The sequence below is a fragment of the Pinus tabuliformis genome, chromosome 8 (genome assembly GCF_031772625.1).
Source record: "Pinus tabuliformis cultivar Carrire ecotype Pingquan chromosome 8, CPIR1, whole genome shotgun sequence".
Lineage (NCBI taxonomy): Eukaryota > Viridiplantae > Streptophyta > Pinopsida > Pinales > Pinaceae > Pinus > Pinus tabuliformis.
Genome location: NC_142294.1, coordinates 1,785,986,994 through 1,786,275,351, shown reverse-complemented (window position 1 = coordinate 1,786,275,351; position 288,358 = coordinate 1,785,986,994). Strand labels below are relative to the sequence as shown.

Here is a 288,358-nt window from a genome sequence, read left to right as displayed (position 1 = left end):
TGCCCTTTGAAATGTTGCGGGTGCATTACATAATCCAAAAGGAAGTACTCGGTAAGAAAAAGTTCCCCATGGACAGGTAAATGTGGTCTTGTCCTGATCTTCAGGTGCTACCTGAATCTGATTGTAACCACTAAAACCATCCAAAAATGAAAAATACTTTTTGCCTGCTAAAGTATCTAATACCTGATCGATAAAGGGTAAAGGAAAGTGATCCTTCAAAGTTGCTTTGTTCAATTCCCTGTAATCAATGCATACCCTCCATTTACCATTCTTTTTAGGTACTATAACCAAAGGAGAAACCCATCGGCTATCTGAAATTGGATAAATGAAGTTTACATTGAGTAACTTTTGGAGATCTTCTTTCACTATCTCCCTAAGGTTTGGATTCATCCTTCTCTGAGGTTGTCTGATTGGTCTACTGTTTTCCTCAATGTAGATGTGATGAATGCAAGTCTTAGGGTCAATACCTTTCATATCAGTATATTCCCATGCAAATGCAGTAGAATGTTTTTGCAAGATTTTGGTTAGTTCTTCCTGTTGTGATCTTTCCAAATTTTTGTTGATATTCAATGTTTTTCTTGGAAAGATCTCAATGGCGGAACTACCAAACTCTTCCATAGAGAAAAGAGACATTTGTCTAGATGATAAATACTCAATGTCGGAATCTAACTGAAATTGTGTGTGGTCATATTCTGAATATGTTTCAAAGTTTTCTAATGTGTTCAGAAGTTGACTATCTTCACTAACTTCAGAAATGGTAAAGACAGGTTGTATAGTATCTTCATCATCAATCCACTCATTATCTCCTATTTCTGTAATTGCTTTTGCTGGAGGATACAGATTGAATTTCTTTGTCGAATTACCATCAGAAATATACATATCCCCAGACCTACAACTGATGAAAGCATCGGCTGTGGCTATCCAAGGTCTTCCTAAGATGAGAGGGTGTCCTCCTAAATTACTCTTGGGGGTTAAAATCATAAAATCTACTGGATATTCCCAAGAGTCTAAGGAGACTGAAATGTCTTCTAATACACCATCTGGTTTAATAATTGATCGATCTGCAAGTTGCAGTAAAGTAGGTGTAAAGAGAAGATTAGGAAGTTTCAGTTGTTCCATAGTCTGTCTACTCATAATGTTGATAGCAGCCCCTAAATCAATCAAAGTATTTGGAATTTCAACCCCATTGATATGTGTTTTGACAATTGGACTACTGGGATCTACATATTTCTGCATAGTAATTTTTCCCATCATGATGTTTGCAATTTTCCCTACCAGGTGGATTCTTCTTGTGTCTCTAGGTTTCCTTCCTGGTCTTTTAAGACTCAACTCCTTTATTGTTTTTGCTAGAATAGGAATCTCTCTAATGGCTTGTAACAAGGGAATCTTGATACAGACATTCTTCAATTCATCTAGAAAATCATAGTCAGGCAACAAGATTTGTTTTTCCACCCCTTTGTCAATTTGTAATCTTTCAGGAAAAGGAGGTGTGGATGAAGATGCAGGTTGCTCAACTATAGGAGTTGTGGGGCTTAGCTCTTTTTCTTTTTCTTTCTAAGTGTTTGGGTTTTGAAGAGATGCTTCAGAACCCTTATTGGCTTCAAGAGATTCTTCCTCAGAAACGCTTTTATTTTGGGCATCTATAGAAGGTTTATCTAAAACTCTACCAGATCTGAGTTGTACATCATTGAGAGGAACAATCATATAGGCAGGAAATTGTTGACCTTCTACCATGTAAGCATTTTGAGGGTTTTTATTATTGGGGTTTGGCAATGGATGAGAAGGAAGTTGATTTGACTTCTGTTGGAATGGAAGCAAGAGTTGAGAATTTGGGTTCTGTTGAGAGGGTTGTTGTTGTTGAAATGGCAATGATAGTTGTGGGTTTTGATTTGGAAGTTGTGGAGCTTGTTGGTTTTGAAAAGATGGAGGATATTGATAAAATTGAGAAAATCTCCCATAAGGATTTTGCATGCCTTGTACCCATGATTGAAAAGAATTTTGAGGTTGGGAACAAGGTTGTTGCCAAGGATTCCAATTTGGTGGGGTTTGAAAGTTCATAGAGTTATTAAACCCTTGGTTTTGTTGCCCCTGCCAAGGTCTCCTTGCAACAAAACAGAGAGACTCAATTGTATTTGGATCTTCTTGGAAGACAGCTTTGAGCCCAGGAATTGAAGGACAATCCTTGGTCTCATGATTCTCTGAACAAATCACACATGTTTCTACAACTTTTGCATCCAAGGGACATTCCCTGAGAGCATGTTTTTTTCTACATTTTGGGCAAAAGATGGCTAAAGCTTCAACTTCTGCTTTCTGCTTATTGTGGATCTTAAGAGTGTCTAGTTGCTCGCTAAGGCTCCCTAAGATATCAGTTTTGAATTCATCAAGCATATTGCCAATCTCAGCCCTACTTACTGATCCAGTTGCAGATTTGTTTGCTCTGATGAGAGAAGGATCTCTAGGCCCTTTTCCAGTTTTAGATTTTCCTCTTGAGAGATGGACACACAGTTCTGCTATATCATGAAGTGGAAGTTGAGATATGTCTCCTTTTCCCATCATGTTCAAAATATCTATCCATTCATCTCTAATGGCTTTTAATAGAAGGGCTTTCAAGGTTTCCTCATCTAAGTTACTCATTTTTGCTCTTTTCAGATTGTATTGGAATCTTTCAAGTAAATCCTCCAAGTTTTCATCTTCTCTTTGTACCATTTTAAATACTTCATCCTTGTGGTTGGTAGGCATACAATAATCCATGTATCTATCCAGAAATGTTTGTTTCATATCATTCCAAGTCCTAATGGATTGAGTGAGTAATCCCATGAACCATTTCAAAGCAGCTCCTTTCAATGTTGAAGGAAACAATTTGAGTTTTTGAGAGTCTTCCAGATAATCATAGGTTCGACACACGACCTCAAACTCAAATATAAATGTTTCAGGATCTTCATTTCTTAACCCATGAAAGTTTGGGAGGACAGATGGTGAAATATTTTTCATTTTTGCTCGAGAATCCTCATCGACTATAGGAAATCCAAATGAGTTATCTCCATCCCTATTTCCCCCATTGTTACCTCTACCTCCTCGATTATATCCTCCTCCCCCTCCTCTACCTCTACCTCTACCAAATCCGTTAACTCCCTCTTTTGTCATGGTAGTTTTCTTAGAGATTTCAGAGTCCTCTGGTTCCTCTACTAATGGCGAACAAGGAGGAATTTCTCCCTCTTCTTCCTCAGATGATTCTACTTCTTTAATTACAATGTGTCTCCTTATAGAAGAAAACAAAGGATCTTTTCCTAATTCAGATTCGATGGATGGTGAGGAAGAGTCTCCTAACTCAACTACTGTCTCTTGAATTCCAGGAATCCTAGGGCTAGGAGTGTAGGTTGGAGATGATGGAGGTGTCTCTTGTTTATTCCTTGAGGTAGAAGGAGTTGTGAAAATCGAACTCTTGGCTCTAGCTAAAAACCTTCCCCTAGAATCTCTTGCTCTATGCATATAATTTTTATTTTTCTTCAAGTCAGGCTAATAATTCTCTTTCTGATCTTCCAGGTCACTCTAGGTGCAAGAAGAGAGCATACTCAAGAAACTATTAAACCAATAACTTTATCTTTTCTGATCCTCCAGATCACACTAAGTGCAAGAGGAGAGCATACTTTGAGAGGTTATCAATTTTCCTTCCTTGAATTTTTTTTTTTTTTTTCTAAAGAAATTGGCTACCTAGTTTCACTTCCCCGGCAACGGCGCCAAAATGTTTGGTCAATTTAATGTGTTCTAAATTGCTATTTAAAAAATCAATCCGGGATTCGTAAACTGATGAAGTGAAGTGTACTGTATGTACAAGATAACTGTTTTCTTAGTCTTTTGTCGTTTTTGAGTTTTTTAGTTGGTTTTTGGGTTTATCTTCTATGGATTCCCTAGTGTGTGATGGCGAAAATGAAAGTTAAGTATGGATGGTAATGGTGATTTCTATAGTGATTTCTCAAACTTAAAAGTGTTCAAAAAGAAAGCTCTAAAATAACTGTAATGAAATCAATTCTTAAGAGGAAGTAAATGTATCAAATAGTGAACTAATGACAATGCCCAGTATCCTTACTGCTGTATGAAAAAGAAAGTAAAAACTGAACTTAAAGCAACTCAAAGACTGAAAGCAAAGCAACTAATTCAAACTACTTCAACTCTTCTGATCCTTTACCCTTCAACTCAATCTGCCTTATGGGAAGCAATCATGAACAAGTTAAGCAATATGATATCTAACTTGCAGGAAATTAAATTGCATAAAGGAAACTAATCACACTACTTCAACTCTTCTAATCCTTTACCCTTCAACTCAATCTGCCTTATGGGAAGCAATCATGAACAAGTTAAGCAATATGATATCTAAATTGAAAGAAAGCAAACTAAATCACACTACAATAAGTAATATTCTGATTCCTTACTAATAGAGTCACTTGACTATAGAAAGAAACCATAAACAAATGAGTAGTATGATGTCTAAGTAGCAGAAAAATAAATAAGCAAAACACAATTTGAAAAATGACAGTGCTGGAATTAAACTTTAGAAAATGAAAATTAGCAGGAAGGACAAGATGATCTCATATGTCAGTAGTTATCAAAAAGATGAAAATTTGCCCGGGCTGCCTAAGAAAACCTGTAGAAAAGCACTGGTCAGCTGACAGCTATAAGAAAACATAAATGAAAATGTAAATAGCAGTGAATTAAAAACATCAAAACAACATGTTATATACAAGCTAATAATTATGAAAGTAGAAACATAATAAAATCAAATGAGAACTATACAGGGCTTTAGTGCGCAGGGGCCCTCTGCCACCTCAGCTAGTCAACGAACAGTAAAAAAAACGAGCTCAAGAAAGTAGTCTTCTCATGTATTAAAGCAACAACAAAACATGTAAAACAGAGTACAGTGGAGTGATAACAACAGTAAAAAATTACATCTCAAAAGCTTCTTTACACAACGTTTATCAACGCGTTATTTATAATGAAAAGCGCTGTAACTAACTCCTAAATCCTATGCTGTTAACTACGTATCCAGAGACGCGTAGATCTCCTTAGCCCGAGATCTAGCGTAATAGTCATCATGTCCATTAAATCCTTGGAGTGGTAGCTGCTGGATTCGGGTTACGGGGTTGATCTCCAGGTGTGCCGATATCTCCGTGAGCTGAGGACTGTGCCACGTAAACCTTCACGTGCTCAAAACAGAGACGTGCCACCGCTAAATTCCTTGGTTGGCTTTGCCTTTGACCCTTTTTGACCGTGACCGTTTATGGATGATTTGGCTGATCTGAAGGGACATGTTCCATGTACACGTCACCTGTAGCTTTCCCATGTGGCTCATTTCTTCATAGGACACCTGTAGCATAGCCTTTAACAAAATGGCTGTGGAAACCTGTGCTGGCTGCGGAAACCTGTGCTGGCTGCCTGAACAAAAATCTAAACCAAACAAAAGTCATAAGCATAGTTAGAAAACCATGTCAGAAGCTCTTTTTAGACTATAATGCAATGATTTAACAGTTTGGTGGATGAAGTAAGTGGAAAAAGAAGGCTGAGAGGGTGTGTAGGAAGGTGCAAGTTTGAGGCTCAACAAGGAGATTTAGATTTACAGTCCCTTTTGTAGTGCCCTTTATTTCTGCATTTCTAGCACACCACATTTATAGGTTTTCCTGGAGATTTAGATCTCCCTCTAGATTTAGATCTCCCACTCGATGACTTATTTTTGTTTCTGTTCTGGGACCGTCCTCGTACAGACAAGGCATCACCATTCTGGCTCTCCATATTTTTCTGTCTCATCTCCTCCGTCAGCAAGGATGAGACTATTTCATCAAACTACAAGGCAGTTGCATTGCTACCTATTACAATAGCCAGACTATCCCACGAATTTGGTAGAGAACACAACAAACTGATGCACTTATCTTCATCTGAAATTTTAATATCAACAGATGCTAACTGACTTACCATAGTATTAAATGCATTCAAATGCTGTGTCACCGAGTCTCGATCTTTCATCCTCAGGTTATACAACTTTTTCCGCAGGAACAGTTTATTCACCATAGACTTAGATTGGTACAAAGTCCCTAACTTGTCCCACAAAGCCTTCACTGTAGCTTCCCCTGGTACATTCAGCAATACTGAATCTGAGACACAAAATCATATTGTGCTCTTTGCCTTCCGATCCAACTTCTTCCATTCTTCATCGGACACTCCTGTTGGTTTATTACCTGGATCTATCACGATCCACTGATCTTTATCCGCCAACAGATCCTCCATCTTGAGTTTCCACAACTCAAAACTCTGACCATTAAATTTCTTGATCTCTATCTTTTCACTGCTCGCCATCTTCTTTCACCACCAGAATCGATCCCGTAGATCTCCCACTGAACAGGGTCTACCACAGGCTCGAGTGAAACCCCTCAGCAAAAAAAGTGTCCCCTTAAAGCCAAAATAGCTCTGATACCAAATGTAGGTTTAACCCCGTACAGAAATTACCTGCATACGAATTCTTAAACACAGAAAATAAACAATGCAAGAGCATAACACATAAAACACATATACACAGAGATTTTCCCTTGGATCCCAAAACCGGGACTACCATCTTGATTTTTCATTATATTCCTTTCAATGTTACAATACATATTTATACATGCCGAAGCATCCAATACCATGGACCGAAAAACCATTACGTCCAAAACCATGGACCGAAAACCATAGGTAGGTTCACCCAACCTAATATAGGGTCCAATTTTTTTTTTCCCGGGGTACTGCCCCAGACCCCGTAGGGGGGGGCTACCCACCCCCCTCAAACCCCCCGGACAGGGGGGGTTGCCACCCCCCCTGTGATCCCCTTGCTGCGCAATCGGCGCAACGAAGGGGGGGCTCAGCCCCCCCCCTCTAACCCCCCGGTTCACTACGTAGGTTATTCGTGGAAATAATATAACACAACCCAACAAAAGGAGGAAAACCACATCATCGTATATCACCCTCATCATTTGCAAGGCTAGGTAGAAATTGCTAATATGGTCATCAGCTGAGGTTCCCTTTTTAGGGTTGAATTTCGGGAGGTGTTTCTCGGGATGGAGAGGCATGTCATGAAGTTTCCCCCTGATGCTTGATGGGGATTGAGCCATCTAGGCCAAATGCTGATGGCGATTTCCTCTAGGTGGGGGAAGAAACAAGAGGCAATTATTGTTCCCCTCCGATTCATTATCTATGCTTGACTCTTGGCTGGTATGTGGAGGGTGCCTGCCATCCCCTCGGGGAACATTGAGGTGTCCTAGGTCTCTGGTGTTTCTCGCATTCCTGAAATTCTTTAGGTTCCCTTAAAATCTCAGAAGCCATTGATTATTGTAGAAGTTAATTATGTCTCTAAGATGATCCCTGATCCCCTACCCTAGGGTCCCTTCAATATTCTCTCTCAGAGGTTGGTTGTTGATAGGGGTATCTTCTGGGGGTCATTGATTGTTTCCCTGTGTTCCTCTCAATTGTGACTGGTTGTTTCCTCCGGTGAATATATTCTTGGGGTCCTCTCCTTCATCTTCTGGGGGGTTTTCCAACACCTTGATGGAGAGCCTTTCAATGGCGTCCGTATAGTAATGGAGCGCTAGCCCGATTAACTGTGATATGGAATTAACTAGGACACCTTGATGCATGTGATGAGGCATGGTGGTGTGAGGGTAGAATAGGGATTTAGTGGTAGGAATGAATTTTAAACCCTTGGATAACTGAAGAGTAATAGGGTGCATGACCTTGAGCTGCTCGATGGTGACTTCGAAAAGGGGGAGTTCTTGTCCTCCCGGGGCATCTTCAAGAGGGCGAGGTTCAGACACTTCTTTATGGGGCCTTGTGAAAATTGGACCATAAGGGGGAATATATGGTATTTCAGGAGGCGTGGGGGGATGAGGTTGGTTAATAGATCGATGGTAAGTTTTAGTGTGAGGGCGTGCATTGGTACCTACCATGGCCCTCCTTCTAGCACCAAATCTGTTGACAGGCCAGAATTCTCCGCCAACAGTAAAGAGGATCTCCCCGGTGTAGGATCCCAATTAGACCCTGCCCCGTTTGATTTAGGGATCCCATCCAGTATGTAGGCTCGACTGCCACTCAGATGAGTTGAGCTTGCTTTAGACAAAAGTGGAATGCGGGCTCAATTGAACGCATGAACTTCAAAAAATACAAGGAAATAATCGACAAACATCTTATAACATGCATACCATGAACAACCAGATTATAAACAACATAAAACTTACATAAAGTAACTGTCAACAGACTTTAGATAAGACTCATGTCCATAAAATAAAGTGCTTAACAATTGTAAAGAAGTTCAGAGTAATCAAACATCTATAAGCGTAAGTAAACACATAGTCAATGATAAGATTATTCCAATATCAATGAAAAAATTCACCAATATAAGCATAGAGTTAGTAAATCATATACCATCCACGCATAGCAAAACAAGGCTTGTAGCACGAGACAACACATGAACGCGCTGTGTATCAAAGAACTCCTAGGAACATCCGATCCATCAAGCGAAAAATACTCATGGCATTACGACATTAAAGGTTTGTGGGATCCAATAGTGGAAAGTAATAATTACTCCTTGCATCTATTAGAAGAGCATAAGTTCTCTCAAACAATATTATCCCAGAAAATGTCCTTAGCTAAAAGTCCTTTTCAATGTGTCACGGGGGTGTATTTATAAAATGAGGGTGGCTCTTGACCTACCCCTGGCTCTTGGGCTTCCGCATGACCTTTCAACTACCTGGTGACTCTTGGACTTCCTTATGACTCTTTACATTCCAAAAATGTCCTATCCTATCTAGTTGTGAAAATTACAAAATAAGTTTCTAATCTAATCTATCAATTTAACAATAGTAAGTTCAGGAATGTCTAGGATTGAGCTGCTCCATTAGGTATGTGCACCATAGCTTGTATTCAGTTGCAATGCATGTGATCTGTGGTTTCTCTTCATCATGTCTATGAAAGCATTTGAGGGCATCCAGAATGAGGGTGGTCCTTTTGGCGTTCACCTGATTACTCAAGGTTACCAGTTTGGTGTACATTATTACTGGTTCCACCACATAGCGTGTGATATTCTCGTTTGTAAGGGGCATATCTTCAGCAAGGGCTTCCTGTCTATATGTATCAACGAATGCCTACACTTCCCGTGAGATATCTTCCTGCTTCCTTACATGTCTAACTTCCATGATGGACGAAACCCCATGAATTTAGATCATAGAATCTAGGCCATTGAAAAGTTGTCTGTATGAAGCCAACACCCTATCCACATCTTTAGTTAGGTTGTCCTTTGACTGGATCTTGATACGTAGCTGGACCTTGGCATTTTTCATGGTGATCCAATCCTTATTTGGGACTACTGTTGGTGCTCCTGGGTACTTAACGGACCACTCATGCATACTATCTAGAGCGACCACGACTTCCTTCAGCATATCAATTCTCACTTTTGTGTGAGCTTGTATAGCCAATATTGGGGTCACCGTGTGGTGTGGCTTTGACATCTCTTCATAGAACATCACCATGGCTTCCACGAGGGTCTCCACCTCTCCTTTGATTGTTGCATAGAATTCTGTTGTGGGGGAGTGAATTAAATGGAGGGCTACATTCTCTTCGTCTTCTCTCTTTCTCTCCTCGTTTGCTCTAGTGACCTTTTACTTCGATGCGTAAAGCCTATTTTGGAGATCTGTGATTTTTTTTCTCATCTGGGCCACATTATGTTTTGTAGCGGTCACGGAAGTCGTCCCGGTTGAGGTGATCATCTTAGGATTCACAGTGGTGTCAGGCACAATCTTGTTGGATGTGGTGACCGATAAGGGCTCTGCTAGATTTCTAGCATAATAATTTTTCCTCTCCTGCATTATTTTGAGGCTAACTTTGTCGAAGGTGAGCTTAGTAAGATCTAGGACTTCTTCTTCTTGCTCCTCTGAGTAGCCTAGCTCTTGTAAGGGAAGGTGCCCTCCAGTGAGGGGAGTAGAAGGAGGAACATATAGTGGGGCTAGTTTTCCTTGTTATGTGTCCACCTCAGACGTTTTACTAGTCTGTCCCCATTCAATATTTCTACTTTCCTCTTCTTTTGTCTTCCTTAGTTCTTCCTCCAACCACTTCCTCTCTTGTTCTGCTAGCACCTGTTACTTTTTGAGCTCTTCGACCTGCTTAAGTTTTTTGTCTTGCTCCTTTAGCTCTAGTTCTCATCTCTTCTTCACTTCCTCCTCTCTGGCTATCTACTCTTCTTGCTGTCTTTTCTTTTATACTTCTTCTTGGGCCCTTTGTTCTTCCTCTACTTTTCTTCTAGTTGTTTCTTCTTTTCCTCCTCTTCCTGATGCCTCTTCTTTTCAAACTAGCCCTGTTCACTAGACTCTTGTGATTGTTTGAGATATTGCTCCCTTTTTCTCTTGAGCTCTTGTTTCTTCTTTTCCAGGGTTATGTTCCTTTGTTCCAGCATTTCGTTATCATCCCCCTTTTCTGGGTCACTTGGGATATCTTTGACCTCTTTCTCCTTCTACTTCTCAGATTTCTTGGTGTCTTTCTGCGTCTCATGTTGTTTCTTCTTCAGGGTGGAGGAACTCTCTTGTAGACTAAAATTTTCCTAGGGGTGTTCGAGGAGCTCCTCATATCTTGCCTGTTGCTCACTGGGACCAAGTTCCCTAGTGGCGTTATACCAATTCTTGACCCCATCTTCATGATCCTATTTTGCATGCGAATATGACCAGTTAAATTTTTCCCTCTTGCAGTGGGCAACCACAACTTTCTCAGGGTCATAAGTCTGATAGTTGAGGGTTACAAGTGACTAACCTTCAAAGCTTTAGCTTCTGCTTCTACTTGCTTGAAGTTCTCAACTACATATGCTATGATGACAAGCGGGAAAGCCGATCATGGTTTCTTCTTGCCTTTGCTTAGTACCCTTGAGAAACCTTGCGTCATCAAGTAAAATGCTTCTCACAGGAATACTTTATTTGTGGCAAACCTAACCAGAGCATGAACGATCTTATGGGTATGAAAAAATCTAATGAACATACCTTCCTGGATGGGGAACGAATGTGCCACGTTGATAATGGTTTCCATGGCCCTCTTCGACATGCACGGTGGCTCCTCCCTGAATAATCACTGGTATAGTGGGGCGATAAAAGAATTGGAAATAACATCTATCATACCCTTATAAGCGATGTCCCAAAAGACCTTGTAGTGGTGGTGCATGGGACTGGATGCTGATGTATCCTAGTTATAGCTCTAGTTATTGAACTAGCATCTTGCGTAGACAAAATCTAGGAATTATGAATCCATGTAGAATTCTGGTGGCTTCTCTGGCTTTGGATGATTTGCTGCAATGATGTTTGTCCTTAGGGTCGGCAAAATAATGCTCGACCAGTTAAATATTGTTCCACGGTGGTGACAACGTACATAAGAGGGACCCAGGTACTGTGGAATACATCACAGTATGATTTTCCATACAAGCGGAACATCATGATGGAAATCAATTGATAAAATTTTCTTCGCCCTTCTGTCCTGTACACCTGATCTATTCTAAGCCGGAAACTAGATGGGTCTTGCCACCATTCCCACAAGATGTCTTTGTTAGGCGTCACAAAGCTGGAGAGCCATTGGGTGTTGAAAATATCCTGCTTTTGAAGGAGTCTGCCACAGGTGGCAATATCTGTAGAAGAGATAGTTGCTAAGGGTGCGCTAGTATGGTCCCTTGCTATCCATGAATCTGTATCTGTGTTTTGTAGGATCCAATTGATCGTTTCGGCACACGAAAAAATGGGAGGGTGTGATGCTACCTTGTGGAGCTTAGACCTCTTGACATTCAGGTACACTATGAAATCTTCCTAGGTTTCTGGTATGTTTGGCTTGTCAAACTCTTCATAAATGTTGTACCAGGAGAGCCTTGTGTTCTTATTGATATTGCAGGCCATGTCTCCATAGATAGGTGGTTCCTCATACTGATAGATTTCCAGTGAACTGCTCCCTGAGCTTCTACGAGCGACCTTTGTAGTCGGGGGTGTCATCTCATCTTCGAAAGAGGAGATGGAAATGCAGTGGAGATCCACATCCCTTGGCATGTCGAACAAAAAATCCCACGATGAGAGTGACGACATGAAAATAAAATAGACTGCTTAAATAAAATCAGTTCCAGATGTTGTGAGGGGGATTTTAGGTAGGTCGCAAGGGAAAACGGTCACAGGGGTCGCAGGGTTGCACTAGTTGCGAGATTTAGGTTATCGCGACTATTGGTCGTGTGACCTTTGCACTGGGAAAGCTAAAACGAATCTTGAGACTTAAGAAAGATGTATGAATTCCTCAAGGCCAAATGGTCAGGCTCATAACAAGAAAAAAGGGGTGGCTAAGGGCGAGGAATGTTTATGAGGAAAGAAAAGGGGGTTCATGAGGCCAGAGGCATTGATTTGAGGTTTGTGGTGCAAAATTAGGTTGAAATATAGATAAAACTCCCTAGGGTTAGAATATGCAGGGTCAGGATGGAAGAGAGCGACACTTGGATGGAGAAAATTATTACAGGGGAAGAGGAAAGGTCACCTACCTGGAGAAAATGCGCACGTGCCTTGGTTGCAAATATCCCTCGTCTCTCGTGCGACCTAAGAACCATTACCAAAAGAGTGTTGGGCAAATAGTTATAAATAGTTTCCATCGCACGTGCGGGGGTCGCATGGGTTTCAAGTCCCAGAGTGGGGAAGGAGTCGACCTTGCGACCTGTGACCTCCAAAGGTTGCTAGGTCGCAAGGGTCACGTGGTTGTGGTGGTTATGTTTTGTGACCTATACAACATTGCGACCCAACAATATATTGGTTGCATAGTCTTGTAGGTCGCAAGGGTCGCAATTTCTAAAGATATGACCTATGGGACCTATGCAACTTGCGTTGGCCAGGTCACATGGGTTGCACTGGTCGTAGACGAAGGAAAGGTTGCATTATGTGGCTATGACTAGATGAATTGGATCAGACTATGACTTAGCTTGACTTGGAAGGAAGCCTTGGGTTCTCATGAGATGTTTCTGGTCTCTCGAGCTGTTAAAAAAACTCTTAGGATGAGGAAAACTCTTGCAAGGTAAAAGGGGCTCCTAAATTTTGAAGAGCTTGAAATTTTGGAGGGGTTGTTGCAGCGGCTACAACAAAAGTGAAAAGAAGAAAAGTAAATGATAGAAAAGGGTTCTGAGGCTCCTAGGATGGGAAAGTCCAAGGAAAGTCAGAGTCCTATGGAGGAGACCAAGATTTAGAAGTAGAACATCGCACCAATCTTCATTATTTCCATCAATACAATCACATCCCTGCAAGAAAAGACGATGGAGCTGCAAAAGTACGAGTTCTCTCCACAAGAAGACTAAGAAAAATCAATCCCTATAGGAAAATTCGACTTGGTACTTATACAAAAATATTAGGAAACATTCCCCATGAATGGAGGAAGATTTTCCCACCAAAATCCATTAATTAGTGGATCTAGTTCCCAATACTAGGAATCTGCATTAAATGACATGGAACACATTCCTAGATTTTCTCAATCATTGGAGCTCCATAATCTGTGCAATTATTTCAGAATATCTTCTTGATTTATTATTTAATATTGATCCTCTTGTAGTAGGGAGAAAGTCCCTAAATTATCTCCTCCTCCAAATCTTCATAATCTGCCTAATATTCTCACAATATTCCACAAAAATAAATAATATTAGGCATAAATATGCATTTATCCATAAACCTTCCTAATGAACATATTAAAGTTAAAAATACATTATCTAATGCAAAAATATAGGTATAATGTGCTAAAGGATGGTCAGATGGGCCTTAATTTATGTCTGATTTAGAAGCCCATCATACCCCCCTGCTAAAAGTGTTGATAATCCTCTGAGAAACTTAGTGACCTCATTGTGGCTTATTCATGGCCCTGGTGGCCTCTCTCTTGTGCATTCTTCAGTCCTTTCTCTTAAGAATCTTGGTTGTAAGTTCTACAAGGATAAGCACAAAAATGTAGTTGTTCTTTTCATGATGTTTAACAGTCTTTCAAGCGAAAAAAACATAACTTTCCTCTTTGAAAGTGAACTATGTTGGCTTTTAGACCCATTTCATTCATATACTCTCCCTTGAAACCTTCATTCCATTTTCACTCATTTTTCCAAAATTGTTTGTGCATAGAAAAATCGCAGTGTTTCTTGAGACAATTAACCTGCCTTCTTCCCCTTATTCGAGATGAGTTCTTGAATATTTTCAGTTTGAAAAGGTCTTCCACATCCATTTCCAACCTCCTTATACCCTTTTCAACCATTTTGACACCTTTTAAACCTTCAAAACACCTTTAGATGAGAACTATGACATCCTATAGTAACTACAGGAGACCGTGTAGTAATTCCTGTAGTAACTACAGGAAACCCTGTAGCAGCATGTTTAAACCTGTTTTGAGGAAAGATGATAGTCTGAGCCTAGGGTAGGCCCTCAACTTGGCTTCCATGCATTTCTCCCCTTTCTATAACATCTTTTAGGCCTTGGAAAAAAGCTAGAAAGAGATTAGAGACCTCTCGGAAATACTCTTTTCATCATTGCAGGTTGAGTTCTATTTTGATGGTGAATGCCTTCTTGCATTTTGTTGCCTTCTTCTTCTCTTTTGTGGCCTACATGATTTCCTAATGGCCTTAGAGTTATCTATTTTGATTAGGTCTCTCTTAGACACTACCATTTTTGGTTTTAGCACAATTTGTTCCTTTCTTCCTTCTTGTAGTAGCTTTCTACCTTCCTGTAGCTGTCATTGCTTCTCCTTCAGGGTTTTCTAACTGTATGGGAGTGATGAGAAATGATGTAGAGGGTTTGGAGGATGATGCTAGGGCTCAGAAGGAGTAGTGTAGGTTTGTGAAAATTGAGAGGATGTGCTCCGTGTGTTTTTTTTTCAAGAAATTTTCGGGGTGATACAAAGTGTAGGGTTTGTTCTTAAAAAATATTAATTTTTTTTCTTATGAAATGGGATGGATGAATGATGGATATATAGTGTATATGAAGTTTATGGAGGGCTTGGAGTGTTTTAGTGACTTGGCCTTTGCACAAACTTCGTCTTTTAACTGTTGTCCCCATTCCTCCAAATCATCACCCTTCCTAATTTGGTTTTTCCACATTGCATGAGTGAAGGAGTTAGTTGTATTAACTAGTTGAAGGTGTCCAATAATGCTGACCCATCCTTAGATTATAAAACCTCATCTCTCATGCATTGAAAAAAAAATTCTAACTATAATATGCTCAAGAAAAGAGGTCAAGAATATTGCTTACCTGTACCTACCTGATGGTTGTTGGAGAGGTAAGCATGTTGGTTTTGAGTTGATGATCGATCCATGGTCCTATGGAGGTGATAATATCCTTTATTTTCTTTTGCATAGGTCTTCATAGCTTGGTGATTCTAAACCTTTGTCTTCCAGTTATTGTGAGCAAGTTATCTTAGTCAAATCCGGCTTTCTTCGAGTGCTGGGCTGGGCCATGGGTGATGTTCACCTTCCCCACACTTTTCACAGCTATCATACCCCTTATCAACACTTCATTTCACCTTCCCTACCTTCCTATAGCCTTCAGTTAGTTTCCTGTAGAAAACCAGAACATCCTATAGTAACTACAGGAAACCCTGCACCAGCTTGTTTAAACCCATATATCCCAAATGGTATACTCGATTGACCTGAAATTTTCTGATCATGTTGCCATCATCTTTATGCAACTCCCCATAAAAACATTTTGGCCAAAGGACGCATGAATCTCGACAAAAATAAAAATTGGTTGTAGGTGATGGAGGTAAATTTATAGAAAATTGCGCACTGAAATTTGTTGAAATTGCTTGGGCATGTTACCATCATCCATATGCATCTCTCCATGAAACATCTTTGCAAATGGATGCACGAATATCGAGAAAATTAAAAAATGGCTGTAGGTGATGGAGGTCGATTTCTCGAAAACTGTGCACTGGAATTTGATAAAATTGCTTGAGAATGTTACTACCATCCATATGCATCTCCCCCTAAAACAACTTGGCAAACAGATGCATGGTTTTCAAGATATGACAAAAATAATTTTCTGCTCTGTTTATTTTTGTTTCTTGTACTAACTATAGGATCTCTATGTAGTATTTCAAGACAGCAAGGAAGATAAGTGGTAAAAACTTTGGAATGATGAGTGGATGGTGGAAATAGATGAGGATGATGGATTGGCATGACCTTGGTCCTGTTGGAGCATTTGAGCAAAGGAGGAGAAAGTCAAAATTTGACTTCTTTTGTCTAGGCTTGCGATCAACTTTTCTCTTGGTGGCTAACTTGTTTTTGTTGCTTACAAAATTTGGAGAGAGAGCACCTGCATTCATGAAAGAGAGATACATGGAGCAAAGTTTTGTTGTTGTTGTTGTTTTTTTTTTTTTTTTTCTAGGCCTACTAGCTGCCTCAATGAGGTTTTCAACTAGTAGGTTTGCCTAGGCGCCTCAAAGGAAGTTTTCACCTAGGATCTTTTCTTTTTCTCGTTTTGCCTCTTTTTTTCCAACCCATTGACCACCTCATGGAGGTTTTCAATCAATGAGCCAATCTTAGGCACCTCAAAGGAGGTTTTCACCTGAGATTTTATTTTTTTCTCTTATTTTTCATTTTTTATTTCTTTTCCTATCCTACTCTACTTGAAAAAACAATACCATTTTGAAGTGTAGGAATACTTCCAATGAATCCAAGTGCACATCGAGATGATAAATGAACTGATGTGTAGGCTTGAAATATATGCTTTGATAGGTACTTGAATATGAGAGATCAACTTCTTTGATTGAGATGAGATTAAGAATTGTTGAAGAAGAGTGGGTTGTTGTAACTTGACACTTTTCTGGAACCATATTTCAATAAAGTTGTGATGCTCCTCGTCCACTTGCTGATTTGGATCATCTTGGATGCCTTATTCTTCCATGAAATTCAAATCTTCTTATTTTTGTTGATTATTCTCTTGAACACATCGAGGATCTGATGGTAAACATGAGGGAACTTTCCAAATCTCTGATTCAGATGTTTTCTCTTCGTCAAGTGTAGCCCATGATTCTTTAGTCTTCTCATTTGAATCTTCTTTTTCTGCATGTTGTCCTTCAATGATATCAAGAGAATCTCTTTTTTATGATACTCTTCCTGAGCTAAAATGAATACCTTTTAGATCAAGAGGAGATGTTTGGAAGTGTTGCACCTCAACATTGTAAGTGGGTTGAGTTACTTCATTATGTGGGTTTAGAAATGGTGGTACACGTAGTTGAGTGGGAGTGGATATTTGAGATGGATGTGGTTGGGGTTGTGGTTGTGGTGGAGGTGAATGGTAGGGATAACATGGAGTTAGGTTTGGAGGATATTGTGGATGGCTCCCACAAGTTCCTTTCCACCTTGTAGCCAATATTGGTTTTCGGGTTGAGATGGCCATGGTTGCTAAGGAAAGGGTGTGTTCCAATTACTTTGAGATGGATGTGCATAAGCTTGAAATTGTGAATTAGGTTCTTGCATCATATCAGGTTGAATAGGCTGCCATGGTCCTCTTGGCGCTGCATAACGTAGCTGCATTAGAAATTCGCTTGCTCCATTTTCCTCTTGGTAAACTTCCTTAAACCTTGGTAATGAGGGGCAATATTTAACATCATGTGATTCTGCATGGACAACACAAATTTCAACATCTTATTTTTCCTCATTTTGTATTCTTAACATTTCTACTTTTTCACTTAGATTGTTAAGAATTTATGTTCTAAATTTATCAAGAAAATTTCCAAGTTTAGCTTGACTTACCGATCTTGATGCTGATTTACTTACTCTTGCCCTTCCTCTTGATATGTGTTTTCATGTTTCACAAATTTCTTGGAATTATAATTGGTATACATCACCTCTACTCATGAGATAAAGAGTATCAATCCACTCATCCCTAATTATTCTAAGAGGGTTTTTAGTGTGTCAGATCCTAAATGATGTAATTTTCCCCTCTTAACATTGTACATGAACCTCTCTATTAAATCCTCAAGGCTCTCATCTTCTTTTTGATTCATTCTAAATATTTCTTCTTTAAGATCATGATCTTTATATTTTTCTAGAAATATCTTTTGCATATCATTCCATGATCAATTTTTGAGTGTTTAACAAGTAACCATAAGATCTACAAATAATTTCAAATTCAAAGAGAAAGGTTTCCAGATCCTCTGACCTCATACCATGGAAGTTGGGAAGGAAAGATGGAGGGATGTTCTTCATATGCACACTGACATCAATATCTTGAATGGGAAATCCAAGAGGATCTTCTTCATTGTCATCGTTTCCATCCATTTATTCTTCCTTCCCTGCCACCTCTTCTTCTTATACCTTGAAAAATGAATGGTGATGTGGCTCTTACTGCACTGCGTGATCAAGTTGGGGGGGGGGGGGGGGGGGGGGAGGTTAGTGTTGGAGAAGTATTTTTATTTTTTTTGAATTACAATGCTAATGCAATGCAATTTTCTGTTTTTGAAATGAAATATGCCTAATGAAATTTTTTTTGTTTATGTAGAAAGTAAAATAAATGAATCAACTAGGGAATAAGACAATGCATACTTTGACACCTCCCCGACAACGACGCCAAAAAGTGATGAGCCTTGGTATTGCAACAAGAATGTTGCAACTCCCAAGGCTACCGACTTTAATTATCAATCCAGGGTTCGTACAAACTTAAGAGGTATCGACACTATATGTGCGACATACAATGTGTCCTTCCTATGCTGTCATGATGTAATGGAGTGCATGTAATGAAATCAAATCCTAAACTAATTTCAGAAAATGAAATGGTTGAAATGGAAACCTTAACCTATTGCAAGAAAGAAAATAAAAGGAAAGAAACCTATTCTAATTGCATAAAATAAAGACCATGAACTAAATATCAACCATAACATTTCAAAGAGTTTAGATCCATTAACAAAGTTCGTTGGATGTGGCAATCATCATTGTATTATCTATTTCATAAATCTGTCCATTAGCTCAAATCACTAAAATGTTTTGCATGGGTAAAGAGGCAAGTCCTAAGTGGTATTTAGTCTCCCCTAATCATTGATTTAGAGCCTAGGGGTATTTATTCAACTCTACGGAACAATATACAAGCTTCTTGAGAAAATCTAGGCAAGTATATACATGTTGGAAGGCTATTATAGGAGATCCTATAGTTAATACAGGAAACTGCAGATTTACTATAGGAAACTATAATTCACCGAATGACCAAGAAAATCAAATCCAATTTGGATGGGACAAATTTTTTTATTGACTAGGATGTCTTAGGTCTCCATTACAAGTGGTATCACTAAAAAATAATTATGTTAACCCATGCTAAAAAATAACAAAAAATTACTAGTCTAAAAACTAGACATTTGAGAACTAGTGAGCTAGTAAATCTATCAATTGAATAACCTAATCAAGTGAAAATGAAATGGGGTAATTTTTGTTATTAAATAGTTTTTTGGTGATCTAATGAAAGTTGAATCAACTCGATTGAAGCTCGTTAGAATGATCTAAATAATAGTAGAAATTTATTGTTATTTGCCACAAAGGACTTCCAAAAATCTAGATTTGGGAATAAGCAAACTAATCCATGTAACTCAGTGATTATTATGAAATTCCAAAGTTTTTCTAATGATGAAATGATTCTTTTGATCCTAAAAAGTAACTTACTTCAACCATTTAACCCAATCGTACAACAAGAAATCATTAATACTAAATGCAAAAATAGAAAAAGACAAGAACAAGAGATGCATGTGAATAAGAAGTGAAAATAAGAAAAGTAAATGATAAAAAAGGGCTCTAAGGCTCCTAGGATGGCCAAGCCCAAGGAAAATCATATTCCTATGGAGGAGACTAAGATTTAGAAGTTGAACATGGCACCGATCTTCATTATTTCCATAAATACATTTAAATCCCTACAAGAAATGACAATGGAGTTGCAAAAATACGAGTTTTCTCCACAAGAAGACTAAGAAAAATCAACCCCTAGAAGAAAATTCGATTTGGTACTTATACAAAATGATTAGGAAGCATTCCCCACGAAAGGAGGAAGTTTTTCCCACCAAAATTCCTTACTTAGTGGATCTCATTCCCAATACTAGGAATTTGCATTAAATGACAGGAACACATTCCTGGATTTTCTCAATCATTGGAACTCTAGAATATGTGAAATTATTTCAGAATATCTTCTTGATTTATTATTTAATGTTGATCCTCCTGTTGTGGGGAGCAAGTCCCTAAATTATCTCCTCCTCCAAATCTTCATAATCTGCCCAATATTCTCACAATATTCAACAAAAATAAATAATATTAGGCACAAATATGAAATTATCCCTAAATCTTCCTAATGAACATATTAAAGTTAAAAATATATTATCTAATGCAAAAAGAGAAGTTTAATGTGCTGAAGGATGGTCAGATGGGCCTTAATTTATGTCTAATTTAGAGGCCCATCAGTTCCACCCATGTTAATTTGGTGACAGTGTCGTTTAGATTGTACTTACTCTCCCGGAGGATCCTTTTAATCCCCTCTTGACTTGCAAATAATTGATAGTGATCAAATTCCTTGTCATGGATGACCATGTGAAGGAAAGTTTGTAGCTGATGGTGCAAAGCCACTGAGTGGAGAAAATGAAGTCTTCCTTTGCAAAATTTTCTAAGATCCAGATTCCACCTGAAGGTGCTGCCACCGATATCAGTATCAGAAAAATATATCCTATCACCATATTCCTTGGCTTCCAAGTGGAGGATCTCATTCCTCTCTTCTGGGGGCACAAAGTCAAATTGATAAGCCACTGAGTTCCATCCAAATAAACACCAACGACGAGAGCTGGATGCTCCCATTACACCACCTTGGTGACTGACTTGGTGCATCTGTGGAGCCATGAAAACAACTGGTATAAACAGACTTAGTTGGGGTGATGCAACTAGGGTAAAACCAATGATGTAATCAGACACTAACACAATTGGTATGACCAGAAATCGAACCCAAATACGACAAGAGTGGAGGGGTGATATTTTGGTAATGTAGAGACTGGAATGGGAGGGAAGGTGAAACATTAGGAGGATGTCATCAACCAAGAAAAAAGTAAACAACCCTATACCCCTATGACTAGAAAATTTGTTTTGACAGTGAAATTGCAATTGGGAGGAACGTATGTTGACTGTACCAAAAGACCTTGGGAAAACTAGCTCCATAACGCTTGTAGAACCAAGTTGAAAATGTGCCCAAGTACTAGACACGACACATGAGGATCAGACAACTAAATGAACTGCTCATAGAATCGACAATTTGGGAGCGTGTAGAAGGCATCATAGTGACTAGTTCAAAAGAAGGACCCATCAATTTGTTGTGTAGAAAGAGAACAAAAAATAGGGGTGCCTGAAATAACCTACGAAGCTGCCAAATGAAAATGATACCCAATAACGCATGAATTTACAACAAACAATGAAACAGGAAGGAGGTAAATATATAAACAGACCTTTAGCAAATTTGCAAAGTGCCAATGAAATGATATCGTAAAAATTTGCAATCCTCGAAAGCCTCATGAAAATCCGCCACCTTGGGGATAAATTCTTGTGCTTATAAAAAAAACTAATGACCAAAGGATCAAACAAGTGGAAAATAACACTTGAAAGATCAGAAGTCGAAGAGGGACAAGTATGCATTATGACACACACGTTAACAGTTGCATTAAAAACCCACTACATATGAACCTTCCTTTGAAATGCATCCATGATAAAACTCAAAAGCTGGAGACTGCAAACTAGGAGAATGTCAAACGAAAAATCCTCTCCCACCACTTACTTTTATTTAAGGTGATTTGACAAAACCTACTATGGTTGATCATGAAGATGGTAGGGTCACCACAAGTGGGTCAAGGATGGACAAGTCATGACGTTGGATCCCTTCCCAAGGCACACCTTCCTCTCCTCCATTACCTTATCATGCAAGCCAATAATGTGTGCTGACACCATTGGAAACCTTAAAAACACCCCCATCAAGGTTGATTCCTTGCGCTTGTGTTTGACTGGACTGCTGCCTCAGGCGTCGATTGACCTAAGGAGGGTGGCCATTGATTTGTGACTGATCATGAGAGAGGAACTGTTATATTTTATGGATTTCATTGAGGGGTTCCTCATTCGACCATGGTGCAGCATGGGTCAAGCATGGAGAGTCATTTCTCCAGTCAGCTAATATATCTACCACCCGGTTACCTTCGCACCTTTTATCATGTGGAATGATATACTGAAATGACGAAAGCAAGTATTTGATATTGGAAATTACCTCATGTAGTCTCCAAATATGTTTTAATTGATCCTTCATTTGACCATGCAAAATTTTTCGTAAACTTTGTATGGAAATTCGTGAATTTCCATGTACTCGTAGCAGCGTATACCATTTGCGAACCATGGTTTTCAGTCCTTTCTCTAAACCAAGGAATTCTACCATATTATTTGTTGTAGTACCTCAGTAACATGAAAGAACATGCAATGGCAAAGCCTTGGCATCATGAAAACTGTATCTGTAACCTGCGTGCACCAAATTCACCTTCAATGCACCATCCAAACTTAATATTTTAAAATTTTCTGGAGGAGGTGTGAAAATATTAGGAACATGTTGCCTTAAAGTAGGAAACTGAGAGAGCGTGGAGATGAAGACTATGGGATGTAAATCAAAATTTTAAAAAATATAATCCTATGTTTTAATCTTTGACCACTCTTCTGGTTTAAAATAAGACACAACTATTGTTTCTCTAGAATTTCTTAGTATAAATTCTTGTAGGCTAACCACACATTTTTTTTTTGTCAAATAGTCTTAGGTTCTGTTCTTTCCATAGATTCCATATAACAAATCCACAGGCCAATCACCAAGATTGTGAGGCTATCATATTTTAAACTTATTTTCAAAGCACTGGATTAATAGATCTATGATTGTTCTAAAATGTGGTACTAAGCATCGAAAAATTTGTAGTATAATGTCCTACACATTTTGTGCAAAGCTACAATTCATAAAAATATGTTGAGGTGCCTCTTCTACTTGGAAGCATAGTAAAAAAATTGATGATCCTTTGTATCCTTTTCTTTGTAAACGATCCCATATGAGGGTACGTCCATGAACCAATAACCAAAGAAAAATAACAAGTTTTGGCCAACATTTACTGTCCCACGGTTTCCTCCAGAAAGTTGTATTAACATCTGTATGAATCCTTGCCAGAATGCCATATGTTTCTTTCAAAGAAAATTCCCCCAATGATTGGTGTCGCCATATTAGAATATCCCAGTGGTGAGAGACTCAAATAGGTATATTATCCAATAACTCTTTGAATTCCTTCCAGGGGTAACTGGCATTGTTGTCTAACCATTCATCTTGTTCCTTCCACACCCTTCATTCTTGAGTCTCCATATGGGGTTTCCAAAAGTCGGCCAATGTATGGGAACCGATTCTTTTAGAGAGATTTTGAATTGATTGGAACTACTGAGACTCTCCTATTCGCGGGAGCTGTTTCTAATAATCCTCCCAAAATGTCATTGTTCTCCCATTTTTTATGTCCCAAAATGAATGGTAGTGAATGAGATCTTTGTCTTTGCTAGCCCAGTTCCATATGGGAGATCCTTTAATAGTTTCATTAAATCATAGTCTCTTATATTGGGTAAGAAGAGGCAAGTATTTTCATTGCCAAATCTATTTCCAGAGTTGCAGGCCTCCCTGAACCCAAAGCTACCATAGTTTCATGGCATATGCATGACTAATTAACTACAGGTCTAGTAGTACCAATCCTCCCCTTAGGTATAATCAAATTTTCCAAACCAATGAGAGCCCACTTTCGCTCTTTGGCACCACCCTTCCATAGGAGTCGTTCCATAATGCTCGGAAGCAATGAGTATAGTTGATGGGATAGGCATAACCGCTAGTTTATAATTGGGTATTGCTTGTAATGCCGCTTTCAACAATGTAAGGAAACTCAAAATATTCAAGGTTCTGAAAGTCCAATTATTGATTTTATGTCGAGTATTCTCTAAGGGATATTCCCAAGATGCAACCTAGTTAGAGTAAATGACTAGAGGTACTCCCAGGTATTTGGAAGGAAGATACCCTTTTCTAAAGCCCAATACTCAGATCAACTGCGTTTGGATGAGGTTCGTGCAATTAAGAAAGAAAATAGTTGTATTTTCTTTGTTGACCATTATGCGAGATGTTTCCATAAAAAGTTGCAGAATCTAAATGATTGCACACCCCTCTTTCATTGTGGGTATTCCATAGAGGACCACATCATCAACATATCGTTGATGTGAAATAGGGAATTCTTTACCATATAATCTTAACCCATGTAGATGCTCCAATGAGAAATATTTCTGGATAACTATCCCACGACCCTACGTAGATAAAATGAATAAAAAGGGAGATAAGGTATCCCCTTGCCTGATACCCCTTGTGGAAGTACAGGTATCCGAGGGTGAACCATGGATAAGAATAGAGAAAAATGTTTTTGATATTAAGGAAGAAACCCACCATATACATTGATCAGAAAATCCATATGCATTGAGTAGTTGGAATAAATAATTCCAAACAATATGATCATAAGATTTAGACAAATCAAGTTTGATAAGCATACTTGGCCTGTTTGTCGATCTGAGTGAGTGAATTATCTCTTGCGTTGCAATTATACCATCAAAAATTTGAAAACCCTTCACAAATCCAGTTTGAGTGGGTGATATGAGGGTTGGCATGATTGGCTTCAATCGATTAACTATATCTGATGAGATGATTTTGTATACGACATTGCAGAGTGTTATTGGTAAAAAACCATGATGGATCTCTGGATGACCAACTTTAGGAATGAGGATAAAAAATGTAGCGTTGAGATTAGGATGTAAAGATATTGTATGGTTGGATTTTTCTACTAGTTCATGAATATCCTTTCCCAAAAAACTCCAACAAGATTGAAAGAAATCTGAGGTATAACCATCAGGGCTTAGTGCCTTGTTCTTTGGCATGTTCATAACTACCATCTCCACCTCTGGGAAGGAAATTGGCCGCATCAAAGTAATGTTCTGATCATTACTTACTATCCTTTGGATATATTGAATTACCTTATTAATAACATGTTGCCTCTGGTATGAATTTTCTGTGAGGAGATCCTTATAATAGTCAATCAATTCCTACTCAACATCTTGGTGTTGTATCTTTCTATCCCCATATTTCATGATAATAGAATTTTTTTTAGTGTTGTGTCTTTGTTGGATCATGGATTTGTGAAACAATTTGGAATTTCGTTCTCCTTCTTTTAGCCATTAAATCCTTGATTTTTTGGCTCCATAAATATTCCTCTTATTTATGACGTTCTTCCAATTTAATGAGTGTGGTTCTCTCTTCTACCACCAGTTCCAGGGAACGTCCCTCAAGAATCATTCTTTGTTGTATCATTGCCATTTTATACTCTAAAAGAATCTCGTCCTTGAATATATTATCGAAGAATTGCTTTTTCCATTTGTCACACGGAATAAGTCGATCTTGCGGACAAGATAGACCTCCCTAGAATCTAAAGAAGACCTAATGACAAGCAAACCAACCAGACACTATCGTTCTCTAAATATGATTTTATAAACAATGGCAAACAAGTGTTTTTAGGGCCTACCTTAGGTCCAACGCAAGTTTGTGGATGCCCTCGCTCCTTCGATCCAAATGAGCTCCTTTGTCGCGAATCTGCAAACACAAACAAGGAAAACAAATTAAATAGCACCTGAAAAGCCAATATCATAAAACATATTTAACATGAAAGTCAAGGAGTCCATGAAACAAATAACATGAGATACTTGTTGAGAAAAATGCGTTTGATTGTATTAATTCAAAAGAAGAAGAACTTTACAACCTGTGCCTTGACGCTATACAAGCTCCTCCTAGGGTCCAGCAAGAAGTCTCCTCTACTTTGACAAGTTTCACTCACTCCCCAATGAAGCCAAAAAGGTATGTGATCTCTCCTCTTAAGCTCAACTAGGAAGTCTTGATTTCACCAGCATTTACCCTCAAAAATGTTCAGCTTCTAACCTCTCCAGCAACCAGCCCAATGCCTGAATTTATAGTGCAATGGAGGGAGGTTACTAGGTCCTCCTTCAAAGGGATAAAGCCCTCCTTCAAAGGGATAACTCCTCTCATCAAGGGATTAGCTCCTTCTCTTTTGGGATGCATGAACCACCTCAGAGCGAACAATCCACGTCAAAATTCCTTCTAGAATCCTCTAGAATTAACCCAAAGTGAGTTTTTTAAGATAAAAATTACGCCTTTTGACTTTCACAGGGGTCCGCACCCACACCTTTAGGGACAGAGCGGGCAGGTCCGTAGTTTTTGTAAACAGAAGGTGCGGGACCGCAGGTGACAGTGAGAGAAAGTGCGGAACCAGAGTTTCATTGATTTTTAATGTCTTTCTCCCATTTTCAAAGCTTGACTTGAAGAGCTGAGGTTTGAGACTTGCTTAGGAGGATAGTACAAGTGATGATAGACCCATACTGACTGCAAATAATCATGGTGACGATATTTTTGTGTAACAGATTGCCCCCTAAAGTGCGAAGTCTGTAGTAGATGAGGATTTCATTTATCATTTAGGAAGAGTTAAGTACTTTATCATTTCGAGGATCATCTTGTGGAGAGCCCGGTTGGAACCTGTAAAAACATTCAATGCAAAATATATATATGAGATCATATCATCGCTGAGGTAGGCATTCCCATACTTAGATCAAAACTGACTAGAAAACTAACTACTACTCTGATACAGGAATGATCTTGTAAAACATCACAAGTATAGACTCATGTGGACACAGTATGGACGCAGCCATATGTTTATGAATAGTCCATTATATAATGAATACAAAATTCCTCGCAGCCTGGATTGTGGAAACTAGATCCAGGGTCTTCATTTCTACTTCCTGAAACAGTACGATTCTATCCATGCGAATGAATGTGTTGATGTCGAACATGGTAGAAACCACTTGATTACCAGTCAATGATGTAAACTGTTAACAAGTGTGAGAGAAGCCACCAGTGATGTCAATGGCTCTCAAAGTACCCAGTACAATCCATGAGATGCGAATAAATGTGTTGATGTCGAACATGTCACGGAATCCTTTGATTGAAGGTCAATGATGCAACCTATCGTCAAAGGCGAGAAATCTGCCATTGAGGCATGCAGATTTCAAGGTACTGACGATTTCTAGATCATCTTTCTAGATAATGAGCTGAAGTCGATAGAAAGCGATCCGTCGTAGGCAAGCCCACAACACGAAATCATAGATCAAGTCGAAGAAATTTAGTTGTAAGGACTGACTCAGGGATGGTCAAGATGAATGACAGATATTTTGCAGATGAATGGCTTATTGGCAGTGACCTCTTGAACACATAACGACACGACAGATGGTTTGGTGACAATTGACCCAAAGTTAATACCCAGAAACCGGCTGAAGACTTTCAATGTGGTTTGATCAACTGTTAGGCAAAGGATTTCCCAACCCAGGTGAATAAAAGTGTCGTGTTCAAGAGTGGTTACAAAGTATGACAAACAGGCTCATTTTTCTGTGTTTTCCCCCACCATTTCTGGCAAGTACCTCTTTATTTTTGACAAGCTTGAGGAGGATAACATTTGCTTGATTATAAGCTCATCCTTCGGATGAGTCCAACTTAGTTTAAATTTGAACCCTAAGAAGGAGTGGTTCGTTCCTGTTTGTAATTGAATAGGTCCTTTACTGTGAAATTTTAACGAGTCCAGTATAAGAGAAACTCGGCGTTTTTCAATTTTAGAGAGTCTGAAAAAACTTAAGAAGACTCTAGGGTTGACCTTTTTCGTAAATTTGTGTCTCCCAAGCCCGAAAAAGTATAAAATAATACTTGAGAGAACCGCTTGATCTTTTACGACCAAGGAGTACTTTTCGTCATTAGTGCCCTTGATCCGAAAAAGTAAAAAAGCGATCAATGACATGTCGTTTTATAACCAATATCGAATTTGAAACGACAACAATCCGACAATCCTTTCATGTTTTTACGGTCGGAAAAGAGCTGTAAGTGGACCGTCTTTTAATTCCGTTTTAACGAGTTTAAAAGAAAAACTCGGCGATATTTTCATGTTTTAGGAGTCAGAAAAGAGCTTAAAGGTGACTCTAAATGTTTTTTCGTTGAAAACGATAGATTTCGCCTGAATAATCCGTTATCCTGCACAAAAACACAAACATTACTCATACCTATTTGAAATGGATAAAAATGTTGCAAAAATACCTTTCCAAAGTGAAACATAAGCAAATTTGCAATTTATTTACTCAAAAAACTTATAAAAAGGAACTTCGTCAATTCATTTTTACCGTTTGAGTTTTGGGTGAGAAAATAGTGCTTTTGTTCAGAAAACTTCCCGTGAAGATTGCGGAAAATCCAACCGTCGGAATCGAACGCTGTCTTCTCCAGGTAATCCACATAATCTTACTCTTCATTTTTTACCGTTTCAATTTTTGTTTTAGTCATTCATTTCATTTTTTGGGAGGGTTTTTAGGCTTAAAACCCGCGCGCGGGGGCCCGCAGGTTTACCACTGCTGGCCTGCGGACCCCGACTTTTTCTCCATTGGGAAAAAGCCAGGGGTCCTCACCTTCCATGTAGACAAGGTGCGGTTCCACGCACTGTGTCTAACCCGGAGGGTGCGGTCCTCTTCGCAAGGGTTTTTAACTCACAAATTCTCAAAAAATGGACCACACAAAATAATTTCTAGCATTTTAATTTATCTTTATACTTGATGCAGAGAGTACATCATGCTAGATTGGTGTGAACGAGAGCATGAGGACGTGGATGCTGCCGCATGGAATCATCAACCTTCACTTGATGCTTTGAGGGCGTGCGGCTTGTACAAATTCTGGGCCATCCCTGGCATGAGGGCTTAGGTAGATTTCTTACAGTGGTTGGTTGACAGATGGAGCATACAGGACCAGTGCTTCTTCATTGGTGGCCACCAGCTCGAAATCGAGCCAGCGGACATATATTTCTTGACTGGTTTGCCTAAGAGAGGCGAAGACTTGACTCTGTTTGGGGCTAGGCCAGGTGGCCAGTCTGTCGATAGCCTTCGGCTAGAGTACTGCAACAGCCAGGCTAGAGACAAAGGGATAGACATAAAGACCATATCCTGTCCTGAATTCATGGTGATTGCATTTACTGTCATCAGACTTTGCAGGGCTTCCGCATTACATATTGCCACCGGATCCCAGATGCGTATGGCAGTTGATTGCTTTCGAGGCACCATCTTCAACTGGTGCGATGCCGTGTTGGCCAATCTGAAAGGCCAACTGACCAGGGCCAAGAACGGACAACTAAATACCTTTGGTTATGGGGTTTTGATTGTGAGTTTTGGCTCGGAGAGGGTTCCCATGTTGATCGCGCAGCACCTTACTGTTGGAGCTGGGCTTCCTCGAGAGTCCAAACTGATGCGATGGGTCGCAGTTATGGCCCGTCACCCGGACGAGAGGACAGAGGTTGCTCGATTCAAACCTGAGTATTTCCAATGGTTGGAAAACCAGGTCTTTTCTATTCAGGACTTCCCTTACGCTGGGGTAGATTTTCGTGGTGACCCAGACATGGCTCTTCCACCAGGAGAGCAGTGGGATGACTCAGGTAAAATCATTTTCAACATTTTTCCTATTTTATTTTTTTTTATTTTTCCATCGTCGCAAAATTGATAACAAAAGTTGGAAATGCAGATGTGGGTCCACAGCGACCAGCCGCTCTCCGGCCATACGAGAGGAAACAACCAGTTGCAGCCGCGCCAACCCCACAGGACGAATCAGCAGAGGTTTTGGCCGAGTTGGAGGGTCATCTCGAGCGCTTGACAGGAGATATTCTGGAGACCACTATAGATGATATTCCTCGTCGACTTCAGCGCTATGTGATTGGGGTCCCAGGACCTTTTAGGAGGTTCCTTTACAAGGTGGCCCGTGCAGTGGTTTCTTATCGAGATCATCACCAGTGATAGGATGATCGCCTATTGTGGGCACATATGACATTTTTGTTTTTTTTGTACTTATCATTTTTGCCGATTGTAAGGTGTTTTTCAACCTATGATCGAAGACGATGTATTTTTTGACACACTCCTATATATATATATCACTATTACCAGCTTATCTTGTAAATCATGTTATGGAATGGTTTTAAATTTACATGTATGATTATTGCAAATGTCTATTTAACATTCGAGAAGCAATTGCATCTGCTAATGTATTTAAAGATCTTGGAATATGCTGATATTCAATATAATCAAATTCACGTTCCAAGAGACGCACTCTCAAAAATAATCTTAATAACACTGGATTGCTAATGGCATACACTCTATTAAGCTGTAATACAACGAGTTCAGAATCTAACCTCACTATCAAACTCTGAATCCCAAATGGAATAGATTCAGATAATAACTCAATCACTGCACTATACTCGGCAATGTTGTTCGTTGTTTGACTTACCCGATGCATAGATACTAACTCGTCAGAGGGCGAATAGATAACCAAAGCTGCGGAAGAAATGTTCCGTGTATTACGATAAGCACCATCAGCGAAACCAATGTATGTTTGGAGAGGCATCGACATCTGCAATATCAAGAGTAAAACCAAGATAAGCAGGAATAATGATGAAAAAACACTCTCTAAACTAAAACACACCAGCTAGAAAGAAAAACTATCCTAACTAAAAATCTCCATACCCATTCTTTAAGCATAATACCTCTTCAAGTAAAGACCATTTCTGGGTTTACCCAAAGAGTCCCCGTCAAAGTCTACCAATTCATAGGCCCCTTTTGCTAGCTTTTGCTTGACAACATAGGGACCATGCCACATAGGAACGAATTTTCCAGCGCCTAATTTATCATTAGCTTGATCGTAAACTAAGACTAGATCTCCTTCCGAAAAATTTCGAGGGGTCTCATTTCGATCATACTGAGCTTTTATGCGTTTTACGTGAGTCTCGATCGCCAATGCAACATCACGTCGATTCTCATCTAATTGAGCCAAGTATAACAAATGATTTTCCTCTTCGGAAGTGGCTGGAAGTAACTCGATGGCCATTTGCAGTGATGGGATTTCGCAGTCAATGGGTAACACAGCTTCCAAACCATAGACTAGTTGGAAAGGAGTGAACCCTGTTGATGTTTTTACTGAAGTTCGGTACGCCCAAGCGCTGAAAATAGCATGTTATGCCAATTCGACCGATGAATCCCAATGATTCATCGGATCATGATGACTAAAAATTTGTTGATGGATTCAACCAGACCATTAACTTGTGGATAATAAGGGGTTGAACTATCGTGACGTAAACCAATCTGGCCTGTAAGTTCGGTTATCATAACGTTTCGAAAATGACGCCCATGATCAGTGATTATCACTTGCGGGACACCAAACCTGGCAATTATATGATTGAACACGAAAATTGCAGCTGTCTTGCCGTCTGCCTCAAATGTAGGCATCGCTTCAGCCCACTTGATAAAATAATCTACCGCGAGGATGATATACGCATGCCCCCCGACCGAGTGAGGGTTACATGTAATAAAATCGATACCCCCTTTGGAAAAAGGACCAACGACAATTATAGGGTGGAGAGGAGCAGGTGGAGTGCGCATCTTTCGATAAAAAATTTGGCTGTTGTGGCATTTTCGGACCGCCGTAATACAATCTTTAAATAAATATGGCCAGAAGTAGCCAACGCGCAATATCTTTTGGGCTATGGCATACCCAGACATATGACCGCCACACGCTCCAGAGTGACAGTCATTTAGAACCCTTTCAGCTTCCTCGTGAGTTAAGCAACGTCGAAACACAGAGTCCGCCCCACGGCGATAAAGAGTATCTCCAATAATCCTGAATTGTTGGGACTGGAAATGAATTTTTCGAAGTTCTAACCTTGAAATTTCTGGCCGAAAGGATTGGGTCTGGAGATAAACGATGATATCCCCATACCACGGATCTAATGTGCTGATTAGAAACAAGGATTCGTCCGCAATGGGCTCTTCCACGACAGTTTCCGTGTCATCACGCGGGAAGTCACACATTAACTCCGCAAAAACTAAAGATTTCTTAGACTTATATTTCTCAAATTCCAAGTCGAACTCCTGCAGGATAACAATCCATTTAGAGTACTTGCCCCCTAGCAATTGCTTGGTCAAAATGTAGATCATAGGGTTGCAATCCGAAATTACTGTAGTTTTATGTAGTAAAATGTAGTGACGAAAACGTTGGACAACTTGAACAGCTGCCAATGCCAATTTCTCCACATGTGAGTATTTTAGCTCAGTTGGATTTAAAGTTCGACTAAGGTAATATATCACATGTTCAGTTCTGAATTCATCTTCCTGAACTAAGACCATTCGAATGGTGGAATGAGAGGCGGCGAGATACAAGAAGTAATCCTGGTTGTAGTTGGGAGGATGCAATAACGGTGCATGGGTCAACGCGTGTTTAAGTGCATCAAAAGATTTCTGAGCTATCTCATCCCAATAGAATGGAGTATTCTGTTTCAACAACCGGGTAAAACCCTTTGTAACCTCGGCGTAGTTAGGAATGAATCCTCGTAAAAAGTTTGCTTTCCCTTGCAAACATTGGAGTTGGCGAAGACTCGAAGGAGGAGGCAATTTGATGATAGTTTTGACCTTCGAGGGATCGACGCGAATGCCGGCTTTCGAAACTACAAATCCCAGTAATCGACCCGTTTCTATACAGAAAACACATTTGTGTGGGTTCAACCGAATCTGCTAATGCCTACACCTCATAAATATTGCTCGTAAATGGACGAGGTGATCAACTCGATGTAATGAATGGGCAGGAAAGTCACCGAGATACGGTTGCACAATGTGCTTGATGTCATGAAACGCATAAGACATGGCCCTTTGAAAAGTTGCTCCGGCATTCTTGAGCCCAAAAGGTAACTTGCAATAAGCAAATGTCACCCATGGACAAATGAAAGCTGTTTTTGGTTGATCGGCAGGTAGAACATTGATTTGATTGTATCCGGAAAAACCGTCCATGAAGGAGAATATTTCGCTGCCGGCACAATCATCAATAATTTGATCAATATAGGGAGTTGGGTAATTTTCCTTTGGACAGGCTCGATTAATGTCCCTATAATCGATGCATATTCTTATTGTTCCCAACTTTTTGTTAACCGGAACAATATTCGATACCCAATCCGTTAACAGGATCGGATAAATGAAACCTGCTTTCAGTAATTTTTCAACTTCTGCTTTAATTGCAGTAGCTTTTCGTGGGTGAATCTGATGCAAACGTTGCCGGACGGGTTTAGCGTCCGGGTAAGTCTTGATCTCATGAACAACAATCATGGGATCAATTCCTGGAATTTCCTCATAGGACCAGGCAAACACGTCGCGGAATTCTTGAAATAGGGCCTTATATAGTTGAATTTCATCATCTGTACACGAGGCACCTATATGAATGTTCTCAACAATTCCGGGCTTAACCAAAATGTCAATAGGAATAGTTCGAGAGATGTTTCCCAAATTTAACTCTGAATCAGGATGTTTCATTGGATTCTGAGGTTCCTTGACATATTCAGTCGTAAAAATTGATGAGAAATCATTTTCAAAACGATCATTCTCGGGTAAAAACGAAGATCTATGATGGAGATCTTCCCATGGTAAATCATCTACACATAGGATTTCACGAATTTGCTCATCAGAGTGAACAAGTTCAGAAAACGTGATTAAATCCGAGCTTGATGTGAAAAGTGATTCCTCACGAACCACATTCATGAAGTCATTTTCGGTTGAAGATGGGTCGGTAAACGATTGCACGGCCTCATACGCAATTTCATATGGACTCAAAGGCATGACATCACCAAATGAGCCTATCTCAGATTCAGAAGGAATGATCCAAGGATCATCATAAATAATGGTGTCTGATGTGATCATATGAATGGTTGCAAATGAAGACGATGCGTTGATCGGAGGAAAAGGAAAAGTTCCCAGTAAACCGACATCTTTAACTAGTCCTACTCCAACATCCTTGTATGGGATAGTCGTTTTACCGACATGCTGAATACTTTCAGAAGAGGTTGGGTCGGATGAAAAGTAAGCCAGCTGGTCTATTATTACGATCTTTCCATTATATGGAAACTTTATTACTCGAAAGACCGTTGAAATGACCGCTGTCATAGCGTAAGACCAACTTCGACCCAAGAGAAGGTTGTAATCTAGAGGGGCATCAACCACCTCCACATCTAAACTAACGGTTTTACCTTCAACCCCTATAGGCAGATCCTGTAGAATGCCAAAAGGATGAAACCCACGGCCATCAAAGGCCTTTAGAATCGTCGGGGATTGATTTAGCGAAGGAGAACCAAGCGATCTCCAACACTGTATCGACATAATACACGTTGAGGCTCCCTCATCAATTACAGTCCGATGGATAGGCCTGTTTTTGACTATCGCTGGAATCTGGAAAGCCATTTGATGAGGCAGATGCGGTGTACTATTTTCTAGATCGAAAATTATTAGGTTCGAGTCCTGAACGTCAACAGCTCCTATAGCCGACAAAAGTAATTTACGTTGTGCTGGACATGATTGCAGCACTTCCAAAGCTGACATTGTTGAGGGTGAAACAACTAAATCCTCAACAATGTTATAATTTTGAGCCGCTCTCACATGTGGATTGAAAGCTGACTTTCGAAGTATACCCTTGGCGGGCGGTTTGATTACCAAGTCTGGATTAGGTTTCTCGATCTGTAGTGGATCGGAACCGAGAGCTGAGGTTGATGGATTAGAATGAGAAGATTCTTCTTCTTTACCATCAACAAGACTTTTACTACCATAATCTTGTGATCGAGTCGCAATCCTAACATGGGACATCATCAGTATGGGTTCTTCATTAACACTCGAGGAAGAACCTATCATCTTACTGTCTTGAGCTAGAAAAGGATCCTTCAAAACAGCAGGAGTTTGGGAACCTTTGACAATCTTCGCAACCTCTGCACGATGAGGGCAGTCTCTTGTAAAATGTTCATCGTCACAAATGAGACAAGGATAACGAGGTTTGCGCTTTTCATCATTGGATTCTGATTTTTCAGGTTTCTCCTTTTAATTTTTGTCCGTTTTATTATTCTTCTTTCCTTTCTTCTTCCCACCGGATTTTGATTTGGCTGTAGATGAATCTACAATGTGAATATCGGCGGAAATCTCTGCAGAAGAATCTACTGTTGGGGAATCAGGCAAGGTTATGATAGGAGAAGAATTCTTGGAAGATTTCTTCTTACTTTTAGTGTTAACCGTACCAATCATACCATCGGCAGCATGAGATCCTGAAGGAGCTGCAGCGATTTGATTTTGCTTGGGAATATCGGGGATTTTCTCGTGTAATGTACATGACTAAGTATAGACCAAGTCAAGGTACTGTGCTTGAGCAATTACTTGCTCCTCAGTAACAAATCCGGCTTTAGCTACATCTTCAGTGATCTTTGGCAACAAAGATTTTACAAACCACTCAGCCAAGATCTGATCCGGAATAAACACCTTCACTAAACGCCGTCGACGTCTCCACTCATGAATATGATCTGAAATGTAAGTGGATGTCAATTGTTTTAACGAAGTTAACAATTCCATGCCATTGTCATATCGGACTGGCAACTGAAAATGAGTTAAAAACGAGGTAGCTAACTGACTAAAATTATAAAAAGTTCCTCGCGGTAACTCAATGTACCACTTGGTTGCGAGACCAATTAGAGTGCGCTAGAAAAATCTAAGACAGATTGAATCATCTGAAATGGAGTTAGACGCACAACAGAGGTGGTAAGTCATCACATGGTTCGACGGGTCCTCTCCTGATTTACCTTCGAACTTAGGAATGTCACTGGGTAACTTATTCGGCATTGGCGGCCAAAACGGAAGATAATTAATGGGATCGTTCGTTAGGCGCGACAAGTCAGGCAAGTCCAAAGTTGCGATAAACGATAACTGCCGATTAGGATCCCTAAAACTCTGGGTCATGAGACCAGCTCCAAGAGGAGGATATCCAGGATAACTAGGAATAGGAATTGCGTTTGGGATATTGTATCCTCTCGGAAAACCAGGATTAACCAGACCGTACTGGGGTTGTTGAGGTTGTTGGTAAGTGTACCCAGGGTACGGTTGATACTGATAGACTGGCTGCTGCACAGCAGGACCGAATTGGTACTATCCCTGGTACGGTTGATAAGTAAATTGTGGTTGACTTGTGACAACCGTACTTGAACCAGGTTGTCCTACAGACATCTGAACCGAAGTTTGAATCGTAGATCCAGATGGTGGTAAAGATGTCTAAGGAGTAGATACAGGAACAGTAGAAACCGGAGCTGTCGATACTCCAGAAGTAGGTGGGGTAGATTGAACAGATGTTGCGGCAGTTGTAGTAGTTGTTTGAGGTGGAGTACGAGGTGTACTAGGCTGAGGCTGAGAAACTACCAAAGGTACAGAAGTTTGAATGTTAGACTGGAATGGTTGCTGGGGTGTACCAGAAACTAAGGATTGTCCAGTTTGAGATGACAACTGTACATTTGGCTGCAACACCTGTTGAGTTTGCGATGGATCCCACACTATATTCATTCCAGGGTACTGACCCATAACAGGTGAGAATACTGAGGACCATAACCGGGTTGAGGGTAGGATTGATAATTGAAAGGTACATTTCCTGTTCCTTGAACATACGTTTGACCAGAGGGTAGTTGGAAACCTTGGTTCGAGTACTGACCTTGGGGTTGATACCCTTGAGGCACGTACTGATATTGGGGTTGACCTTGAGGTATAAATTGAGACTGGGGTTGACCTTGGGGTACATATTGAGTCTGGGGTTGACCTTGAGGAACGTACTGTTCCGTAGGTATGCATTGTCCTTGAGGTTTCCCCCCAGATGCAAATTGGGTACCTTGAGGTTGCCCCCCAGATGCAAATTGGGTACCTTGAGGTTGCCCCCCAGGCAATAATTGAGGCTGCCCCCCAGGCGGTAACTGGCCACATTGAGGTTGAGGATTAGGAATAGAACCTGACATCATAAGAATGTCTTCTACGCTCAACGGCTTAGTACCATTGCTTCCAATTAATAACCCTTGCTCAATGGGTTGAGGAGATGCTCCCGAAAAAGTACCAGAAAGGGACTGATACCCAGAGGGAACAGAAGGACCGCCGTACAAAAAGGATTCAGGCGATTGAGTAAACATGGATGACTGATTCGACATATTTAACGGAGCATAATAACCTCTAGGTGTTGGGTGATAAGGAGCGCGAGGTGGTGAAAAACTTAACCCTGTGTTTTCTAAGAAATTAGTTAAAGAAAGATACCAAGTACTGCTCCTAGGTGGACTGTAAAAAATTGATTCACGCTCCCTTAGCTCAATAACAGGTTGATTTTCAGGGATAGGGATGCCTACTTCTTCTTCCGGAGTAGCAAGTTCTTCAATAGCAATAAGTCCAGAAGGAAGATCTTGGGTGATTACTCTTTCTACCCTAGGTGAACCAGGACCACTAGAAACTGGAGAAACAAACCCCGATGTCGGAGTAGCAGAAAATTCACTTTCAGGCTCGGATATTTTAGGTTCCTCGCCTATATCACTAGTATATGAAAAGCTACCAGTCACTTCGGAAACAGACACTGACTGTGGATTATAATCTGTCACTAACGTTTGAAAATCAGGATGTATTATCAAAGAAGATTCTCCTTCTTCAGGTAACCCAACTCTACTGTCTCTAGGAGTTACGAGGACTTTCAAGCCTTCAAGCTGGCTCAGGACTTCCTCAGGAGGTTGGCCCCGAAGTCTACGGGACTTCCTCAGTAATTCAGCCACGTTTAAAAACTCAGGAGGTTGGCCCCGAAGTCTACAGGACTGCCTTGGTAATTCAGCCACAGTTAAAAACTTTTAACTACTTCACACACAAACAAAGTAAAATCTCAATGAAAACCACCTAAAGTCTCTAAAGAACCAAACAAATTTGAATCACACGCCTAAAGAATCTAGGAGATCAAACACACACAAACAATAAATTTCCGTACTGAAAACACTAGTTGGTGATGAAATCCAACGTCGCAGAGTTCAATACAGAAATGAAGGTTGGAACAGTTACCCCGGCAACCTGCTTAATGAATAGACTGGCACAAGTTCCTCCACTTAACCGTCTCGAGTGAAGAGAACCCCCCAGAAAATCCAAGTGAGTCTAGCCGACGTCTGCTCCAGGTACAGTGGGATCTTCCCACCACTGTCACCTTAGGAAGAATCCTAAAGAATATGGCCACTAAGGTTACCAACTGAAACAAATATACCTGGGGGAACAGTCTACGATCCGATACGCATGCAAGGGCATAGTAGCAAGCTCAATCCCCTTGAAGGCTCCTTGACATAATCCAAGGTTTACCAACAAGTGACCCCAGGCTCCTCGACAATGGTTAATCCGAGGTTTACCGTTTTTAATACATGAATATCTGGCGTCGTTCCCAATGAGGAAGGATTGATTCCCACACTGGTTCGGACATGATCTCATGCTTCTCCTTTAAGAGGAGCTTTCCCAGAGCATAAATGCAACAATTGGATTTCTTCCCTACCACAAGATACAAGTACTTGTTTGTTTTTACTTGTCTTGGAGAGTTAATTACTCTCCTACTCCAAGGCACTAGCCTAAGCTAAGTTGGTGTATCAGAGCTCTAGAAATAAAAATGTTACTAGATGAATTTTACTTTAAGCGTTATTTTTTATTGGTTTTTGTTTAAGTCAAAAGGTGCGGAGATGAAACTCGTGGTATGAAGACTCAACTCAAAATCACTAAAAATGCACCTAAGATGATTTAAACAATCTTTTTCTCTTCGATGAACTTCTAAACTAAGAAAGAGTTTGAGAATGAAAATACTTTGTAAACACAAATCCTTCTTAAGAAACAAATTAAAAGAAGAGCTTTTGTCCTTTCCAATGCACTCAAAACGAGACAACTAGTTATTTCACAAAAATTTCCCTTTTTCGTTTCAAAGCACTCAACCACTACAAAAACAAACTTTTTCCAAAAGATATTTTTTATTTATTTATTTTTATATAACACTCAAAACTATGGAAATGACTAACTTTGAGATCTATAAATTATAAAAACCTATTTGAAGTCAAAGCCTACTAGATGTTTTTTTTTAAGGATGTTTTACTTAGCTAGATGTAAGCTAAGGACTAATTTATGCAGAATCACAAATCAGTCAAGAACAACCAATTTTGTTTTCTTTTTGAAAATGAAAATTCAAACTTTTAAACACAAGCTTTTCGAAGTTTTATAAAGAGAAAACTCAAAGCGGATTTCTCAACAAGGGGAGATTTCATAAATGGTCAGACTCATAAGAAGGCTTGTAGACACTAAGGTGATCTGAAGTCCCTACAGCTTCTAAGCTCAGAGCCACTACACAACCAAAATGAAAAACAAACCCAACAAGCAAAACTCCTAGGAATTTCACCTAAAACCCTAACACTAATGAAATCAACCTAAGGAAAGCTTCTGACAAGTTATATGCAGGTCTGGGCAGTGGATAACAATTTCTAAACAAAAACTAAGCTGACTAACAGAGGAAATCTTAGGTTTTTCAAAGTTTTGACAGGGTCCGCAGGCCCACAGTTGACACAGGTGCGGTCCCGCTCTGTGCTAAAAGCAAAGGTGCAGATAGGTACACACTGTGTCAAAGGGTTAGGGTGCAATCCTCTCCCAAAGCTATGAAAAACAAAAAATAACTCTGGATCTACAAACTCTACCCAATTTTACACACAACAAGCCAAAAACAGAAACAAAACACAGTTTCTCAGGTCAAAGTAAAAACAAGGAAAACAATCAAGTCCCCAGCGGAGTCGCCATTTTGTCACACGGAATAAGTCGATCTTGCGGACAAGATAGACCTTCCTAGAATCTAAAGAAGACCTAATGACAAGCAAACCAACCAGACACTATCTTTCTCTAAATATGCTTTTATAAACAATGGCAAACAAGTGTTTTTAGGGCCTACCTTAGGTCCAACGCAAGTTTGTGGATGCCCTCGCTCCTTCGATCCAAATGAGCTCCTTTGTCGCGAATCTGCAAACACAAACAAGGCAAACAAATTAAATAGCACCTGAAAAGCCAATATCATAAAATATATTTAACATGAAAGTCAAGGAGTCCATGAAACAAATAAAATGAGATACTTGTTGAGAAAAATGAGTTTGATTGTATTAATTCAAAAGAAGAAGAACTTTACAACCTGTGCCTTGACGCTGTACAAGCTCCTCCCAGGGTCCAGCAAGAAGTCTCCTCTACTTTGACAAGTTTCACTCACTCCCCAATGAAGCCAAAAAGGTATGTGATCTCTCCTCTTAAGCTCAACTAGGAAGTCTTGATTTCACCAACATTTACCCTAAAAAATGTTCAGCTTCTAACCTCTCCAACAACCAACCCAATGCCTGAATTTATAGTGCAATGGAGGGAGGTTACTAGGTCCTCCTTCAAAGGGATAGATCATCTCATCAAGGGATTAGCTCCTTCTCTTTTGGGATGCATGAACCACCTCAGAGCGAACAATCCACGTCAAAATTCCTTCTAGAATCCTCTAGAATTAACCCAAAGTGAGTTTTTTAAGATAAAACTTGCGCCTTTTGACTTTCATAGGGGTCTGCACCCACACCTTTAGGGACAGAGCGGGCAGGTCCGCAGTTTTTGTAAACAGAAGGTGCGGGACCGCAGGTGACAATGAGAGAAAGTGTGGAACCAAAGTTTCATTGATTTTTAATGTCTTTCTCCCATTTTCAAAGCTTGACTTGAAGAGCTGAGGTCTGAGACTTGCTTAGGAGGACAATACAAGTGATGATAGACCCATACTGACTGCAAATAATCATGGTGACGATATTTTTGTGTAACACCATTGTTTTATTCTAGTCTCTAGATCCTTTAGCTTGAGTTGGAAAACTTTCATTTTGGATGCACCAGTGATGTGTGGCTCCTTCCACCATTTTTCCAAGAGATCCATAAAAGGAGGATCTTGGAAACAAAAACATTCAAAGTGGAAGGGGTGGTTGGATGGATCTTATTTTAGGTCAATTTCCAATTTTATGGGCCAATGATCCGAACCCATATAGGGAAAAATGGAAGCTTCAAAGAAGATGTCCTTGTGTAGGATTCCTTCAGATAGGATAAATCTATCTAGCTAGTTGGCTATTTGATGGAAGCCTCCCCATCAATTATTCCATGTAACTTAACCATTGAGCATGGGTATGTTCACCAACTTCAATTGTTGAAAGTAACCATCAAAGGCTATCGATGTTCAATCTAGTCTTCTTGCCCTCCATTTTTCTCCTGCAATGATCTACTAAGATTGAAATCTCCTCCAACAATCCACAAGGAGTCCACTACTATTTATTTGATATTAACAAGTTTTAAAAAATTAAATTTGTCCCCCACAGAGGAAGGACCATATACTGTTGTTAAAAAAACAGACTCCTTAGTACCTATATAACAGAACTGACCTGTAAGGGTTTAGGAGAAGGCCATACAATCACGAAATTCAACCTCATTTGGGTTCCACCAAATTGCGAGACCATTAGCATTTCATTTTGCTTCCAACACCATAGATTTTCACCTTGTCCAACAATAGGATGCAACTGGTGTCAACCTATCATCCATCATTTTGATTTCCTGCAAAATCACATTTGTCAGCTTCTCCTTTCTTATTCTATATCGAAGATATCATTGCTTCCCCTTTCTATTAAGTCCTCGAATATTCCATGAGAGCATTTTTATTGAGAGAAATTGGGAGGATTGAGGGGTGCATCTGGAAAAATTGTTACCTTGCTAGTATTAGCTAAAACTTTCTCAATAGGCTGCACTCTATCCTTACGGTTCTTTTTGCCTTTAGTTTTAAGCTCCTTGGTTAAATATTTAAGGAGTATTTCCTTTCCCTTCTCCGGGAAATCTTGACCAAGTTTAGATTCTTGATAAATTCAGAGGGATTGTGTGCTTTTAGTTTTCCAAGAAAGGTAAGCATTTCCATATTTCTCTTGATGCTCTTTAGCCAACTCCGTTAGATCTTGTGTTTCCCAATAATCAATCAAGCCAACCAATATTTGTTCTTCTCCAGAAAGATCCTTGTATTCTTGAGTGAGTAACTGAAAAAATTCATCAAAACCCAACAAGCCAAAGAATGGAATCTCTTCCTCCAATTTGTGTTTTTGTGTCTATTTTTTTTATGCGACTTCTACAACGTTATCTACCATATTAATGTCTTCCATCTTATTAACATATTGTTCCATTGCTTCAAGGGAAGTGAATGAGTTCTTATCTTCCACTGAAGTAACGTTGGGAGGGTTTCAGTTCTTCTGATTGCATCCCCTTGTGGAGACCTTAGTAAATTCATTGTTCCCTTGTAGGTTTCCAACTTCTTGTTCCTTTCATCTCTATGGACACTCATGAATGAGGTGACGATGTTGGTCACAAAGCCAACATCGAAATGGACCATGTTTGTAGTCAAGTGTTTGAGTCCAAATTTCACCTCGGTAATCGAACTCTATGGATTCTAATAAAGGTTGGGATATATTCATATAGATGCATAAGCATGAATATGACATGTTTCTTCCACGTCGAGTCACTTCTGAGACTTTGAAAAACCTTTCGAGTGTTTGTCCAATGCCTTCGAGTATCTCAGGTATCTAGAAATCTATAGGGAGGGAATATAACCTTACCCACATAGGAGCTGCAACAAATTCCTCCTTATCCGGGTTGAAACAAGCTCCCTAGTGATGGATGTATAAACCTGCAATATTTTAGAAATATGCTCCACCTTAAAAAATGTGTTATTTATCCTCCAAGTTGGAGAAAATAACTGTGAAGAATCCCTTTGGACCCAACCTCAAATCAGCTTCACCTTTGGGTTTCCAATTCTATTGAATCCACCATTCAAGATCCATTTCTGTTGGCCAAAGTCCAATTAATTTACATATGAAAGCATGATCTCTCATCCGCTTTAGATGGTGTTCCAAGAATTTTGAGGATATGATGAATCTAGGGTTTGTAATAGCCTTTTGTATACACCTTCCTCTTAGACCCTCTTTCCATTTATCACCTAGGATTGGTACCTATGACGAGCCAAAAATCCATTCCTTAGGGCCATGAGAATATGCTATCTGAATGCCTTTACTTATAAGGGATTTGTGGAAGGAGGGGGTTCCTCCCCCTGCCCTAGTGGACATCATGGGGTTGAACCCTTCTGCAGGAGTAAGAAGATGATCCTATCATAATTTGTTTTGGAAATTCTTGTAACAAAATTGGGATCAAATTCAAGGACTGAAATCCAATGCCTCAATTTCATTGCCTCAACTCCTATATTATGCCTTCTTCCTCACAAGAACATGAGATTTATCTTTTTTGAAATGAATGCTTATATTAAAATAAATCACTTGGTAAATAATCGATTTTGAAGAACAAATTCGTGAAATACTATAGAGAATTAGAGATGAAATAGTTAGTTAATAAGTATATAACACTTACTGCACTCGCAATAAGCTAGTGACATGAATAAACCTTCTTTCCCAACGATGTGACTATATGATAGTAAATAATTTGGCTTATTTTAGGCTAAAGCAGGTATGGAAAAAGATATATGATACTTGTGTTTGAGATATTATAAAGTTTACTTTAAGGTACTACAAGATAATTATGATTGGGATAATGTGAATATTAATGGAATGAACTCCCACCATTACAAATCGATGATTTGGATAATGTTGAATATCAATGGTGTTAGCGCTTGAAATTTCACCTCAGGCTGAGAAAGGTAAACCTCAAGGCAACATCAAACCATTTAGCCTCATAGCTAGCCCTACGGGGCAGGAGAAGGCTCTCTCCGGTCTATCTCGGTAAATCTTCAATAGATGAGATGACCAATAAGGTAACATTGATATTAGGCTAGTAAACTGATCAAAAGGGTTGATTTGGGGTTTTTTTTTTGGGTTTTTGGTGGCAAATTGAGGAGAGGGAAATTTTGGGTGCGGGGATTGGACACAGTTTCTGCAGGGGGTTCTTTGGGGCGAGGTAGGAGACAGTATTGATGCCTTTGATTGAGGTGAATGGTCAGGAATGAAGGGTGAGGAGCTAAAGAGAGCAAACAATAACTTTGAATTCTCTTTAGACAGTAGAAAACATTGAAATTAAACAAACTTAAAAGCAGAGCATGGCAAGCATGAATTCTTACTTTAACACTTCATTTGTTTAATGTGCAGAAGTAAAAGAAAGGAAATGAGTCACATAACAAGCTTACAAGTACATTGAGAAACACACCATCAACACATGAGTCCACAAGAATCCCAAAGAGGACTGCAAAACCCTGGTCTTCCTTAGCCAAAAATTGCAGAGATACAGTGAATAATACAATGATAGCTTCTCCCTCAAGAGTCCAACCATGAAAATGAGAAAGAAAGTGCATAATATAGATGATCTAACATCTTTCCCTGCCTCCATGGGTCGAGCTCACTATCCTAGGAGCTGTTTCAACCACTTCTAAACTAAGCACTACAAACTAGGCAGTCAAAACAACTTGCCTCTATAAGCTAGGAAACCAATTCATTCATTTAATATTTACCCTCTTCATGAATGAATCTTCTAGAAGTGTTACATAAGAGTAAAAGTGTCTAAAAAGTACAATAATTACATTAAAGAGAATCACATTTCATCCCAAAAAGTCAAACTGAGTCAAATCTGCGTTTTCTGGGCTGTACAGTGCATTTCTGGACAAAACTGCCTGATAGGTCGCGCGCCCCTGCCTGACGGGTCGCGCGCCTTTGGAGCCATGTTTGGGGCACTTGCAGGTGGCCAAATTGAGCAAAAGTGGGCTTGTTGGAAAGTTTTGTGAGTCTACTTTCCAACCCAACTGGAATTTCTGAATTTGGAGTTCATTTGCCCTGTCAAAACTCAAATCTCCCAAGACTGCTTTCTGCAATTCAAAAATGTGGCAGAAAGTCAATTTTTGCTAGTTTTTTGACTTTCTGGAGGCCCAAAACTTCACCAAATCTCAAGTCCATCCATGAGCATATGTAACTTTGCATGAAAAATCTGGAAATGCTGAGTTTTGGTCAAAAGGAGTTGCCCTGATGAAGGGTCGCGCGGGGGGTGAGACCCGTTAATGGGAAAAACCTGCAAATTGCCAAAAAATGCCAAAATTCACCCAAAATTCTCAAAATTTCTTGGGATTTGTGCTGTGGCTAGGCTATTTAGTGCCTTGATCCTTAAGTGAAGCCTCAGCCAAGATACGGAGGGGATTGGGCCTCTTTCTCCGTTTTAGTGCCTCGGTCAACCGCCTTTTAAGCACCTTCATTTTTGCTTTGCACACGTGCATCCGTGCCCAATAATGGTTTTTTCATGTTTCTTAGCAACTTTTTATCTTGGTTGGCCTTAGCCAACAGCCTCTCCAAGTGTGCATTGACCCGGATAAGCATGGTCTCCCGCTCAATTGGCACTAAATCACCGGGCCTTCTTCGGTTCAAGATGCGGTCACTACGAATCCTCCACAACTCATCAAGAGTTTTCTCATCCTCCAACTGTTTGTTGCGCTGCTCCAGATATGTGATGGTCCACTGAGCTATCTCTAGCTTCTGCTGCAACAAGCGGTTCTCTGCCTCCTTTTGTTGAATAGCCTCATGAAGCTCCGAAGTAGGAGAGCGGGTATCAAGATCAATAATGTCAATGTCGGGATCACCGGTCATCTCCTCCTCGATCATGGGCTGCTTGCCCCTCTGTGCTACCTGTGCTGGTGAAGAAAGCGAGGCCCCTTCCACCCGATGTGGATATAACACTCGCTGAGCTGATGATGAAGGCGAGACCCCTTCCACATGCTGTGGAGAAAGTACTCACCGAGCTGCTGCAAATAAGGCCCTCTGGCCTCTCTGATAAGTAACCAAAGGTGAGGAGCTGACATGTCTAGTGACGGGGATGTCATGCTACTGTGATGGTCCTTCCTCCTCGTGAACAATCTCAGGATGTGGTGGTGGTGCTGTGCATGACATATACATCATCATACAATTTCATTTGCAAGGATGTTATGGGAGGTAGGGTTAGGGTTTAATTTTTTGATTTCTTAGGAAGAGGGGTAGGGTTTAGGGCTCTTAGCAATTGTGGAAGGGAAATTTAAATAAAAATGATAGGGAATATGGAATAGGAGGTGAAAAATAGGGAATACAAGGGATACCTCAAAACAGCATATAAAACCCTAGCAATTTGACAACTTCAAACCAAAGCACAATGGAGACTTCTACTTGCAAATGAAGGCTTTTAAAAATGTTATCAAGATCTCCTCAAGCTTTAGCAAACCATAATTTACATGATTGAAGGCCTACCTGACAAGTTTGAATAATTTGTGGTCACTTGGCAGCTTGCTGGTAATTTTTTATGGAGAAAACCTTGACGGGTCGCGCGCTTTTGCAGGAGGCTTTTGGAGGCCTTCCCGGTGTCAGAATCGGGTGCAGGATAGCTCGTTGGAAAGGTATTTGAGTCTACTTTCCAACCAAACTGGAATTTTGCAATTTGGAATTGATTTGACCTGTCAAAAATCAAATCTCCCAAGACTGGTAAAAAAGTGCCAAATGAGACTGCCTGAAGGAAGAGTGTTGTTGCAGTCAAGGTTTGAATGCCTTCCTCAACCCAAAATTGAGCTTATGATAGCTCATTGGAAATAAATTTGTGTCTAGTTATCATTTTAACCATCAAGAAAATCATTTGGCCAACCAAGATAGGAGAAAACTTGATTTTCCCAAGGTCACGTCAGAGGTGTCTTTGATTCTCCTGAGGCAACGATATTCTTGACATTTCTCTCAAACCATGACACCTGTGCAAAAAGTGAAGGATTTTTTCGTCTTTGGCATGTTGTGGACAAAAACCTCTCTCAGTTTCCCAAAATTCATCTTTGATTGCTCTGAAAAAGCTTTTAAGTGAAACTTATCCCGATGTGCGAAACAAGGGATTTGGTCGAAATGAAGCGAAATGAAGGGGATAAGGGGCTTCTAAATTCTTGAGGAAATTTTTGGAAGTAGGGAGGGATGTTAGGAAGTAGGGGAAAGTTGAATCTCAGAGATTGAGTGAGGGGAAGGGGTCCAAAAGGGCAAAACACAGGCCAAACCTAGAAAATTGCCAGGTTGTAGCTAGAAACTAGGGTTTGTGTAAAAATGAAGAATTTGGGGGATCTCAGTGATGGGAAGTGTTTGATAAGGTAATTTAAGGATAGGGGAAGGTGTATGAACATCAGGAAACAAGTTTTTCCGGTGATTTGGCCGCCCAAGAGAAATTACCTCCAAAACCCTAGGAGAGGGAAATGACCTTACCTAGGCGCAACTGAAACATGAACAAGGTGTAAAATGACTCATTAGACACTGACATGATAATGACAACCCTATGAATGATGATAGACTCAGCTGAATAGTGACATAGACTGACATTTGGACAACTTTGAAAAGTGTGAAAGCAAACCCTAGACCTAATGCCTAGTGACCAAATTTTGCTTGAAGACTCACTGAAATGACAAAATTTGACCTTGACAGTTCAAAATCACTTTGTAAGAGCATATTTGATCACTGGAGGAAGGTTGGAAAGACTGACACTAACAAATGGAATGAACTCCCACCATTTCAAATTATGATTTGGATAATGTTGAATATTAATGGAATGAACTCCCACCATTTCAAATCATGTTTATGGTGTTAGTTGCTTATGTTGATGATGTGTTCTTTATTGTTATGTACTCTTTTATTTCACTCTAAACTTGCTTTTATAAATGGTCATATTTAATTAAATCTAGTGCATAGAATAATGATGATATGATGATTAATAAATCAACTAAATGTTCCATTTGGTGTACAAGAGTATAGAGATGGTTTTGTTTGTCACTTGTTATATTTTCTCTTGTCAATATTCCTTGGATGAGATTTTCTCTATCACCAAGGATTGATATGTTGATACTAGATTATGACCCTTTTGTTGGACTCCCCCATAGACCGTTGTCAACTCATTCAAACCAAAAAATGGTTACATTATTGAGACACCATTGTTATAGGCCATTTTGTCGCATCTGGTCAATAGGCCTACAAATTGGATCAATCCACATCCATGAAAATTTTGTCATCATATCTACGCAAAGCCCCTAAGTGACCTTTCCAAAAAGTCAGAGTTTCTGGGATTAACTACTCAAAATCAATGTTTTTAGACCCAACACACCTTGCCCCTTTAGCCACCTACATTCAATGCTAGTTGTTCCCTTCTGCACCAGCTTTGGTCAGCACTAGTTTCTCCTTTCTAGGGGTGTGTTGATTCTAGAAATTTGGGAAAATTAAAAATATTTGCAAAGCTTCCTCTTTTAGAAGATTCTAGGGGTTGTTTTACCTATTTACCTTAGATAAGAAGCTCGAGTCCTATCTGATCCTACATTGGGGACTTTACCTCTTATCACAGCTTGAGCTCATCTTCCCATCATAAGTGGATCTCAAGCTCATTATGGTAAATCCTAAACTACCATCCCTCTCCTATAAATTTATTTCCATCCATAGCATCAGGGTTGACTTTTGGAGACTGATCATGCCCTCATGTTGTTTCCTTGAATCTAAAGGAGACATCATCTTCATGCGTTAGGGTGACATTGAGGTGTGCTTTGTGACAAGGAAGGAAAAGTCAACTTGGGAATATCTCTACAAGATCAACTACTATTATTGGTTGTAAACTCTTTCTTATTTCTATCAATATAAAGAGTATTTTGTTTTCCCATATATGTTGTGTTACATTTACATTCATGTATTTCAATGCCTTGCTAATTCATTGAATAAAGTAATTGAATTAAGCTATGTAGATGTTGTGGATCCTTGGCTTGTTTTAGTCGTATGTGCAGGTTCTAATTATAACACTCAAAGCTATGATTGGAGCTTACAAGAAAGAAGAAAACTAAAGCTTCTAATGGATTACACGTAGGCTTCTTTCCCATTCTTCAATTTCTCTAAGGAAAAATCTATATTCTTTGCCTTCTGTTGTTCTAGACCAATCCACTATGTCTAGAGAAATTAATTTTGTCTGCAATCGTAAATTCCACATAACAAATTGGTGACTCCACTAGGGAAAATTTTCTTCCCTTAGTGGTTTTCGTGACCTTAACACCTTTTTCACCTCTTGAACTGACCTTGGTTGCCTCACTTAGACCTTGATTGACCCTAGGCAATCCCTTCTCTAATCTTGATTAGATTTTTTGTGTCATAGTTTGGTTGGATCTTCTTCAACACAACCTTTGGTATGGAGACAAAGTGCTCCAACGCACCTCCTCCTTCTCTGCACCTGCGCTACAGAGCACTGGTGCATGTTCTACAACTGTGCTAATCCTTGTAAGATGCAAAAAATTTGCCTCTTTTTCCTTGCTCTCTGATCTGCTTTGTCCCAACTAGTTTTCCTTTTGTCCATGAGCGTGTCTTGGTCTTTGAAAAGCCTTCATTTTGTTTGCTTTTGGTTTTAATAGCCTTCGATAAGAATTTGTTTGGATTTTGCTTTGTTCTTGTCAATTAGGTCATTAGCAAACCTTTGCTTGATCATTGATTGTTTAAAAGAATTGATATTCAAGTCACCATTTTGTATTGTTTCTCTTATCAGTGATTTAGCAAGCATCTTAGTTTCATTTGATTTCGAAATTAAGAGGACTGAAAAGAAAAATCTCATCATTTTTCATTTTACATTAGATTTAGGCTTAACATAGTTACCAATCAAATGAGAAAATTACCGATTACCGGTTTTTTTGAGGTAGCAAAAAAATCACCGACTTTCGAAAAGTGGTTATTCAGAGTACACCTTTTTTTTAACATATTTTTGACACTTTAAGTATCAAGTATGAACATTTTTTTAATGTTAATGATTTTCATGTTGATTTTGAAAAGTGTTAATGCAACATTAACCCATTTTTTTCAAAAGGCTTATTTTTGAATTTTTTTTTTTATTATTTTTTTAATTTTATATATATATATATATATATATGTTTTTTTTATGTATCAAGTATGAACATTTTTTAAAATTGTTAGTGATTTTCATGCTGATTTTGAAAAGCGTTGATGCAACATCAACCCTTTTTGTTTAGAAGACTTATTTTTTACTTGTGCATATTTTTTTTAAATGTTGGTGATTTTCATATTGGTAATAAAACATAAAAGAAATTAAAAAAGATCACCCAAGAAAAGTCAAATATAAAAAATATATAAAAAAGACAAAAAAAAGCATAATAATGTAAAAAAACAACAAAATTAATTTGTAAAAAATAAAAATTTAAACAAAAATAAAAATTCAAAAAACACATAATTTAAGAAAATAAATTTAAAAACTAAAAGAAAAAAAATAGAAACATCAAAAACATTTTTTTAAAGTTAAAATAAATAAATAATAATAATAATTTAAAAGTTTAAAAAACCACACAAATGAAAAAAAAAAATCAAATATATATATATATATATATATATACAAAAATAAATGAATTAAATTATAAAAAGCAAATTATAAAAATTTAAATTATAATTTTATTTCTTTTTTGGTCCCAAGCGGCCTAGGTCGATTCTAGGAATCGATATGCCACCCATAGCCGTGGGGCCTCGACTCTTGGTAGGGCAGCATTGTGCAATGTTGCCTTGCCAAGGCCCGAGGCTGCGCGACCTTGGGTGGCCATGGCTAAGCTTTGGCCGCCCAGGGTCATGCGACTTAGGGCCTGGGCAAGGTGGTGTTGTGCAGCGCCGCCCCGTCTAGGCCCTAAACGGGGATGGCCAAGCTTGGACTTGGCCACCCAAGGCCACAAAGCCCCACCCCGTTCAGGCCCGAGGCCCCGCGAAAATGGTCGTGCTAAGCATTAGCTGCATAGGGCCGCGGGGCCTCGGGGTGCAGCCCTGCCCCTCCCAGGCCCGAGGCCCCACAACCTTTGGCGATCAAGGCTGACTGTAGGGGCCTCATGCTTGGGCAGAGTGATGTTGCAAAATGTTACGCCGCCCAGGCTTGAGGCTTCGCGGCTCTCGGCGGCAGGTCGATTCCCAAAATCAACCTAGGCCACTTGGGGAATTTTTTTATTTTTATTTTTTTAACTTTTCTATATATATATATATATAATTTTTAATTTTTATTTTTTCAATTGTGTGGTTTTTAAAAATTTGTAATTTTTAAAATATATATTTTTTAAATTAAAAAAAAAATGTTTTTTATGTTTTTTATTTTTTTGGGTTAATTTTTATTTATTTATTCTTAAATTATGTGTTTATATATATATATATATATATATATATATATATATATATATATATATCTTAAATTAATTTTTTGATATTATTTATTTATTTATTGTTTAAATTTTTAGTTTTTACAAATTATTTTAGTTTTTATTTTATTTATTTTTATGTTTTATTACTAGTTATTATTTTTTTAAACCTTTTGGGTTTTTTTTTTCAATGTTCGAATTTTTGTTTTCTTTTGTATTATTATTATTATTATTATTATTATTTAGCAGGGTTCGTGTTGATGCTCGACTAGAAACCTGATCCCATTATGTGCAATTTGATAATTGATTTTAAAGTTTTCGTTATATTGAATCGAGTCTGCTCCCACAATGTGTCAATTTCATGGTTGATCTTTAAGTTCTCATTACAATGGGACGAGTTCACCTACGTTGTGTGTCAATTTTATGGTTGATTTTAAAATTTTTGTTGTAATGAGTCAAGTTGTCTTGATTTTTAAATTTTTGTTGCAATGTGTCATGTTGTTTTAAGCTAACATTTTAAAATCACTATATATTTAACATTTAAAACATAAATTACTCTTGGTATAATGTCTTTTTCATTCAGGTGTTCATTTTCAAAGTTTTTAGTCATAAAAATTTTCCATAATGTCATGCTTAAAATATTTTGAAAACTTAAGGTTTTTTGTAGTCATAATCTTTGGTTTTAATTCCATGGTTAAAAAATAGTCAAGATTTTAATGTTTTTCCAAGTCATGATATTTGATCTTTTTTTTGTGTAAGTCAGCATTTGATATTAATAAAAGAAAATATAGTACAAAACCTCTGCAACTGCAGATTACTCGCCGCTTAACATCATACCTATCTTCAGGAGACTAAAAAGAGTAGGCAGAGAAACTGAAAATTAAGATCAGCACACCGCGCAGGGCAGCAGATAACCCTAACTATCAGAGGGACACAATCATCAAAATACTCAACAGAGAAGACACTAGACACCAAAAGAAACATCTTCAGAAACCCGAAGAGACCGGGCAGCCGAAAAGGATAGACTATCCACCTCGGCCCCGAAGAGAAGTTAAGAAGAGAGCAGTGCTAGGCAAGAAGAAACCAGAAGAACAGAGAAACAAGAGCAGCACCACGGATTCTACTCAATGTGGGTAGAATCAGTTGTTCGGCCTTTTTTTCCTTTCTTTTTACCAACCTTTACCCAACCAAGATTACTCTGCTGGGCTGGCATGATTTGTAAACTGAGCTGGGCTGAAGGAGAGATCTCCTTGTCTGAATCCGAAGGAGATGATTCACGAGTTCTTTTCTGAGAATTAGGAGGGATAGTGGATTCCTCAGGACCAAACGAGGGCACATCCTGTGCCAGCGTTGCGTCCATGTCTTCCTCAACTTCCTCATCCTCATCCTCTTCCTCAGAGCTGGACCCAAAAACATCCAATGGGGGAGGATCATGAGGTTTCCAGCTTTTGGATTTTGGCTTAGAGTTGGCTTTATTTTTTTTGGCAGGCTTCGAAGGACACGAGCTCTGAAGGTGCCTTGTGAGATGGCAAATTCGGCAGCGAAAGGCTGTGTTCTCGAAATCCAAGGTCTGAGTCCAATGGAAGTCTCCAATTTTGAGAATAATCTGATCAGGTAGACCTTTGCTTATATCTATTTCTGCACAGATTCTGGCGTAGGTGTATATGCCCTTTTCCCCTCTAGAGGTATCTGTATCAAGATGACGTCCTAGAGAATTGCCTATTCCTTGAAACACAGCAAAGTGCCATAAATGCGCCGGGAGGTTAGGGAGCCTGACCCAGATGGGGAGCTTGGTGATAGTTGTTGTGGAAGGGTCGAAATCTGGGAACCAAGGGGTTAGGAATAACCCCGCTGAGTCCCAAAACCATGGGCCTTCAGTTAATGCTTTCTGGTAGTCCTTGCTGCAAGCAAACACTACAATGAAGAAACCTTTTGAGCAGAAAAGAACCCTGCAATTTTTGGTCCAGTTAGAGTGAATCCATTGGTAAAGATCTGCTGTGCGTGGCCATAGCCCATTGAACCTGCAAATAATGCCAAGCTCTGCAAACAGTTGGTATTGCCTGTCCATCGTAGGATGCATTATTTCAATGGAGGGGGTTTCCTCCAGCTTATCCACCAAAAAAGGTTTTGGAGCCTGAGCTGGTGGAGCTTTTTCCTTGGGCTTCTGAGCGTGGACAACATCTTTGTAAGAAGAAGCTGCAGCTGAAGAAGACTGTCCAACAGCTCCCCCTCTCAAGCGAAGGGAAAAAATGATGGAAGCATTTCTTTGAATGTTGTAAAAAGAAAGGGGATGGATATCCTCCAGTTGTTTACCTTCATAGAGGAGTTGTTGAGATGCCGAGGGAATCCCCATCTTGTATTCCAGGATTTGCTTGAGGTCCTGCACTAGATCTAAAGAGCTCACCCATTGTAGCATTTTGCCAGAGAGGAGCACAATCAGGATCTGGAATGATGCAGAGAAATCTGTTTTCTGCTTTCCTTTACAAATCTGAGACAAGAGGAGGCTGGTGCCTGCACAACTTGCAGAGGGCCCAAACTGTACTTGTTCCTTTTTTTTCTTCGCAGGGCAGCACGCAATTTTCATTGCCAAATTTGGCTTGCACGGATTCGAGGCCCCACTGAAACTCACGACTCTATATTCTGTAGGGCCAAGAAGAGGCCACACGTCCTCTAACCATTGCATCTCACACGGGTTTCTCAAAATCTCTTTAGAAAATCCCTTCTGTGCAAAGAATGAGATCAGGTCCCTCTCTGAGATCAAATCTCGGTGAGGCATTTCGTCAAACACTTGTCTCGCATCCTTCTTGGATTTGAAATATGAAGGCGTCCGTATCTAGGTCAGGAAATCCTGCTTGGTCTTGACTAAACCCTTGCTGGGCTTACTCGTCTTCTTGCATCCCTCGTCCAACTTGTCAGGTTTATTGAAGGTTTCCTGCACTCCACCGCCATTGATGAAATCAACAGACGCGTCGAAATCCGGCCATAGCTCCCTAGCAGTTACACGCCGAGATCGATTGGCGGGAATGAAAACCGCTTCACCAGTGTGCTTTCCAGAAGGGTCCTCATTAAAGAAGGGCCCTCGAATCTTGATGGACGAAGACGCGTCTTCTCCTTCTGGGGCCTGGCCTTCGCCATTGTCATGGGGCTTTGCCGGCCCATACAAGCTCAGTTGTTCTCCTTCGATATAAAGATGTTGGATTCTCGTCTGGAGACTATGAATACTCACAACCTCTTTTATTATCGTATCCACACTTTGGGTTGCAGGGCATTCGAACAGGAGTTGGTACTCTTCGCTCTGCGTCAAATGAATTAGCACCATTTTCGCCTTTCTTACCAGAGCTCAAAATCCGATTTGAAATACATATATCATATTTGATCTTTAATGCTATGGTTGAAACAATTATAATTGTTTTTTCTTTAGCACCATGACTGCAAATTGTTGGAATTTTATGGTTTTTCAAAGACGTGATATTTTATATTTAATGTCATGCCTAAAAATCATTGGAATTTTAAGGTTTTTCAAAGACGTGATATTTTATCTTTAATGCCATGCTTGAAAAACATTGGAACTTTAAAGTTTTCCAGAGTCATGATATTTTATCTTTAACGTCATTATTAAAAAATGTTGAAACTTTACCTCAAAACAAAAAGACGTTATTCCAACATCAATACTTTTCGTTTTCAGGGTGTCTTTTGCAAAAAAAAATTAGTTTCTACTGCCATTTTTAAAAAATGTTGAAAATTTACCCCAATTTTTTTTTTGTTATTCCACCATCAACACTTTTCGTTTTTAGCCTGTTTTTCCATGTTTTTTGGCTAGAGTTCTCATTTTGATGTAATAGTTCTCGTTTGATAGGTAACTTTGTTTGTTTGCATGTGAAATTGGAAATTAGAACAATTGCATTAGGGGAATTAATTTAACAAATTTTGTTTGTTGCATTACTCTTTGTTCTCTTCCCTCCTGTATATAGATTTTCAATGAAAATAATTTTTTTATTTTATCATGCTAGATTGCATTCGTAGGATATTCAAGTGAAATTCGCGATGAGCCTTGAAACTTGAAACATAATTCAAGATAAACTTTAAAATTTATTGAATTAATATTAAGGAGCATTTGAAACATTGACACAAACATCTAGAGGTCTAGGCTAGAGATTTGTTCCGGTGTCTATAAACATAGGAGTTGTTTTTTTTTCCAATGTTGCATTTCGGGGGTGATGTCTCGTTCCATGTATGTAAGTGTATCATACTATTCTCCACGTACCTTCGGGTATATCGGATGGTGCTCCACGCATAAAATGTATATGGGAACACTCTCATCATATGCTTACGCATTAGACAACACTAACATGGACTACACTTCCATGTACCTTCGGGTATATTTTGGAAGTCCACACTAGGTTGCTATTCTCACCTTAGGTAACTGAGTTGATCGCCTTGTATACTATGATACACCAAACACAACATTCGGGGATATTTCCTTCACGTACGCATATCTTTGGTTCTCTAAGGTGGTATGTTGCAGTTCACAGTTGCTTGGTAAACCCTTTTTCCTAGATTACCCATTTTTGATTTATTTTTTGTTGTTAATTTTTAAAATTTATTAAACCAACGTGGAAGAATAACCTCCTCAACCTCGTTGTTCATGTATGATGCAAATATTGCCTCCTCTTCCTCTTGAGGCAACTCTTGGATTTCATTAGAAGAACAAAAAGACGAAGACTATCAAATCTAGTACTTCAGGAGCTACCCATTTTGGTCCTCCATCTGAGATCGATCCACCAAAATCATCTCTCCCTGTGATTATTGAACTCAAGATTACTTGTTCATTTTTTGGTGAGTTCAACACAGTCGAAGCATAAGCACCTAAAATTTTATTACTTGAGGTTAATTTTTTTTTTTCTCAGTAAAACTAATTCTATTAAGAGAACGAATGGTACAATAAGAAGTTACAACCAAGAGAGGCAAGAACACAGGCTGCCAGAAAGGATAGGCTATCCACCTCGGCCCCTAAAAGAAGAAGAGAAGAGAGCTGAACTGAGCAAGAAGAAACAAGAAGAACAGAGGAGCAAGAACAGAACAGAGGATTCTACCCAACATGTGTAGAATCAACTATTCGGCATTTTTTCCCTTTCTTTTTTCCAACTTTGACCCAATCAAGAGGACACTGTTGAACCAGCATGATTTGCAAACTGAGCTGTGCTGGCGGGGAGGACTCCTTGTCTGAATCTGAGGTGGAGGATTCATGATTTCTTTTCTGTGAGATTGGTGGGACAGATAAATCCTTAGGATCGGTTGAGGGCGGATCCTGTGCTTGCTTTGCTTCCATTCCTTCCTCATCCTCTTCCTCTTCATCCGAACTGATAACAAAGTCATCCATGGGGGGAGGATCATGAGGCTTCCAGTTTTTGGATTTCTGCTTAGGCTTGACTTTCTTCTTTTGGGCAGCCATCGTAGGACAAGAACTCTGAAGGTGCCCAGTGAGACGGCAATTTCGGCAGCGAAAGGCTGTGTTCTCGTAATCCAAGGTCTGAGTCCAATGGAAGTCTCCAATCTTGAGATTGATTTGGTCAGGGAGACCTTTGCTCATATCTATTTCTACACAGATTCTGGCAAAGGTGTACAAGCCCTTTTCCCCTCTATCAACTTATGTGTCTAGAAGGCGGCCTAGAGTATTGCCGATTCCTTGGAATACAGCAAAATGCCATAGGTGTGCCGGGAGATTTGGAAGTCTGACCCAGATGGGGAGCTTGGTGATGATTGCGGTAGCGGGGTCGAAATCTGGGAACCAGGGGGTGAGGAATAAACCTGCTGAGCCCCAGAACCATGGGCCTGCAGTTAAAGCTTTTTGGTAATCTTCTTCAAAAGCGAACACTACAATGAAGAAGCCCTTTGAGCATAACAGCACCTTGCAATTGTTGGTCCAGTTTGAGTGAAGCCATTGGAAAAGGTCGGCTGTGCGTGGCCATAGCCCATTGAACCTGCAAATGATGGCGTGGTCTGCAAACTTTTGGGTTTGCTCATCCAGCGATGGATGCATGATTTCAATGGAGGGAGTTTCCTCCAATTTGTCCACCAGAAAGGGCTTGGGAACCTGAGCTGGTGGAGCTGTTTTTTTAGGCATTTGACCATGGACAGCGTCTTTGTAAGAAAACGCCTTAGCTGAGGATGACTGTCCTGCAGCTCCCCCTCTCAGACGAAGGGTAAGAGTAATGGTTGCATTTCTCTTATACCCAACTTGAGCTCCAGAGTAGTGGAGAAGTCGTTGAGCTGCAAAGGGTATACCCAACTTGAGATCCAGAGCATGCTTGAGGTCCTGCACAAGATCCGACGGGCTAACCCACTGTAGCAGAGTTTTGCCAGAGATGAGCCTGATCTGGATCTGGAATGCGGCATGATCCGATTTCTGCTTTCCCCTGCAAATCTGAGACGAGAGGAAGCTGGTGCCTGTGCATCTTGCTGAGAGCCCAACCTGTGCTTGTTTCTTTTTTTTCCTCGCGACGCCATCTTCTGCAAGGCCTAGCAGAGGCCGGACGACGTCTGAACACTGCAACTCACGAAGGTTTCTCATAGCCTCTCCAGAAGATCCATTCTGTGCGTGGCTTGAGATCAGGCACCTCCCTGAGCCCAAATCTCGGTGATGCTTTTCGTCAAACAGTTGCCGCGCATCCTCCCTGCTTTGGCCTCTTGCATGAGTTTTGAAACCAAGGTTTCTCAGAGTAGTTTTTGTCTCCAGTCTGCACATCCTTATTACTTGAGGTTATTGAACCTGAGTATCTTGAATAAAAAATACTACAACCTGAGGTTATACACTCTGAGGCGCCTTAGTTAACTACACCTATTCCTTCAGGGCATTCTTGTTATCTTCCTCTATCTCAGACCCAACCATAACCTATATCTCTTGGACTTGACGGTGAACCACTTTCACCTAGTCTTGTGAGCATTGAGGAGATTCCTCAAGAAGAGCCTTGACCCTCCTCTCCTATCCATTTTAGGGGGACTCCTCTTTACCAGACCCATCCTTTTCCTTCTCCTCATACTCCATCACAACCTCCTTTGTCTGGTTCATCTCCTTTCAACTCACCCTTGAATTTTCCTCGACAATCCTTTTTGGGACAATCAACCATGACTGAGTCATCTATGGTTTCTTAGCCTATAACTACCACTATGACCAAGACAACCCATGTTACAACTCCATCCATGTTTGAAATATCATCGAAGACACATTTATATGGTGGCTTGTCCATCCTGGCTGGTTACCAATCATTATCTGGTACCTTTTCTAGCGTGACATCCAATCCATGAACTTCTCCCATGTCATCCTCTTCTGGAATCTTATCTGGCACTTATTTGATGAGCGCTACACAACCAACTCTTTCTCCTCCACCTCAACCTACAATTAAGCAACAATCTAGTCCTTATGCTAGTGGGAATGGACACCTACAACAACCCAATCCACGAATATGCTTCATATTCACCTTCTATTCTAGCAAGGGGGAACCTGTTATTAGAATATTCCCATCTCCTCATAAAACACTGCAAGTTAGTGCTCAGACTCATTCAAGTCCTCCACATCTAAGAATGGTTGCCAATTCTTGGAAACCTACATTTCCCATACAACTTGTGTCGGTTGTGAATCAAGTTCAAACCTCTCAACCTGTTCCATCTACATCTCATATTCCTACTTATCAACCTATACCTCAACCTGTTCAAGCTCAAGTTAATGTAAGTTAACCTTTGCAAGATGCATCTTTGACTCAACCTATTCTATGAGTATCTGGAACCTCCTACCCTATTTACCCAACCTTTTCAAAGTATCTTACAACCCCGCTTGGTCAGGCTATTCCTCAAATCCAATTAGGTCAACCTATATATGGTATGGCGCAAGCGCAACCTAGAAAACCTTATGTTGAAATGGTGCAAAATCCCACAGGGAAACTGTATCAAGCTATCCCTCAAATGATTTACCAAGGAAAACAAATCCAAATCCAACCATATCAATATTTGTAAGGTTATACTGGAGTTGGGTGGCAAGGTTATGTATATCTGGGTTATCAAATCCCTCCCTATCCTGGAGTGTAAATACTTGTTGCTCAGGCCATTCCATCTTAACCAAGGTATCCTCCACCAGACTTCAATAGGAAGTTGTCGTTTGTAGCAACTCTTGAATTTCCAGGTCTAACCCAACATAAAAATGATCCCATTTTCCATTCTCCTTGGTGGTTGGTTATTCATATGAAATTTCCTAGTTATATCCCTAAGTTTAATGGGAATCCTAAAGAATACCCATCTACACATGTTATTACTTATCATATATGGTGTTCTTCGAACTCTCCAAATGATGACCTTATCTGTTTATGTCTTTTCCAGCACACACTTATCGATACAACAACAAAATGGTATATTGAACTACCACGAGCATCATTCAATAATTTCAGCACCTTAGCGACCACATTCTTAACTCATTTTTAGTTACCCATTCGATATGAGACTAGAACTAAACTTTTGACCAATCCACAAAAGGAAAATCTCAACAACCAAGGATTAAGAAGAAAGGAAAAGGTAAAAAGAAGAAAGATAATCCTCCATAGGACAAACAAAATAACCAATCTTCTGACAAAAAGAGGAAACCTTGCTATCCATGCTTAATTTCTAATGAGGAGCATTTTACTCATGATTGTCCACATAGGGAGGAAGTAAATCAATTCCTTAAGTCGTTTGTTGTACCTGCTGTGTTGATAGATCCCTTCACTGATCAGGAGACTAACATGGTTTCTTAGGATCCCGCTTCCTCTTCCTCGGTTATGATGCTTTCCTCCACAAAGACAAAAAATGTCATTATGGTGGCAACCAGGTATAAATACTAAAGTAATTTGAATCCCTCGACTAGTCAGGATACTGATCAACCTACCAATTCTACCACATCTCCATCGGATCCTACTCCAAATGTGGTTCCTATCAAATTGATGATTAAGCTTCCCAAGGGTGTTATCCATAAATCTGCGTTCAAACCTCGTGCTAGAGTTGCTCAAAATTATAACATAGTTAAGGATCTGGCTCAAGCTCCTTCAACTATGTCAACTCTCGAGGTGTTGCAAAATTGTCCCACCCAAAAGAAGGCTTTACTTTCCACAATTGGATGTATTGATCCCTTAGATTCTAACCTTGTAGGTTTTAACCATGAGAAGCATACATCTTGATTTTCAACCCAATTAGCTTTCATGATTCAAGTTTTCATTCAAAGTAAGACCATCCATATCATTGTTGTGGAAAAGGAGCTTCAACCTATATCATGTCACTTTCTTGCTGGAACGCCATTGGTTCTCCTTAACTAAATCAATGACCGACTACTCTAAAGGCCTTTGATGGAAGATGCTTCAAGCCTTATGGAATTTTTAATTCAATACAAGTTGAATTAGGTGGAAAGACGGTGTCGGTAGAAATCAAAGTTATCGACAAACCGCTAGATTATAACCTTCTACTGGGTCATAGATGGGTTTATGTTATGGTTGTTGTTGTTTTGACATATTTAAAAATGATAGTTTTCCCTCATAAGGGGGGTATAATAGCTATTAATCAACTCACTTTATTTGCCACCAATTCTCAAGTTATTGGAAGAATCCCTCTTGTGGGAGAAACCCCACATCTGTATCAACATGTCAAGGTTGGACTAGTTAAGGATTCTTCCCTCATGGGAAATTTTTCTCTTCCTCTTCCTTTTCCTCAGCCCCTTTCCAACAACTCTAATTTGGTTTCCTATGCCAATATGATATATTCTTGTGCTACTCCATTTGATCCTTGGGTAGTACCAGATGAATCTAATATTGATACCTTTGGTTACTGCATGCCGCTCAGTCCCATTCATCTCGACTATGAAGCCATCTATTCATCCTGTGTGACACATTCATATTTTACCTCTTCAATCAATTGGGTAGATCATTCTTTAAATTACGATACATCCTTTAATCCCTTCTCTTGTACATTTTCTACTGATGAGAGCATCATGCGGATCATGATTCCAGATGATGCATCATGGGAATACCATCACCATCGTTCCTCCTTGCCAGATTCCTCTAAGGATAATCTTAGTGATCTCTATTGGCCCAATGTCATTGAGATGTCTATGAATTCTGTATCTATCCATGATATTGATTCTGAGAATAATTTGTCAAATATTGAAGAGACTAGTCCTCATGATATTTTTATCAAATCTGGAATCGCTGAGAATGTACATATTGGTGGATATTTATCTCCCAGTGAGATCAATACCTATAAATCCCTTTTCCAAGAGTTTAGAGACGTTTTCGCCTCGTCTTATGAAGATATACTAGATATTGACCCAAAAATTTGTTGTACGTGAAATCAAAATGTATCCTAATGCTAAGCCAATTCGACAATGCCTACATCTGGTCCATCCTAAGAAGGCTACCACTATTAAGGTCGAAGTTGAAAAACTTATACGCGCTGGTTTCATCTACCCAGTATCTCTAACTGATTGGGTGTTGAACATTGTTCATGTCCTAAATAAATAGGAAACAATTCATGTGTGTGTCGATTATTGGGACATTAATCGTGTTTGTCTTAAGGAAAATTATACTACCTCATTTATCCACTAGATTGTTGATGATTGTGATGGCAGTGAAGTATTTTCGTTTATGGATGGATTTTCCGACTACAATCAAATCAACATTCTCCCATCAGACCAACATAAAACCACATTTATTTGTCCATGGGGCACATTTTCATATCAAAATCTCCCTTTCGGATTGAAAAATGTTGGGGCAATTTTTCAGAGGGAAATGAATTATGCCTTCCATGACATTAAGCACATCGTAAAACAATATTTGGATGACCTACCTGCTCACTCGAAACATTGTGTAGATCATCTAATGCATCTTTTGGCATTATAACATTAGGCTCAATCCACACAAGTGTGTGTTTTGTGTAAGCTCTGGTCGACTTCTCAGCTTCACTATTTCGAAGCAAGGAATTCATATTGACCCATTGAAAGTCTAGGAGATCTTAGATCTGCCCGCTCCTTCCTCTCTTGTTCAACTTCAACAAATCCAAGGAAAGAGTAAATTTATACAGAGAATTGTTCCCAACTACGCCAAATTGACCAAAGGATTTACTCACTTATTAAAGAAAGGGTTTCCCTTCCATTAGGATGAAACTTCCCAAAATGTATTTGATGCCTTGAAATATGTTATGATTCAGGCATCATTGTTGTATCCCCCAGATTCCCAATGTGATTACTTCCTATACCTTGCCGTTGCAACTACTACCATAGCTATGGTATTGGTCCAAGAGGATGATGTAGGGAATAAACATCCTATTTATTATTTGAGTCATACTTAAATGATACCAAGATAAAATATACTCATGTCGAAAAGTTAGCTTTGGTGTTGTCTGGGTTGTCTGAAGATTTCATCACTATATCCTGCTTCGCAAGACTATGGTTATTTCTTATTGAAACCCCATGACATACATCTAGTCACAACAATTGTTGGGGGGAAAGTACTCTAAATGGATTGTCATCCTCCAGGAGTTCGACTTGGATTTCATCAAATTCAAGTCGAAGAAATACTTAGTCTTTGCTGAACTGATATGCGACATTCCCAATGTCGAAACAAAAATGACGTTTGATGATTATATTCTAGACGAGTTGTTGTCCCTCATAAATTTATCTAACTTGTGGTATGGCGACATTATCATATATCTACAAACCTAGACTTTTCGGCTAGATATCTCTCGCTTTGACTAGCGACGTATCCAATATCAGGCTAAAAACTATATTATAATTGGCAACACCCTTTATCATCGTGGTATCAATATGATTTTTTGAAGGTGCCTCACCCATGAGGAGGTCGAGAAAGATTTAAATGAATGAAATTTTGGGGCATGTTCTGGACATATGTCCGGTTACGCCACAACAGAGAAGATTTTTCATGCTAACTACTTTTGGCCTACTATGTTTCATGACTACATCCTCGCGGTCCAAAAGCGTCATGCCTGCCATGTATACGTTCGTAAAACCCATGCTCCACCAACTCCTTTACACCCTATTATCGATGTTGTACCTTTCACGAAATGAGGCATTGACTTTATGACATGTCACCCTCACTCGGTTGGGGGCCATGGATACATCATTGTGGCAGTAGACTATTTTAAAAAGTGAGACAAGGCAATGCCTACATACAATAGCACTGGAGAAACAACTTCTCTCTTTCTCTTCAATCATGTCATTGTGAGGTTTGGTGTACCACAGGCTATAGTTACAGACCATGGGAAACATTTCCATAATCACATGATGTTTGAACTCACTGCTAAGTTGGGCCTCCACCATGAAATCTCAACTCCCTACTACCCTCAGGTGAATGGGCAAGTTGAAGCAATCAACAAATTTTTGAAAACAATGCTTCAACGCATGATAGGGATCCACAAATCAGATTGGCATCTTATCCTTTATGTAGCCTTGTGGGCATATCGAACCTCTGTTTGGACCACTATTAGATTCACACCATTTCAATTGGTGTATGGTCTGGAAGCAATCATTTCTATTGAGTGTGAAATTCCGTCTTTGAAACTTGTTGTCGAACTCCCTACCACTTCTGTAGAAGAAGAGTATCTCTTGTATCTGACACACTTAGATGAAACTCAATGTGATGATTTAATGGCTAATGAGGCCCATAAGAAACACATTAAGGCACAATACGATAAGAATGTCAAGCCTTATGCCTTCTCGGAAGGTGACCTTGTCCTGTTTTATGACCAAGAGTATAATAAGTTAGGATTTGGGAAATTTGAACCAATGTGGCTAGGCTCATACATTGTTAAACATGTTCGTGCTAAAGGGGCCTACGAGCTTGTTGATTTTGATGGATTTCTATTGGTGTAACCTAGAAATGGGATGTACCTCAAGAAATATTATGCTTAAGTTATTTTTGCATAGTTCATTGTGTACATGTTATATATAGGTGTGTTGAGTATGCTTGCAGTGTGTTCCCTTTGGAGTTTCCTACAGTTTCTATAAGATTTGTCCTATTTACACAAGAGGTATTTGTAAGAATTTATTAATATATATAAAATGTATAAGTGATATTGAATGTTACAATGAGGACCTGCATATATATTAGGTAGGTGTCATTTTGTGACTGAGCATGTCTTTTAGACATGCCTTTTCACTTAACTAATGACTACTTAACATAATAATTACTTGATTGTTTGGTATTTACATTTATTTATGTTTATGTTTATTTTATACATTTATGTTCGTAACAAAAATTTGAGTGAAAGAAGAAAAACAATTTTTTGAAATGCGGCCAGTGCACTCTACCAAAGGGAGATAGTGTGACGCAGCTTCCTTCACAGTTCAAATTTTACTGGCACAACATACCTTTCGACATTGTTCGGGTGTGTTGGAGCTAGGGTGCAAAATTAAATCCCTAAGTCACCTAAAACTTGAAAAAATATGCATGAAATGAAAAATCGAAACGTAAAAAGAAAGAGGAAGGTGAGATCTCTTACCTGGAGTTGACGACACTTGAAATGATCCACCAGATTGGACATAATCAGTTGCTGAAGATCGGGGGGGAAAATGCACTCAGAGCTCACTGACCAAGAGGTCAAATGTAAAATGGTAAAAATGAAATTACTTTTTGCATATTTATGGTCATTTTCATGATTATTTTATTATTTTGATCTAACTATGATTTTATTTTACCATGTATTATATATTTTAATCTTTTGTTGATGTTCCGAGCATGTTAATAATTGTTTGACGAATTTAATGATGTTTGAATTGAAACAAATCATTTGGCCAAAGAGCATAATTTTATCACTTTTTTGGGCTCTGTAAACTCACAAAAGAAGAACACCCTCAAGTCCTATTTCAGATTATTTCTGAATCCCTAAATATGAAAAGATTTCCGAGCACTTGTCTTTTTGAACGTGTTAAAGAAAATGAAAATACATCTACTCAATATAAGTTTAACCCTTTTCCGCACTATGATATACTATTTATGAAAAAGGAATGCCTTAGTCGAACATGGCTAAGAGGTTATCCAGAGTATTGTTTTCTTCCTTTTCGGACTCAAGAGACTATTTACGAAAGGAACCTTTGGAGTTTTCTTTTTCACCTCTTTTTCACTCTCTCTAAACATGAAAAAGGAGTCGAGTTAGACCTTTGCTAGACTCATGAAAGCGTCAAACAATGATGGACTCGTCGAACATGACGAGATCAAACCACTCCTTCCCAGGGTTCATTAAACATATTCAGAGGGATTCATCTTAAGGACGAACTTACAGAGCAAGCATATGTTATTCTCCTCAAGATTGTTAAAAAATAAAGAGGTAATGACCAGAAATGGTTGGGGAAATTGGGAAAACAAACTACTCCACCTCTTAATGGAAGCAAGTCTCTCTTGAACATGACACTCTTCCACTTCATCTTGGTGGCTGTTGGGTTGAGAAATATTCTTTTCTTTTTGGTTCATCATACAATATCAAAGCCTCTGCATTTGGTTTTGGGTCAATGCTGCCAACTCCATTCAGTGTCACTTATATGTTCAAGAGAAGTCATTAAGTTGATATCTACTACAATAATCTTAAGCCTTATGTCGTTCCTTAACCAGATCCACATCAACATCAATCTGTCTCAAATCTTACTACCTGTTTCGTGTCGTTGATGGGGGATACACCAAGGCCCTCCTGTGACAGATCAATTCTTGTTAACATCAGCTCATTATCCAGGAAGATGACTTAGAAACTCCCTTTGGTACCTTAGGGCAAGCATACATCAATCACAAGTTTCCTCTCTCTCCGTGACAAGTCTTCATCAATGGCCTTCGACTGAAATATTATGTGTGGTGTTCAACTTAAACTCATTCATTCACAAAATACAGATTGTATTGTAGTACCTTGAGAACCATTAACATCATCAATGGTTTCTCTCACATTTGTTAACAACTTACATTATTGGTCGGTAATTAGATGGTGTCTACCATGTTTTAATTTAGCTCATTCATTCTCATGGTTAGACTCGTACATTGGACGATCAAGTGAACGAGATAAAATACCCCAGATCTAGTTCCATCCATCTGGGATGCGCTTTTAGGATTAATATAAGATCACAAATTATGATGGCTATGATCATATGAACAATCATCCAGGCATGGGTCCACTCTCTGTCATCAGTGGACAAACTTCTTGATCATTGTATAATGTTGATTTGTGGTACAACCATGAAAATTGGTGGAGAGGCTAAGGCACATAAGATCTCTAAGACCTAGAAATGGTTTGGGGAAATTCCAATCGGTTAGAGAGATATTAAAATAATTAATATTTTTAATGGATTTCCTAAGTCTAAACTTAGGAAAATTAAAATATTAATGGGTATTAATATAAAACTGGGTGAGAGTGTTCTAAATGACATGGATCAAGCCAAATCTAATCTTAGCCATTGATTAAAGACTTACTCTTGGTCGTTGAAGACTCAAAAAGAATAGTATAAGAGGAGGCTTGAGGGTCAGTTGAAGATACATCAAGATTGATGAGTCAATTCAATTTTCTGGAGTGGGGTTTGCTGAGAAAATTTGAACAAGTGATCTGTTGCAAGGAGGGGCAATGAGTAAATAGCAGAGAGGTAGATATAGTGCCTGAGGGTCAGCACAATGACCAAGAGAGGATGATGAAAAGGCATCCAGCGCTACGCAGAGGCAGCAAGAGCCACATAGAGGTAGCTAGAGACTGCGCAGAGACTGAAGGGCATGCGCGGGTGACGCAGAAGGCCAGAGCATTGATGCAGAGAGCCAGAAGGCTGGCGCAAAGGGTTCTAGAGCTACGTTGAGGCTAGCAGGGTTGACGCAATGACTTGGAGAAGCGCTGAAAGGATTTTCGTGGGGCAGACTTGTTGAATATTTGTCCAGGTCCAAGTTGCAATTGCAAAGAGGATTGGAGAGGAGCGATTCGATAGTTGGTGGGAAGATTTCCAATAGGGAAATCAAGAATTAGAGGGAGATTTCTAGGGGGGAAGTCAAATCTTAGAGGGAGTCCAGAAGAGGAGCGGAGATGGCAATGAACGGGCTGAGGGATCAAGACAGGTTGGACGGGGCTTCCAACTTTGTCATCTGGAAGGCCATGATCCTCTTAGTCCTGGATAGACATTGCATCAAGGGATTCCCCTTGAGAACTGTGGATATCCTAGTAGACCTAGCTGATAATGAGAAGTATGAGGATGCAATGGCGAGGGCAAAGTGCATAATCCTTAATGGGGTCAAGGATCATGTCGTACCACATATTGTCGAAAATAACACGACAAGGGAGATGTGGGATACTTTGATCACATTGTATCAGGGAACTTTCGTGTAGTGGAAGATGTTATTGGAAAATTAGTTGCGGTTGTATTAGATGCAGAAGGGGGAGAAGAGAGATCTATACCTCCTCATATTGTAGGAGATTTGGGACCAACTTACTTCCATAGGGGCCACACCAGATCAAGAGTTCATGGTAAGGACCGCCCTGAACGCAGTCTCTGAGGAGTGTGAGACATTTGTCCAAGGCATTTTGGGTAGAGCTATTCTTCCAGGATGGGAAGAGATGTGGGCAGCTCTTTGCCAATAAGAGATCACACGGTTGACCAAGGCAGGGAGTAGTGGCAAAGGAGGTCAAATAAAGAAAGAGGAGGAGGAGGATGTAGTTCTAGCATCTGCGGGACAACATGGGAAGAAGAAGAAGAAGGACATATCCAAGGTGAAGTGCTTCCATTGTGGGGAGTTGGGTCATTATGCAACCCAGTGTCCTAGGAAGAAGAATAAGGGAAAGGCTTCTGACTGCAAGGCAACTTCGGCTAAGGTGGAGAAAGAAGTCGAGACTGATGACGACTATGCCATGAGTGCTCATGCACCTCTAGAGAAGAGGTGGGGTGACATCGAGCTATATTCAGGAGGACTACAGAAGATGAGGGGCAGGATCCTTGTGGTACCTAAACTCTTGGATCATATCTGGCAACAGGATCCCTGAATGACAATAGCAATATGACAGATGTCGGTATAAGAAAGCTGTGATGGAGCGATAAGGTAGTTCTAGAGTGCAAAGGTCTGTAGCAGCACAGTGGGGGTTACAATAGTGCGAGAGGCACAAAGGTGTTTGCAGTAGTGGAGGCACATAGGTGGTTGCAGTAATGCGAGAGGCACAAAGGTGTTTGCAGAAGCGTAGAGGAAGTAGAGGGAGCACAGGATAGCATCAGAGGTAGCTTCAACATCGAGAGGCTTCCAAACTGACAAGGGTGTTAGTATTTGGGTAGATCAGTTACTTACTTCTCAGTAACTGAGTTGGAGTGCAGCAGTTGGCAATGGTAGTGCTATGGGTAGCATGATGCAACATGTTGAGAGGGAGTTGCAGTACAGATGTAGCAATGGAAGTGGCAGAGCCATGGGCAGCAGTACAGGAGGCAACAGTGCAATGGATGTAGGGTAGCAAGCCCAACATTAGCACAGGTACTGGTGTTGGAGGATTAGTGTGATGTTTAATGGTGGAGCATTACTAGAGCACATTCCTCGCTAAGAGGAAGTGTTGATTTGTGGTAGCATCAGATGTGCTCTACCCATGAACATTGGTGGAGAGGCTAAGGCACATAAGATCTCCAAGACCGAGAAATGGTCTGGGGAAATTCTACCCGGTTAGAGAGGTATTAAAATAATTAATATTTTTAATGGAGTTCCTAAGTCTAAACTTAGGAAAATTAAAATATTAATGGGTATTAATATAAAATTGGGTGAGAATGCTCTAAATGACATGGATCAAGCCAAATCTAATCTTATTCATTGATTAGAGACTTAATCTCAGCTGTTGAAGACTCAACAAGAAAAGTATAAGAGGAGGCTTAAGGGTTAGTTGAAGATACACCAAGATTGATGAGTCGATTCGATTTTCTAGAGCGGGGTTTGTTGAGAAAATTCGAACAAGTGATCTGTTGTAGTGAGGGGTATTGAGTACATAACAGAGAGGCAAAGATAGTGCCTGAGGGTCAACGCAGTGACCAAGAGAGGCTGACATAGAGGCAGCTAGAGCTACGCAGAGGCAGTAGGAGCCACGCAGAGGCAGCTAGAGAATGTGTAGAGGATGAAGGGCCTGCGTGTGTGACGCAGAAGGCTAGAGAGTTGACGCAGAGAGGCAGAAGGTTGACGCAGAGGGTTATAGAGCTACACTAAGGCTAGAAGGGCTGACACAATGCCTTGGAGAAGCGCCAAAAGGATTTTCGTGTGGTAAACTTGCCGAATATCTGTCTCCGAGAAGAGGTATTACTACCGTGTAAAAATATCTGTTGGGTGAGCCAATTTGGCACCCTAGTTGTACTCAATAAATCTGCATAATAATAAAACCCTCAGAACTGCTGCACCGGTTTTCCTGCATTAGGTTTTTCCGGGGATGATTGTCCAAAAACTAATGGTGTCCCTTGTGTGTTTGTCTAGTATTTCAGTTGATGATCTGTATATGAGTGAAGGCCACATTTGTGTTTATTTTCATTAGATATATATATATATATATATATATATATATATATATATGTTAATGGAATAAAAAAGTAGGTGAAATAAACCAGATAATGCAGTAGGAATTTCTGACGTGTCAGACATAGAAATTTCAACATACATGTAATGTTAGCTTATGTGTTGAGCATGGGTATGCCTCCCTCAACAAAGATATCATGATGAAAATGTATTGTAACATATGATGGTCTCAACGAGTTGTTCTTGATCCAGACTTGCCACAAGGTAGAGCACTTTAGTCATCAACTACCATTTCTAACTTTACACTTTAGGGGGGAATATGTTATAGGCCATTTTGTTGCATCTGGTCAATAGGCCTACAAATCAGATCAATCCACATCTGTGAACATGTTATCATAATCCCTACAAAAATCCCTAAGAATGACGTTCCAAAAAGTCTAAGCTTCTGGGATTTTGTTAGGTAAACTTGACTCGGGATAGAGTCAAAGTTGACTAGGTTAAACAGTGATGGTTTTGGGGCACATGGTATTGTGCACCCATAGTATTCTGCCCGTGGTATTATATGTAATGGAGCTTATAAAATACTGGAAGGACTTCATTGTAATGCAAGACTTGGAGGTGAGCGGTGAAGGCTCACTTGGTTGGATGGGCCAGGGTTTTGGCCAAGGATAATGAAATTTCATTATGGTTGGGTTTTTCCCCGGATTTGGGGTTTTCCCAGATAAACATTTGTGTTTATGGTTGTTGCTTGTTATTTTCTTATATATATTCCTCTCCGTAATTATTTATGTTATCCAGTAAATTTCCTAACAACTGGTATCAGAGCCAGATATTGGCTTCAAAGGGATTCTTTGATGACAGGGGTTTATAGTGCCTGATGAGATCAATGCAGCCTTTTTACAGATCTGGGTCTGGAAAATAATGGTGGAACAATTGTACGCGGAAGAACCTCGAGGAGAATGTGCAGAAGATAGTGCCATAACTGCGATGGATTGCAGTGCATTTACGATATTTACCGGTTTGGAACATGCTGAGGAATTGTTCGGGATTCAAGTGGCTATTTAAAGAAGGTTAGCAGAAAATTGTTCATGTGGCTTCGAAAATTGTTTGTTTTCTGCTACGTGAGGCCGCTAGTGCTGGAATATACGAGGTTCTTAGGATCGCGGTTAGAGTGATTTGATAGAAGTTTTTGAGAAAATCAAATTGAGAAAGGATGGATCAAAATCGCAGCAACAATAAACAAAAAAAAAATAATGAAGTCAAAATTATTGCATTTAAATGGGCATACTACTGTAAGACCTGGTAAAGCATGTGTACCCCTCGTTGATCACGTGTAAAGTCTGGGTTAGACCTAGGTGATAGGGGGGATGTCGGGTTAACAATACCCAGGGTAAAAACTCTAAGAGGGGTAAGAGCTAGAGTGAGCGAGATTGTCTCACTTAGTAGGTTTGGCTGGAGTTAGTCAAGGAACCCCAAGTCAAGTTTAAGGGGGGAATTGTTAGGTAAACTTGACCTGGGATAGAGTCAAAGTTGACTAGGTTAAATAGTGATGGTTTTGGGGCACATGGTATTGTGCACCCATAGTATTCTGCCCGTGGTATTATATGTAATGGAGCTTATTAAACGCTAGAAGGACTTCATTGTAATGCAATACCTGGAGGTGAGCGGTGAAGGCTCACTTGGTCGGATTGGCCAAGGTTTTGGCCAATGCTAATGAGATCTTATTAGGTTAGGTTTTTCCCCGAATTTGGGGTTTTCCCGGATAAACATTTGTGTTTATGCGCTTATGGTTGTTGCTGGTTATTTTTATATTTGTTTCTCTCAGTAATTCTCCGTAATTAATTTGTGTTCTCGGGTAAATTTCTTAACAGATTTACTACTCAAAATCAATGTTTTTATCCCCAGCGTACCCTTCCCCTTTAGCCACCTACGTTCCGTGTTGGTTGCTCCCTTCTGCATCAGGGTTGGTCAGCACTAGTTGCTCCTTTCCGGGGGAGCGTTGATTCTAGAAATTCAGGAAAATTAAAAAGATTTCCAAAGATTCATCTTTTAGAATCTTTTAGGGGTTGTTTGAACCATTTAACTTGGATAAGAAGCTTGAGTCCTATCTGATCCTACATTGGAGACTTCACCTCTTATCCCTTGAGCTCATCCTCCCATCATAAGTGGATCTCAAGCTCTTTATGGTAAATCCTAAACTACCATCCTTCTCCTATAAATTTACTACCATATACAACATCAAGGTTGGCTTTTGGACACTGATCATGCCCTCATGTTGTTGCCTTGAATCTAAAGGAGTCATCATCTTCATGCATTACGGTGACAATGAGGTGTGCTTTGTGACAAGGAAGGACAAGTCAACTTGGGGAGATCGCTACAAGATCAAATACTATTCTTGGTTGTAAACTCTCTCCTATTTCTATTAATACAAATAGTATCTTGTTTTCCCATATGTGTTGTGTTACATTTACATTCATGTATCTCAATGCCTTGTTGATTCATTGAATATAGTAATTGAATTATGCTACGTAGATGTTGTGGATCTTTGGCTTGTTTTAGTTGTATGTGCAACTTCTAATTATAGCATACAGATATATGATTGGAGGTTACAAGCAAGGAGAAAAGTAAAGCATGTGACGGATTCCAAGTAGGTTTCTTTCCCATTCTTCATTTTCTCTAAGAAAACTCTATATATTTTCCTTCTGTTGTTCTAGACCAGTCCACTAGGTCTAGGGAAATTAATTTTGTCTGCAATCGTAAATTCAACATAACAACTACCATGAAAAGTTGGGGATAATGGTAGTATGATAGACAAAACTATAAAGGAGGATATTCGAGACTAAGTTAAGGAACAAATAGTTCTCCTCAACAATAGTGATATAATAAATCTTCCCTCAAATGGCCATGCATAATCAACCTTTAATCCCTATAAGTGGATCATTCTCAACCATAATTTATATGAATACAAATTGCACATAAATTTTCAATTACCACTCGCTATAAAAATGGTTAAAAAGACATTGATTCCAACACTTCCCATTCTTTATAAAAATGTTTAGAAAGATACTTGTTCCAACACTTATCATTCTCTATAAAAATGGCTAGAAAGGTACTTTTTCCAATACTTTTCTTATAAATATTATTTTAATTGATGATGTTGGAAACACTGAGAGGGGTGTGTGTTAAAATTGGCAACTAAGGCCAAACTTCATGTGGGTCATCTTATTCATGGATGATAATATTTTTATTAGATTCCTCTCGTCGAGAGGTGTAGGATTGATATAAAGGCCATCCGATTCTGATAAGTATTCATGGAGATATGAATTTATTTTGATTATGGAATTATTATCAAGCCGACCTACAATTCATGTAGGCTCAGAAGCCTAACAGTCGCATCTGTTCAAACATCAAAAATTGTGTATAAATATAGGAGGACTTTTCCTCATTTGCACTCACTCATCTCATCACATCTCTCTCTCTCTACTACGCAGAAAAGAGTCTCTTCTCTACTACGCAGAAAAGGGTCTCTCTCTCACACATGTGAAGCCGGAAGCTGTTGAACCTGAAGCTGCAATTGCAGATCCAAAGTTTGACCAGCATTGACCATCCTCCTTAGAACTACATTGTAGGTCCATCTGGATCTCCTCTGAAAGCCGCAACTTTTTGTGGTGGAATCAAGTCAATCCGACGGACAGTTTGCAAGATATCGACTGCCCTAGTTTGAAGGAAGCTGCTGAAACTAAAGCTGCAACTCTAGAAGTAAAGTTTGACCTGTGTGGAATAGAATATCTACTCATCTGAACTACACTGTAGGTTCATCTGAAACTCCTCTGGAAGCCGCAACTTTTGGTGGTGGAATCATGCTGATCTGATGGTCGGTTTGTGAGATATCGTCTGCCCTAGTTTTGATGTTGAAGCCGCTAATGTTGATGCTGTTGATCTAGGGTTTGCTACTGCTGATATAAATTAGATTTATTGTACTATTTATCTCTGCTGAATTATTGAAGATAAAAGAAGATTTGATCAAAGGGTTTCCCCACACATTGTGGGGTTTGTCCTTGGCTAGCCGCCACATCTTGTGTCTCTTGTCTTGGCTTGTTTTCTGTCGATTGTTTAATGTTCTATCTGTACTTTACTTTATGTACATGTGATTGCTAATCTGTGGAAGATAATAAGAAAAAGAAGTAAACTGTTATAAGCATAGAACATACCATAAATTAACATGGTTTCAGAGTTGAGGTGAAGACAAAGCTCGAGCAAGAGCAAGAGCAACCTTCGAAGAGAAGATTGGCAAGGCTATCCTAAAAGACGATGGGGTCCTCAACACTCTTTCCTGCCGAAGACAAGATTCGTGAGAAATTTGACTATCACGGATGGAAGATGTCTATCGATCTAACCCTTGAGGATCAAGGAGTGTTGGATCATGTGAGAGGAAATATTGTTGAGCCTCCATCAAATGCACCTCCTGCTGCCAGGAACAAATGGAAGAACGAAGAAGTTAAAGCGAAGAAGATCATTCGGGACTCTATCGACAAGCACTTGGTGGCCTACGTCTCTAAACTAGACACCTCCAAGGAAATCTATAATAGACTGGTGAGTTTATTTAAAGCTAATGATGCAAATCAAGTTTTGTTTCTTAGAAATAAACTGAGGAAAATCAAGAAGGGTAAAGATGAGAGTATGCAAGCATACTTCTTAAGAATCACCGAGATCAAGAACGATCTCCTATCTATTGGGGAGACTATTACTGATAGGGAAATGGCACTAACAACTCTTGGAGGATTACCATCTGAATGGTATGTGTTCAGGACTACTCTTTTGAACCATAATGTAATTCCTGGTTTCAAGGAATTAATGGCTAGATGCATTCAAGAAGAAACAAGGGTAGAAGAGCAAGAAATGCCCATGCCTAAAGGTCCTCCTGCTGCCTTTTCTTCTCATGCTAAGAAAATAAATAATTTCGGGACTAAATCAAAAGGAAAGGCTAGACCTAAGGGTGGAAGAAAAGGACAATGTTACATTTGCAATAAAGCAGGTCACTATGCAAGGGAATGCCCTGATAGAAAGGACTCTCACTGCGACGATGATCAAAATCCCTCTCATGGTAATCGAAGGGATGGAAAATTCAATAGCAAAGGTAAAAGGAATGTTGGAAATCAAGGAAGAGGACAACCATTCAAGAAGGCTAGAAATTCCAGGATGTATTAAATGCACCTGACCTCAAAAAGAACCTGGTGTCCATCTCGGCAATGGAAGACAAAGGCTACAAGGTAACCTTCAGCAATGGCAAGGTACGTATATGGAAAAATAATGTTAAAGATGTCTTTACTCTTGGGTTTCGTGTTGATTCGTTATATCAGGTCGATGGAAGTTTGTTAGGTGTCATATATTATGACACATCTCTTCAGTCTGAACTTTGGCATCAGAGGTTTGCCCCCCTTTATTATAAAGCTCTACTCCATGTAAGACAAATGGTGATAGGGATGCCCAAATTCCAAGTAGAGAAAGAAGGTGTATGTCTAGGATGTGCCGAAGGAAAGCTCAAAAGGGGACCATTCCCTTCAAGCCAAAGCAAGACCTCCGATATATTACAGTTGGTTCACTCAGGCATATCTGAGGCTAGCATTAAGAGGGAGACTACTACACCATATACTCCTGAGCAGAATGGTGTGGTGGAAAGGAAGAACTGTACAATTGTGGAAGCTGTCTCTATGGCTAGATGATGTTACACTGCCTGATTTGGAGGAACCCATGGATCCTATTTATCCACCTGATCCTTCCTCTTCTAGGAAGAGGCCTTCATGGCTTAGGGGGATACTTGATGATGCTGAAGGACATGCTACACCCCGAGGAACCTTCCGTCAAAGTAAGAAACCTAACAGGTATCAGGGATACTTGACCATCATGAGCACGATCATACAAAATGAGCCTTCATCATTCTCAGATGCTGTCAAGCATCAAGTATGGAAGGATGCTATGACCATAGAATATGAGTTTATTATGGAGAATGATATCTAGGAAGTAGTTCCTAGACCCCAGGACAAGACAATTGTCACTTCTAAATGGCTTTACAAGATCAAGCATGCAGCAGATGAATGTACGAAAAATTATAAGGCTCGTTTTGTTGCTCGTGGTTTCTCCCAGAAGGAAGGTATAGACTATGATATTTGTACCTATTTCTAGATATATGACCATCCATTTGATCATAGCCCTTGTGGCTTCACAAGGATGGAACCTACATCAAATGGATGTCAAGACCGCGTTCTTGTACGGTTCGATTAAAGAAGAGGTCTATGTGGAGTAACCCGAAGGATTTGAGATTTATGATTGAAAATATCATGTATGCAGGTTGAAGAAGGCTCTCTATGGGCTGAAGCAAACACCCCGAGCATGGTATGAGAGGATCGATAGCTACTTGACGAAGCTAGGATTCACTAGGAGTGAAGCCGATCCTAACCTTTACTTTATGGTGGAAGATGACAAACCTCTCAGACTGGTGCTATATGTGGATGACCTCTTTCTAACAGGTGCATACCCTCTCATTCACAAATGTAAGAGGGAGTTGGCTTCTGAATTTGAAATGAAGGACTAAGTACTTGAAGTGTGGCAGAAGCCAACGAAAATTTTCCTATCTCAAGGAAAATATGTGGTGAAGATTATGAAAAGATTTGGTATGATGGACTGCAAGCCTATGACTACCTCGAGGATCTTAACTTTCAGAAGTTATATGGTAGTAATGTCAAACCAGATTTGGGAAATGCCTTTGAGTTTCATAAACTCATTGGCATTGATGTTCTTAGTGAACCTCCGTCCGAACATATGTTTTACAGTTAGCATTCTGAGCTCATATTTGGTTGAGCCTCACTGGATTGATGCCAAGAATCTTCTAAGATATCTTCGTGGCACAATTACTAATGGGTTAAGATACACTACCGGAGATGTGAGACTACTTTGATATACTGATGCTGATTGGGCAGGCAGTGTAGTGGACCGTAAGAGCACCTCCAGGTGCTATTTCACCTTGGGATCTGCTTCGATATCCTGGATGAGTAGGAAGCACAAGTCGGTGGCTTTAAGCAGTGCCGAAGTAGAATATATTGCTGCTAGCATGGCCTCTTGTGAGGCAGTCTGGTTGTGAAAGCTCTTCAGTGAGCTGTTTGGATTTACATTGGATACCAGTGTGATTCTCTGTAACAACCAGATGTGGGATTCGATTATTGAGGAATCTCGTATTCGTCGATTGCTCCAGCAGATAGACATCATCTGGGATATGGTAAGTCGATGAGCAAGGAGGATCCATTGCATTAAGATGATGCACAGGTCGATACACCTTGTCAAAGCCTCGAGAAAAGATCTAATCTGTGATTTTCCCAAACGACTTGGAGTCATCAAGAAACCCTTGTACAAGGGTCCTGCATGTTGCATTTATTGAGCTCTGGGAGCTTTGAGGGCTTGCAGTTCTTACTGGAGCAACATATGACCATAGGGTGACTCACCCTCCCCTGGTGGTGTGCAATGGAACAAGATGATTCGCTCTCTTGTGGGACAAGATGATTCGCTCTCTTGTTGAACAGGATGATTTGCTCTCCTGTGTAGCAGGATTGATGTGTTCTCTTGTGAGGCCTGGATTGATGTGTTCTCCATGGCGATTGTAGCAGGATTGATGTGTTCTCCTGTGAGCCCTGGATTGATGTGTTCTCCATGGTGATTATAGCATGATTGATGTGTTCTCCTGTGAGGCCTGGATTGATGTGTTCTCCATGGCGATTGTAGCAGGATTGATGTGTTCTCCTGTGAGGCCTAGATTGATGTGTTCTCCATGGCGATTGTAGCAGGATTGATGTGTTCTCCTGTGAGACCTGGATTGATGTGTTCTCCATGGCGGCCTGGATTGATGTGTTCTCCATGGCGATTGTAGCAGGATCGATGTGTTATCCTGTGAGGACTCATGCAGTCTGGGACTCATGGGAAGTACCTCTCATCTGATCAATGAGTAGGGAAATGAAGTTAGGGGCCATAGTAGTACCGTTGGATGCATCGTTGTATCTACCGTACTCCCTATGCTTGGATGACCTCCATTGATATGGGATCAATGACACTGGTCTGGGACAAGTGGTAGGAGTTGTACCATACTATGACGCTGACTTCGGGTCGGTTGAGACTGGTCTGGGACCATTGGTACATACTCTGAGACTGACTTTGTGTCAGTGTAGTACTGGTCTGGGACTAGTGAGAGTGGTACATACTATGACGCTGACTTTGGGTCGGTTGAGACTGGTCTGGGACCAGTGGTACATTCTCTGAGACTGCGATACTGGTCTGGGACCAGTGGTAGGAGTGGTACCTACTATGAAGCTGACTTCGGGTCGGTTGAGACTGGTCTGGGACTAGTGGTACGCACTCTGAGACTGACTTTGAGTCAGTGGAGGATGATACTGGTCTGGGACCAGTGGAGTTGTACTCACTATGACGCTGACTTCGGGTTGGTTGAGACTGGTTCGGGACTAGTGGGTCATACTCTGAGACTGACTTTGAGTTAGTATGATACATCCTCGATCATTTCTTCTTCTTCATAATTCGGACAAAAGAAGAGAAGAATAGAACAATGCAAGAGCAGAGCAAAACATAGCAGAACAATATAGATCAGTACAGGGTAGAACAAGACAAAGTAGAACAGGAAGAATAGAGCAGAGCAGGGCAAGGGTCAGGCTGTACAAGGCAGTGCATTTGATGGATGAATAGTAGTGACCGTCAGATAGATTGCAGATGAAGTTTTCCCTAGTTGAGAGGGAGTGTTAAAATTGGAAACTAGGGCCAAACTTCATGCGGGTCATCTTATTCATAGTTGATAATATTTTTATTAGATTCCTCTCATCGAGAGATGTAGGATTGATATAAATAACATTTGATTACGATAAGTATTCATGGAGATATGAATCTATTTTGATTATGGAATTATTATCAAGCCAACCTACAACTCATGTAGGCTCAGAAGCCCAACAGTCGCATCTATTCAAACATCAACAGTTGTGTATAAATACAAGAGGACTTTTCCTCATTTTCACTCACTCATCTCATCACATCTCTCTCTCTCTCTACTGCACAGAAAAGAGTCTCTTCTCTATTGCACAGAAAAGGGTCTCTCTCACACGTGTGAAGCCGGAAGCTATTGAACCTGAAGATGCAACTGCAGATCCAAAGTTTGACCAATGTTGACCATCAGATCTCCTCCTTAGAACTGCACTGTAGGTCCATCTAGATCTCCTCTGAAAGCCGCAACTTATGGTGGTGGAATCAAGTCAATCTGACGGATGGTTTGCAAGATATCGACTGCCCTAGTTTGAAGGAAGCTGCTAAAATTGAAGCTGCAACTGCAGAAGTAAAGTTTGACCTGCATGGACTGGAAGATCTCCTCATATGAACTACGTTGTAAGTTCATCCGAACCTCCTCTGGAAGCCGCAACTTTTGGTGGTGGAATCATGCCAATCCGACGGTCGGTTTGTGAGATATCGTCTGCCCTAGTTTTGATGATGAAGTCGCTAATGCTGATGTTGTTGATCTAGGGTTCGCTACTGTTGATATAAATCAGATTTATTGTACTATTTCTCTCTGTTGAATTATTGAAGATAAAAGAAGATTTGATCAAATGGTTTGCCCACACATTGTGGGGTTTGTGCCTGGCTAGCCGCCACATCTTGTGTCTCTTGTCTTGTCTTGTTTTCTGTCGATCGTTTAATGTTCTATCTGCACTTTACTTTATGTACATGTGATTGCTAATCCGTGGAAGATAATAAGAAAAAGAAGTAAACTGTTATAAGCATAGAAGATACCACAAATTAACAGGGTGAAACATTATTTCTTATCAATTAGTGTATTTTTAATTTCACAGAGCATTAATTGTTGTGAACATCAAATAAACATAAACATCATCAACACCCTTCAACAATGCATAAAAAATATAGATAATAAACACAAAGATTATAGATGGAAACCCCTTTGGGACAAAAACCACCGAAAGCTTCTTAATATTTGTCTTTAAAACATTTATATCAAGTTTTCGATTCAAACTGAAGGAGGCTCCAACCCCCTAATTTACAGGCTCCAACCTCTAGGACACTCCAATGCCTTTTATACCAGATGCATTGGGAGGACGCTCCAATGCCCTGGATTACATGATCCAACCTGAAGGATGTTCCAACACCTTGTGTACTAGATGCAACTAGATGGACGCTCCAACACCCTACGCAAGCTCTAACCCACCCTAGTACCACCCTTCCACCTTGAAGTATTCTCTAGCTTCAACTTGAAGGTGACTCCAATCACCTTCTTTGCACCACCTTGCACCCTGATCAACTGATAGACCATGTTTCACAATTTTCAAACTAGATCCACTTGTGCTTTGAATCAATACAAAGAAATTAAAATGCAAACAAAAATATATGGTCAATCTGCTCTTCAAACCTTAGCTACATTGCAAGCTACAACAACCTGCTCACAGGTCTTCAAGCATGTCACAATAACTTTCTTCATCACGAATATGTCAATAATGTTTTTCATGCCTTTGGAAAAGTTCATCCTTGAGCCTTGATCATCGTGCTTCTTTTGGTTTTCATTTTGGCCCACTAATGAATTCCAAAACTATAAAAAACAATATGTTACACTAGTTGTTTGAAAAATTGATACTCTTAAAATGAACTAAAGTTTGGTGAACAAATATCACGAATATGAATATATTTTAAGCACGGGTCTACATCCAAATCCTGTGATATATCATAACTATATAGTGACCAAACATAATGTATTTCTCCACCGACATGATGTTTATATATATATATATATATATATATATATATATATATATATATAGTTCCCCTGTTGAAGAGAAGCATGCTAGTAAAGCGGTCTGATTTTATCCTTTAAATGTCTATGAATAATTTGTGCACATGTCCAAGTTCACAAAATTTAATGTAATAAGGCTGCAAGCTGTAATTATGGATTGAAACTACCTTAGGTATGCAATTCAAACACATGATACCTAGATTCTCTTCAATAGAAAAACATGCAGTGAGAGAAATGAATGAAGGCCTTCACTGACTTGGGCTAGAACTAATGCTCTAATGTCAGTGTCTTAGGACTTGTAAATGCTTCTAGAAAGAGCCCAAAGAAATGCTACTCTAATGGGCTAACAAAGATTCTTCAATTAGTTAAACTGTATGGATATTTTCATCAAGTAATGACACTCGATTCACTTAAGAAAGAGAACCAAACAAACCTATATAAAACAAAACCTTTTCGCTGCTAATAGACTTGCAGTAGAAACACTTGATAATGGAAATTATAACAAATATACACCTAGTATTTTGAAGATGAGAGGTTGAAGTTATCTTGCTTAGAATAATACCTATACTTGTGAATTAGAGTCCGCAGAGATTGATGTATTGGTGTCTCTAGCATTCAAGGTGTAAAGATAAGGTATTCCATGTTCAAAAATTAGTGCGATAGCATCACCTTCTATACTTAATTTTGTAAAAGATTAAGGCTACAAAAATCAACAAACCTTCATAAAAGAGTCTTCTACAATGTTCAACAGGCACCCTACCTATAGTGCTTAGTTTCTTCAAAACAAGGCCAAACAATTATGTATTAAGAATTTAAATCAAGTCCCGTTCAAGACAAGAGTCCACACAAACTTTAGTTAATCCAGTCAATTCAGAAGTCAAATATGATGAGTTTACTTTACAAATTTGTTTCCCTAGTGAGCCTTCCAAAATTCAATCATCTCACTACAATAAGGTTTATCTAAAACGAATGCCAACAAATAAAACAAAGACTCAAAACAAAACCCTTTCTTTCAATTCTTCATTGTCTCTTCAAATGCAACAATTGATATTCTCTTTCCCTAGCCGTAGATCTGGTTATATATTTGGATTTCTTCCAATTTTCCATTTGTCTCAACAAAAATATAATTATTTTAGAGTTGTTTCTAAATATTTTCATTTGTTGAAGTTCATATGTTAGGAGGGCTCTTGGAATAGTTAATATATAGGTTTTCTTTTTTATGAGGAGGGCTTCAATAGTTGAGCCATTAGAGGAAGTTAGGAAGGTATGAATTTAAATTCTAAATTTATTTGGATTCAAATCTTGATATCAAAACCCTTACCCATATTTTAATTTTGAGTTTAGAAACCCTTTTTCCATGATTTAATATTTATCTTTATCCTTGACCTCATTAAATTTATCGTTGTGACCTTTGACCAAGTTTTTTTGGTGAAAATCCCATTTCCATGATTATACCAATATAGGATGGCATATCAACACCTTTTGGGGTTTTGATCCACAAATTAGGCCCATCATCTTCAATTTGGCATAACTACAAATTGTGAGTCCTCTCATGGCGTGCCACATACCATTAGAAACAACTCGTCGAGGAGACTCCAATGACAAGGATCTCCAAGGAAAAATCAGTGATATGCTTCTTCAAAAACCCTCGACAAGTGCAAGGCACATCCTTAGTCCAGGGAACACAAAACCTAGAGCTAGGGTTTCCAACCATCCTTCAGGGAAGCTTCTAACTTGATCTAAATCAGACAAATATTAAGAGCGTTGATTAATAATTTGATAGTCAAAGTCAAAGTCTAGGGTTGACATCAATGACAACACCATTGAGAAATCTCCCCCTTTTTCATAGATGGAAACACATACTCCTTCTGTAAGTACAACTCCCCTTGACTTCATGCCTCAATCTCCTTCTCGTGATTTCTCTCCCCCTTTGACATAAATGGAAAAGGGTGACTCCCCTTGACAATCTGCCTACTTCCTATGGACTTGTAATTTGCTCGTGCTCCCCATGAAGAGAAGCCTTCTTCTGTATTCCTTCAAGATACCTTATCTTCTTAGAAACACCCGCAATAAATAACCTATCTCCCCTTGACATGTTGTTCTTCATAATAATTTCCATAATTGAGACCTTTAGTAAATTTGATCAGCAAACCTATTATTTGAATAAAATTCTCGAAATGTTGATGACTCCTTTAACCTAGATGATATGCCTGTCTATCAATTTGAAAGAGATGACGATCACTATGGACTTGTATTCCTTTGACTGTTCTTCTCCCCCTGAGTTTGATATAATTTCATGACTTGAAATATCTTATTGAAATCCTCTCCATGACTTATCAATCTAAAGCTACTATATTTTGTCCATAATACTGCATATCTAGCAATTGTTAACCTGTCAATAGATAGATCTTAACAAATGAGAACTACCGTTGCATAGACTCCCCCTCTTCAAGCTTCAAGGAGTCAACAATTTGGATTCTTCAAAGTAATGTATCACCCATCTCTTCAACTTGATCATCTTGAACCTTGTCATCATCCAATGTACCCGTTGATTCATCATGACATTTTTCCGTTGTGAAACCTGAAAACATGACTGCTGAGACTTTCTCATTTGCTTGACCTTATTTCTTTTTCTTTCTTCTCCAGACCTTCTTGTACTTGATGTTAGGGTTGTAATTCATGTAAGTTCCATTTTGTACTTGAAATTGAGAGCTATGTGCCCATAATTATGACATTTGTAACTGCATTCGATGTTGGTCCTGAAAGACATATAGTTTCTACTAGCAAAGTTATTTTGAAATCTATCTTGCAATCTAGCAAACCTGCTTCTAGAGTTTTCTTAATGCCCTTTATTATTGCACCTGTCATAATTCTTAAAATCCCTAGCCATGTGTCCAAAGTTAGTGCATGAAAAACAATAACCATTAAATAATTTAGTGTACCTGGATGAGTTGTCTTGTCTGGGTGATCTTCTATATTCATTCTTCCTTGGAGGTGGTACAGTCCTTTGTTGATCATTGTTCTTGATTACTTCAACATTATTTCTTTGAGCCACAAAATTTTTAATCTTCTTTTGTCCTTTATTTTGATTTTGCCTAAGAGGGATCCTACTGTCAATCATCTTATTAATCTTTCTTCACAGGGACTTGGAGCTTGTACCTTCATTGTGTGGGGCTTTACCTGCTTCTTTTACCTTAAACCTGAACTGAGCCAATTCTTGATATTTCTTTTCAATAGCCTGCAAGTGTTCCTCGTGTTGTTCCTTAAGCTTGTTGATTTGAGTAAGAGTTGTGTCAAGTTCTCGCTTTTGAGCAAGGTATTCCTGAAATTTTTATTTCCAGACTTTTCTTCTTTCTTTTGCTTCTTCTACTTGTAGTTTATAAGAGTGACATCTCTTGATTATCTGTTAAGAACTTGTATTTTCTCCTTCTCCCTTTATTTTTCTTTCCTAAGCCTACTAATTTATGTTGAAGACGCATCTAATTCCTTTTTTTTATCAACTTCAGATATGTACCTTTGACTAGATTACTTTAGTTGTCTTTCCAGGTCTTTCTCTTTCCTTTCTACTTTCTGCACTAGGAGTTTCATAAGAGAAACTTATTCCTTGAGTATGTGATTTTCCTTTTATGTGTTCCTCCATTCTTTGTTACTTTCTTCAAGTTCTCTTCTAAGTGATTCTTCAAGGCCTCTTCCAACTACTTTTTAAGGCTGATGATGATCTCCTTTGATTCTTCATTCTTCTTGTTAAGGCTTCAGGCATGTTCTTTTGCTATCTTCAGTTCGACTTCCAGAAGTTTAACATTTTCTTTTTCAACCTTAAGCTCCTTTATAACTTCGATAATTTCATTTTGAAATTCGATCTCGTTCATTTTCTTCTTTAGGAGCTTCCTTCCTGTTATCCCTAGCCATGAATAACACTCTTCCTGTGTCATTTTCTTTGTCAGCGGTAATGGGGTATGAATTTATTTCAATACCTAGAACTTCCTTTGAATGCTTAGTAGCTTGCTTCTTTAATTTTCCCATATCTGTAGTCTAAGATCTTCCTTCCAACTGTTAAGTTGCTAGTAAAGGAACCCACTCTGATTCCAATTGTTGGAAATAAAGAGACGGGGGTGAATAAGTATTTCCTATCAATTAGTATATTTTTAATTTCATAGAGCATTAATTGTTGTTAGAATGAGACAAAAATAAACATCATCAACACCATTCAACAACGCATAACAATTAGAAAAAATAGACACAAAAAATTTAGGTGGAAACCCCTCTCGGACAAAAACCACCAAATGCTTATTAATATTTGTCTTTAAAATATTTACATTAAGTTTTTAGCTCCAACTAAAAGAGGCTCCAACCCCCTGATTTAAAGGCTCCAACCTATAGGATGCTCCAACACCCTAGTTTACAAGCTCCAACCTGAAGGATGCTCCAACATCCTGTGTACCATCTGCAACCAGATGAACACTCCAATGTCCTATGCAGGCTCTAATCTACCTAGCATAAACCTTCGACACTGAAGTGTTCTTAGGCTCCAACCTGAAAGTGACTCCAATCACTTGAATTGAACCATCTCGCCACCTTGATCAGTCGGAAAACAATGTTTCACAATTTTCAAACTGGATCCACCTGTGCTCTAAATCAATACATAGAAACTAAACTGCAAACAACAATCTCTGCTCAATCTGATCTTCAAACCCTCGCTGGATGTCAAGCTACAACAACCTACTCATAGGTCTTCAAGCATGTTACAAGAATTTTGTTAATCAAGAATATGTCAATAATGTTTTTCACACCTTCATAAGAGTTCATCTCCTAGCCTTTATCACAACGCTTCTTATAGTTTTCATTTTGGACCACTAATGACTTCCAAAACTATAACAAACAATATGTTACACTAGTTGTTTGACAAATTGACACTCTTAAAAAGAACTAAAGTTTGGTGAACAAATATCATGAATATGAATATAATTTAAGCGTGGGTCCACATCCAAATGTTGCGATATATCATAACTATATAGTGACCAAATATAATGTATTTCTCCACCTACATAATGTTTATATATGTGTGTGTGTGTGTGTGTGTGTGTGTGTGTGTGTTTCTCCATCTGTTTTAGGCATATAACGTGGCCATATGAAAGATCGTGTGTCATTATTTTGTTCAATTCACTCTCAACTCTATCCTTATAAAACTCATGTGTTCCCAGTGCTGAAATACCATCCTAGATTAGGTATCGAACAAGGTCAAATCAGTTTCTCACTGATACTACTACAAGAAGCAAACTATGGTACAACCCTAAGCAGTTGTAATGGTCAGCATGAACCAAACTTTTGTAATGATGATCAAGTCCAAGAAAATTGACAACCTTGTAATCTTTAGATTTTGATACTTCTTCCTTTAATGTAGAGTTATCCCACTAAAGAGAAGCATGCTAGTAAGAGGTATGATTTTATCCATCAAATATCTATGAATAATTTGTGCACAGGTCCAAGTGTGCAAAGTTTAATGCAATAAGGCCGCAAGCTGTAATTCTAGATTGAAATTACCTTAGGTCTGCAATTCAAACATGTGATACTTGGATTCTCTTCAATAGAAAAGAATGCGGTGAGAGAAACGAATGAAGGCCTTTGCTGAGTTGGGCTAGAACTACTGCTCCAATGTCAATGTAAGACTTGTAAATGCTTCCAGACAGAGCCCAAAGAAACGCTACTTTGATGGGCTAACAAATATTATTCAATTGATTAAATGGTATGGATATGTTCATCAAGTAATGATACTTGATTCACTTTAAAAAGAGAGCCAAAAAAACCTATAAAAAGAAAAACCTTTTCGCTGCTAATAGAATTTTGGTAGAAACACTTGATAATGGCAATCCTATAACAAATAGACGCTTGTTGTTTTGAAGATGAGAGGCTGAATTTCTCTTGCTCAAAATACTACCTATACTTGTGAATTAGAGTCTGCATAGATTGATGTATTGGTGTCTCTAGCATTCAATCCGCAGAGACAAGGTATTCCATGTTCAAAAATTAGTGCGAGATAGCATCACCTTCTAGACTTTAGGTTGCAAAATATTAAGGCTACAAAAATCAATGAACCTTCATAAAAGAGTCTTCTACAGTGTTCAACAAACACCCTACCTATAGTTCTTGGTTTCTCCAAAACAATGCCTAACAATTATGTATTAGGACTTTAAATTGAGTTCTTTTCAAGACAAGAGTCCGCACAAACTTTGGTTAATCCAGTCAATTCACAAGTCAAATATGATGAGTATAATTTATAGATTTGTTTCCCTAGTGAGCCTTCCAGAATTCAGTCATCTCCCTGCAATAAGGTCTATCCAAAACGAATGCCAACAAATAAAAAAAAGACTCAAAACAAAACCCTTTCTTCCAGTTCTTCATTGTCTCTTCAAATGCAACAATTGATACTCTCTTGCCCTGGCTGTAGATCTCGTTCTAGATTTGGCTTTCTTCCAATCTTGCATTTGTCTCAACAAAACTCGAATTATTGCATAGTTGTTTCCAAAGGTTTTCATTTGTTGAAGTTCATATATTGGGAGGGCCCTTGGGATGGTTAATATATAGATTTTCTTTTTCATGAGAAGGGCTTAAATAGTTGAGCCGTTAGAGGAACTTTAGGAAGGTATGAATTTAAATTTTAAATTTATTTGGAGTAAAACCTTGGTACCAAAACCCCTTACCCATATTTTAATTTTAACTTGATTTTAGAAACCCTTTTTTTCCATGATTTACTCTTTATGTTTGTCCTTGACCTCATTGAATTTATCCTTGTGACCTTTGACCAAGGTTTTCTTGGTGAAAATCCCATTTCCATGATTAGACCAATGATAGGATGCCATATCAACATCTTTTGGGGTTTTGGCCCATGGATTGGGTCCAACATCTTCAAATTAGCATAGCACACAATCCGTGATGCCTCTCAATGTGGGTCTTATCAAAAGTATGCATAATGGGTACTTGTTGTTAGAAAATCAGAAAGGCAAAAATATTTTCTTTTATATTGATAATTACTTGTGACTTTATGTTTTTCTTATGTTTCTCTTTTATCTTTAGTTCATCAAGAAACTACCAAAACAATAGCACAAAGATCACGGGCACCAGATATAAGCGGACAACCAGGACAAAACCCTATCTAGGGAAAACTAGTCAACAACTCTTCCTTAATAACTTCCTTGAGATAAGCCAAGACTCTTGACCTAGACACAGACTTCCTCCACACCAAGTCAACCCTTACTTCCTTCTTGATAACACTTCAACAACAATTTCAACCTAGCAGCAACAATTTTGACCTAGCAACTGGCAACGACAACAACAAATTCGACTTTGATCTCCTAGAGGAATCCACACAAGAGAGAGATAGATAGCCCAAAATTTTGATCTTGACCTTTTATTCCTCCTTTTCCAACTTCGCACCCCTTTTAGCCTCCTTTTCCAACTTCACACTTTTTCTGACTCTTTCTTCTGGGATATCGAACTTGAGTGAGAGTGTATGTTCTAAATAAATTCAAATTGCTTCAATATATAGGTTTTGGCAAGGTCGAATTACCGAGTTTGAGACTGACTTGGTTTCCTTGAATCTGACTTGGTGTGGAGGTGAAAAATACCTTATTTGACTTAATAATTAACCTTTTTACATGATTCAAAAGACCAAGAAGGGTCTCTTTAAATGGACAATGATTCTAATGACTCAGAATAAATCCTAGAAGTACTTAATGGGGACTTTGACCTAAAACATGATGACCCAAGCATGAAACCCATGCTTTAGTAAGTCATAATAATAATATTAATAATACCTTTTTCATTCTTTTGATAAATACATTTCATTATGAGTCAAATACATTTTATGAAGACTGAGCCTAGTTACATTCTTCAACACTCCATCTTAACTAGGAAGGCATTCATAATAACAAGTACAATGAAGATCTCAAAACTTATGAACTATGAAGAGTTTAGGCACCATAATGCCATGAACTAGATTCCTAACCAAGGTAATCTATCCAAGGTCCTTCAACAGTTTAGGCACTCACGGTGCCACAAACTAGATTTCTAACTAGGGAAATTTATCCGGGTGGGACTAAGATGGACTAAAGCTTTCAACCAGTCTAGGTACCATCAGACTTACTAGCTAACCATCAACTCAGGGATCCAGGTTTGTATATGAGGTCAGAGCTCTATGACCAATGCCACTCTCCCTACTTCGGGATCTAGACATCAACACATAGTGTCGGATTGATGTCCTCCCAGGCAATTTGTCTCACACACAAAGCCTTAACCTTAAACATGGTTTTTCAAAAACTTCGAAAGATTTACCTGAACAGTCACAACCCCAATTAGTAACAACCTTTCAAATACTCATGAGTAAACATAAACCTTCGGGGTCTTTCGACTTCTTGATGTTGCCTCATAATTCATCACAGTACAACTTCGAGGTTTTCCAAACAAAACTTGACAAAGGTTTCCTTAATCATTCAACTTCCTTTCCTACTTCACATGCAACAACGAAAACCAATTTTCCTTCTTTCAACAACACCTTAATATGAATTTTCAAATTTCTTCTTTAAGGTATCCATCATGACTATAATATGCCCTCCCTCTCAACTAGAGAGATATACCCTTTTCTAGGCTCCCTCTTAACTTAGGGAGATCAACTTCATTTCTATGACATCGAAGAAATTTTCATGGCTTCCATCCTTTTTATCAGAGTCATCATGACCAACATCAATCATATAACTTTCTTTGTCATGCTTATCAACTTTACTTACAAACATCTTCATTATATTGAAGATTATGTACCTGCACAACTTAGATAGAAAGTACAACCAAATCCATATAAGGATAAAATTAACCATATCAGAATCATATAATAATGAGAAGCATTAAAATTTAGACACTAGATACCTAACCTTAGTTAGGTTCATAATTAGCAAGAGACACGTACTTCAACTTCTTGCCTGAGTTTACTTACAAACACTAAATTACATCATTAACTTAGACAAGATATTAGTCTCATTAGATCTAGGGCCACAATATCTCTTTCAACGATATGACAAATTATTTTATAACATATAACAAACCCTAGAAACAATTCAATCAAGTATAATTCAACAATGCAACTTTCTGAATTGATATGTTAGATTTCTACTAGGATCTAATGCAAGGTCCTAAATTTCATACATGATCCATTAAGCTTCAATAATCAAAACCAATCACAACTCAATTTCAGATTTCAACAATCTTTCATAAACTACAGATTATCACACTGTCATCATATATTAAAGAATTCAACTTCTACTAAGGTTTAGTTACAAAACCCTAGAATTCAGAAACACTATCATCCTAGAGTATCAAACTTCAACTAGAGCTTAGTTCCAAACCCTGGGACTTCTGATTATTAACAATTAGGTCAACACATATATTTAGGATTCCATCGTCATGCACAAGCATATCATAACAACATATGTTAGTCAAACCCAATGACAAACACATTCAAACATCTAACATATTTGATTAGATGGACAACCATATGTCTAGGGTTTCATTCCTAGGACATTATCTAAAACAAGTTTTTTTCTCAAACCCTACCAAACCTTAAAGATCTAGGGTTTCAAGAACAAACCCTAATTTACCAATACTTCAAAGGTTTGGGATTTCAGACATCATCATTCAAACCTAACAAGTTAGGGTTTTTATAACCATACCAAAACCCCAAACATGACATCACCAAAGCATCAAAATTTTTCTTTAGACTTCAACAATAACCCTAAGTAGGCTAGGGTTTCACACATTATCATCGATATACCCTTAAGTTAGTGTTTTACAAAGAACCTTTTTAGGGTTCCACAAGAATAATCAAAGATATGAGGAGGGTAGATTTATCTAAGGATGAATCACCCAATCAAGAATATTTATGATTCAAGAGAGCTAGACACAATAATGTTAGTAATGTAGAATAGTTTATCAAGAATGAATATACCTTTATCACGAAGAGACTAAAACTTATAGTCTAGGGTATACCTTTTGTTTCTTAACAAACCTTGTAATTCCAATTTTTTGTCTTATGAGGCCTTCTTCCATAATCCTCAAGTATTCAATAAGCCTTTCCTAAACAAGGAAAATATGAATAGAAATGTGATTAATATTTAATACAAATGAACTTAGATAAGGGAAACCAAAAATGAAAAGGTAATATAAGGAGTAAGATACTTATCCTTGGAAATTGGTGAGGGCTCCCTCCAAGCTCAAGGGGTATCTATAACCTTGTAAAAACAATTCAAAAATGTTTTTTCCAAATACGTTAAACCTACAAATACTAGAAATACAATTGAAACAACTAAATCTTATAGCAAAGGACTTGGTAGTGTAAGTCCCTTATATCTGATTCTTCGAATTTATTCTTCTTTGGAGACCATTCTTCAACAACATTAGCTTGGTCCCTATTTCTTTTCTTATTTTTCAGATTGTTAGGACAGTCACTTTTATAGTGACCAATTTTTGACATTGGTAGCATTCTATTTTGGACATGTCTACCTTCTTTCTTAGCCCTTTTAACTTCTTGAAGTTTCTTTTCTTGTGATGAGAGGAGTAGGCATTTGAAACTTTCTCTTCTTCATTGTTGGTTACTAATAAGATTCTAATCTCTTCTTGGCTACATACATTCCATAATTCTTTGAATGAAGGAGTTTCATTCCAACTGTTGATTCCTGAAGCACAATCACTCCAAGTAGGTGGCAATCCCAATAATGCAATAATCACTAGCTCTTTTTATAGTACAATCTCATCTATGGCTTGAAGGTCATCTCTAATTCTAGCTATCCTTATAATGAAGGAAGCCATAGTGTCATATTTTGTCATTTTTGTAGTCCTTAGTTCATTCTTAAGACTTGCTACTTGACCAATGTTCTTGATAGTGAACAATTTTGATAAGGCTTCATACATTTCTTGAGTAGAGTCTATGTTGGAAATGTATGGGACAAGATTGTCCTTTATACCTTCTACCATTAATGTCATAGCCAATATTTATGACTCTCTAAACTTCATTTTATTTGCATCACTAGATCCTTCGATAGGTTTCTTCACTTTTCCTCTGACCAAATCCAGGACTCTATTCCTTTCAAGAATGAGATCAATTATTTTCTTCTATAATCTATAATTTGATGCTCCTTCTAATTTGTTGTCTCCCTTTATTTTGTCAGACATTGTCGTTGAAGGTAGTAAGCTTCTTTCCTTATAAGATCTCCTTATATGATCCCTTGCTCAATTTTTTGAGGTTTCTTAAACTCCTTTTAGTAGATCCTCAAATTTCCTTTTTCCTTCTTCACCTTAGCTCTGAAAGCATGTTAGAAAATTATAAAGGCAGAAAGATTTTCTTTTATATACATAATTACTTGTGACTTTATGTTTTTCTTATGTTTCTCTTTTATCTTTAGTTCATCAAGCAAATATCAAAACAATAGCACAAAGATCATAGACACCAAATATAGGCAGACAACCAGGGAAAAATCCCTATCTAGGGGAAAACCTAGTCAACAACTCTTCCTTAATAACTTCCTTGAGATAATCCAAGACTCTTGACCTAGACACAAAATTACTCAACACCAAGTTAGCCCTTTCTTCTTTCTTGCAAAAGATAACTCTTCAACAACAATTTTGACGTAGCTGTAGAAATTTTGAATAATATGACACTTATTCACAGAAATTATCCTGATTATACACTATTGCAAAATGCATGCATAATACATAACCTCCTCTACGTTGATCATCAATTTTGCGGAATTAAAAACAATGAAACATCAATCGCATGCGCACATTAACACAGTATGTAACCCGGGGAAAGCATACAGCTGAAAACCCCCAACTATCTGTATATTATATTGATTGAGAACATGTAACAATACATAGTACAATACTCCTCACAAGTACTCAGTACTATCTCCACCTGTTACACCAAAACCAGCTCAGATCTGAATCAATCACAGGTTCAAATCTCCTCCGCTGCTTGCCTGCCTCCATTGCGCAATCCTGCATGAGAATGGATGAGAATGGTTGATCCAAAATCGTATTTCACTTGGCTGAACCACGCAATCCTCATTGGCAATACTCAATCCATTGATTGTGCAAATCTCATGCACAACTATAGTCACAACTGACAACTGCCTTGCCCTTTCACTCACCTCTAACACTTGTCTCCACTGAACTGTCCATGCAATGAGTTAACTGATGTATTCTTTAGTTGCTTTATGAGTTAATAATTAGTGAATTAATTTAACAATTAATTCACATCACTCATCACTAGTGTATTCTGCAGTTAGACTAAATACAACTAGTTCAACCAAGTCAAACTGAACACAACTCCATCAACTCCTCAATCAACTCCACCAAACTCAATCACTTGAGTTCTAACTGAAGTCCATCATGCAATAGCTCAACTAACCCATAAGAAAAGCGTATTTCCTTCTGGCAGTTGCATGTGCCACATCTGTAGCTCGAACTGAAGTGCTCCAAGAGGATAAGATAATGTTTATAGTCCAAATATTATTAAGAGCTAATAATATTCGACTGTTCTATTTTTAGCCTGGCAATCTAAAAATAGACTCCGTCCATATGTCTAAAAATATAAGTCCATCTATTTTTACCAACATGATCAATCATCCATAAATAGCATCCTACAACTCATAGACCATGATCCATATGTCTAAAAATAGACTTTGCGACAAAAATAGCCTGCGGGCCCACTTAGTGAAGGCGACTCCTTTCCACTAAGATCCATCATCTTGTTGCATTTTCAACACTCCCTCTCAACAAGATATGGATTATCTGCAACCCCTATCCTGCAACTCTGGAATGTTCTGCATGCAACACATTTGCCCGGTCCACTTGCTCCAACAACACTTGGAACAAAAACACTCCCAACTGACCACTCAGTTGGGCTAGGAACATACTCTGATGCTGAAGCTCTACCTGCTATTGAAAAGTGCTCCATCTCTGACATTTGTGCTACTGCAACATCTCCATGCATCTCGCACCATTACACACCTCTCTGTGCCACCTAGCACTGTGCAAAACACTTGTGCCTCTCGCATTGCTACAGGCTGCTAGCTATGCGCTGTCCTGGGATTCCTTACACTGTCGCTCTCTTTGCTGCTCCATCCACATTTGTCTCTACCCAATCAGTCAGTTCCTGCTACTCCACATCGGGGCTCCCGTAGCAAGGTCTCATCCAAGAGGTTGGGTACCTCAAGGATCTTGCCCCTCCTTGGGACGATCAATCCACATCACCCCACCTCCTACCTAGAGGTATGGCTACATGCGATCCTTCTACCCACCTGGCTCAAAGTTTCCCCCTACTGGAGGCCTCCGCATGAGTAGATGTCTCTACTCGATCTCCTCTCATCTTCCCTTGTTGTGGCTGCTCCACAACCTCCTGAAGCTATTGCACCAATCGTGGCTCCTCCACAATCGTCTGAGACTTCTTCTGGCTCTGCATGTTGAGAGGTAATATACTCTCCCTCTCAACCACCAAGTCTCCATCAGTTGCCTCGCTGCTGAAGGCTTTGCATGCATCTTGAACCTCAAGAGCATACAGGTTCTTGACTCGTGAACCAATCTGCTTCACCTGTCTAATGATGATGTGTCTAAGGAAAACCTATCCCTTACTGAAGACTACATCATAGCCTCCGTATTCCAGCATCGCGATCAACACCAAGTTTCTCTTCAGTCCTGGTACATACTTGACATCGGTCAAGGTAAGGCGAGCTCCATGCTCCCCCTGAAAAATAACCGTGCCTACACCTGAGACACTATACTTCTCATCATTACCCATCGCTATGAGTATCTGGAGATCTTTTTCCTCCAAAGTACTGAACAAACTTTTGTCACCGGTCATGTCGAAAGAAGCTCCACTGTAAAGAAACCAACCACTTCCCACCATGGATGAAACCATGCATGCGAAGAGTGTGAAATCCAACTCAAACTGTGAAGCAAGTGCCTCACCCTCAGATCCTTCCCCGGATCCCTTCTTGGATTTCTTCTTTGGACAATTAGTAGCATAATGGCCCAACTCATGACAACGAAAGCATCGCACTTTCGATTTGTCAACCTTCTTCCCATCATTGGAAGAACTAGATTCAGAAAGAGAAACCTTCTCCTTCCCCTTCTTCGCCTTATTTGCTAAGGCACAGTTCTCCTCATCATGCATGCATGAAGAACTGTCTCTGGTGCTCCGTCTGATCTCCTCCTGCACAAGATCTGACCAAAGTCTCTCCCATCCTGGAAATTTCTCCCGACCATTGACAGAGTCCTGATAGGAATGCCAACTCTTCGGAAGACCAAGAAGAGCCAAGCTCACCAAGTCCTCATCATCAACAGTCACCCCCACACTTCCCAGCTCATCCCGGCATTGGGTGAACTTTGTGAGATACCTGGGCATACTGTCTCCATTCTCACACTTAATGTTTCTGAGTTTATCCTTGAGCGCCAACTTCCTCTGGTCGCTCTTGCTTTGGAATAGATCTGTCAACGCTTTCCACATCAAGTATGGAGAAGCCTTTCCATACAAGCTGGATACAATGTGATCCTTCACATCCTCCAACAGAATCCTTCGACACTTTGCTGTCTTCTTTTGCCAAGCCACAGCTTCAGCAGCGTCAGTAGGTTTTGGGACCTCAGCCTCTATGAACTCCTTCAACCCATTGTCATCTAACATCGCCTCCATCTTGTCTTTCCATGCAATATAGTTCGAGCTGCCTTCAAGAGCATACTCCAATCGCAATCCGTTGAAAGACATTTCAACTTTGACACCAAGAAAACACTGCTGCAAATTTGAATTCCACCAGCTCAAAACTCAACTGCTTCTAATCTAAAATTCGTGAGAACAAAGTATTTCTCGTACAGAGATTGACTATATGGGCTTTTACCGGATATCTCATCTTCCAAAGGAAGGATGAATCCAGAAGCTACCTGGCCCGATTACAGACTCTGCCTGAAGAAATAAAATGTAACCACTTTCTGAATAATAGATCTGATGATCAACCTGGCTCCGATACCATGTAGAAATTTTGAATAATATGACACTTATTCACAGAGATTATCCCGATTATACACTATTGCGGAATTCATTCATAATACATAACCTCCTCTACGTTGATCATCAATTTTGCGGAATTAAAAACAATGAAACATCAATCACATGCGCACATTAACACAGTATGTAACCCGGGGAAAGCATACAGCTGAAAACCCCCAACTATCTGTATATTATATTGATTGATAACATGTAACAATACATAGTACAATACTCCTCACAAGTACTCAGTACTATCTCCACGTGTTACACACAAAACTAGCTCAGATCTGAATCAATCACAGGTTCAAATCTCCTCCGTTGCTTGCTTGCCTCCACTGCGCAATCCTGCATGAGAATGGATGAGAATGGCTGATCCAAACTCGTATTTCACTTGGCTGAACCACGTAATCCTCATTGGCAATATTCAATCCATTGATTGTGCAAATCTCATGCACAACTATAGTCACAACTGACAGTTGTCTTGCCCTTTCACTCACCTATAACACTTGTCTCCATTGAACTGTCCATGCACTGAGTTAACTGATGTATTCTTTAGTTGTTTTATGAGTTAATAATTAGTGAATTAATTTAACAATTAATTCACATCACTCATCACTAGTGTATTCTGCAGTTAGACTAAATACAACTAGTTCAACCAAGTCAAACTGAACACAACTCCATCAACTCCTCAATCAACTCCACCAAAATCAATCACTTGAGTTCTAACTAAAGTCCATCATGCAATAGCTCAAATAACCCATAAGAAAAGCGTATTTCCTTCTGGCAGTTGCATGTGCCACATTCGTAGCTCGAACTGAAGTGCTCCAAGAGGATAAGATAATGTTTATAGTCCAAATATTATTAAGAGCTAATAATATTCGACTGTTCTATTTTTAGCCTGGCAGTCTAAAAATAGACTCCGCCCATATGTCTAAAAATAGAAGTCCTTCTATTTTTACCAACATGACCAATCATCCATAAATAGCATCCTGCAACTCATAGACCATGATCCATATGTCTAAAAATAGACATAGTATAAAAATAGACTTTGCGCCAAAAATAACCTGTGGGCCCACTTAGTGAAGGCGACTCCTTTCCACTAAGATCCATCATCTTGTTGCATTTTCAACAGTAGCAACAACTTGCCGTAGTGTTTCGACCCGACAACTGACAACAACAACAACAACAATTTTGACTTGAAAATAGAGACTTTTATCTCCTAGAGGAATCCACACAAGAGAGAGAGAGAGAGAGAGAGATAAATAGCCCACAATTTCGATCTTGAGCTTTTCTTCATTTTCCAACTTCGCACCCCTTTTAGCCTCCTTTTCCAACTTCACACTTTTTCTGACTCTTTCTTCAGGGATATCGAACTTGAGTGAGAGAGTATGTTCTAAATAAATTCAAATTGCTTCAATATATAGGTTTCTGGCAAGGTCGAATTACCGAGTTTAAGACTGACTTGGTTTCCTTGAATCTGACTTGGTGTGGAGGTGAAAAATACCTTATTTGACTTAATAATTAACCTTTTTACATGATTCAAAAGCCCAAGAAGACTCTCTTTAAATGGAAAAAGACTCTAATGACTCAAAATAAATCCTAGAAGTCCTCAATGGGGACTTTGACCTAAAACATGATGACCCAAGAATGAAACCCATGCTTTAATAAGTCATAATAATAATATTAAAAATATTTTTTTCATTCTTTTGATAAATACATTTCATTGTGAGTCAAATACATTTTATGAAGACCAAACCTAGTTACATTCCTCAACACTTGTTAGTTGTAGAACTTAATTCCACATTCAACGAATGTATACACTTGAAATTTGAGTAAACCTATAAGGAGATAAACCAAAAGTGCAATTAAAAAAATAGTTTTTCTTCTTTTCCCTCCAAAATATTTACATGTGCCTCTTTTTAAATATAAATGATTTTGATTGGTTTACATATTATGACATGGAAATTAAATGAAAATTTCATTGGCACTTTTATGTTGAAATTTCCTTTAATAGTAAGATGTTATTAATAGTATTACAATTAATAAATTTACTACAAAAGGAGTCCATAAGATTAATTGGAAAAGTGGTCTATATTTAACATGATTTTACGAAATTGTATGTATAGCTTAGCTTGGCCAAATAATAAATGAAAGAAAACTTATCATTAACAAAAGTTAGCATGTTGCCACAAATTAAGGTAGCTTGCTTTTTTCCCCTTTGGAAAAGTTGTAATTTTCATTATGCAAAGAAAATTACATTTTGTAGATACAAAAGCATATGCTGAATGTGAGGCATAGAGCCTATCAAGTATGAAGTATCAAAACATGGTGTACTCCACGCAAGGAGACACTAAACTGTCACTATAGGTTCAAAAATTCTCTATGCAGAGAGTATTTTAACTGTCATATGTATGTCTGATAACATTAAGCATAAATAAAAATTATATAAACAACAAAAAGTATAGACAGGCTCCATCAGAGCTATTTAAATTGTAAGGTCTATATAAGGTCTATGGTAGTGCTGATGGAAGGTACCATCCCTCTGCTCTTGGATCATCCAAATCCCGATAGGCCTGTACACTGCTTCCTTGGATAGGAGGTCGGCAACTGAGTTTCGTTCCATGTATATATGATGACAAACAAAAGTGTCAAAAAGATTGACGAGTCGATGAATCTCGTCCATAATGTGTCTCATAGAATATGCATTGCAGTTTGCAGTTTTGTTTATCCAATTGCAAAAAGATTTTGAGTCCCCAAATAATTGTAAGTTCCTGCATTGTTTTTCCAAAGTATATTGTATGGTATATTTGGTCGTGATAAGTTTGGAAAAATTGTTTGTACCTCTCCTTAGGCCCATTTGTATTTTGAAGGAATGAGATTCAGAAAGGTTTAGAATGGCACCTCCCCCACAACTAATATCCTGTGCTGAGCCATCAAAGTAAGCCCACGAGTGTGTGTAATTTATGCTTTCAAGGGTAATATGTCTGGGAGTGGAGATTTTTTCTTCCTCGGGAATGATATGGTAATCTGATAGGATGCGGGCAGAGATAGTGGGCCAATGGGGGGCTGAGTTCTGAAAAATATAACGGTTGCGGGCAATCCAAATAGCCCAACAGGTGAGAACAAGAATATTTCTGGCCTTTGGCGGGGAGGCAACAGACCACCAAGAGACCCATGCTTCTAGTACTGACGTACCCCGCCAATGGATGAGAGAGGGCAGGTGTGAGCGAATAGTATCCCATAGATCTTTGACAGTCGAGCACTTGAGGAATAGATGATCAACATCCTCACTACTGATCTTGCATAGACAACACCAGAAGGGTCCATGAAAATATCTTTTGATTAAGTTTTCTCCCCTGGGAATCTTGTTCTTCATAATTGTCCACATGAGGACCCTTGTCCTAGGTGGTGCTTTTAACTTCCATATGCTGCTCCACCAAGATTCACATATTGGTGGTTTTTTAGAGTCCATTAAAACTAGATAACCTTCTTTTGGTGAGTATCACCTGTGCTTTGCTGGTGCCCATATTAGCTCATCATCTCCTTCCAGAGTTCTGATGTGAGATTCAGTAAGAGCATCTGTATATTCCTTCCAATATTGTTGCCATGGTTGTGGGATCTGAAGTGCATGCCCAGATTTCCAAGCTTGTTGAGCGAATGTAGAGTGTTCTCTATCCGCAATACGACTGATATGTGTGATGCCCATGGCTGTGAGGTGGGTCTTTAGCTCATCAGGTAACCTGTGTGCATTTCCACATCCGATCTAGGGATCTACCCCTATTCTCACTGATGCTCCCGAATATATTCTCCAGGTGATTCCGTCCCGAATAAGAGCCATTGATTGCAAAACTGCCTTCCAAATGATTGATATGCCTGCTGAGTTCCACTGTGGTTGTTAGAGCCCATCCATGAGACTTAGTGGTGAAATATATTTAGAGCTGGCAACCTTTGTCCACAGACTATGAGAGGTGATTAGCTGCCATCCTAGTTTTGCCGCCAAGGCTATGGAGAACTTTTCCAGCTTTTTGATGCCCCATCCCCCCCCATTTCTTTGGAAGAGCTAGAGATTCCCATTTTTCCCATGCAAAGATTTTCCCTGACTGCTTTCCTTTCCACAAGAATCTACAACAAAGATTTTGTATTTTGGATAAAATACCCCTTGGTATCCATGCCAGCGACATCCAATACACTGGTGTGGCCTCCAACACTACTTTGATGAGTATCAGTCTGCCTACTCACGACAAATATTTGTGGTACCATATGTTGAGCCGCTTTTCCATCTTGGTAATAAGCCATATCTAGTCTGCGATTTTGTAACCATGAAGCTTTAATCTATAACCCAAATATTTTAGTCCCTCCTCCAGTTGCAGAAGTGTATAAGGGAATCATATCAGGGCATACTGTATCTCATGAGGAGAGCACCCAATGGTTGTTATGGTGGATTTTGCATCGTTGACGATCATGCCTGTGGCCGATATAAAAACAGAGAAAGTATTCTGCAGCGAGATCAAGTCCCCAATACTCCCATTGAGGAAGAGCAAAACATCATCTACAAATAGTAAGTGTGTCAGGGTGCACCTGTCTGTGATCTTGATACCTCTTAGCCTTCCCCTTCGATGTTCCTCTTTTATGTGTTTGTTGAGCCCCTCCATGATGAGTAAAAAGAGTAACGGGGACAGAGGGCACCCCTGCCTGAGACCTCTCTCGGAATGAAAGAAAGGCGATGTCGCCCCATTAACAAGGGCACTGAATGATGCATTAGTAATGCAACACATAATCCATTTTATAAACTCGCAGGGGAAGCCTAGATGAGTAAGAAGGATTCTATTGTAGATCTAGTTTACTCTGTCAAATGATTTCGAGAGATCTACTTTTAAAATCATACCTTTTATTTTCTTTGACTGGATGGAGTGTAGGATTTCTTGTGTAGTTCCAACAACCCCATGGATTTGTCTGTCCTGCAAGAAGGCGAATTGTTCAACTAAGATGTGGGTGGACAGGATCGGCCGGAGGCAGTTGGCTATGATCTTGTAAATGCAATTGCACAAGGAGATGGGACGGAAGTCATTGAAGGTGGTGGGATTGTCAGTTTTGGGGATGAGAGAAATGAAGGTGGAGTTGAAGGCCTCATACATCTTTCCATTTTTTCGACAGTCCTCTATAACTTTTAGGAGGTCCTCTCCAAGAGTATAAAAAACCCATGTAGAATTCCACATTCCATCTGTCCGGGCCCGGGCTTTTGTCCCATTTGAACCATTTTAGCGTGGCATCGAGTTCCCCTAGTGTGACTTCCTTTGTCAGTTCCAAAGCATCATCATGTTCGACAAACCTGGGAAACAGGGGAGCTATGCGCATGACTTCTGCTAGAGTAGCAGTTTGTGGGGCCTTATAAATATGCTTGAAGTGGGATGTAGCCAGGGCAGCTAACCTCAGAAAGGTATTCATTGTTTCTCCCTGTTCATTTGTTAGCTGCCATATGGTATTGATGGCCTTGCACCCATTCACAAATTTGTGGTAGAATTTTGTATTATCGTCCCCTTCCATAAGCCATATAGCTCTGCTTCTTAGGTGCCAACTTTCTTCTCAATCCTTTAGTATCTGACTCCTCTTGGCAAGTAGGGATGTAATCTTGTCCTTGTGTTCTAGGGAGGAGTAGATCCCTCCATGTTCATTCTCGAAGACCTCTATCTCCTCTTCAGTAGCCTTGAGGATAAGGTCCTCCTGCGTTCGCTTCTTGTGCACCCATATTTTGGATAGACTCTTCAATTCCCTCAGGTTATGAGCGAATCCTTCTGTAATGTTCCCTCTGGCCTCTGGGGGATGGGCCTTCCAAAATTCAGTGACTAACCTAGTGTAGTCTGCATCTCTTAGCCAGGCAGAGTTAAATTTGAAGGGGGCTCTAGGTTTGTTCATTCCTCCACTTATTTCCAGGTATATCAGTCTATGATCAAATATGCCCCCAAAATCGACCCACTGTCTAATTCTATGACTTATTTTCATTAGGTGCTCCTTTATGAGGAACCAATCAAGCCTCCTAGGAAGGTTGTCATCTCCGGTTCCGTTGTTCCTCCAAGTAGGTTGAAATTTGGTTGAAGGGATATCGATAAGGTTATGATCCTCTAGTATGTTCTCAAAGAACTCCAAGAGAGTGTCCCTTTGAGCATTCTGCCCCCATGATTCTGCAAAACCAATGGAAAAATTTAGGACTCCCCCTAGAATAAGATTGTCCTGTTGTAGAATGTTAGAGTTTAGCAACCGGTTTCAGTATTCTTCCCTACTATGATAGGGTCCATAAATATTAATGATCCTGATCTCTGATTCAAGTTCAGGAGAGTAGATGTCCACCCTGATGTGTCCAATGCTTCCCCAGATGTTACAGATTCTAATGGAGCGGGAGTTTATCCCCAGGGCCAATCCCCCATAGCGACCATTTGCATCTAGGGAGTGAAAAGTACACATAGGGAGCCAAGATTCGAGTAGGTGTGTGATAACACTAGCCTGACCCAGGGTTTCTTGTAGAAAGAGGACATCAATCAGCTCAGAGTTAAGCAGTCTTCGCAGGGCTAATTTTTTCCCAGGGCTAGCCAACCCTCAAAAGTTGAAGGATAGCATCTTCATGGGGTGGGGGGGCGCTCAAGGGTATTCACTACTCTAAGAGCCCAATCAATGGAATGTTGTCTGCCAGATGCTATCTCTTCCCCAGCTTGTAGGATGGCTTTCAATAAGGAAGAAGGTCAGCCTCGAGGTTGCTTTTGGGGGGGGGGGAGGTAATCAAACCAATTCCCAATGAATCAGGGGCCTGAGATCAAGTCTGGGATCAAAGCGGGTATCTGGAAGATGGAGGGTCATGATCAGGAATGGTGGGGATGGCTAGGGGGTCCTCAGGAAAAGAAGGTGGAGTGCATGAGAAGGTGGGGGAAGGGGGTTTAAGGTGGCATGCCAGAGTAGTGGGGGGCATAGAGCAAGGAACATAGGCCTGTAATATATTTGATGCAATGCAATAAGATAAAGCGGTAGAATAAGCAAAGGAGGAAGAGGATTCCAACATATCCGTGGAGAACATAGCCTCGCTAGCCATCCTTGCTCTGGTTAGAGGAGGTGAAGGGGGCCCATATGCTACTTTCCCACACTTCTTCCTGGCTTCCTTTGATGGTACTTTCTCTACAGCTGCCTGGAACGAGTGATTCACTGTTTCATCAGATGAGAGGGAATTTTCCTGGGCATGTGTGTTCTTGTGTAGAGTGGTCGTATCCCTATCTCCTGCTCACGCCTTGCCATCCAGAGGGCAATCCTTGAAAAGATGTCCCACCTTGTGGCGCCTTCTGCAGCGGAACGAAACCCTCTCGTAATCTAGAATCTGATGCCGAGAGAATGTTCTCCATTATAATGTAATATGTTCCTGAAGACTCCCCCTTGTATCCAGAGGTACCAAAACCCTGGCATATGCCATCATTTCAGTGGATAAGTATGATTTGTCATGCTCCAGGTAAGTGCCTAGGGTATTACCTATGCACTGAAATATGTCCTCTGACCTAAATTGGAGGGGTAATCCAGGAAGCCAAACCCATATTGGCCGACTCCTATTTGTTCTTTCTCTGGGTCGAAAAGAAGGTTCGAACAGTGCAGAAGGACAGGGGCTTGTTCGAAATGCTAGAAGGAGGACAAGACCCAATTCGTGTGCTCGGCTTTGGCAAACCGGAGAGCGAACCAACCTCTAACAAATGTTTGAACAAAAGGCAAATCGGTCAGGTGCTGTCCCCATACCTCTGATGTCCAAAGCTTCAATCGAGCCATTGTGTAGCTCCTGCCTCAGATCCTTCCAACCAGGACTCGGTCAACCGTGTCCATGGAATCTCCCCATTGGATATCTTCCCCAAGCCTGATTATGACGTCCTCGACTTTGGATTTGAAACACTTGAGCTTTTTGCTCGGCCTTGTAGCAACTTCAGAGGAGTCCGACCGTTCCTCGCGCGGAGAAAGGTTTGAATGAGGGTTTCCGAGGTTTTGGTGCGAGCCCGTGGGAAAAGCGTCCGAGAGTGGGGGGACTGTAGCATAGCAACTAGAAGGTGGAGCAGCTGTAATAGACGCCAGAGGAGGCCCTTGTGCCGAGCTCGAGGGGTTTTCGGGAAGAGGGTTAAGGGAACCGACAGACGGAGGGGGAGGAGGGTAATATGAGGTATCAGCCGTAGGGTTAGGGCTAATACAGTCGGTCGCGAAGTTAAGTGCAGAGGGAGACTGGGGAGGGGAGGAGGGTACCAGCCAGACGGGAGGGGGCTCAGAGAAGGTCACCGTTGAACTGGAGGGCCCCGAGATCAAGGGCAGGCTTGCGATGGTGTCTGTTAGATCACAACAGTAGGGGAGCATTCCTTCCGAGGCTGAATGCGGAGTCGGCCAGATGTTGACACCTTCCAACGGATCCTCCAAATAGTCGACAATATCCAAATCCATGACTGTTCCAGAGAAAAACCTTCACCAGCTGCCTTCGAAAATAGCGTAACTGTCGTAGTGTACCTAGGTCAGGTAGTAGGTAGGTAAAATAGTAAAGAAATCACGGGGCTGAGGTAAATATTAGGCCATTACAAAGACACTGTTCGTGTTACGGTGACTGCCACGATGTTGGTAGCCGGGTCAATGTGAAGATGTTGCAGGTGAGGTACAGGCTTCTTTGCAGAAACCCTAACCTTTTTCGTGTTGCCTCTGAGACTCCTGCTATAGACATTTTTGGGCACTGCAACCCCAATCATAAATGTCCATAAACCAAGGGCTCTTAAGTCCCTAAAAGTGTTGTTCCAACCTCTAAAAGAACAAGGTCAACTGATTACATCTCCCAGAAGTTCTCCATGAAAAACTGCTCAGAACTGGTCAAAACTGGACCATCTCACCTGCTCCATGGCCAAAGTGCGCTGCATCCCACCTAAATACACATAGTAGGTGCGATGCATCTTGAAAAGCCCTTCTATGGGGTGCGATGGGCGAGAGTGGACAAATGGCAGGGTCAATCTGCAAGGTGGAGGATCAAGGAATCTTCTAGAAACTTCTCCTGTGACACTTGCCTCTCTGCATTCGCCCAGGGATGAGTAAGAGATCATCAATCTCCAAGTGGAATCAAGAACTATCAGAAAGAGGACACTAATCAGCTCTCAAAAGCTAACTCACCCCCCTTGCAAACATCTATATATGGATCCCTCATCCCAGAGATCCAGAGGCTGGAATTTTGTATCTTGTAAGGAAGTGCTGCTGGTTTCTTGGTGCAATATCATAGTGTTGGGTGATCTAAGCTTTTCATGAGGTGAAGAAGGGCTTTCTTGCTGAGAGGATGATGCTGGGTCAAAACAATTGGTTGTAATCCTCTTTGCTCTTTCTTGATTATCAATAAAGCTATTCAAGTTTTCCTCCACATTCTTGTATAATTGATGTTATGTGCATTTGTGTGGTCAATATATATCTGGTCCTATATTGTTTATGATAATAGATCTATGTTCTTGGATAGTGTTATGATGCTTTGATTCTACAGGTGCTCTGTGAAGCTGGGTAGACAAGGAAGCGAGTAGCAAAGATCTATCATAAGGGAGAGGAAACGAGCAAGGAACCAAGTGCAAGACAGAGGTTGGTCTCCTTATTCCCCTCTCATCTATTTCTCATAAAGGAAAACGAAAGTAGTTATAGTTTGTTTGTTTCTAAGGTAGCTACCAGCCTTAGTGGGACTAGCAGCTCTGCATAGACACTAGTTTTCCCGATAACAACTCCATCATCCACAGATCTTCTTACTAACCAAATAATTAATTTCTTTAGACTGGAATCCAATGTGTATTATCATACCTACAGATTGATATACTATGCAGGCATTCGATTCAAGGTCCCGAGGTCACCTAGGGCGATTGCAGGGGACAAAATCTTGATCCTATATGCCATCCTTATTTTTTCCTCTTTCCATCTTTTAATCCATCAACTTTTCCATTTTATCTTTAATTTATCTTTTGATCCATCAATTTTTCCATTTTATCTTCAAATTTCATCTTGTGATCCATCAAATTTTTCATTTTATCTTTAAGTTTCCTTCCATGGATTTTTTTGAATGAGCCAAATCAACCTTTTACTAAAGGGTAGATCAAATTAATTTGAGTAAGTAGTATTGACTTTTCACTTAATATTATTGTTGTTGATTTAAACATAGTCCAAAAGCATTGCTATTAAAGAGTAGGTCAAATTAATATTAAAAAGTAGTATTAATTTTTCACTCTATATTTTTGTTGGTTGATTTAGACAGCCTAAAAGTGTTCCGAACTAGCGTCTTCTGGCTACTTAAAATAATGAGAAGAAAAACTAGCATTTTTGTGTAAAATCTAGCACAAATTATTTTGAATTTGATGGAATTACAGATATGTTAACATTGCAAAACCTAGTTGCAATAAAGGGCATTTGATGGTGCCGAATCCATTTCGACATTAAAAATAGCAATTCAATTTAAAATTGCAATTTTGTTAAAGATGCTTAACCTAATTTCAGTGATTACAAATAGGAAAAGGTCAAGAAAAACATTAAATATTTAGTTTTCTTCTTCATTAAATTATGCATAATAAAATTGCAACATTATTTTAAAGAAAGGATGTAATTTACTATTTAATGCCATTTTTTTAATGTTCCAATTTTTTTAAACTAATAGTGAAGTGGTTAATAATGAATATTAGGACTTACATGAATGTTCTTTGTTATTATCTCTAGTGTTGTCTCCATTATTACATTAAGGTGTAGTAAGACAATCCCACAAGGCTTTGGTAGAGATAAGCCCGGTAAGACCTATTGATACATAAGATCAACAATGTGTTTGGAATGGAAGATAAGAGTGAAACCCTAAGAGGTTGGAAGATATCATGATAGTTACAAAACACTTTTAAGATTTAGTGTTTCAAAAGTTTCAAATGAACTTGAGACCTGGTAGAAAGTAATCTGGTTGCTAAAAAGGATTCCAATGAAACGAGGAAATCTTAATAATGTACACTATAAAATCTATGGTGGGTCAAATGTTTATATAGTTGGACAAATCTCAGAATATGACTTCAACAAGAGGCAAATTTACTCACCTCTCCCGTTATAGGATAGTCAGGGAATTTGAAAATATTAAGACAAAATGAGAGACGTTTCCAATCTACGTTAAACAAGCTATTCCTGCTTTCTCAGAAAACGTTATTAAAGACAATAGAAGCAAATTTACTCACCTCTCCCGTTATAGGATAGTAAGGGAATTTGAAAATATTAAAGGCAAAATGAGAGACGTTTCCAATCTACGTTAAACAAGCTATTCCTGCTTTCTCAGAAAACGTTATTAAAGACAATAGAGCATATACTCTAAAAACGTTACGGGAACTATGGCCACAGAAGAAAGACCTCAGGCATTAGCCTTGACAGAAATCTGGTTAACGTAGCCGGGAACAAGATCACAACCTCATGCATTAGCCTTGACAGAAATCTGGTTAGTTAACAAACCAGACAGAACTCTATGCATTCAGGACACAAAAATGGTTCATGTTTATCTACTATTTGACAGATGGTAAGAATGATAACCATTGTTCTTATATGGAAATCACAGATCACTGACTATAGCCATATTATGAAACATGTAAACCATGATATAATTGGTCATAATTTGTGAAAATCCCATGTTTGCATTTCTTATATGATATTCTATCTTTTCATTCCTTATATTGAATTCATTTGGAATTGTAACATTAAATTATCATCATAGGACATTTACAACAAGCAATCCTCCATCCAACAGAGATCAAGGAAATCAACATCTTTTCTCTCTATATATTTTAATAAATAGAGAACAGACTCTCCCAAAGAATTTGCAGCTAATACTATAGGAAACATTGAGTATTCTTAGTGAATCACACATCAACTCTCATAAGCATTCATGTAAAAACTTGGAAAAGGTTATTGGCCAGAGGTAAGATTTTAACTCTAGATAAATCAAGGGATTGTTTGTGAAGCTCAATTCTCCAACAATTATTCCCAAGAACTACGCTTTGGGTGTGTTGCTACTTATAAGCACATTGTGTTGGAATGAAGTATGTGCAAAATGGGCACTACTATTCCATCCATAATTACAAAATTATAACAGATTTTTTGTGTTACCAATCAAAATTTCCCATAATCAACAATATGGCAACTAGCCATGAGAAATTTATGAGTGGAAATAAGAAATGTATTGTTTCTTCCCAGATTTAAACAATTCATTATTAAGTAATGGAACTCAACAACCTAATATGCACTAATTCCTAAATCTTCAAAAAAATGTTTTCTAGGCAATATACTCAATCTTTTGTTTAGACACATGCAAGGGCTTGGTGCCCACTAGCATGTAGGTGGGCATGTAGAGGACCATGATAGATGAAAAGGGTTATGTGGAAAAACAAAAATTATTTGGCCATGATTTTGCATAATGTGTCGTTTCATTTTACCAAAACCTTCCATGAGCTTTGAATTTAGATTCAATTATGATGCTTGCATCAAGCATGTCATTATCAAACAATGAACATTAAAGCCCACCATCCAAAAGGCGCGAACAGGATGGAAACTTATGGAGTGTATAGTGGATGAATACCCACTTGTACACAACAGTTTTTCCCTCTGAAAATGTGCTCTTTTGCACAGAAAAAATTCATCATTGTTTCTCTTTTACATTACACTTCGTGTAATACAATGCAATGCTCGGGCTGAGCATGAAAAAAATAAAAAAAATGTGAACTACATAAATCATCTTGCGCAAGGTACAAGTTTCTGAAAGAACTTTGGTCTCCTTCTTTGACTCTTGGGATGTTTTGCCTGTAATGAGACAACTTTGTTAGGGTCGATAAGAGGACAACTACTAAGAACCTCAAATTATGTCCATTGCACATCCACAAAACTTGAATCTTTATTGTAGTCACTATACTCAACCATACAGTTACGCGTGCCACAAAATCCACTATAACAATTGCTCTGTTAATTTCAAAATACAAAAAGCTAATTAAAAGAATATATATCTCATACTTTTTATTTGGGTGGCAATTTTTAAATAGCATAACTACAATGAAGATATGCCATGTCAAAAACAACGTAGGATATACAAAATCCATGTCTTGAGAAAAGAAAAACCTATAAGAAATCCATGTGCACCTAGGAAAGTTGAAAGGAAACCTATTCTTTGTTTGACATCATTTGATAAAGGACGATTCATTCAAACATCAACATCAACAGAGAAAAGTCAACTCAATGCCCACGTAAGCTTTTAGTTAGCTTGATAACTTAACAATGTGGCCTAGATCCACCAATGTTGTCAGATTCAAACTCTTTTAAGACTCAGTTGGCCTGTGACTCAAGAAGACTCTTTTCAGACTCAGTAAAGAGAAAAAATACTCAAAATATGCTCTGGCAAGTTTCAAAGGAGTTTGCATAGTTTCAAAAGAGTTTGGCGAGTTTCAAAGGAGTTTGAAGAGTTTTAGAGGAGTCTGGCAAGTGGGGAGTATGACAGAAGAGTCTCTAGGAGTTTTACCCTTTTCACCAAGAATCATCATGACTCGAGGGTCCAAAAAATAGTCTAAAATACTGAGATCCACTTTGACTTGACTTGGTGATTCTACATGTCGTCACTGACTTGACTAAATGAAGCAAAGACTAGTAAGAAGCCACATTGGGATGATAGTGACATTAACAAATTTAAAAGGTTCTAACAAAATTATTTATTTGAAAGTCAAGCTAATGGTGCTAAAAGTTGTAACTGAATAACAATCTTATTAAATAAATGTAAATCTTTAATCTAGTGGAGGTGATCTGATTTCTTCGATCTCAAGTAATCTAAACCAAAGTTAAAATACTGAACCCGGGTTCTCCAAAATTACAAACCAAATCAGAACCAGCAAAAACAATGGTGTAAAAAATAGCTAGAAAAGAAAATATTCAATATATATATATATATATATATATATGTTGCACTGGCTATGGGGATGGGGGTACAGGGGGGCGAGTTTCTGGGACGTCTAGAGCACACCCCCAAATTTCCAAGGGACGACAAGTGTGACAACTAATTTTTAGATTTATTAAAAAATTAAAAGAAAATTTAATAATTCACAATAAACATGAATGATAAATTAAAATATAAAAATTAGAACTATTACTAATTTTGAAATTCAAATTACAAAATAAAATACTAAAGTCTAATACTATCTAATCATCATTGTGCATCACAAAAACAAATCTCGTCATCATTGCCCATTGTCAAGAACTTAAGAAGTATTATTAGTCTGCTACAACCTACAATCTACTACTGTCTACATAATCATTCTATGATGCATGATGAATCATTTCAAAATTTAAATAGCAGCTAAACTTTAAAGACTAAAAGTAAAATTTAATAAAACTATAAACATGAACAAGTCATTAAAATTTAATTATAAATCCCAAATTAAGAGTCTAGAAATTAAGAACCTTGCGGGACCTGTCATCAGTGTAATGTATATCATAATCATTCAAAATCATTATTATTTATAGAGCACAAAGAGTATTACCATCCCATTTATTTACCTTATAACATTAAGTGTTAAAGATGAGTTAGCCATTGTAATGCTTATTTCAGGAGTAACAAATGTAATGTACAAAAGTAATAATGTCATACAATGAAATAAACTATATATAATAAATTATGTTTATGTTAATGTATTCAGGGAATTAGTTGATTGGTTCCTAAAATGAATAATGGAACTTGCTATGTATAGAGACAACACTACTAATTTAGTAGCGCATTGATATATCATCTTATCTCTCATCTAGTCTCTCCTGCTTGTCCATTGCATATATTTAACATGGTATTAAAGTCATGGTGATTGTGGCATAGGGAAATTTTGAACATTCATGCCAAGAAAAGGTTTGTCACAAACATGGAGAAAGAGACAAGTTCAAATTGAAGGCAAATTAATTCATGGAGTATAGTGACTGTAAACATGAATAAGTTATTAAAATTTAATTATAAATCCCAAATTAAGAGTCTCAGACTTCACCTTGTCGCTCAATTCTTACCTCACTTGCAACCTTCGCTCGAGTTCTCTCAACTTTGTTTACCTTTATTGCCGTGAATGGAGTTCTTTGTTCAACGTTTACCTTCGCCCGTCATCTCAGGCTTCGCTCTACTCTTACCTGCAACCCTCGCAACTTGTGTTTACCTACAACCTTCGCTCACTTTCAGTGTTTACCTGCAACCTTCACAACCTGTGTTTACCTTCATTGTCATGTCTCTGTAACAGTGTTTACCTTCGTTGTCATTGTGTAGTGTAGTGTGTAGTATGCGGTAGGTTTAGTTTAGTGTGTATGTGATAGGTTTAGTTTAGTCGATAGGGTTTAGGTTTCAAAATTTGTTTTTTAATTTTTTGACTTTAAAGTTTAGAAATTAGGTTTTCAAATTTATTTTTTAATTTACATTTTTTTAAAGTTTAATGTGCATGATATTGGGGGCATCCTAAAGTCCCCTGAAAAGTCCCTAATTTTTTGAGGGACAACTCTATATATATATATATATATATATATATATATATATATATAAACAAACACACATACACACACACACATCAATGTAAACCATTAGACACCAAATATGCAAAGCTGGACATTGTACATTGAATGCAAGGATAAAAAAACTAACTTAAATCGAGATATAAGTTCTAAGCTAAATAAATTTTTGAAAGAAAATGCATAAATATTAATGGTTTACCCATCAAACGTGATGATGCATCCTATTCTTTCCCAAGAGTTTTTGAATTTGGTTGTGTCTTCATTTATAATTTGACCTCATTTGTAAAAGTGCCCCCCTCAAATTATGAAAGTTGCGACCTTTGAAACCCAAACCACATGCATCTATGGAATCTAACATATGTTGATAATAGGGGGCATGTGCACCATTGAAAGAAATCCCTAGATCATACCTCCATTGACCAATGTATTGGAAAGAAACATAGTTGCAGTGCTTCTATTAGCTATGAGTGGTGGGATGAGAACCAAAGTTTGTATGAGGTGCAAGAATGAGTCAATCAACTTTCTATTTGGGCTGGGTGTGGCATCATGCTAAATTGGAGGGATGAATCTAAAGGAATCTCTATAAGATAATAATAAAACAAACAAGAGAAATCAAGATTGTTGATTTGGGGTAGCATCGGATGTGCTCTAGCCACGGAAATTGGTGGAGAGACTAAGGCACATGAGATCTCCAATACCCAGAAAGGGTTTGGGCAGATTCTAAACAGTTTGGGAGATATTAAAATAATTAATATTTTTAATGGAGTGCTTAAGTCTAAACTTCGGGAAATTAAAATATTAATGTGAATTAATATAAAGCTGTGTTAGAATGGTCCAAAAGACATGGATCAAACCAGATCTAATCTTAGCCATCGATTAGGGACTTAATTTCGGCTTTTGATATGTCAGCGAGAAAAGTATAAGAGGAGGCTTGAGGGTCACTTGGAGAACACACCAGAGTGATCAGTCATTCTATTCTCTAGAGCGGGGTTTGCTAAGAGAGATAGAATCAGTGATCAGTTGCAGCGAGGGGCAGTGAGTACGAGGTAGAGAGGCAGGGACAGTGCCAAGAGACCAGCACAGAAGTAGAGAGAGGCAGACGCAGAGCCAGAGGGAGCCACACAGAGGCAACAGAGACTGCGCAGAGCCAGAAGGGGCCAGCGTCATCCATGCAGAAGTTGCAGGAGTGATGCAGAGAGGCTGTGCAGAGCCTCAGTGGGGTTACACAAAGGGTTTCAGGTTGATGCAGAGGCCAGCAGGGCTGACGCTAGGCTTCAAATTGTGCTAGAGAGGGATTTCGTGGAGCAGGCTTTTTGAATACCTGTTTTCGAAGAGAGGTATAGCGGCTAGATTTTTTTATCTCTGTTGGGTTAGCCAGTTTGGCACCCAGTGTACTCAGAAAAGAGCTGCTTAATAATAAAACCCTCAGATAGTTGCACCGGTTTTCCCGCATTGGGTTTTTCCGGGGACATTAGTCCAAAAATAATGGTGTCATTTGTGTGCTTGTTTCTGTTTCCTTCAGTTGATGATCTGTAATGTGTTGAGCATGCACTTGTATTTATTTTTAGTATTTACATGGTAAATAACTTGTTAATTAACAGAACAAGTAGGCAAGAATAAATCAGTAAAGTGCATGGAGGGTTTCTAACTATTAGACTTAGAAACTTCAACAAAGATAATAATGTCAACCTTAAGGGTGAATATTTTTTGAGGGAAATGAAGAAAACTACTTTTTTTAATCGTATTTTCAACTTATTTTCTTATAAGTTTACTCAAATTTCAAGTGTAGGCACTTGGATGCAAAATTAAATTCAACATCCAATGAGTACCTACTCTGCATACTTTTGATAAGCCCACAATGAGATAAACTAGAAATACACTCTTTTTTGTATATTTTTAGTTTATCTCATTATGGGTCTATCAAAAGTATGCATAGTGGGCTCATTGAATGCAAAATTTAATTCTACATACAACAAGTGCCTACGTTTGATATTTGAGTAACATTGAAGTAATTGTGCTAAGCATAGAACATGCCATTGTTAACTAAAATTAACATGGTACCAGAGCCCAGATGAAGACAAAGCCCAAGTAAGAGAGAGAAAAGAAATCACCAAGAAAGGTTTATTGGACAATTTTCAATGGCTTCTTCATCTTACTTCAAGATTGAGGACAAGCTCAATGACAAATCTGACTATCATGCATGGAAAATGACTTTGGAACTAACTTTGGAGAAGCATGAAGTATTGGACTATGTGCAGGGAAAAGTGGTGGAGCCTCCTTCAAATGCACCAGTTGTTACTAAGACGAAGTATAGAAAAGGCGAGGTCAAAGCAAAGAAAATTTTGGTTGATTCTATTCAAAATCATTTCGTTGTCTATATTTTTGATTTAGGAACTTCTAAGGAAATATAGATAAGCTGGTTGAGACATTCAAAGTGAACAATGCAAATCGAATCCTCTTTCTCAAAAACAAGTTGAAGGACATCAAGATGGATAAAGGAAAGTCCATCCAATAGTACTTCATGAGGATCACACAAATCAAGAATGACCTTTTCTCTATTGGAGAAGATATCGCTGACAGGGAGCTCACTCTCATTGCACTTGGGTGTCTTTTGTTAAAATTTGGCAGCTTAGGGATGAATTTCTCCTAGAAGAAATCATATCTTTCAGTTTTGTTTGAACCTCATATAATAAAATTTCGTTTCAAACAATTCTAATATGACTTTCCAAAAATAGTAAGTCACATCTCAATTTGGAAGTGACTTTCCATAAATAGAAAGTCATGTCTAAATAATCAAGGATGATCTCGACATATGGAATCCACTTAAAAATCTAATTGTGAAAATTTGGCTAACCCCGAATCCTATTGTAGCAACTGGTGTTGTTTTTTCTATTTGTTAATTTAATTCAACAAATTATTTGTTGTGTGCTACGGAAAATATCGAAACAAATACACTGCAACCTTCACAAAACAAATATTGTGGAAGAAATAAAAACGCTGGAAGAAACAGATGCACACACAAAATACACCGTTATTTTTGGACTAAGTCCCCGAAAAAGTTCAACTCGAGATAACCGGTGTAGCAGCTAAGGGTTTTAATATTATGCAATAGTGAAAATTTTAGTACAAACTATGGATGCTTAAACTAGCAATCCAAACAGAGAAATAACTGGAAATAATAACAAGTGAAAAATTTCTCACTTCACAGGCAATCCACACTGACCTCAACTCGAATTGAGCTGCTCCTTGCTCCCTCTGCGTAGTCACTGTGTTAGCCTATGTTGTTACTGCGTCCCACAAGCTTAGAATTGTGTCTCCTCTCACTGTCTCGTCAGCTACTGTCTGGGAAACTAATATTCTTTGCCTTTGGACCCTCAGCCCAACTTTTGGCTCAGAATCTCGACTTCTCCCCAGCAAAACGGAAATCTGCCCAAGAGGGTTATGCGCTGCCTCTCTGTGGCAATCACTGCCTCTCTGCAATGTACTCGCCAGAACTGGAAAAGCTTCTTCCGACCTCACTATCTATTCCTCTCTCTCATTGCTTCGACCTCACTAAATCACTTCTAACAACACACAACTACTAATCTAGAAAACGATTTTGTAGCAAAATCAACCTACTCAAGTGTGTTCTCTAAGCCCCATCAACTTTCTTCTTATAATCCTCTATTGAGACTTCAACAACCATGATTAAATCTTAATCGATGACTATGATTAACTAGAAATCGATCCATGTGCTTTTCTAGAACATTCTCACCATGACTTAATTAATATTGATTAATTATTCATATTCCTTAAGTTTAGACTTAGGAAATATTTAAAAAAACGACTAATAATCTAATTAAGTCACTTCTAGGCAGAATTTCCAAAAACGATTTCTGGGTTTTCAAGCTCTCATGTATTCTAGCCTCTACAAAATTTCGTAGCTAAAACACATCCGATGCTACAAAAATTAACACAAATCAATCATGATTATACAAGTCAAGAATTAATATATTTATCCTTACTAGTAATATTATTATTATTATTATACTATTATTTATAAAATAGTCCAAAGTCATTTACCTTTAATGGATTAATAAAAGACGGATTCTCTGACAGAATAAGTAAATTAAATTGAGAATCTCTTACTTGGAAAATTGAACCTGTCTCTTGGAATAAAATAGTAACTCCACACTTGAGAGAATGTAACTCTCCCTCACTAATTCAATGTATGACAAAAATGTAACTGATCCTCATTAAATGCACTTGTAAGTACCTCATTCAATTTGATTTGTAACTCTCACCAAATATTCTCTCATGTCTAAATGTAACTCTCTCTCTCTCCATAATTCGAATTCTAACTCGTCAAGGCAAGTGTATCTCTTTCTCTATTCTTGGGATGAGTTACACTTCTCCTCAAGTAACTCCTCCCTCATAGAATTCAATTCTCCTATTATTGGACAAAGGCATGAATTCATTTTGTAACTCCTCCTTTCTCATCTATTTAAGGAAGAGCAAGTGAGAGTTGAGAGTAACATGTTCATTGTGAAGAAGAAGAGTTAGTGTTGAGTGTGTGCAAGAGAAGTATGAAAGCAAGTGAAGAGTAAGAGCAAGGGAAGAGCTAAAGCAAGTGTGAAGGACAAGATCTGATCAAGGGAAGGATATTTTCAAGCAAAGAGCAAGAACACTTTAGCTGCAAGTTGATCAAACATTGGTGACTTTATTGACTGTGTGTGTGTGTGTACTCTGTTGAACAATTGAAGAGATCTAATAAAAAAAGAACCATTTGGGTTTTCCCTTGTGGGTTTTGCCCTAGTCATTGGACCTAACTCTCAGTGTCTCATATTTATGCTTGGTTGTCTTCATATGATCCTTAAGTTTATATTCTATCTACAATTGTTGGTTTGAAAATTTGTGAAGAAGAATTTTGCATTCTAAATAACTGTAACAACATAGTACATTCAATTTTCTGCAAAGTAGATTCAATTTTCTGCATAAAACTTTCAGGTTTCTGCAAAGAAATTTAAAATTTCTACATAGAACTTTCAGATTTTAACATGGTATCAGAGTCTTGCTAAAGACAAGTCCAAGGAGACCAGAGATCACCTGAAGAGACCCCACTTGCTGCGAAATTTTTCTGATCAAGATGACTTCATCCTACTTCAAGATAGAGGAGAATCTAAATGATGCTTCAAATTTTGGTCCATGGAAAGCAAGGCTAAATATCACTCTTGAAGAACACAAAGTTCTAGAATATGTTGAAGGCACAATAGTTGTTCCACCAGAGAATGCAAGTGCTGCTGTCAAATCCAAATATAAAAAGGATGAAATCAAAGCTAGAAAAGTTACCCTTGATTCTTTTAGTGATCATCTCATTACTTATGTTTCTGGTTTGAAAAAAGCTAAAAAATGTATGACAAACTAATTGGCATGTTCGAAATTAGTAACTTGAATTAGATTATTGCCTTGAAGAATCAGCTGAAGGACATCAAGATGAAAAAATGAGAGACGATTTAAGCATACTTCTTAATAATTACCAAAATTAGGAAGCAATTGTCAATAGTTGGTGAAGTTGTACCCAACAAAGAAATGGTGTTGATTGTGCTTGGATGCCTTTATCCTGTTTGGGAGACTTTTATCACCACCATCAGCAATATCAACACTATTTCCACATTTGATGAGCTCTAGGAAAGTGTATTCAAGAGGAAGTTATAATGATCTCCAGAGGGAGAATTCACATCATCAAGAAGGAAAACCTACTGTATTTTTAGCCTATGAAAAGAGAAAAAAGGTAATAAATATAAATTCGCTTTCAAATCAAAAAAAGGGAATGTGAAATTTTCGAGAATCCACCCGAATCACTACTGCAGCGACTGATTAAGCTTCTTCTATTTGTTAAATTACTGAACAAATTATTTATTGCATCCTACAGCAAATACCGAAACTAATACATTGCAGCCTTCACCAATTAAATTAAATGCGGAAACAAGAAACTGAGCAAGAAAGAAATACACAACACATGACACTGTTATTTTTGGACAAATGTCCCCAGAAAAACCCAATGTGGGAAAATCGATGCAGCAGCTGAGGGTTTGTATTATTAAGCAGTATTTTTCTAAATACAATCTTTGGATGCCTTACTGGCTATCCAATACAGAGAATCTAACTGGCAGAAGATTAGTGAGAAATACCTCACACTATCACTGGCAATCTGACACTGATCCAGGCCCTGGATGGTTGGCCCCACACTGGCTCTGTGTAGCTACTGCGTTAGCCTACGCAGTTCTATGTCAACCTGTCTGGGGATCCGTGCTACCTCTTCCACAATCTCCTATTTTTTGGAGCTTCATTCCTTTGGCTCTCTGATCTCACCTCGGCTTCTGGCTCTGGAACTCGACTTCTTAGCTGAATTTTGGACTCCCTTTGAAGCTTTGCGCTTCCTTTGCGTGTCCCTACGCTGCCCAGTGTGGCCTCTGCGCTGCCTCTTCTGGATCTCTCTTTTCCTCCTCTGCGATGTATTCTCGGATCAGGAAACTCTCTGACTGGAACTATCCCTGCCCCTCACTACAAGAAATCACTTCGAACTTCTGTCTAGCAACTGTTGCACTGCCCTCTCTGAGAAATTCGATCTCTTGATCTCTCTTTGATGTTTTTTTTAAATGCCCATCGAAGTCCTTCTTATAATCCTTTAGTTGAGTAATCAATGGCCCAGATTAGATTCTAATCAGTGGCTCAGATCATTTGGACTCAATCTTTGTCTTCTTTTAGAAGTTTCACCCTCAGTTTGATTAATACCACTTGATTATTTTAATTTCCTAAGTTTAGACTTAGGCATCTATTTAAAATAATTAATTATTTGAATAAAACTGTTCCCGAGTGGAATTTCCAAAAATGATTTATGGGTATTGTGGAATACATGTGTCCTAGCCTCCCTACAAATTTTGACGCTTAAAGCACATATGATGCTGCCAGAAATCAATAGGAATCTATACATGTCAAAAGTTAGATGCTTTAACTATCAAAAGCTTGGTCACTTTGCTCGTGATTGTAAAGAAAGAAGAAGAGCACCTAAATTAAAAAACAAATCTAATTATAGAAAAGACTCTTCTGAAAATCAAAGTAAAAAGAATCCTAAAAAAACAAGAAATCCAAGATATAAAAATAATGCAACAGAAATTCAATCATAATATTTTCTTGTTTCTACTCTTTCCAGTTCTTCTTCTGCAAATTCAATTGATAGCTTGTTAGTTGATAATGGTGCTTCCAAACATTTTACTGGTTACAAAGAAGCACTCTGATCTAATTGAGAGGGAGACTAATTTAAATGTTATTCTACTCACCAATTTAAAGGTTATGGTTCAATTTCATTTTAGTTAGATGATAAAAAATCTATTTTTCTTCAAAAAGTTTTGTATGTACTATGTACCTAGTTTGAAAAAGTATCTTGTGTCCATATCTGATCTAGAAGATAAGGAATGAAAGTTGCTTTTATTAATGGAAAGGTTCTAACCTGGCCTTTGAACTCAAGTATGAGAGAAGGCTTCACTCTTGGATTAAGATGTGAAGGGATTTACAAAGACAATGGTTAACCCATTCATGCATTGGTCCATGACACTGATCTTCAGTGTGAGCTATGGCACATAAGATTTTCTCACCTACACTACAAAGCCTTACCTCATGTAAGGAAGATGGTTTCTGGAATGCTTGAGATCATAATGGATCATGAAGGAGTTTGTCTAGGATGTGCAAGTGGAAAGCATATAAAGGGACCATTCCCTTCAAGTAAAACAAAAACTAGTCAGGTACTTTAGTTCATACATTCTGATTTATGTGGACCTATGCATGTTACTTCTCTTAGTGGCTACTTGTATTTCATGATTTTTGTTGATGATTTTTCTCGCAAGACATGGATATTCTTTTTGAAAAAGAAAGGGGAAGCATTTGACATGTTCAAAGATTTCAAGGCTTTGATTGAAAATCAAACTGGAAAGTTGATCAAAGTTTTCAGATCTGATAATGGGGGAGAGTTCACCTCCAATGATTTTAATGATCTTTGCAAAGATGCCAGAATAAATAAAGAAACCATTGTTCCATACAATCCACAACAAAATGGTGTGGTTGAGAGGAAGAATAGAACCATTATGGAAGCGGTTAGAGCCATGTTGCATGATCAAAAGCTACCAAAGTTTTTGTGGGGAGAAGCTACAAATACTGTTGTTTATGTGCAAAACAGAACTCCTCATTAGGCCTTAAACAATAAGACTCCTGAAGAATTCTTCACTGGTAAAAGGCCTGAGGTGAGTCATTTGAAAATCTTTGGTTGTCCTGTATACTTCCATGTGCCAAAAGAGAAAAGAAACAAGTTGGAAGCTTCAGGTAAGAAAGGTATGTTTGTTGGTTATTGTGATAATTTAAAAACTTATAGAATTTATGTACCTGGTCAAAGAACTATAGAGTTTAGCAGAGACATAACATTTGATGAAGATGCAACTCTTAGAAAAGCAAGAGACTCTCCTCCTCCTCTTGCCATTGTTGAAAGACAAGTTGTTAATGAAAAAGAGGTTGCATTTAAGTCTGAACCAGAACCTGAGAATGAGCTTGTTGATAATCCAATGGGTTCCATGGATCCTCTAGATCCTCCACCACATGATCCTCCTACCAGAAAGAGACCACTATGGATGCGAGATACCTTGAAAGATGCTGCCCCAAGGGGAACATTCAGAGAAAGTAAGAAGCCAAGTCAGTTTCAAGGCTATGTTGCTGCCATGAGAAACATCATTCAGGAAAAACCATGCACCTTTGAAGGCGCTGCAAAACAACAAGTCTGAAAAGATGCCATGAATGAAGAATATGAGTCCATCATCCAGAATGATGTCTGGGAGGTGGTTCTTAGGCCTCAAGGTAAATTTGTTGTCACTTCCAAATGGTTGTTTAAGGTTAAATATGGTGCAGATGGTAGTATTGAAAAATATAAAGCTAGATTTGTAGCTATATGTTTCTCTCAAAAAGAGGGAATAGATTATGATGAGATTTTTGCACCTGTAGTTCAATATACTACTATTCAATTTGTTGTTGCCTTCGATGCTAGGTAGGGATGGAATCTTCACCAAATGGATGTGAAAACTGCTTTCTTGCATGACTTCCTCAAGGAAGATGTATTTGTGAAACATCCACAAGGCTTTGAAGAGCATGACAAGGGAACTCATGTATGCAAACTGAAGAAAGCCTTATATGGGTTGACACAAGCTCCAAGAGTTTGGTATGCTCACATTGATAGCTACCTAATAAAGTTTGGTTTCACAAGAAGTAGTGGAGACCCAAACCTCTACTTCAAGATAGTCCAAGGTATACCTTTGATTTTGGTATTGTATGTTGATGATTTATTCTTGATAGGAGGAGAACCTCTTATCCTCTAGTGTAAGAGGGAGTTAGCTTCTGTATTTGAAATGAAAAATGTTGGTTTGATGCATTACTTTATGGGTCTAGAGGTCTTTCAAAGACCTGGTGAAATTTATCTTTCTCAAGGAAAATATGTCGTTAAGCTTCTTGAAATATTTGCTATGGTAGAATGTAATTCCATGCATAATCCTATGCAAATGAACTTTAAGAAATTATGTGGCAAAGCTGCAGGACCTAGTCTAGCAAATCCCTCAAAGTATAGACAGCTCATTAGTGCTTTGATATTTTTGGTAAACACTAGGTCTGATATATGATTTGTTGTAAACACTTTAAGTCAACATATGATTGATCCCTTTCATGCCCACTGGATTGCTGCAAAACATGTACTCAGATTATTGCATGGAACTATAAATCTAGGATTGAAATATACCGCTAAAAATGTAAGACTTCATGGATATATTGATGCTGATTGGGCAGGTAACTCTACTGATAGAAAGAGAACTTCTATGTGTTGCTTTAGCTTGGGATTTGCCATGATCCCTTGGATGAGTAGAAAGAAGAAGTTTGTTGCATTGAGTACAGTTGAAGCCGAGTACATTGCTGCTAGCATGGCCAGCTATGAGGCAATTTAGCTTAGAAATATTTTTCGGGAACTATTTGAGAAAGTTCTAGACACAACAATTATATGTTGTGACAATAAGAGCGGAATTTTTCTTGCAGAAAATCATGTGCTTCATGACAAGTCCAAGCATATTGAGATCAAGTATCACTATATCCAGGATATGGTGCATAGAGGAGCAGTGAGGTTCCATAACATCTCCATTGATGATCTGATACATGACATTCATACCAAGCCTTCACTGAAAGGAAAGTTCTTGGTTTTTAGAGAGCAACTTGGACTTATGGACATGACCCTTTCAGGAAGCGGTCGCAACTGATTGAGAAAACTGAGTTGCCTTCACCCCTGTCAGAGCTCACAGGATTACGAAATGACGTCGGAAAGCTCCTGAGGATGAGGGACCTGTTGTGTAGTGTGTGCCACAACAGTAGGCCTTAGTATGCATCCAACCCACAGTTTGCGACGTGGGAAGAGCCACTTATCTAGCCAATACGTGTAGTGAGACTTGTTTGTGTGACTTGTCTAAGATGCAGGTGTTCCACCACTTAACACTTGGTTGTGTTTGATTCTTATCTGTGTCACTTGTTTGAGTCTTGTCTATGTGATGTCCGTGTTCTATCACCTAACTTTTGAGATGAAAATTGGTTGAGTGTAATCCTTGTCTATGTGACATGTGATGATCCTTTCCTTTCTAAATTTGTGTCAAGTGGATGATTCTTCTTTAGATTGCGACTTCATTGTTATAGACGTTACAAAGCAGAGTTGAACTGAGATGAATGAAAGAAATCAAAGGAAGCAGAGTTTTTTGATGCAGAAAGAAATTCCTCCCTAGCTGAGAGGGAGTGTTAAAATTTGGCAGCTCGAGGATGAATTTCTCCTAGAAGAAATCATATCTTTCAGTTTTGTTTTAACTTCCTATAATAAATTTTCATTTTTGACAATTCTAATATGACTTTTCAAAAATAGTAAGTCACATCTCAATTTGGAAGTGACTTTCCAAAATAGAAAGTCATGTCTAAATAATCAAGGATGATCTCGACATATGGAATCCACTTTAAAATCAAATCAATCATGATTATACAAGTCAAGAATTAATCCTTACTAGTATTAATATTATTATGATACCTTTAATGGATTAATAAAAACGAATTCTCTCATAAAATAAGTAAATTAAATTGAGAATCTCTTACTTGGAAAATTGAACCTCTCTCTTGGAATAAAATAGTAACTCTACACTTAAGAAAATGTAACTCTCCCTCACTAATTCAATGTATGACAAAAGTGTAACTCCTCATTAAATGCACTTGTAACTCCCTCATTGAATTCGGTTTGTAACTCTCACCATGTCTAAGTGTAACTCTCTCTCTCCATAATTCGAATTGTAACTCTTCAAGAAAAATGTATCTCTCTCTCTATTCTTGAGATGAGTTACACTTCTCCTCAAGTAATTCTTTCCTCGTGGAATTCAATTCTCCTATTATTAGCTGAAGGCATGAATTCATTTTGTAACTCCTCATTTCTCATTTATTTAAGGAAGAGCAAGTGAGAGTTGAGAGTAGCATGTTCATTGTGAAGAATGAGAGCTAGTGTTGAGTGTGTACAAGAGAAGTGTGAGAGCAAGTGAAGTGTAAGAGCAAAGGAAGAACTAGAGCAAGTGTGAAGGACAAGATCTGATCAAGAGAAGAAGATATTCAAGTAAAGAGCAAGAGCATTTCAGTTGCAAGTTGATCAGACATTGGTGACTTTATTCATTCTGATTCTCTCTCTCTCTCTCTCCACTCCGCTGAACAATTGAAGAAATCTAATAAAAAAAGAATCATTTGGGTTTTTCCCTCGTGGGTTTTTCCTTGGTCATTGGATCTAACTCTCAGTGTCTCATATTTGAGCTTGGTTGTCTTCTTATGAACTTTAAGTTTATGTTCTATCTACAATTGTTGATCTGAAAAGTTGTGAAGAAGAAATTTGCACTCTAAATAATTGTAACAACATAGTATATTCCATTTTTTGCAAAGTACATTCAACTTTCTGCTAGGTACATTCAATTCCATTTAATTTTCTACCAAGTACATTCAATTTTCTACAAGTACATTCAGTTTTCTACATAGAACTTTCAATTTTCTGCAAAAAATATTTAAATTTATGCATAGAACTTTCATATTTTAACACCTTTCAAGAGCATGGGATGTGTTTAACACCACCATTTTCAACAATGACAAGATTCCTAGTTTCGATGAATTATTGGCTAGATGCGCTCAAGAGGAGACAAGGATGATGGAGCGAAACAAGCTTTCAAATGGAAATGAACCCACTTCTTACTCAGCTCATGCAAAGAAGAAAAATAACGCTAGTCAATGTTGCTTGGGAGCGGGAGCGAGCGAAAACGGGAGCGGGAGCGACCATTTTCAGAAGCTCCCGGTTTGGGAGCGAATCCGGGAGCGATTTTTTAAAAATATATATATTTTTTATATTTTTTAATTTTTGATACATATATGTCAACAAAAACATGTAGAATGATGAATTAGACATAAAAAAACATAGATTGATCATTGAACCATATCACATCAATCATCTAGAAATTATAATCGTCATCAACCATGTCCACAAGTTAGTAAAATACATATTACAACTGCAACATATTGAGTCTCATCATCATGAATCATGATTCATCAAATTCAATCTTAAAGTTTCAACTTCAAGCTTTCAAAATTGAAAATTCAATAACATTTATCATCATTGATCACCAAAGTTGTACTTGTAAGCTAAGTTTAACCATTACAAGAAGTAATATCTAAGATATTTCTAAATCCTAACTTCTAACTGTTAACATGATATGAAATGTTATAAATTTATAAAATGAAACATGAATAATGAAATGAAATGTAACAACTTTAGTCTTTCACGAAGCATCATATTCATAATTCACATCATTACCAATGAGTTATAATTGCCAAGGCCCAACTTCAAACTTCAAATTTTCATTGTCACAGTGATATATTGTTTACAAAAAATATCATTATGATATGAAAGAGTCAAGAGTCAAGAGTCAAGGACTCAAAACTCAATAGTTATGAAAACTAAAGTCTAATAGAAACTAAAAAAGACAAGTAAACTGTAAATCAGAATCTACATGTGGCCCTTGCCACGAGAGTCTCCAGGAGTATAAGCAGGTCGTGGTGGTCTTCTAGGAGTCTCCCGCACAGACCGACGACCAGAACTAGAACCTCCACGTGAGGGTGTAGATGGAGGTGGCGACAGCAAAGGAACAAGACTCGGACCTCGAGCACTGCTACTGGATGGTGGAGGTGGAGGTGGAGGTGGCATGGCTGCTGCAGCTGCTTCATCTTCATCCCTTACAAGTTCCTCTTCCAGTTCTTCAATATGTACAATGCCATCCTCCAAATTGTCATCCTCTGGGTGATTGTCCCAAACTTTATATGTGGGATCCTCATAAGCCCGATCACAGTAATGACTCAACAACCTCAAGTTGTAGTGCACATAAACCAAGCTTTCTGCTCGATTTTCATTGAGTCTATTTCTTTTCACATTATGTATGTAGTTGTAGGTGCTCCAACACCTCTCTGCAGAAGAAGTATTTACAACCTGTGAAAGAACTTTTTTTGCCAATTTTGGCAAAAGTCCATGCCCGCCATATGTTTCCCACCATGTGAGAGTATCAAATCTATCTCTGTCGTCCATTGCATGGAAGTTACCATACAAACCAGTGCCACTGAAGTATCTGCCTATTTCAAGGCGCACAACTGCACATTCCTCCCTGTCAGGTACCAACTTTTCTAATGTTTCCAAATATCCTTTAGTTACCTCTGGATCTAAATGGGGTTTGGTCCTAACCCCACCCCCTGCTGCAAGTTGGCCCAACCAAGATGTAGAGTAGTATTTTGGCGTAAGGATATACGCCAAGCAATGTAGTGGAAGATTAAGCCTATTCCACCGTTCACACACACAATCATGAATCAGTTTGTACAAGTTGGGATCTCTATTATGAACAATGTCTTTTATTTCCCCCAACATGGTATCCATTTGCTCATACACCTCGCCAATCATTGGTTTGTCTGTATCTGTAAACCGAATCATGTGATAAATTGGCTTGGTGAAATCTAATACCTGCCTCACAGTTGTCCAAAACTGCACATCAAGAGCGACCTCCTCCACCATTTCAAAACCTGCCATGTCAGCTACATTTGTAGCCCTTTCCTTTAATACCTGCCAATGTGGACTTGATACCATGCTAGCTAATGCCTCTTTTACCTTCAAAAGGCACTTGAAGGTGACGTAATAGCTACCAAATCTGGTCTTCGCAATCTTCAACAACTCCAATCTCGAGTGACTGCGGAAAAGGCCATGGGTATTGCTATGATTTGTAATAAATTTTATCATTTGTTTGCCTTTCTTGTACAAATCACCAATCCATTGGTATTGTTCATTTTTGTTCTTGACAATATCATGCAACAGAAGGTTCAATGTGTGAACCAAACATCAAGACCAAAATATGTTCGGGTATTTATCCTCAATAATTGCTCCCGCTGCCTTACAATTAGGAGCATTATCAGTGATGACTTGGATGACATTGTATGGGCCAATACGCTCAATTGTTTCAAATAATGCTTCTGCAATGTTGATGGCGGTCTTGAACTTGTCTGAGTAATCATGTGCAGCTAGAAAGATGGGACCACTAACAGACACAACAAGAACACTTATCAATGGCTTGCCTTTTACATTTGTCCATCCATCAGATACAATGGACACCCCATGGTCAGTCCAAGAACTTGTCATTCTATTCAAAGAATGTGATATTTTTGCTTTTTCATGATCAAGGCCAACGGTTCTTGCCTTGTCATACCCAGGGCTCTTGTATCCTTTAGGGGCATCATTTATGGCAGAAACCATTTCGTGCCAATAAGGTGAGCGAAGAACATTGAATGGTATCCCACATGCATAGAGAAACCTGTAAACCTTTGAATCCACATCATTCCTACACCCCTCATCAAGGAAATCTGATATGGTTCTACGCCTTAAAGATGATGACCCTGTGCCTCCATATCCACTGCCTTGGGAGGATGCTGAAGGAGTTCTTTGTGAGTGTGAGCTTGGTTCAAAGAAATCCCTTGATTTTTTTGATCTGTATTGGGCTTCCTCCTCTTCTCTTATGTATTTGGCTCTATCCGCCGCTGACACCGCTGTACAAGTTTTGATTCCTATTTGTTTGTCTCCATCCCATGGCCTTTTCCCGCAGAGGTGTCTTCTAGCACGGGTGTATGAACCTGTGTAATCAGTGTTGCAATGGGGGCAATGAAATTTAGTGGTTCCACCCCCTCTCCCTGTTTCAGCCCTGTTAACATATTTCCACAATGGAGTTTGGTCTTGTTTAGTTTTTTGAGGGTCATGTTCACCCTCCTCCAGCTCCTCCTCACCGGGGTTTTCACCAATTTGACTTTCTCCAGCTTCTTCATCCCCCTCTTCAGTTTGGTCCCTCCGTTTCCTACTCTCCAGCACCATAATAACCATAAAAGGGACCAGGAAGAGGAAAATGCCAAGAAATATAGCCAGGTCCATAGTGTTTGATGTTTATAGGGTTTTGATTCCTGAATCTGCAAATTAATTTAATTTATTGGGATTAATTAATTTAATTTAAATTTATGATTTTTAAACTCAATAAACTAAATTAAATTAACTAAATCACTACCTAACTAACTAAACTAACTAAATTACTAAGTTACTTACCTCTGCAGGCTTGCTCCTCGCTCCTTGGCACTTGCTCCTCGCTCCTTTGCTCTTGCTCTTGCTCCAAACTCTTGCTCAATGAAGTCACAATGAAATTTTTTTAGGCCCATTGGGCTTTTAAAACCAAAAAAAAACTTTAAAATTTGATTTTTTTTTTGCGTCCGCGGATTTTTTTTTTCCGCCGAATCGCTCCCGGAGCGATTTTTTACGCCCGGGAGCGATCGCTCCCGGGCATTAAAAATCGCTCCGGGAGCGACGGAGCGATCGCTCCCCGAAACGATCCCGAACAGAGCAGGGAGCGTAAATTTTTTTTAGGGAGCGCGCTCCCGAGCATCTTCGGCCCGGAGCGCGATTCGGGAGCGGGTTCGAGGGGGGGAGGTGCTCCCCCGCAACTATGACGCTAGTCCAAGGAGACAGGGTCAAGTGTTCAAGCAGGGATTCAAAGAAGGAAGAAAAAGAAGGTATTTCAATTGTAATAGGTTCAATCACTATGCTAGAGAGTGTCCTCACAAGAAGAACTCTCCAAGGGATAATGATAACAACAACAACAAAGGAAATAGTAATCAAAGGAACAACGAATTCAATATTAAGGGAAAAAGGAATGCTTCCGCTGCTCGATATGGAATGGTCGACCTCCCAAGAGATCAAGAAACTCCGAGTATGAGGAAAGTAATGCTGTAGAAAAACAAAAAGAATTTTATCTTATTTCCGCTCTATCTACTGCCTCTCCTAAGGACACTTTGGATCATTGGTTCATTGATAGTGGAGCCTCAAGACACTTCACTAGGTACAAGGAGGCCCTCTCAAATTTGGTTGAAAAGAAAACTAATTTGGAGATCATCCTTGGAGATAATGCCACCTATACCATGAAAGGAATAGGTATTGTAACTCTTCAGTTAAATCAAGGTCACACCATTCATCTACAAGAAGTATTGTATGTACTCGATTTGAAGAAGAACCTGATGCCTATTTCTGCGATGGAAAATAAAGGCTTCAAGGTAGCATTCATTGATGGAAAGGTACGTATTTGGCAAAGAAACCCTAAAAATGCATTTACACTTGGATTTAGGGTTGAAGGTCTCTATCAAGTTGGAGGAAGTCCTTTGGGAGCCTTGACTTGCAATGCTTCACTTCAATTTGAGCTATGGCATCAAAGGTTCGCACACTTACATTACAAAGGCTTACCTGGGTTAAGGAAGATGGTCATAGATATCACTGATTTCAACATGAATCATGGAGTTTGTCAAGGTTGCGCAATTGGGAAACTCACAAGGGGACCATTCCCTTCAAGTGAAAGCCAAACTACCAATATTCTTCAATTGGTCCATTCTGACCTATCTGGTATGTTGCCCGTAACATCATTGGGAGGATACTTATACTATGCAATTTTTGTGGATGATTTCTCTCGTAAAACATGGATCTATTTCTTGAAGAAGAAACATGTGTTAAAATTTGGATACCGGCGGACAAGTGGTTCCCTAAGGCTTTTGATCTTTGGCCTAGGGAAAAGTGTCCAAGTTTATTTGTACTTTTCTCCTAAAGTGACTTTATAAGTGGTAAAGTCAATGTAATTTAAAAGTGACTTTATAAGTGGCATCTCCGTTAAACTGTAAAGTTTTGTGTATATCTATGACGATTGAAAAAAGGAGCGTTGTTACATTTTTAACTTCGAATATGTGTTCTCTATGTATAATTCGGTCCTCGCCATTGAATCAACGTGTCTCAGGAGTGTTGGTGAGCACGAAGAGACAGAGGAAGCCATAAAGACCAAGGAGGGAAGCCAAAGGATCAAGTGATGCAGAGGAAACTACAGAGACCGAGGAGGAAGCCAAAGAGCCAGCAAAAAGAGGAAATCAATAGATAGAGGCACGAGGAATGCATAAAAACTAGAAAAAAAAACATAGAACATTGTGGTGTTGAAACCAATGTTGCACGAAGCGGGGGCGAAGCGGAAGGGTTTTTTGGAAGCGGGGACGCGGAAGCGTCATTTTCCAAAAATCTAGGAAGTGAAGCATCCGCGGAAGCGTCTGCTATATATATATTTTTATTTATATTTATATTTTTTTGCATTTATACTCAAAACAAACATCCCAAATACCAAATTAGTTGTAGAAGACATGAAAACATGCATATTTTTGCATAAATCAAAATAGATATAACATCCATTGTACATTAATGATTAATTATTCGAGCATCAACCATTTAGAATCTAGATTCTTCTCCTCTTGTCTAGCCTTTGCCTCTACCTCGATTGTCTAGGGATATTAGTCAACATTGCCCAATTTTGATCAAACTACCTAATTCAAGACTTAAAATATGGTATAAAAAGTTTAACATGCTTGATCGATGATTTTGACTTGATTGACAAGATTCCTAGTTTCGATGAATTATTGGCTAGATGCACTCAAGAGGAGACAAGGATGATGGAGCGAAACAAGCCTTCAAATGGAAATGAACCCACTTCTTACTTAGCTCATGCAAAGAAGAAAAATAACGCTAGTCCAAGGAGACAGGGTCAAGTGTTCAAGCAGGGATTCAAAGAAGGAAGAAAAAGAAGGTATTTCAACTGTAATAGGTTCAATCACTATGCTAGAGAGTGTCCTCACAAGAAGAACTCTCCAAGGGATGAGGATAACAACAACAACAAAGGAAATAGTAATCAAAGGAACAACGGATTCAATATTAAGGGAAAAAGGAATGCTTCCGCTGCTCGATATGGAATGGTCGACCTCCCAAGAGATCAAGAAATTCCAAGTATGAGGAAAGTAATGTTGTAGAAAAACAAAAAGAATTTTATCTTATTTCCGCTCTATCTACTGCCTCTCCTAAGGACACTTTGGATCATTGGTTCATTGATAGTGGAGCCTCAAGACACTTCACTAGGTACAAGGAGGCCCTCTCAAATTTGGTTGAAAAGAAAACTAATTTGGAGATCATACTTGGAGATAATGCCACCTATACCATGAAAGGAATAGTTATTGTAACTCTTCAGTTAAATCAAGGTCACACCATTCATCTACAAGAAGTATTGTATGTACTCGATTTGAAGAAGAACCTGATGCCTATTTCTGCGATGGAAAATAAAGGCTTCAAGGTAGCATTCATTGATAGAAAGGTACGTATTTGGGAAAGAAACCCTAAAAATGCATTTACACTTGGATTTAGTGTTGAAGGTCTCTATCAAGTTGGAGGAAGTCCTTTGGGAGCCTTGACTTGTGATGCTTCACTTCAATTTGAGCTATGGCATCAAAGGTTCGCACACTTACATTACAAAGCTTACCTGGGTTAAGGAAGATGGTCATAGATATGCCTGATTTCAACATGAATCATGGAGTTTGTCAAGGTTGCGCAGTTGGGAAACTCACAAGGGGACCATTCCCTTCAAGTGAAAGCCAAACTACCAATATTCTTCAATTGGTCCATTCTGACCTATTTGGTATGTTGCTTGTAACATCATTGGGAGGATACTTATACTATGCAATTTTTGTGGATGACTTCTCTCGTAAAAGATGGATCTATTTCTTGAAGAAGAAGCATGTGTTAAAATTTGGGTACTGGAGGACAAGTGGTTCCCTAAGGCTTTTGATCTTTGGCCTAGGGAAAAGTGTCCAAATTTATTTGTACTTTTCTCCTAAAGTGACTTTATAAGTGGTAAAGTCAATGTAATTTAAAAGTGACTTTATAAGTGGTAAAGTTATATTCTAATTTAAAAGTGACTTTATAAGTGGTAAAGTTACATTCTAATTTAAAGGTGACTTTATTAAACTCAATGAAGAATTAGAAAGTGAAAAAGTGACTATGGAAATAAAAGGCTAAGTGGGTCTTTATTTAAGTCGATGAGTTAAAAAATAGAAAATGAGAATTAAATGCACATTTATTCTCATCCCTAGATCTAAATGAATCTCAACCATTAGGTCTTAGGGTAACCCAAAAGGTCATTTAGAGAATAAAAGGAGAAGAGAAGAGGAAAAGATCAATTCATTAATTCATGAGAATTTGAGAGAGAGAAGAGAGAGCAAGGAGAAATTTCCGAGCAATGAAGAAGTGAAGGAGAGCAGCAAGAATACATTTCAGCGAATCTGGGTGACAGCATTTATTGGCACGCATCCCAAGGGAAAACCATACAACAGGAGAAAGGCACAGAAATCGAGGAAGAGGGACAACACAAACATCGAGAAAGAGGGACAACAATTTGGGCACGAATTTCAAGGCAGCCATACTGTTGAAATCCGTACAAGTTTTGGGCACATTTTTCGAGTCAGGCTGTACAACATTTAATGTTGTTTTATCGCTGTAAAAATTTCTATTTTCGTTGTTTGTTGATTGGCACAATTTTCGAGGTGGAGTTCAAGCACGGAAATCGAGATAAGTTGTAATTTGTGGTTGCTGAAATTTTTACTGTGTATTTCAGTTTCTCTGTAAAAGTATTTCCAGAAATAAAGAAGAGCTCTCAAATTGGTTTTCCCCAAGAGTTGTAGGGGGTTTTTCCAGGGTCACATTGACCAAAAATCACTGTGTTATTTTCTGTGTGGCTATCATAATTTTGTTGTGTTTTATTTCTGCAATTTCAACAGTTGTGAAATCTCTAAATTTGTGTTTTCAGAAAATTATTGTCATTTCCAGATTTTAGAATTTTTATCATGTTTGGATTTAAAACTAAATGCATGGAGTGATTAGGAAAAGTGATAACCGGAGTGGGGGTTGAAATTTCTTTAGCATGAAGTGTTCAAATGGTTCCATTCTTTCAAATCCTTGGTCAAAGAGGGAAGAAGCTCAAGATATTGAGGACTGACAATGGAACCGAATATGAATCAAATGAATTCAATGACTTTTGTAGCGAGGAAAACATTAAGAGGGAGACAACCATTCCATACACTCCTAAGCAAAATGGAGTTGCTGAAAAGAAGAATCGAACAATCATGGAAGCCACCTGTGCCATGCTCCATGATCAAGGTCTACCAAAGTTCTTATGGGGAGAAGTTGCCAACACTGTCGTGTATGTTGAAACTAGGAGTCTGCATCAAGCACTAGATTTCAAGACACCTGAAGAAGTTTTAATTGGTAAGAAACCTGATGTTTCTCATTTTAGAATTTTTGGTTGTTCCATGTATTTTGATGTGCTTAAGGAGAAAAGAAACAAGTTGGAAGCATCTGGAAAGAAAGGTATATTTGTGGGCTACAATGGAAATTCAAAGGCATATAGAATCTATGTGCCTAGTCAAAGTGACATGGAAATAAGCCATGATGTCACCTTCGATGAAGACATTACATTTGGGAAGGCCAGAGATATCCCCATTCCAAGGAAGGATGATGATGCTACAGAAAAGTTGGATGAACCTCTGATAAATGAGCTTATGCCCGATGTTGAAGGCCTAATGGATCCCATTGATCCACCTCCTGGTGATCCCTCTACCTCAAGGAAAAGACCTTTGTGGCTCAAAGATACTCTCGAAGATGTTGAAAGACAAATTGCTCCAAGAGGAACATTCTATGAAAGCAAGAGGCCGAACAGGGATCAAGGGTACTTAGTTGTTATAAATACTATTGTTCAATTTGAGCCATGTATGTTCGAAGAAGCCGTAAAGCACCAAGTCTGGAAGGATGCAATGAATGAGGAATATGAATCTATCATGAAAAATGATGTCTGGGTTGTGGTGCTTAGACCGAATGACAACTTCATAGTCACCTCAAAATGGCTATACAAAATTAAACATGGCGTTGATGGGAGTGCTGAGAAATATAAGGCCAGGTTCGTTGCTCGAGGCTTCTCTCAAAAGGAAGGAGTGGACTATGACAAGATATTTGCATCGGTTGCCCAATATACCACTATCTGATCGATTATTGCTCTCGCTACCTCTCAAGGATGGAACCTACATCAAATGGACGTTAAGACTGCTTTCTTCCATGACTCGCTTAAAGAGGAAGTCTACTTGGAACAACCTCAGGGGCTTGAAGTACAAGATTGAAGGACATAGGTATGTAGGTTGAAGAAAGCCCTCTATGCGTTGAAGCAAGTCCCTAGGGCTTGGTATGAGAGGATTGATAACTATCTTATGAAGCTGGGACTTACGAGGAGAGATGTTGATCCTAATCTATACTTCAAGGTTCAAAAGGACATGCCTCTCATCTTGGTTCTTTATGTGGATGATCTTTTTCTGACAAGTGCAGACCCTCTCATTTATCAATGCAAGAGGGAGTTGGCTTCTGAGTTCGAGATGAAGGACCTAGGCATTAGGGGAATTTTGAGGTCTAAAATGGGCCTCCTAGGAAAAATGTACAACCAAAATAAACATTATAAGAACCAATAGGACTCAAGATGATGATCTTAAACATGGGGGATGATTCACTATTTTTTGAGTAAAAAAGTAAAAAGATTAAAAAATAATAAAACTAAGTTGCACGAAACGGGGAAACGCGAAAGCGAAACGAAACGCGAAACGAAACGCGACCTCCCCAAATTTTGGAAACGGGGAAACGCGAATATATATAATAATATATATATATATATTAAAAATATTTAAAAATTATTATTATATATATGTGCAATCATAAAGCATGAATGATACATTTACTTACATAAACATTTAAACATTAAGATTAAATTTACATCACATTTACTACCTGGAAACCCTAAAAAAAATTAAAAACAAATTAAAAATAAATAAATAAATAAATAAAAAACAAGTGTTTTTTTTGGGGAAACGTAGCACGTACGGCCTGGAAACGCGTTTCCGGCCGTACGGCCAAGTTTCCGTTTCGAGAAACGTGGCCGTACGGCTGGAAACGCGTTTCCAGGCCGTACGGTACGCGGAAACGCGTTTCCGTACGGAAACGGACCCTGTACCTGCGTTTCCTGCAACTTAGTAATAAAACTACTTTTTCAACTCGTATTTTCAACTTATCTCCCTAAGGTTTTACTCAAATTTCAAGCGGGAGTACTCATTGGATGCAAAATTTAGTTCCTCATCCAAGGAGTACCCATGTTGCATACTTTTGATGGACCCTGCTACACGTAAAATGAGAAATACATGAAAAAACGTGATTGCAATCACATTTTTCATGTATTTCTCATTTTTCGTGTAGTAGGATCTATCAAAAGTATGCAACATGGTTACTCCTTGGATTAGGAATCAAATTTTGCATCCAACAAGTGTTCCCGGTTGAAATTTAAGTAAACCCATAGGGAGATAAGTTGAAAATACGAGTTGATGATGTAATCTAATATTATTTTATTATTTCAACTATTATTTTATAAATTCCTTAGGAGGCCCATTTTAGACTTCAAAATTCCCCTAATGATTGATGAACTACTTCCTAGGCCTGGAGGTTTGCCAAAAGCCGGGTGAGATTTTCGTTTTTCAAGGAAAATGCATTGTGAAGCTGCTCGAGAGATGTGGGATGGTGGATTGAAAGTTTGTGTCTACTCCGATGGAACTCAACTTCAAGAATCTATGTGGAAGTGTTGTTCGGCCCGAATTGGCAAACTGTTCTGAATATAGACAACTTGTGGGGGGCCTGATGTTCTTGGTAAACTCTCGTCCGGACATATGCTTTGCTATGAATACATTGAGACAATTTATGGTCGAGCCTCATCACACACATTGGATTGCTATTAAGAATCTCTTGAGATATCTCCTTGGCGCAATCAACTATGGACTGAGATACACTGTCGAGAATTTGAGGCTACATGGATATACTGATACTGATGGGCTAGCAGTGTGGTGGATAGAAAAAGCACATCATTATGTTGCTTCTCATTAGAGTCTGCTTTGATTTCATGGATGAGCAGGAAGCAGAAATCGGTTGCTTTAAGCACCACCGAGGCTGAATACATTGCAATTAGTATGGCCTATTGTGAAGTTGTTTGGTTGAGGAAGTTCTTCATTGAGCTATTTGAGCACGTGTTGGATACCACCGTGATCTTCTATGACAACCAGAGTGGGATTTTCCTTTCAGAGAATCCCTTCTTCCACGACTGCTCCAAGCACATTGATATCAAGTACCACTTTATCCGGAATATGGTACAGTGGGGAGCAATAAGGCTTCAACACATCAAGATTGATGAGCAGGTCACGGACATCCTCACGAAGCCCTTAAGGAAGGTCAAATTCTTAGCGTTCCGAGAGAGACTTGGAGTTGTGGAAAGACCCTCCCATGAGGGTCTCGCTTGAGTTAGACATTGAGCTCTGGGAGCTCCTGGGGGCTTGGGGTACTTCTTGGAGCTATGAGGGACAATAGGGTGAGTGGTTTACCTTCCCCTATTTGTGCGCTATGTACAAGGTGAGTAGTTCACCTTCCCCTATGAGACTCCATGATGGTTAACATGTGTGTAGGGTGAGTGGTTCACCTTCCCCTACGATTGATGACACGTGTGTAGGGTGAGTGGTTCACCTTCTCCTATGGCACATGAGCAGGATGAATAGTTCATCTTCTCTTGTTGATGCCCCAGCATACATCCTACCCATGTAGTCTAAGACTCATGGGAAATACCTCTCATTTGGCCAATGAATTGGGAAACGTGGTTAGGGACCATAGTACTACCGATGCACGCATCGTGTACTGTCGTATTCCCTATGAATAGGATGCAAGGTGTTTAACAACTTGATTTGGGATCAAGTCTGATTGAGGTTCTACCTTTGGACTGACTTTTGTCAGTGGAGAGTGGTAAGGTCTTGTGACTCACTCTTGATCGATTCTTCTTCGTTATTCATATCAGTGCTCAACAAAGCAGAGATGAGATAAGATTCAAAGATGGTACATGACAATAGGGTGTCATGATGATCAATGATGATGGACAGATTAGCAAGTGGAATTCTCCCTAGTTGAGAGGGAATGTTAAAATTGGAAACTAGGGTCAAATTCCACCTTGGGACAGCTCATTTTGATTTGATGTAGATGATGATTGCATTAAATTCCTCTTTTTGAGAAGACCAAAATTGATATAAATATCGTCTAATTTGGACAAGCAGAAATGTGTTTTTGAATTTATGCCCACACATGTACAAATTGTTCAGGTCGGTCACATCATCATCTAGGCTCATGAAGCCCAATGGACGTGACTCTTCACCCTCAACGACTTGTATAAATACAAGTGCCCTCTCACTTCATTTGGCATCATCATCACATGCATTTCTTCTCTTTCCTCTCATCGGTTTGTACAACTATTGAGCAGATCTTCTCTCTCTTACACGTGTGGCAAAAGGATGAATTTTCTAGGCAAATTGCATAGCCAAACTTCAAGACTGTTGCAGGAGTTTGACCAACGTTGACCTAGCACTTTAACTCATCCTTTGATTTTTATGGGAAATTTTCATTTTTGGCAGGCCGTACAGTTTGGCATAGAAACCAAGAATTTATGGGCACTTTGACTGCATGGTTGACTACAAACCTGACTGCAGAGTTGACCAAGTTTGACTGCAATTTTCAAGATTTTTTTGGGCTGAATTTGACCACCTTATCAGGTCGAATTTAACTGGGTTTGACCGAGCTTCAAGAGGACTATTTGACTGCTGCGTTGACCATCTTTGACTTTCTGCTTAGAGCTGAGTTTGACTGCAGTTGATTGCAAATTTGACAAGGTTGTTTTGACTTTGATTTGGCAAGTCAATTTTGACTTTTGTACTCTCTCTTTACTGAACATTTGATATAATAATAAGAAGAATTGATCAAAGGGTTTTCCCCACATTGGGGTTTGTCCCTGCCATCCGCCAAATCTGGTGCCCTCTCGTCTTGCCTTGTCTTCTGCATTTTATTTTATGTTCTATCTACAATTACTGTTATTTTATTTTATTCCCTTCTCTTTGGAATTACAACCACTTAAAGAAAAATAGCTACAGTGAATTTTTGTTATAGTCATGTCCATTGCTGGCCCCTTTTGGTTCACTAGGGTAAATTTTTGTTTCACTATCTCCAAGGGTGCACTCTTCATGTACTCATATAAATTGATCAATAAAATATCTAAGCATAATCTCAAATTTAAAATATATCAAACCTATCTAATTTCACCACAATTATAAATAAATCATTAGAATCAAAGCTTTTCTGCTGAAGAGAACTTAAGACAGACTAACACCTCTCTAGTTCTGTTATATTGTTTTCGATTGCTCATATTTATAACTATTTGTGCTTCCTCCATAAAATCTTTGTTTTAATGGAACATTGATCAACAAATTAAGGTAGTTATCTTTATTGGAAGAAATTTTTAATAAATACCTCTATAAATTTTTGGGTAATTACCAAAGGATGTGTTTGTAGATATTTTTGCATATGCTTTAGGGGGTTGCATTTCTTTTCGTTACAATTCTAATTGCCAATGTTGATGAAAGGAAAATATATCTTTGACAATTTATTTCCACAACACTATCTCACACAAAACTATTCTGCAAATTGGTTAGGTTCTACGATTGCTTCTAGTTTCTCATGCCGTTTGAATGTATGCCATTCTTTATGTTTTCGTTTTCCATCTAAATGTAATTTTGTTAAATTTGGCAACTAGGGCCAAACATCACTTTCGACAACTCTTATGAGGCAGCTGATATTTTTTTTGGATTCCTCTTTCTGAGAGGTGTAGGATTGATATAATCATCCCATTCTGACATGTACAAATGAAATTGTGAATTTATTTTGAATATAGACAAATTGTCAAGGTCAGCCAGCGATCAAATTAGCCTCCTCCAGCTTTCAAAGTTGCATATAAATACAAGGTGCCTCCTCCACATTTTGGCATCTCATCTCATTCATCTTTCTCTTTCTCATCTTGAATGGGTATGAATTTTTGGGCCTCTCTCTCTCTCCACACGTGCGAAATGAAGACTGTGTTTTCTAGCTGCTGTGTTGACCAAAATTTCAGGAGGCTGACCTTGACCAGCGTTGACCCTATTTGACTTCGTTTTTGTGAGGGAGACCTCTGTTTGGGCAGGCCGTTATTCTAGGCACAAAAATCGAGGCAATTTGACCCCTACATTGACTTCCCTAATTCAAGTTGCTGTGTTGACTTTTGTTGACCAGATTTGACTAGTTATTTTCGGACTGTTCTGGGATGCATTATCTTGTTGTTGGAGGCCAAGTTGACTAAGGTTGACCGCACTGTTTTGAAGGTCAATTTCAGCCCTGTTGACCAGCATTGACTTTCTAGTTAGGGCTTTCTGTTCCTGTTGTTTTGACTTATCAGTTTGGGCAAGTGAATATTGTAAATTGTACTCTATCTCTCTACTGAACTTTTGAAGAATTATAAGAAGATTTGGTTGTTGACCTAGGTTGTCATTGATGTCAATATGGCAATATTCTAGATACTAGATGATGATATGAAGCCAAGGGGAAGCAGAGCAGATCCATGAAGAGACAGGAGCAAGGCCATCAGGATAGCCAAGCCATAAGCAAGAGTCTGTTAACAGAGGAGTTAACAAAGGAGGCATAACAAAGCTATTGCAAAGCCAAAGGAAGACATTGGAGCAAGAGGAGCCATATCGGAGGAGCATTGCATGTAATACATGCCCAAGAAGAACCAAGAGGAGCTACAGGAGGAGCCATATATATATATATATATATATATATATATATATGCCAAAGAAGAATAGAGCAAACAGAGGAGCAAACGGAGCAAATGGAGCTATATAGTGTATATGCATGCAAATGCACTATAGGAGGCACAAACTCATATACATATGTGCATTTACATTGTCGGAGGCGCAGACTCATATATATATGCATTTACACTATCGGCGGCAAAAACATATATATATATATATATATATATAGGCTATATATACTATCGACGGCAAAAACCTATACATATATGCAAATACACTATCGGAGAGGGCATATTTATATCGACGGCAAAAACCTATACATATATGCAAATACACTATCGGAGAGGGCATATATATATATATATGCGACAGTGAAATCGGCGGTTCGGCTATGTGCCATCACCCCAAACCCTCGAGAGCGACATATATATATCGGTGATATGTTAATTGACGGTTCAGTTATGTGCCATCACCCCAAACCCCAAATTGCGATACATATATATGCGGACCCACTGCAACATGTGCTATGGGTTAATAATGTATCGCATCCGCCCATCGCAATGATACGCAAAGGGTTGTCCTCCTACAAGCGCCGATTGCGATTACACTGCGGACCCGATACAGTATAGATGCGGGTGTAATAACTTTAGCGTTTCAATCATTTTTCTCGTATATTCCTGTGTATTTCAAAAAATGTATCGTGCGGGGTTTGAAGGGCCAAAATGCATATGATAACGGTTCCGATAGTTCAGGAGGCCTAAACGATAGCTCAGTAGGCTGAATCATGGCGATTGCGATTGCGACGAGGCATCTCCGTTAAACTGTATAGTTCTGTGTATATCTATGACGATTGAAAAAAGGAGCGTTGTTACATTTTTAACTTGGAATATGTGTTCTCTGTGTATTATTCGGTCCTCGCCATTGAATCAACGTGTCTCAGGAGTGTTGGTGAGCACGAAGAGACAGAGGAAGCCATAAAGACCAAGGAGGGAAGCTGAAGGATCAAGTGATGCAGAGGAAACTACAGAGACCGAGGAGGAAGCCAAAGAGCCAGCAAAAAGAGGAAACCAATAGATAGAGGCATGAGGAATGCATAAAAACAGAAAAAAACAGAGAACAATGTGGTGTTGAAACCAATGTTGAACGAAGCGGGGGCGAAGCGGAAGCGTTTTTTGGAAGCGGGGACGCGGAAGCGTCATTTTCCAAAAAATTAGGAAGCGAAGCATCCGTGGAAGCGTCTGCTATATATATATATATATATATATATATATATATATATATATATATATATATATATATATATAGATTATATTTTTTTGCATTTATACTCAAAACAAACATCTCAAATACCAAATTAATTGTAGAAGACATGAAAACATGCATATTTTTGCATAAATCAAGATAGATATAACATCCATTGTACATTAATGATTAATTATTCGAGCATAAACCATTTAGATGCATCAACCATCTAGAATCTAGATTCTTCTCCTCTTGTCTAGCTTTTGCCTCTACCTCGATTGTCTAGAGATATTAGTCAACATTGCCCAATTTTGATCAAACTACCTAGTTCAAGACTTAAAATATGGTAGAAAAAGCTTAACATGCTTGATCGATGATTTTGACTTGATTGAAAAGTATTTTTTTGCTAAGGGCATGCCGCGTGACAAAGGAGTTCAACAATTAACACCACCAACACTATGGTACATATAGGGCTTGGTGCTCTTGATTAAATGCTAATCGCATACCTTCATACTTGATATAATCTAATGAAATGCCACAATCCCATTGATCCTGAATTTCTGAAAACTGTTAAGTCTGCTGAATTTTGAATAGGATATGAAATTCTATTTTCTCCATATGAAGTCCAATGAGGCTGGAACCACTCTCAAACATCCTGAGTCATTTCATGGTAATGTTAAAAATTTAAGTAAAAGGATGAAAATGAAAAATAAAGGAGAATGTCACTTTTACTTTAAGAATTTAACATTACCATGAGGGAGCATCTGCTATATTTATATTTTTTTTGCCTTCATTCGTCACCCTAACCCAAGGTGGACCCACCCCCAACAAGCAAACTCACCTAAAATAAAAAATAAAAAAATTGAAAAAAAAAACGATTTTCTAAACGCTTTTCCGGAAGCGTACGGGAAGCGTATGCTTCCTCCTCCGAAGCGCCGTACGAAGCGCGCTTCGGCGCTTCCGTACCACGCTTCCGAATTTCTAGGAAGTAGCAAAAAATTCGGAAGCGGCACTTCCGAATTTTGGAAGCACGCTTCCGGCCAAGCTTCCTAGGCGCTTCCGTACGAGACGCGCTTCAGGGCTTGGAACCGTGGGGGGAGGGGGCGCTTCGTGCAACATTGGTTGAAACAGTTGGGGGAAATAGAGGTAGCTGGAGAGGGTCCAACAGAATAGAAAAAGGGCCGAAGGACCAATAGGACAGGACACAGTCGAAGGGGAGAAGTAGTCAGCAGAGAAGCAGTCATACTGAAGTATTCACTTTGACAGTAAGAACATCTGCTTGAATAGATAGCTGGTTCTTATGCAGAGCTTAGTGCAGCTATAGTAGACTCACTAAAGCTGTGTGGAGACATTATCAGAGGTCATGAAGGCTATTGGAGACTCTTTGTGGGTAGTATGAAGAGTTGTAAAGACTCCTTCATAAGAAGACTAGTTGTCATTGATGCTATAGCATGGAGACTACAATGAAGCTATAAACAGACAGAACTCAGTAAAGAAGAGTTCTGAGAGCAAAACATTACTATCAAACATGCCTTGACAAGATTGGGTTGGAACCCTTGGGGCTGATGCCTCAAAAGTAAGAAGGATTGGAGTCCTTGGGGCTGATGCCTCGGAAGTAAGAAAGATTGGAGTCCTGGGGATTGGTGCCTCAGAAGTAAGAAGGATAGGTGTCCTTGGAACTGGTGTCTTAGGAACTAGAAGGATTGAAGTCCTTGGGAGTTGGTGCTCCTAAGTCCAAGATTGGTGCCTTGGCGAAATAGAGTTGGAGCTCTGGAGGTTGGAGCCTCACAAAAGTCCAAGTTGGTGCTTGGCAACTGATTGCAACCACTTATATATTGTATCTATTTTACTGCAAAGATTATATTAATAAAAGCATTTATTCTTGTTGTTCATCTTGTGTTCTGAATATAAATGTTTTAACTGGTAAAAAAATAATCAGAAAAAGAAACATTGATTCACCCCCCCTCTCAATATTTCCAACAATTGGTATCAGAGCCAGTACCTTCATTCAAAGCCTAACAGCTTGAAGGTTGATCTTTAGAACACAAATGGCGAAGTCAAGGAAGAAAGTCTCCAATCCTCCTAAGGATGTGTCTCCCTCTACTACTAAAATAGAAAACAATCAATTTGAGGAGGCTCCAAGGCTCAATGGGAACTTTAATATATGGGAAACAAGAATGAGGAATTTCTTACGGACTCAAGGCACTGAAATCTGGAAATCAATGATTGCTGATAGTAGGATGGATGAAGAATCCAAGGAGTACAATGCAAAAGCAATGAAGGCAATCTTGAATGGGCTACCTGATTCTGTAAAGAACAATCTAGGAAAATATTCATCAGCAAAGAGTATATGGGACAAACTTCATGACCTTCACTCAAAAGGAGCATTGACCATGACCATCGGTGAAGAAGATGATGGAAATATAGAAGGAATCCAGAACCCATCATAGAAGTTGAACATGAGAATGATGACATCAAGGCTAAAGCAGACCTAGAAGATGAAGAGAATGAAAAAGATTTTGTAGAAGAACTCCTCGCTCAACTTATGACTGCCATGGAAGAGATTAACAATTTGAAAAAGGAAAATGAGGAACTTAAGAAGATAGCACTAGTTGGTGACCAAGATCAAACAAGGAAGAAAGTTGACCTCATCAAGCTTCAAGTACAAGAAAGGGATGAAGAGCTTGCCAAGCTTAAGAAGGAATTTCATCAAAGCAAAAGAAAGCATCATGAAGAAGTCATATCCATGACAAATCAATTGAATAAAGCAAAGAGTCAGGAAGATACCTTGTCAGGTTAACTTGAACAAAGGCACAAGAGCTTGAACAAACTTGAAGAAGAGATTAGTCAGTACAAGGTAGAGGTCTCCTCTCTCAAGTCTCAACAACAAGAAGCAAGGAAACAAGCACAAGGAGCTGAAAAGACCATGGAAGCATTAGATGTCATAGAAGGACAGGTTGATGAAGCAGGAAAGGAAAGAAACACCATGATTTGTCAACTGAAAGCAAAGGATGAAGAAATCTTCAAATTAAAGTCTAACATCAAGCTTCTCAAGGCTGAAACATGTAAAGCTACAAGGATCAAGGAAGAAATGAAGAGCAGTCAAGCAAAGAATGAAGAAATCTTCAAAATGAAGTCAAATATCATCTCCCTAAAAATAGAAGCAGATGAAGCTACTCGTATCAAGGAAGAAATTGAGAAACAACTTGCTAAGAAGAATAATGAGTGTGAAATATTGGAAGAAGAGATTGTCTTCCTCAGAACAAGAACATAACAATAGAGAAAATCCACACAAGTGACACAATATTTTTTTGGACAAATGTCCCCGGAAAAACCCAACGCGGGAAAATCGATGCAGCAACTTTGAGGGTTTTTATTATTATGTAGTATTTCCTGAATACAATTCTAGATGCCCTTCCGACAATCCAATTACAAAGAAAATAAATTGGCAGAAAAACTTAGTGAGATTACCTCATTCTACCCGGCAATTCCCGGTTGTTGTGGCAGCAGAACCAATTGTCCTCGGCTATCTCTGTGCTAGCCTTGCATCAACCTAAAAAGGCTCTGCTTCAGCTCAACTGGGAAACGTATTGCCTTCTAGAGCAGTTTACAGCCCTCTCGGCTTAGAAGTGTTAGCTCCTCTGCAAAACTTAGACTACTGCGTTGTCTTTGCGTGAGCCCTTCTGGCTCAGCGTCAAGCTCTGCGTGGGCCCTTCTGGCCTAGCGTCAACCCCTCTTGGGTCTGCACTGCCTCCTCCTGGCGTCTCTCTGCCTCTCTGCTGCGTATCCTAGGTCCTGGAGAAGATACTCCAACCCAACTATCCCTAGCCCTCACTGCAAAAGCTCACTATTGAAATTCTCCCAACAGCTTCTCTGCTCTGCTTTAGAAAATCAAACTTCTGAACTCTCTGTGTGTTTTTCCAACTGACTGTCAAGCCTCCTTAAATAATCTCCTTGTTGACATTCAACGACCCAGATTAGAAGCTAATCAATGGCTAAGATCATTTTTGCTTGATCCTCGTCTTCTTCTAGAAGTCACACCCATAGTTCATATTGATACCCTTTAATTATTTTATTTTCCCAAGTTTAGACTTAGGGTCCCTTTTGTTAGCGCTTGAGATTTCACCTCAGGCTAAGAAGGTAAACCTCAAGGCTACATCAAACCATTCAGCCTCGTAGCTAGCCCTACGGGGCAGGAGAAGGCTCTCTCCGGTCAATCTCGGTGGATTTTTCAATGGGATGAGATGACCAACACGGTAACACTGATATTAGGCTAGTAAACTGATTATAAAGGTCGATTTGGGGTTTTTTGGGTGTTTGGTGGCAATTGGAGGGAGTGCAATTCAGGGTGCGGGGATTGAGCTCAGGTTTTGCAGGTGGGTCTTTGGGGCAAGGTAGGAGTTTGTGCTGATGCCTTTAGCTGAGATGGATGATCAAGGAAGAAAAAAGAGAAGCTAAAGAGGGCAAACAATGACTTTGAATCCTCTCTAGACAGTGGAAAACATAAACATTAAACAAATTTGAAAGCTGAGCATGGCAAGCATGAATTCAAACTTTATCACTTCATTTGTTTAATAAGCTGCAGTAAAGAAAGAGATGGAACACATAAACACACTTACAATTACAATAAGAGAACACACCATCAACACAAGAGTCCACAAGAATCCCAATGATGTCTGCAAAACCCTGGTCTTCCTTTTCCTCAAATTGCAAAGATATAAGTAAAATATACAATAGGAGCTTCTCCCTCAAGAGTCCAACCATGAAAATGAGCAAGAGAAGGCATAATATAGATGATCTAACTCCTTTCCCCACCTCTAGGGGTCGTGCTCAGCTTCCTAGGAGCTGTTTCAACTAATTCTAAACTGAGCACTAGATAATAGGCAGTCAAAACAACTTGCCTCTAAAACTTAGGAAACCTATCCATGCATTAAATATTTACCATTTACATCAAAGAATCTTCTAGAAGTGATGAAGGAGAGTAAAAGTATCTAAGTGCCATGAAAATTACACAAAAATCCATCATTTACATGCCTCAAAAGTCAACCAAGATGAAAACAGTGTTTTGCTGGCCAAATTGGTCAAAACAGGCAAATTTCCCTGACAGGTCGCGCACATCACTCTGACAGGTCGCGCACATTCACAGCTCTGTTTGAGGGCCTTCCCAGTGTCCAAATCAGGTGCAAGATAGCTCGTTGGAAAGGTCTGCGAGTCTGCTTTCCAACCCCACCGGAATTTTTGAATTTGGAGTTGATTTGACCCCTCAAAAGTCATTTCTCCCAAGACAGCTTTCTGCAACTCAAAATAGGGGCAGAAAGTCAAAATTTGCATGTATTTTGAGCTTTTGGAAGCCCAAATCTCCATAAAATCTGAAACCCATCCATAGGCAAGTGTATTTTTGCATGACAATTCCAAAAATGCAAAGTTTTCCCCGTTCTGAGTTGCCCCCATGTAGGGTCGCGCGCGGGGTGAGACCAGTCAAATGGCCAAAACTTGTAAAATTCCCAAAAAATGCCAAAAATGCTTCAAAACTCTCAAAATTTCTTGGGTTTGCTGCTAGGAGGATGCTAATGAGTATCATGGTGAGTGAGAGAGGCCTCAGCCAAGATACGGAGCGGGTTGGTCTTCTTCTTCCTCTTGCGGGCCTCGGACAACCTCCTCTTCTTCATCTTTGCTTTGCAAACATGCATCCTCGCCCAGTAATGATTCTTCATGTTCCGTAGCAGTCTCTTGTCCTGGTTGGCCTTCTCCAACAGCCTCTCCAAGTGTGCATTCACACGGATAAGCATGGATTCCCTCTCCTTGGGCAGCAAGTCACCGGGCCTCCTACGGTTGATGACTCGGTCACTTCGAATCCTCCACAGCTCATCCAACTCTTTCTCATCCTCAAGTTGCTTGTTGCGCTGCTCAAGATAGTTTATTGTCCATTGGGCCATGTCGAGCTTCTGCTGTAACAAGCGGTTTTCCGCCTCTCTCTGTCGGATGATCTCATGCAAATCTGAAGTGGGGGAGCGAGCATCAAGATCAATGATGTCAACCTGTGTGTCACCGGCTCTCTCCTCCTCTGTCATGGGCTGTTTGCCCTCCCGTACTGCTGATGGAGAACGCGAGGCCCCTTCCACCTGGTGTGGAGATAACACTCGCTGACCTGTAGATGATGATGGCGAGACCCCTTCCACCTGCTGTGGAGATAGTACTCGCCGAGCTGCTGCAAACAAGGCCCTCGGGCCTTTCTGATAAGTGAGCTGAGGTGAGGAAGCAACATGTCTCGGAACAGTGATCTCAGGCTGGTGTGACGGACCTCCCTCCTCATAAATGGCCTCTGGCTCTGGCTCTGGCTGTGGTGGCACTGTAAAGAACTCATGAGAAATGAAGTCTGCCCATGGAATGCCCTGCTGACTCAACTGATGGGAAACAATGAGCTGGATGAGACCATGATGGCACAAACTCCTATACTGCTGAGCTGGGGACCGCCTCTGAAACACGGACACCATCCTCTGAATGTCCTGGAAGAAGAAAACCGGGATGTTCATCATCCTCACTCGGGTAAAGTGCATCAACAGGCGAATGTGATAAGAGAAGACCTGTGAAAATCTCCCCTCACATGTGAAGTAATGCATGATAAGCCGCATGATCGGAGCATACTCCCCCCGGAGGAATATGAAAGGAAAGACCCCCGACAAGTGGCTCATGAATGCTGGCCTGACATATGGCTCAAAATAAACATAATCCAGCATTTTGCGCTTGGGCCACACCTCACCCACATTTGGTATCCCGGTAGCCTCTGAAATCACCTCCGGAGATAGCACAAAATTCACCCCTGCAAGAGTGACCTGCCCATCCTGAAGGTGCAAAACAAATAAGCGGGCCAACTCCCTGTGGTGCTGAATCTGGGCAAGCCTCTCACAGAACTGAAAACATGACATATAACGGAAACAATTCACTGCCATAGGACAGGCTTGCAACTCTGCCAAAGAGGTGGGCTCCTCTCTTTTATGATGACCACCTTTGCCACCCCTACGAGGCCTCCGCTGTACCTCAACCTCTGTGGAAGAAGACCGGTCATCACCTTGCTCATAGGTTTCAGTGGTTGACATGGTGCTTTTGAGCAAAGTGGAGAAAATAGATAAAGTAGACTGCTGCCCTTGCCTGCAAAAATGCTGAGTTGTATGCTCGATTGATTTGGCAAGCACGAGGGCGATTGAGCAAATTTTGAAGCGGTTTTGTGAGTGACAGGTTGACGGGTCGCGCACAGGCTTTGACAGGTCGCACACGGGCTGACAGGTCGCGCCCGTTATGTTTTTACACTGCGGAGAGGCGCCTGACAGGTCGCGCACCGCCCAACAGGTCGCGCACCTGAAAAACGACCAATTTCTCTGCACTTCGCCTTCGTTCGCCTCTTCGCCCTATCTCTTTGCCTTGCAAGCTCTTAGATGCACAATGAGGGTGTTTTAGAGGGAATTTGACTCTTTATAGGCCCATTTGGAAAAATTTACTTACCAAACCCACTTTCTAATGTTTTGTTTTGGCATTCACTTTTAACACTGATTTGAGTTTTCTTTGTCCTGAATTTGGCTCTTTGAGTGCTTTAACTCCGTTCTTTTTGCAGGTAGACCATCTGATGGACTCTGACGAGAAGACCAGGGCTATTGCCGACATTTTGAAGAATTTTTGAAATTTCCTTATTTTTTGCAAAATTGACATGACCTTGGCTTTAAAAACAGAGTTTTTAAATCCAAGGTATAAATGAGTTGTACCTGATGAAAATATCAATGAAACATATTTACATACCTCCTTCTGGCTTGCTGGGGACTCATGGACTTTTGACTCATGACATTGCAAAGACTTTTGACCGAAACCCTAGACCTAAGACTTTGGACTTCAAGACAAAGCAAAACAAATGTGACACAAGCTCATTAACTGATATGACCTGATCCAGCAAAGCCAAGAAGGGAACAAGGACCAGCTCCTCCATCAGTTTTATGGCATGCCTAACGAAATGCAAAACTGACATTGATGAGACACCTACCTATGCATAATGCAAAGAGCTTTTGATCACCGATGGAGGGCATCATGACCGACACTAACACCTTTAAAAGTAATTAATTATTTTAATAAAATTGTTTCTCAGTGGAATTTCCAAAAATGCTTTCTGGGTTCTTTGGAATACATGTGTCCAAGCCTCCCTGCAAAATTTGAGACTTAGAGCACATCCGACGCTACTAGAAATCAACATTTACGCCTTCATCCATATAGGCAGTTGACTCTCAAGTAAAAGGGGGTTGAGAAGCTCAAGACTCGCTTCTATGGATCGTATAGGGTGACTAGGCGTGTAGGAGAAGTGGCATATGAGTTTGAGCTCCCACCACGGAGCAAGTTGCATAATGTGTTCCATCTGCCATGCATGGAAAAGGCCTTGGGACAGTAGGTATCAATTTCTGCAAAGTTGCCACCCTTGCATGAGGAGGGACATCTAGTACTGGTTCCTTAAGCCATTTCAAAGGTGAGAGAAAGAAAGCTCAAGAACAGGGCCATCAAGGAGTTCCTAAGTCAGATGGAGGGGCTTACCTGAGGAGGATGCTACATGGTAGGGTGAACAAGTATTGCAACACCTAGCATTGCATTCGGTTGAGGACAAGCAAATTTTGGCGAGGAGGACTATGATATCCCCAATTGCATAAATTGATGAAGTGTAGAGCAATTTTGTAATTTTGACGTTGAATATAATTTTGGGTTTTTTGACTTAGGAAAAGTGGGTAGAGGTGTCCCATGCTTTAGAAAAAAGAGGCACTATACACCAAGAGGGGAAAATCGAACTTCTAGTGGAATGTGGGGGCCACCAAAGGAGGCAATTTGAAAACCTCTAATGAAGTGGGACAAATTGGTGGGTCGTGGGGGGCACCCAGAGAGAGAAAGGCCCATGACTACTTAAGATAGTAAAGAAGAATTTCTCCTAATCTTTTGACTGTCAAACTTTAGAAATTCGAGCTCTCTTGGAGTTGTTTAGTGCAAGAGTTGGGGTGTTGTTCAACACATGGATTTCAGGGGAAATTGCACCCCATCTTCGAAGAACTTTGAGTGTCTCCCTAGTGGGAAATTAAGGGAGTCCACTTCCAGGCTTCTACAGAGCTACATTTGTTGGAATTTCTAAGTCAAACCCGTTAGAAACCCTTCATGTACATTTTGATTTATTCCTACCAACTTGTTCTGTTAATTAACAAGTTATGTACCATGTAAATACTGGAAATAAACACAAGTACAAGCTCAACACATTACAGATCATCAACTGAAGGAAACAGAAACAAGCACACTAGTGACACCGTTGTTTTTGGACTAATGTCCCCGGAAAAACCCAATGTGGGAAAACCGGTGCAACGATCTGCGGGTTTGATTTATTAAGCAGTTTTAGCAGTGTTGTGAAAATCGCGATAAAATCGCGATAAATTGAAATTATCGCGATTTTTTCAATATGCCGATTTTATCGCGATTATTATAGGAAATTATCGCCGGAATTTTTTTTAGCCGATTCTTATGAAGTTATCGCGATAATTTGAAATTATCGCGATAAATTCTAATTTATCGCGATAATAATCAAAATTATTGTGGGGGTCTCCGGCAGCGAGGTTTTATAATGTTTTTTTTGGTTTTTTAAGGGATGCTAAATGTTTGAAATGCAATTTTTTTTGAAAGAAACAAATAATTTTTGAGTGGGGCAGCTTAATGATCAAGTCTAGGCCCTAGTATTGATATGCTATTCATGGTAATGTTAAATTCTTAAAGTAAAAGTGACATTCTCCTTAATCTTCATTTTCATCCTTCTTTTACTTAAATTTTTAACATTACCATGAAATGACTCGGGATGTTTGAGAGTGGTTCCGGCCTCATTGGATTTCATATGGAGAAAGTAGAATTTTAGATTTCATTCAAAATCCAGCAGACTAATCAGTTTTTCAGGATTTCAGGATTGGGAGATTGTAATGTTTCCAGGTGACACCACCTGCCCGGGCTACCCCTGCCACCAGTAGAGGATGTGGTCTACCTCCTATAGCTCCTACTTTTAGTTCTTCAGCTTCTAGAGCATAGCAGACTCAACTGCCAACTCCACCAGCACCAACATCTACATCTAGAGGGAAAGGGAAAGCTGTGGCATTTTCTCGAAAGAGGGACAGAGGAAATCAATAAGATTAGACTTTAGTTATTTTCTTCATTTTATTGTATATGACATTATGACATGATGAGATACATTATTATATTTTTTGTTGATATTTTGAGGCTGAGTTGGGACTCAGGAGTCAGGACTTACTATTCGGGACATGATTCAATGTTATGTGTGATTTTAGCACTAGAAATTATATTAAACATCTTATATATTAGTTCTTTTATCATATTTATGTGTCAATGTATTTATTTTATGTTGTAGATGGTTTAGATATTAAAAAATTTGAAAAAAAAAAAAGAATATTTTTGTACCAAACGATTTTTTCCCGATTATTTCCCGATAATTACAATTTTTTTCCGATCTTTTCCTCGCGCCGATATTATCCCGATAACGATTAATGCAACATTGAGTTTTAGAATACAATCTGGCTGCCAAATTTGTCTCACCCAACAGAGAAAAATCTCGGCAGTAGTACCTCTCTACTCGGAAGCGGATATTCTATCTGAAACCCCAGATAAACACTCCGGCAGCTCCACAGCTCCAATCTACCCCACGAAACCCCAGTGTCAGCCACTAGGGACTGCGTCGGCCTCTCTCTGGCCCAGTGTTAGCCCAGCGTCACCCCAACTTGGCCTCCGTCAGCCTCTGGAGGCATTGCGTCAGTCCTCTGGCCCTCTACGTCACCCACGCTAGCCCTCTGAGGCACTGCGCAGCTCCTGGCTGCCTCTGCGTGAGCCCTTGGCTGGTTCTACGTCTCTCTCTTCGACCACTACGCTGATCCTCTCGGTGCTATCTCTATCTCTCTGCTTCTGTATTCACTGCCCCTCAGCTACAACTCTGATCACTCTCTCAACTTTCTCAGCAAACCTAGCCCCAGAAAGTCGAAATCTTGATCTCTTGGTGTGCTCTCCAAGTGACCCTCAAGCCTCCTCTTATACTTTTCTCGTTGACATATCAACGGTTGAGATTAAGTCCCTAATCAACGACTAAGATTAGATCTGGCTTGATCCATGACTTTCGAACCATTCTAACACGGTTTTATATTAATTCACATTAATATTTTAATTTCTCTAAGTTTAGACGTAGGGACTCCATTAAAAATATTAATTATTTTAATATCTCCCAAACTATTTAAAATCTGCCCAAACCTTTCTGGGTATTGGAGATCTCATGTGCCTTAGCCTCTCCACCAATTTTCATGGCTAGAGCACATCCGATGCTACCCCAAATCAACACTCCCTCTTAGCGAGGACTGTGCTCTAGTAATACTCCTCACTAAGCATTACTCTGGTCATCCAACATCAGTCCCCGTGCTGATGCTAGGCCTGCTACCCAACATCCTCTGCACTATTGCATTCTGTACTACTACCCATGGCCCTACCACTGCCACTTTTGCATCTGTACTACAACCCCCTCTGCATCTGTGCTACTGCCCATTGCCTTGCCATTGCCGCCGCTGCATCTGCACTACAACCCCTCTCATCATGTTGCATCGTGCTGCCCATAGCACTACCACTGCTAACTGTTGCACTGCAACCCAGTTACTGAGAAGTAAGTAACTGATTTCCCAACTCTGACATCTCCGTCAGGCTAGAAACACTCCTAATGCTGAAGCTCCCTCCGTCACTGACAAGTGCTCCCTCTCTGACCTTTGCGTTGCTGCAACAACTCTGTGCATCTCGCACCATTTCACACCTCTCTGTGCCATCTTGCACTGGTGCAACACTCCCGTGCTTCTTGCACTGCTGCCTCATGCTGTCCTGGGAATCCTGCACTGTAGCTCCCTCTCTCGCTCCATCCGCATCCATCTCTATTGACATCCGCCAGCACTGCTACTCCTCTTCAGGGCTCCCGTAGCCAGGCATGATCTGAGAGATTGGGTACCTCAAGGATCCTGCCCCTCATCGCCTGTAGTCTGTCTGACTACAGCTCAATGTCTCCCCACTTCCACTCAAGTGGCATGTGTGCACTCATGGCACAGTCATCGTCTGGCTCTACTTCCTTCTCTGCTCTTGTTGGCGCAGCCTTGGTCTCGGAGGCCGCTCCCTTACTCCTCTTCCTTGGACACTGGATCACATAATGACCCAGCTCCCCATAGTTGAAACATTTGACCTTGGAGACGTCCTTCTTCTTCCGTTTCTCCTACTTTCCCTCAGATGCTAGGGGAGCATCCACCTCCTCCTTTTTGATTCTGATCCACTTGCCGTTGATTCCCGTCTTGCTTAGCCTTCTGATTTCTTCTTGGCAAAGAGCCGCCCACATTTCCTCCCAATCTGAAAGAGTCGCCCTGCCCAGTATGCTCTGGACAAAACACCTCTCAGTCTTCAGAAACTACGTTCAAGGCTGTTTTCACCATCAATTCTGGATCTGGAGTGGCTCCTATGGAAGTCAGCTGATCCTGGATCTCCTTAAATCGACAGAGGAAGGCGTCGATCTATTCTCCCTTCTGCATCTGGTATGACAGCTGATTTTCTAGTAACATCCTTCTCTACACAGAAGTATGCTGGTACAATTTCTTTAGGGCCTCCCACATTTCATGTGCCGTTTCCTTTTCGGCAATATGTGGTACTACATGGTCCTTGACCCTGTCAAGGATGATGCTCTTGGCCCTCGCCATTGCCTCCTCGTACTTTCGTTATTAGCTGGGTCAACTGGGATAGCTATCGTCCTCAAGGCGAAGTGCTTGACACGATTCCTGTCTAGAACAAATAGGATTCTGGCCTTCCAGACTATGAAGTTTGAGGCTCTGTCCAGTCGGTCTTGGTCTCTTACCCTGTTCACTGTCATCTCGTTGCTCCTCTACTTCCCTCCTAGAAGTTCTTGGTGTGACTCCCTCTGAGCCTCAATTTCCCTCCTGGAAACCCTTCTACCAATGTCGAGATGCCCCCAATCTGATCGTTTGTGTAGCTGCACCACTGATCCGGATTTCTTGGCTAGAAACCCTCGGTAGCAATCTCCCTCCTCCTTGGCCTTGCCCTATTAGGTATTGTTCTGACTACAGTACCCCACCAGCGTCACTCTACAACTTACCCACAGCCTCCTAAACCCCAACAAACTAAAGGTTAGAGCTCCTAGGCTCTGCACAATCCCGGCACCAGCAAATCAACCTCCTCAACCAACTGCGTCAACCCTCCTGGCCTCTGTGTGGCTCTGCGTGAGCCTGTCTTTGCCTCCCTCAGCCTCTGCACTGCCTATTTCTAGCTCAACCTTGATGATGCAGACACTGCGTTACCCCTTCCTTGCTACTACTCTGCTAGGAACAACTTCTGTCACTCCAGACAATTGTTTTCTACTGCTGCTACTCTACTTGGCTGATGTCCTCAGTTCTCCTGTGATCTACAACCATGCTCTGATACGATGTTGGAATTTCTAAGTCTAACCCGTTAGAAACCCTTCATGTACTTTTTGATTTATTCCTACCTACTTGTTCTGTTAATTAACAAGTTATTTACCATGTAAATACTGGAAATAAACATAAGTACATGCTCAACACGTTACAGATCACCAACTAAAGGAAATAAAAACAAGCACACAAGTGACACCGTTGTTTTTTGACTAATGTCCCTGGAAAAACCCAATGCGGGAAAGCCGGTGCAGCTATCTGAGGGTTTGATTTATTAAGCAGTTTTAGAATACAATCTGGGTGCCAAATCAGCCTCACCCAACAGAGAAAAATCTCGGCAGTAGTACCTCTCTACTGGGAAGCAAATATTCCATCTGAAACCCCGGATAAACACTCCGGCAGCTCCACAGCTCCAATTTGCCCCACGAAACCCCAGCGTCAGCCTCTCTCTGGCCCAGCGTTAGCCCAGCGTCACCCCGAATTGGCCTGTGTCAGCCTCTGGAGGCACTGCGTCAGTCCTCTGGTCCTCTACGTCACCTAGACTGGCCTTCAGAGGCACTGCACAGCTCATGGCTGCCTCTGCGTGAGCCCTGGTTGGCTCTGCGTGAAACCTTGGCTAGTTCTGTGTCCCTCTCTCCGGCTATTGCGCTGATCTTCCCGGTGTTATATCTGCCTCTTTGCTTCTGTATTCGCTGCCCCTCAGCTACAACTCTGATCACTCTCTCAACTTTCTCAGCAAACCCAGCCCCAGAAAGTCAAAATCTTGATCTCTTGGTGTGTTCTCCAAGTAACCCTCAAGCTTCCTCTTATGCTTTTCTCATTGACATATCAATGACCGAGATTAAGTCCCTAATCAACGGCTAAGATTAGATCTGGCTTGATCCATGACTTTTGGACCATTCTAACATAGTTTTATATTAATTCACATTAATATTTTAGTTTCCCTAAGTTTAGACTTAGGGACTTAGGGACTCCATTAAAAATATTAATTATTTTAATATCTCCCAAACTATTTAGAATCTGCCCAAACCTTTTCTGGGTATTGGAGATATCATGTGCCTTAGCCTCTCCACCAATTTCCGTGGCTAGAGCACATCCGATGCTACCCCAAATCAACAACATTTGCAGCAAAATTTCCAGTTTTGTGCACTTCTTGGGCGGAGAGGCAATTCTTGTGGTATAATTTGGGTCAGCTACAATGGGTTGGAGGACTTGGTTAATTGCAAGAGAATTTTCCCGTTTGGTGTCAGAGTTTTGGTGATAATGTTGCAGGGCTGGAGTGAGGCATCTCTATGGGTTGAATTTATCTTTTTTTGGCAATGCGTAGGGGTTTCTAAGCAGAGTCTGCACAGGTGTAGAAGAAGAGCAGATTTGGAGGGCCAAGGGCTGAAGGAACTTGGATTTTTGGAGGTACTTCCTCAGTGCAACATTGATAATCTCTTCAGTGGAGGATTTGGGGCATTTTCAGTAGTGTTTCTTAGCAATGCCTACAGCCAGCCAGAGAGCCAGTAGCAACACTTGGAGGGCCTTATCCTCACTCAGAATCAGCCCAAACCATTTTCAGGTTTTTGTGGCTTCTGGGAGAGGAGTCTAGAGCTGAAGTTTCAGAGCATTTTGAGCAGTATTCAAGCAGAACCTCCAATTCCAGTTGGTAGGCAGTAGAATTTTTTTTGGGCAATGACTATTTCCTATTCTGGGCCATTTCCACATCTGGATCCGAGACTTATCACTTGGGTTTTGCATAGCTTGCATAGCAAGCCCAGGTTCTATCATTCCTACTCATTTATGTAACCCGATTTTTATCAGTAATAAAATGGCTCAGTTGTTTTGTTATATTTCCTTGGCGTTCTGATTTGTGCACATGTTTTAATTTATCTTGGTGTTCCTAGTTCATTGTTTTGTTATTTACTATTAATCTCTGCTCAGGAATATTACAGTTGATGCAAATAAACTATAAATTGACCTAATGAAATCTTGACATTGTGCATCCAGTATTCAAGTATAGTCACGTCTAATAAAGAGGCCATCCATACTCTTTGATACATTGAAAAGAATGACCTTAGTTTTACTGAGTGATTATGAACTATCAAAGATCACAAAAAACGGAGTGCATCAATTTTTCTCTAAAGCACCTCATGTTAAGTGGTTAATAGGATCAATTGACGACGAAAAAATACATGGACATCCAAACTCAACAAAGGAGATAATTGCCAGCCTCTTATATGTTCTCCCTAAAAAATTCAGAATTTGTTTTACCAACATAAAATTGATACTTGTAAGAAAACATTATATCTAAAGATAAAAACACATATAGAACAGTAGTCCCAGAACCTGAAAGCATCATATCAGATAGTGCGTAATGTATCTATATACTTGAATGAATGGATTGAAAATAGATTATGCATGAAATCTCTATGAAGGGGATGATAGACACCATACAATACCTTCACACTATCAACTTTTGATGTTTTCCAACAAAGAAGTCCACCAGATCTGGATTCAAGCCTTCTAAGAACAAGCAAAGAAACATAAATTAGTAAGTGAAGCTGAAGATGGACCTTATGCCTTCATGAGCTAAAAGTAAAACTATGACTATAAAATGCCTAAAAGCATGACTTGTTCAAGACATGATGCTCTTTCCCATGACATCAAGATATATACATGTCATCCATGAAATTGATTACTAATTAATATGTCCAACTCAGAATTAAGAAATCATCCCAAAGAGATGTCAATATCTGGTAGGCATTTAATAAAGGTTCTTCTAGTAACTGAATTTTTCATTCTTTCTTCTGAAAATATTTAAAAAAAAGATTCTTTGACCAAATGAAAAAGAAGATATTATGAAACTATTTAGAGATATGACTCAACCATTTCAGTTCTTGGTGGAGCATAGTACGGTTATCACATATTTAGCATGAGCAAATGTGCCATGTGAACAAAAATCAACATAAAACAACTGTGAGGACCTCTTTCTGCACACTATCTTTGCTTATTGTCATTATCAGTTCCAACTTCCTTCTATTGCTCTAACTTCAGACTATTATTTTAGCACAATCAAAACTTTTCAACTATATAACTTTCAAGAAACTGTCAGATGATATTCATTTGTGCAATAAAAGTGCATATCATCAACATACATACAATACATCAAATTCTATTCGAGCCTATCAAGAGGGAATTCATTGATTACAAGTAAAATCAACCTTGAAAACTTTAATATCCTAAAGAACATGAATTATTCATAAAAAGTAGAACACTATTCATGGTTGAGAAGCACATCGCTGCCTCTGCAAATTTAACTTAATTGAAATCAGCATTTTATCTTTGCTCCATCACAATTCAATTGTCAGCACCTGCCTCATTCTTGTTTTATTGGAAGCATGTTGTGCAATCTTCTTAACAAATTTTATTTTCTTGTCTTATTTTAGGAATTTAATACACTATTTCATACATGAACCCAACTGTAAATGTTGTGTATAGAATTAACCCAGTTTTATTATTATTGGCTCAGTATGATTGGTTTTGACCCTAATCCAGTCTGAAATGGTCATGGACTCCCCTAAGGCTGAATGAGCAACTGTCTGGGCCTTACTGGACAGAGGCAGCATATGACTCTTGGAAAACAAGCAGAAATCAGTGACAGGACTGGCTTCAGACAGAGCCAGCATATGACTCTTGGAAAACAACCAGAAATCAGTGACAGGACTAGCTGAAGCCCGAGATTGCTCACTGGGTTTGCTCCCTACTGGTCTAGTAAAAGAAAGAAACAGATATTACAAGCAGAAAGTGAAAGAATCCTATGCACATAAAACCCTAATTCTACCACTTTGCCTAGGCAACTTCCTTGTCCATCTCTTCCCTCCTAAGTTATAACGATTTGGATCCAGAATTGGGCATGAATAAAGATCCATGGGATTTTTGAAAAGCCAAAATTTGTATATAGTGGGGAAATGACAAGTACAAACAAAATAAATGTTCTTTTATAATTGTCAAAAAATAAAATTATTTAAAAATTAAAAATATATAATTTTTTAAATATATTGTTTTTTTTTCAATGGGCGAGGCGAAGTCCCCTTAAGAAGCTTGTATTAGGCCCAATATACAATATATACATTATGTACAAACATCAGATCCATCACATCAATCACCATCATACCAATATACATGCTCAATGATACGTAATAGACTGCCGCGCAGCGCATCAAATGAGATTCAATCACGGGCGGGGTGCGAAAAAGCCGACTTCCCCAAACGCACACACACAAATGGACACAAGATATCAAAGAATAAGCATCCAATACATTCTATTCACAATGATATACATATTTGATATTTATACATTTTCTATGACCGTTGGATTCATCTTCCAAGGTCTCTTGGACTCCAATGACTTTTCATATTCCACACCAAAAACCCTTGGTGGATTAGGTGTTGAATTTTCTAAGTCTATTCGTTAGAAAATTAATCTGTATTCTGCTAGTTTATTTCTTCTACTTGTACATTCTGAACAAGTTATTTAAAACATTTAAATACCGAAATAAACACAATACAGTCACAACATCTACAGATCATCATCTGAAAGAAAACAAACACACAAGTGACACCGTTATTTTTGGACAAATGTCCCCGGAAAAACCCAATGCAGGAAAACCGGTGTAGCTATTCAAAGGGTTTATTATTATGCAGTATTTCCTTGAGTACAACTGGGTGCCTAACTAGCTCACCCGACAGAGAAAAATACACAGCAGCAATACCTCTATATTCGGAAACAGGTATTCAAAAAACCTGGCCCACGAAACCCTCTCCGGTGACTTTGAAGCTCAGCGCTGGCCCTTCTAGCCTCTACGTCAGTAGCCTCCTGCTGACCTGTGTCAGCCCCAGTAACCTCTGCGTCAACCCTTCGAGGCACTACGCAGCCTCTGGGATCCTTTGAGGCACAACACAGCCTCTAGGACCTTCTGCGTCACTCCAACAACCTCTGTGTGGATGACGCAGTCCCTCTGGCCTCCACGTTGTCTCTCCTGGGCTCTCTGTGGCCTGAACTGGCTACTGTTTCTCGCTCTCTGCCTCTGCGTTGGTCTCTTGGCACTGTCTCTACCTCTCTGTCCAATACTCACTGCCCCTCACTACTGATCACTGATTCAGCTTTGCTTAGCAACCCCGCTCTAGCAAATCGAATGAGTGATCACTCTGGTGTGTTCTCCAACTGACCCTCAAGCCTCCTCTTATACTTTTCCTGTTGGTCCTTCAATGACCGAGATTAAATCTCTAATCAATGGCTAAGATTAGATTTGGCTTGATCCATGACTTTGAAACCTTCTAACCCAGTTTTATATTAATACCCATTAATATTTTATTTTTCCTAAGGTTAGACTTAGGAACTCCATTAAAAATATTAATTATTTTAATATCTCCCAAACTGGGTACAATTTGTCCAAATCATTTATGGGTCTTGGAGATCTCATGTGCTTTAGCCTCTCCACCAATTTTCATGGCTAGAGAACATCCGATGCTACCCTAAATCAACACTCCCTCTTAACGAGGATTGTGCTCTAGTAATACTCCTCACTGAGCATCACTCTGATTATCTGGCATCGATACCTTTGTTGATGCTAGGCCTCCCTGCCCAACATCCTCTGCACTGCTACCCATGGCCTTGCCACTGCCACTGCTGCATCCATACGACATCTCCCTCTGCATCCGTGCTACTGCTGGTCCATCCTCCCAACACTGCATCCCCCTCTAATCATGCTACATCGTGCTACTACACTGCAACTTAGTTACTGAGAAGTAAGTAACTAATCCACCCAACTTCTGACATCCCTGTCAGGCTAGAAACACTCTCGATGTTGAAGCCCTATCTGCTGCTAACAAGTGCTCCCTCTACTGACCTCTGCGCTGCTGCAACAACTCCCTACATCTCGCACCGTTGCACACCTCTTTATGCCATCCTGCACCGTTGCAACACTCCCGTGCCTCTCGCACTGTTGCAACACTCCCGTGCCTCTCGCACGCTCTGCCGCTTCATCTGCATCCGTCTCTACCGACATCTGCCAGTCCTGCTACTCCTCTTCGGGGCTCCTGTAGCAAGGTATAATCCAAGAGGTTGGGTACCTCAAGGATCCTGCCCCTCATTGCCTATAGTCCTCTTGACTACATCTCGATGTCTCCCCACCTCTTCTCTAGAGGTACATGAGCACTCATGGCACAATCGTCATCCTCCTCGACTTCCTTCTTTGCCTTCGCTAGCGTTGCCTTAGAGTCAGACGCCTCTCCCTTGTTCTTCTTTCTCGGACACTAGTTCGCATAATGACCCAGTTCCCCACAATGGAAGCACCTGACCTTGGAGAGGTCCTTCTTCTTCCTCTTCTCCTGCTTTCCCGCAAATGCCAGAACTGCATCCTCTTCCTCTTCCTTCTTGATACTGACCCCTTTGCTGCTACTTCCCATCTTGGTCAACCGTCTGATCTCTTCTTGACAAAGAGCCGCCCACAGTTCTTCCCAATCTGGAAGACTCGTCCTACCCAATATGCTCTGGACAAATGTCTCCCACTCCTCGGAGACTGCGTTAAGTGCGGTCCTCACCATCAACTCCTGATCCGGCATGGCCCCTATGGAAGTCAGTTGGTCACGGATCTCCTTCAACCGACCGAGGAAGAGATCTATCTGCTCTCCCTTCTACATCTGGTATGACCTTAGTTGATTCTCCGGGAGCATCTTCCTCTGCGCGGAAATATGCTGGTACAATGTCTTCAAAGTGTCCCACTCCTCCTTTGTCGTTTCCTTCTCAACAATATGTTGGACCACATGATCCTTGACCCGATCAAGGATGATGCACTTTGCCTTAGCCATTGCCTCCTCGTACCTTTAATTAGCTACCAAGTCAACTGGGATAGCCATTACTCTCAAGGCGAAGCCCTTGATATGATGTCTATGTAGAATGGACAAGATCCTAGCCTTCCAGACCAAAAAGTTGGACGCTCCATCTAGCCTATCCTGATCTCTCAGCCCATTCACGACCATCTCTCTACTCTTCTCTATCGACTCCTCCGAGTCTCTCTACTTTCCGCCTGGAAGTTCTCGGTTCGACTCCTACTGAGTCTCTCTACTTCCCATCTGGAAGTTCTCGGTTCGACTCCTTCGAGTCTCTCTACTTCCCATATGGAAGTTCACTTCTGGACTCACTTTGAGTTTCAATTTCCCTCCTGGAAATCCTTCTGCCAACCATCAAGTTGCCCCTCTCCGATCGATAGCAACTCCCTATACCTTGGTTTTGACCTGTTAGGTACTATTTTGACCACAGTGCCCCACCAGCTTCGCTCTCGCAAACTGCCCACAGCTTCCTTTGCCCCAACAACTTAAGGATTGAGCCTCTTGGCTTTACATAATCTCGACACCGATAAAACAGCTCCCTCAGCCAACTACATCAACCCTCATGGCCTCTGCGTGAGCCTGTTTCTGCCCTCCTCAGCCTCTGCACTGGCCTCTCTCAAGCCCAGACTGATGATGTAGTCCCTTTGCGTCAACCCTTCCTCTGTCGCTTCTGCAAGGATTAGCTATTATCACTCGGGACAGCTGATTCTATTGCGAATGCTCTGCTCAGTTGATGCCTTCAGCTCTCCTATGATCTACAACCACGCTCTGATACCATGTTGAATTTTCTAAGTCTATCTGTTCGAAAATTAATCTGTATTCTGCTGGTTTATTTCTTCTACTTGTAAATTCTGAACAAGTTATTTAAAACATTTAAATACTGAAATAAACACAATACAGTCACAAGTTACAACATCTACAGGTCATCAACTGAAAGAAAACAAACACACAAATGACACTGTTATTTTTGGACAAATGTCCCCGAAAAAACCCAATGCGGGGAAACCGGTGCAGCTATTCAGAGGGTTTATTATTATGCAGTATTTCCTTGAGTACAACTGAGTGCCTAATCGGCTCACCCGACAGAGAAAATATACAGCAGCAATACCTCTATATTCGGAAACAGGTATTTAGAAAACTTTTCCCATGAAACCCTATCCAGCGACTTTGAAGCTCAGCGTTGGCCCTTCTAGCCTCTGTGTCAGCCCCAGGACCCTCTGCATCAGCCCTCTGAGGCACTGCACAGCCTCTGGGACCCTCTGCGTCACTCCAGCAGCCTCTGCGTGGATGACACAGTCCCTCTGGCCTCTACATTGTCTCTCTTGGGCTCTCCGTGGCCTGAACTAGCTGTTGTTTCTCACTCTCTGCCTCTGCGCTGGTCTCTTGGCACTATCTCTGCCTCTTTGTCCAATACTCACTACCCCTCACTGCTAATCACTGATTCAACTTTGCTTAGCAACCCCGCTCTAGCAAATCGAATGAATAATCACTCTGGTGTGTTCTCCAACTGATCCTCAAGCTTCATCTTATACTTTTCTTGTTGGTCCTTCAATGGCTGAGATTAGATTTGGCTTGATCCATGACTTTTGGAACCTTCTAACCCAATTTTATATTAATACCCATTAATATTTTATTTTTCCTAAGTTTAGACTTAGGAACTCCATTAAAAATATTAATTATTTTAATATCTCCCAAACCGGGTACAATTTGTCCAAATCATTTCTGGGTCTTGGAGATCTCATGTGCTTTAGCCTCTCCACCAATTTTCATGGCTAGATCACATTCGATGCTACCCCAAATCAACATTAGGTGCCTAACATTCCCCCCCTTAATCCGAAGGGGAATATAAGAGTCCAAGAAGAGAGTTGTAACACAAAAGTGGCAAGCAATGGCTGAATGTGCTCTCTGAAAAGATGATGGTATAATGTGGGAGAACTCGAGATCTCAACCGGTGGTGGTTTAAGGATGACCACCAACACTGGAACGCTTAGTGAAATTCCTAAAACTCTTCCAAATCTGGCAAGACGTTGTAGTCTTCTAATAGAGGAAGTGCTCCCTATTACCCACCAATTACCAATTTGTGGGTGATATCCCTAGGAGAAATTTTTTATCCAAGATGGTCCTCAACCAGCAGCCAAAAGCCCCTTGCAGCCACCAACTAGCTCGTTGTGCCACTTCTCCGCCACCTGAGCCAGCCATGTGGTCCCTCTGGTCCCTCACCCATCTATCATGAACGTATGTTTGAAGGTGGGCCTCCTGAACCTAAAGGTATGCCTTGTCATTTGGTAATTGAGTATTGTAGTTTGCTTATCATGGACACTTCTGGGCATGGATTAATGGGGGATTCAGCGGAAAGAATGGGCTAGGTCGGTGCTCTTGTCCGCTAGACCCCTTTTGGATATTAACCTTAGATTCTAGTCCCGTTGGATCTCTTTTCCTAACCATTTAGCTTAGGGATTGTATTTCATGGGAAACCCTAATTACGGTTGCCTGGTCTTTTGATTTTGGGTAGCATCAGATGTGCTCTAGCTCCAAAATTTTGTGGAGGGGCTAGAATACATATGATCTCAGAGACCCAGAAATCGTTTGGAGAAATTATGCCCGGATTGTGAGTTATTAAAATAATTAATTTTTTTAATGGGTTCCTAAGTCTAAACTTAGGAAAATAAAAATATTAATGGGTATTAATAAAAATATGGGTGAGAAGGTTCTAAGAGATGAGGATCAAGTCTATTTTAATCTTAGCCGTTGATTAGGGACTTAATCTCTGTCGTTGATTCATCAACAAGAAAATTATAAGAGGAGGCTTAAGGGTCAACTGGGGATACACCAAGTGATCAAATCAGTTCGATTTTTCTGAGGCGTGGTTTGCTGAGAAAATCGAACTAGTGATCTGAGTTGCAGTGAGAGGGGCAGAAGCAGTGATTTGGATCGAAAAGGAGTTCTAAGCCAAAGAGTGCCGGACAGAGAGGCAATAGTAGCATCAGAGAGGCAACGCAGAGACCTACACAGCCCATGAAGGGGCTCACGCAGTGCTGACGCAGGCCAAGAGGGTCTCTTGCAGTGGCAGTGCAAGATATTCGTCAGAAGTTCAAGATTTTGCTGGAGAAGCAAGATTCTGAGAGGGCTGAACAACAATCTTCCTCCAGCAAATCGATCCAACAGAAGGGGTGATGCAGTCTCCTAGAGGCAAGACGCTAGCCCAAGTAGTGATTGCGCCGGGATTTCGCATTGTTTGCCAAAGTCAGGCCACTCAGTGCATCAGTTGTGACTTGGAGAACGAGGTAAACCCTCGTATGTATTTCTTGCTACCGTGATTTCTCTGAAAGGTTAGTCAGTGGGAGAGCCAACCTGTTGTACTCAGATTCTGCTTGCTTAATAATACAAAACCTCTATCTGCTGCACTAGTTTTCCTGCATTGGGCTTTTCCAGGACGTGTTATCGGTGTCCCTTATGTGTTTGTCTCATCTATTGTTTCATTTTATGATCTGTATGTCAATGTAGTCTGCAGTAGTGTTTTTCATTATTGTTTAAAATTAAATAGCTTGTTGAATGAAATAACAAGTAGGAGATGATAAACCAGTGACTGCAGTAAGATTTATGTTTGTATAGATTCAGAAATTTTCACATGGTATCAGAGCATTGCAGATCATAGGACACTGAAGCCAACAGTTGGGAGATCCAGCAAATCTGCTGCAAAGAGGCAGTTGTCCCGAGTGACAGCATTGTTTCAAATCCAGAGGAGCAGCTGAAGGGGTGACGTAGTACCAAAGGAGTGACGCAGAAGCTCATGCAGTGCCCGTGTTAGCTTTCTGAGCTAGGAGGAGGAGATGCAATAGCTGAGAGGAGCTCAAGCAGTGACTGCGTCAGTTCTCTAAGCCAGCGAGAGCCTGAGGGGCTCAGATCATTCAGTTGTCGGGGAAATAGGAGCAATGCAAATTTGTGGTGCTGGTGGGACGTTGTTATTGTTGTTGCAGAACAGTGTCTGTGGAGACGAAACCGAGGTAGAGAGAGTCACCGCCTTCATGGATTTCTTGCCAAAAGAAATCTAAGTTCGGGGTGCTACGCAACAGCAAAGGAGGATTAGAGAAGGGGTGATTCAACATTACTTGGCGGGAGGATTTCCGTGAAAGAAATCAAGACTCTAAGAGAGTCTAGAAAGAACTTGTTCCTTAGAGGATTTCTAGCGCCAAAGAAATCCATATCCAAGTCTTACTGGGGCAAAAATAAGAGAGGGAGAAGAGAACCTGTTCTACACTTATTTGAGCAGAGATGGCAATTAATGGACTGAGGGATCAGGACAGAATGGATGGAGCATCCAACTGTCATCTGGAAGGTCAAGATCCTAGCAATCCTGGACAAGAATCGCATCAAGGATTATGCCTTGAAAGTGGTGGTTGTACCAGTCGATGTTGATCCTCTCAAGAAATACGAGGAGGCTCAAGTGAAGGTGAAGTGCATGATCCTGGACAGGGTCAAGGATCATGTGATCCCACATATTGCTGAAAAGGAAACAACAAGGGAGATGTGGGAGGCATTAACCACCTTGTATGAGGGAACTTCCGTTCAATGGAAGATGTTACTTGAGAACTAGCTGAAACAGTATCAGATGCAGAAGGGAGAAGAAATTGATCCCTTCCTTCTCAGATTACAAGGGATTCAAGACCAATTGACTTCCGTGGGATCTATACCGAATCTTGAGTTCTGTGAAAATTTCTAGCCCGAAATTCTACTACAACGACTGATTTATTTCAACTACTTATTCTTCACAATAAGTTATTTATGAAATCCCTTCAACAAACATTAAAATAAAGTCTACTGCAATTATCATATAATTACACAGAGAAAAATACATGCACAAGAACCAATCACATCAACACAGTTATTTTTGGACAATTGTCCCCGGAAAAACCCAAAGTGGGAAAACCAGTGCAGCAAATGAGGGTTTTATTAATCTTCAGCAACAATCTCTTTACAAGGAATGATTTTACAGAAAAACTGAGAGAAAACACCTTAGACTTTCCCTTGGAAACTTTTTGACACCCTGGAGACCCTTCTCCCACTTCAGCATCACCTCTGCATCACTCTGTGTGGTTTTGCGTCCCTCTACGTCAGCCTGCGTGAGAGTTGTGTCTCCCTCTGCACTGTCTCTCAATACCCTTGCGTCACCTCCTCCTCAGTCACTGGCTACTGTTGATGCCCTCCTCTTTCTCCACGCTGCAACTCTCCCTCTGAAATTGATCTCCTTCTCTTTGAGAATCAATTTTCCTTGGGATACTAAGTATCTGTGTGTGTGTCTCCAAATGATCATCAAGTCTTCTCTTATGCTTTTCTTGTTGATGAATCAACGACCGAGATTAAGTCTCTAATCAATGACTAAGATTAAGACAGAGTTGATCCTCGTCTCTTAGAAGCTTCTCACCCTTATCTTTATTAATCCCATTAATATTTTTATTTTCCTAAGTTTAGACTTAGGAACCTATCAAAAATATTAATTATTTTAATAACTCCTCATCCAGGTGGAATTTCTCCAAACGATTTTGGGTCTTTGAGATCTCATGTGCCTTAACTTCTCCACCAAATTTCAAGGCTAGAGCACATCCGATGCTACCCAAAATCAACAAGTTCATAGTCAAGACTGCGCTGAATGCAGTCACTGAAAACTGGGAGACCTTTGTCCAGAGCATCTTGGGCAGGGCTTCTCTCCCCCGTTGGGAGAAGATGTGGGCAGCTCTTCGACAGGAAGAGATCAGGCGATTAACCAAGGCAGGAGGTCGCGGCAAAGGAGTCAGAGTCAAGAAGGAGAAAGAGGAGGATGCAAGTCTCGCATCAGCGGGACAACCAGGGCAGCAGAAGAGGAAAAAGAAAGACATAACCACAGTCAGATGCTTCAGATGTGGGGAACTGGGACATTTCGCCACTCAGTGCCCTCAGAAGAAGGGCAAGGAAGAGAAGTCTGACTTGAAGGCTGGTCCAACGAAAGCTGACAAGGAGGACAATGACAAGGATTGTGCCATGAGTGCTCATGCACCTCTGGAGAAGAGGTGGGGCAATATTGAGCTGCAGTCAGGAGGACTACACAAGGGGCAGGATCCTTGAGGTGCCCAAACTCTTGGATCACATACAGCTACGAGAGCCCTTAATGACAGTAGCAAAATGACGGGAGTCAGTTGGGGCAAGGGATGATGGAGCAACAGTGGCAAAGCTAGAGTGTCAGAGTCTGAAGCAGTGCAGTGGAGGTTGCAGCAGTGTGGGAGGTACAAAGCAGATTGTAGCAACGCAGTAACAACAGAGGGTCAGCACAAATTAGCAGCAGAGGTAGCTTCAGCATCACAGGGTATCCAGACTGACCAGCATGTCAGCTTTTGGGAGACTTATTTCAGTTGCTTACTTCTCAGCAACTGAGTTGCAGTGCAGTAGTTAGCAGTGGCAGTGGTAGTGCTATGGGCAGCGTGATGCAGCATATTGAGAGGGAGCTGCAGTACATATGTAGTAGTGACAGTGGCAGTGTCATGGGCAATAGTACAGGGTGCAGCAGTGCAGTGGATGTAAGGCAATTGGCCAAGCATCAATAGCACAAAGGACCGATGTCATGGATCAGTGTGATGCTTCTATTGAGAAGTACTGCTAGAGCACATTCCTCGCTAAGAGGGAGTGTTGATTTTGGGTAGCATCGAATGTGCTCTAGTTCCGGAATTTTGTGGAGGGGCTAGAATACAAAGATCTCCAAGACTCAGAAATCGTTTGGAGAAATTTTGCATGGATTGTGAATTATTAAAATAATTAATATTTTTAATGGGTTCCTAAGTCTAAACTTAGGAAAATAAAAATATTAATGGGTATTAATAAAAATATGGGTGAAAAGCTTCTAAGAGACGAAGATCAAGTCTATTTTAATCTTAGCCATTGATTAGGGACTTAATCTCGGTCGTTCATTCATAGACAGGAAAAGTATTAGAGGAAGTTTGAGGGTCAGTCGAAGATACACCAAGTGATCAAATCAGTTTGATTTTTCTGGGGCGTGGTTTGCTGAGAAAATCGAGCTAGTGATTTGGGTTGTAATGAGAGGGGCAGAAGCAAAGATTTGGATCGGGAGGAGTTCCAAGCCAAAGAGTATCGGATAAAGAGGTAGCAGTAGCATCAGAGAGGCAACACAGAGTCCTACGCAGCCCAAGAAGGGGCTCACGCAGTGCTGACGCAGGCCAAGAGGGTCTCTTGCAGTGGCAGTGCAGGATATTCGTCAGAAGTTCGAGATTTTTTTGGAGAAGCAAGATTCAGAGTTCGGAGGACTGAACAATAGTCTTCCTCCAGCAAATCGATCTAGCAGAAGGGGTGACACAGTCTCCTAGAGGCAATATGCTAACCCAAGTAGTGATTGCGCTGGGATTTCGCAGTGTTTCCCAGGGTCAAGCCACTCAGTGGATCAGTTGTGACTTGGAGAACAAGGTAAACCCTCGTATGTATTTCTTGCTGTCGTGATTTCTCTGAAAGGTTAGATGGTGTGAGAGGCAACGTGTTGTACTCAGATTATGCTTGCTTAATAATACAAACCCTCTATCTGTTGCACTGGTTTTTTCGCATTGGGTTTTTCCAGGGACATGTTGTCCAAAAATAATGGTGTCCCTTGTGTGTTTGTCTCATCTATTGTTTCAGTTTATGATCTATATGTCAGTGTAGTCTGCAATAGTGTTTTTCATCATTGTTTAAAATTAAATAACTTGTTGAATGAAATAACAAGTAGGAGATGATAAACCAGTGACTGCAATAGGATTTTTGTTTGTATAGATTCATAAATTTTCACATGGTCGAGCTCCCTCATCCACATATATTGCCCCCTTTCCACTCATTATAACCGCATTCACCATCTCTCCTACATGGATCCACATAGGTCTAGCTCTCCCTTTCCTCTTGCCCACACCTTGGGCCAGGTCTGAAATGATGCCCCTGAGGTTGATGCAGCTAAAAAGAAAAGTAAAAGCATAATTGGCCACATTCAACAGGAATATGTGCCACAAAATGCAAAAGATGGTCGGGTGATCCAGATTTAAACAAGAACGCTACAAATTACAGAGATAACCATAAACACAAATATACAACGGAAATAATACTTCATTTCATTAATGCAAAATACTGAAATATGCTTACAAACAGAAATGGAAATAAACCAGCTAGGGCGATGGTAGCTTATCTCTGAGAAGAGATGTGGTGGCTACATGCCTCTGAACTGTGTTACAATAAGGCTCGAAGGCCTATTTATTGTTGAAAAACAGTGGAAAACCCTTAACATCCCAAAACGTAACCCTAGAAGATGAAACGCCAAATTGTGGGCCTCGTTTGGGTAAATTGGTACATCAACTTCTCGGGGTCGTAACTTTGGCATACGATCTCCATTTGACGCGTACAATAGCTCGTTAGGAAGATCTATCCGAGCATTACAACTTGGGGAAGAATAACATTGATCCATGGACCCATGTTGCTCCCAAATTTCCCAAAAAACATCATTTAGGGCCTCAAAACGGCTCTGGAAGTTCAAGACCCGAAAAACTGCTAAAAATAGTGAATTGTGCTACAATTACAGAAACTAAAAAACTGAAAGAGATTGTTGTGGCCGTCCAAATGGGATAGGTGGGTGGCCACCAACATCCACCTGGATCATTCCTCCCCCCTTAGGAAGCAATGGTCCCCATTGCGTTGATTTCCTCCATCTGCTGAACTTGGTCCCTGGTGAGTTGTTTTGTAATCTTGGATGTGTCCAGTAATGGTGGGAAGCATGGTCGAGGACGATACACATTGAACACTTGGTGCAGGCGAAGGAATGGAGGAATATTGTGCTCCAAAGCATTGTTTCCCACAGCCTTGGTAATGTTGTAAGGACCATTGTTTTACAACCCGGCCGAGTCAACTCCGAAACGGCCGTTTCGAACCGAGCCATTACCAAAATCTTTGACCCGGCCAGCAACCCGGCTCGGTTGACCGAGTCATAGTTGACTCGGTCAACCCGGCCGGGTCATGTATTGACTCGGCCGAGTCAATGAAACTACAGCTGGGCAGCGTAAAACATGAAATTTATTCATTTTTTTGTGATTTTTGGTAAAGTTAAAGAACTACAAGTTCTTTTTGAGACAATATTTCAGGATTATGAGAGTTGAGACATAAGATCTTGATAAATTACACCTCAGATTTGAAAGAAGCTTAAAGTCTGTAGTATGTACATAAAATGTTTGTATTACCACCAATATTATATTGAGGGCAATAAGAACCACTACAATTACATATTGAAATTCAGATCCTCATTATTCCTTAAGGTGATTTGATTACTCGTTTTCTAATTGCCTCCCTTTAAGAAATGAGTGGATACTAACAATGCCTGTGACTCTGTTCACTGCTTGGCTCAGCATGATGACAGTGAAGTGTATTTCTTGCCTATTTGACTCATATTTCAATAGTGAGCACTAGGAAAAGTCTGTTTGAAACTTTTATCTATATGTCACCTCAAGAGATTGGAATTCTTTTATCGTTCAATAAATTTTGGTAAATATCGAAGGAACCATTTCAATTACATGCTGCACTCAAACACTGCCTTGATGCATCTTTCCATGCACTCTGCAACAAATGATATTGATGCAATTTGGATTAGAATTCCAAGGTTCAGGGAGACACTGATAAAGAACTGAAGTTTATCTTTATAGTTCACACCCATTTATTGGAGACCAAGGCCTGATTACACTATCAAGATATTAATGAAGACTAAAAGTATCAGTCCTCTTCCTCTTAACTTCATCGACAATTCATATATACAATTATATTAATTTCCTAATGACTCATCCCCTTCCTGCTTGCTGCTTGCCCAACACCAGAATAATTGTCCATCCCCATCAATATTTAAAATTATGTTTTTTTATTAAAAAAATAAATATTTAATGTATTTTTTACAACGACCGAGTCATTGAAATCGAGCCGGCCGAGTCATTACCGAGTCGGAGTCGAAGTCGGAGTCGATCCTCGGCCGAGTCCGAGTCCGAGTCCGAGTTGTAAAACATTGGTAAGGACCATGTCAGAGTGGTCTGAGCTTCTGATGGGTTCTGGTAAGGCATTGTTTCTGCCGATGCAACCAGACTTTGTTGCCCACCTAAAACTTGTGTGGTACCCCTGTGGGTGAGGAGAAGTTGTTCCTGTGTTCTTTCATGACTGTATCCCTCTGTTGTTGCTACTACGTGGAGGAACCCTTCACGGGGGTCATGCATGTGGCGACGATCTTCCCCTTACTTTGGGAGCAAACCAGACAGAAAATGAATTTCCTAGTCTGGGAGATGAGCTTGTTGCCTTTCTTAGCAGTGATCAAAGAGGTGGCGATAGGTGGGGGTACCTCCAGTATCTTGTATAATGAATTACCCAAAGAAATAATAACAACGCGAGGCCTTGACTCATACACAACATGTCGCCTCCACAAGTATGGTTGGCTTAATAATACATCACAAACATCCAGAGGTGTAACATCACTCAATACCTCGTCCGTGAAGGGTTTGATGTTGTAGGGAAGGCGACACTGTTGGCAAACTCGGAGATCTCATCCTTGGTGAAGCCACTCGACACTGTACGACTGTGGGTGTGGTTTAGTCGGTAGGCCCAACCGCTTCACGACCTCTGCTGAAATGAGATTCTTTTGGCTGCCACTATCGATAATGAATTGCAGCAGCGAACCCTTCACCCACATCTATGAGTGGAAAAGATGCCCCCCCTTTGGATCTTTAGGCTCATTCTTCTGGACCTTAGCGGTGGCAACAGTAGCACTGGGCTCCGTGTCAATGATCTGCTTCCTTTTCTCATTCCCCTTGTCGGGTTCTGACTCAGGGTTGGAACATGCATATGATTTTGAAGCCTTCAACTCCGCCACCAACGACTTCTTGGTCCGACACTCACTTGTGTTATGAGTGGGGCTCTTGTGGAACTCACACCACTTTCCTATGTCCTTCTTCAACTTTGTGGTGTTCTTTTCTTGCGGCTTTGATGGGCTATCTTGGGTCACCCAGCCTTGGCTTTGTCCTTTGGTCTTCGGATTCGCAAATCCAAAGTCTCGCTTCTTTTGTTTAAACTTATGCTCATCTTGACAGCGTATCGGTACGTCGTTCCGAGCGAGGAGATGTTCAAGAACTCCATCTCTTCTTGGATGTATCTGTGTAGGCAGCCATAGTATTTGAATACCAAATGCAGCTCAAAATCTTTGATACCCAACTGTGTGCGAAGGGTATGAAAAAAGTTGGTGAACTCCGGCACATCTTAGTCCCTTCCTTGCCGCAGCATGGTCCATTTTATGTATTTGTCCTCATAGCTCTTGACAGGGTAGTACTTCTCCTTGATGGCATCCCAGAATGAATTCCAATTGGGTGCAGCTGAAAATAGTGAGCCCGTACTTTCATCCTTCTGCTCGCAGTAGGTTTCCCACCAATCCTTGACGTGGGGTGCTGCTTTGAGAAGAGCGAAAATAATCTTTTCCAGACTGGAAAAATCATGAACAGAAAAATAACCCTCTAGCAGATTTAAGCATTTATCTACGGCATTTGCATCTATCTGACCCTCGAAGATGGGGATTTCATAATTAACTTGTACCTTAAAGGGTGTGGCTTTTCCAGAGTATCTGTTGGAAGCCGATGCGTCGCCCCTGGGTAGCCGCTGAAGGATTTAGGCAAAGTTGTCCATCATCGCGTTCCTTTGTCGCTCGAGGGCTTCTTCGAAAAAGATTTTGATAGGATCTCCTGCCCCCTCGTCTTTCTTTTTATCCACCATGGGAGGTCATCAAGATTTGCGAGGCTGGTCTTGCAAAGGTTTGACCAGTTCAAGCCCTAACTCCTTATATCCCGACCTCATTGGGGACATGCAAAGAAAAACAGAGAAAAAGCAGACTACTCTGATACCACTAATCTGGATTTAAACAGGAACGCAACAAATTACAGAGATAACCATAAACACAGATATGCAGCGGAAATAATACTTCATTTCATTAATGTAAAATACTAAAATATGCTTACAAACAGAAATGGAAATAAACCAACTAGGGCGATGGTAGCTTATCTCTGAGAAGAGATGTGGTGGCTACATGCCTCTGAACTGCTTTACAATGAGGCTCAAAGGCCTATTTATTGTTGAGAAACAATGGAAAACCCTTAACATCCCAAAACCTAACCCTAGAAGATGAAACGCCAAATTGTGGGCCCCGTTTGGGTAAATTGGTACATCAACTTCCCGAGGTCATAACTTTGGCATACGATCTCCGTTTGATGCATACAATAACTCGTTAGAAATATCTGTCTGAGCACTACAACTTTGGGAAGAGCAACATCAGTGCATGGACCTATGTTGCTCCCAAATTTCCCAAAAAACGTCATTTAGGGCCTCAAAACGGCTCTGGAAGTTCAGGACCTGAAAAACTGCTAAAAAATAGTAAATTGTGCTACAATTACAAAAACTGAAAAACTGAAAGAGACAGTTGTAGGGGTCCAAATGGGATAGGTGGGTGGCCACCAACATCCACCTGGATCATCAGGACAAACACATTTAACACGTGGGCAAAAGCCAAATATGAGCTCTACCCCATCATCATGGCCATCACCCTGGTCCCTACAGGCTCTATGAACCTCCATCATATAGGAACCCATGATTGTCTCAACCCCCAGTGGGCAATGAACCGCCCTACTTTAAAAAGGGGTATCCATTGCTATACCTCACACATCATGCCTTTATCCCTTGAGCCCCAAGTAGTTAATTAAAGAAAAATCATAAAAAGGCAAAAGGCATATAAAGAAGGGTGGAAAAATCAAGGTCGAGGAACCTCATGTACCACAATTTCTCCCTCTTACACATTATATACCCAAGTGTGGGCTTCCCTTTTACTAGCTACCCTTGTACCCCAGCATGTGGCCCAAGGCTACCCCTTTTCATTCCCTACTCCATCCATCTCTTTATCACATGCCACCACCTTTTAAAGGATGTACCTTGGACATATTATCCCCTTTAGAAGTAGAAACCACCTAATGGGATACTTGGTTAACCCCATTTGGAACTTGGAGACATTAGCACCTACCAAAGCCCATTATGGAAGGGCAAGCCATTATGAAGTCCCCACTTGTGGTCCATGGTTTGTAAGCTCTTTTACTCGATTTCCTTGATGACTTGTTGTATTGGAAGGCTAGGGGACGCATTGGATCTTATGCAGGATTGCAGGTGGTCTCCATCTTGGGTTTGGTCTCCCCATACGGGATCCTTACCCTCTAGAGGGCTACATTGGCACATGTCGAGTGTGTGTTGAAAACCATGAGACAACACTCCATGGATCCCCAAAGATGTTCAGAGATTGCTCGAGATTCACCTATTGTGTTGAAATTTCTAAGGCTAACTCGTTAGAAATTCTTCCTGCATTATCTGGTTCATTTCACCTACTTATTTATTCCTTAACAAGTTATTTAACCATATAAATACTGAAAATAAACACAAATGCAATCTCAGCTCATCTACAGATCATCAACTGAAATAACAGACAAACACACAAGGGACACTGTTATTTTTGAACAATCGTCCCCGGAAAAACCCAACTTGGGAAAACTAGTGCAGCAGTTCTGAGGGTTTTATTATTAAGCAACTTTCTTAAGTACAACTAGGGTGCCAAACTGGCTCACCCAACAGAGATTTCTATCTGGCAGTAATACCTCTCTTCGGAAGCAGATATTCAGCAAGTCTGCTCCACAAAAATCCTTCCAACACTTCTTTGAGGCTCTACGTCAGCCCTACTGGCCTCTGCGTAGCTTTGGAACCCCCTGCGTCAGCCCTCTGTTGCTCTGCATCAACTCTCTGGCCTTCTGCATCACCCACGCAGGCCCTGCAAGCCTCTACTTAGTCTCTTTGGCCCTCTGCGTGGCTCCTACTAGCTCTATGTAGCCTCCTCAATCACTGCGCTAGACCTCCGGCACTATCTCTACCTCTCTGTTATGCACTCACTGCCCCTCGCCGCAACTAAGATCGCTGTTCAAATTTTTTCAGCAAAACCCGCTCTAGAGAATCGAACCGACTAATCAATCTTGGTGTATCTCCAACTAACCCTCAAGCCTCCTCTTATACTTTTCCTATTGAGTCTTCAACGGCTGAGACTAAATGTCTAATCAACGACTAAGATTAGATTTGGCATGATCCATGTCTTTTAGAACATTCTCACCCAATTTTATATTAATACCCATTAATATTTTAATTTTCCTAAGTTTAGACTTAGGAACTCCATTAAAAATATTAATTATTTTAATATCTTTCTAACCGGGTGGAATTTCCCCAAACCATTTCTGGGTCTTGGAGATCTCATGTGCTTTAGCCTCTCCACCAATTTTCATGGCTAGATCACATCCGATGCTACCCCAAATCAACACTCCCTCTTAGCGAGGAATGTGCTTTAGTAATGCTCCACTACTGAACATCACCCTGATCATCTAGGACCGGTACCTGTGTTGATGCTTGGCCTACTGCCCAACATCTTCTGCACTGCTACCTCCTATACTGATGCCCATGGCTCTGCCATTGCCACTGATACATATATACTGCAGCTCCCTCTGCATCCGTGTTGTTGTTGGTCCTTCCTCCCAACATTGCATCTGCACTGCAGCTCTCTCTCATCATGCTGCATCGTGTTGCCCATAACACTACCACTGCTAATTGTTGCACTACAACTGAGTTACTGAGAAGTAAGTAACTGATCTACCCAACTACTGACATCCTCGTCAAGCTAGAAGCCTCCTGATGCTGAAGCTCCCTCTGCTACTATCCTGTGCTCCCTCTGCTGCCTCTACGCTGCTGCAACACCTTTGTGCCTCCTGCAATGCTGCAGCCACCTCTGTGCTGCAATGCTGCAGCCACCTCTGTGCTGCACTGCTGCAACTATCTCTGTGCCTCTCGCACTGCTGCAACCGCCCTGCGCTGCCATAGACCACTGCACTCTAGCACTACCTTGTCGCTCCATCCGCATCTTGCTTCTACCGACATCCATCATCTTGCTACTATCTCTCGGGGCTCCTGTAGCCGGATATGATCCAAGAGTTTAGGTACCCCTAGGATCATGCCCCACATTTTCTGTAGTCCTCCTTACTACAGCTCGATGTCTCCCCACCTCTTCTCTAGAGGTGCATGAGCACTCATGGCATAGTCGTCATCCGTCTCGACTTCTTTCTCTGCCTTAGCCGGAGCTGCCTTGGAGTCAGAAGCCTCTCCCTTATTCTTCTTCCTAGGACATTAGGTTGCATAATGACCCAGCTCCCCACAATGGAAGCATTTCACCTTGGAGATGTCCTTCTTCCTCTTCCCCTGTTGTCCCGCAGATGCCAAAGCCGCATCCTCCTCTTTCTCGATTCAACCTCCTTTGCTGCTACTTCCCGCCTTGGTCAGCTGTCTGATCTCTTCTTGGCAAAGAGTTGCCACATCTCTTCCCATCCTAGAAGAGTAGCTCTGCCCAAAATGCTTTGGACAGATGTCTCCCAATCCTCGGAGACTGCGTTCAGGGCAGTCCTCACCATGAACTCCTGATCCGGCATGGCCCCTATGGAAGTAAGTTGGTCTCGAATCTCTTGCAGCCTGCTGAGGTATAGATCTATTTGCTCCCCCTTCTACATCTGATACAACTGCAACTGATTCTCCAGTAGCATTTTCCTCTGCACGGAAGTGCCTTGATACAATGTCATCAAGGTATCCCACATCTCCTTTGCCATGTTCTTCGCGGCAATATGTTGTACTCTATGTTGCAGGAAACGTGGGGCAGAAGGGCGTTTCCGTAGGGAAACGGGTACGAAACGCTGAAACGCGTTTGGTACAGCCCTGAAACGCGTTTCAGGCCGTACTGCCACGTTTCACGAAACTTAAACGTGGCTAGTACGGCCTGAAACGCGTTTCAGGGCCGTATGACCCACGTTTCAGCATTTACTTGTGTTTTATTTTATTTTATTTGTTTTCTAATCTATTCTTACGTTAGCATAGTGACTTCTAGTTGCTTCCAGATGCCTGTCTAAAGTTATAAAAGTGAACTTTTGCCCTAGTGTTGATATGCAGTTCATGGTAATGTTAAATTCTTAAAGTAAAAGTGATATTCTCCTTTATTTTTCATTTTCATCCTTTTACTTAAATTTTTTACATTACCATGAAATGACTCAGGATGTTTGAGAGTGGTTTCGCCCTCATTGGATTTCATATGGAGAAAGTAGAATTTTAGATCTCACTCAAAATCCAGCACACTTATCTGTTTTTCAGGATTTCAGGATTGGGGGGATTGCAATGTTTCCATTGGATTTTATCATGTACTAGGGTATGGAACTTGTATTTAATCAAGAGAACCAAGCCCTCTATGCAGGGGAGACTCCCAATAATCAAGAGAATGTAGGGTACTAGGGTATGAAACTTGTATTTAATCAAGAGCATTAAGGTTGTTCGACTATGTAGGAGGAGACTCCCAATCAAGCACGAGACAAGAAATTAGAAATTTCTCGTGGCTGATTTTGGATATTTCTATTTTCATTATGTGATTATTCATGAGTAAATGTGATGCAAATTTAGATACTTATAGTTTATGCATTGACAATTGACAGTTTTATCATAATGTAATAAATTAGAATGTATCATATATGCTTTATGATTGCACATATTTCTTAAATGTCCTAATATATATATATATATATATATATATATATATATTCGCGTTTCCCCGTTTCCAAAATTTGGGGAGGTCGCATTTCGTATCGCTTCCCGTTTCGAAAACTCGTACCCGTTTTCCCGTTTCGTGCAACCTTGGTTGTACTACATGATCCTTGACCCCATTAAGGATTATGCGCTTTGCCTTGGCCATTGCATCCTCATACCTTTCATTATCAGCTGGGTCGACTGGGATAGCCACGGTTCTCAAGGCGAAGCCCTTGATGTGATGTCTATCCAAAACAGACAGGATCCTAGCCTTCCAGATGACAAAGTTGGAGGCCCTGTCCAACCTATCATAATCCCTCAGTCCGTTTATATCCATCTCCGCTCTTCTCCTCGACTCCCTTTGAGTCTCGACTTCCCTCCTGGAAGTTCTCCCCTAGACTCCCTTTGAGTCTCGATTTCCCTCCTAGAAATCCTCTTGCCAACTGTCGAACTGCTCCTCTCTGACCCTCTGTGCACCTGCAACACAGGTCTGGATTTCTTGGCTATAAATCCCTCAAGGCAACGACTCCCTTCTACCTTGGTTCTGTCCCGTTAGGTACTATTCTTCTTCGACAACGACAACACCCCACCAGCTTCCCAATCCACAATCTGCCCACGGTTCCTTAGGCCCCAGCAACTAAAGAAACTGAACCTCTTAGCTCTGTGCAATCCCGGCAAGGCTGAATCACTCCTCTGGCCAACTGCGTCAAGCCTACCTAACTGAGTAGGATGACGTGGCCCTTCGTGAGCCTCTTCTGCCTCTGCGCTGGCCCTTTCTCTGGCTCGAAATGATGACACAAGCCCTCTGTGTCACTCCTTCTCTGTTGCCCTCTGCTTAGGAACAACTATGTCTCTCGGGATCGCTGTTTCTGTTGCAAATTTTTTGATTACGATGGTGTCTTCAGTCCTCCTGTAATCTGCAATGCTCTGATACCATGTTGAAATTTCTAAGTCTAACTCATTAGAAATTCTTCTTGCATTATCTGGTTTATTTCACCTACTTGTTTATTCCTTAACAAGTTATTTAAACATATAAATACTGAAATTAAACACAAATGCAGTCTCAACTCATCTACATATCATCAACTGAAATAATAGACAAACACACAAGGGACACCGTTATTTTTGGACAATCGTCCCAAGAAAAACCCAACTCGAGAAAACCAGTGCAACAGTTCTCAGGGTTTTATTATTAAGCAGCGTTCTTGAGTACAACTAGGGTTCCAAACTAGTTCACCCAACAGAGATTTCTATCTGGCAGTAATACCTCTCTTCGGAAGTAGATATTCAGCAAGTCTGCTCCACAAAAATCTTTCCAACGCTTCTCTGAGGCTGTTCGTCAACCCTGCTGGCCTCTACGTAGCTTTGGAACCCCTTGCATTAGCCCTCAACTGCTCTCTAAGTTTAGACTTAGGAACTACATTAAAAATATTAATTATTTTAATATCTCCCAAACTGGGTACAATCTGTCCAAACCATTTCAGGGTCTTGGAGATCTCATGTGGAGATCTCAGGGTCTCTCCAACAATTTTCATGGCTAGAGCACATCTGATGCTACCCCAAATCAACACATTCCTCGCTAAGAGGGAGTGTTGATTTCTGGTAGTATCTGATGTGCTCTAAGTCTCAAAATTTGCAGGGAGGCTTAGGCACATGTATTAGAAAGAACCCAGAAATCATTTTGGGAAATTCCACACAGAAACAGTTGCATTAAAATAATTAATTATTTTTAATGGGACCCTAAGTCTAAATTTAGGAAAATAAAATAATTAAAGGGTATTAATATAAATTGTGAGTGTAACTTCTAGAAGAAGATGAGGATCAAGCAGAAATGATCTTAGCCATTGATTAGCTTCTAATCTGGGCCATTGAATGTCAACGAGGAGATTATTTAAGGAGGCTTGAGGGTCACTTGGAAAGCACACACAGAGTTCAGAGAACCGATTTTCTGAAAGCAAAGCAGAGGAGTTGTTGGGAGATTTTCGATAGAGAGCTTTTGCGGTGAGGGGCAAGGATAGTTGCGTTGGATTATCTTCTCCAGGACCCAGGATCAGTAGTAGAGAGCTACGGGAGAGAAGATCTCATCATAGTCAACTCCCTCTATCTGTGAGAACCCTCTAGCCGCAAACCTCGCCTTTAACTTCTTGTGAAAATTCATGAATCTAACACATCAGAAACCCCTACTGCAATTTCTAGTTTATTATCTCCTACTTGTTATTTACATTAACAAGTTATTTAATAATATAAACATTGAAATAAACACAATTTCAGTCTTCACAAACATACAGATCAACAACTTAAATAAACTAAGACAACACAAGGGACACTGTTATTTTTGGACAATCGTCCCTGGAAAAACCCAATGCGGGAAAACCGTTGCAGCAGATATGAGGGTTTTATTATTATGCAGTTTTTTTAATACAACTAGGGTGCCAAAAATGGCTCACCCTTCAAAGATTTTCCTTGGTAGAAGTACCTTTCTTCGGAGATGGATATTTCGGCTAATCAGCAACCGGATGAATAGCCTCACAGTGACTTCGACTATTCCCTTAGCTGGACAGCGAAATCTGCTCCAAACTACCCTCAAGAACTGCGCCACCCTCCAGAGACTGTGTCACCCTCTACGGCTCTGCGTCAGCTAACCATCTCTCAATCTGCCCCATGAAAAATCCTCAACGCTGCTTCTTCAACCCAACGTCAAATCTGCAGCCCTCTGCACTACTTGCGTCAGACTCTTGGCCCTCTGCGTCCTCTGCGTTGGCTTCCTCAGCCTCTGCGTCAGTCCAAGCTACCTTTGCGTCAACCTTCCAAGGCTCCGCATTGTCTCTCCGGCACTCTCTCTGCCTCTCTACTATGTATTCTTGGCCTTCTACTGAACTACCCCTCGCTGCAATAGATCATTAACTCGATTTCTCAGCAAACCCTGCCCTAGAAAATCGAATTCTTGATCAACTTGGTATATCTCCAACTGACCCTCAAGCCTCCTCTTATACTTTTCCTGTTAATGATTCAACAGTCGAGATTAGGTCCCTAATCAACAGCTAAGATTAGATTTGGCTTGATCTTCGTTATTTAGAACTTTCTCACCCATTTTATATTAATACACACTAATATTTTAATTTTCCTAAGTTTAGACTTAGAAACCCCATTAAAAATATTAATTATTTTAATATATCTCCATCTGGGTGGAATTTCCCCAAACAATTTTTGGGTTTTGGAGATCTTATGTGCCTTAGCCTCTCCACCAATTTTCATGGCTAGAGCACATTCGATGCTCCCAAAAATCAACACTCCCTCTTAGTGAAGAATGTGCTCTAGTAATGCTTCACCATGGAAACATCACGCTGATCCTCTGCATCAGTACCTGTTCTGATGTTTGGCCTGCTACCTCACATCCCCTACACTACTACCCATGGCACTGCCACTGCCACTGCTACATCTGTACTGCAACTCCCTCTCAACATGTTGCCCATAGCACTGCCACTGCTAATCGCTGCACTGCAACTGAGTTACCGAGAACTAGGTAACTGACTTCCCCCAAATATTGATATCTCGGTCAGTCTGGAAGCCTCGTGATGCTGAAGTTGCCTCTGTTGCTATCCTATGCTCCCTCTGTTGCCACTGTGTTGTTGCATACACCTATGTGCCTCTCGCACTACTACAACCTCCACTGTGTTGCCTCAGATTTCTGCACTCAATCATTGCCATGGTGCTCTACTACACTTTATTCCACCCGACACCTGTCATCATGCTACCGTCGTTAAGGGCTCCCATAGCCAGATATGATCCAAGAGTTTTGGCACCTCAAGGATTCTTCCCCTAGTATGTAGTCCTCCTGACTACGACTCAATGTCTCCCCATCTCTTTTCTAGAGGTGCATGAGCACTCATGGCACAATCGTCATCAGTCTCAACCTCTTTCAAAGCCTCTCCCTTGTTTTTCTTCCTAGGACACTGGGATGCATAATGTCCCAGCTCCCCACAATGGAAGCACTTATCCTTGGAGATGTCCTTTTCCTTCTTTTTCCCTTGTTATCCCGCAGATCCTAGAGCCGCATCCTCCTCCTCTTTCTTGATTCGACCTCCCTCGCCACTACTCCCCGTCTTGGTCATCCAACTGATCTCTTCCTAGTGAAGAGCTGCCCACATCTCCTCCCAACTGGGAAGAGTATCCCTACCCAATATACTTTGGACAAATGTCTCCCACTCCTGGGAGATTGCATTTAGGGAAGTCCTGACCATAAACTCTAGATCCAGTGTAGACCCCACGGAAGTAAGCTGGTTGCAAATTTCCTGCAACCCGAGAAGGAATGGATCTATCTGCTCTCCCTTCTGCATCTGATATGACCGCAGCTGATTCTCCAATAGCATCTTTTGCTGCACGAAAGAACCCTGTTATAAGGTGGTTAGCGCCTCCCACATCTCCATTGTTGTGTTCATCTCAGTGATATGCGGTATGACATGATCTTTGACCCCATCTAGGATCAAGCATGTTGCCTTCGCCTCGGTCTCCTAATACTTCTCATTAGCATTCGGGTCAACTCGGACAACTACGGTTTTCAAGGCGTAGTCCTTGATGCGATGTTTGTCCAAGATTGCCAGGATCCTGGCCTTCCAGATGACAAAATTGGAAGCTCTGTCCGATCTGTCCTGACCACTCAATCCATTGATTTCCATCTCTGCTCCTCTTCTAGATTCCCTCTGAGTCTCGACTTCCCTCCTGGAAATTCTCCTGCCAACTATCGAACTACTCCTCTCTAATCCTCCTTTGCCGCTGCAACACGGATCTCGATTCCTTGGCTAGAAATCCGTCGAGGTAGTGATTCCCTCTACCTTGGTTCTGTCTCCTTAGACATTGTTCTGCTTTGACAGAAACAGCGTCCCACCAGCTCCTCAAATCACAATCTGCCCACAGCTCCCCAAGCCCCGACAACTGAAGAAACTGAGCCTTTCAGGCTCTGCGCAATCCTGGCAAAGGCTGAATCTACCCCTCCGGCCAACTGCGTCAATCCTACCTGGCTGAGCAGGAGACATAGCTCTTTGTGAGCCTCTTTTGCCTCTATTTGCCTTTGCGCTAGCCCGACCCTTGGTCGAAATGATGACGCGGGCTCTGTGTCATATCTTCTCTTGCTGCTTCTGCTCAGGAACAACGCTGTCTCTCGGGACAGCTGCTTCTCTTGCAAATTTCAAATTTTTGTTGGTGTGCTCTACAATCACTCTAATACCATGTGAAAATTCCTGAATCTAACACATCAAAAACCCCTACTGCAATATCTAGTTTATTATCTCCTACTTGTTATTGACATTAACAAGTTATTTAATAATATAAACATCAAAATAAACACAATTGCAGCCTTCACAAACATACAGATCAGCAATTGAAATAAACTGAGACAACACAAGGGACACCGTTATTTTTGGACGTCCCCGGAAAAACCCAACGCGGGAAAACCGATGCAGCAGCTATGAGCGTTTTATTATTATGCAGTTTTCTGAATACAACTAGTGTGCCAGAAATGGCTCACCCTTCAGAGATTTTCCTTGGAAAAAGTACGTTTCTTCGGAGACAGATATTCCGGCTAATCAGCAACCGGATGAATAGCCTCACAGTGACTTCGACTGTTCCCTTAGCTAGACAGCGAAAGCTACTCCAAGCTACCCTTGGGAACTGCATCACCCTCCAGAGACTGTGTCACCCTCTACGGCTCTGCGTCAGCTAACCATCTCTCAGTCTGTCCCAGGAAAATTCCTCAGCGATGCTTCTTCAGTCCAGCGTCAGCTCTGCAGCCCTCTGTGTTGCCTGAGTCAGCCTCTTGGCCCTCGGTGTCAGCCTCTTGGCCCTCTGCGTCAACTTCTTGGCCCTTTGCATCCTCTGCGCTGGCCTCCTCAGCCTCTGCATCAGTGCTGGTTGCCTCTGCATCAGCCTTCCAAGGCTCTGTGTTGTCTCTCTGGCACTCTCTCTACCTCTCTACTATGTATTCTCGACCTTCTGCCAAACTGCCCGTCGCTGCGACAGATCACTAGCTCGATTTCTCAACAAATCCTGTCCCAGAAAATCGAATTCTTGATCAACTTGGTGTATCTCCAACTGACTCTCAAGCCTCCTCTTATACTTTTCTTGTTGACGGTTCAATGGTCGAGAATAAGTCCCTAATCAATGGCTAAGATTAGATTTGGCTTGATCCTCGTTATTTAGAACTTTCTCACCCATTTTATATTAATACACATTAATATTTTAATTTTCCTAAGTTTAGACTTAGTAACCCCATTAAAAATATTAATTATTTTAATATCTCTCCATCCAAGTGGAATTTCCCCAAACGATTTATGGGTCTTGGAGACCTTATGTGCCTTAGCCTCTCCACCAATTTTCATGGCTAAAGTACATCCGATGCTACCAAAAATCAACACTTCTCAATGCTGCCATCTGCAGCATGCTTGATCTTGTAGAGCCACCTGGAAGTCACAACTGACTTGCCCTCAGGCCTAGGCACCACTTCCCAGACATTGTTCTTAATGATAGAGGCATACTCCTCCACCATAGCCTCTCTCCATACCTCCTAGCTGGCAGCCTCCTCATAGCTAGTAGGCTCAGAGTCAACAATGTTGGTAGCCTTGGCTACATAACTGCAAAACCGCTCAGGTGGCACACTCTCCCTGTTCACCCTCTTCGGAGGACCAATGGACTCCGCTTCCTTCAAGGTGTCTTGAAGCCACTTGGGCCTCCTCTTCCCTGAAGAAGCTTCCCCATAGGGAACCTCATCCTCTGCCCCCCAGTCTGGTGAACCTGAAGGTCTGCCAACTAACCCTGGTGTGCCTGTACCAGCACCTATCCTTGAAGAACCTGTACTGGCACCTGTTCATGTGTCATCTGAAGTGCCATGTGAACTCTGTACCAGTGGACTCCCTAAAGAAGTGCTCGGTGAACTCACCACTAGTGCCCCAGATGTCACTGACACTGAAGTACCTCTTGTACTAGTCGATCCAGAACCCCGAGGTCTTGCTCCTTATACCTGACCTCCCTGCTGAGGAGAAGTCTGTGACTCTCTCTCGTCATACTCCTGTGATCTTCGATAGGCCCTCTCCTCCTCGAACTTCACATCCCTCCTAATCACCACTCTCCGTTTAGAAGGAATGAAGATCCATAGGCCTTCGAGTCTTGTTGTAACCCATAAAGATACCCTTCTCTGCCATGGGTTCTAGCTTCATCTTCTGCTCCTTGGGGATATAAGAATATGTGAGACATCCAAAGATACGAAGATGTGCCACATGAGGCTTCTCTCTAGTGAAAGCCTCCTCCAGAGTCATATTCCCCAATACTTTGGGAGGACTCCTATTCTAAAGATAAACAACAGTATTGCAGGCCTCAACCCACAAAAACAAAGGCAACCCCCGATCATGAATCATCGCTCTAGTAGCCCCAACAATAGCTCTGTTCTTCCTTTCAGACACCCCATTCTGCTGGGCATTGTAAGGAACCGTAAACTGTCTCCTAATGCCCTCCTGTGCACAGAAGTCGGAAAACCCACCATCGGTGTACTCACCACCATTGTCTGGCCTCAAGACTCGAATCTTCCTACCTGTCTACTTTTCCACAAGAGCTTTGAAATCTTTAAAGCGACTGAAGACCTCACCCTTAGTCTTCAAGGAATATATCCAAGTCCTCCTAGAGTAATCATCAATGAATATAACATAATACTCATAACCACCCAAAGACACATGAGACATACGTCCACTAACATCAGTATGAATCAATTCTAGTATACCTTTAGATCTGTTGTCGCTTGCTGGGAATGGGAACTTGGTGTACTTACCCAAAGCACACCCTCTGCAGACCTCATAATGCTTGACACTGAAATCAGGGACTCCAGTAGTGATCTCCCTAAGTACTCTCAAAGCTCCATGATGCATATGCGCCATCCTCCGATGCCATAACTCGCACAAGTCTCTACTGTTGGTGGTACTAGTGTGAGTGCTACCAGATGTGCTACTCACCAATGCTCCTGCCGATTGAAAACTGAACCTGTATAGTTTCCCAAAGCGGACTCCAATCACTTTGGCCGAAGTGATGGAAGCTCCCCTGGGATGCATCAATACCTGCCCTCCTGAGAAAGTGATGTCAAACTCCTTCTCCTCCATAGCAGACACTGAAATCAAGTTCTTCTTCATTCCCGGAACATATAAAACATCCATGACCTTCAAAGCATGCAAAGACTCCCTCTCAAAGGTTACAGTCCCCACACCAATAGTGCTCACAATGCGGTCATCTCCTAGTACAATCTCAATATCAAGTGCCCTCTCTGCAAGCTCTGAATATAACTCCCATGCACATGTCATATGGCGAGAAGCCCCGTTGTCTATGTACCACACATTGGATGATGTACTCCTACTAAATGTGGAAGTAATAAATGCAAATTCCTGGTCAAACTGTGAAGCAAACTGCTCCACCTCTGCTGAAGCTGCAACACCCTTCTTGCCCTTGTTCTTCCTCTCAGGACACGTAGGAGCATAGTGTCCCATCTTCTGACATGCCCAACATTTGACTTTGTTTATATCCGTATCTTTCTTCTTCTTCTTCTCCTTTCCCTTAGCCCCATTTGATGAGGCCCATTTCTTGGCCTTCCCTTTGTTCTTCCCATTGGCTTTCAAGGCTACATCCTCCTCATCTGCTATCTTCACCTCACCACTGTCAGTCTTCTGTATCTCATGTTGCACACAATCATCTCAAAATCTGTCCCAATTGGGAAAATTCTCCCTAGAGGTAACAACATCTCCAAAGACCTCCCAAGACTTAGGAAGTCCCGCTACATCTATCCTGATTAACTCTGTGGGTGCAATTGCCTCACCAATAGCAGTCAAATCATCACTTACCTATTTGACCCTACCAAGTTAATGAACTACACTTTCAACCTTTGTCATCCTAATGTTCTTCAATTGTTCTTTGAGTACCATCTTCCTACTCTCATTGGTACTATGATAGAGAGTGGTTAGAGTTGTCCACATCTGATATGCATGTGTTTCCTCTCATCTGAGGAACTACATGATCCTTCAGACTGTCCATCAAAATCGTTTTTGCATTTGCATTATTTTTTGTGAATTCAGCAAGTTCATCTGCAGCAGTAGGAGGTACAACCACTTGCCACACTATGTCCCAAATTGTTGCCTCCTCAAACACTGTCTGAATTTTGTCCTTCCAAACGGCATAGTTGGATATCCCATCTAGTCTGTCCTGTATCATTAAGAACATGGCCATGACTGCTGTCCAAAATTTACAAAACCAAGAAAATGGAAAAATGAACTTTCCAGCACACCTTGTTGTCCCAAAAGTTCAGTTTGTGTGAAATTTCACCTTGTTGTCCCAAAATATCAATTTGTTGTCCAAACTGAGTTTGTTGTCCAAAAATTCAGTTTGTTGTCCAAACCACTGTTTGTTGTCCCAAACTACTGTCTATCGTTCAAACCGCAATTTTTAGCCTGTAGCTTTGATACCGTGTTGAAATTTGATGACTAAAAAAAGTTTCCTGCAATCCCAACCCGGTTTTAATTTGACCTTATCATTCCCATTTAGTTAAATGCCCTTTCGCATAAAACATACATTCATCATATAGAATTCTGGAAATGAAATTTTCAAAATTAAAAGACATGGGACTATCAACACGTGCTGAAAATAAATATGGAGATAACCAGACCAGCGACACACATAAAAATACACAAATTTTTGGTCAACTTAGACCCAGGCAAAACCCCTTCAATCTTCTCTGGGGAAAACCTGTTAGAAAGCTCTTCAATTTATTTATCTTTCAAGTTCAGAAAAAATACATTTGCAGACAAAACAAAATAGCAAAATACAACTTATCTCTTCAGCCAAAAACTCCTTGAAAACCATGCCCACTTTGCCTCGATTTTCGCGCCCACTTGAAGCCGAAAATATGTACTGTACGGAAACGATTGTACGGCCTGTACGAATTTCCATACCATTGTACGGACTGTACCTATTTTTTTCAAAAAAAATTAAAACTTCTATCGAATGGCGTGCAACTCACAGCGTTCAATGTTGTTCGTACTATACCTTCTGTTGTCTTCTATGCCTTGATTTCCATGCCCAGTTTTTCCCAGAAATCACTCCTTCAGCTTGCTGCAACAAATTTCTCCTTTAGAACTTTTCTCTAGCTCTCAGCCTCCTTTCTCCAATCTGCTCATGAAGAATGAATGCAGTCTCTTTTTTCTTTTCCTTCTTTTGTTTCCCTAAATGACTTTTGGGCAACCCTAAGATCTAATGGCTCAGATTCATTTAGATCAAAGGATGAGAATAAATGTGCATATTTAATTCTCACTTTATATTTTTTAACTCACCCATTAAATAAAATACCCACATTGTACTTTATGTCTAAAGTCACTTTTCACTTTATAATTTAACATTCACTTTACCACTTATAAAGTCACTTTCACTTTATAAAGTCACATTTAAGAACATAATTATTTTGGACACTTTTCCCAAGGTAGAGACTAACCCATGGGAAACCACTTGTCCAAGGTACATTAAAAATCAACAAGAAGTAGCACAGTCTTCTAGTGCAGAAATCCGAAATCTGTGGAGGAGCTGAGATTTATGAGCCGGGAGGGCTGGAAACTGCTCCAGAGGGCAAACAATTCCCAATTGGGTTGACACAGAGCTTGTTGAGGCTGACACAGGGCCATTGCAGAGATAGCTGGGGATAGTTGGTTCAGAAGTCGGAATTGCTGGGTGGAGTGAGGTAACCTCACTAAGTTTTTCTGCCAATTTATTTTCTCTGTAACTGGATTGAAGGAAGGGCATCCAGAGTTGTATTCAGAAACTACTGCTTAATAATATAAAACCCATAGAGTTGCTGCACCGGTTTTCCCGCATTGGGTTTTTCCGGGGACATTTGTCTAAAAAATATTGTGTCACTTGTGCATCTTTCTATATTTGTTATGTTCTTGTTTTGGGAAAATTAATTAATTAAGTCAAGGTTGCAGTGTGGTAGCTTTGATATTTTTTGTAAGAAACAATAAATAATTGGCTTTAGTATTTAACAGATAGGAGAAGTTTAATCAGTTGTTGCAGTAGGTGATTCGGGTAGGATTCTTGAATTTTCACAAGGCCCCACTATCAACCAACCAGCTGTCTCAAGTATCTGAAGGAGAGGAACTAGAAAGTGCAGAAATAAGAATATATTCAAATTTATTAGCAGCATTACTTTCATACCTGGTGTTTCTTGACTTCTTTTGAGGACGGTGGTTTTCTTCACGATCACTCGAAGCATCTCTTCTTTTTCTTTCATTTCTTCCATTACAATCATTCCTTCGATTATTATGCCTGTTATTGTTGCTTCTAGTGTTGTAGCATGGACGATCATTCTTCTCAAGGCAATCTCAAGCATAATGACCTTTCTTGTGACAATTTTAACATTCAACGTGCGATGTTTCTCTTTCATTCCTTGTGTTTGAGTTTCGAGGAGGAGGCTTCCTTGAATTTGATGGACCTCCTTTTCCTTTCTTTTTCTTGTTATGAGTGACGAATGCAACAGGCTCTCTTTCTTCATGCTTTTGTATCCTGCCTCTAGAAATTATCCTTGATTCTTCTTGAGTGAGCTTTCCAACAATATCATCAAATGATGGGAAAATGTTGTTGTTGCATATAGTAGTAATGAAGGTTTCCTGACTAGGAGGGAGACCTCTAAGGGTTACAATCACCAATCCCCTCTCAAGCACAGTTTCCCCAACTCTCTGCAACTTATCTCTAAGACGAGATATCCTCATAATGTAGGATTGCACAGACTCTCCTTTATTCATGTTCATATCTTTGAGTTGATATTTCAAGGAGATGATTTCATTCAAATTGTTGACTTCATACATGCCAACTAGCTTATCATACATATCCTTAGACCTTTTCAAATTTCCAACATATGCAAGTAAATGATCTTGTAAACCTTCAACTATAATTTTCTTTTCTTTTAACTCACCTTTCTTGTACTTGTTCTTGGCAACAGCAGAAGCATTCTCTAGAGGCTCAGGTACTTTTCCTTGTATGTATTTCCAAGCATCATTGTCATCAGCTATGATTTCCAACCTGATCTTCCAAGCAGCAAAGTTAGATGAGTCACCCAGCTTCTACTTTTCCTTGAAGTAAGAGGTTGACATCTTGACTTGATTAGATAGGCTCCTTAAACTCTTCCAAAGATGATTGCTTCAACCCTTGTCTCATTTGTGCTTGTCTTTCACCTCAAACTAAGATACCATGTTAATTTTACCATTGTTTATGTGGCTTCAATTACTTTAACCCAATTCAATTCTTTAATTAGTAATCTTTTAATAGCAATTAATTATTTTCATCAATCAATAGCAATGTTGCATGAAGCGGGGACGCGAAAGCGTCATTTTCCAAAAATCTGGGAAGCGAAGTGTCTACGATATATATATATATATATATATATCAAAACAAACATCCCAAATACCAAATTAGTTGTAGAAGACATGAAAACATGCATATTTTTACATATATCAAGATAAATATGGCATCCATGATTCCATTTTAGTTACTAGTATGTACATCAATGATTAATTATTCGAGCATCAACCATCTATATTCTAGCAATTACAAACATACATCAAATTTTTAAGCATATTATAAAACATAAAACATTTAAGCATATTATAAAACATAAAACATAGAGCATATTATGATTTATCTAGCAAGTGAGCAACTGTCAACATTTGTCATGTCCAAAATTCAAATAATAATGTTTACAAAATAGGTCACTTGGTCACCGCCAAGACAGAAAGGTTCAAATTCACAAGCCTACAAGGCTAATGATTAATCTATGACAAAAGTAGTAAATTGTGAATATATCTACTAATCTCTCCTCCTTTCCCCTGTTAAAATTGAAGTACCAGAGGACAAGTGTTTCCCTAAGGCTTTGATCTTTGGCCTAGGGAAAAGTGTCCAAATTTATTTGTATTTTTCTCCTAAAGTGACTTTACAAGTGGTAAAGTCAATTTAATTTAAAAGTGACTTTATAAATGGTAAAGTTACATTCTAATTTAAAAGTGACTTTATAAGTTGTAAAGTTACATTCTAATTTAAAAATGACTTCATTAAATTTAATGAATAATTAGAAAGTGAAAAGTGACTATGGAAATAAAAAGCTAAGTGGGTCTTTGTTTAAGTGGGTGAGTTAAAAAATAAAAAGTGAGAATTAAATGCACATTTATTCTCATCCTTAGATTTAAATGAATCTCAACCATTAGATCTTAGGGTAACCCAAAAGGTCATTTAGAGAATAAAAGGAGAAGAGAAGAGAAGAGGAGAAGATTAATTCATTATTTCATGAGCATTTGAGAGAAAGAGAAGAGAGAGCAAGGAGAAAATTTATGAGAGGAAGTAAAAAAGAGCAGCAAGAAGACATTTCAGCAAATCTGGGCAGCAGCATTTATTGGCACGCATCCCAAGGAAAAACTATAAAGCAGGAGAAAGGCACATAAATCGAGAAAGAGGGGCAGCAGCAAGGGCACAAATTTAGAGGCAACCGTACTGCTAAAATTTTAGAGGTAGCCATACTGCAAAAATCTGTACTGTTTGTACAGTCCGTACAGCAAGTTCTGGGCATGTTTTTCAAGGCAAGCCATACAACATTTAATGTTGTTTTATTGCTGGAAAAATTTCTGTTTTGGTTGTTTGCTCATTGGCACGATTTTCGAGGTGGAATTCAAGCACAGAAATCGAAATAAGTTGTAATTTGTGGTTGCTGGAATTTTCACTGTGTATTTCAGTTTCTCTGTAAAAGCATTTTCAAAAATAAAAAAGAGCTCTCAAACTGGTTTTCCCCAAGAGTTGTAGGGGGTTTTTCCAAGGTCACATTGACCAAAAATCACTGTGTTATTTTATGTGTATGGCTATCATAATTTTGTTGTGTTTTATTTCTGCAATTTCAGCAGTTGTGAAATCTCCAAATTTGTGTTTTCAGAAAATATTGTCATTTCCAGATTTTATAATTTTTATCACGCTTGGATTTAAAATTAAATGCATGGAGTGATAAGGAAAACAGATAACCGGAGTGGGGATTGAAATTTCTTCATGGTATCAGAGCTTGGTTGGCTGAAAAGTGCAGTTTGGGACAGCAAAGTGAAAATTACAGCAAGCTAATTTTTCCACAGAAAATAAAATTCTTTACCACAGATTTGAAAATTTCAGTTTGGTAGGATAGTGAAACATGTCTTTAGGTTTGAGATTTGAAGACAAGTTGGATGGGCAGAACAACTACAGTGCATGGAAGGAGAGAATCCAGAGCATCTTTGAGGAAGCAGAAGTCTAGGGCATTATGGTAAATACCACACAGAACCCAGTAGTAGTACCTGCTGACCTTGTACAGTTGACAGAGTTTAACAAAAAGAATGCTAAGACAAAAAGATTGATTCTGGAAGGAATCAAAGACCATGCCATTCCTCATGTGAGAGGAAAGACTTATGCACATGAGATGTGGATAGCTTTGACCAGTCTTTACCAGAGCTCAAATGAAAACAGAAAACTGGTCTTAAAGGAGAAACTGAAGGCCATTAAAATCACTAACACTGACAGTGCTACAACATACCTCACAAAGATCACTTCAGTGAGAGGTGAGCTGGCAGCCGTAGGTGAGATCATTGCACCCACTGAGTTGGTGAGGATTGCTTTGAATGGTCTTCCCAAGACTTGGGAGAATTTTGTGGATGGCATTGTTGCACGGGAAAACCTTCCCGATTAGGAGAAGTTGTGGGATTATTGCATTCAGAATGAGATCAGAAAGAACCATCTTGGGGCAGCCAAACAGGTGGAGGAGGATGATAATGTGGCATTGTTAGCAAGAGGCAAGAAGGGCAGAGCAAAGAAGCAAGCTTCCAACAGTGGAGGCAGAGGCAAAGGTAAAGGCAAGCAACAGAACAAGGAGAAGGACCATTCCAAAGTCAAATGTTGGAATTGTCAAAAGTTGGGACACTATGCTGTTGTGTGTCTAGAGAAGAAGGACAAGAAAGGGAAAGACAAACCCATGGCAGCTTCTGCAGAGATAGAAAGCTTCTCAAAGAGCTTTGATCAGGAGCTTGGGTTCATAGCTTGTGAGGCCACTAGTGTAGGATCACCTGCCATACAGGTTCAGAGGGAGTGTGCATTCCCTGCTACTAGCAGAGCATCTTCTAGCATTTGGTATGTTGACAGTGGTGCTTCCCGCCACATGACAGGAGTCAGAGAGTACTTCTCAGAGCTTTCAGAGGGTGACACTGATATGGAGGTAGTACTTGGTGATGACAACATTGTTAGAGCAGTCGGTGTGGGGACATTGACATTTGATAGGGGACCCAAACCTCCCTTGAAAGTATTAGATGTTCTATATGTGCCTAGAATGAAGAAGAACTTGATATCCATCTCAGCCCTTGAGCATAGAGGGTATGATGTGTTGTTTAGGAGAAGGCAGGTGCTTATATATCCTAGGGGAACTTCAGCTTCATTAGCTAGAGAGATTGGTGTGCGCCATGCCAAGGTGTACAAGTTCTCATTCCAGCCCCTGATGGCATTGAGTAGCAGCACCCAAGACAGGACCAACAGCAAATCTAGCAGTTCAGAGTTGTGTGAGATTTGGCACCGCAGGATGGGGCACATGTATCATAGGGCCTTGAGCACATTGCGGGAGATCACCACTGGTGTGCCAAATTTCAGTTCTAATCACCTTGATGTATACAGAGGATGTGCTACGGGGAAGTTTGCGAGATCCCCTTTTCCCAACAGTGACAGCAGAGCGACCGGATCCTTGACTTGATTCATAACGATGTGAGTGGTCGGATGTCTCATGTATCCTTGAGTGGCTCTGAGTACTATGTTTTATTCATTGATGACCACTCCTGGAAGACCTGGATTTATTTCTTGAAGACCAAGAGCGAGGTCTTCAAGCGGTTTCAAGAGTTCAAAGCTCTTGTGGAGACCCAGACAGGTAGGAAGATCAAGGTCCTCAGTTCAGACAATGGAGGGGAGTATACCCTTGGTGAGTTTGTTGATTTTTGTGTTGAGGCAGGCATTAGGAGGGAGTTCACAGTTCCTTACAACCCCCAGTAGAATGGAGTTGCGGAGAGGAAGAACAGATCCATTGTAGGGGCTGCCAAAGCCATGCTTCATGATCAGGGATTACCTTTATTTTTGTGGGCAGAGGCCTGCAACACTAATGTGTACTTGCAGAACAGGAGTCCACATCATGCCTTGGGGAATGTGACTCCGGAGGAGCCTTTTCTGGGAAGAAGCCTGATGTTGGGCACTTGTGTATCTTTGGGTGCCTTACATATTCCTATGTCCCCAAGGAGAATAGGACCAAGCTAGAGCCCACTACAGACAAGGGCATCTTTGTGTGTTATAGCAAGACCCCGAAATCTTATCGGATTTATATTCCTGCGCAGATGAAAGTGGTTGTCAGGGGGGATGTGAAGTTTGAGGAGGAGAGAGCTTTCAGGAGGTCACGGGAGTTAGAGTATCCAGAGTCACCAGACCCTCAGGAGCAGCTGAGTCAATCACAGGGATCCAGTGGTCAAGGATGAGGAGGTACTTCGATTACAGTGTCAAGTCCATCAGTGAGCAATAGCTCTCAGAGTCAGGTGGGTGGTTCTTCGGGCAGCATGCAGGGCAGTCCGCAGAGTAGTTCACAAGGTAGTCCACTAATGGACAATTCGCACGATACTTCAGCATCTACAAGCACAGATTCAAGCATGAGGATAGTTGGCAGGCCTTCAAGAGTTCAGGCTTCTGATGATGATGAGGATTCTTTCACTCCAGCGGGAGAAGTATGCTCAGGGAAAAGGAAGCCCACGTGGCTTCAAGATACCTTGCGCGAGGCCACATCAGTTGCTAGGCCAAAGAGACAGGTTAGAGAGAGTAAACCACTTGAGCGGTTATGTAGTTACATGGCATTGGTAACAAGCTTTGTTGACTCCGAGACTTCTAGTTATGAGGACGTAACCAGCCAGCAGGTCTGGAGAGAGGCCATGATGGAGGAGTATTCTTCTATTATGAAGAACGATGTTTGGGAAGTAGTGCCGAGGCCTGAAGGTAAATCAATTGTTACTTCCAGATGGCTCTACAAGATAAAGCATGTTGCAGATGGCAGCATCGAGAAGTTCAAAGCTCGATTTGTGGCGAGAGGGTTCTCACAAGTAGGAGTTGACTATGAGGAGACCTTCGCTCCCATAGCTCAGTATGCATCTATTCGCTCCATTATATCGATTGCAGCGGAGATGGTTTGGAAGATCCACCAAATGAATGTGAAGACCACATTTCTCAATGGCTTCATTCAGGAGGAGGTTTATATTGAGCAGCCGCAGGTCTTTGATGTGCATGGGAAGGAGTCCCATGTATGCAAATTGAAAAAGGCACTCTATGGCCTGAAGCAAGCTCCTAGAGCTTGGTACTCGAGGATTTATACATACTTGCAGCAGTTGGGTTTCACAAAGAGTGAGGCTGATCCGAACCTATACTTCATTGTGGTGGGTGAGGAGCCTCTCATTCTGGTGATGTATGTTGATGACTTGATCATCACTGGTGCAGAGAGATTCATTGAGGGTTGCAAGAGAGATCTTGCTTCAGAGTTTGAGATGAAGGATATCGGCTTGATGCATTATTTTCTGGGATTGGAGGTGTGGCAGGAGGAGGGGCATTTCTTCCTAGGACAAGGGAAGTACATTATGGATATTCTTAGCAGATTTCACATGGAGGACTGCAAAACCATGTCAACACCTATGATCACTAACTGGAAGAAGCTTCACGCTTCTAATTCCGAGTTAATGGATTCTACTCTATATAGATAGCTGATTGGTTGTTTGATGTATTTGGTCAACACTCGACCAGATATACGTTTTGCAGTTAACACTATGAGTCAGTTCATGTGTGAGCCCAGGAGAGTGCACTGGGTGGCTGCAAAACACATTCTTTGTTACTTGCAGGGGATTGTGGATTTTGGTCTGGATTATAGACAGGGTGATGGAGTGAGATTGGCAGGGTACACAGATTCAGATTGGGCAGGTTGTGCTTCAGATAGGAAGAGTACTTCCGGGTGCTATTTTGGGTTGGGTTCGGCAGTTGTGTCGTGGATCTGTCGAAAACAACAGTCAGTTGCATTGAGTTCAGCTGAGGCAGAGTATATGGCTGCTAGTTTGACTAGTTATGAGGCCATATGGCTTCACAAGATGTTTTTTGGTCTATTTTGTCAGGCATTTAGACCTTCAGTAATTTACTGTGATAATCAGAGTTGCATAAAACTCACGAAGAATCCAGTTTTTCAAGACATGTCAAAGCATATTGAGATCAAGTACCACTTCATTAGAGACTATGTCCAAAAGGGAGCTGTCAAGCTTGAGTACATTTCCACAAATGAGCAGGTAGTGAACATTTTCACCAAAGCCTTACCACAGGGCAAGCATGTCTACTTCAGAGACAAGATGGGAGTGGTGAGGAACACTTTCCTCGGTAAGAGAGAGTGTTAAAATTTGGGTACCAGAGGACAAGTGGTTCCCTAAGGTTTTGATCTTTGGCCTAGAGAAAAGTGTCCAAATTTATTTGTACTTTTCTCCTAAAGTGACTTTATAAGTGGTAAAGTCAGTTTAATTTAAAAGTGACTTTATAAGTGGTAAAGTTACATTCTAATTTAAAAGTGACTTTATAAGTGATAAAGTTACATTCTAATTTAAAAGTGACTTTATAAGTTGTAAAGTTACATTCTAATTTAAAGGTGACTTTATTAAAGTCAATGAAGAATTACAAAGTGAAAAGTGACTATGGAAATAAAAGGCTAAGTGGGTCTTTATTTAAGTGAGTGAGTTAAAAAATAGAAAGTGAGAATTAAACGCACATTTATTCTCATCCCTAGATCTAAATGAATCTCAACCATTAGATCTTAGGGTAACTCAAAAGGTCATTTAGAGAATAAAAGGAGAAGAAAAGAGGAAAATATCAATTCATTCTTTCAGAAGCATTTGAGAGAAAGACAAGAGAGAACAACGAGAAAATTTCTTAGCGGTGAGAAAGTGAAGGAGAGCAACAAGAAGACATTTCAGCAAATCTGGGCAGCAGCATTTATTGGCACACATCCCAAGGCAAAATCGTACAACAGGGAAAAGGCATAGAAATCGAGGAAGATGGACAGCAACAAGGGCACGAATTTCGAGGCAGCCGTACTCCTGAAATCCGTGTTGTCCATACAGTTCGTACAGCAAGTTCTGGGCACATTTTTCAAGACAGGACGTACAACATTTAATGTTGTTTTATTGCTAGAAAAAATTCTGTTTTGGCTATTTGCTGATTGGCATGATTTTCAAGGTGGAGTTCAAGAACGGAAATCGAGATAAGTTGTAATTTGTGGTTGCTGGAATTTTCACTATGTATTTCAATTTCTCTGTAAAAGCATTTTCAAAAATAAAGAAGAGCTCTCAAACTAGTTTTCCCCAAGAGTTGTAGGGGGTTTTTCCAGGGTCACATTGACCAAAAATCACTGTGTTATTTTCTGTGTGTGGCTGTCATAATTTTGCTGTGTTTTATTTTTGCAATTTCAGCAGTTGTAAAATCTCTAAATTTGTGTTTTGAGAAAATATTGTCATTTCCAGATTTTATAATTTTTATCATGCTTGGATTTAAAACTAAATGCATGGAGTGATAAGGAAAACTGATATCCGGAGTGGGGGTTGAAATTTCTTCACCACCACAAAGAGAATGTGGCGGCGGGCCTCCACGTGGTGGCAATGAAGAAGATGGTGCATGTGGAAGTTGTGGCACTGAAACTGATGAAGACGAACCCCCTGTTGTTGGTGTTGAACCATGTAACCTGGGAACCAAGGGACTAGATGGGGGTGGCATCTCAACTTGATCATCATCATCTTGGAATCGCTCAAAAAATTCAAACCAAAAAAAACCACTAGTTAACAAAAGAATTTAAAATAGGAATTAGAGAAATGCTTTATAAGCAAAATTCATACCACAATGGACATACCTGGATAAGAGCATCCTGTAATTGCTCTAATCGCAACACTCCATCCTCCAAATTGGGCTCCTCTGGATTCTTGTCCCAAATCTTAAGGTCTTTATTAGTCTTTGCATCATCACAGTAATGGGACAACAATCACAAGTTGTAATGAACATAAACCAAGCTCTCTACTCGGTCTAAACTCACCATGTTCCTTTTAACACTATGGATGAAAGAATAAGAGCTCCAACACCTCTCTGCAGAAGAAATGTTTACCACCTATGATAGCACCCGCAATGCCAAAGTCTGTAGAAGTGGAGTAGCACCTCCATGCATGTTCCACCACTCAAGAGAAGAAAAAGTCTCTCGATCCCTAATTGCATGCATGCTCCCAAATGGACCAATGTTAAGCGTATAGTTGCTCAACTCTCCGTACCATGGCAACATCCTCCTCATCAGGAACTAATTTACTCAATGCAATCAAATATTTTTTGTGAACCTCTGGATCTTGGTTTGGTTTTCTCCTACTTCCCCCCCCCCCTAGGTGTTGGTGTTGAAAGCCATGATGGATGATAGTATTTAGGTGTCAAAACATATGCTAATGCATGCAATGGAACATTTAACATTTCCCATCGGTTTTCCACCTCTGCACGAATATAATTGTACAAGCTGATATCTCCAGGCTCAACAATGTCTTTAATCTACCCCAACATGCTATCCATTTGCTCATACACCTCCCCAATTATTGGTCGATCTGAATCTCCAAACTTGATCATGTAATAAATTGGTTTGGTGAATTGCAAAACATGTTTAACCTGTGACCAAAAGTACATGTCCAAAATAGTGTCCTTGGCTACATTAGCACCATCTCTATCAGTGTTAATTTCCTCCCATGATTCAGCACACACCATATTAGTTAAAGCTTGTCTCACCTTCACTAGCCGTCTAAAGGTGAGGTAATAACTGGCAAATCTTGTTTTTGCAAGTTTAAGCAACTGCAACTTGGAGTAAGTGCCATAGAAGTAGTTTACCCTTGTATGCCCCATGATGAATTTAATGAGTTGCTTCCCTCTCCTGTAAATCTCATTAATCCACCCACATTCTTTATGCTTCACAATATCATGCATCAAAAGGTTCAATGTGTGAACCAGGAACCCAGAACAAAAGATGTGTGGATGAGTACGCTCAATAACTTTTCCTGCTGCCTTACAATTTGCTGCATTACCTGTGATCACTTGAACCACATTATTCGGACCAACATCTCTGATTGATTGCAATAGGAGATCTGCGATGTTTTGGGAAGATGCACTGATGGAGGAGGAGTCATGACATGTAATAAATATTGCACCACTAGCAGAAACACCAAGAACATTTATCAAATGTTGGTTTCTAATATTTGTCCACCCATCTAATACAATGGATACCCCACAATCTACCCACTCATTTTTAAAACATGTCAAAGATCTTTGAACCTTTGCTTTTTCTCTTTCTAATAACCCTGTTCTAGCTTTCTCATATTTGGGGGACTTATATCCTTTTGGGGCTGGCCTTTACCATTTCATGCCAATAGGGAGAGCGAAGCACATTGAATGGTACACCAAAAGCACAAAGAAATCAGACTATCTTTCCATCCACATCATCCCTCCCTGTAACATTCAGGAAATCCCCTATTGTTCTTTTACCTCTAGAGCTTCCAGAAGTACCATGAGGAGATGAGCTACCAAATCTAGAGGTTGCACTTGATTCAACATGAGTTTTTTGTTTCTTGCTTTTTTGTTGTGAAACCTCCCCTATTTGGATGTATTTTCCTCTTTGTTCAGGTGAAATGTTTAAGCAAATTTGTATCCCCACAACACCCTTTTTTTCGTCACTGTCCATCACCCCAAAAAGATGCCTCCTCACACAGGTATATGAACCACTAAATTGTTTTCCTCCATGACAACCATGAGGGCACAAAAATTTGTAGCTTCCACCACCCTTTCCCCCTTCAAGTTTGGTCACATAGTTCCACAAGGGTGTTAATGCAGCGTTCCCCTCTAGTGTTTCAGTGTTCCCTTCAGGTTCAACTTCATCCCCTTCCTCTTCAAACCCTTCCTCCTCATCATACAATGGGTCACTCATATTGGGACCACTATCTTCTTGTTGTTCTTCCCTTCTATTCCTACTCCCCCTTGCCATCATTAAAACCAAAAGTGGAATGATACATAGAAGTCAAAAGAACACCATCTTGGAATATGGATATAGGTGGTGGACAACCTGCAATTAAATGAGCAAGTAGAAAGAATGGGAAAGAGTAGGAGAGGGAGGAGGAAAATACAAAAAGCAATGTCAAAAAAATGAGGGAGTTTGGGGTTTGCACTTACCTCTTTAGCTCTTGTAGACGGAAGTCCTCCAAGCTCCTCCTCCTTCTCCTAGTTCCTCCTCCAAGCTCCTCCAATCTCTGCTCTCTTCTCCTCTCTTCTCTTCTCTAAGCTCTCATAAATAAAAGTGAGCAAATGAGAGATGCAAGGGTGTTAAATCCCTTCACTCCTCACCCTCACCCAAGGTGGACCCACCCCCAACCAAGGAAAAAATAAATAAATAGAAAAAATAAAAAATAAAAACGACTTTTTTGACCTGCGCGGCGGAAACAGCGGACGCCCGGGCGAAGCGGTCGCGATCCATATGGATCGGACCTGGAAGCGTCGCGCTTCGCACGGGCGAACCACCATACAAAACGCATTTTGGAAAAATCGAAACGCGAATCAGCCGTACAATTCTGAAAATGGCAAGAATCGGATTTATCAACCCGATCCGTGTTTCGAAGGGCGGTTCATCCACGCATCCATACGGATCATGGATCGGGTTTTGATCCGAGCGGGGGGGCCTTTCCTGCAACATTGATCAATAGTAACTGAAGATAGAACAGTAATGCAATGACAATAGGAGACAATCAACAACATCAACAAGAGACACAGATTTTCTCAAAGACCAGGGAAAACCCCCACAAGTGGGAAAACCCTTTGTAATTCTTCTTCTATTAGATTGTCATAGAATGTTCAATAGAGAGTACAATGAGCCAATACAAAACAATACATCAAAAATTCCACCAAACAATATCCATAAATATGACCCCAACAACAATACTGATCAAAGTTAACTTTCCCAATCTGCGGTTAGTTGTGGTCAATTATGGTCACCTATAAAAATGAAACCCTAAGTGTCAGTTGCACGGAGGGCGAGTCATGCATGCAGCTGGAGCTTTCTAGTAACACAAATAAGCCTAGATGCTTGTAGTTGCAACCAAAAAATTCATGTGTCAACCCTGCAGCTGGAAACCAAAAGCCCTAATCACACTTACGAGCTTTGGAGTTCGGACCCTACAATTTCGGACATGTGAAAACCAAATTCCACAAACCCACTTCAGACATATGTGAACCAAACCAAATAAGAGAGAAGAAGAAGAAGTTTGATGATGATGTCCAAATCAGGATCACTTGACTTGTATTTATAGGCTTCCAAGGGTGTTGAATTTGCTTTTAGGGCCAACCTATCCTTTTGTGCACATGTCACCTTCATTTCAAAAATACACTTTCCCTTGTCCAAATCCAGTGCTTCAAAAGTCAAAATTGGTCCTCTCAGAGAGAGGAATATAGTCCCAAGATTGGAATTTGTCACTGAGTTGCCAAATTAACACTTTGATCATCAGTTGAACAATGATATTATTATCTAAAGAAGAAGAATCATCATAGGGTTGCTCCAGCTTCCACCCTATACCCACGGATAATAGGGGAGATTGACATAAGGCAAGATACCACTTACCATAAGAGGTAAGGATCACACTCTATCATATTGTTCGACAGTAGGCAGGATACAACTTACCATGAAAGATAAGGATCATTGTCTATATTATTGTTCGTTGATATTCTCACCTTGACCCTCAAGAGCCAAGTGGTAGAACACCTACAACCCATCACTTGAGTGAGATACAACTTACCATAAATGGTAAGGATCACACCCTATCTCAAGTCTCCTCACCCATTGGCGGGATGGGTGGCAATCCCAAGTTCCAACAAGCCCAACTTGTGGGTAGGATGCATACTGGGGTATACTCTATCAAGTCCCAGACTTGATGGTAGGGGGAGATACCCACTTGTCATAAATTACAAGGATAACACACACACCCTACATTGACAATAGGCGAGATACACTTACTACAAGGGGTAAGGATCACAACCTATCCTATTGTCCAAAGTTCCCTTAACCCCGGGAGCTCTCCAGCTCAATTCCCATCTCTGGGAGATCAAATACAAGGGGGAAGTGTTAGTTTTTGTAGCATCAGATGGTGTTCTAGTCTCGACAGTTGTCAGAGAGGCTAAGAAACACTAGGACTCCATAACCCAGAAAAGGTTTCACGAAAATCCATCTAGAAAATCCTTAATTAAGTTAATTAATCAGTAATTAAATTTTTCCTACGTCTAACTTAGCGAAAATGATTAATTAACAACAATTAATTGAGGAAGGCGATATTTCTCTAGAAACTCACACGGATCAACTAGGCAATAATCTCAGCCATTGATTAATTAATCTTTGTCATTAGAGTCCCAACTGGAGATTATAAGAAGAAGTCGATGGGTAGATGGAGGAACACACTTGAGATCGGTTTCCTTGGGCAATTTGATTTCTCCAAAGAGAAACAACATGAAGGAAGAGTTCGAGCAAAAGTAGGGAAGCAAAGAAAGAGGGGCAAAGACAGTGAGTCCTGAGGAAGTTTTCTAGTTTCGAAGAGTCAAAAAGAGGAGGTCAATATTTTCTCCAGGAAGCAGCATGGAGACTGTGCAGTTGATTCAAAAGATCAATTTGATCCAGCTGAATAGGAAGACGTTTTCAGTTCTAGAGGCCAAGAAAGTTTTCCTGAGGGCCGAAGAAGCATTTTCTCAGTCGACAGTAGGCAGGACAGCTAGATTAGCAATCGATTCAGGTAGAGTTGTGAGGGTCTGCTAGTGTAACACAGGGCCTGCGCAGAGCTAGTTGGACAGCTAGCTTTTAAGATGCAATCAAGTGTCGGGATTGCTCGGAGAGAGGGTATATTCCCTCAAAAAAAAAATTCCAGTATTTCTCTTCGATAGATTCGCCAGTTTGGATACATTTATTGTACTCAGAATTTCTCACTGCTGCTTAATAATAAAAACCCTTAGTTGTTGCACTGGTTTTCCAAAGTTGGGTTTTTCCGAGGACTCTTGTCCAAAAATAATTGTCATATTTTATGTGTGTGTGTACCAGTATCTTCTTAGTTTCCAGTATATCTTCCGCAGTATTTTTATTTGTGAAGTTTGTAGTGTGATTAATTCATTGTTGTTGTAGCAATAAACTGCTAAATTAATCGACAATGAGAAGAATTAATTCTAGATGCTGCAATAGAATTTCAGTAGTAAAATTTTCATAGGAAGAGCATAGCTTAGTGTTCTCGATCAACCTGACCATTACCCAAGAGGGTCACATCCACCAATGCAAGCTACTCTATGAAGACCAAGAGCTTCCCTTTCTGCGAAGGCTTGGTAGGAATGTTTGCTATCTGCTCATCTATTTAAGCCTCACTGCTTCAATTCCACAAAAAATCAATATCAAAGTCTTATTGCTCCCTTTGCCCCACATCCTAGATATAGTGATATTAATATCAGTACGCTTGGACCGATCATAAAACACAGGATTCTCTAAAAGTCAGATCCCACTCATATTATCGTAGTATATCACAGTCATGCCCAACACATACTCAAGTAGATCTCCAAAGAGCTTTCTCATCCATACTACCTCACAGCTAGTCATGCTAGTAGCAATGTACTCTACCTTTGTTGTACCCAAAGCAACAACCTTCTATTTTAGGCTTATCCAAGAAATCATGGCAGACCACAAGCTACAACAACACCCAAATGTGCCTTTCCTGTTAACAACATTTTTCAGTCTCAGCCCGCATCGATGTATCTACCAAGTTTCTGGCAGTGTATATTAGTTCATGGTTAATCGTTTCATGTAGATATCTTAGCACATGTTAACAACAACCCAATAAACATATCTGACTCCATCTGGCTCATGCTACAAAGAAAGAATTCCTCTGACTTCCAGCTCATCATAAGATTCATCAATTATGAATTTGAGGAGGAATCTCTCTCAACTGCTTCATGCCAAAGTCTCTAACAACATACGTCCCTTAACAAGGAAGTCCTTCCCATTTCTCAGTTATACTTTCAATCTCATATTGTTGATCACCTGGGCTCAAAGGTCAACTCCCTCTGGCACTGAACACTAAGATGATCTGATCCTGTCAAAAACAAATTGTTAGTATATATAAAACCAAACAACAAGGGCATACCTTCAATCATGAAGAGTGGTTAGAGTCGGCATCAAATGTTCATCAAATCAGGTATGTCAAGTCCACGGGACTTGCTAGAGTTCATATGGGACTTTCCTCAATCTGTGATCATGAATCTCATGTTATGTCATCCATAAAATCTCTTGCCCTAGGTGCTACTCTAAGAGGGAAAACCTAAGTCTTTCTCTCTCGACTTGGGACTTCTTCGAGGGTTGTATGAGCATAGTATTTGTTGGAATAAATCATGAGAAACCCTTTCTCCTCCGTTGCCTTGACCTAGTGAGTACCTTGGAAGTATTTCTTCCCACGATCATTCATAAATCCCTAGGTCTAGCGCAACTCCTTCCTAGGTCTCTCAAAGGAAGCAAAGAGCCTCTTGATAGTGTTAAAACATTACATCGAGCTTCTTTGAGAGGCCCTATCCCATCACTTGGGGCCTTAACTTTAGGAATACCTATTATCATCATAAGTCTCAAACCCAAGTCTTGATCTCCCCCTAGGTGTTTCTTGGAGAGCTTTTAGCTTCCTTGAAGCATTAAACCATTATTATGTCTCTCCTTGAATGGGCTTTGTGGAATCACTTCACACCTAAATAATTGATCTATTCATTCTAAGTAATTCCCTTCCTACCAAGACTCCTACCATCAGTGAAAGTCCATAAAGACCAGGGGACTTTGGCTAAGGTGACAGTGGGTCATAGTCTCATTGTTGTCACTCAGTCTAGTAGTCGTCCCTTGGGTTTCCCTTCCTTAGAGCCCCTCTAGATTGTGTGGTAACAGTGCTGACATCATCAACCCTAGGCAATTCTAGAGCTAGAAAAGCCCTAAGGCTTCAACTTAGGGTCACTTCAAGGTTCATGGCTCATGTTATTAATCATATCATTAAACAAACCTTTTCTCTCTCCTTGTATGCCAATTTGTGCTACATTTTTGTACATCAAAAACCCTAGGCTATGAGTCCTTTATAGGTAGCTTCTAAGGTACATTATTCCTTGTCTAGTAGAATTGAACCTTGTCCTTAGCCTAAGTATCTTGGGTATGCCTATTCAATTGTCACCTTTGAACCCTAGACCAAGAATATCTTTTAGGTGACCTAAACTAGGAAGCCTCCCGTGTGGTAAAATTCCACCAAAGAGCAAAAAGTGGATTGTTGAGGTCTTGAGGCAACAGTTTCAAGGGGAATTTAACTATTATTTTACTAACCAGCAATCTTGGAAATGTCTTTTCCTAAGGGACACTTGGATGATTAGGGATATCTAAAAATATTTATGGCACTCAATTCAGCTATCTTCTATTGGCCTCTGTGGAAATATTTGGTGGAAGGCTACTTTTCATGAGGAACCATCGCCTCCAATTAAAAAGTAATTGGTGCTATTTAGGCAGGATTTAGCTTTTCTTGTTAAAGTCAATTCCAGTTTTTTCCATACCAATATCGAATCCCTTCCTATTGAGGCACATGCTCATGTTCTCTGTTCTCACATTGCTGGCTTTCTTAGGACAGGGTTTTCTTTATAATCCTGTTGTTAGATTGTTGTAAATCTCCACTGGTTAATTTTTTGTTGGCAATCAAGATGTTGTTAGTTACTTCTATAATACAAATAAATTGTCCTTGAAACAAATATTTTCATATATTTATATCATAGATGAATGTTCTGGAGTTTACAAGGCTTCCTATTGCACCCTTTAGTCAACTATTCCTTTAATATCTTATGACTTCAGCAGATGTTCATTCTTGCAACGATGTTTTAACTTTTGTGGGAATATAATTATTTTATTCATGTTTAGGCAAACTTACTTATTCTGTTCTTCCTTTATTATATTCTCAGGCTTGCCATTTAGTCCTATATTCACTGTAACATATAAAGTCTGTGAATGCACATACTTGTCAAAAAAAATGTTCATTTAAGGAACCATTATAAAAAAAATAAAATGCAATACACGTACAAGTTTTCTTCTTCGATTCTTTCAGCAATTGATATTCCTTCTTGGGAAACAAGGGGCAAAATATTAGCCTGCAAATGCCTTCCCAAATCATGTTCGGAAGATCCTCCTGTGTAATTAGATTGTGGATTCTTATTGAAATCAATGTTAACTTCTGATTGCTGATTTGTGCAATTATGTGCAACTTTACTCTTACTTATGGCTTCTGCTTGGGCCTGTTCTCTTGTACTCCTATGGATTTCTGGACAAGATTGGCCTGACATAGGTATGTGAGGAGAAGATTGAGCTTCCTGTACCCATGCACTTTCTAACCGTTCTTCATCAGAACGGGCTCTTGATACCACCTCCTGGCTACTAGCATATCCATGAAAAGAGGAATGAACTAATTCAGGTCCAACAATCTCACTTGAGGAAGTTCCGTTATTGGAACAAACTGTTTTGTGATCATTGGCTCTCCATCCATCTTTACCTCCATTTACTGCAATGCTTTTGGCATCAATAACAGAGTCAGACAGCTGCATTTGATTAGAATCAATTGCAACATTTTGGACAGTATTTGAACTGACTGATTGATCAGATGGTAAACCAACTCCATCCTCAAGAATATCTTTCTTAGAGTTTATTCGAGCTTCAACCTGATGGTCAACAGCTGAATGGGGCGCTTGTGGAATGGAAGAATCAATATCATCTGATATTATTTTATGTTCATCAGCATGGGATTCCATCTGAACTGCATTATCTGTAAGACAAGAAAGACATCAGTCCCACAATCTACATGTATTCTTCATAAATCAATTGTAAAACAAATCAGTTTTCATGTCTTTCTAACCTAAAACATTTTTCAAATTCAAACCAAGATTAGAAAAATGTGGAAAACACCAAATAATTGAAAACAAAAACGGAATAATTACCATAAATGCAAATCACTCCTACATAAAGGTACCACAACATACTAGTAGATGATATGTCATGGATCTCATGTTATTGGCTGATCTGACTAATGAACCTGATAGTGTCTTCTCAACATAGAAGCCCTAGTGTGTTTAACATGTCTCCAATGCATGTCTTAGTAGCTACCCATAGTTTTTCCGTGAACCAAGCAAGCTATCCCATCTTATGAACCCAAAATTACATTGTTTTGTCTGTGACAGTATCTATGACACAAGTTTGAAAAATACAATGCAGAGCCTGTAATGCAACAATCTGGACAAATTTTGCACTCTAAATTGTCATGTATTCATGCATGGTCACTCTAGGTTGTTCCCAAGCAAGTCCTAATGAAAAGATAAAATACAGTGCAATCAATAGCTACAGCCATTTATACCATGTATATCAAACCTTCAAGGGTTTTACCGTTTTCATATTAGTCTCTAGTCCCAAAATAAGCATTTACTAGCTTCTTACCATTAAGGTTATCAGAAGCCTCGCTGAGCATGCTAGGCCACATTTTATAGGTCTTATCTTTTTTGGTTATCACACAATGGTATGCCCAAAAATACATTATCTGAGAGTTGTTATGTGTCTGCCTTATTCAGAAACAAGCATGTCTAAATTGGCGAAGAGGAATTGGAGAAATAAATCAAGTTTAGAATTAACGACCAAGACAAAGAATTGTACAAGTTCCCAATTCAGTACAAGTCGGATACTATTAAACAGAGTTCTGTCATTTGAATGGCCAATATCGTGTAGACTATGTCAAGTACATACAATATTTTTTCTGTAGTAAATCTTCTGATGGGGATATCATGTGTTCTAAAGGATAACAATTCAACTTTCAAATATGATACTAATAGCTTTGAGAGGCTAACAATACTTGAATCCCTTTGAAGACAGTGCTAATAGTTCTAAAAGATTCACAATAAAATTTAAATAAACTCTGTGCACTGCACACAATTAAATGAAATCAGAATTTTTACATCCTAGTGACCAAAGTAAGCAATTAACCATTAGGACTTTTGAAAAGAGCAAGCATGTTTCCAACTTATCGATAAAGGCTCAATGGTGATGTTCTAAATAGCTATTCCTGATAAGCTATGTTACATTTTACTCTAGAGTCTGTATATAACAAATAAATTTTTCAATACAGAAAGCTCCTCCTGCAGAAGTCAATGTTTCATCTTGCAACACAGAGTAAGCTATGAAGAATTATTAGCACCATAATATTTATTATTCATGTCATATACAACTTAGTGTCCATTCCACATCTCTAATTACTATGCAAGAGATATATCCTACCATAGTGTACCCTTTGCATACAATTAAGACAATGTTCAAGGAAATACACACATTGAAGAATTATTGGCAACCTTAATATAATGATTCATATCTCATACAACTTAGTGTCCATTACAGATTTCTAACTAATATGCAAGAGATAATATTCCTACCATAAGGTAACCTTATCATACAATTAAGACAATGCTCAAGGAAATGCATACACATTGTACATGGGTTGGTTAGATTAGTGTTTAAAACAAAAATATGGTTGATATTCTGTGCTTTACACACATGAGTTCATCAAAGCAAGTTCTCTAGTAATCCTAGCAAGAGCTCAAGCTTACTTGGACTGGTGCAGACAAATTGCCTTCTGCGTGCCTTACAAAGCCCATCAGAATAAGTGGACGGATATACCGGTAAGTCTTTATCACCAGTCATTGTGGTGTCCATGCTATCATCCAGTGATGGTGAGATTTTATTTCCTGCCAGAACTGGTAAAGGCCGACTCTTAGTCACTCTACCAAAATAGTGAGATGAACTGGATTCCCTCGATATCTTGGCAGGAATACACTCTTTCATGCTGGAAACAGTGGTTTCAAGAATAGGAGAGCCTTTTACACATTGCATAGGCTCAGAATGCTTATCCAGATTGTTCCATTTAATACCCATTGTTTCTTGGTCTACGCTTTCCTTTCCCATTGCATGTGCTACAGGACTCTGAATGACACTAGTACCTGAAGAAGAATTATGAAATGTATGCAATGGATCCGGAGCAAGCTGAAGCATGGCAGCTGTCAGCCATGTCGTTCTGTCATTTGATAATAGAAGCTGTTTCTCAGCCTCAGAAAGAGTTCTGAGAGCCTGACGCAACCGATTCATCTCTCCTTTAGATACTGCCAACATAAACAAGACTATTATCACTATAAGGTTAATATGCTTTGAGGTTTCAAAGAGAAAGCAATAGAGATGTAAGCACAACAACATAAATGCAAAATACTTTGCCTTTTAGAGAGCAACTGTATATAGCCAATGCACTCCATCTAATGAATATGGTGTGAGGTAATGTGGTTGTCTATCTCTGTTATATAGATTGAGGCATTGATATGAAACCCAACAGAATAAATACTTCTCATTAACAAATCACTCACGTGTCTGTTTATGAAAAAACATTCTTTTGTGTCTTTCTCGATGCAGCTTGTAACTTCCTGCAAGAATATCAGTTATTAATGTCGCAAGCTGTGACATCAAGCCTAATGGTTCCACCCCTCCTTCTATGAGTTCTCTTAAACTCTTCACTGTATTTACAGTATCTGCAGACAAAGCTAAATCAAGCAAGTCTACCAACTTCTCATCTGGAATCATCCCAACCTGAAGGGCAGCAGCATGTACACTTTGTTAGAGGTCCAGTTATTGAAAAGTTCTTTTAAATGTATATAAAATCTTTCTTTGCAAACTAAAAATACAAGTATAATTCAGTATCCATTCAAAAACCAAAGCTGTTAGCAGCTCAAACAAACAACCTCGAGGGGAAAATACAGAAAATCAAGAAAATTTATCTATAGTTGATGAATATATGATAGAACCCTTTTTATTTGCAATAGCATATTTATCATCATTAACTGGAGAAAACATGTATTTGATTATGGTATTGTAATCAAGCCAAATTTTGTAATACTATAACCACCGTAACTTACACTTATGTAATCTTACTGATAAATTAAATGTTGTTAATTTTAGGCAACAACGGTATGTTCTATGTTTTAGAGCAATTTTACTCCAATTTCTTTATTAGCCCAGTATCAATATTCAGATTAGCAGTCACATTAACATGATAGTAAAAAGCAAATAGAACATAACTACAGACAGTGGAAGACAAGCCAAGACAACAGGACATAAGATGTGGCACTAGCTAGGGACAAACCCCAATGTGGGGAAACCCTTGATCAAATCTTCTTTTAGTCTTCAATAGTTCAGCAGAGAGAGATAGTACAATTTACAAATCTGATCATTTATAACAGCAGCGAAAGAGCCCTAACCAGAAAAGTCAACGCTGGTCAACAGGGGAGATTTGACCCTCAGCAAATTGGTCAACTTTAGCCTCCAAACAGCAAAATAAAACAGCCCTCAAAACAGTCAAATTCAGCCCAGTCAAAGTCTGGTCAAACAGCCCACCTGCAGTCAGCCCTAGCTACAGTCAACATTGGTCAAATTGTCCAGAAATTCGGTCTCCTGAAATTTCGCTCTCCTGAAATTTCAGACGTGTGGAGAGAGAGAGGCCCAAAAATCCGTACCCAATCAATGAGGAGAGAGAGAGAGAAGTGTGAAGATGAGTGTATCCAAATGAGGCTAAGTCACCTTCTATTTATATGCAACGTTGAGGATGAATAGACGTGATTGTTGGGCTTCTGAGCCTACATAAATTTGTTGGCCGACCTTGACAAGTTGACCATAATCAAAATAAATTCATAACTTCATTTGTACATGTCAAAATCAGATGATCTTTAGATCAAACCTATACCTCTCATAGAGAGGAATCCAAGAAAAATATCAGCTATCATAAATAAGATGACCCATGTGGAGTTTGGCCCTAGTTGCCAATTTTAACACTCCCTCTCAACTAGGGAGAACTCCATCTGCTAATCCATCTGCCAATCTGTACTATCTCTGCCATCAATGCACTGCTCTGCTCTGCTGAACTATGAAGAAGAAGAAGTGGTCAAGACTGTATCATACCATTCTCCATTGACCTGAAGTCAGTCCCAATCAAAGGAGAGTGTGTCATACCACTCTTACTGACCCGAAGTCAGTTCCAATCAAAAGAGAGTGTCTCATACCACTCTTACTGACTCGAAGTCAGTTCTAATTGATCCCAGATCAATATCGGTCATCCTAGCATAGGGAGTACAGTAGTACACGATGCATCCATTAGTAGTTCTATGGTCCCTATCCTCATTTCCCTACTCATTGGCCAAATGAAAGGTACTTCCCATGAGTCCCAGACTGCATGGGTAGGATGTCTCAGCAGGAGAAGGGTGAACCACTCATCCTGCCTACATGTCGCCAAGGGGTATCGCAGGGGAAGGTTGAACCACTCACCCTATGGTTTCTCATCGCTCCAAGAAGTACCCCAAGCCCCCCGGAGCTCCCAGAGCTCAAGGTCCATCTCATACAAGACCCTCATTAGAGGGTCTCTCCACGACTCCAAGTCGTTCTCGAAAGGCCAAGAACTTGACCTTCCCGAGGGGCTTTGTCAGAATATCAAAAACCTACTCATCAATCCCAATGTGATGGAGCCTTATTGCTCCTCGTTGTACCATATCCCGGATAAAGTGGTACTTGATATCTATATGCTTGGAGCGATCATGAAACATGGGATTCTCTAATAATCGGATCCCACCCTGGTAGTAGCAGAGGATCACAGTGGTATCCAGCACAGTTCCAAACCACTCACTAAAGAGTTTCCTCAACCAGATAGCTTTACAGGAGGCCATACTAGCAGCTATGTATTCGGCCTCGACGATGCTCAAGGCAACTGATTTCTGCTTCCTGCTCATCCAAGATATCGAAGCAGAACCCAAAGAAGAATAGCATCCAAAAGTGCTCTTGCGATCCACCACATTGCCAACTCAATCAGAATTAGAATAACCATGCAACCTCACATCTCCGGCAGTGTATCTTAGTCCATGAGTGATTGTGCACCGAAGATATCTCAAAAGATTCTTGGCACCAATCCAATGTATATGATGACCCTCAACCCTATATTGGCTCAATGTGTTAACTGCAAAACATATGTCCAGACAGGAGTTCACCAAGAACACCAGTTGTCATGCCCCCAGGCCTGCGGTAGTCTTCCAACCGCTCTTGGCAAGGTGCGGCACCACCGAACACTTTCTTTTCACCAATACTAATGTTCATGGGCTACGCCTAATTCATTTTTCCTTACTTAGTTTGTGTTTCGCAACCAAGCAATATTATGCATAACCTTTATACTAATGAACACCCATACTCATTCATTATCATCAGCAATTATAAATAAAGAAGACAACTGCACAGTATAAAGGGAGGGGCAACTTCCTAAACAATGAGTCTGCCCAACAATATATATTAATCAGTCTTTCTTCAATAGTACAATTTTCACAAGTATTCTTGGCAAAATCCAAGTCTATACTTAGCCAATTTTACAACAAAGGCAAAATAGTCTTTTACAACATTTGTGCACACCTTGCACGGTGGGAGGGTGCTCACCCGAGACACCAAGACCCCCTCCTCAAGTCTCACACAAATCTGCACTTCGACTGATCACCGGGCACACCTTGCCCACGCCTTCACCCAATCTCCAAGTACGAGCTATCTCTGTGCGTCCACCAAGACTAGCGCATGAGTTATGCGCTCACCTCTTGTCACTTCTGTGCACAAGGAACTGCGCACTATACTTGAGCGAAAGATGCTTGATCGAATGATGATGAGTTGAATGCTCAACTCACAAGTGTTTATACCCATCGTAGGGTGTGGGTGGGCTGCCCAACCGACTGCCCACACACCCCTCCATCGCATTGTTTGCGCGCTCATCAAGTCGGCCACACCACCTCATCGTAGATCGGCCACCCCATCACCGCAAACGCTCCAAGGATGGGTATAAGCCAACGCACTTTGCCTTTGTCTGTCCATCATCGCAAAGTCTCATCGCATGTTATGTCGCATATCCATCGCGCGCCCGCAGCTCGCGCCCGCCCGTGCACCGCGCGCCCGCCTGTGTACCGCACGCCCGCCCGGTCGCCCAACCGCGCCCGGCTAACTCGAGGACCTTACATCCTCCTCCACCTGAAATCGTTGTCGTCCTCGACAACATATCATCCCGGCAGCCATCTACCAAGATCATCACTATCCATGATGTCAACTCCTCCACATATGGCAAACATCCCTGCAACATATGTAGAACTCCATCTCCATCATGTCTCCAACCTAGTGACCAACTGCCACCAAGCTCTCCATACCAAGGCATACACCTCATCGGTATGTCCTCCACCAGATATCATCTCAATCCATGATCATCGACCACCCTGTCACAATCTTCACATGTTGCTCCCCATCATGGAAGGCCGATCCCTCCATCTCAAGCTACATGCCCACTGCAACATCTCGTGTCGACCTCATCATGTGTCATCATGTGAACCTCTGTCATGATACTCCAACAAGAGCTAACACATGTCCATCATGTGCCAACATCTCATCCCAATAGCAACATCATCCTGTACACTGGATCCCCTCATGACTCAAGCTAGTTGGGTAGCTAATCCAACCATACGCCCAAACCACAAGAATGCACATTCTTCCATCACCACCAGTCGTTTCTCAAAACAACCTGCCACATTCTTGACTCATCAAGAATCTATCTCCATAAGTGTAATCCATGCTCAGGTCCATGGAAACTCCATCCATCTCATCTGCAACATGTCATGATGCTTGATGCCAAGCCATCCCTGCACCATCAATCATACCTGCTCAACATGTTTAGGGACTCACTGCCATGAGAAGCTAACAATGAGCCCCATCTTCTCATCCATCTAAGAAGATGTAGAGGGAGTAGAGCCTGAAGGCTCCCCCTCACTAATCAACCCGATCCATCTATCAAGATCCTCAATCTCCATCCTTTGTAGATAAGCAACCCGGTCTTCCTTCTGGACATCCGGCCTCACATACACCTCTTCATCATCATCATCATCCTCAACCAACTCTAGCCTTCTTGACAAGTCCAAGATGCTAACTGAAAGTGACCTGATGATCAATGACTACTCGGTAAGCTTTGCCTCAACAGTAGACAACCGCTTACTCATGTCTCCCATTCTCTTCTCATTCTCCATTTGCATCACTCCCAATTTACAATCAGGCCTTGTCACTCCAATGGTTGGCACACCAATGGGTACATCTTCCCTTCCATCATAAATGTAGAGCTTCTTCAAATGTGGAACAATCATGGCATCAAATTGTTTCATGAATTCCATCCCCAATACAGCCTCATAGTCATCAATCCGCACTATAGTGAAGTCAACCTTCCCTGTCCATTCACCAAGTGTAGTGTCCACCCTCTCAGCTATACCAAGAATTTCAATAGGAGGAGAATTCACTGTCTTCATTTGTGCCTTTGCCGGTACAAATTTCAGCCCAATCCTTCTCACAGTATCTTTGCCCATGAAGTTGTGAGAAGCCCCACTATCCACCATAGTGAGTACATCAGCACCCCCAACCTTCATTCAAACATACTCCAATATGTTCCTCTCAGGATCCCTCCTAGAGACCACCTTCGTAGTAGCAGAAGCACCAAGTATCTGCATCATTCCCACAAAAGCACCTTCATTCTTCGCATCAGATTGTGCAATAGCAGCCACCTTTGGTCTAGAAGGACAATTCTTCACCGTGTGTGGTCCAGCACATATCCAACACTTCAAGGCTTTCTTCGTCTTCGAACTATCATCCGATTTCGAAGCATCATCCTTCTTCTTTTCCTTCGGCTTATCGGACTTCTTCTTCTTGTCATCAGAAGTCTCATCATAATGCTCCACCAACCTGTCAACAGCAGCAAAAGCTTCCTCAAGTGTCCTAATCTTCTGCCTCTTCACTTCATTGCGTGCCCAAGGCTTCAACCCAATAATGAAGTTGAACACCTTGTCCCTCTCTGCCATGTTAGGAAGTTCCAGAGCTGCACTTGCAAACTCTCACTGATATGCTTGTAGGCTCCCGGTCTGCTTTATGTACTTAATCTTTGTCCTTGCTTCCCATGTCTCATCCTGAGGACTGAAATGGGTCTGCAAAGCCTTCTTCATATTATTCCACGAAGTAATGTCATCAGCACTGCTATTGGCAATCTGGTCCATCCTCCTTCACCACCACATCTTAGCATCCTTTGTTAAGAACTGAGCAGCTACCTTGACCTTTGTCTCATTATCAGATAGACCCAACCGTTCCAAGTATTGCTCCATGTCCCATAGAAAGTTGCCAAGAGTTTTTGCATTCCGTGTGCCATCATAAGATTCTGGTTCCTTGACCTTCACATGGGGCACTCCTCCACCTGAGTTATGCCTCATAGCCTTCTTCAACACCGCGATCTCATTATTGGCTTCGTCAAGAGATTTCTTCAAGTTCACGATCTCTGCAAGACCTTGATCCCTTGCTTCTTCAACCTCCTTGACCCTTATTTCAAGTTGTGTGCACATAAGATCAGTGTACTCATGTTGTGTCCGGAGTTCATCAAACTCTTCCTTCATTTTTGAGTTGGCCTCTTGCTCCTTAGCGAACAAGTCCATCTTCTTATCCCAGGAAGTTTCCATAACCTCCATCCTTAACAGCATCTTTTCCATAAGTGCTAGAGTAGCATCTTGTCCATGACTAGACCCAGCCTGAGATTCACCCGCCATCTCTAACAGCTTCTTCTTCTTTTTCAATCTAGTTTTGACCATCCAACAGCTTCACCAAGATGCCTGCAACCTTAACCAACCCTTGTTCCACTTGTGTGAAATGGTCTCCTTCACCTGCAAGTACCTGCTTCACTGTCACCAACTGTCAAGCTTCTTCAACCCTGAATCAGCCTGCTCTGATACCACCTGTCATGCCCCTACACCTGCGGTAGTCTTCCAACCGCTCTTGGCAAGGTGCGGCACCACCGAACACTTTCTTTTCACCAATACTAATGTTCATGGGCTACGCCTAATTCACTTTTCCTTCCTTAGTTTGTGTTTCGCAACCAAGCAATATTATGCATAACCTTTATACTAATGAACACCCATACTCATTCATTATCATCAGCAATTATAAATAAAGAAGACAATTGCACAGTATAAAGGGAGGGGCAACTCCCTGAACAATGAGTCTGCCCAACAATATATATTAATCAGTCTTTCTTCAATAGTACAAGTTTCACAAGTATTCTTGGCAAAATCCAAGTCTATACTTAGCCAATTTTACAACAAAGGCAAAACAGTCTTTTACAACATTTGTGCACACCTTGCATGGTGGGAGGGTGCTCACCCGAGACACCAAGAACCCCTCCTCAAGTCTCACACAAATCTGCACTTCGACCGATCACCGGGCACACCTTGCCCACGCCTTCACCCAATCTCCAAGTACGAGCTATCTCTGTGCGTCCACCAAGACTAGCGCATGAGTTATGCGCTCACCTCTTGTCACTTCTGCGCACAAGGAACTGCGCACTATACTTGAGCGAAAGATGCTTGATCGAATGATGATGAGTTGAACGCTCAACTCACAAGTGTTTATACCCATCGTGGGGTGTGGGTGGGCTGCCCAGCCGACCGCCCACACACCCCTCCATCGCATCGTTTGGGCGCTCATCAAGTCGGCCACACCACCTCATCGTAGGTCGGCCACCCCATCACCGCAAACGCTCCAAGGATGGGTATAAGCCAACGCACTTTGCCTTTGTCTGTCCATCATCGCAAAGTCTCGTCGCATGTTATGTCGCATATCCATCGCGCGCCCATAGCTCGCGCCCGCCCATGCACCGTGCACCCGCCCGTGCACCGCGCGCCCGCCCGATCGCCCAACCGCGCCCGGCTAACTCGAGGACCTTACACCAGTGTTCCTATGAGTTGACGATACTCAGAAGCATTTCCCAATTCAGGTCCAACAGCACTACCACATAACTTCTTAAAGTTAAGTTCCATCAGAGTAGTCTCAGGCTTGCAGTCCACCATCCCAAATCTTTCCAATATCTTTACAACATATTTTCCTTGAGAGAGGAAAATTTCACCTGGCTTTTGCCATACCTCCAACCCTAGGAAATAGTGCATTGGTCCTAGGTCCTTCATCTCAAATTCAGAAACCAACTCCCTCTTACATTTGTGAATGAGAGGGTCTGCACCTAAGTTGCAGGAAACGCAGGGGTAGGGTCCGTTTCCGTACGGAAACGAAACGGAAACGCGTTTCCGCGTACCGTACGGCCTGGAAACGCGTTTCCAGCCGTATGGGCACGTTTCCCGAAATGGAAACGTGCCGTACGGCCGGAAACGCGTTTCCAGGCCGTACGGGCCCCGTTTCCTCCAAAAAATCACTTTTTTTTTTTTTTTTTCTAATTAGTTTGTAAATTTTTTTAGGGTTTCTAAGCTGTTCTAGAAACCATTTAATCTTAATCTTAATGTTAAAATGTTTAAGTAAATGTATCATTAATGCTTTATGATTGCACATATATATATTAATAATTTTTAAATGTTTTTAATATATATATATATATATATATATATTATTATATATATTCGCGTTTCCCCGTTTCCAAAATTTGGGGAGGTCGCGTTTCGTTTCGCTTCCCCGTTTCCCCGTTTCGTGCAACTTAGGTCTGCACCTGTCAAAAAGAGGTCGTCCACATAAAGTACCAGAATGAAAGGTTTATCATTTTCAACCTTAAAGTAAAGGTTCAGATCGGCTTCACTTCTAGTGAATCCCAGCTTCATCAGATAGCTATCGATCCTCTCATACCAAGCCCAAGGTGCTTGCTTCAATCCATAGAGAGCTTTCTTCAACCTGCATACATGAGATTCCCGATCATAAACCTCAAACCCCTCGGTTTGTTCCACATAGACTTTCCCTTTGATTAAACCTTGCAAGAAATCGGTCTTGGCATCCATCTAATGTAGGTTCCAACCTTGTGAGGCAGCAAGGGCTATGATCGAGCAGATGGTGGTGTATCGGGCAATAGGTGCAAATATCTCATCATAATCTACACCTTCCTTTTGAGAGAAGCCTCGAGCAACAAAGCGAGCCTTGAACTTGTCTGCACTTCCATCAGCTCCATGCTTGATTTTGTAGAGCCACTTAGAGGTGACAACCGATTTTTCCTAAGGTCTAGGGACCACATCCCAAACATCATTCTTCATAATTGACTCGTATTCTTCATTCATAGCATCCTTCCATACTTGATGCTTCACGACTTCTTCAAATGATGAAGGTTCATTTGAATGATAGTGCTCATGGCGGTCAAATATCCTTCATAGCTATTCTGCTTCTTGCTTTCACGGAAAGTCCCCCTTGGTGCAATGTGTCTTTCAACATCTTTGAGAGTCTCCCTAAGCCACGAGGGTCTCCTTTTGGAGGAGGAGGGCTCATGAGGAGGAGGATCAATAGGATCCATAGGTTCATCAACATCAGGCATCGTTTCGTCTTCTTTTGCACCCTGATTTCCGGTGTCAGCTTCTTTGTCCTTCCTTAGGATAGGAAGGTTGTTGATCTTCCTAAGGGCCATATCTTCGTCGAAGGTGACATCATGACTTATCTCAACTTCCTTTTGACCAGCCACATAAATTCTATATCCCTTAGAATTTTCACTATAGCCCACAAAGATTCCTTTCTTCCCAGATGCACCCAATTTGCTTCTTTTCTCTTTCGGCACATGAAAATATACGAACTTCAAAAATTCTAAAATGAGAGACACCGCGTTTCTTACTAGTGAACATTTCTTTAGGAGTCTTGGAGTCTAATGCTTGATGAGGGCATCGGTTTTGAACATACACTGCGGTATTTGCAGCTTCAGCCCATAGGAACTTCGGAAGTCCTTGATCATGAAGCATGGCACAAACTACTTCTACAATAGAGTGATTCTTCCTTTCAGCCACACCATTATGCTCAGGAGTGTATGGCGTTATAGCCTCCCTCTTAATGCTAGCTTCTCTACAATAATCTTGGAATTCACTGGATTCGTACTCGGTCCCATTATCAATCCTCAATATCTTGATTTTCTTCTCGGATTGGTTTTCGATCAAGGCTTTGAAGTGTCAAAACCAGGTGAACACTTCATCCTTCTTCTTCAAGAAGTAGATCTAGGTCTTGCAAGAATGATCATCTGTAAAGGTGAGATAATATAAGTATCCTCCCCAAGAGTTTATGGGCATCATACCAGATATGTCAAAGTGGATCAATTGCAATATATTTGTGGTCTTTCTATTACTTGAGGGGAATGGTCCCGTTGTAAGTTTTCCTTCGGCACATCCCAGACATACAACTTCATGCTCTCTTTGAACTCGGGCATACCTGTCACCATGTGTCTCACATTGGGTAGGGCCTTATAACGAAGATGGGCAAACCTCTGGTGCCATAGTTCAAATTGTAGAGATGTGTCGCAAGACATGGCTCCCAATGGACTTCCTCCAACTTGATACAAAGTTTCAACCCTGAACCCAATAGTAAAAGCATCTTTAAAAATTCTTTTCCAAACACGTACCTTTCCATCGATGAATGCCATCCTGAATCCTTTATCCTCCATGGCTGAAATGGACACCAGGTTCTTCTTAAGATCGGGTACATATAGTACTTCTTGCAAATAAATAGTGTTACCTTGATTCAATTGAAAGGTAACATTCCCTACTCCCTTCACGGGATAGGTGGCATCGTCACCAAGGATGATCTCCAAGTTTGTCTCCTTTTCTATCAGATTAGAGAGGGCTTCCTTGTATCCGGTGAAGTGCCTTGAGGCACCACTATCAATCAGCCAATTTCCCAAAGTGTCCGGAGGAGAGGCATTGGAGAGGGCCGATATATGATAGTACTCTTTTTGCTTATTGTTAACAACATTTGATTTTGCATACCTGAAGTTCCTTGATTTCTTGGAGGGTCGACCATTTCCTTGATGTCCCGCATTCATTTTTCCTTTGCCATTGGACCTGCCATTCCTTTTATAGTTGTTGTTGAAGTTGCCCCTGGAATGATTGTGATCATCATCATGCAATGTGTCCCTTCTATTTGGACACTCCCTTGCATAATGGCCAAACTTATTGCAAACAAAGCACTTGCCCTTCCTTCCTCCCTTAGATCCAGGCTTTCCATGGAAATGACCTTTAGACCCTGCATTATTTCTCCTTTTGGCATGAGCGGATAGGGTTGCTTCTATTAGAAGGCATTTCTTGCTCCACCATTCTTGTTTCTTCTCGAATGCATCTCGACAACAATTCTTCAAACCATGGAATTCGATTATTGTTGAGAACGGTGGTTCTAAATACATACCACTCAGGTGGGAGTCCTCCAAGGGTGGTGAGAGTAAGTTCCCTATCAGAATGACTTTTCCAATCGAGAGTAGATCATTCTTGATCTCAGTAATCGTCAAGAAATAGGATTGAATATCCTCGTCCTTGCCCTTCTTAATATCCTTCAACTTATTCTTGAGAAATAGAATTTGATTAGCATTACTAACCTTGAACATGCCAACCAACCTGTCGTAGATCTCCTTGGAGGTCTTCGATTCGGAGATGTAGGCCACTAGATGCTTGTCAATGGAATCGTTGATAATCTTCTTTGCTTTGACTTCAGCCCTATTGTACTTGGTCTTCGGAGCAACCAATGCATTTGAAGGAGGTTCAGGGATTTTACCCTACACATAGTCATCACTTCTTTTTCTTCCAAGGTCAAATCAAGAGACATCTTCCATCCATGATAGTCAGATTTATCATGGAGCTTGTCTTCAGCCGGGAAGTAGGATGAGGAACCCATTGAACCTTTTGTCCTTGTCCAACTATCTTTGGTGATTGCTCTTTCACTCTTTCTTGGGCTTTGTCTTCACCTCAGCTCTGATACCATGTTAATTTTAGGCAACAATGGTATGTTCTATGCTTTAGAGCAATTTTACTTCAATTTCTTTATTAGCCCAGTATCAATATTCAGATTAGCAGTCACATCAACAATGATAGTAAAACGCAGATAGAATATAAATATAAACAGTAGAAGACAAGCTAATACAAGAGGACATAAGATGTGGCACCAGCCAGGGACAAACCCCATTGTGGGGAAACCTTGATCAAATCTTTTTTTAGTCTTCAATAGTTCGGCAGAGAGAGATAGTACAATTTACAAATCTGATAATTTATAATAGCAGCAAAAGAGCCCTAACCAAAAAAGTCAATGTTGGTCAACAGGGCATCAGCGTCCAAACAGCAAGATAAAACAACCCTCAAAACAGTGAGATTCAGCCCAGTCAAAGTCTGTTCAAATAGCCCACCTGCGGTCAGCCCTAGTTGCAGTCAACGTTGGTCAACACTTGGTCAAACTATCCAAAAATTTGGTCTCCTGGAGTTTTGGCCTCCTGAAATTTGGCTCTCTTGAAATTTCGGCCTCCTGAAATTTCACTCTCCTGAAATTTTGGACGTGTGGAGAGAGAGAGGCTCAGAAATCCGTACACAATCAATGAGGAGGAGAGAGAGAAGTGTGAAGATGAGTGTATCCAAATGAGGCTAAGTCACCTTCTATTTATATGCAACATTGAGGATAAATAGACGTGATTGTTGGGCTTCTGAGCCTACATAAGTTTGTTGGCCGACCTTGACAATTTGACCATAATCAAAATAAATTCATAACTTCATTTGTACATGTCCGAATCAGATGATCTTTAGATCAATCCTATACCTCTCGTAGAGACGAATCCAAGAAAAATATCAGTTGTCATAAATAAGATGACCCATGTGGAGTTTGGCTCTAGTTTCCAATTTTAACAATGTTCTCAGTCAACTCTCTAGGTTTCTTTCAGAGAAGGTTGCCAAGTAACTATACGAACCACTAAATTTCTAAAAGGGTACCTTGGTCTCATATAGGTAAAGATTTCTTTCAAATACAAATTCAAATTCTCAGCAGGAAACAAGAGTAAATCTGAAAAGGAACGCCAGATAGAGGATGTCTGATTACAATAGATTGAAAAATGGGTAAATACGGCAAGATGAATGATGGTAGACAATTAATCAACTAGAACCCCATCGAGGATAACATCTTTTGTCGATCTGACAAAGAACCTTTTTTTATTATTGCTTCCAAACTATAATTTTTTGTAAGAGTATGTACTCCCCTGTTTCCTCATAATTTGCTCCAAACCTTACGCTCTTAATCAGATAACTGCTGATGGGCACAGCATAAATCTGCTATTATGTCAGAATATATTGGCTGAAACTGCTAAGAGAAGCTCAGGATTTTTTTCCAACATGCAAGAAATATATACAAGGCCAAACACAACAGTTGAATTTTCCAAAATGTCTGAAATCTGAAATGGAGATTTGACTTCTATAATTGAATCTTGAAAAATTTGATGAGGAAGACAGCACTGAAATATTCCCAGAAAACTCTCAAACAAAAACTTAATATTCGCTTTAAATAAGTTTCAGTATGGTTTCTGGAGGTGTGGACACCAACTCAAGGCCAAGAATCTCCAACAGCAGTATGGATGCTGCACTTAACCAAGTTGTCCAGGTCTCTTATATTAACTGCAACAGTCAGTTCTCAAAAACATGTTCTGTTATAAGGTTTAAAAGCATATTTAAAGCTTTCATTTTCATTTTTGCCTATTTTCTGTTATAAGGCTTAAAAGCATATTTAATGCTTTCATTTTCATTTTTGCCCTATGCTATCCCTTCTAGCCCCAATCTGGGATTTCATAATTCATTTACAACATCTATTTTCACCTGGGAGCAACAGCATCGTCTTTAAGCATCATGGCACCACAGTGTACTTAAGGCTCCCAATGCACTCTCCTTTCTGTTATGATTTATCGCAGTTAGTTAACTGCAAAATATGTTAGGAGTTGCCCTTCAGCAAAAGTAAATATAGGTTAGCTCAAAGGTTGAAACTGTATGCTTTGAGCAAACTTAGAGGGAAGGAGGTAGAAAGGTGGATAATTAGGTAGCCCAATATTTACATTAAAATTAGTGAGAAGCATATAGCAGCATGTCAACGAAGTCTATATATTTATATTATTTATTCATGCATACAGTTTAGTTTATGTGTCCAGCAAATTAAGCAATACGAGATGGCCTAAAAATAAAGGGTCACAATCATGAACGGTTTACCCATACAAAGTAGAAATAAATGGATAATGCAACAACTAAATGGTATCTTCAGATTGCTCACTGAATTTACCTTTTGGAAAAACAAAGATTGTTGGATTTAAACTGCCATTGGCAATGAAGGTGCTAAAGATCTAATGGCAGACAGCAACCTAACTTTGGAACAACCTTTGGATACATATCACATACATTCCAAGGCAAAAGAGAAAGCATTCCTTCATCTTGGACAGGCATTGACATCAATTTGAAACCACCATATTCACCATGAATTCTGATTTTCTAGGAAAGACAATGTCAACTTTCAATGATCCAAAAACTTATAAATATTTGCATGGATTGGAGATGCAGCTTTTAAAGGTGGATAATCTGTAAAACGATTCTTCCTTTGTCGGGTTACTTTTAGTCATAAGCAGGACATCTGTATTCAATTCTCAAAAACGTAGGTCAGAGATTTTTTATATAAAACATTATGCTGAGACCTAAATTTATCATTTAGCAGAAATGAACGATGAAGAAATGAGAAGCAACAAAAAATTCCATTTCAGTTTGCCATTACAGCTTTGTAAGCTAAACTAAGCTTTTATCTAGCAGGGTGACTTCCAAAAAGGACATCATAATCATTAATAGCTCCTTTACTAAGTCTTCATTAAAAGAAAATAAAATCATATACTTGGAAGATTGTAAAACATACTTACTAGTTCCTGGACCAAAGAAAGAGATATCAGTTTGCCATTACAGCTTTGTAAGCTAAACTAAGCTTTTATCTAGCAGGGTGACTTCCAAAAAGGACATCATAATCATTACTAGCTCCTTTACTAAGTCTTCATTAAAAGAAAATAAAATCATATACTTGGAAGATTGTAAAACATACTTACTAGTTCCTGGACCAAAGAAAGAGATATTCTTCGCCCCAAAAGACTCAATTGATCGAGTGTCATTTCAGCATCACGCATAGATCCATTTGACCTTGATGCAATGAGATTTAATGCATCATTATCTATTTCTAGACCTTCCTGCAATGCAATTGCCTGCAATTTTTTCACAATATCAATTTCTTTTAATTTGGGAAATAAAAATTTCTGGCACCTGGATAGAATAGTATGGGGTAGGCATTCTATATTTGAAGTGGTGAGAATAAAGACTATATTCCGAGGTATTTCATCAAGTACTTTCAAGAATTTATTCCAGTCATCACTTGCCAAAGTATCACAGTTGTCGACTATAAAGACTCCATAACGAGAGGATGGAGAATAAGTAACCACATTGTCAAGGGCTATCTGAAAAGTCTCAAATGCCCGGGAGCCAATGCCACCAATTTCTTTTACATCTGAATTCTGACCAAGACTTTGAGTTAAACATGAACAACAGAGTCCACAAGGACGTGACAGATCCAGAGAATGGCAGTTCATGGCTGCTGAAAATATTCTACCACATGATGTTTTACCTGTTCCTTGAGGACCATGGAACACATAAACTGGGGCAATCTTTCCCCTCACTATAGCATTCATGAGAGCCTGGGCAGCTAAATTTTGCCCAACCAATTCTCCAAATGTCTTTGGAACATACTTCTGAGACAAGCTCCTACACCTATCTTGAGATCTCAAACAATCACTGCCCATAATATCTTGTCCATGTCCCAAATGGCCGATCAATCTAGTTTCAGAAACCATGTCAATATTTTGTCTGAGACGAATTTTATGGTCAGCATAGAGATCTAGCTCACCTAAAAGCATTCTTCCTTGTGTATCTGTATCTGCACTTTCCTGAGACCCACCTGGCTCCATTAGTAGGGGAAGCGACTCAGAATCAGAATCTAAAGAAGAAATAGAATGATCAGATGTTTCTAATGCAGCAGAAAACTCCCTTTGAGAACTGGAATAGCTTTGTGACACAAGCCCTTCAATTTTTCGTGTGGCCGAATCTGAAAGCCCACATGAGAGGCTCCTACCTGCCAAATCCAATATATTTTTGCCTCTATCGTGTATTCTGGACCAATTCCAAGGAATCCCACAGCCCTTTTTGGGAATATCAATGACTGTTGATTTCCCACTTCCTGCTTGAGGTCCAGCCTTTTGTGAACCTGTGAAATCTTTGTTACTAATCCCACCACGACTACCAGAGTTCAAACCAACTGAAACTGATAAATATTCAAAATGCTCTCCTGCTTCTCCGGGAATGCACCTCTTAATGCCTTTTAACTTGTGTTTTTTTGACCTGTCCAGTTCCCCTGCGGGACAATTTGGGTGATAATGTGAGTCAAAGTGAGAAGTTGAACAATCCTTATCATCAATTGGTGAGCCTGTCTCCGCTTCTTCATCACAGATTCTATCTTTCCTTATACAGTCATTATTTTGAAAGAGGTGCGGAGAACGAACCTTGAGATCTTTTGCTGCTCTGTTTTTCAACTTACCATCCAAAGTATTTGATATATTGCCTTTAGTATCCCTGTTCCTGCCTCTTGGAGGTAATGTCATTAAATCTGCATTAGGTTCCATTCTCCCTTGACAATGAAATGCATCACTTGACAGCCTATCTTTTCGGCACAAATCCTTTGCTTTAGGCTTCCTTCCAAGCTCAGAATCACTTCTCCAATTTTCATGAGTCAAACCCTTCTTCCTCCCATTTCTTTTCAATTCCATCTGTCTTATCCTACTATCTGCATGACCATAACCAATCAGTTTCCTTCTTCTCCTTTGTCTTCTATCAGCTTCCACAGAACCTTTCGCACTGCTTCCTCCTACTACACCTCTTGTTTTCCTAGATGTGTCACTTTGAGAAAGGGGAGATGCAGTTAGAGGACTTCTCGACCCTTTCCTAAAATCACCACCCATAGGCTTCATACCTCCAAGATCTTTCTTCTTAAATGCACCTTCATTTTCTAGCTTCTTCATCAATGATCCTATGATAGGAGAATTCCATGATGGACTTGTAGAAGGGTCCCTGAGAGATTGTGACCTTTGTAGAATGGTCAAATCTTTCATAAGAGAGGTCTCCACTGAACAGCTCTTATCCAACATGATTTTTGATTTCTGCATGTGAATGTGATGCTTCAAATGAATACAGTTAGTTAAATGTGCATGATTTCTTAAGTGATCTTGAATATTTGAACCCTTCTCAGAGATACTTTTGTACTTGCCTCTAGAGGTTAACGTCGTCATCAACGTTAATGTCTTGTGCTATAACGAGTACAGCTCTAAGAGATCTCAAAGTAAAATCGGGGACAATATGAAAACATGTGGATATAAGGAAAATGGCAGGCATTTTGGGAAAGCTGACCAAGACAGATAAATATTACAAGTACGACAATGAAAAGCTAGGCACACTGCTACAGAAGGACCAAGAACAAACTACAAATCACCATTTCTATCCATTTGACTTAAGTGTGTAACAGGTATCAAATATACCATGATCTGCTATGGAATAGACTTCATTTTCCTCCACTTGTAAGAAACAATTCATTTCATCAAATAGACACAATCATTTGGATGTCGCATGGGATAATCATAAATCTCAATCTGTTTACCTGATCTTGACAGTTTGAAAATAGCCCAGAGTCTATAATCACAATACTTGAATTCTACGATAGGGAATATGAATAGAATGGTTGATCCAATTTCAAATGCTTGATCTGGACGATGTTGCTTCTGCCATCACCAATGGAAATTACTCAATGTAAAGACAGTGACCATTCTTAGAAACGTTTAACTCTGCCATTCTGAGCAAGTGGGGCACTGTTGCAACAAAAGAGATTTTATTGGTTAAAGAATGATTAGAATCCAGAGCAGTCAAGAAACTTCAAAACCAAATTAAATCCCTAAAACAATAGCATACACAAAACTTAAATTGAAAATGGACAGAGATCAAATTTATGAATTTCAAACCAGTCCAAACCATCCGAAATATTCACAACAGAGATAAGCTCATTTATATGAGAAAGATACTGAAGATTTTAACTTTTCAGCAGTTTATATGAGCTTGAAAGAAGTCTGGACTCTGGATCCTCAAAAGGGTTGAAATGTCAGGATCAACCATAGAAACACGGAATATGGTAAATACTACTCAATCCAATCAAAGTTGTTCGATATGATCTGAAAATGCTTGGACTGTTACAAGAAAATTGAATTTTCATTATTAATGAAAGTTATAGGCAGCAATCTTGCAGTTCAAGGACGCATAAGAGAGCTCAGAAAGAAACTCCATTGAAGAGTTTAATCAGATCGAAAGGCCTAAAAAATACTGAAAGAAATGACAAAGCTTCAAAATACACACAATAAAACTTACTCTATTGCAAGATTTAACAGAATTTTGTCAAGTTTCACCTGGCTTGTTGAGTTTAACCAAATTTGCTGAGTTTTGACCAAATATAGCCAGCTTTTGATTGAGTGCAGCCACATGTATCAAGTTTTGATTGACTGAGCCTAGCCAAGTTTGTCATATTTTCATTGATCCCAGCCCAGTTTACAAAGTTTTGATCAAGTCTACCCGAATTGTTTACCTTCTTATATATCATTGTTCACTAAGAAAATCACTTCCAATGTTAACTTTAGGAAATAGTTAAATAATTAATAATCTGCTAAAGTGGTTGTCTTGTGGGTTCTTCTGCTAGCCTTAGCACCTAGGCAAACAGAACCCTTACTATGTTGAGCACTTCTTGGAGTTGAGAGATGGGCTCATTGTTCGACCCCAGTATACGCTTCGCCACTAGATGCCTGCTCTTTGCATCCTTCTAGGCCAGTTCAGACTCCAGAGTAGGTTCTCATAGACTTCAGGTAGAGACGGACCGCCAGATTGATAGACCAAACAAAATCTGCCAGGTATGTTATTTACAGGAAGTGGAGACCGAGGTGCACTTCATTTTTGGATGATAGACCAAAGGAAGGTTCCATTGCTTGTTCAGAGATTCTCAGACCCTCACTGACTTTTTTAGGTATCCCGACCAGAGATGTTTGGCCCTATATATGCAAGAGGCTCTCAGGTTTTGAGCACATATTCTTCAGCCTCCCATCAGACCAAACCCCACACAGAGGATCACGACATTTTTCAGGGTACTACCTTCAGACAGGGGCAACAAGAGACTGATGGATACCAGTACACATCCAGACTCTAGATCAGTGAGGATCCGTGGGACCTTACCCAGCTACACGAGATCTCAGCAACAGATACGTTTCAAATCCATTCCTGGGAGATGGAATAGGTCCTCCACACCTCAACAACGAGCGAACTCCCCCAGGGAACGATTTAGTGGATAGTCTGCACTTTCCACCGACTTTTCATCGGGCGAACAGACTTTGTTGAGTTTCTTCAGTGTTCTTCATTCAGCTTTGGATGCTAGGAAAGATGGGTTTGATCCTCAAACCTATTAGTTCTTGGATCCTCTGCACTAGGGCCAGATGTTAGTTTACTTCATGCATTTTATCTTTTATAGGAAACTGTTTGGTTCTCCCACTTTGTATGGACATCATTGTACTCGACAATCCCTTTGACCTACTTTGTGGTCAATAGTTGGACATAAATATAATTATCTTATATTATCTTTGTTGATTTTTTGTAGCATCACATGTGCTCTAGCCATGAAATTTGGTGGAGAGGCTAAGGCGCATGAGATCTCCAAGACCTAGAAATCGTTTGGGAAAATTCAACCCAGATTGAGAGATATTAAAATAAGTAATATTTTTAATGAGACACTAATTCTAAACTTAAGAAAATTAAAATATTAATGTGTATTAACATAATATGAGTGAGAAAGTTCTAAATAATGAAAATCAAGCCAGATCTAATCTTAGTCGTTGATTAGGGACTTAATATCGGTCGTTGAATCGTCAATAGAAAAAGTATAAGAGGAGGCTTGAGAGTCAGTTGGAGATACACCAAGAGAGATTAAGAATTCAATTTTTTAGGGTTGGGTTTGCTGAGGAAATCGAGTTAGAGATCAGTTGCAGTGAGGGGCAGTTCAGCAAGGGATTTCGATCCAAGGCTGAAGAATACATAATAGAGAGGCAATGAAGTGCTAGAAGAGGCAGCGCAGGCCCAAGAAGGGCTAAGGCAGAGGCCAGAGGAGCCAGCGCAGAGGACGCAGACGGCCGTAGAGGTTGACAAAGAAGCCGTAGAGGCTGACGTAGAGGACGTAGAGGGCTTCAAAGACAGCGCTAGGAGATTATGTGGGGGCAGACTGGGAGCTGATCAACAGATCCTGAGCCGGGAGAGGATGATGCAGTTCCAGAGCAGTGCTTGGAGCAACTTTCGTTGTCCAGCACAAGGAACAGCCAAAGTCACTATGGGATTGATCATCCGGTTGCTGATTTTTCGGGATATCTGTCTTCGGGTAGAGGTACTACAGCCAAGGATATTCTCTAAAGGGTGAGTCATTTTTGGCACCCTAGTTGTATTCCGAAATCTGCTTAATAATACAAACCCTCTATACGTTGCACCGGTTTTCCCGACTTGGGTTTTTTTGGGGACGATTGTCCAAAAATAACGATGTCCCTTGTGTTATTGTTTTTGTTTACTTCAGTGCATGATCTGTATATCTGTGAAGGCTACATTTGTGTTTACTTCGATGTTTATGCAATTAAATAACTTGTTAAGGTAAAGAACAAGTAGGAGATAGTAAACCAGAAATTGCAGTAGGGGTTTCTGATGTGTTAGATTAAGGAATTTTCACATGGTATTAGAGCATTGCAGATCACAGGAGGACTGAAGACACCAGCGGAAGAAATCTGAAAAATTTGCAACAGAAGCAGCTATCCCGAGAGACAGCATTGTTCCAGAGCTGAAGCTGCAAGAGGAGAGGGTGACGCAGAGGCTCATGCAGAACCTGCGTCAGCATTCTGAGCTAGGAGGAGAGCCAACGCTGAGGCAGAGGGGGGACAGATCAGGCCTACGCAGTGCTCGGTCATCTTTCTCAGCTAGGAAGGATTGACAATGAGGCCAGGAGGAGTTGATCCAGCTCTCATTATGATTGCGCAAACCCAGAAGGGCTCAAATTCTTTAGTTTTCGGGGCTAAGGGAGTTGTGCAGATTGTGATTTGAGAAGCTAGTGGGACAATGTTTCTGTTTGTGCAGAACAGTGTCTAAGGAGACGGAACCAAGGCAGAGAGAAGCACTACCTCGACGAATTTCTAGCCAAGAAATCCAGATCTGAGTTGCAGCGGCAAAGGAGGATTGGAGAGGAGTGATTCGACAGTTGGCAAGAGGATTTCCAGGAGGGAAGTCGAGACTTAGAGGGAGTCTAGAAGAGGAGCAGAGATGGCAGTGAACAGATTGAGGGATCAGGACAAATTGGACGGGGCTTCCAATTTTGTCATCTGGAAGGCCAGGATCCTAGCAATCCTGGATAAACATTGCATCAAGGAATATGCCTTGAAAACCATAGCTATCCCAGTTGACCCAGCTGCTAATGAGAAGTATGAGGAGGCCAAAGCAAAGGCGAAATGCATGATCCGACGGGGTCAAAGATCATGTCATACCACATATTGCTGAGAAGAACACAACAAGGGAAATGTGGGAGGCCATGACCACCTTATACTAGGGCTCTTTTGTGCAGCGGAAGATGTTGTTGGAGAATCAGCTGAGGTCATATCAAATGCAGAAAGGAGAGGAAATAGATCACTTCCTCCTAAAGTTGCAAGGAATTTGCGACTAGCTTACTTCCGTGGGGTCTACACCGGATCCAGAGTTTATGGTCAGGACCAATGTTACTTGGGAGCGGGAGCGGAAGCGGGGAGCGGGAGCGGAAGCGGGAGCGGGAGCGACCATTTTCAGAAGCTCCCGGTTTGGGAGCGAATCCCGGAGCGATTTTTTAAAAATATATATATTTTTTATATTTTTTAATTTTTGATATATATATGTCAACAAAAACATGTAGAATGATGAATTAGATATAAAAAAACATAAAAAAGCATAGATTGAACCATATAACAACAATCATCTAGAAGTTATAATCTTCATCAACCACGTCCGCAAGTTAGTAACATAGTAACATACAACATATTGAGTCTCATGATTCATCAATCTTAAAGTTTCAAGCTTTCAAAATTCAATATATAACATTTATCATCATTGATCACCAAAGTTGTACTTGTAAGCTAAGTGTAACCATTACAACAAATAATATCTAACATGAAATGAAATGTTATAAAATGAAACGAAATGAAACAACTTTCAACTTTCATGAAGCATCATATTCATAATTCATTACTAATGAGTTATAATTGCCAACTTCAAACTTAAATTGTCATATATTGTTTAAAAAAATATCATAATAAATATGAAAGAGTCAATAGCTATAAAAGCTACTAGAAACTAGAGAAGAGAAGTAAATCTATTATCTATTTCTTATGCTTGGGCCTCTTGCCACCACGAGAAATGTCTAATTTTTTAGTCTTGTTGCAAAATCAGGATCTTTGTCATTAATATCACCCTCCAAGCATTAATATCCAGAGGTATCTTTGTCATTACCTTTGTATCTGTATAGGGATCTTTGTCATTAATATCACCCTCTAAGCATTAACATAAGATAGAAAAAGCATAGCATGTTAAGTCAAGATTTTGTTTGAGTGATGCGTACATTTTTAGAAGGGTCATGATAGAGGAGTTGGACAACCAATGTCACTAACATCAAGGTACATAGAGGGATTGGTACTCTTGATTAAATATGAGTTCCATACCCTAATACATGACAAAATTCAATGGAAACATTGCAATCCCCCAATCCTGAAATCCTGAAAAACTGATAAGTCTGCTGGATTTTGAATGAAATCTAAAATTCTACTTTCTCCATATGAAATCCAATGAGGACGAAACCACTCTCAAACATCCTGAGTCATTTCATGGTAATGTTAAAAATTTAAGTAAAAGGATGAAAATGAAAATTAAAGAAAATGTCACTTTTACTTTAAGAATTTAACATTACCATGAATAGCATATCAATACTAGGGCCTAGACTTGATCATTAAGTTGCCCCACTCAAAAACTATTTGTTTCTTTCAAAAAAAATTGCATTTCGAACATTACTACAAAAAAAAAAATGCAAAAAAGGCAAAACGCTCCCGAAAACGCTCCTGAAAAGGCAGGGAGCGAAAAATTTTTTAGGGAGCGCGCTCCCGAAATCGCGATTTCGGGAGCGCGCTCCAGCCCGGAGCGCGGATCGGGAGCGGGAGCGAGGGGGGGGGGCCGCTCCCCCGCAACACTGGTCAGGACTACTTTGAATGCAATCTCCGAGGACTAGGATACGTTTGTCCAAAGCATCTTGGGCAAAGCGACTCTCCCCAGTTGGGAGGAGATGTGGGAAACTCTTCGACAAGAAGAGATCAGGAGGTTGACCAAGGCAGGGAGTAGTGGTAAGGGAGTTCGAGTCAAGAAAGAGAAGGAGGATGCGGCTCTAGCATCTGCGGGACAACAAGGGAAAAGGAAAAAGAAGGACATCTCCAAGGTCAAGTGCTTCAATTGTGGGGAGCTAGGACATTATGCATCTCAATGCCCTAAAAAGAAAGGCAAGGGAGAAGCCTCTTATTCAAAGACAGCTCCATCTAAGGCGGAGAAGGATGTCGAGACTGATGACGATTGTGCCATGAGTGCTCATGCACCTCTAGAGAAGAGGTGGGGAGACATCGAGTTGTAGCTAGGGACAGGATCCTTGAGGTACCCAAACTCTTGGATCACATCCGGCTACAAGAGCCCTTAACTACAGTAGCATGATGACAGGTGTCGGGTGGAGCAAAGTGTGGTGGAGCAGCAAGGCAGGGCTAGAGTGCAGAGTTCTGTAGCAGCACATTGGAGGTTGTAGCACTGTGAGAGGCACAAAAGAGGTTGCAGCAGTACGAGAGGCACAAAAGCGGTTGCAGCAGCGCAATGGCAGCAGAGGGAGCATGGGTTAGCAGCAGAGGCAGCTTCAGCATCACGAGGCTTCCAGACTGACCGGGATGTCAGTGGTTGGGAGAAGTCAATTACTTACTTCTCGGTAACTAAGTTGCAGTGCAGCAGTTAGCAGTGGCAATGCTATGGGCAGCATGATGCAGCATATTGAGAGGGAGTTGTAGTACAGATGTAGCAGTGGCAGTGGCAGTGTCATGGGCAGCAGTACAGGAAGTAGCAGTGCAGAGGATGTGAGGCAGCAGGCCAAGCATCAGCACAGGTACCGATGTGGAGGATCAGTGTGATGTTTCTATGGTGAAGCATTACTAGAGCACATTCCTCGCTAAGAGGGAGTGTTGATTTTTGGTAGCATCAGATGTGCTCTAGCCATGAAAATTGGTGGAGAGGCTAAGGCACATGAGATCTCCAAGGCCCAGAAATCATTTGGGGAAATTCCACCTGGATGGAGAGATATTAAAATAATTAATATTTTTAATCTGTATTAATATAATATGGGTGAGAAAGTTCTAAATAACGAGGATCAAGCCAAATCTAATCTTAGTCGTTGATTAGGGACTTAATCTCGGTCGTTGAATCGCCAACAGGAAAAGTATAAGAGGAGGCTTGAGTGTCAGTTGGAGATACACCAAGAGAGATCAATAATTCAATTTTCCGGGGTTGGGTTTGCTGAGGAAATCGAGCTAGAGATCAGTTGCACTGAGGGGCAGTTCAACAAGGGATTTCGATCCAAAGCTAAAGAATACATAACAGAGAGGCAGTGAAGTGCTGGAAGAGGTAGCGCAGGCCCAAGAAGGGCTGACACAAAGGCTAGAGGAGCTAGCGCAGAGGACGCAGAGGGTCGTAGAGGTTGACGCAGAAGCCGTAGAGGATGACGCAGAGGGCTTTAGAGGCAGGGCTGGGAGATTCTGTGGGATAGACTGGGAGTTGATCAACAGATCCTACGCTGGGAGAGGGTGACATAGTTCCAAAGCAGTGTTTGGAGCAGCTTTCATTGTCCAGCACAAGGAATAGTCAACGTCACTATGGGATTGATCATCCGGTTGCTAATTTTCTAGAATATCTGTCTCTAGATAGAGGTACTACTGCCAAGGATATTCTCTGAAGGGTGAGCCATTTCTGGCACCCTAGTTGTATTCAAAATTCTGCTTAATAATACAAATCCTCTATATATGCTGCACCGGTTTTCCCAAATTGGGTTTTTCCGGGGACGATTGTCCAAAAATAATGGTGTCCTTGTTTCTGTTTACTTCAGTGCATGATCTATATATCTGTGAAGGCTGCAATTGTGCTTACTTCGATGTTTATGCAATTAAATAGCTTGTTAATGTAAAGAACAAGTAGGAGATAGTAAACCAGAAATTGCAGTAGGGGTTTCTGATGTGTTAGATTTAAGAATTTTCACAATCTTATCTTATCTACTCCAATCAACATACCTATGCTCCTATTGTGCATTCCCACACAACCTTATGTCGCTTAGACTCTTTGGTTCACACTTTCTTCATCACATTACCTCGGCCTTAGTTGTTTCTTGGGTCACCAGGATGCTCTTGCATCACCCTGGCTTTCAGAGCACTGATTTATTCTTTGCCACGGTGTGTTGATGGTTGAAAGTTGAAACTAATCTCTATGTTTTGCTCATAAGGTGTAATTGATTCTAAATATACCTAGCTGCCTCTGAACTACCAATCATGACAGATAACCTGGAATTGTACATGATTTATCAGCAAGAAGTCATAATTATCCAACCATAGTGGGTGCAATTCTGGGACCATTCGGGTGACATGCAATAGAGGCCAGGAAAATGTAATTTTGACTGAATAGACACCCTGTGGCCCCATCTTCCAAGGCTAGCCCATTTTTTATTGCTCTACGCTGGAATGTGGTAACACATACTCTTTTATTAAGATATATAGATTTTTCCCCGGAGAAAAAGGAAATAGCTCAGACTGAGGGCATAAACTTTGAACCCGTCAATATAAGCTCAAATTTGAAGTTCACAATAATAAATGTGAACTGGAATTCGAACTCAAAATCAGCTCGAGCAGTAGCCAAACGCTTTTAATTCTTCATAAAATCTCAAACTTACCATTCAATCCCATCAAAGCATATCGAAAATAATCCAGAGCAACCAGAGAAATCCCAGATTGTTTATAATAAAGCTCAAACTCAGTTTTCACTTCAAAAACATTGGAAGGCTCAAATTCATCAAAAACGACACCTTAAATTTTCAAATCATTGAGAAGATTAAAAAGTCTACATTGAAGCCAATCAAAGATCTTGAAATCAGATTACTCGGAGCAGGACGATAACGAAATGTTGGAAAGAAACTTTGAACTAAAAAAGGACAATATATGCGCAGAGGTAGCTCAAACCACAAATCCAGCACAAACGGCAGCTCAGAGCTGCAAAATTGTTCTCAAAATATTACCAATACTGTTTAATCAATAAAAATATTCAGCGTAGCCTGACCAGAAAATAAGAAATCAAATGTTTTCACAATAAAGCGCAACAGCATTAACGCATAAAAATGTTAAATGCAATTTCAAAAGAAGTTCAAATCCTCGAATGCAGCCGAGATAACAGCTCAAAAAGTTAAATTATTGACAGACACAACGTAAATCTTCCTAGCTCAATCGAATAATCGGCCACAGTTGATTCAAAACAAAAGTAAACATTTACAGAATGTCACTTTCACCGTGCAAGTTTAACAGAATTTATATTTCATGATGGCAAACTCCTTAAACAACCTCAAACTTCATCGACCATCAATTGTGAAACTCCAAATTTATTGTTCTGTCCATTCAAGCACAACTGGCAATGTTCACATTTACAAGCAAACTCCACATTATGAATTTTCTGAAAAAGAGGAAAAGATTACCTTGCAAAGGGTGATCTGCATTACTTTATGTCGAAGGAAACGATTCTGAATGTCCAGTCCCTCAAAAAGCATCGTATAAAACCGAAAATGGTTCAAATATTCAAGATGTATCATAATGCAACTAATATAGCAGCTGATTTGGCACTTTTTTCCCACGACCCACTTGGCATTTTTCCTCCGATCGCATGCATTTCCTTCGGCTTTCACGCAAGTAGTTCCAAAATTCCTGTCCAGAGCCCCCGACTTAGAACTGAGTGAGAAGCGGCAGTTTTATAACAAAAAACTGTCAGGCATGTCCTGCAAATCCATCAGTCCATGCTACTGAAACAGACTGACAGCAATATGCCCGGCGCTTAATCAGAGCAGGGACTATCAAGCACATAAGTAGCGAACAATTTTTAAATGCGACGGGCAGAAAATATGATTAATTAATTCTTTTATGATTAAATAAGAAACTAGCAAAATTGGTCGCAATAATTTAAGCGAAATGAATCATGAGGGAAATGGATGACAACGTGGGAGAATGACAGCTCTCCAGTCGCAGACGTGACGCGTGACCCGCAGTTGCCCTTCTAAGTGACATTAAAATTGGATTTGCTCGCCAGGGTTGATTAGCTAACGAACTCCAGAACTATTATGTCCACTGGATTATATCAATGTTCATTTGGTCATTGAATAGTTAATACTCATTATCAATTATTGTACAATACAATAAATATTATACTTTTTAATCCAACACTAGCTGGTTTTAATCAGTAGTGCATAGAGGTGACAAATAGACGGGACGCTGTGAGTTCGATTCGGTGTTTAAATTATTTACTACGGTTTTATTTATCAGTGGGATAGCCATGAGCACGAGTTAAGAGGGAATCATTACATGTGCTTTAGAGATTCGAGGTTTATTGAGCAACATAGTTTGATTATAAAATCATGGTTCGGTCGATGTTTATTGAATAATATAGTTTTAAAGTATAAAATATACCTGCACCGAGTCATAAAAATATAGTGTCTTTTTTCCTGTGTGAAACGAATTCAAAACTTGTCATATATTAGTTATTTAATAAGGACACGATATAGTGGTTGGGATTTGGCAATCATTTTGTGTTTATGATCAATGTTCTGTTTTCCCGTGATTCGATGTTTGTTTCAATTTACGCGTTCCCTTCCACATGATTGTATTGGATAAATTTATGAGGTATGAATGCTTTTTTATATTTCTTAAAGCGTCTCTCTTTATTGTGGGGACAAATGCACTGAGCTTATGAGGTATGAATGCTTTTTTGTATTTCTTAAAGCGTCTCTCTTTCTTTTGATTATGGCATCGACAGAATTAAGGATCACATCAAAGGATAGAGGTGAGGGACTTTGATCTTTACAGCGAAGTGAGTAATAAATTGATGAGGTATAAATGCTTTTAAGAAATGATGAGTATAAATGCTTTTTTATATTTCTTAAAGCGTCTCTCTTTATTTTGGGGACAAATGCACTGAGCTAGCATTATAGCATCGACAGAATTAAGGAACATATCAAAGGATGAGGGACTTTGATGTTTACAGCCAAGGGAGTAATAAATTAATGATTATTTCAGCATTAATAAGATTTTAAAAAATAGTATTTTAAAAGTTTTAATGGATAGATTTTGGGATATTTAAAGAGATTTGAAATGGTAATTAGTAATTTTAAGTTGATTGATTGATAAGATTTTAAATTTTTGTAAATATTTTATTTTATATTTGTAGTAGTTAGTAACATTAAGTTTAATTTCAAATACATGGCAAAAAAACATTAAGTTTAATTTCAAATACAAGTGTGATTGACTTGAACATGGCAAAGTATGAGAGATAATAACATTGTCTATTATTTAAGAATTTGTTTTGGAGTTAATCTTTCTTTCTCATATAAGTGTAAGGGTGTCTACAAAAAACTACAAAAGAAAATCCAAAATTGGTTGTATATATACCTCCATTCATTAGAAATTCAAACCTCTTTACATTTATTAAATATATTTCTAAAATCCTTATGCTTCTCATTTTATCCGATTGGAGAAAACCCTTAAGGGCTTTCATATGCTCTGAGTTTGGAGGTGTCACTAGACGCCCCTTGGTAAGCTAATAGGCTTGTATTCTTTGTATTATTTCTTAGTAGAGAGGACTTAGATTCATAGATATTATGCTTTAAGGGGTGTTTTTATCTCCAAAATGGAAAAAGTTTATGTGTAGATACATAATTACCTATACTAGACACATCACAAGTTTAGGGGGGACTTATCTTGATCAATGTTGTACTAGTCAATTAAGCAAAGAAAGACCAATAATGTACTTCAGTGCATGCCCCAATATTTTTGCAAAAAAACTAGATTTTGAGGTAGTTGGATCACATAAATAGAAATACCAAACCTTGGAAAACTTGAAATGATTTGTCACAAAAATTTGTTTGATTTTGTTTGCATTGTTTAGCTATTAGAGGGATGTAGTTGTTAATTTCATAGATAATCTTTATAAGTCAACTTATGTATCACTAAATTTATAAATATTAGTTATAAAATTATGATAAACTCATCTAAAATATAAATAAAAGAATCTAATTAATACCATACTTTTTCTTCATTTTTCTTATAAAATCTTAATATATAACACAATGTATCAAATAAAAAAAACAAAATGAATAACAATGCTAGCTTTACATATTCTCGTCTTATACTAAACTTTTCTCTTCAAAGAATATCATATAATGTAATCTTTCAACAATGAATCTAACACATGAAACATGCACTCATTATGGACATATTGAAATCCTACATTATTTATTTTTAAGATGTAAGATTATAAATATTTAACTGAAATATATTCCCACTTCTTCACCCCTGTGAGCATCACCCGATGCAATGAGTGCTAAGTGAACTATTCAAAAATAATGAGAAATTAGTCACTTTACGACTACCTCTCATGGAAATGGTCATACTTTGAATGACTTACTTAACGCAGTTGAATCCCAAAAATGATATCTAATATAATGCACTGCGTAAATCCCCCATACTTAAATTCAAAAAAGAGTCAAGGGATCTCTACTTGAATGGTTCATGAGGCACAATACTTGCTAAGGTTTTGCAAATGGGGTAGCAAGCTAAGTGGGCTTGATTGTGGGGAAAAACTCCACAGTTAAGCGCGCTTGAGCCAGAGGAGTTCTGGGATGGGTGACCTCCTGGGAAGTCCTGGTTAAACCCGGAAGTGATGATTGATGCTATGTGATTCGTTCTCCACATTTCACTAGTTTCAATCCCACTTCTTCACCCCTGTGAGCATCACCCGATGCAATGAGTGCTAAGTGAACTATTCAAAAATAATGAGAAATTAGTCACTTTACGACTACCTCTCATGGAAATGGTCATACTTTGAATGACTTACTTAACGCAGTTGAATCCCAAAAATGATATCTAATATAATGCACTGCGTAAATCCCCCATACTTAAATTCAAAAAAGAGTCAAGGGATCTCTACTTGAATGGTTCATGAGGCACAATACTTGCTAAGGTTTTGCAAATGGGGTAGCAAGCTAAGTGGGCTTGATTGTGGGGAAAAACTCCACAGTTAAGTGCGCTTGAGCCAGAGGAGTTCTGGGATGGGTGACCTCCTGGGAAGTCCTGGTTACCGGGTGCAAGCCCCGGAAGTGATGATTGATGCTATGTGATTCGTTCTCCACATTTCACTAGTTTCAATCCCACTTCTTCACCCCTGTGAGCATCACCCAATGCAATGAGTGCTAAGTGAACTATTCAAAAATAATGAGAAATTAGTCACTTTACGACTACCTCTCATGGAAATGGTCATACTTTGAATGACTTACTTAACGCAGTTGAATCCCAAAAATGATATCTAATATAATGCACTGCGTAAATCCCCCATACTTAAATTCAAAAAAGAGTCAAGGGATCTCTACTTGAATGGTTCATGAGGCACAATACTTGCTAAGGTTTTGCAAATGGGGTAGCAAGCTAAGTGGGCTTGATTGTGGGGAAAAACTCCACAGTTAAGCGTGCTTGAGCCAGAGGAGTTTTGGGATGGGTGACCTCCTGGGAAGTCCTGGTTACCGGGTGCAAGCCCCGGAAGTGATGATTGATGCTATGTGATTCGTTCTCCACATTTCACTAGTTTCAATCCCACTTCTTCACCCCTGTGAGCATCACCCGATGCAATGAGTGCTAAGTGAACTATTCAAAAATAATGAGAAATTAGTCACTTTACGACTACCTCTCATGGAAATGGTCATACTTTGAATGACTTACTTAACGCAGTTGAATCCCAAAAATGATATCTAATATTTGTAATATGTTTTTCTAAATAAAATTTACTTCTAAAGACTCTTTACTTGGACTTTACCACACCTCCAAATCTAGAAAATAATACATTAAACCAATGTCCTTCAAATTATCTCACCAACTTTGCCTTGCTACTTGTATTAGGTGAAGCAAGTTCAAGGCATCCCACTCCCAAATGGTTCAAAGATGGTTAACAAGTACTTTGCCAATAATTATGTCTTGTATATGAGTGCCGAGCAGGATCGGTTAATTCGACCCTGATTTACTGAGATCTGATCTTTTTACTCGGCTTTAGGCGTTGTGGTCAGTAATGAAAGACAAATTTTGGATTCACTGATAGATTTGATTCCTACAACTTGGAATTATATTCTAACAGACATCATTGCAAGGTATTTGGGCATTCGTTCTTCCCTGGGTTTGTCACAAATAGTTACGTGGGATTCGTGTCTTCAAAGACGCAAACTTCATTTTTGGCATTAGAATGATTTCGTTATTGGCAAACTGATCATTCTTAGATGAATTGTTCAGACTTCACATCTATTCCCTAAAATGTGTGTAGAAACTTGTCCCTAGAATGTGTGTAGAAACTCGGATAGGTGTCCAACTGAAAATCACCGCTTTCTTGATACCCATGAGGAAGCATCGTCAAATAACCATCACAATTGAATATGACCTTTTTGCATATAATCTTTATAGAGTTATTATGGGTTTGTGATTGTTGTAGTTATGGATTGAAGATCAATAATTAACGGTATGTCGGAGGCTCCATTATTCAATTTGAGATGGTTTGTATTTTACATGATAATGTGGTCGGATTGGATTTACTTCCGTTCAAGGACAGTACAGTTGACTGACAACATTTTGGCTCACTCTCCCACCACCCGACTACTGCTTGACAATGACAATGAGTCAGCTGGTTGTTGAGGAGACAAATTGGCCCAAAGTCGGTATCGAGGACTCAAATTGGCCCAAGTCCTTGATGGATTCACCCGACTACTGCTTGACAATGACAATGAGTCAGCTGGTTGTTGAGGAGACGAATTGGCCCAAAGTCGGTATCGAGGACTCAAATTGGCCCAAGTCCTTGATGGATTCATGTAAAACAGATTGATTCCTATGATTAAGAGAAGTATAGAGATGTGGGCTTCATATTATGATTCGGTTAATGGAGAGGGTTGAGACGATACGGTCAAAGAATAAGAATACCTTAAAGGTTGCCACCTCCTCGGGCTTAATGCGTCATAGATGCGTCAAGACGGTAAAAACCAGAGCTGACGGCAGGGGATGGAATCTCGATCCCAATTAATTTCATGCTTCAGGCTATAAGAAATACATACTAAAACCTCGAAGGTTGAGACGAGACGGTCAAAGAATAAGGATACCTTAAAGGGTGCCTCCCCCTCGAGCTTAATGCGTGATAGATGCGTCAAGACGGTAAAAACCAAGGCTGACTGCAGGGGATGAAATCTCGATCCCAATTAATTTCATGCTTCATGCTATTAAATTATCTGAAATGATTTAATGTTGTATTCCTAGCTGTTACGAAGTAAGGTTTTCTATTTTTATGTCCTAAAAGAAATACATATTAAAACCTCTGGCCCCCTATTACCCTACCTGATGTGCATGGCAAAGACTACCTTTAGAAAAAGGATCTGGAAGCACTGAACAGCTCATTCTGCCTTGAGACAAAGCTCAAGGGCTCAAATTCACCAGAAACAACACTTCAAATTTTCAAATCATTACCCAGATTAAAAAGCTCACATTAAAGTCAATCAAATCTCTTGTAATCAGATTTTTCGTTCAGAAGGAACCTCGAACTCAAAAATGCCCAACGTATACTCAAAAGAAGCTCAAACTACAAGCATAAATGCCAGTTCAGAATTTCAAATTATTTTCAACATCTTAGAAAACACCGTTGAATCAATGAAAGAATTCCCCTTAGTCTGACCAGAAAATAAGAAATCAAATATTTTGACAACAAAGCAAAATACTTTAACCGTCCAAACATAAAATACCGGATGCAATTTCAGAAATGATCCAAATCCTAAAATGTAGCCGAGATAACAGGTTAAGACGTTAAATTTTGACGTAAACAACGTAAAATCTTCCTAACCTAAGCTTAAACTTCGCAGGTCAAGATTACTAGAATTCAAACTTGACCGAAAGTAAATTTTCACCGTGCAAATTTAAGAGAATTTTAATTTTAACGGCAAACTCCTTTAACAATTTCAAACTTCAATAAACATTTACTGTGAAACTCAAAATTTCTCGTCGTCTGTTCGAACACCATCAATCATGTTCCATACGGGGCTCGGAATGTTCACATTTACATGCAAATTCGACATTATGGATCTTCTGAAAGGAAATCGAACGAACAGTTGTAAAAGTAAAATATTACCTCGCAAAAGCGCCCTCTGCATTATTTTGTCAAACGAAACCAGAGTAAATGCCATATCCCTCAAAAATTTATTGTAGAAAACCAATAAAATTTTCCTACATACAAGACTTTTCATATTGCAACAAATTTTGCGCGACCCACCAACATTATTCCTCGTGCATTTCATTTCGCTTTCATGCAAATAGCTCCAAAACTCATGCCCGAACCCCAACCTAAACTGCATGGTAAGAGCCGGTCTTAAAGCTAATAACCGTCAGGTATGTCCCTCAAATCCATCGGTTCCCGCAACTGAAACAAATTCAGTCTTTAAACCATGTACTGCAAGATGCCCGGCGTTTAAACCGAGCCACCTCTGTAGCAGCCAAAATTTTCAAGTTCGACGACCGATATCACAATCTTTAGATGCAAATATTACAAGTTTGGTTAATTAATTTATGTTAATATTAATCATATAAATAAAATAACATTAATTTAATCAAATGATTGATGGAAATGGATCACAATCTGTTCGATAAGGACAGCTTTGCCGTTACTTCCGACGTGACGCGCTATCCGCAAGTTGCAGGTTCGTTGGGAGAGTAATCTACTGGTCTCTACAAATTGGTCTGATTTTTGTTAAAATTTGGTAGAAATTTAAGTTACAGTTTTTAAGTTTCAAGATTTCAGATCTATAAGAATTTTGGACAGAATTAATCTATTTCCACAATTAAAAAATAATTTAAACACTCTAATTATAGAAAATTTTGAAAAATAAAATTAAATATTTTCGAACCGAATTTTCGAACTCCATGGACAACGCCGTTGGTTGGGTACGCGGACCCATTTTATTCCCATAAACATATCCTTATTTAATTTAAATATGATGAGACCATTTACGTCACTTGCAATGAATAAGTGCCCAGCCATTTTTACTTTTTGACTTTATGATATAATTATTAAATTAGTGTCAAACGATTTAATTATTAAATTAGTGTCAAACGCTTTCCCATTTATTTTGTTCACTACTTCTTACGGTGAGTAATAATTACCTTAACTAGCCAGCATTAAATGCTTGGTTTATACTGTTGAGTTTAAAACACATTTAATTTATCCATTTAAATTTATTAGCATTATTTATATGCATTTTTTATGATTAATTTATGGGATATTTTTAGCATATGATTAAATTATGGGATATTTTTAGGTCATACTTTAGTTTATATGAAAGTTTATGAAAATGTAAAGTAATTGTGAATGAAAAGTTTTATGTTCAATTTTTCATATATTTAATTTATGAGTCATTTACAGCAGGGTAGAAGTGTATTCAGAGGTTTGTGCATCATTTACTTGGTGGGGTGTATTTAGAGGTTATAGTGATGGCACTTAGAATGTATGAAATTGTAAATTTATATATATATATCAAAAAAAAATTAGAGTAAATATTTTGAACCGATTTTGTCCAAACTTTAACCACACTCTGTTTATGTGTTAAAAAATTCATTTTAAATAATAAAAATTCAGAATTCGAAGAAAAAAAATTCTTAACAAATTCTAAAAAAAAATAAAACCTCTATAATGAGAATGCTCGTTTTTTATATACTAAATGTAATAGCTAATTACTAATAATATCATGTCCTATCTTTCTTAAAAAAAATAAAAAATTAAATTAAATATTTTCCAACAGTATTTGCGAACTCCATGGACAACACGCTCGGTTGGGTACGCGGACCCATTTTATTCCCATAAACATATCCTCATTTAATTTAAATATGATGGAGACCATGGTCACTTGCAATGAATAAGTGCCCAGCCATTTTGACTTTATGATTTAATTATTAAATTAGTGTCAAACACTTTCCCATTTATTTTGTTCACTACTTTTTACGGTGAGTAATAATTACTTTAACTAGCCAGCGTTAAATGCTGGGTTTATACCGTTGAGTTTAAAGCACATTTAATTTATACAATTAAATTTATTAGGCATTATTCATACGGATTTTTTTTATGATTAATTTATGGGATATTTTTAGGTTATAATTTAGTTTGTATGAAAATTTATGAAAATGTAAAGTAATTGTGAATGAAAAGTTTTATGTTCAATCTTTCATATATTTAATTTACGAGTCATTTACACTAAGGTAGAGGTGTATTTAGAGGTTTGTGCATCATTTACTTAATGGGGTGTATCCAGAGGTTAAGCGATGGCACTTAGAATGTATGAAATTGTATATATATATATATATATATATATCAAAAGTTTTTTATCTTTAGAGTAGATATTTTGGACCGATTTTGTCCAAACTTTGATCCACAATCTGTTTATGTGTTAAAAAAATCATTTTAAATAATGAAAATTCACAATTTCAGGAAAAAAAATTATTACCAAATTCTAAAAAAAAAGTAAACCCTCTAATGATTAGAGTGCTCATTTTTTATATACTAAATGTAATAGCTAATTACTAATAATGTCATGTCCTATCTTTCTAAAAATAAGTTTTGATCCTAGGTTAGTAGTAGCTGTAGTAGTTGGGAGAACCAAGGGAAATGTTTGGTCCCTTGTGATAAGGCTCCAAGAGTAGGCTATCCCTTTGATAGATTCCACCATCTTGGCTCTTGTGAAGTCATAAGTTATTGATATATATAGCTTGTCTCATTGTTGTATATATTCTTGGTGTTATAATGGCAACATCTAAGGGCTTTCCCATATTACTTCAACGAGTTACCAAGTCACCATGGTCAAAAACAAAACTATATTATTCCAACAAGTTAGAGTGAAATGGCAATGAAAGATTTGATCCCAAGCCTTGCCCATATTGCTTTAACGAATTATCAATTCACCATGGTAAAAATCAAAAGCTAATTATTCCAACAAATTACGAATTCACCCTAATTTAAAAATTAAAAATAAAAATTTCTGTGTGGGGTAGCTCAATTAGCAATGGATGCTCAATGAGTTCAAATCTTGTGCTATCCCCTAATATGGGTGAGAAATTAGACATGATAAAGATATAGTCCTACTATTCATTAACATTCAAGGCATCCCAAGATTATAAGCTAGTAACTTATATATCTTTCACCTCTTACATAACACACTTTGATTTTCCTGGAGTAGTGGGTGATGGACCTTCTTCAACCTCAAAGTCTATCTGGATCTCTATTTTATTAATATCTTTCCCCTCTTACATAACACACTTTGATTTTGCAGTGGGTAATGGACCTTCTTCAATCTCAAATTCTATCTTTATTCTATTAAGGATATGGTTGGAAACAATCTCTATAATTATGATTTTTTTTAATTAATTATAGAAAAATTTAAATTTTGTTTTATTTAGTGTATATATTATAGAAAAATTAAAAGAGATATTTACTTTAAAAACCTTTAAATTAAAAATTAAAAATTTATTTTCATTTATAATTTTTTATAATAGATTTACTAGTTTTCATTTTTCTACATTAAACTTACAATAAATGGATTTATTTATTTAACTTTGATAAAGAACTATAAAGCCTATCAATTTCAAAATTTATTTTTGTTTAGTGTGAAATCTTGATAATTATTAGAATTTTTTTAAACACAGTATTTGATTCTAGGAAAATGATGTCCTCTTGTCACCCCATGTTTCCATATGTTGGCTCTAACAATATGTGTATTACCAAAATGATTATTTAGGTTTGTCTCATAACATTACTATTACTCTTTTAGAATTTGTTTGTCATTTATCATTTTTTTTAAGATATCTAGAATATCTGGAGAAACAAACAAATAGAGTTTTAGTGAATTAACTTGGGTTGTTTCATATATACTTATATCATAATATGTATTGAGATTGATCCTAGTTAACGTCTATTGGACAAAATGATACTAAAAAAAATTATGGGTCCAGATTTTAGATTATGAGAATACAACATTTATGTGTCCAATTTTATAACAAATAAATAACTTTAGAAATCATAAATTCAAAATAATAAACACCAATTCATTTTAAAATAAACAAAAAAAAAGATATACAGAAATAGTAAGCACTAACTCACTCTAAAAGAAACAAAACACATACACCAAAACCTAAAAATTTACAATCATATAAGAAAAAATCAAAACGCAAACACATTTTCAAAATAAAAACAATCATATCTAAAAATACACAATTAAAAAATCAAATAACATTTTTTAAAAGTCTTTCAAGAAGCTTGAAAATAATAGTTAACAAAAAAAACTTCATAAATTTTATAACTATAATTCTAATAAAAAGTGGATATTTAAAAAAAAATAAAAATAAATAATCTAATTTATAATTAATTATCGTAAAATCTTAAAAAAATAAATAAATTGGATAAAAATAATTACATAATTTTTTATAGAATAAAAACCAAATATATTTATATATAAATAAATAATATATAAACATGGTATATACACAATAAATATAATTTTTATTTAAAAATAAAAATTAAAAAAAAAATGGTGACGTACGGGACTCTTTTCTAGTGTAGAAATTGCATAACGCAAGTAAACTGTATTTCTTCTTTGTACTTTATATCATCATATCAAGCTTCACATTGTCTGATAATTTTGTCCCCTCACTGCCATCTATATAATCTTCGTTTAGAGCTTTTCGACCGAACATTCCATGATTCCCACTCGCTGATTTATATCGTCTTTTTGTTTAAAAATAAAATAATGAATGATAAATATGGTTGAATTCGAAAGATAATAAATATCGTTATCATTATATTACCATGCATGTCCGGTAAATTTGTATAATGTGAAAAGGGAGACACCTAAAGAAATGTTTATTTAGCGTAAGATTCGGTAATTATGAAAATATTCATGATTTAGGTATTATTACTCAGGTTGAAGGCGGTGGAAATTGTAATAAGTTTTTGGTCAAATCCATATTAGTTTGGGTTTGAATTAAAAAATTCTATAGTATAACATTATACATTGAAATATATGATTTTTTTAAAATAATTTAATTTATTTATATTTAATTTGATTGGCTATCAAATTGAACATGTTATTGCCATTTGTCTCTATTAATGTGCCCATTACTTCTATTAGTTAAGAAGTACATAGGTCACATCAAGGTGTAAAATGGGCATTTATAATACAATTTGTTTTAAGAAGGTGATAAAATTATTACTAATGAGTATAATTATTTTATATTAATGTTGACACCTAATCCGAAACGGATGGGTGAACTGCACAGTCATCAAGAAGATGAACTGATCCGTCATGTTTATGTATATAAATGTGTGTTAACTAATGAATAATACATCAGTTTTCTCTCCCGCTCATTCTGGAGTTACCCTGGCCTGACATGGTATCAGAGCACAGGTCCGAGTTCCTAAAATAGCTGTAACTCCTGCCTCTGCCAGCGCTCTGTCCTCTGCGTGATTCCCTGCACCTCATTGAATCTCTGCGCATCCGTTTTCTGCTGCCTCATGACCCCTCTGTCCTAAGACTGAGCGCCTCTGTCATGAACACTGCGCACTATACATCCGTTGAAGCGTCACTGCATTGGTAACGCCCTTCCCTCTTCCCTCACGCCGACTGGAATCATTCGAAACCCTAGCATTCTAGAGGTTGTAGCTCTGCGACCAATGTTCTTCAACATGGAAGTCGGGTTACATGCATTTGTACGTTTTTGCTCAGCCGAGAGATGACAAAGAAGGTGAACACACAGTCCCTGCTCCTGGTCGGAATTCCAAATTAACGAACAGTGAGTTTTCTGGAGAATGCAAAATTATATTATGTGTTTAATTAAAATGTCTGCCGCCGAGATCCTTTCAGTTATTTAGCAGATGTAGAATTGGGTATTGACTGTAGACCGGTTGTCTGTCATCTTTTCCATTCAAAGTTGGGACGTCCGTGGGTTTGATCGCGGGACCTGCCCGTGGCCCTATGAAATGATTTACCATACTTTATATCATTTTCTCCATTGCAAAAAGTATGCATACTTGTCTGTCATCTTCACTCCATTGCAAAAAGATATCTCCTTCTCGTTTTTGAATAGAATTAAAGCTGGATTTGACAGACACCCCTTTGGTGAGCCAGCGGAAGTGGCGCAGCGGAAGTTTGATGAGCCCTTGGCTTCTTAAAGCTCCAAAAATCATCCTCTGTGCCGTTCGGGCAGAAGTAGGAGGTCTTGGAAAGGGAGGTTCCAAATCTTTATCAGAAAGTAAGCTGAGAAGACTGTCATTCTCATCCAATGCACGGATATTATATTGACTATGAATGATTCGTAGTGCTTCACAAGCAGAAGCAGGTTTCCTAAAAACTGCTAACGCAATGGTGTCATTTATTCGACGAATAACAACTCCATGAACTGTAAATGCCTTAAACATATCCTCCAACTCCCTTGTTGAAACTTTTGGAGAAAAGATATCTCCTTCGTCGACTCCTACTCGTATAAGAAGCCCCCAATTCAGAAGTCTTCCTACGCCGTCCTCCCACGTTCATTTCTCTTTCAATTCTATTAAATTCCACTGTATTACTCTTGGGCACGCTGGTTATCTGAAAGAGCTTTTGAATATTATTGATTGTTTGCGGACGGGTACCCGTAACTGCCACCATTATTTCTCTTCCTATCGAAGCAATCGTTGGCGCATTTAAATAGGCAGTTGCACAGTTTTTTATAATGTTGTATTGAAGCATAAAGTGATATAATATGAAATTCTGATGCCTTCTGTCACACATTAGAGGGATTTGTAGAAAATATAAGTGCATAAGGCTGTAAGGAAGTTTTTTTTTTTTTTTTTTTCAAGCAGAAGTATTGATTACAGAATGCATTCAATCATCTCTATGGTCGGAATAGTTTTCACTGGCAAGGAGAACTATTCTGAATGGTCTCGGATGGTAAAACACACCCTCATCTACAATGAGTTGTGGAAGGGAGTGTGTGTCGGAGAAGAAGACAAAGACCCTGTGTAGCCTACATCAGACAAAGAACTCGCCATTTGGGAAAACAAGAACAGCAAAGCCTATGCATTGATCGCAGCATCTGTAAATGAAGAAGTAAGTCGTCATATTTCATCCTATTCCACTGCCTTTGAAGCTCTACAAAAGCTGAAAGAACTCTATGATACACATTCTGCACTTGAAGTTGTTCAGCTCATGATTAAACTCTTCACTCTTGAACTGAAAAATAATGATCCTCTTGCTCTTGCATCTGAAATAAAGTCTATAATGCATGATATTAAATCCACTAATGTTGAGCTGGATATCTCTCTTATTGCCTTTCTCAAAGCACTCTATCATATCTACTCCAATTATCTTGAGTCTTTACAAGCAAATGGAAACCTTAAAGATATAACCTTTGACTCTCTTGTGAAAAAGTTTGCTGAAAGAGAGAAAGCCTTTGGAAAGAAAACAGTCCCTGAATCTTCTGAAGAGACTGTTTTCCTTGCTCATAAAGAAAAGCATTCTGCTCAAGATTCTACAAGAGGAAGAGGTGGACGAAGAGGAAGAGGAAGATACTTCAGAGGCAGGGGGGACAGACATCCTCAAGCAGAAAAGGCAGATCTGCATTGCATTCGCTGCAAACGAAATGGATCACATGATGCTTCTACATGCAAGCTACCATGGGACAAGGTTGAGCAGAGAAGAAACCAGCAGAAAGGTAAAACTGATGACACAGACAAAGGTAAAGCACCTTAATCCGCTCACTATATTGAGGCACAATGTAACATTGGAGTAAATGAAGACTTGTTTAATGCTTCACTTGCTTCTTCGAAAAATGACTGGTTGCTTGATTCAGGAGCAACCTGTCATATGACTCATAGGAAAGATTTTTTTGAGGATTTCACTGATAATGTTGATGGAGCAGTATACTTTGCAGATCAGCCAAAAATCAAGCCATCAGGGCTTGGCACAGTCAGGCTTAAACTGCCTGGTCTTCCAGACTTTCTTCTGGATCATGTTCTATATCTCCCACAGCTCAAGAGAAACTTGTTGTCCCTGGTCCATATCCGCCAGCAAGGTCTCTCCATTCATATGTTTGATGGCAAGCTTGAGGTAAGAAAGGCATCTGACCACTCACTTGTCATGAGGGGTATAGAAGAAGAAAGACTTCTTAAACTGCAAGGAACTTCTGCTCATGCACAATATTTTTCATATATTTCTCATCATGAAGAAGGTACACTTCCATCAAGTTTATTATGGCATGCTAGATTTGGACATTTAAACTATGACAGTCTTCGCTTATTAAAGAAAAATGGTGTTGCTGGTTTGCCTACAATTCCTAGAAAACATAAGCAATGTGATGCTTGCATTCTAGGAAAGCATAGCAAACAGTCTTTTCATGATTCACATTCAAGAGCACATAGGAAACTTGAACTCATTCATTCAGATTTATGTGGTCCAATGCCTGTTTCTTCTGCAAATGGAAATAAATATATCATGACATTTATTGATGATTACACCAGAATGTGTTGGGTTTATTTATTGAAGAACAAATCTGATGTTTTTCAAACATTCAAGAATTTTCATAAGTGGGTTGAAAATGATGCACAATCTCATATTGGGTCTATTCACACTGATAATGGAAAAGAATATACATCAAATGAATTTGAACACTATCTTCGCCAACATGGGATTAAACATCAAACAACTGTGCCTTATAATCCTCAACAGAATGGTGTAGCAGAAAGAATGAATAGAACAATCTTGAATATGGTACGATCCATGCTTTTCTTCAAAAATGTAAAGACAATGTTTTGGGCTGATGTTGTTCTATGTGCTGCATATATAAAGAATAGATGTCCATCTAGTGCTATAAGAAACAAGACTCCTTATGAATTGTGGTATGGACATGTTCCTTCGGTAAAACATCTCAGGATCTTTGGTTCCACCTGTTATGCTTTAATACCAAAGGTACATAGAAACAAACTTGGTGCTAAAAGTCGTAAGTGTATCTTCCTGGGGTATTCAAACACATCTAAAGCATACCGCCTCTATGATGAAGTAAATAAAAAGTTTGTTTTATCTAGAGATGCCATTTTTCTTGAATCATCCAAATCTGACAGTGTTGTTGAGCGACAACTTGATCGCTTGGATAGATTCACAAAACCAAAATCATTTCAAGAGTTTGATAATCAGATTCCACATCTTGAAGGGGGGATTCCTATACTAGATCAACATGTGGAATCTTCTTCTGAAGAACAATCTCCCCTGCATGACACTCCAACAACGGATGATGCTTTAAGTGATGTAATTGATAGAATTGGGAGACTCAATCTTGATTCAGACCCAACTCAATCAACAGAGCAGCCTGGACCATCTCAGAAAGGTCCCCCAAAGTGGCTGACAAAGACCCTTGAAAGTGTTCATCCTGATGAAATTGGAAAAACAGGAACCAGAAATACAAACCGACAAGATGGAGGTGATGTAGATAACTCTAATTCACCTGTTGATATGGATGTTACTTATGATTGTGAATTGAACTTGTCTACAGATTTTGAACCAACTTCCTTCAAAGAAGCTGCTTCTCATGATGAATGGAAAGAAGCAATGCATAAGGAGTATGATGCCCTCATAAAGAATGGCACTTGGAAGCTGGTTGATCCTCCATTTGGAACAAAACCAATTGGCTGCAAGTGGGTCTACAAGAACAAGTACAAAGCTGATGGCTCACTTGACAAGCACAAAGCTAGGCTTGTGGCAAAAGGTTTTGCACAGAAGGAAGGGGTCGATTATGAAGAAACTTTTGCCCCCACAGCAAAATGGGCCACCATCCGGACATTCTTTGCACTAGCTGCTCAGAACGGTTGGAAAGTCCATCAAATGGATGTAAAAACTGCATTCTTGAATGGAGATCTAAAAGAGAATGTTTTTATGTCCCAGCCTGAAGGATTTGTTGTGAGAGGACATGAACACAAAGTATGCAAACTTGTGAAGTCCTTGTATGGCCTCAAACAAGCACCACGAGCCTGGTATGAAAAACTAACTGAGCATCTTCTGAAACTCAACTTCAATCATTTTGATCTTGATGATGCAACTTTATTTGTCAAGAAAGTTGGCAAAACAGTTGTATATCTTGTGGTATATGTAGATGATCTTTTAATGACAGGGAACAATGAAAGCTATATTGCATCCATAAAGAAAGAATTAGGAAAATTTTTTGAAATGACTGATTTGGGCTATGTTCATTACTATCTTGGCATTGAAGTAACCCAACATCCAAAGTCCATATTTCTTTCTCAAAAGAAATACATTGGAGATTTGTTAAACAAATTTGGCATGACAGAGTGCAATCCCCTTTCTACTCCAATGGAACAAAACTTGAAGCTCACATCTATTGAAGGAAAGGAGTTTGAGGATGCAACAAAGTATAGACAGCTTGTAGGAAGTCTCATCTACCTCACTACTACCAGACCAGACATTTCATTTGCTGTTGGAATCCTCTCCAGGTTTATGCAAAAGCCTTATGAGGGACATTGGTCTGCTGCAAAAAGAGTTCTAAGGTATTTGAAGGGAACTCAAGACCTTGGAATCAAGTAGACACAGGTGGACGACTTCAACTTGATTGGATACTCTGATTCAGACTTCGATGGAGACAAAGAAACTGGGGTATCTACTTCAGGATATGCTATGAGTCTTGGATCAGGAGCTGTCTCCTGGAGATCACACAAACAATCAGTACCAGCAGATTCCACAACAGAAGCAGAATACGTGGCAGCAGCTGAAGCAACGAAAGAAATTGTGTGGCTCAGGAAAATTCTTGAAGACTTGCAGGTAAAACAAACACAATCAACTCCACTCATGATTGATAACACCTCTGCAATAAAGTTGGCCAAGAACCCAAAGTTCCATGATCGTACTAAGCACATCAATACTAAATATCATCTGATCCGACATCATGTTGAGGCCAAAACAATCCATCTCCGTCATTGTTCCACAAACGAGCAAATTGCAGACATCTTCACCAAAGCGCTTGGAAGAGAAAAGCTTGAAAGATTCAGAACGATGCTTGGACTCACCAACATCCCTTCAGATTAAAGGGGGGAATGTTGACACCTAATCCGAAACGGATGGGTGAACTGTATAGTCATCAAGAAGATGAACTGATCCGTCATGTTTATGTATATAAATGTGTGTTAGCTAATGAATAATACATCAGTTTTCTCTCCCGCTCATTCTGGAGTTACCCTGGCCTGACACCTATTTATAAAAATCGCTAATGATTAATATAATCTAATAAAAATATATATTAAGCAAAGTCTTTCTTAATCTGGTCCTGATGAACCACACTTGTTGGTTCGAAACGCTTAGGCCAAAAATTTCTCTCATGTGATTTCTACCGAAAGACTTTGCTTAATTCATTATGAATCATAGATGCTTAAATACATAAAAATATATTATTTAAATTACATATATAATTTAAAATGATTATTTAAAATCACATATGTAATTTAAGAATATTTATTAGTGGTATGTGAGAAATATATTTTTATTTTTACATTATATTTTTAAGGGATAGAGGTCACTTAAGTTTTTGTGTGAATTTAACCACATATGATAGATTTTACACTATTAATGAATGAATGATATTCAAAATAATCTCATATTCACAAACCGAGGTATAATATAAGATTTTCATAAGACCATGTCCACAAACTATAAAAAGCCAAATGTAAACTATTAATAATTATTTCTATGTTGCAATACAAATAATGTTAATTTACGGAATTTAATCATGTATTTAATTACAATTTAAAATTAAACATTTTAAAATTTTAAATCTTTGTATTTTTATTGTTTTCTACTTTAATTTAGCTATATTTAAATTAAGCAGCAGGGACTAGCTACCATGTAGCGTTGTTAGACATTAATTATTATTGGGCATTTGTTTCATTAATATGGACAACACTCTTATTAATATTTTTGTATTAACATGTTACTTGTTAAGAATATTTTTGTTGACAATTTCTTTGTCAATGGCCTTCTTAGTGATAATTGTTGCCAAATTGGTTGAATATCTTATTGCACCAACATTGGTCATCTTTCCCTTGAACTTTGTTCTATCAACATTTCCTATCCAAACTACTTCAAAACCCCACAATTGAGCACCATAACTCAAATTGGTATTCGCAATGCCCCCACAAGGTTTAAGGGGGCGTACCCTTAGTGGCCTCCTTGTGTTTGTAGAGCCTCTACATCAACGGGTTCATCAATTTTCCACTATGCACGCACACTTCACTAACATGTGGCTACCAAGAAATTAATATAGGAATTAAGACCATTTCAACTACACATCACCAATGACACATGGCACATTAGGAGAAACAATTATTGACATTTGCATCACTGAACCACCTTTGAAAGTTGAATGGGAATTTGTAACTATTATGTGATTTTGTGTACAATAGGCAGATAACATAGCTATTTTCCTTTCAATGTTTTTTGAACAACGTCATCTTGTCCAACACTTCTAATTATCCTGGCCTTTCCCATTCTAGCTCTATAAGCAAGTAAAATTTCTCCAACTCCTTTAAATGCCTTGTTCTTTCTATTGTTCTTATGGTTTACGCCTACACTCATGTTGTTTCTTGTGAGACCCTTTATGGGCTAGTGTGAGTCCCAAATACACACTATCACATGTTCAAATTATGACTCATTATGCCTCTTTGATGAGCATTTAAATGCTCTCCCTCAAGTTCCCCCAACTTCACTCCCCTCCTTCCCCCCCTTTTCCTCTTCAACCTCATCTATTCCCCCCTCGCCCACCCTTTCCATGGCTACATCTTTATGCTCTTCCATCTATCCTTTTTGCATACTCTCTTCCCTATCCCCTTTCTCCCAATGCCTTTCCCTTTCACCATTCTCTTTTTCCCACCCCTTAATCATCTCTCCACACCTCCCTCTCCCCTCCCACATGCGTCTCCCTTAAGGCCGCAATTTTTACAATAGAGAAGTCCAACTTTGGGTTTCCACAAGCACACACCCTCTCTGCAAGCCACAACAACAACCTATTTAGGGGTCAATAAAAGGGGGCTCGGGGGAAGGCGGGGAGGAGGGCATTCGATTCATCCTGAACTCTCCTAAGGAAACTACATAGGATTCCAACAAGGAAAACTAGTGGCTATTACACACAATTCAACTATTTAGCATCACAAAAGTAAATTTTCACTTGAACATCTGTAGCAAATTTTTAACATATGAGAACATTGTGATCCTTTCCACTGATTTATTTTTACAAACAACTTAATCCAAGAATTTCACTAAGTTGATGGAATGGCTATGTGCGGATGTGTTCTACCTTTCAAACAAAGATTTGGAGGTGGGGTCTAAAAACTTAGTTCTCACACAATTTTTGGCCTAAAACAAAGCTCAGGAAACCCTTAATCAATCAAGTGATTCCTTACACATAGAAATCTTAAACTTTGACAACAAAAAGGAAGAGATTTTATCCTAGCAAGTAATCTTCAAATAAGAAATTGAAACACATATTAAGTCATGGGGACATGTTGTTCAAGGAAGAGGTAAGGTTACTCCCCTCACTAAGGTGGAGGAAGCGGTGCAAGCTACACGTGTGGGGGATTGGACTGGCAGAGATTTTGAGTTGAATTTGAAGGTAAGGGGTTGCCTATACTTCCATCCCTAGACTCCTTACAAGTTAAAGATTAAATTCCTTCCAGATACTCTAGAACTTTCGAATATTAGTCTTGAGAGGGCTAGCATGGATTCATATCCACCCACTCTCTTCAATTTAGAACATTACGTGACCAATTTTAGGCCCTTTAAGGCAAGAAAAAGCTCTTATTATGCCATCATAGGATCTACTTGGACAAGGATCTCATTGAATCGTAGGTTTGCAGAGCTTAAGCACTCCATAGAGGAGGTTTTCATTGCACCACGAGTAAGGAAATGGGTAGTGACTAGAGACATTATGGTGGTCACATTGGATTCCCCACCTCCTAAATGGACTCACCTTGGGTATTTCAAATGATGAGTCGCATGAGGCATCTAGGATTAAGGATTATAGTAGGTTGTTGGAATGGCAGTTAAGGTTAATTTTTGTCTTCGTTGGGAATATTATTTAACACTCTTAGTTTGTTGGATATCATTTTATTATGAAGACACATACTATTGGTTTATGGAATGCAAATAGAAAACACAGAGTTTTGGTGACATTGGAGGCTTCGTGGGCATATCCTATTTGATTAGGGGTTCCCTTTAAAGCAGGGTTTATGTGGTAGCTCCATTTGAATTTTCTAGATTCATGTAGATGTGGGTGACTAGCCTAAGCCCCTTACATAGATAAATGACATCCCAATTTGTTTTTACCCCTGGTGTCCTCTCACTTCATCATTCAAAGTGACTTAATAGAGGACCCTTATTCAGATTTGTATGTTGATATCATGCAACATTTTAAGATGTGTGAGACCATCCTCTTAGGTGATTTCAATGTTAGAATCCATGCCCACAAAAACCCTCTCCATGGTCATTCTAGGGATGCACTTTGCATACAAGAGATTTATCTAGATTAATTAGTAAGACTTCATCAAATTTTGTACGATGCCCTAGGGGCTCTTGTATTGTATGGTAGACTCCTCATATAGCTTAGTGAAATTTATAAGCTAATGTTTATGATCCTAAATGGACTACCATTTTTCCCAAACTCTAGTCACTTCATGTCTCTTATCCGTGGTAGAGGTGTTAATGTCATGGACTATGTCATGATTAATTAGGGTTTTCTCCCCTTTATACGGGACCTTTTAGTAACATCATCCATTTATTCAAGCATTTCCACCTTTCTTTTTCCCCACTACTCCCCCCAACTTCCCCGTTGGACCTGCCACATACAATTATTCTATTTTACGAGGGGGACCCTTAGGTCTTCTCGTCCCACCTTTGACAAATACTACCCCCATAATCCTAGTTTTTGTTAATTGAATCAACATCCACCAAGTATGATTGTCTTTCTTCACATATTTGGAACTTGTCATCAAGGCTTATCCACACCTTACAAGATCCACTTATCTCTCTCCCAAACACATGTCTTGCTTTATGAATTAATGGTATGACAAGGATTGTAAAGTCCTCCATAGTCAACTTTGTTAGCTTTTGTAGCATCGAACAGGTGTTCTAGTCTCGACTTTGGTCAAAGAGGCTAAGAAACACAAGATCTCCAGAACCTAGAAAACATTTCAGGAGAAAACACTTAAAGATGGTTCAATTAAGTTAATTTGTTAGCCTCACTCTCATGTGATGAAAACAATTATAAGTCCAAAAAATTAAATTAATTAAAATTAAGAAAGTTAGATTTAATCCTACATTTCTAGATTGAGTTTGTTCCTCGTGGTTAGGAGTCAGTTTAGGGTTAGTTGGTTGAGAGATTCTCTCCAACTAGTTAGACTCCTAGATTTGTGTTTGGTTGAGATATTTGCTCAACCATAGTGTCCAAGATAGACGTACTATCTCAAGACAAACTTCCTCATATATTTATTTGTACTATTACCATTATTTGTAGAGGGCATTACAATGAGAATAAGAAGAATACAATAAGGCTAAAGCCTTTTCCACCATGTCTGGTTTTTCTATGTTTTTAGTATTTTTTATATGTGTTAATTTTATTTAGTATTGTACAGAGTCCATGATTTTGAACTAACGGAATCTATTGCGGTGAGGGGCGTGCTTGTGATACTGCGTAAGTATGGAGACTTGCTGAAAGCGGTGGAATGGGAGGAACCCGGTCCTCTGGGAATCCCAAGTCTCTCAAGAACCGCACGACAATTTAAATTTTCTTCACTAGATTCAAATTTGTTGACACAATTTTCAGTTGACTTCAATTTAAATTTTCTCAAGACGAATCATCTCAGATCGTGGAGCGTGGAAGTCATAGCGTGGATCTCCCAACGACATTTTCGGATCAGAAGGAGATGCTCTGGATCTTCCTGAGGAAGCGATCTTGGGATACCTAGTGGAAGTCGCGATGGGAGGCTGCAGATCTTACTCTACAAGAGCCGAGAACACTATAGTTTAAGGCAATAACTTTCCATTCATCTTCGAGCCATTTTCGATTTCCGACGATTCTTCTCGGAAAACTCAATTCAATACAGGTTTATCTCAGTTGTTCCAAATTTTAATTCAATTTCAAGTCAGTGGCTTTAAAATATGTATAATTCACATGGCTTAAATTGTACATTCTGACAAAGAAGTCTGGGCACAAAATGCATGAATAAATATATATTAAATTTCAATGTTTGTTGGCCTTAAGTCTTACTCTTAAGGAAGCAGAGGCTTGTCAATTATTCTGGCAAACCGAGAGACACAGTAACGATGGTATGCGTCCGGATTCAAGCAGTGACAATGCCAGACCCATTGAACGTCCAAGGGAGGTAGTAGAGAGCATCCAAAATTGTTTGTACTTTTTAATGGCCTGTAAGACCAAAGGACCAGGCATATTACCCACAACTTTGAGAAACTGAAGCTGCTTTGTCGCAGCGGCCACCAAATCAACGCTGATGACAATTTTCTTGGCAGCTTTGATTTCATTTTTTTCAGCTTCGAGTGTAGTGGAGCGGAGTGTCAAAAGAGCACCTGCGTGGAATCTGTCATAAGTATTATTTCCTTGTAGATCAACAATGATGAACAGGGCGAATGGTCAACTCAAAAATCATAGTTGCCTTTGCTGGAATACATGCTTGTCTTGCCTTGATTGTTTTTGGTTCACGAACAAATTTTGAATGCGTAAATGTGAATAGCGATGAGGTTCAAGGTATACGGTGGAAAATTTTTCGTTAAGGCCAAATTCAAGGATTGATATCTCAAAGGAATCGAATGGTGCGTATACCTTTTAAGTTTAAAAGGAAGCCTTTAATCACTTTTTATAAAGTGACTTCATAAAGTTCATTACATTATTTTAATGGAAAGTATGTAAAAGCATGATCATAAAGGCTTTTTAAAGAGTGATCATAATTTTTTTTAATGGAGGGATAAGAGTGGTATGTAATAGTGAGGGCATATTTTGTATTTGGAGTGATAAATGAATTTTTTTTTTAGAGAAAGTCATTGTTGTACTCCAAAGTAATATTTTACTTTGAGAGAGATTGAGTAAGTGAACATCTAATTTTTTAAGACAATTTGCCTCAAAGATGAAAGGTTGATGTACTCAAATACTTAATAAAGACATATTTTTTATGGTGTTGAAGTGTCCTAGATCCGCCTAAAATTGAATAAGGGAATGTTAGGTACACTTGTGTAGTGATTGATTGTGCATGTTTTGTGTCTAGTTTTGACACTACAATTATCTTATTTAACACACACAAGGAGTCTAAAGCAAGTGAATGAAACAAGCACATTAATCAAAGCACCTGAAATTAAAAAGCTGCAATGAGCATTCAATCAAGCACAAACAATCACATGCATTTGTGCAACTACAACACATAATCAAAGTTGGCAACATCAACATTCAACATCAACAAGAAATTCAACATCATTCACTCAAGGCAAATCAAGTTAATAAAGTTGAAAACTCAAGCATTCCAAGGCAAAGTCTACATCAACATTCAACGACACTTAGTCATTGTATAACTTGCAAATAAATCTATTTTTTGTAAGTTAACTTGTAAACAAATTCAAATAAAATTGAGTTGAATTGCAAAGGTGCATTCTCGGTTGAACCCGACACCCAAGCTTGGAATTGATAGGGAATCAATTAAACCAAGTGAATCCATTGTTTTTTTAACTGAGTCATTCAAATCATTGTAAGCATTTCTCTTGAGTGCATTTTCAATAGTATTCGACACCCTTCTTTTGATCAATTAAGAGTGTGAGTTCAAGCAAATGCAAAGTTCACAACATCAAGCAAGCCTGAAACTGAGTGAGTTCAACTTTAATGAAAGCAAATATTCAAACAACAATCAAGCCTGTTCATATCTACAGTAAGCAAGCCTAAGTTCAAGCAAACAAGCTCAAGCATTCAAGCGAGTGAGTTCTAAAAATCCAACAAGTATTAAAAGCAAGCAAGCGTGAGTTCCAGCAAGTTCACATGGCAAAAAGCATTCAATTGTTACAGATTCTTAACAATTTGATCCTCTCAACTGCTGAAGACATGGTGCAAATCAGCAAAGCAACTCTTGTTGATATTTCAATGAATCTACAACATGCACATGAAACAATTGAGTTCCTTCAACTAGAGTCACAACTACAAAGAGATGAGTTGCAACAGAAGAGTGTTGCTTCCAAGTCATTCAACCATACAGATGAAGATAAAGATGTTGATTCCAAATCACTCATCCAAACAACTTCAAGTGTAGAAGTTGTTCATGATCAAATTGAACTTGCTTCTTCCAAACCAATCATCAAGCCGTGGGAAGAACTCCAAAGTAACAAAAATCAACGAGGATTAGGATATGACAAAGATGAAAATAACTTGCATATCCTAGATTATTCTAAGCCAATCAAGTTCATCAGTGCAGGATTTCTTAATCAAATAACATCAACAAGCCATGAGAAAGTGGAAGAAAAACCCACATGCAAACATTGTCAAAGAAAAGGTCACATGGAAGATCATTGTTTTGATCTCCATCCTTGTCACCATTGTGGCAAGCATAATCATTCATCAGAGAAATGTTGCAAACAAGACCAACCTGCTAGATTAAAGATCAATTATGCATGGATTGATCCTTGGGAATGGTCGTCAACAATAAAACGATTGTATAAGTTTTACAACAGAATTCAATCTCACCTATTGCAGCCAACAGTCAAATGAAGATGGTACTCTCATGCACCTGAAAGTGGGAGTACAACAATGAAACTCTCCTACACCTGAAGGGGGGGAGTTTAGAATTCAGAAATCAAATGCAGATGATTGTCTCTCCTTTCAGCTGACAAAGAGGGGAATTAAGGGTGGTTGTCAGACTGAAAGTCTTGACAACGTCATCAAAAGCAACCAATGGGCATCTTCAAATCAGTGAGTGGGCATCTACAAATCAACCAGTGGGCATCATCAACAAATCAACCAGTGGGTATCGTCAAATCAGCCAGTGGGCGGTCACCATCAAAGTAGCCAGTGGGCATTCTCAATATTTTGTCAGTGGACAAAGGATGTTGATTACAAGCAAAGGACAGATAGATCATTTTGCAGCTTGGCATGTGATGGAGTCGTCAAGCAAACTTCATATATGAATTAGACTTGCAACTGATTCATGTTCTCTTCTAATTGGAGCTTTTTCAACATCCAACTTTGGCGGTTTTTCAGGCAGCATTTTTGAGGATCAATAGTTTCAGCATGAGAACTTGGAAGATGGTTCATGGTTCTTATTTTGGACTTATCATTGGAGGGGGGGGGGGGGAATGCTAGACTCACTCTCATGTGATGAAAACAATTATAAGTCCAAAACAATTAAAATAATTAAAATCAAGAAAGTTGGATTTAATCCTACCTTTCTGGATTGAGTTTGTTCCTCATGGTTAGGAGATAGTTTAGGCTTAGTTGGTTGAGAGATTCTCCCCAACTAGTTAGGCTCCTAGATTAGTGTTTGGTTGAGATATTTGCTCAACCATAGTGTCCAAGATAGACGTATTATCTTGAGACAAACTCCCTCATGTATTTATTTGTACTATTACCATTATTTGTAGAGGGCATTACATTGAGAATGAGAGGAATACAGTAAGGCTAAGGCCTTTTCCACCATGTCTGGTTTTTCTATGTTTATAGTATTTTTTATTTATATTAATTTTATTTAGTATTCTACATAATTGATCAATAATTAAATTTTTCCTAAGCCTAACTTAGGAAAAGTGATTAATTAACAATAATTAATTGAGAAAGGTGAGAATACTATAGAAACTCACATGGATCGAGTTAGAGATTATCTAAGCCATTGTTGGGGATCTAATCATGGTCGTTGGTGAGTTAACGAGAGATTATAAGAGCAACTTGATGGAGATGGAGAAAATACACTAGAAAGGTCGAGTTCCTTAGCAGATTGAGCTACCTAGTTGCAGAGATCAAGCTAGGGAGAGAATTTCAAGCCAGAAGGGATACAGAGATAGAAAGGGAGCAACAAAAGTGAATTCCAGAGGGTTTTCTAGTTCCAGAGAGGTAGCAACAGAGAGTCTGAGTTATTCCACTAGAAGTTGCGTAGGGACTACATAGCCAGCTTTAGAGGGAAGTTCGATCTGGTTGAGGAGGAGGTTGATTCAGTTTCCAGAGGTCAGGATACTTTTTCAGAGGGTCGGAGAATCACTTCCAGTAGTAGCAATAATAGCCGAGATGTGTGATTCAGAGGCAACTTTAGGCAATGTGAGTTATAAGTTGCGGAAAGGTATTCTCGGGCTAGTTTCTAAGTAGGAGTTGGTTGTAGGATTACTTGTGGAGAAGGGAAAATTTTCCCTAATAATTTTGGCCAGTTTATTTGCTAAGAATTGCTAGTTTAGCATCCAAATTGTACTCAGAAATTTCACTGCTACATAATAATAATACAACCCTCATCTATTGCACTGATTTTCCCACATTGGGTTTTTCTGGGGACATTTGTCCAAAAATAATTGTGTCAATTTTATTGTGTGTGCACTCTATATTTCTTAGTTCCAACATTTTATTTTCCACAATGTTTTTATGATGAAAATTGCAGTTGTGATTTTATTCATTGTTTGTTGTAGCAAAAAAACTGCATTTAATTTATAATCAGTTAGATGAATAATTTCCAGTTGTTGCAATAGACTTGAAAATTTCACATGGTACCAGAGCATTATTGAAGATAGATCAGGAGCTCAATAGCAAAGGAGAAATTTTGCAGCTTCAAAGGGAGTCTTTGGGAAAAAATTATGGGTCTGCACAGAAGCCATCCAAGAGTGCAAATTAGCAGAGGAAGGGTTCAATTTCTAGTTGCAGATACAAAAAAAGGTTTGAATAGCCCAGTAGCAGTTCTAGCAAGTAGTGGTGTTTCCATGAAGCAGTTCTAGTGAGCAGATCAGATATTTCATTGAGCAGATATGGAAACAATGATTTTGCAACAATTTTTACAGTAGCAGATCAATGGTGGGTGGAAGAGACAAGCACATGAAATTATACTCAAGATGTCTTCAATAAATTTTCTAGAATTCTCCAGTATGGACATGTACATATTGTATATTCAAGGGGCTACATAATTGTCTTCCAAATTGGAGGATGAATTTGCTTGCTTAACTAGTTCAACTTCACAGAAAGTCTCGTATATAGACAATGGAGCAGCAACTCACATGACACGAGTTAGAGAATATTTCTCCGATGACAATGAGGAGGAGATGGACTTCTAGATAATGATGGGAAACAAGGCTAAATGCACTCTAGTTGGAAGAGGTACCATTTACATACAAAGGGAGTCAGGAGCAAGAACCAGTGTTACAGATGTCTTGCATGTGCCAAGATTAGGTATGAACTTGATTTCAGTATCCCAGTTACAGGAGAAGGGATATGATGTCCACTTTGTAGGGCAAAAGGTGATCATCAAACACCAAAACTGGAAAAAGGTGAAATAGATTGGGGTAAGAAGCAATAGATTATATGAGTTGTAGTTTGACTCTCTAATGGCACTAGTGAGCAAATGGCAATAACAATGGGAAAGACTTGAATGAGTTATGGCACAGGAGGATGGGACATTTACATCATGGAGCATTTAGAATGCTCAAGGAGACAATAATAGGTGTTCCAGAATTATGCACAGAACATGATGATGTGTGTAAGGGGTGTGTGCTTGGGAAGTCTGTTAAGGCGACATTCTCAAGAAGCGACAACAAATCAGATGATGTGTTACAACTTAGACATATGTGGCCCTATGTCCACTAGATCTCTTGGAGGGTACGAATACTTCGTCACCTTCATTGATGATCATTCCATAAAAACCTAGATCTATTTCATGAAAACTAAGGATGAGGTCTTCGATCGCTTCAAGGAGTTTAAGGCTCTAGTGGAGAATGCGACATGGAAAAAGATCAAGGTACTTCGCTCAGATAATGGAGGTGAGTAAACAAATAGTGACTTCATGATTTTCTATGTGAAGGAAGGCATCAGAAGGGAGTAGACAACTCCATACAATCCACAACATAATGGGGTAGCGAAGCGGGAGAACAGGTCTATAGTTAGGGTTGCAAAGGCCATGTTATATGACAAAGATTTGCCGAAGTTCTTATGGGAAGAGGCATGTAACACGACAGTCTATATCCAGAACATGGTTCCTCACATGGCATTGGAGAAAACAACGCTAGAATAAATCTTCTTAGGAAAGAAGTTAGGAGTCAATCACTTCAGGATCTTTGGTAGCATAACTTATTTCCATGTACCAGATGAGAAGCATACCAAGTTGGATCAGACTGCAGAGAGGGGATATTTCGTTGGGTATAGCAAAACCTCTAAGGCACACAGGATATACATTCCTAGTAGCAATATTATCATGAGACCGGGCGTGAAGTTTATAAAGGATAAAGCCTTCAAGAAATCTTGCGAGATGCCAACATGTGATCAAAGTGAGCCAGCAGAAGCTCTATTGGTCCAGCAATAGGGGCAACGACTAGGATTTCCACAAGCACAATCATAGGGATCTAGTACAATTACCAATGCCAACATGTCCTCAGGTGCAGGAGATCAAGTGAGTTCGTAGCAAACAGAGCAATAAAGGCAAGATGAGGATTTGGTTGATCATCCCACCACTAGTAGTCAAACAAGGAGGGAAGTTCTTCAGACATTAAAAGATGCAGAGGAGTTCATTGGATATCCTAAGACAAACAAGAGAGAACACAGACAGTTAGACAACTACCAAGCATTGATGGCACAGGTTGTAGAGCCTTCCAACTATCAGGAGGCAACACAACATCAAGTGTGGGTAGATGTCATGGTAGAGGAGTATAATTCTATCATGATAAACGATTTTTGGGAGGTAGTGTTGAGGCTTGAGGATAGGTCAATTGTGGGCTCTCGTTGGATCTGTATGATCAAATATGATGTAGATGGAAATGTGGAGAAGTACAAGGGTAGGTTCGTGGAAAAGGGGTATGTGCAAAAGGGAGGTATAGACTATGATGAGACCTTTTTCCAAATTACTAGATATACTTATATCTAGTCGGTTATATCCCTAGCAGCACAGATGGGATGGAAAATTCACCAAATGGATACCAAGACAACTTTCTTGAAGAAGGTGATAGATGAGGAAGTATATCTAGAATAGCCAGAGGACTTTGAGACACATCAGAGGAGCACACATGTGTGCAGACTGAAGAAAGCTCTATATCGACTCAAACAGACTCCTAGGGCATGGTATGGTCAGATTGACAACTACTTGTAGAAGATGGGATTCGTCAAGAGTGAAGTAGATCCCAATCTTTACTATTTGATGGTAGAGGATGGGCCACTCATCCTAGTATTATATGTGGGTGACCTCTTCTTAACAGGTTCAACAGGGCTCATAGAGGATTGCAAGAAGAACCCAACATCATAATTTGATATGAAGGATTTGGGGTTGATGCATTACTTTCTAGGATTGGAAGTATGGCATAAGCATGGAGAGATATTCCTTGGTCAAGGTAGATATGCTACGAAGATTATGAAGAGATTCAGGATGCAGGACTGTATACATATGTCTACACCTATGATTACAAACTGGAGGAATATCTATGAATAAGAGGACGGGAATGTTAACCTCACCTTGTATAGACAACTTATCGGTTCCCTCATGTATCTAGTCAACACTAGGCCATATATTTGCTTCACAATCAACACTCTCGGTCAACTTATGGTGGGACCGAAGAAAGTACATTGGACAACATCGAGGCACATTTTGAGGTATTTGCATGGCATAGTTGAGTATGGATTGAGGTATACTAAAGGTGACGGTGTTAGACTATGTGGATTCATAGATGCAAATTAGGCAGATAGTTCAGTGGACAGAAAGATCACATCAGGGTGTTGCTTCAGTGTTGGATAAGGGATGGTTTCTTGGTGCAGCAGGAAGAAGAATTCAGTAGCACTAAGCTATGTAGAAGCAAAGTATATGGCAGCTATCAGCTACGTGTTAAACTATATGGCTTCAGAAATTGTTGGTGAGTATGTTTCGTCAGGTAATGGAGGTGACAAATATTTATTGTGATAATCAGAGTTGCATTAAGCTCTCTGAAAATCCAGTGTTTCGTTACAGGTCGAAACACATAGATATCAAATATCACTTCATCAGAGATTGTGTGCAAGGTGGAGCAGTCCAACTAGATCATGTTCTCACAAAATAGCAGGTTGCATATATACTCACAAAAGCTCTAGGAAGATCTAAGTTTGTCTATTTCAAAGAACAAATGGGTATAGTGGAGAACCCTTTCAGTAGCAGGAGGATTTTGTTCTCAGTTGCAATAGTTGCAGCAACAACAACAAAATGAGATCAGTTGCAGCGCAAAGCAGAGTTGGCAGCAGTACAAGTGATATAATGTGATGTCAATAGTAGTGCAGATGCAAGATGGTTCAACTACAGAGTGGTAGACGAATTAGAGTTTCTAATGTATTTTGTGGGCAGTGGCAGGTTGTCACAATTGTCATACATTAGTAGCGTATGGAAGGATGCTATGAGACAAAGGGAACACCTTCCTTGCTAAGAGGGAGTGTTAGTTTTTGTAGCATCATACAAGTGTTCTAGTCTCAACTTTGGTTAGAGAGGCTAAGAAACACAAGATCTCCAGAACCTATAAAACGTTCCAAAAGAAAACACCTAGAGATGGCTCAATTAAGTTAATTGATCAATAATTAAATTTTTCCTAAGTATAACTTAAGAAAAGTGATTAATTAGCAACAATTAATTGAGAAAGGTGAGAATACTCTAGAAACTCACACAGATCAAGTTAGAGATGATCTTAATCGTTGATGGGGTTCTAATCATGTTCATTGGTAAGCCAACGAGAGATTATAAGAGCAACTTGGTGGGGATGGAGAAAATACACTAGACAGATTGCGTTCCTTGGCAAATTGAGCTACCTAGTTGCAAAGATCGAGCGAGGGAGAGAAGTTTGAGCCAGAAGGGATGCGGAGACAGAGAGGGAGAAGCAGAAGTGAATTCTGAAGGAGATTCCAATTCCGGAGAGGCAGTAGCAGAGAGGTCGAGTTATTCCACTAGAGGTTGTGCATGTAGCTTCAAAGGGAAATTTGATTTGGCCGAGGCGGAGGTTGATTCAGTTGTTGGAGGTCGGGATAATTTTCCAGGGGGAGGGAGAACTACTACCACCAACAACAACATGTAGGACGTCTAATTCAAAGGCAGTTCCAAGCGATGTGAGTTATAGGTTGCACACAGGCAACATAAAAGCCTGTGCAGAGGTATTTCAAGGCCGGTTTTTTAGCAACAGTTGGTTGTAGGATTGCTTGTGGAGAAGAGAAAAATTCTCGTAATAGTTTTGGCTAAATTATTTGCTAAGGATTGCCAGTTTGGCATCTAGATTATACTTATAAATTTCACTATTACATAATAATAATAAAACCCACATTTGCTACACCAGTTTTTCCACATTGGGTTTTTTCAGGGATATTTGTCCAAAAATAACTGTGTCAATTTTATTGTGTGTGTGCTCTATTTTTTTCCGTTCCAACATTTCATTTTCCATAATGTTTTATGGTGAAAATTGCAATTGTGATTTTATTCATTGTTTGTGGTAGCAAATAAGTTGCACTTAATTTTTAATCAGTTAGATGAATAATTTCTAGTTGTTGCAATAATCGACTTGAAAATTTCACAAACTTCAATATGGCTCTAGTCACAATCACTCTTCTTATCTGAATCTCATGGATTTTTACCATAGTTTGCTCTACCATAAGAACATATCTTTATCTCACAAAAGAGATACAATTTCTGTGTTTCCCTTCACCATTCCCTCAAAATATTTTTGCATAGTATTTTCTTGTGCCATTTGCCCCCTTCCTGTGGACCTCGCACAATTCCATGTTCTCCCATGCTTCCACTCTTTGTGATATACCCAAGCAACCCTTGACATAGGTCAACTCCTCCACATCCCTTACTAATTACTTTTGTACCAGGGTATTAGAGAGGTAGTCAAATGATCAATACTGGTAGCATAATAAATCAGTAGGGATATAAAAGAGAGTTCTTCAAGCATAATCTTCATGCCATAAATTTATACATTATTGACCTATTCAATCATGTTGTCAACAAAGGTTTCCCACCGACTTTATCCCGCCATATTATCCACCCAATTCACAAATTGTGTTCTAGTGCACATCCTAACAATTACAAGATGATCATGGTTGGTCATACATTCTCAAAGCTCACATTATTGATCTGCATCTAATAGTATCTAAAGAGGTTGACCAGAGACACCTTATAATTAGAGGACATTCTAGTTTGTGTCCCTCAAATCAAAGCATTGATCACATTCTTGCACTCCAAGCCATCATTGAGGAGTCAAGACATCGCTCTTCGAAGATTCACTACTTTGTAGAATTTGAGAAAGTTTTTTTACTCAAGCCCATGAGAAGCTCTATTCCATAGGCTTGAAGACATTGGCACTCTAGAGAATATTATGGTGGCCATCATGCACTTATACGACTCTATCCTGGATTCTCTCCATACAACACATAGTGTGTAAGAGTTTATTAGGAGCATTATAGGGTCAAGTAGGAGTGCTCACTTTCTTTGTCCTTGTTTGGGATATACATTAATGAGTTGGAATCCTTAATTCATAAGCATATCTAGGATTGGGTGCCTTCTCCAACATGTGTTGAATTTTACTCTTCTTTTTGTTGATGATGTGATCCTCTTAGCCTCTTCCTCGGGGTTTACAAATATAGTTAGATAAATTGGCAATTTTCTATGACCTTCAGTAGTTAGCAATCAACTTGGTAAAATCAAGGTTACGATCTTCAACAAACTAAGAAAGGTATTCTCAAATTACCATCACCTCCTCAAAGACTTTTATTGGAGGGTGTGGTGGGGACATCAAGATCTCCAACTTCTACACATAAATGGGGGTTCAAATGTTAGGGCCTCATTTTAGTTTGAGGCATGTTATCCAACCCTGTGTCAGCGAAGGCTACAAATCCTTAGCCTTGCTTAAGATAGAATGTTTTGAACACCATTTCCAAGACATATTGTCCAATATGTCTCTTGTAAATTCCCTTATCCAATCTAAAGTATTTTATGATTTAGTGGTTTTGGGGTCTTGTTTATTAAAGTTTGATTGACCATGGTCTAGAGGGGGCATAGCCTTCTCCTTAAACACTTACTTAGATGCAATAAATAGTTTCCATGTGAACATATCTTTATCTCACAAAAGAGATACAATTTCTGTGTTTCCCTTCACCATTCCCTCAAAATATTTTTGCATAGTATTTTCTTGTGCCATTTGCCCCCTTCCTGTGGACCTCGCACAATTCCATGTTCTCCCATGCTTCCACTCTTTGTGATATACCCAAGCAACCCTTGACATAGGTCAACTCCTCCACATCCCTTACTAATTACTTTTGTACCAGGGTATTAGAGAGGTAGTCAAATGATCAATACTGGTAGCATAATAAATCAGTAGGGATATAAAAGAGAGTTCTTCAAGCATAATCTTCATGCCATAAATTTATACATTATTGACCTATTCAATCATGTTGTCAACAAAGGTTTCCCACCGACTTTATCCCGCCATATTATCCACCCAATTCACAAATTGTGTTCTAGTGCACATCCTAACAATTACAAGATGATCATGGTTGGTCATACATTCTCAAAGCTCACATTATTGATCTGCATCTAATAGTATCTAAAGAGGTTGACCAGAGACACCTTATAATTAGAGGACATTCTAGTTTGTGTCCCTCAAATCAAAGCATTGATCACATTCTTGCACTCCAAGCCATCATTGAGGAGTCAAGACATCGCTCTTCGAAGATTCACTACTTTGTAGAATTTGAGAAAGTTTTTTTACTCAAGCCCATGAGAAGCTCTATTCCATAGGCTTGAAGACATTGGCACTCTAGAGAATATTATGGTGGCCATCATGCACTTATACGACTCTATCCTGGATTCTCTCCATACAACACATAGTGTGTAAGAGTTTATTAGGAGCATTATAGGGTCAAGTAGGAGTGCTCACTTTCTTTGTCCTTGTTTGGGATATACATTAATGAGTTGGAATCCTTAATTCATAAGCATATCTAGGATTGGGTGCCTTCTCCAACATGTGTTGAATTTTACTCTTCTTTTTGTTGATGATGTGATCCTCTTAGCCTCTTCCTCGGGGTTTACAAATATAGTTAGATAAATTGGCAATTTTCTATGACCTTCAGTAGTTAGCAATCAACTTGGTAAAATCAAGGTTACGATCTTCAACAAACTAAGAAAGGTATTCTCAAATTACCATCACCTCCTCAAAGACTTTTATTGGAGGGTGTGGTGGGGACATCAAGATCTCCAACTTCTACACATAAATGGGGGTTCAAATGTTAGGGCCTCATTTTAGTTTGAGGCATGTTATCCAACCCTGTGTCAGCGAAGGCTACAAATCCTTAGCCTTGCTTAAGATAGAATGTTTTGAACACCATTTCCAAGACATATTGTCCAATATGTCTCTTGTAAATTCCCTTATCCAATCTAAAGTATTTTATGATTTAGTGGTTTTGGGGTCTTGTTTATTAAAGTTTGATTGACCATGGTCTAGAGGGGGCATAGCCTTCTCCTTAAACACTTACTTAGATGCAATAAATAGTTTCCATGCCTGGCATCATTTTTGCTAATTTTGGTGCCCAACTTCTTCACCTAGAGGTTGGTTCAGGTTTGGTCTAGTCTCACTCCATCATGTTTGTGGTTATGCGAACTTAGTTTAGAGCTTAATACCCAAATGTAGACTATTATTCATTAAATTCCACCACTTTGGCCAACCCCCTTGAATAGATTGTGAGAGTTTGATATATTTTGCAATCTATAGTATCTTGATGAATTGCCTCCCTCGATACACCTAGTCACCTACTACTTACCGAGTAGGAGTTAGACATGTTTACTTGAGATGACATTTGCATGCAATGCACTTAAATCATGTGGACCAATCCATAAGATGGCTTATGCCCAAAGCTAGCCCTTTATGCAAACATTTCATAGAGTTGAAGAACAAACTTGTTGCCACACTACCACTAGATGCATGCTCTTCACATCTTTCTTGATCTAGTTTGGAGTGGGCTCATAGAGGCTTTGGGTTTAGGCTACACAACAAATCAACTAGTTGAAAAGGATCTACCAATTATACCATCTTTGGGAGATTGAGATTGAGGAGCATATCATTTTTCACTACCCACTTTATTAGAATATTCAAGGGTAGTTTCACTATCTATTTAGGGAGTCATTAGTCCTTTTCAAATTTTCTCAACCAATAGTGCTTGGCCCCTTACATGCAAGAAGCCCTTGGACTCTTCCCTCGGGTGTCAAGTTCAAACCTCATGGGGAGGTGCTGAGGGTAGGAGCAACTTTTGGGGGAAATAAACTATCCCAAGGGGCATCAAAGCTTAACCAAGCGTTGCACATTGGTGACAACATTCCACAGATGGGAAGATCATTCTTCCATTCAACAATAGGGCTAGACCTGGCCAAGGCTTTGCCTAGATGGCTTACATAAAAGAAAAAAACAAGCCCTTGGACTCAAGTCTCAATGCTTTGGATCACCCAAACTAGTGTCGTGCTAGGTGATCACTTTGTTCTTCCTAGTGCTCCCATCTACAAGTCATACTAGGAGACATATCATTAGTAGTACGGCTAGAGCAGTGCAACCTTAGGGTGTTATTTCTACTATTCAACAATCCCAAAGACACACTAGCAATCAAATGAGGTTGCCTAGGTCTCATCAATAAGGGACACCATCTAAGTAGTAGCACAATGGATCTAATCTTCGAGTTCCTCTTCCAGAAAACATTCTATCCTCGCTAATGGATCTTAATTTATTTACATTTTTTGTATTCTTAATTCTAGGTCCATTTCTCTCACTATTTGAGCTTAATATTTAGTCCTACCATTAATCCTAGCTTACATTATTTCATATCATGCCTTATTGCTTTATTTAAAAAGAGTTCTTTTGTATTCCACTTTTAGCTTACATTATTTCATATCATGCCTATTGCTTTATTTAAAAAGAGTTCTTTTGTATTCCACTTTTTAACAACATTATTGTACTCAACAATTACATTAACATATTTTTTTAATTATTTATTTAACATCAATAAAATTATTTTATCTATTTTATCTCTCAAAGCAATATACAAATTACCTTTATATTGATACAAACTTTATACATAAAAAGTAATGTTTTTGGTCATCATAGAGGTCAATGAATAAAACTAGGGTGCTTGGTTCAACGTCTACGTGTAAGGCTAATTCCCCAACTCCCGCCGTCCATTCCCAGAGGCTCTATGTACACCTATTAGGCTACTCGAGGTGCCATTTCTCCTATAAGGAGCCCAACTCCCGCCGTCCATTCCCAGAGGCTCTATGTACACCTATTAGGCTACTCGAGGTGCCATTTCTCCTATAAGGAGCTTCAGGCGCTGAAAAATAAATAAATAAGAATTTCATCAGCAAGATGGGAGACTAACTAATGTTATGGCAAATAGATAACAATGGTTAAAGATGAGAAAAAGATTGGATTTTAAATAAAGCGAAGTGGAGCAGAGGAAGCCCAGACAAAAGAATCAGGTACTTCAGCACCTGCCAGAGTGGACGCGTGTACAAGATTATAATCTAAAATATATTTAGAAGAATATTATCATTGTGTGGATGTCTGTGTAGGGATTCAATGTGCCATCAGTGAAAGGATATCAATCTCGAGTCACCACTTTTTGGATCCTCGATACATAATAATTGAATGTAACCATTTGCATAAGATATTATCTAATTGCTGTGAGCTTGTCATTGCGAGTTACTTTTGGGTTGGAGACCAACCATTTTTATATCGTTTGGACTCACTATTCCATTTGAGATAAGCATAGTGTGGTCAGGTTGGCTTCTATTCTTAAAGGCAACTGTGGTTGATTGATATCACGCCACCAGTGCTTAATAATGACAATGAAACAGCTTGGATGTCTACGACATCAACTGGTCCAAGTCCTGTACATTGAGGACTAAGATTGGCCTAAGTCCTTGATGCATTCATGTCAAATAGATTGATTTTGATGATGACCAGAGGAATAATAGAATTATGGGCTTCAAAATATAGACCCTTTACTGCACTAGTGTTGTAGTCTTATAATGTCAAAGAATATCATCATTGAGATAGGTACGGTGATGGTAAATGTGCCCTTACCAATAACACACTCTAAAAAGCCGTAAATTCCATATTTAGCGCACACTTAAGGTGCTGCCTCCTTCTCCAGCTCAATGCAGAGTAGATGAGTCCAATGGTTAAGACCGGGCGCAGTGAATAAATCATTTCGTTTCTTTTTCATATTTCATACTTTGTTAAATTAATTTGAAATGTCTATGAACAGTATGAACAGTCAGGTAGTTTGTCAGCGTGGGGTATGTTGATTTGAAATGTCCATTAAATTCCTGCCTTGTTACACATCAAATTTTCTCAGATCCGTCAAACCTTTAAAGAAAACTCTTCTCAAATCTGTCAAATCTCAGGAAGAAAGTAAATAGTAAAAGCTCTAGTATCTCATCACCCTTCATGATGGAAAAGGAAGAAAAGTAAATAGTAAAAGCTCTGCGATTTCATCACCCTTCATGATGGAAAAGGAAGAAAAGTAAATAGTAAAAGCTCTGCGATTTCATCACCCTTCATGATGGAAAAGTCTATGACTAACTTTATAAAAGGCTGTGGAAGCACTGGACCACTTACTCTGGCTTTAAGAAAATAGATTTATTTTTTGCCAGTCCGTTGCTGGTTAAACCTAATCCCCATGTTTTCCTCCGAAGGTGTACTGGATTCGCTTATGCCTTGCAGCATCTGAGCTACATAGCATGGCACACAGCCTTCGATCGTATACAAATTATCAGAAAGAAGTGATTATTTTCTAACTATACTGCGCATAGTTCTGGGGAAACCTTCCGTTGAAGCGCAGTTGAAACCAGAACATGTATTTTGACGAAATACACACCCTGCAGCCCGCTTCCATGGCCAACATATTTTTAAATGTTCTACGCTGTGCTGACGTAGCTGCATTTATTTTTTATTCAGATATAAAGATTTTTTCACACGGTAAAAGGAAAAAGCTCGGCGCCATCATACCAGTGCTCCCCCTCATAACTCTGCAATTAAGCTGAGAGTGAGAGTAGTACTGTGATGGGTGACCTCATGCCAGTGCTCCCTCATAACTCTGCAATTAAGCTTAGACTGAAAATAGTATTGTAATGGGTGACCTCAAAAAGATACTTAACAAGGAAAAATCTTGTACCCCCTGGCCGTCAAAAACTTTTCTCTCGCCCCAAGCAGTACCCAGAATATTTTAATCGTTAATACACATGTGAAATTTACTATTATCCAAAGTTACGACGGACCCGCAACAGAAATCCAAGTGTTCATATATGCCTTGGAAATAAACATACTAGACAAACAATATAACTAATTATAATATATATAGATTACTCATAATAATTATAATATATATATAGATGACTCATAATAATGAGAAAAACAATATAATTAATTATATTATAGTAATATATATAAATAAATAACATAACTATTATATATATATATATAATTTATTAGTAATATATAGATTATTCAAAATATTTGGAGAGAAATAATTTAATAATATATATATGTGTATGTAGGTATTTTTTTAATTGAAAAAAATAAATCTAGAAGGTTTATAAGAAAGAATTTCAATATAAAATTGAGTGTTTTATAATTAAGAATTTTAATATAATATTATAAGTCAATATTATGGTCACTAATATCACTTGTATTATGTTTATAAGTTTTATTATACACAATGTTATTGATTAATACTATATGTGACTAATATCACTTAGATTATTGGTATGTTATAAGTAATCAATACCATATATCTAAAAGAAACAGATAATATAAACTTCCAATACCATATATTTAAAAGAAACAGATAATATAAACTTCACAATTTTTAATGTTATAATCAAATCGATTTTATCTAATTAAAAACATGTTTAAAACAAAATTCAAGAATTAAATTCAATTAAACCAATGCATTCACAAAATTTAAAAATCACTAATAAAACTAATTAAAAATTTCAAATCTGTTCCAAGATTACAAAAAAGTACAATAAAATCAAAGCAAAATTCAAACCATACATCTAACACAAACTCTCGACAAGTGTAATGGGCCTAATGGTTAAGAGTATGTGTTTCCTCCTAGGAGGTCATCAAGTTCAAAACCAAATGGGGATAGAGTAGGTATGCCTTGGTAGACTTAGCAGTCAAATCGCCACAAAGGTGTCATACACCAATTTGGTGTTTGGCTTCGTTGTGACCTTGGATAATAATAATAATAATATACAAAGTTACTACTTAATGCCTACCACTAAAGCAAAAACTAATTGATAATTTTAAATTTATATAGAGTTTGAGTGGACCTAATGGTTAGAGGTCACAAGCTCAAAACTAGAAGATATAGACTATGTATGACTTAGTAAATATCTATGATTAGATTTTTTTAGATTTTGTATTTTTTAATATAATTTTTAAAACCATATAAAAATAGCCATCAACCAATTATAAAAAATAATTTACTTTATAAATGAATAAATAAATAATAATAATTTTCAAAATATCAATGTAAACTTCTTTACCCAAAACCCTTACTCATACAACCATTACTATTTAAAAAATAAAATTAATTAATCTTAAATAATTAAATTAATTTTAAAACCCTAATTTATTTTATAATAAAAATATATATTTTTAAATAAATTTAGTAATTTATATTTGAAAATTTGTAATTTTAAATAATTGAATTATACATATCTATATATATATAGATATTACTTTTACATTGATAAAACATTACAATCTCAACCCACCAGATCCAATGCTCCTAAATCTCGCCCTGCCGCCCCTGTGCTAGCGTAATACAATCGTTTATAATTTATTAAAAAAGACTAACTATTAAAACACTTCTGGGAAACCATTCTGGTGTCATACGGTTGTGGCAAAGACATGTAATTTTGACGTACCAGACACCCTGCAGCCCTGGCTTCCAAGGCCAACTCATTTTGGGTTGTTCTACAATTGAATCAGTAGCAACATGTAATTTTGACGTACCAGACACCCTGCAGCCCTAACTTCCAATGCCAAACTATTTTGGGTTGTTCTATAATTGAATCATTAGCAGGGGAAAAATTTAAACAGAGGGGGCTTAAACTTCGAACTATGCGATCTAAAAAAAATTAAACAGAGGGCTTAAACTTCAAAGTATGCGATATAAATTCGAATTTAACCTTTAGAATTATGATCTGAATTAGAATTCGAATTTGCTTGGTGAGGGTAATGGTTAAAACTCAGATGCATTTGTTTTTTTGTTTGGTTAGGTTAATCAGTCAACGCTCAAATGCATCTCGTTCGGAGGGGTGAAAGCCTTCTATTACCTAAAACCTGAAAGCCTTCTATTACCTAAAACCTTCCTTATGGATCATTAGCAAATCATTTCAGGTTATATGGATTTTTATTTTTTTGAATAATGATGAAGAATCAATATGTATTTACTAGTAGCAACCAATGTGGTTATTACTGTTTTGACAAATTTATAATACCTTTCTTAACTATAATAGTTTTTCTGTTAATTTGACTTCTAGAACTTTGAACTTTGAATCTTATTGTTTATACAAAACTTCACACAAAACACAAAACTTCATAGGCTTGAACAGTCACATAAACTAAACTTTTTTAAACATATTAAAATAATCTTTTAATTATATATTAAAAATCTCAAGCTATATTATTTACACCATAGATGAGAGAATATAGATCTCAAAATATGCTATTTATTGACGCTGGAACGAAAGAAATCCCAAAATGTTCGTACACTTCAAAAACCATGAACGTTTGTTTAAAAGAAAGCTCAGCGGTTCAAATTCAGCAAAAATAGCATAATATTTTCAAAACATCACATTATATTCGATCGAAAATCTGTAAAGAAAATATCTCGGAGAACGGAACGTCAAAAGATTCACATAAGAAACCTCCAACTGAAGAACGCCCAATGTATGGGCACAAGAAGCACAGAGTTACAAACCACAAATCCAGCACAACGCTAGTTCAGAACTTCAGAGTTACCCTAAACATCTTACAAACCCCGTTGAATCAGTAAAAGTATTCCGCGCCGTCCAACCAGAAAATAGGAAATCAGATATCATGACAAGAAAAAGCAACAACACTTAAACGGGCCAACTCTCCAATGGAGCCAAGATGACTTCTGAAACGTTAATAATTTTTTATTTTCTTTTAAGAAACACCGTAAATCTTGCTAGTTCAGTCAGAAGCATCTAAAACAGTCCAACCGGCCACAAATAAAATAAAGGTCAAACTTCCCAGTTCCAAATTACATGAAGTCAAATTGATCCTTAGAATTCACAGAAAGCAATTTCAACCGTGCAAATTTAAGAGAATTTAAATTTCTAGTGGCAAATCCGTTAAACAACCTCAAACCTCATCAAACATTTATTGGAAACTCGAAATTTATCGTTCTGTATGTTCAAACACCTTCAATCGAATGCCATACCGCTTGGAAATTCGTCATTGTGAATTTTCATAAAGGAAATATAACTAACTGACTGCTTAAAGAGGGAAATCTTACCCGGAAAAGCGTCCTTTGCATTATTTCTGTCGAGCTAAACGATCTTGAATGCCAAATCGCTACAAAATGCGTTGTAGAGAGCCGAAAATAATTTCTATATGCAAGAAATTTCATTCTGCAATTAACAGAGACGCTCGGTTCGAGACTTTTTGTCCGTTATCCACTAACATTTTTCCTCCCATCGCATGCATTTCCTTCGACTTTTATACAAATACCTCCAAAATTCATGTCCGGAGCCCCAACTTAGAACTGTGTGGGAAGAGCCAGACTTAGAACTAAAAATCATAGGGCATGTCCTGCAAATCCATCGGTTTATGCATCTGAAAACAGATCGACAGTCTTCTGACCTTGAATTGCAAGCTGTTTGGTGTTCAATTTGAGCGGCGTTTGCAGAAGCAAAAGCTGTCAAATGCAATGAGAAAAAGTTTAAAATAAAACATATTTAGTTAATTAATATTTGAATATATTAATACAAATATAATATTATAAAATTAATTTGGTGAATGATTGGAAATGGATCACAATCCGTTGGATAATGACATCTCTCCCGTTGGTGATGACGTGGCACATGTAGTTCGCCGGAGCTTGGTCCGTTAGGGGTGAGTCGGTGACCCATTCCCTTTCAAAAGACATCCTCTGTTAAAAGGAAAAAGAAGACCGGAGGACCAGAGTTCGAACAGAATTACTAACGGTTATCTTGTTAACATTGGTTGAAGAACCACTGGGTTGACAGTGGCTATAAAACCCTTTTGTGATTTGAAAATGAAAAATAAAAGAAACTAATTTAGTTAAGTATTTAATTCATAATTAAATATATCTCTCACACCCGTTTTATATAGAATATTTACGCGGTCATAAATATGATATATCAAATTTTTTTAGTTACATATATATTTTTTCTTTATCGAAAAAAACTTAGATTTTCATACGAGGATTTCTTAAAAATAATCATTTTTATAAATTGATTATACAGTAAAATGTAAAAACAAAAACTTAGTTATTGATTGCTACTTGAAATCTTTTTTTAAATAAAGGGGATTGTAAGGTTAATTAATAATCCAGGGTAATTTTTCCAATCATGGGAGTTCAAGGTTAAATAATAATCTAAAATAATATTTATTTTTTCGTAATAAGTTATTAGGTTTTTATTAGTGTTTATTTCTTTTGTATAAGGAAAAAAAGATTGAGATTATTTTTTAAAATTTGGATTAAAAAAAAAAATAGAAAGACTAGAATGAATATGTAGTTTTGGTTTCACTTCATTTTTTTCTTTCGAGTCTAATTCAATGGCTCCACTTCTTTTTTCTCTTTTTATTCTAATTCTCATTTCTCCTCTTCTCTTTCTTTTTGTTCATCCTCTCCCTTTTTAACTTCTTTTTCTTCTAATAAAACATTGTTCTATGGATCCCCTTGATATTGATCTAAACCACTATCAGGATGGGCTGGTCCAAATTTGGGATTTATTATCAATTTCTTTTCCTTTTTAACTTCCTTCTCCATGTCTTATGGATTTACCAACTCATCTAGATTTCTGAAAACTTTGAATTTATTATTGCTTGAATTGAGTTGTTCCTCATGAGATGGATTTGATTGAAGGGACCCATTACAGTAGGGTTTTTGTGGTTGCTAGGTTTGTCTTGAACTTGAATTCTTGTCTTGATTTTTGCTTTGAAGAAGGCCACTCCTCTGGGATTTTTGGACTACTTTTGGGAAAATTCACATGAACATAATATGCACTGCACTTTAAAGCAATTTGCTCGTAATTTAGTGATTATTGATCGTAGTTTAGTGATTAATGATGGCTCTACCTGTATAGATTGATTTGCAAAACTTATGGGAGTCCCTTGTCCAAATCCATCTCCACATGTATTCTCACAGAAGAGAACAAGCTTCTTTTGGGTTTTGTTGGGTCGATAAATCGGCCCAACTTGTTCCCAATATTGAGAGCAATTGTCCTAGAAACGTAGAGGGAAGTGTGGCAACCTAACCCACACAAGGGTTGCTCTAATATCCTTTTATATGTTGAAATCAAGAGACCATGGAAATATATATATATTATCTTATGTCCCATAAAAAAAGGTCTAGAGTAGGAAATCAAATCACACTCTTCTTTATTGAAAAAGAGAAAAAAAACATAATTTCCTCGCCCAAAATAAAATGATAATATATGTCCTTGAATAATGGAAGACTAGTGCTTTGCTACCCAAGTTTCTACAAGTCTTGGAGTAGACTAAGGGACTATAAACTTTCCAATCAAGGTGCACTCAAATAAACTAAGAGTTTTTCTTCTTAGCTCCAAAGATGAGAGATTTAGTCAAGGGATGACTTCCAAACATTTTGTGATTCCTTTATTAAGGCTAATTTCTTTTGTAATGACCAAACCAAGGAATTAAATGCCACAATATTTAAGTAATTGACATTTCTCATTGTTCCTTGAACTGATAGCTTCATCCAATCTTAAATTCCCTTTAATAGAGGATTTGCAAGAAAAGAGACCTCATAGTTGGAAAACCTATGGGAAGTTGTGCCAGTGGCTTAAGCGAAGGTTCTTAATTAGCGCTTTGCTCCAACAATGTGGAACAAAGGCATTCCCATTCGATGCATCACTTCAACAAATATGAATAATAGTAAGTTAGTAAGTAAGATAAACCAAACTTACAAAATAAAATATCTCCCATCCTCTTACTTTCCTCATAAAATTTTAAGATTAAAAAAAATATGCACATATTAACATTAACTTGTTTTTTCCCCATAATATATATCCACTAAATAAATTTTTATTTTTATAAATATTTTTTTTTAATGAAAATATACCTTCCTCTGAAATTATATTAATCTTTATAATTATAAGATTTCTAAAATTATATTAATCTCTATAATTATAAGATTTTTCTTTTTGAGGTTTTTTGAAAACTAAACATAATACTTTCTTTTATTAAAAACAAAGACTACACCTGTATAACTCAAACCTGAAAAAACAATTTAAAAATGCCAAAAATATATTTATATAGAACGAATATTTATACAAACTAACACAATTTCTATGGTTTTTATGGATATGGACAATTTAGAATCTTACCTTCAATCTTAACGATCTTTTCCAGTGTTATTCATTCACATTTACACACTATCGTAAAATTTGCATATGTCGTTATCAAAAGTGATAAAGCATAAAGACCTTGACTCCCAACTTTTCCATTGATTTGACACTTAACTTGTAATAACAAACCCAAAATAAAAATAGCACAAACAATCCTTTAATATCATGTCCCCACCATTGGGGTAATTTAGCGCACCCATTACGCTAACACGGGACAAGAAGCCACTTTGCTTTTTGTCTTGCGATTCCATGATCCATGATTATTACATGAGTGAACTTTGACAATGTGAAAAAGTCCGATCATAGCCGCGTTTTAGGGTCCCATTCCTTTCTAGTTGGTCGTGGTCTCATATGTCGAGGTAGACGTAGACATATGTATTCTAGTAGGTTATATATATTTTCAAATGATAAAGTGAAAAAGAGCTTTAACAACTTGCATTGATTGACGCTTGTAAGCATTAAAAATTTACCAACGTTTCCGGGCAGTAACCATCATATGATGCATTAAATTCCCTTTTTCTAAATAAGTTGTACTCTTTGACCATAAATATATATATTGGTTTTTGGGCAGTAACCATCCTATGATGCATTAAATTCCCTTTTTTTTAAATAACTTGTACTCTTTGACCCCATATATATTAAAATTCAAAATATATATTTCATTTTTATTTATTTTTTATTTATATTAAATATAATATACCATAGTAGTTTAATATAATAAATAATAATAAATATATTATTATTATTATTATTCAATTTTTTGGTCATAGCAAGGTGAGATATCACATTGGTGTGAGACCCCCTTGTTTGTGGGACAAGAGACCTACTTCCATGCAACAATTTGACTGTTAAGTCTACAAAGGCATACATACTCTACCCCCTCTGGTTTTGAACCTGTGACCTCTTAGGAGGAAACACATGTTCTTAACCATTATGCACACTCAAGCTGTATGTTAGCTTAGTTGGTTGAGTCCCTGTCGTTAAAGCACATTTGTTATTGAGAGATCACAAGTTCAATTCTCTTGATACTCTCAAGGTCAAGCTCCATGGTTGAGCCGGTAGGAAGCGATCCCTTTAAGTGGATCTGCCTAGTACAAACATTATGTGGATGTAGCGATCATTGATCTCTGAAGTGAGTGAATCACATAGAAAAAAAGCCTAGAGGGTTAGCTCAATTGGTCGAATCCCCATCGTTAAAGCACCTCTGCTATTGAGAGGTCACAGGTTCAATTCTCTCAACAATCTCGGGGTTAAGCTCTATGGTTGAGCCAACATGAAGTGATCTTCTCAAGTAAATTTGCCTGGTAAAATTATTTTGTGGACGCAACACTCACTTATCGATGGGACCATCATATTTATTAGGTGTAGATTGATTGGTTTGCCTAGCGTTTAGTCTTTATTAGGTTTGAAGTTCAAACTTCATGGGAGAAGATGAGGCTCAGGAGTCACTTGTATGGGAAATAAACTATTTCTATGGACATCTAATATGAGAGCCTCTCACTGATGGTTCCATTCACCATTAGGGTTGGGCCTGACCTAGGTTGGTGGTTTCATTCAACATTAGGTTTGGGCTTGACATAAGCTAGCCTCTACCTAGCTATGAAAAAAATGAAAGAGAGATTTTGAAATGTACACTTAATATAAAGAATGTTTTTTATAGAGATAAATGGAGAGGCCTATATTAGACATAAATATGAGTTCTCCTTCTTCTTTTTGTATCTAGAGGAATCAACGATTGAGTTGCTCTCGTACTTGTGTGACATGGGATTGATTCCAACCGTTATCACTATAACCTCTAGGTGCCTACACATGCCCCTTCGACAAGCACAAGTGAATCAAGGGATTTAAACTTCGAACCTCCTCGCACACAACACTTCATTTTCACAGCTATCGTCAATTGAGTTGCCCCCTGAGAGCTGACACAAATATGATATTTATATTAAAAAAAAATTAAAAAAATACACTTCAAGAAATTTGAGCCTTCTTGATAATTGATATGTTAGTTATATTTCACATAGTTAAAAAAATAACATAAATCATATAATTATTTTTATTTGCAAATAATAACATAAAATGGAACACATATATAATTTTATGTGAAGGATTTCTTCTCAGATAGGGAATGAAAAAAGGCAAGGACATCTTTGGGTTTCCTTCAACCAGTTTATGACAAGCATGGAATATCTAAAGATCTATAGAGATCAACAATCTTTATAAAGAGAAAACAATAGAATAAGTTTAAGTGCTAGCAGTTCCACACAATTGTTTGTTCATTTCCCCAATCCTATCTGAATTTTGTGAGGGTGTCATTCATGGAGAAAAGAATTGCGCCCACCCCCATGCAATCAACACCATCGAGGGAAGCCTCATCGAGGTATGCCAATGGAAAATAAGGATCAATCTCTTTGGATGTGATAATGCATGGAGTAGGTATAGAATATGAAATATGTAACCACCCTATCAGAAGAGGATATTTTGTCCTAAAAGATGTACTTGTTCCACTATCCAAGCCCCCCAACAAATTAAAGGGGGAAGGATTCTGAAACTTTTTGCACCTATCAGCTCCCACCAACTTTTGCATGCTCCTGATAAGGTCTCCCCCTGCCACTCAATACCCAGACCCAAAATTCTTCAACAATCCACCCAAATTCCCAGGAGAAAGGGGCACGACAAGCATAGGGGAATTTTTGAGGTTTAAAATAAGCTTCTGAAGAAAATTGTACAACCAAAATAAACTTTATAAGAACCAATAGGATTCAAGATGATGGTGTCAACCATGGGGGATGATTCAACTTTTTGGAGTAAAAAGATAAAAAAATAATAATAAAACTACTTTTTCAACTCTTATTTTCAACTTATCTCCTTGAGATTTTACTCAAATTTCGAGTGGGATTACTCGTTGGATGCAAATAATTCCTCATCTAAGGAGTACCCATGTTGCATACTTTTGATGGACCCTGCTACATGAAAAATGAGAAATACATGGAAAAAATGTGATTGCAATCACGTTTTTCATGCATTTCTCATTTTTTGTGTAGTAGGGTCCATTGAAAGTATGGAACATGGGTATTCCTTGGATGAGGAATCAAATTTTGCAACCAATGAGTGTTGTCACTTGAAATTTGAGTAAACCTATAGGGAGATAAGTTGAAAAAACAAATTTTTTCTTTTTTCCCTCTAAAATTTGATGATGTAATCAAATCTTATTTTATTATTTCCACTATTATTTTATAATTTCCTTAGGAGGTCAATTTTAGACCTCATAAATTCCCTTAATGAATAAATGGTTAACTATATCCTCCACAATTTTTACAAATATGGCACCGACTAGGACTTTCCTTATGCTCCTTTTGGATCTTGTCCCAATTGGGGACTTTATTTTCAATGAGGCACCACATAAATACTTGAGCTTTTGTCAGACACTTTAGTTTCCATAGATTCTTCCACCACCACAACTATTCCTCTGGTCTGCTAGCACTAATTAAGTGGAAGTAGCCTATGTTGGGAGTGTAATCCCCAAAACGAGAGAAAATCCAATGTAGGGAGTCTTCTCCATCATTGAGCCGAACATAAGAAAGGTTAAGGATTACAATGTAGTTTTCCCACTCACCCTCTAATTCAGCTGAAATATTCAATTGAGTTGTTTCTATCCATCCTTGAGCTCAAATGGTTGCACGTGTGTGATTTGCCACCTAGTTTAAGGTAACTCTTCCACTCCTGTTGAGAAAGTTCACCAAATCAACATTAGGGTTGGGCCCAACATAAGGTGGTGGTTCTATTCAACATTAGGGTTAGGTTCAACATAAGCTAGACTCTGCCTAGCTAGAAAAATATATGAAAGAGATCTTTTGAAATGTACACTTAATATAAAAATTATTTTTTTTATAGAGATAAATGGAGAGGCCTATATTCAAACATAAATATGATTTATTCTTCTTCTTCTTTTTTTGTATCTAGAGGAATCGAAAATTGGGTTGGTCTATTATTAATGTGACATGGGGTCGATTCCAACTACTACCATTATAATCCCTAGGTGCCAACACATGCCCCTTCCACAAGCATACGTGAATCAGGGGATTTAAACCTCAAACCTCCTCGCACAAAACACTTCATTTTCACAGCTATTGCTAATTGAGCTGCCCCCTAAGAGTTGACATAAATATGACATTTACATAAATAATTTAAAAATTACACTTCAAGAAATTTGAGCCTTCTTGATACCTGATATGTTAGTTATATTTTACACAATTCAAAAATAACATAAACCATAATACATATAATTACTTTTATTTGCAAATGATAACATAAAATGGAACACACATATAATTTTATGTGGAGAACTTCTTCTAAAATAGGAAGGAAAAAAGGTAATGTAATCTTTGGGTCTCCTTGAACCAGTTTATGACAAGCATGGAATCTTCGAAGATTTATAATGACCAACAATCTTTATAAAGAAGAAACAGTAGAAGAAGTTTAAGTGCTAACAATTCTGCATAATTGTTTGTTCCTTTCCCCAATCCGATCTGAAGTTTGTAAGAGTGTCATTTATGGAGAAAAAGAATTGTGCCTGCCCCCACGCAATCATTGCCAGCGAGGGAAGCCTCGTCGAAGTATGCCCATGGAAAAGAATGATCGATCTCTTCAGATGTGATAATGCATGGAGAAGGTAAAGAATATGAAATAGGTAAAAGGGAGAAAATAGCAAGAATCTGAGCAGCCACCCTATTAGAAGATGATAATTTTTCCTAAAAGATGTACTTGTTCCTAGCTATCCAAGCCCCTTAACATATTAAAGGGGGAAGGTTTCTGAAACTTTTTGCACTTATATACTCCCACCAACTTCTCCATGGTCTCGATAAGGTCTCCCCTTGCCATTCAATGCCCAGACCCAAATCCTTCAATAGTCCATCCAAATTCCGAAGGAAAAGGGGCATAATAGGAATTAATGGTTAACTCCCTTCTCCACATTTTTACAAAGAGGGCACCAATTGGGACTTTCCTTATGGTGCTTGCGGATATTGTCCCAAGTGGGGACTTTGTTTTCAATGAGGCACCACATAAATACCTGGGATTTCGTTGGACACTTTAGTTTCCATAGTTTCTTCCACCACCACACTTATTCCTATGGTATGCTAGCATTGATTAAATGGATGTAGCCTGTTTTGGGAGTGTAATCCCCAAAAGGAGAGAAAACCAAACATAGGGAGTCTTCTCCACCCCTGAGCCAAACATAAGAATTATTAAGGGTTGTAGTGTAGTTTTCCCAGTTCCCCTCTAATTTAGCGGGAATATTCGATTGAGTTGTGTTCCCATGTGCTTGAGCCCAAATGGTTGAGTGTGTGTGGTATGCCACGGGAATTAAGGTAACCCTTTCACTCTTGATGAGAAAGTTCAACTAATTATTTAAGAGACGAAATTTTGCTCGACAACCCACCCACAGGTCCATGCCAATCCTCAATTTCTCCCCATTTTCGAGCTTCCAAGAAAGGTCATCTTCAATTACTGAGAAGTATGATAAGGCCACTTTCCATTTGACCAAAACATTTGATTTTTTCTTGTCAAGAGATCAAACCCATTGCTCCATGGTACTTGGATATATGTTCTTCCTATGAACCGTAGAACTCCATAAGTTGTTTGTGGATTGAAGCCTCCCTCTAACTTTGGTAGACAAAGCTTTTGAAAATAAGGGGATATTTTTTAAACCCCACCCTCCCCATGCATTAGGGATAAAAACATTGTCCAACCTCACCCATGGGATCATAAAATCTTCCTTAGTTCCCTCCCAGAGAAAATGAGAACATGGTTTGCGAATTGAATTAAGGACACCTTTCATAATCCGAGATAGAGACATCCAATAGACTGGAATGTCTTCAAGTATTGATTTTATAAGTACCAATCGCCCAACCGTTTACAAAAATTTAAGGAACCACACTTCTAACCTCTTTTCCAACTTTGCTATTAACCATAGTCAATTTGCCTTCCAATAGTCATTTAGCTTGAGATGAAACCCCAAATATTTTAGACCATCATCAAAGGGATTGATATGAAGAGGAACGAGTGCTTAAACATTCTTATTTCAACAATAAATAGAGTGAGAGGGGAGAGGGTTGATTTGGAAATATTAATTTGCATACTTATAGCTTTCTGGAAGAGGTGAAGGACATCATTGATGGATTCCATGTCTCACTTGGAACCATCACTGAATAGTAAGATACCATCTACAAATAGAAGATGTGTGATTGTAAAATATTCAACCATTGTAATACCATTTAGGTCCCCCCTTCTTTTGGCTTCTAATAGAAGCCTTCTTAGACCTTTGGCCACCAAAAGGAACAACAGAAGGGATAAAGGGCATCCTTGGCGAAGCGAGAGAGGGAGACCTATTATGAGAGCCACAAAGGAGACAACTCATAACCCAATTAATGAATGAGACCTCAAAACCCAAGTGAATTATGATTTGGCATATAACTTCCTAGTTTTAAGGTTGTGTAGTCCTTCGTGTGCTACCTCAATTGCTTCATGGATTTGATGACCTTTGAAAAACCTGAACTATTCTCTGCAATTTTTTTTTTGATAGAATCAACTTGATTTGTTGTGCAATGACTTTAGAAATCACCTTATAGATGTAATTGCATAGAGAGATGGGATTAAAATCATCAAAATATTGAGGGTCATCCAATTTACGAATGAGACTTATAAAGGTTGAGTTGAAAGATTCCAACATCCTTCTATTTCGTTGAGAATACTCAACCACTTTGAGCAGATCTCCTCCCAAAATGCCATATACACCAAGGAAAAATTGTACTGACCAACCATTCAACCCTATGCTCTTATTTTTTTGGATACTATGAATTAGGACCCCTTGAAGCTCTCCTTCTGATACTAATTCCATTAATCATTGGTTATCTTCATCATTTTCAAAGAAAGGAAAATCCTAGGCCAATCAAATCACTTATGTTATAAAGGGTTCAATATATGCTTTAAAAAAGTTGTGGGCGTATCTCTTCCCCAACCTGGATAACTCCTAAAACGTGGTGGTCATACCCCCCTCCTGATCATTCAAAGCCCAATATGGTGTTGTAGGATTTTCTCCCTTTGCATAAGTTAGAAATAATTTGGTATTATCATCCCCACTCTTCAGCCAGGTTGCACTGTTTGTTAGAGGCCATAGGGCCTCCTTCTCCTCTAGGATTCTTCTTTTTGCTACTTCTAGCTGATCGATTATTTGTTTAGTTTAATATGTTACATAACCCCCCCTTTTAGGATCATCCAAATTCCTCATACCTTCCTCCACTGCTCTAAGTTATTCATCTTCCCTTTGTTTCTTAAGGATGAACCACTGAAGGGTGGCTCTTTTGACCTTCCCCAAGTTTTTTCCAAAATGGGTAGCAATAGTGACTCCCAGATCTGGTTAAAAGGAATCCAATTTTCTTGGACTACATTGAGAAAGTTATCATCTTTTAACCAAGAGGCATTAAAATTGAAAGGGTTTTATGATTTATGCACTCCTCCTTTTAATTAAAAAAAAAATGAATGATGATCGGATTCACTGTCATTCCCTATCCACTACCTGAACAAAGTGATCTTATGCATCAAAGGTTGTGCTAGTAGGAAATGATCAAGGCGTTTTTCAACCATTACATCTCTTGTTCACTTGTTTCTCCAGGTAGGCTTGTTTTTTATCAGATCCACATCAACAAGATTGCAACTGCGAAAAGGTGTGAAAAAAAATAGAGGGGGTCCATCCTCACATGAGGACCCCAAACTTTTGAAGCCCTCATCAAGAAATTTAAATCACCCCTACTATAATATTTTCTACTAACACATAGGCTTTCCTCATCAATTGTTCCTAGAAGGGGACATGGTCCTGGAATGTTCAATAAATGTTTACTATCTTAAGAGCCAATCCCAAATCAGAAGAGTAGAATTCTTCCCCCATGGTTGAATCAGTTCCCCGGGATCCA

At 39.4% G+C, this 288,358-nt stretch overlaps 1 protein-coding gene across 2 annotated transcripts; it reads right to left on the bottom strand.

Annotated features, from left to right (window-relative positions):
* Positions 1-108,142: 108,142 nt before the first annotated feature.
* On the bottom strand, positions 108,143-277,690 carry LOC149243345 (protein STICHEL-like 3). 2 transcript variants are annotated; one of them, XM_089374490.1, is made up of 8 exons: positions 277,295-277,690; positions 234,889-235,114; positions 223,013-225,868; positions 208,467-208,686; positions 207,663-208,211; positions 205,105-205,840; positions 155,699-155,762; positions 108,143-108,528 (listed from the first exon to the last, which is right to left on the bottom strand). In XM_089374490.1, the coding sequence occupies exons 3-8, from the start codon at positions 225,293-225,295 to the stop codon at positions 108,460-108,462; spliced, it is 3,921 nt and encodes a 1,306-aa protein (XP_089230616.1). In that variant the 5' UTR covers positions 225,296-225,868; positions 234,889-235,114; positions 277,295-277,690; the 3' UTR covers positions 108,143-108,459. The 2 variants fall into 2 exon arrangements, with proteins under 2 accessions (XP_089230616.1, XP_089230615.1); XM_089374489.1 differs by lacking the exon at positions 277,295-277,690 and having other exon boundaries at positions 234,889-235,282.
* Between the last annotated feature and the right edge of the window lie 10,668 nt (positions 277,691-288,358).

What these genes read in the sequence shown, in the direction of transcription:
- LOC149243345 (XM_089374490.1), bottom strand. Translation starts at nt 225,295, where the DNA reads ATGACGACGTTAACCTCTAGAGGCAAGTACAAAAGTATCTCTGAGAAG. An exon ending in GTTTTTTCATAAACAGACAC is followed by an intron (nt 208,212 to 208,466) that starts GTGAGTGATTTG and finishes TTATGTTGGCAG; the next exon opens with TATCTAAAGGAGAGATGAAT. An exon ending in CAAAAGTTGATAGTGTGAAG is followed by an intron (nt 108,529 to 155,698) that starts GTATTGTATGGT and finishes GTCTCATTACAG; the next exon opens with GCAAAACATCCCAAGAGTCA.